General features: G+C 48.9%; 2 protein-coding genes and 1 long non-coding RNA gene across 3 annotated transcripts; all 3 read right to left on the bottom strand.

Moving 5' to 3' along the window:
• Positions 1–24,646: 24,646 nt before the first annotated feature.
• On the bottom strand, positions 24,647–189,934 carry LOC130158970 (uncharacterized). Its single transcript, XR_008825570.1, has 2 exons — positions 189,666–189,934; positions 24,647–25,623 (listed from the first exon to the last, which is right to left on the bottom strand). It is a non-coding gene; the product is annotated as an uncharacterized LOC130158970 (long non-coding RNA).
• LOC130158955 (gamma-aminobutyric acid receptor subunit gamma-4) lies at positions 29,999–66,798 on the bottom strand. Its single transcript, XM_056360090.1, has 9 exons — positions 66,426–66,798; positions 60,914–61,062; positions 60,644–60,711; positions 39,624–39,844; positions 38,956–39,038; positions 37,402–37,539; positions 35,646–35,798; positions 31,872–32,074; positions 29,999–30,745 (listed from the first exon to the last, which is right to left on the bottom strand). The coding sequence occupies exons 1-9, from the start codon at positions 66,479–66,481 to the stop codon at positions 30,452–30,454; spliced, it is 1,365 nt and encodes a 454-aa protein (XP_056216065.1). The 5' UTR covers positions 66,482–66,798; the 3' UTR covers positions 29,999–30,451.
• On the bottom strand, positions 100,286–169,104 carry GABRA3 (gamma-aminobutyric acid type A receptor subunit alpha3). Its single transcript, XM_056360089.1, has 10 exons — positions 168,999–169,104; positions 159,489–159,617; positions 155,026–155,147; positions 130,966–131,033; positions 126,944–127,164; positions 117,096–117,178; positions 113,263–113,406; positions 111,471–111,623; positions 108,640–108,851; positions 100,286–100,847 (listed from the first exon to the last, which is right to left on the bottom strand). The coding sequence occupies exons 2-10, from the start codon at positions 159,575–159,577 to the stop codon at positions 100,518–100,520; spliced, it is 1,422 nt and encodes a 473-aa protein (XP_056216064.1). The 5' UTR covers positions 159,578–159,617; positions 168,999–169,104; the 3' UTR covers positions 100,286–100,517.
• Positions 189,935–210,952: the final 21,018 nt, after the last annotated feature.

A 210,952-nucleotide genomic window follows, 5' to 3' on the forward strand; every position in this document is an offset into this window, starting at 1 on the left:
CCCCTGTGCTTTTATTCCTCCTCCTCCACATAAATGTTTGCTCATTCCCCCACTCCCAAGTCCAGCAGGAAGATGCACTTTCTCAGCACTCCTGACTATTCTGGCCCAGATATTGCTCTATGGCCTTGCTTGCAACGCAGTGTTTCCTTCCTTGCAAGGCCAGATGTGTCTCTGTAACTCTGTAAATCACAGGAAGTTATTTCTCAGTTCATTAGAGCTTCTCTGCTGTGAAAATCTCTGAAAATTCCTGCCCCCAACTCCCCCAGAGTACTCAAGCCATCAGTCCTGACAATGGTTCATCACAGCGATGTTAATTGCAGTGAGCGGCTCATTGTCCCCCATGCTGGAGCATATGGTCCCTTGCCTTAACGCTGCCCCATGCAAAAGCTTCTGCACGAGGAGCAGCTGTGAAAAGGCTTAGTGGATCTCCCTAGGGTCAGCCCAGTATAATATCCATAAGGAAGAGCACTAGACAACTGCGTGGCAAGACGATGCAGCAGGAGAGTAGGGATGGCTCTTGGGAGCACCGCTGTGGGTCCAGTGCAGCTCTCCTTGCCCAGGAGCAACGGTGCTGAAATGCAGCTGCCTCTGGGGTGGAGGGTAGCAGCAGGGCAGCATGAGGACAGGGCTGAGGGAGGCAGGGTGCTGAGGAGGTCTTGGCTACTGCTGGGCTCAGCTGTGTGTGATTGTACAAAATGAGAGCGCTGTGATCTTTTCATCCTAGGCAGAACACTCTGCTTCTGCATCAACCTGAGCAATCTCTTCAGGTAGGACTTGGCTCCTCTGGAGCTGAAGGAACCTGTCAGGTGGAAGTTTTCTTGGGCCCATTGCACAGACCACAGGGTAACCCAAAGGGCTGGGACCTTCACCTGCAAAGGTGCTTAGCCCCTGTATCAGCATGAGAATAAGTGTAAATGAGTGCTGTGGATGGAGAAAGGAGCAGACCCTGCTCGCCAGGGTGTGACTTTGGAAGGAGGGAGGGCAAGTGTGTGCCCCTGGCTGGTTCATCCTGACTTTTCCCCACCTGGGGAGTGGGCTGCAGGAGCAGCATGCACATTGATGTCTCCCTGGGCGCCCTCTTGGCATGCTGCTGGTGTTCCCTCAACTTGCTGGTGCTGCAAGAGGGTAGCACAAGTCCGAGGCTGCCCTGGTCTCTCTGAGCCTCGTACTGCCACCTCCCTAGGTGCCTCTTGCCAACCTTTTGCTTGAGACTGGGTTGATAAGCATCTGAAACTGCCTTAACACAGGAGAAAATCTGACTACAAATCAACTACTTCACACTATAAATGTCTGCAGCCATCAGGGCCCTGAGCTCTCCCTCCATAGCACCTGGCTGTGCGGCAGTGATCTCCCCTTCAGTAGGGATGCCTCTCAAGGTTACCCCTTGAGGCTGAGAGATCCCTTACCTGACACCAGACATCGATGAGTTGGTAAGTGATTTTTTTTGCATGCATGTAACATCTAAGATATGCATAGTAAGCTTAAGCAAATACCTTTGTATCCCATACTAACTTTGTGTAGTAAAGTATTGACTGCCAATCCATCTGTACTTACTAAATACCTTACATACCTAAATTTACTGACTGGAACTCAAGAAACTAACTACTAGCTCAGATCCGAGTGATCTCTGATGCTTGGTGACACTGTGGTTGGCATTCACTGAGTTGAAGGTACACTGTGGGATTTTAAGTCATCTTTTCTCCTGTTCTGCTCTGTTTTTTCCCTGGCTGAGATCCTGCATCCTTTGTTGGTTCAGCTCACAGAGAGCTTTCTAGCTTGCCATGAGTGGCATGGGGTGGATTTGTGTTCTGGAGTCAGTGTTAGCTCCCCAGTCCCATCCCAGCTGAGAGGAGACACTAAGAGGTTTCCAACACTAAACTGGTGCAGGACCTGGCATAACATTGATTCTACCTGGTGTCTTCAAGGGCTGGAATAACAATAGGAAGGATGAGCTGTGAAATAGGAGAGCCACTTGCAGATGGAACTTGATGGAGGTAGAGATGCTGTGGTTGCTGTGGCTTGCAGCTGGGTTAGGATATGCGCTGGCAGTGCAGAGCACAAAAAAGAGCCCAAATCCACCTGGGTGTCCCACTCCCACCCAGGCAGACCGAGCCTGCTGCATGAGGTCAGCGGTGCTTTAGTACTGCTGCATCTATAATGTGGCTGTATCCAAACTTCTAGCAACTCTTTACAGAAGGAAAAACCTGATCCCATTAAAATGAGTAGACTTTGAGCCCCGTAATACTTTTGGTGGCTTTGAAGACTTATGCCTGTATGGTCAATTCAAAGAAGTGCTGCTATGCTGGGACTTAAAAGTGCCGTCTAAGGGATGGTTGTGAAGTGCCTAGGGAGGAAACCTGGCTTTAAATAGCTGCAAAGACAACCAAGGGCTGGGAGCTGAGCCGTGTTACCTGTACATGTGGATTAGCAGTGAATTTGAGGAAGGCCTGGCTTTTTGCAGAGAGCTGATCATACGAGCTGAATACCTGGCCCACTGCACCATCTCTTCCAGAGCTGAGAAAACACAGTTGAACAAATGGAGATAGGGAATTCAACTGCAGTTCAGGGACTTGCTTTCTGTCTTGTGGTTTTTGGCATTTCTTTGTTTTATTTTTTTACTGCTGAGCTCTGAAGGGGTTTGGATGGTTGACTCTTACCCAGCTTGCTGGCCTTGGCAAGAAGGCTTTAGCTTCTCAGTGCTGAAAAGATAACTGTGCATGCATGAGTGTTTGAGCCAGCTTGGACATAGAGCTGATTTATTACTCAACAGAGCCATTGAGGAGCTGGAAATTGGATGTGATTTGTACTCAGGGCCAGCGCTGGCTTGCTGGGATGAATTCTGTTCAAGGTGTCACCTGTGACTGCAGCTTTCCCTCCCCTTCGCTTCCAGAGCGGTAATACCGAAGGGTTTTACGGTGACCTCCCTGTCCCCATGGCGGGCCCAGCTGGCAGTGGGATCCCTGCTGCTGCCCCTCCATTTTCTTCTCCCTGCCCACACAGGATTAGCCAGCCCAGATATAGTCTGTTCATCCCTACCGAACAGCTGAGAAATCCTGCACTGGCTGCTTCTGGGGAAAAAAAAGCTCTTTACTATTTTACAAAACCGAGGGGGGTGGGTGGGAAAGAAAAAGAAACTGGGGAGAATAATTGGCTGATACCCGGCATCCTCGATGGCAGCTCTTAAGCAATTACAGGGACCAAGCAACACCCATATCACAGCACGTTCTCGGAGATTAACCGTCTGCTCAGCTAGCAATTAGAGCTGGTTAAATGGGAAGCTGCCACTTAGCTTTGACTTTGTAGTGGCTGTTTTCACTTCTTCAAGTTAGGCTCCAGGCACTGAAGGGAGGGGTGTGAATGTCGGCAGGATTAAATGTGAGCTGCCTTTCCTATGCTGGGATAGAGGCTTGTGGACAGGGTGGCTATAAGGGAATTAAAGCTATGCTGTTTTCTACATGAGTCCCCCACTTGCTTTTCCAGTCAACCTGGAAAGCACAGGCTGCTCCCCCATCCCATGTTTCCTCCTGCTCTAACTTTCCCTCCATCTTTGTTTACAACCCTGGAAAATGACTTAGCTTGCTGATGCCATCTGTGAAAACACCAGTGGTATGTGTTTGTGTGCTGGCCTCATTTGCACAGGAAAAACGCTGAGCCAAGAGATGCAGGTTCATCTCTCTCCCCAGGCCACAGGCCTCCTGCAAGAACCTGCTCAGGGCAGCAGGGTGCTCTTCATGGTTTCTTTGCTTCAAAGAGGCTTACGATTTTCCTGCCTCTTGTGCTGTGGTGCATCAGAGGACCTGAATGATAAAAAATCCTTTAGCCTTAATTGCTTCTGTGACTGCTGCTGTATTGCTTCAGTGCTTCACATAAACCTGCTGGCCCAGCTGAGAGGGTGGCAAGCCCTCGTCTCTGGCCTCCCCAGAGCAATGTGGGGTTTAGGACTGCACTAAGGCAGTCCTAAGACTTGCTCAGCTCCTTTGATGGGGTTGAGGGTCTCTGATAGTGGCAATGTAAGGAAAGGACTGGAGTATGGAGGCCAAGACAAGACCCTGCTGGTCCACTTCAGTCCTTTTTGCATCCCACAGGCACGCAGAGACTTGGTAGAGCCTGGCTGGTGAGTCTGCACTGCAAGCACCGTGCATTGCAGATTGAACAGCCACCCCTGTCCTGCAGAGCAGGTCCTCTGCTCGTGGGGAAAGCCAGGCAGCCACCTGCTTTTCCTTGGCTATAAACCATGCTGACATGAAGGGCTCTGGCAGCTGCCAACCCTGGCTGGGTGCTGGCCACTGGCACGCTCAGCAGCAAGGAGTTGCAGCAGGAGCCGGTGCTACGTGGTGTCTCTCTCCTGTGGGCTCAGCAGGAACCTCGCACTTTGGAATTAGCTTCAGTTTTTTTCTTGCTGATTTATCTTTTGAGTTTTCTAGGCCAGCTGTCCTCCTTTATTATCCTCACACTACCTATTTATCTCATCTGCCCCCTCTTCTTCCCACTTTTCTCCCTCTGGTTGCCTGACTGTTGCTGAGCTCTTGCCCGCCAGCAAAAATAAGCCACAGTGGTGGAGCGTGACAGACCCTGCTGAAGACACATTGGGCCCGACAGCCGAGGCAGAGTCAGCAAAGCTGGTTCCCACTCGCTGTCCCCCGGCATCCAGCCCGCACGTGGGAGGAAACTCCCTCAGTGCCCTGCCACCACCAGCACCTCCGACACACCTGCCGCCCTGCCTGTGCTGTTTCTGCTCTGCCAGGACAACCGAGGTGCCCGAAAGGTGCAGGTAGGAAGGCAGTTGCCATCTCCTCTACCTATGTAGCACGCTCAGGCCAGCTCCTTCCCTACCCACTCCTCTCACCCACGCTCCCCTGACAGCCCCAGGCTGACAGATCGAGGGGCAGATCCAGGGCGGTGCTGGTCCCAGCAGACGCTGTTAGGCTGCAGATCATCCTTCCTGGAAGTCCTTGATTATGGCCTGTGAGCCTCTAGACATGGCCTTGGTGGTGACAGCACAACCTGTTTGCACATGAATGATAATAATATTCTGCAGTTTTATCTTCTATTCTGGACATCATGTTTTCAGAGAGATGAGCTGGAGAGGTGAGATTGAGAAGTTTTTATATATATAAAGTGCCTAGCATCGTATTGATAAACCAATTTGGAACCACTTTTGACGGTGTCTGACAGTCTTGGCTGTCTGACTAGAGTGGCTGTGGATATGAGGCAGAGCCTGGGGGCCCATCATCTGGCCAACCACAAAAAATAAAATCATCTGTAGTTGCAGGTGCTATAAACACAGCCTTTGCAGCACTCTGCTTTAACTTACCCCTTGTGTCTACTTCTGCTGAACTCCAGCCACCATGCACAGCCATGAACTAAACTACAGGGACCCTTCTGTCAAAGGAGGACCATGGGAGAAGATGTAGTAAACTCTGCCCCAAAATCTCCGGTTTAATTTTGCTTCCTCTTATCCCACACACCATCTCTATCCCACAGCAGAGCTCTCATCTGAAATCAGAGATGCTGCTCAGAAGTAGTCTGGCACTTCAGAGATGTGCTTTCAGGGCCTGGAGAGGAAACCAACCCTTCATTGCCCATAGCTTATAGGACACAGATGTGCTGAGGCTTGGTCCTTTACAGAGATGTGTTGTGTCTGTTAGAGCTGTGCTTTCGGGAAGGTTCGGACTTACATGTGTATTGACTGCTAAGAGAAACATCAGCACATGCAGGATCCCAGGAGAAGGTCAGAGGGCTGACTCAGGTGGGACCTTGTAGTACAGCTGACTTACAAGCTCCAACCAACCCTCTGAGACAAGGCTGTGCAAATGCATAACTCTATCTCCAGACGTGCAGAACATCATTAACTCTTCTGGCAAGGGGAGCAGGAATGAAAATGAGATTGGACTGAACTTTTCTGGTCACATTTCCCCCTTCTTCATCTTTCTGGCACTGTCAAGCTTTGTCAGGAACCTCATGACAAGGTTTTGGGGTAAAGGCAAGAAAAAGAAAGGAGTCAAAGTCTTTTTAACTTCTGGAAGCAACAGGAAGGCAGCAGGGCCTTTGATGTCTTATTCAGCTCAGGAGCCAGAGCTGTTCCACATGGCTCTGACTCAGCTGGAGCAGTGTATGAGCCACATCTGTGGTGCTCCGTATACCCCTTGATGGAAAGCACAAAGGGCTGTGTGCAGCATCCTACCTGCCTGCAGTTTTAGAGAAGTAGATGAGTCGTAATCGGCATGAATCCCATTGGGTAAAAAAAAACAAACATCAAAAGCTGTGTGACAAAGACCCTGCCTGATGGTTTGAAAATGTGGGTGCCTGCCTTGGATGGGCAGGGAGGGTGGGGAGAACTCTTGAAGCATTTGGTGATATGAATTGTCCATCAGGAAAAGGACAAAGCCAAAAAGATCTGGAGGGGAAGCAGACCTAATTCTGCTGTATTTAAATTTGCAGGGCTGTTAGAAGCAGAGAACATAGTAACTGTGCTCCTACCTCCCAAACTAGAATTAAATTTAGGGTCTGGATGTTCCCTGGGGGAAGGTTAGGGCTTGCCCGGCCCATGTAGGCTGAGATCCACAGTCCAAACCCAGAAGCCCTTGCTATTCCAACACTGACCTCTCATCAGGGGTTTAGCCTTCATACCACTAGGCTGGAGATTGCTTTGGACTCCATCTCCCAGACTTTGCCTTGGCCTGAGGCCCACAAAGCCTTCCACACACAAGACATAGCATGGAGGTCCAGGCAGGGTAGGTATAGGTGGGTTGCCAGCTGCTGTGTGACTGTTCCCACCAGGCTGCACTACTCTCTTCACCTTTCTTCATGGAATGGACAGAAAATCAACGCACCCAAAGTGCAGGCGAGGCTATAGGTATAGCAGGGAACTTCTTTGCAGTGACAGTGGTCAAATGCAGTTTTGTGGAAGTTGTTACCAGCAAGTCCTTAGGTAAACCTGTGCAACTGCAGTGTACCATTCCACTGGGTAAACTATCTGGTGCTCTCATGTGATCTGCTCTTACCCAAGGTGCTACACAGGAAAGGCGAAGGCTCAGGGGAAGAAAGTCAATAAAAATTGTCTCATGCAATACAGAAGGCAGGAGCTGAATCTTTTTTTTGATGGAGGTAGTGCCTCCATCTCTGTCCTCAGTGGCTAGTTCCATCACCAGAAAGCAGGCTGAGTGTACCAAAGCAGACATACGTGATGGGCTGGAGTATTTAAGTGTTATTTTTCAGGTAGCCAAACTTTTGCAGAGAGAGAGGACAGATTTTATTTTAGCAAGGCACTGCAGAGGCTGTGGGTAACTGCACTGCTTGATGCTGTTGTGCTGGGCTCTGGGCTAGCAATCTCTAGTAGGATTAGAAAGAACATGGAAAGGAGAACCCTGAGTCTGGATTAAAGATGTTTAAAAATCTCTTGTATTAGCCAACTCTTTTCTCTGGGAGAGACTAGGAGTGCAGCTTTTCTTGGCTGCTCTGTTAATCTGGTCTCCATGGAAACAGGATGATGTTAGTGGTGACATGCTCCCCTAAATGGCTGCTCAGCAGCCACATTAGAGGGGGAAACCGGCTTTAGTTTGTCACCCAAATCTGGGTAGTTCATCCCTTGTCAGTCCCTGACAGCTGCAGCTGGGGGAGATTTTGCTGCTTATTTTGTGCTGGTGAAACCTGCACCAGTGCCCCTATGCTGCAGATATTTTGCTGGAGAGTTCACAGACTCAAGTCTTCACACCTCAACCAGTCAGCCCAGGACACAGATTTTACACAATCACAATTTTACTAGTGCTCTTGAATGGCTATGACAGGCCATGGCTCTCTTGCAAATGTGGCAGAGCTGTATGTCTCCCGCCTTCCTACTTGCCCAGTGTGACCGAGGTACATACTTACCCTGGGACCATATTCAGGAGGTCTCCTGGGTCTGCTGCAGTGACCACTCCTGGATGGATATTGCAATGCAGCCTATGGACAAGGCATGGCACAAGGAGTGAGGAAACTTGCCTTATCTTAAAGCAAAGCCAGCATTGCAACATCCAGCCAACAGTAATCACTAAGGCAGACCTTGTGTGACTTTGCTCTGTGCCTGTCTGCGCTGGGGACACAAGAAATGCCTGTCCCATGGATTCATCCCGAACGCTGGCCAGTCTGGCCTCTAAATGCAAACTGGAGGTGCCAATGTGGCCATCCAGGCTGAGGGTGAAATGGTGGGTGGCTTGTAAATGTTCCCTGCATCTTTCTAAATCCCTTTTCATCCTGAGTCACAGGCGGAAGGAGCGTGGGTGAGTGCAAGTAGGCAGAGAGAGAGGGATGGTAGGGCTGCATGAATTTGGATATGCACATCAGCTATCAAACATAGTGCAAAATTGCTGTGAAAGCTAGGAAAAAAGATAAATTTCATGTCACAGTCTTCAGATGAACTACTGCTGTTGCTGTTTTCTGTGTTAGCAGAGTTAAGTGGGACTTGTTTGTTGAGATGGGCAAGGAGTCTTCTGCATATCATGTCTCCTCTTCCTAACCTTTCCCTCTTTTTTTCTCTCCACTGCTCCAGAGTTGCATTTCCCAGTGTATCTCAGCCAGGTGTGTGGGACTGCTGCTGCCTCTAGTCCCTTCAGATCAGCCATGGGTTTGGCTAAAGAAAGCTGAAACAAGGCAAACAAAATGTAGACGTGTCTGCCTATTTGATTCCTGCTCCTGATTCCTAATTCTGCCTAAATCTGGAATTGTATAATTATACATCTAATGAAACTGAAGAGTCAGGGGAAAGACTTTATCAATAGTCTTGTTGGCCTCACTGTGAGCTCAACCCTAAATCAGATCTCAAAGATTTTCATCCCAGAGACAGCTCCACAGGGATCCAAGCTTTCCTTGCAGAGCAGCTCACTGGCTTCCTGGGTCCATCTGGAATTGCACTGGAACAAGTCCATGGGTGTTCCCTGTAAAACCCATTGCTGTTTCAGCCCATGTGAAAGTTCTCACAAAAAAACCCTCATCTAGTCCAAACAGCAACTTCAGGTTTAATATATGAGTGATGACTTGAGTAAAAAAACCAGCTACAGCATCCTAGTGTCAGCCAGCACCAGGAAGCCCATTAAAGAGGCTGAGCTCCAGTTTGGCTGTGAGTGAGAGATGGGGCTCTGCACGCCCTGCCCGGGTGGCCCCTTCCCAGCTAGTGAGCCCTGTGGAGGGGACTTGCAGACTCATGTATCATTTAAAGAGCAATTCTGCTCTGCAAAAACAGGCAGCAGCTCCTGTGTGGGCTATACCTCTGCAACCATAATTTATCCCAGTTTATAAATAAGATGTTTTTCCTTGACTGCCAGGTCCCAGTGACATCTACAAGGCAAGCTGTGATCTCTATGGCCTGTGAATCATCACTGATAATGGTGATTCTGCTGGCTGACTCCTACTTTTGCCAGCTGTCCAGCACCAGTTTGTGGATGTACCCAGAGAGAGCTCCTTGGCACTACGGCAAGGGAAATGGTCTCTTCCTTCTGCAGCACAGCCCAGACAGACATCACCTGAGAGGGATGCTGTTATGGACAGAAGGCTGGTATAGTTCACCTTTGCTGTCCTTGGAAGGTATTCCTACGTTCCTGACCCAGCCTGATTTGGCCAGGTTTGGCCACTCCCTTGCACTCTCTCCATGTTCATGCTTTCTCCTAGCACCAAGGCCAGATTAAGTCTGAATTTTCGCCTCTTTCCCTTAGAACTGTTCACTGCCTGGCCCATGTGCAATAGACTCCAGCAAAGAGGGGAAAACTTTGGCTCTTCTTTGGGTCTCAATATCTCTTCCTCCTCCATCTGGAGTATCTGAACTCAGGTAAGTCCTCTGCCTGGTCTGTGCATCAGTGTCCTCTTTTCTGTGGTCATAAAAGCGTTGCCGTTTGTCAGAGTGAAGATAGCATCAAAACCTGTGGGGCTTAGTCATGGACACCAGTTACATCTTGAAGGGTGAGAGACTGGAGCCTGTGCATCTGCTGGGAACAATGTTCAGATGATGCTGGAGGCACGGGCCGGCTGGTGAATTGTCTTGGGTCCTCTGTCTGTCTCCACTACATCCATCTGGTGCAGCTGATGGTGTGTTATTTAATTGCTCTGCATCTCCCTTACAGCCAGGATAACAACACCTTGTGGGGGTGAGAGCAGATGTTAATTGGCATTTGTCATTGGCTTGGCTGCAGGCACCCTGGGGAGGCCTATAAATAAGCGAAGGGCTGAGATTCAGCAGCCACTGGAGGAGCAGCAGTTGCCACTGTGTCCATTTCATGATCACTTCAAAAGCCTAAACTCTCTTTTTGATTTGGGTTTTTACATAAAATTTGCAAGACCCCCCTCCACAAGTGGAGCAGGAGAAGGTGATCTGCTGTGCCTCCAGGGAGGACGATGTGGACGTAACCACTGTGGTAGCAGCACAGCTCATAAGACTGATGGCAGGCTCCACCACAGCACACTCACTCCTTATGGATGTGCACCTGCTTTCATGTTTCTTTCTTCTTCTGTTTGCTAGGGTCGGTCTTCCTGATGTCTGTTATGGCTGGGCAGAAAGAGGAGCCACTAAAAGAAATTGTTTAGATCAGGCTTGTGGAGCAGCAACCAGGTATCTGGATGTGTTATTTAGGTAACAGTGCTTTTGCATCTGCAAATTCAGTGATGGGATTAATATAAGACTGAGTGATCTGAGCAAAAAGCACAACTGTGTACACCTCGAGGCTCTGAGCAGCAAACTTGCAGCTTGGATTTAGGTTCAGATCACTGAGTTTGGCTTTGCTCATTTAATTCACCCAGTGCTTTGGGACATTATTGACAGTCATGCTTTTGTAAGGCTGTGTGGGCCTGCATCTGCTGGGACATGCTAAAGTAAAGGTCCTTTTCTGTGTGCATATTAGAGGGGAAAAAGTGTCTATGTGTGTATGAACTTGTCAGCTACAGCATTGAAGCAGCTCTGCTTTATGGTATTTTTATGGTCTGTCCTCTGTGAAAATAATCACGGAATCATAGAATTGGTTGGGTTGGAAGGGACCTTAAAGATCATCTAGTTCTCACTCCCCTGCCATGGGCAGGGACACCTTCCACTAGATCAGGCTGCTCAAAGCCCATCCAACCTGGCCTTGAACACTGCCAGGGATGGGGCATCCACAGATTCTCTGGACATCCTGTTCCAGTGTCTCGCCACCCACACAGTAAAGATTTTTTTCTTAATATCTAACCTAAATCTACCCTTTTTTAGTTTAAAACTGTTACCCCTTTTCCTATCACTACATGCCCTTGTAGAAAGTCCCTCTTCAGCTTTCTTGTCATCCCCCTTAGGTACTGGAAGGTCACTATAACGTCTCCCCAGAGCCTTCTCTCCTCCAGGCTGAACAACCCCAACTCTCTCGGCCTTTCCTCATAGGAAAGGTGCTCCAGCCCTCTGATCATCTCCATGAGCCTCCTCTGGACTTGCTCCAACATGTCCATGTCCTTCTTATATTGGGGGCCCCTGAGCTGGATGCACTACTCCAGATGGGGTCTCATGAGAGTGGAGTAGAGGGGGAGAATCGCCTCCCTCAACCTGCTGGGCATGTTTCTTTTGATGCAGCCCAGGATTTGGTTGGCTTTCTGGGCTGCGAGCACACATCGCTGGGCCATGTTGAGCTTTTTGTCCACCAGCACCCCCACGTCAACTGCCTTGCCCAAGTCCAGATAGGTGATGTCGGTCTCTTTTCCCTGATCCATCAACACTGTAACCCTGTCACAGAAGGCTGCCACATTTGTCAGGTATGACTTGCCCTTAGTGAAGCTATGTTGGCTGTCACCAATCACCTTAGTGATCTTAGTGAAAGCCTTGGCTTTGTCTCTGTTTGGGAGGGAGGATGTATGTCTGTCCCTTGTGTCAGGGTGTAAATGCCCCTACAGTTTGATGGGGTAAAGCTTGCTAAGCAGAGTTGTCCATTTCCCCACTGATGGAAGTGGGAAGATGTTTTGTGGGCAGTGGGAAGGGTAATTGGTTGGCCCAGAGGGAGGTGAACAGTAACCATAAGAGCACATATGAGAGCTGTGGTGCCCTAGGAGATCCTAGTGACTCCATGTGTATCCAATAGCAGCAGCACTGGGCTCCACTGCTGGCTCAAAACCACCTGGAGGTCACTCCCATGATGGGTTACAGCTCAGTGAACAAAGACATGCTCTATGCCCTATATGAGCACATGGGGAAACAGACACAGAGGCATCACACAGGCTTCTTGCTGAAACACAGGCAGTGGGGAGGGAAGATCTGTCAGCCAGGTCCTCCCACAGCTCTCACCCTTTCTAATGAAGCCTTGTTCCTAGAGGCCACTCAGCCCTTCTGCTTTCAAGTCAACAAATTACAAAAAAAGTAAAAAACAAAAAGGAGGAGAAAAAGACAGAATGATACATTTTTGTGCCCACTCTCCCTCTCCTTCTTCATTCCTTTGAGCCATTTTTAACCCAAGCTAATTCAGCTGGAAATATTAATAACCCTATAAGGATGCCACCTCCTTGTAATGAAGTGTAAAGGTCACTTCTGCTCAAATCACACAACTCTTTCATTTTGTTCTCTGCAAGGAACAGCTATGCTCTTAAATTATTCAGTTTGCTTTTATATTGCAGTCGCTGGTCTCTTGTCTCTAATCTCTGACACTTCCCCATTACGCAAGCCCCTGGAAGGCTGGGTGAAGCAGCATGATGGGTCGCGCTGGTGACCATGGATGCTGTGAGCAGCAGTTGGGATTTGCTCGGGGGGGGGGGGTGGGGGGTGGGAAGGAGAGGCTGGATGTGGAGAAAGGGAGCTGATTATTTGCTCTCAGAATTATTTCTTTGATGGTGTAGGTCTGCCGGTGTTTCTTCAGGGTGTGGCCATTGTGAAATATGTTAAGGTTTGGTTGAGCTAAATCCTTATGCATGATGTGATGGGAAGGAGAGGGGCTGGAGGGCAGTTGGGGCATTCCTGTCCTCTGGGCTCACCTGATGGGTGGATGGAGGTGGGAGGCTGTGGGATGGGAAGTGACTTCTGGCATTTGTCTGCTCACCAAGGAACATGGTTGCTTACAAGGCCCTGAGATGAAGCAAAACCTCTAGTGTCAGTGCAATGTCCTCAGTTCTCAGGTGTCTCTTGGCCCATGATGCCCACAGCCAGGGAGAACAGAGGGAGAAATCACAGTATTATGCTGCAAATGCGAGCACTCCTGGGACAGGCCATGGGAGTCACCAGTACAAAAATGGGTGATGGATTTGGGGAAAGCCATTCTCCGCGGATGAATCTCAGGTCACAGGCAAGTTCTTCTTGGACAGGTGCCCAAGAGAGGGCTGGGGAAGAGGGCCAGCAGGACCATGCCATAGCTCCCCATTGCCCCAGAGAGGCTTTGTTTTAACAGGCCCTCAGGGTCCTTCCCCATTCCATGCTGATACTCCGTAAGTCTTCTCAGGAAAGCCGCAGCATCCAAACCACGTGCTCCCCGCTACCTTCCCATGTGGGAGCAGCTCCCATCACCCTCCACACCAGGCCCTTGTTCATGTATCTGGAGGGTAGTGGGGCCCTTGCTGGGTGGTTCTTTCTCCCCACTGGGGCCACCAGCCTTCACTTTCCCACGGGTGCAGTAGGGGAGTCTAAGACCACAGGTAGCAAGGCAAGAGACTGCATGGGAATCTGTAAGGTCCTGCAAGACCTTCAGGGGCTGGAAAGGGTTATTTCAGTGGCTAAGATGATTATTGCACCAATTATTACTGTAGCATCCTAAATAATTAATAACCATAATCAATTGTATGGACCCAAGAGAGGCAGAAACAATTTTTGTGGTGGCTGTAACACTTCCCTCTGCTGAGCACTGCTCCCTCCAGAACTTCTCTGCAATGTTTTAGCTCCCTGAATGTTTAAATGACTTGAGCAATGTGGGGTTTCCTCCATTTCCCCATGGGACTCCTCATTCTCTGCTCTAATTATAACACCGCAGCAGCTACTAATGCCCACAAACAAACACAGGTCCTCAGTAGCTGGGATGAGTTAAGGTTTATATAATCATGTGAAGATCTGAGAGCTGAAAAGCTTTTCACTGTGTGCTGCATTAATCATTTAAAAGGAGTCTGACTGATGGTTTTAGCATGTGTGTGTGGCTGTTTCCTTTTTTCCCCAGTCCCCATGGAGTCCAGCTGTTGTTGGCTATACTTAGTGTGCTCAGCACCAGCCAAGCCATTGCTAAAGCCAAAATGATTTCTGAAGACTCACATTCAGATTAATCTGGTGATGCACTCATGCAAGTCATGCACTGTGCTGGTAGTACAGAAGCATACCAGGAACTCTGATGAGAACGTGTAAGAGTTTTGCTTGTTAATGGCAAGACGTATTTCATGGCATAAGAAGTCTCACGCTAAAAGGACAGAACTGGCATGGTCATTTCCAAATTATAGGTGGCAGCTGAGGCACAGAGACATGAAGCAACACTGACATAGACACATAGGAAGTCTAATGAAGAGCACAGCACTGATCAGGTCTTTGGCTGAAGGTGATGTCCTTTGCCATGCTGTGCTAGCGCCAGGGGTTTGCTCTCATTGCTGCTTTTGAACATGCTGCAGGAGCAGTGGCATCATCGTTGAGTCAAGCTATGAATTTAAACTTTTAAGCTATTTTCTCTGATGCTGCCTGGACACTGGGCTTCAACAGCAGCAACCCTTGACACAACTAGTTGCAGAAGATAACTGTTGTCCATAGCATAGGTTGTGTAGCAGCATCATCCCTCACTCCCTTCCCTTCAATGATTGCTCCAGCAGACCATTAACAGCAGTGCAATATGCAGTAGCACAGACCAGATTGGGGCACAGTTTGCTCTGTGTGGAGCTACAAATGTAGCTTGGTTCCAGCTGACAGGCTTATATGACCTCATCTGTATAAAACCCGACCTTAAACATGCACCACTCATTCCTTCAAAACCTCACATGGACATGAAATCCAGAGTTCAAAAGCTATAACTTTCCAGAGACAGAGGAGGGGAAAAAAACAATATGAGTTTTTAGGTGAAAATCCAGAAACATTTGACTGTGATTTTGCAGATAAGATTTCTATGCTGCATCCAGGATGAACTTTGAAGGGTACACTTCGACACCTCTGCTGCCACCATTCTCCTGCCAAAACCCCTAAGCATGGCTGATGGTAATGAGTTTTAACGATATCAAAAAGTCCTGGAAGAGCTAAAGAAAGGTAAGAGTGTTAATGTGCTGACAATGGGGGAAGAGGCTGAAAAAGTGTGAGGAACTGTGGCTGGAGTGGCCAAAATGCCACTGACCAGAGTCATCATTAAGGCAAATCTAGTCTTCTGGCTGAAGATGTGGCCTTTTTTAATAATGAAGATAATTGGGATTAGAAACAGAAGCTAAGAAAACAAGGGGCTTTGCTCGGGCCTATAGGTAGTAATGCTCTGGGTAATTCATGTCCTAAACCTATTGGTTTGAAAGCATCTCTGCTGAAATTGATATGGCAGGTATTGCTACGGTAACCATATGTTATAATGCCTTCTGGCCCCAGCCAAAGGCATTGCAATTAAGGAAACAAATGTTGGCTTTTTCTCCTGGTCTTGTTTAATACCCCAGATGTCTGGTGCAGTACTATCTTGCTTTTTGGTGGATGGTCTGTGCTGCACAGTGACAGCGTTCACCTGGTGGAAAAGCTCAACTCTGGCATGCAGGAGCTGGTGTAGCTGTCTGTAACCCGGGGGAACAGATGGCATTGCCTGACAAATGCAGACTGTTCCCCCCTTCCCTGATCCTTTCTGCTGCACATTGAGGCCTTAAAAAGGATTGATAGGGCTAACAACCACCTCATCTAGGATGACTCTTTGGGGGATTAATGACTAGTTGCTGAGGAAAGGTTTAATGGTCCAAAGAGATCAGCAGTCTCAAACCAGTTTATTAATCAGCTGGGGCTAAGGCCATTATAGCTTAGCAGCTCAGCTTGAGTGGGGCAGAGGAGGCAAGGGGTGGCAGTGATCCATCTCTGCACAGAAACAAACCAAACAAAGCAAGGAGATCCCTGGAATCCAGCAAAGAAATTCACTGATTGCCAAGGACTAAGATTTTACAAGAAAAGCAAAGAGAAAAGGGAGTGATGGGCTTGTTTTGTTTACAACTGATACACTGCAACCCACCTCACTCCCTCACTGCTGCAGCAGCTCCTGAACAAGCCCAAGGGCTTCCAGACAGCTTTGTCTCTAGGGAAGGCCACTAGACCCCATGCTGTGGCCTGGGCAATTGGGAACTACTATTAGGAGATGAAATTTCTTTCTAACACCTTCTTCAGAGATCAGGTTTCTGCCCTGGAGCGTGAAAACCGAGGTTCTTATTATTTTTATCACAGCAAGTCGAAGCGCAGAAGCTATTCTTATTCATATAAATGTCTAATCCTACTCTTGATTCCCCCTGAGCTGTTGCACTGGCTTTGATTACTTTTTCCAGTTATAGCTAAAATAAATTTTGCAGTATAATAATCTGCCTTTACAATGCAGCAGTCTCTGAGATGAGGAGAGGAGGCACTGAGCAGGTCCTGCTATGGACCCTGTCCCACCTCAGAGCTCAGGGAAGGCTTGGCTGTGTCCTGGCTGCCCCAGAGAAGTTAGATGCCATTTTTATGGAGCAGAGTACTATTCCTGGGCTACCTAATGAGGGCTCTCAATGCCTGCATCTAATTATTTGCTCTTCAGTTTAGACGCTTTGAGAGGGGTAATGTCTGAATACAGCACAGGGATCAATTCATTTACCCTGGGGCACAGTGTGGGCGAGCGAGTAGGATCACTGGGGAAAGAGACCTGCTTTCAGGTACCAGAGGTCTCTGGAGCAATTTTCAACTGTCTCCATGCATTGGGACTGGGTTGGAGCCTCTGACCTATTCTGGCCAGGCTGGGGTCTGGGAAATATTACAGCAAACTGATATGGGTGGCTTGGGGTCAGCAGGCTCTTTACCTGCTTGAAAGAGAGGTCCCTGTGCTTCATCCTCACAGGGTCTGTTTTAAGCAGCCTACAAAGAGTCTGATCTTCTGACGAGAGGTCTTGCTTTGCTCTAGAATCTGGTCACAGCGAGAAATTGTTTCCGTTCTGATACATTTTTAGGTGGCTGGAATTTTATATTTTTGGATTTTTTTCTTTTTTTTTCTGTGCTTACTCTATCCAAAGTAATGAACTACATGTGACAGCAGATGCCTTACTTGCATTCATCAGCTTCCTTTCTGGGTAAAACTTCTAAACTCATATCCTGCTCTTCCTCTTTCTTCTTGTAAATCCATGTATCGGCCATATATATATCTGCTCCTTTGAGACCCTTGCTTATTCACTCTTGTTTCCCTCTGTAGAGGTCCTGGAGAGCCTGGATCTCTGGCTGGCCTAAGATGGTGAAAACCAGCATTACCCCATACACTCCGGAGTCTCAGCCTGAATAAACATCATGTACGGCACTACAGGTCTCTCCTGACTCGGTGTTTTTGAGGGTCACTGAGACAAACCCTTCTCTGGAGAGGAGCCTGGACAATCAGCAGTGGAAAGCTCTTTCTACAGCAGACAGCTGGTGACAAAAAGTGTGTGTGTGTGTTTCTGTGTGTATGTGGTTTATGGGACAAAGAGAGCAAGCAACCTCCTGTGTCTTTAGATGGTTTCTGCACATCACTTCATAAAGATTTCCAGTTTGCAAGGGCAGTAGCCTAAATTTAGTGAATGACAAAGCAGAAAAAATATGGCAAGCACCAGGGACAAGTTCAGTCCGTGGAGTTCCCTTTCTGGAGCACTGTGCCTGAGCCTCATTGCTTTTTATCCATCTTTTTACCAGTGGGATGGCGTATGTGGACTCAGTTTTCTGTACTTTCTGATCTCAAGGGTTTCAGACTAGATGTTTCTATTGCTTTAGCTAATGAAGGATGGGGATCAATGTGTAGCATGCTGTGAGCTGTGATTCTATTAGATCAATCAAAACTTGGTTATGAGACTTTGTAGCATGTGACAGAACTTTATGCCACTAGTTCAGCTTCAGAGGTGGTCTTGCTTTGTATGGCTACAGTGACTCATGCTATTGAGTCTAATAATGATGTTTGCAAGCCAACACATGGACCTATCACTGAAATGAATCCAATATTAAATCTGCTGGGTTCTGATTCTTGAAGACTGAGGGCCGTAATAACTAAGGGACCTGTAGGAGCTCCTTTATTGATGATCTGGATGGGGAGGTTGAGTGCACACTCATTAAGTTTGCAGAGGGCACCAGGCTGGGGCAGTGCTGCCCTGCGGGGGGGCAGGAGGCCCTGCCGGGGGTCTGGGCAGGCCGGGCGAGGGGCCCAGGCCGGCTGTGTGAGGTTCAACCCGGCTCCGTGCCGGGCCCTGCCCGTGGGGCACAGCAGCCCCAGGCAGCGCTGCAGGCTGGGGCAGGGGGCTGGGAAGGTGCCCGGCGGGAAAGGGGCTGGGGGGGCTGGCTGGGCCGGCTGGGCAGGAGCCAGCCCTGTGCCCAGGTGGCCACGGGGGCCAGCAGCAGCCTGGCTGGTGTCAGGAGCAGTGTGGCCAGCAGGGCCAGGGCAGTGCCCGTCCCCCTGTGCTGGGCCCTGGTGAGGCCGCCCCTCGAATCCTGTGTTCAGCTTTGGGCCCCTCACTGCCAGGGGGACGTGGAGGGGCTGGAGCGTGTCCAGAGCCGGGCAGGGGCTGGGGCAGGGGCTGGGGCACGAGGCTGATGGGGGGCGGCTGAGGGGACTGGGGGGGCTGGTCTGGAGAGGAGGAGGCTCAGGGGGGCCCTGACCGCTCTCTGCAGCTTCCTGAAGAGGGGCTGTAGGCTGGTGGATTCAGTCTCTTTTCACAGATAACAAGCAACAGTAGAAAAAGAAATGGCCTCAAGTTACAGCAGGGAAGGTTTAGGTCGGATGTTAGGAAAATTTTTTTCACTGAAAGGGTGGTGAAGCATTAGAACAGGCTGCCCAGGGAGGCAGCAGAATCACCAACCCTGGATGTACGTAAATCACATGTAGATGCGGTGCTTAGGGACATGATTTAGTGATGGACTTGGCAGTGTTAGGTAATGGTTGGACTTGATGATCTCAACTGTCTTTTCCAAGCTAAATGATTCTATGATTCCTTTACATGAGTCTGAAATCTCTGTGCATCAAGGGGAAGAGGACAGCTTCCTCAGACAAAGTGTGCTGGCCTTGCTTGGACCTCCTCCCCTTAGATCAAACTCTGAGGTTCCCTGAGAGATGAAGAAGGCGTTGAGGAAACCACAGTAGAAATCTGCTGAGCTATGTTTCAACCTGCCAAGTTTTCCCCTAACATAAACATAGGTACTGGTGCTGAATGTAAACTCAGGTCCTTAGTACTTCAGAAATTTTGGCTACTTACAGTCCACATGGAATGGTGACCCTATAATCCCTACACCCAGTAACAGTTATTAATGGCTTATTTGAAGTCTCTGTAGCAAACATTTCAGTCTCTTCAGCCAGGGAGAAGTGAATATCAATGCAGAGTAAATAAAATTCATCTCAAGGACAAATCCTGAAAATTTGGCCAAAGAAATCAGAAACGGTTCTTTAAAAGATATCAGCCTAGAACAAGGTTTTATCTTCCTTTTTGAGCAATGAACGCTGGTGATCAAGCCATAATTTGAAATATGTGGTACTATGCAGCAAAATCAATGCCATTGGAAATGCCTTGCGGTTTGGACATATGGCTCTGGAGTTTTGACAAAACCAAGTTCTCTGTTCTACAGAAATTAGGCTGTTTTCCTTTCATTTGACTTCGTATGTATGTAGTTACCCTGGCTTGCTTTGGACTGATGACAACGGCTCGTGTTCTCTTTGATGAATCCGCTTGTTTGGTTTTGGTGGTTTTTTGCAGCAGGGGGTGGGTGGGCCATAGTGGGCATGATGGCAGTGTTTTGGGAAAGGCATAGTTATTTTATTTCATGCATTTGGCATAACTGGGCCATCAGTCTCAGAAGAGTATATATAAGGTGCCTAAATAGAGAGATGCCAAGATGCAATTACTTTTTTTTTTCCCTTTTATTACTTATGTAAAATGAAAGTGAAAGTCTTGCTGTGTTTAAAAATCCTCTTTTCTCCTCTGGAGTGAAGTGATTTACGCCTGCAGCAGGAATAGGTACCTTCTAGTTCCAGGCTGCATGAAACAATCCTAGGGCTACCAGCAATGTTGGAAAGGGAGAAGAAAAGGAGGGAAGATGATTACTCAAAAGAAGTTTCTCTCTTACGGTTTTGCTTTGACACTTCGTGTTCTCTGGATGGCTTAGGGAGAGAAGCTTTTCCCTTATCTGTAATTTTCTGCCAAATGAATATATTGAGAAATCTTGGGAAACTAATGAAAACTGCCTGAATGAGCTAGGCATGTTTCTCTGCTTGGCTGTTAGGCTTTCATATCCCAGTGGTGTTGGGCAGAGGGGGCATGCAGGAGCTTTGGGATGGTTCCACAAGATTTGTGCAGGCCCTTTTCATTTTCGGTTTAGTACCAAAATTGGACAAGGGGGAATGGTTTTAAACTAAAAGAGGGTAGTTTCAGACTAGATGCAAGGAAGAAATGTTTTACAATGAGGGTGGTAAAGCACTGGAACAGGTTGCCCAGGGAGGTGGTAGATGCCCCATCCCTGGAAACACAGGTCAGGTTGGATGGGGCTCTGAGCAACTTGATCTAGTTGAAGATGTCCCTGCTTACTGCAGGAGGGCTGGGCTAGATGACCTTTAAAGGCCCCTTCCAACCCAAACTATTCTATGATTCTACCTGCTTGGCCAAAGCATCAACATACAGTCTTAGTCACAGATTTAGTCATCTAGCATTATACATATTCTTCTGAGGTGTGATAATACTAGCTTACTAAATTCTTCCTACAGCTGCTTCTTCTTACATGTTGTCTTGACTTTTTCCCTTGAGCTATTGATCTCTGTGGGACGCTGCTGGGGGCTGGGGTGAAGCTCTGTGATAGAAGGGTTGGTTGGTGAAGGACATTTCCTGGAGAGGAGCAATAGAAGATCTCCATTACAGCAAGGACCACAGCAGGTACTTACCATTTTCAAGATGCTGACTGTAAACTCTTGGGTAGGGATTTCTGTTTTTCTGGCCTGGTGAGTCTCTGCTGCCATATATATTCTTTGAGGCTACTGGATTTCTGTGGTTAAAATGAGAGAAGAGTGTAGGCCCAGTTCTGCCTTAAAATTGATTTCAGATCCACTTGAACCTGGTCCAGCTGTCAATACGGTAAAAGACTTTTCCCTTTATGATGGACACAGCTGAAAGCATCGCTGCCAGCAGCCCTGAACTGCATGATCTCAAGAAATAGATTGCAGTGTGACTTGCTGCTACGGGTATTTCTTTGACCAGACCTAGTGTATTTCTCCAGGAAGAGTGAACTATGCAAGGGAGCTAGTATGCAGTCCCAGATGGGAAGTTTTGCTTTCAGCTCAGCTGTGATTCAGGTAGTGTTTTATCCCAAGGAGATGAAAACACCAAGAGAAGCAGAATAATGGGAAGGAGACATCTTCGTTTCACCTTGCATTTGGAAAGGGGAGGTGTCAGAAAAGATTGTCTTTGGAAGGTTGTCAGGGTCAGTAACACATAAGGGATGCAAAACAGCCCTATGACAGCCTGGCAATGGCTTAACCCTTCCTGACAGCCTGTTTTGCTCAAGTGTGTGACAGAAGCTATTGCAAAGCTGGCTGGCTGTGTTGCTGCTACACAAGGAATCTATCACCTTCCTTGGGCCTTCGATGCTGCAGACTGATGAAGGGCAGGAAGCTTATAGCAACAGAATAAAAGTCATATCCCAGCAGCTGTGAAACACAAGTCATTACCTTGTTTTTCCACGGAGTCTGTTACTGGCCTTGAAAGAGCATGCTGACACCCGTGAGTGCCATCTCTTGTCCACAGTGGTTGCTTTCTCTTGGAGCCCTACAGACCTTATGAGATATGTATCATCCAGGGGCACCCACCACGTGCTCTGTGGATTTCATACCACATGCAATTCATACTGACAAAATGGGTCCATGCCTTCCCCGCTACTTCTGTACAGCTGGCTGGTACATCTTGGACCTGCCAACCATCTGAATCCAGCAAAAGGTGATCTGATTGCAGGAGAGGTGCTGCAGTGCCATTCAGCAGCTGGGGTATGAACCTTCTCTCATACGTGACCGTGTGACTCTGCCATCTAATTTCAAAGTTGTCTGCCCTGACATGTGGTGTCCTGTGCCTCGGTTCAGAATGCAGTCAAGAGGCCTGAGTTCTCTCAGATAAATGGCTCAGCTTGGAGCACTGTGGCTTGATGTTCCTGAAGCTGCTAATCCTAATTAACAGCTTTTCCGAGTCCATTTTATACCACTTTAACAGCCCAAGTGGGCTTTAAAGTGAATAGAAATGACCCCATGGAGAGCTCTCTCTGGAGATGTTGCTATGCCGACCTGCTTACAGCAACTATTAAGGCTTCAGTTGCTATATTCCATCCTGTGGTGGTGTTATTGTCATATGGGCTCAGAAGGTGGCCAGAGTGTGGCTGGGATGGACGGGGCCTATTTTTTACTTTTTCATTTACTTTCTTTTTAAATTTACTTTTGTTTACTTTTTTTGGAAGATGTGTGGAGAAGGGGAAAAAACAAGGAGAGAGGGATAGTAAAATCATGCACACAGTGATATAGAGAATCAGCAACGACAACAAAAAGACCCTCCAACCTGAAAGACCTGAGATTCTTAACAGTAAATAGAGTCAGTTTTCTCTTGTATAACCCGTTTCTCCCCTCAACACACTTCTTTATTGCAGGTCTGCAGGCAACAGGGCATTTCCCTTGGCTGCCTGAGTTTCCTCACCCAGCCTGACGGGAACAGTGGCAGGCCAGCCATGTTACACCCCGGCACTTCCCAGCGGGTACCTCCTGCCTCTGATGGGCTGCCCGGCATCGCGCTGTTGGGCCATCGATGCCACTTCTCCAAGAGGAGACGAGGAGAAGGCACCAGCGCGTGCAGCTGCCACCCCTGCACAGCTCCCACCCCAGCCACACCGGCTCTGAGCAGGCAAGTGTTGGTGTCCCCGCTCCTGCCCTGCGGCACACGGCTTGAAACGCTTTTGGCCCCATTCTCCTTAAATTCAATCTTCCAAAAGCCTATAAATCTGAGGCATGAAGGGGAAGACAAATTATAACAAATGCATTTTAGGAATATAATAAGTGACGACTTAATATAACTTTCTCTTCTCCCTCCGCCCGCCCATCACGTTTTTAACATTTTGGGAACTGTCAGAGCCTGAAGGGATATAAAGTGTGCGGGAGGGCGGTTTTCCCGTTCCGTGTTGGTGTGAACTGTGCCTGCAGGGAGCTTCTCCCCTGAGCGGGGAGGGGAGCCCTCTCCCCCGAGGCACACGGCCCCCCGGCCCCCTCAGGCACCAGTGCCCCGCTCGGTGACAAAAGCGGCGCCTGCCGCCGGCCCGGGCGCGGGAAAGGAAGGGGGGTCACGGCAGAGATGGCGCCGCGGCCTTATGGTTTCCACGGTGACGGGGCGGGGGCTGTGGTGGCGCGCGCCGCGCATGCGCGGGAAAAGCTGCTCGGGGCCGGGCGCGGGTGGGCGGCTGGGGCCTTCGTGTGTCAGGGAAACCCCGGGATGGGCTGAGGGGCAGGGCGAAACCCATAAGAAAAATCACCAGAGAAAGAGATAACATAAGGGGGCGGGAGGTAGCGTGGGCGGCTGCCTCTTGGAGATGGCTGAGCTCTCTTCCATGTCGTGGGTGAGGCGAGGCTATGGCGGGGCCGCATCCCCCTGCAGATTCACGAAGCTCATGTGGGTGGCGGAGGAGCCTTTCGGGCCAGAGGATTGTCCTCAGACAGGCCTTGTGGGATTCTTGCTGTATTAGGACGATGTTGTGCTGTTTCGAGGGTTGGGAGGCAGCTTTTTCATTAGCATCGATCCTCCCTTCCCTCAGTAAACTGGATGTGTAGGAGAGATTTTAGGGGTGCTTCAAGGCTGATGGAGCTGTGCAGCGTGTGAGGAGGGAGTCAGCGCTGAGGGAAGGAGACAGCATTTGCAGGGGGGTGGATAGCAAGAAGCCAATTAATTTCTCCAGCGCATCAGGCATGACTAATGAATGCTTTTGCGAAAGAGCAAAGGGTAAGGTTTCACACATGTGGCTGTGTGGGCCTAAGGCGGGATTGGGCAGCTGCGCAGGCACTGCTGCTCTTTGCTTCTCTGTGCGGTTTGGGGACAGGAGGCTGGGTGGTTCTTGGTGGGGGGGTTCTTCAGAGCTACAATTGTCCTTTTGGTTATGATCACCTCAAAAGTCACCATTATTATGATGGAGAGCAGAAAGACCAAAATGAAGTCCACCAAATACTAATGCCACCCCCTGCCCACCCCAAAACACCTGGGGAAACATTGATGTTTTCTTTACAATGGTATCAGTCTGAGGGGACCAAGGGTTTCTGTTGCATTAGAAATTATTTTAAATGATAAGAGATTGCTGCTGAGCAGTGTTGAGTTGAAACAACTTCTTTCTTAAAAAAAAAAATCAGAAAAATCCCCCACTCATTCCAAAAATACCAGACCAACATTTTCCCCTACTTTCCAACAAGATATTTTTCTCTGGGGAAATAAAAATATTAACCAACTCCAGTAAGCCCATCAGGAGGGGTGTGGGGAGCAATTTTTAGCCTTCTTTCAAGGTGTGGATAGACAGTGGTGTTGAAGATGGGTAGTCCACACTGTTGTTTATTATCTATAATAAGTAGCATCCAGAAATCTCAGTTAAGGATCAAGCCCTAATGCACTAGCCCCTGTACAAACACACAGTAAGAGAGTCTCTGCCCTGAAGTGCATACAATCTAAAAATGGTCCCTTACATGGCATAATTTGGAGGGGAAGGCTAGGAATTGGAGACAGAGAAATGAGCAATTAACCTTTTTCCTGATTTCCTCCCACCTTCTAAGCAAAAGCCATAATACTTAAATGCCGAGATCATTGTTTCCAGTCCCCATCATTAGCCTCATGTTAGAATCATACTCGTTGAACCATTTAGGCTGGCAAAGACCCTTAAGATCATTGAGTCCAACTGTTAAAACTAGCACTGCCAAGTCCATCACTAAACCATGTCCCTAAGCACCACATCTACATGTCTTTTAAATACCTCCAGGGGTGGTGACTCAACCACTTCCCTGGGCAGCCTGTTCCAATGCTTGACAACCCTTTCACTGAAGAATTTTTTCCTCATATCCAATCTAAACCTCCCGTGGTGCAACTTGAGGCCATTTCCTCTTGTCCTATTATTTGTCACTTGGGAGATGAGACCAACACCCACATTGCTACAACCTCCTTTCAGGCAGCTGTATCCCCTGAGCCTCCTCTTCTCCAGACCAGCCCCCCCAGTCCCCTCAGCCGCCCCCCATCAGCCTCGTGCCCCAGCCCCTGCCCCAGCCCCTGCCCGGCTCTGGACACGCTCCAGCCCCTCCACGTCCCCCTGGCAGTGAGGGGCCCAAAGCTGAACACAGGATTCGAGGGGCGGCCTCACCAGGGCCCAGCACAGGGGGACGGGCACTGCCCTGGCCCTGCTGGCCACACTGTTCCTGACACCAGCCAGGCTGCTGTTGGCCTTCTTGGCCGGCCACACTGCTGGCTTATATTCATTGGACCAGCACCCCTGGGTCCTTCTCTGCCAGGCACCTTCCCAGCCCCCTGCCCCCAGCCTGTAGCACTGTGTGGGGCTGTTGTGCCCTGAGTCAGGTTGAACCCCCCACAGCTGGCCTCGGCCCAGCCTGCCCAGATCCCTCTGCAGGGCCTCCTGCCCTCCAACAGATCAACGCTTCCCCCTTTCACCTTGATGTCATCTGCAAATGTACTGAAGGTGCATTTGATCCCCTCATCCAGGTCATTGATAAAGATATTAAACAGGACCGGCCCCAATACTGGGCCCCAGTACTGAGCCCTGGGTAGCACAGAGAGACAGCTTGGCAGTGAGTCACACTGCTGATGTTGACACCATTCACCTCAAGAATATGGTCCCCAGGTGCTATTCTTCCATCTGCAGCAATGACAGAATCTCTCAAGGCTTTCTCAGCAAGTTTTTCCTATTGGGCTGACTTTACCCTCAGCTATTTTCATACTCAGCTTCTTCCAGGTCTTCTCAGTGAATTTCAGTTGTGTTCATTTCAGCCATAAGACTAACTGTCTGAGGAAGGTCTTCTTCAGTCTCAAAAGCTGGATTAACTAGTCCAGGCTTTGCAGACCCTAGTGATACCACAGCAGCTGTGGAGCTTTCTGCTACAAGCAATGATCCTCCACTTGGTACCTCTGGACCCTTGGGTGTGGGGGATGTTCCTTCCCTCTGGAAATGGGATTCTTTTTCTGCTGTAGTTCAGATTTGTATTTCTTGAAACCAGGACACCTGTTCTGCAGATGAGCTTCTAGTTCACACCACTGCATTGTCTGCTGACATGCTGCCTTGAAAGTACAGAAGACAATCAGCTTGTCCAACAGGTTTCTTACTAGAAGGCTGGACTTATGGCACTGCTGGAAGGAGAGCTTTTTCTGATCCACAGCACAAAAGTTATAGTCCTGCTTGAAGTTTTCAAGGCATTTGAAACAGTACATATTGTCCACAGGGGGTGCCCATAGGTTGGAGTGGAGCTTAAAGGCAGATACAGTGGATGAGTTCATAGTCCACTTCAGCCTGGAAGTTGTGGAGATGATTGTCCAGTAAGAGGTGGAACTGACCAGATTCACAGCAAAGTTCACTAACTTGGGATGTGTGTTCTGCTATGGGATCACCCATGAGAGCCGCCATTAGGCACTCTTGGGCCACTAGCAAGGAAACTTGTCACGAAGCAGCTGTTTGTCAGAGGTCCTCTGTAGGCGCCAGGGGTGGGAACATGACTCCCTCATCCCTGGGAAGGGGACAGAGAAGGTGAGGGAAGCCCAGTGCCAACTTGGCCTGTGACGGTGGCTGTACGTGGCTCCTCCACCAAGTTTCTGGATGGGGAAGAAAGCTGAAACCTGTGAGAGAGGAGGAGGCAGTGCATCCACCCAGGTGCCTTGCAGCCACCCAAGTGTCTGTCCCTCCTGCCTGGTGTGGCACTGCTCAGCCCCATGTTCTCAGGCTGCATCCCCTGGACTGACCTAGTCAGACGCTGGTGAAAAGGCAGCAGCTGTCCTGGGCTGAAAGACACTGCGGACCATAACCCACTCCAGCATGATGGCAGAAATTACAGGGTGCAGGGAAGGGCAGGTGGTTTATGCTCATCTAGGAGGGGACCAGTGGGGTTTGGCTCCCACTGCCTTGCCCAGTGGGGCCACACACAATTACTGGATGTCTCTGTGCCCTGGATTCCCTGCTGATAGCAGGCACACCTTTTTTCAGGGAACTGGCTCTTTGCAAAGTAATTAGAAAAAATGGCAGATTTTTCTTTCTGGCTTTTCTTAGCTTTCTTTTTTTGAGATACTGTAGAAACTTAAAAACATGATTGAATTTGTGCATGCCTTTACTTATTGAGCTATTTATGATGGGCACAGATTTCCCTAAGTCAAAAAGCCCCCTCCCTCCTCCTTCCTCAGCCTTAGTAATCAGCTTCCTTGTGCTCCAGCCCACGCTAGGCTATTTTCCACTGTCAAATCCTCCATCATTGGTTAAATTACCTAGCTGTGTGTTGGCTTTATCTTTTTTTGGTGAAATCATATAATCTTTCAAGTCTACTTTGCCCAAGTCTCTGTCATCCTCTTAGGCCTCTTGTACACTCTGCTTCTCTCTTGGCTGATTCTGTAAAAGGTCTAATTTCAACAAGCTGCTGCTCTCAGGGCTTAAGTCTGTACTCTGATGCCCATGATAATCATCTGTGTCCATCAAGGCTCCTAAGTGCTTTGAAGCTAAGCAAATTGCAGATGTTTGGACTCCTTTGCACATGGATGTTAAATTTTCCCTTCCGCCATCCCTTTCTCGGATGCTTCCCTTTCTCAGATACTCCCCTTCCAAATTTTGCTGCCCGTGTTTGCTGCAGCCTATATTGCCTACACGCCTTTTGTGCCAGTGTACTGTTAATAAGCGTGTATTTGGCACGGGCCCTGGTTTGCCACCAGGGTGCCCTCTCCCATGTGCTAACAGCTGCCTTCTGACATGTGAAGACACGCTTCACTCAGAGTCTGTCGTGTGAACCAGTTTTAATCTAGGATGCTCTTTCCTTTTGGCTCCCCACAGAGATCACAGGACCCTGTTTAATCCAGCTCCCTGTCGGTGTATGGTTGAGTCATAGGAGGTTTTTCTGTTGCTACATCTAATAGCACTTTGCTATCAGGAGCAGAACATCAACCCGCTTGGCTGGGAGTCAGCACTGTCACCCAGCAGCTCTCCTTGTCTGGAAGTTGTTTTTATTCTTTTCTTAGACTTCTCCCTCTCTGCGTCTTTCTCTCTAAAACATTAATTTCCTCTAATTAGAACCTCCTTAACAATTCTTTTTTCCTCTCTCCTCAGTTAATTTCCTTTAATTAGAACCTCCTTAATAATTCTTTTGCTAAATCAATTTCCTCAGAACCACCCGCCATAATTTCTTTCCATCCTTTCAAAAGCTGTAGTAGCTAAGCAAATTATGCTTCTGGGTAACCTTTATCTCTTACTTGGTATTTTAAAAAAGAACTGTAACAGGTTAGACAGGCACAATTTCTCCTTCCAGAGCTATGCTGGTCTGACCCCATTAGGTTATACTTAGCTGAGTGTTGTACTATTGTATACTTAATTAGGTGCCCTAGCTGTTCTTCTGGCACCCAGGTAGGGCTGTATTTATGAATGAATTAAACATGACACTTCATTACTCTGATCAGATTTAACAGTGTCAAAATCCATCTTTTAACCACATCAAATTGCTTTCTAAGAATACGTAAAACCACCTGCCCCTGTTAGCTGTCCTGTGAGCTGTTTCCAACTTTTTCTCTGCAGCCCTGCCAACTTTCTCCTCATGAAAAACCTTTTAAGTACTGTTTCTAAAACATGCTGGTTTTAAAAAGATTTTTTTGTTTGTTTGTAATTTACACAGTAAGTAACTATTAATGTCACAGTGCTTTTCACAATCATGCTGTGGGGCACATCGGCAGTTGGCAACTGATTTACACATTATGGACCTTGGGCCTGAGTTTCCTCTTCTACCTTATGCAGTTTTTTCCCAGTTGAGACTGTATTATGCATTTTTCTGTCCCTTTAAGATGGACCATAGGGAACCATCTTACTATGTCTGACCTTGCTGAAATCTACCAAGGATGACTCACTCAGCTTCCTGAATTTGGGAAGAAAAGGGCCAAGTGGTGGTGGTGGCTGGGAGAAGCCGTACAGTTTTAGTGAAGTCTTTTTTTACGTAATTATGAAAAAAAAAGAAGTAAGGAAACACATTTGAGCTGCAGGAACGCTCTCTCCCCACCACTGGTAGGTGCCATGCTGGTAGCTGGTTGTATTACCTTTTCTAGTACTCCTTTCTCAGGTTAGCACCTACTACCAAGCACAGATCTGATGGTTTTAACAAGTGTCGTTGCCCTGCTATAATGCATGATACAATAGGGATCAGCTTACATGAGAGAGGCCAAAGCAAGCTGCCTCACAATGGGCTCTTGTGACTGCTTCTGGTCTTTGAAGCATAAGAACTTTCTCCCTCTTTTGGCTACGGCCAACGTAAGCCTGCTTCAATCCTGATCACAAAGCAGAATGTCACCGTGGGCCCTGAAGAGTCTGCTCCAGTAAGGCAGATGGGCCTTTGAAATTTGTGAAGTGCTTTTTCCCACCATCTGACGAGACTCAACAATGCCTTAGTGGGTGGATGCCTTGGGTGCAACTTAGTACTAGTAGAGTGATCCATGAGGAATGCTCCACAGATTCTGTATGGGGAGCTCGTAGAGGCTTGTAGCTATTCCATCATTGTTAGTGCCACTTCCAGCTTTCTGGGCAGGGTCAAAACATTTTAGCCAAGCCCAGCTACTGCAGAAAAGCTGTAGTGCTACCCTCTTTCATGTTTCTTTCCTTCTGACCTTTCCAAACCTCTAGCACTCCACAAAGTCTATTCTGGTGGAAGTTGTGCAGAAGTTTTAAGATCTACTTTATTTCCTTTGCAGTCTTAATAACTATGCAGAAAACTCTATTTTCCATCACTTTCCATGGAAATTTCAAGTGGGATTGGATGGAAAAATGAAACACATTAAGGTTTTTGTTTTTGACAAAATCCCTAATGTTTGAGATGGGAATAGGACATTTTTGGGCAATCTTACAAGGAGTAAAATGCTGGTGGTACTGGAGAGGGAGTTATTTGGGAAGGCTAGATTTTCTAAAAAGATATGTTAGAAGGCTAAAAAAAAAAGCTGTCTGGTTCTTCTTAGAAGAGATGAGAGAGCAGGAGGAGGGAATCGCCAGGTTGGATTGTTCAGGCTGACAATCAACTACAACAGAAGAGATGCTGTTTTCTGTGCTCCTTGAGAAGCCCATCTTGCTGGTCTCCAGTCCATTCCAGCTGAGGACGAAGAATGGCTAGAGATAGAGATAGGCAATCCAGTAGACAATGTTGAAGAGCAGGAAGGCGGTGGGGAAGAAGACGCGAGAGTAGGAGTCCAGGCGGGAGATGTGAATGCGGACCCTCCCCTCCCGCCACATTCCTGTCTGACAGTCTTCAATGCAACAGAAGAACCTCTCACATTCCTTTCCTTCCAGGCACGGGGAGCCAGGTTCTTCATCGTCATCCTCCTCTATCTCTGGGGGCCAGTGCATGATGTTGTTGATGTTGATAGTGGTAAAGGATGGCATCACCTGTGCACCAGCAGGCGGCTGTAATGAGGAGGGGTAGGTGGAACAAAGGGAAGGGAAAGGCAAGAAAATATGTTCTAGACATCAAAACCCATCCAATCGGCAATAGATAAGTTCATAGCATAGATACAGTTCAGTGGCAAGGGATGACTGATCATCCCCCATCTCTGCATCAGTTGTAAATCACCACCTTGGCCTACTGTGGGTACTGTCAGCTCCCTGCATGACTGTGAGTTTCCTCCCTGGCACCCTAGGGCATAGCTTTACTCAGCAAAGATCTAATTGCTCTGATTCCCCATCTCTTTCACTAATCTTCAGTGCAGAAACAGAACCTGTTTAGTTTCAGCTGTGCTAGCCTTTTCTCTCACTCCCCTGAGCTCAGCTGTCTCTGAAGACATGGCACACAGTCCAGATGTGTCTTCTGATTGCTGTCAGCTGCTGGAAAAAAGCTGAGGAAAGGCTGTGTGTGACTCATAACCTCTTGGCCCAGGAATAAAAGGCATATCGTCAGCATCATGGAAGAGCTCTCTCCACCTGTGCTGGGAAATGAGGCTGGCACAGAAGAGATCTGTCTTTTCTGGTTTCAGTTCTGTCCCAATTCAGAAGCCTGTTTCAGCTGATGTGTCAGAAGTACCTGCCGTGAGCGTGGGCAGATCTGAAGAGGATGATGACCACTCTGGGTTCACTATCCCCACACTCTGGAGGTCTTCTGATGGACAGACCACAAAAGAAAGTAGGTTTCTGCATTTCTGTGACCTAAGATACCTCTGTAACCCACAGAGATCAAACCGGTACAAGTGGAAGAATCTGGCTTTAGGCCACCCTGTCTTAAAGTGGACATTTACATTTGGTCATGTGAGTCATCCTAAACCATTGATGAGCTGCCCAGCAATTCTGGAGAGAACACAGGGTGCCTGGCTCTGACAGGGACCTCCTTGTTTTATGGGACCCTCAGCTGCTTTTTATCGTTGTGTCTCACCTTTCAAGTGGTCAGACCCAGCACACAGAGTGGTTTGAGGACCTTATGAACACAGTATGGGTCAGGCACTAAACCTTGTCAGCAGTTTCTAGTACAGGCTCAGGAGGGATATTTCCAAATAGCTTGGGGTTCTAACAGCATCCACTTCTGCTGGCCCCTTTGACCTACCAGCCTGGCTTTCCTGTTGTTGTGCTCAAGTGGTTTCTTGTTTCCCACCAGGTAGTTGAGTGTAGCGTACTCCATGAGAGCTGCAAAGACGAAGATGAAGCACACAGAGACAAAGAGGTCCATGGCTGTGATATAGGAAACACGGGGAAGGTGCTTGCGGGAGATGGTACTCAGGGTGGTCATTGTTAGCACAGTCGTAATACCTAAGAGAGAAAATAGCTGGATTAAGTAATGAAGAGGAGCACTTCTGTCTTCTACATGCATTCAGTCCCTGTAATATCCACATTTCCCCTGTCCTGTAGAAGAGAAATTCCTCTAGTTGTCTGATCCCATTTTTGCTCTGCTCAGCCAGATGCTGGTCTTGAGGTGCCCTCTGACAATGCTCTATGGAAAAAAAGCTGTTCAAAACCCAAGTGTCACACAGGCCATCAGTGTAGACTGGCAGAGGAGTGGGGAACTTGGACTGTGCTTAAGGCTGTACACAGGAACAACTGCTTGATGATGGGAGGAGAGTCCAAAAGAAAGACATACCTTTGGAGTTGGCAGTCCTGAGGAATATGGTTCAGGTGAAGAGTAAAGTCAGGACCCTGAATTTTTAGGAAATCAAACTTCTAGTTTTTCCAGGAGTTATGTCAGTAGGACGCCCTGGGAAACTGCCCTCAGGGACAAGGAAGAAGAACAGAGACGGCAAATCTTTAAGGACACTCTTCATAGAGTGTAAGAGCTCTCATTCCCCAGGTGTAAGAAATCAGGAAAGGAAGACAAGAGACCAGCATGGATTAGTCAAGACCTGCCGGTCAAACTAAAGTGCAAGAAGGAAATGCACAAGGCAGTGGAAGCGGGGACAGGTATCCTGGGAGGAGTATAGGGACACTGCCCAAACTCCACCAGTGCATGACAGCTGCAGCCCAGGCTGCCTCCAATGTTGATGTCACCAGTTAGCTCACTTGCATTGGTGGCCATCAAGTACAGCATTGGATCCCCTCTGGTAGGGCTGTCTACTACCTGGCTTAAGAAGTTATCCTCCATGCATTCCAGGAGTCTCCTGGATTGCCTACAGCTTGCTGTGCTACCTTCCCAGCAGATGTTGGGGTGGTTGAAGTCCCCCAGCAGGATGACAGCCTGCGAGCACAATGCCTCCTGTAGCTGGAGTAAGAAGGCTTTGTCAACGGGCAACCCTTGATTGGGCAGCCTGCAGTTAAAAACCAACAACAAGGTTCCCTTTGTTGCCTTCATCTCTTAATTCTTACCCATAAGCTTTCAACCCACTTGTGGCTATTCTTCAGAGACAGCTCTTCACAATCTATCAGGTTTTTGACATAGAGGGCAAGTGGGTAGGAGATGATAAGAAATCTCTTTTGACTTGAACGTGGCTTGGAATTGTTTTTGCAGCAGCAATAATGCTCACAGACCTGTTTCCAGAGGTAAAGTATCATGAGCCAACAAAGGATCAGCTGCAAGAGTTGGTATTGTGATCTCATCCATTGCTTTTTAAGCTGTGGAGAAGAAGCAGGAACTCTACCCGTTTCTCCTTCTCTAGCATTCATCTAGATCCACCTGCCACCCCTATGGCTCTGGGTGGGAGCATGGCAAGAGATTTTCATATTTTTCTACTGTATTTGCATTAGCAGATATGATGTGACTTCCTGTATATTTGAAATGCCAATGGAACTGGTCCAGTTTACATCCCCCTAATGTAGGCTGGCGTGCTTGAAATGTGCTAGGGATCATTTGTATGAAGTACAACGGGCTGTGGAGAGAATTCATTACTCTCGATGAGCTAAGGTCTCTTCCCACAGAGAGGGCCTCCCCTGCCTAGGGAAACTTTCCTTTGTGTTTTGAGACCACCACTGCAGTGGGTGTCAGCCATGCAGAACATTTTGCCTCTTGCTGTTCGTTCCTTTCCCAGCCATGGACTATGGTGTACCCTCAACTGGAAATGACACCCCACTCCTCCTCCTGCTCTCTCCATGGGCACCAAAGAAATTGATTTTGTTTGGAAGGTGGGGAGAGAGGGTCAGAATGAATGGGCTGCGAATACCTTGCTTGATGCTGATGGTCCCTCACCTTTCCTCTCCCCACAAGAGGTCTGCAGGCAGGGCTGGGAATGCTACCTCAAATTAAAGGGAAAGTCAGTGGCATTGATGGGAAGGACAGCGCTGGGAAGCAGAGCTTGCTGTAAAATGCAGATACAGCCAAAGTGCATCCAAGATTTGTAGATCTCTTTAGTGCCTATCGGCGAAGAATTCAATCAACATAAGCATTTTCCTACCTCAAAGAGCCACTGCAGTTGCTGAGAAAATCTAAACAATAGGCAGAGCTGTTGCCACATCCTGAGCTCCCTCTGTGGGGTGAATGACAGAGAAAGGCCTACAGGGTTCCACATCCTGCCAGAGCTTGGTACTCTATGGATATAGCCCAGCAACTTTGTTCATTACCCTATAATCTTCATGTCACTAGTCCTACACTGAGACCTTGAAGAATCAGAAATAGAATCACAGGACCATTTAGGTTGCAAAAGACCTCTAAGATCATCAAGTCCAACCATTAACCTAACACTACCAAGTCCATCACTAAACAATATCCCTAAGCACTGCATCTACATGTGTTTTACATACATCCAGGAATGGTGATTCTTCCACTTCCCTGGGCAGCCTGTTCCAATGCTTGATAACCCTTTCAGTGAAAAAAATTTCCTAACATCCAATCTAAACCTTCCCTGGTGCAACTTAAGGCTGTTTCCTCTTGTCCTGTCGCTCATTACCTGGGGGAACAGACCGACCCCCCTGCCTACAGCCCCTGCCAGGGAGCTGCAGAGAGCGGTCAGCGCCCCCCTGAGCCGCCTCCTCTCCAGACCAGCCCCCCCAGTCCCCTCAGCCGCCCCCCATCAGCCTCGTGCCCCAGCCCCTGCCCCAGCCCCTGCCCGGCTCTGGACACGCTCCAGCCCCTCCACGTCCCCCTGGCAGTGAGGGGCCCAAAGCTGAACACAGGATTCGAGGGGCGGCCTCACCAGGGCCCAGCACAGGGGGACGGGCACTGCCCTGGCCCTGCTGGCCACACTGTTCCTGACACCAGCCAGGCTGCTGCTGGCCCCCGTGGCCACCTGGGCACAGGGCTGGCTCCTGTTCAGCTGGCTGTTGACCAATACGCCCACGTCCTTTTCTACCAGGCCGCTTTCCAGCCACTCTGCCTCAAGCCTGTAGCGCTGCGTGGGACTGTTGTGACCCAAGTGCAGGACCTGGCACTGAGCCACGGTCCCTTGGCATGATCCTCTGCTCCAGAGCATGTCTGCTGGAGTGGCATGCCTCAGGGACTTTGCTGAAATGATGGTGACACTGTGTTTTAAACTACCACCTTCACTCCTGGCCCTGCCTACACTGAGTCATGAGGAAATGCGTGAGAGCACATGCATGTGCAGGAGCCCTTTGGCCAGTATTGCAATGCCACAGCTCACCTCTTCCCTCTCCCTTTCAGTGCATAAGAACATGACATTGTCAGCTTGGAAAAGGCTGTGTTCAGGTCTCAGATCAAGATACGAGAATGTTGTACTATCCTGAAATAATCCAGTGGTCCAAGCCAGCACAGCTTCAACATTCAGTTGAGCTTGATGATAGTGTTATAAACAGAAAGATGGAGGAGTGGACTGCTCTCCAGTAAGCGGAATAATGCTAGAAAATGGCAAAGTGCTTTAGGAGATTTTGTACTCCAACATTGCCGATCTGCTAGCCTTGCAGAGTTCAACAAGTATCACACATGCAACAACCTGTCTCTTACCCAGAGATGTCCTGGCAGGTGTAGAGTCTCTCTTGATCCAGAAGGAAACCCAGGAAAGAACAACAGTCAGGATGCAGGGAATGTAGGTCTGAATGGCAAAATAACCCATACGTCTACTTAGGTCAAAAGAAACTGTCATCACCATGTACTCCCCTAGGAAAAAGCAACAGAGACATTGGAATCACAGCATGCGGCTTCCTAAAACACAAAACCCAGCAAACTTTCAGAATTTTTAGTGTTTCTGATGAGGTTTTCTTGTTGTTTTAAGTGCCTGGCTAGCTGGTTTTGTGGCTGGCTTTGTGGCTGGCTTTGTGGCTGCCCAGATTGTTAGCTTCATTGGTAGCTGTGTGGCTGGCAGAGTAGGTTTGGTGGCTCACTGGCATTGTGGCTGGCTAACTGGTTTTGTGGCTAGTGGACTCTGGCTGCCTGGCTGGCTCTGTAGCTGTCTGACTTAATGTCTTTGTGACTAATTTAAGAGTTGACTTTGCTGTTGCCCAGCTGGCTATATGCCTGGCTGGCTGTGTGTCCATCAGACTCTATTTGTACTGGCCTGGCTGTGTGTCCACCAGGCTGTATTTGTACTGGCCTGGCTGTGTGTCCAAGCACACTGAAAATCATCCAGTCTGGAAAAGTTTCAGGGAAGAAACTATACAGAGAGTATTCATCTTCAGCTGATTGCTGCAAGGGTTTCTTTTCTATAGAAGCTATTTAGCTGTAACAGGCTACATGGCCTGGCTTGCTAACTACCTACCTGAGCTGTGACAAAGGAGATGTTCTTCAGTCTCTTTTCATTGAGACTCTGGTTCTGTCCCTGGAAAAGGCATGTGGTGCTGTACATCCTAATTGCTCATTTAGCAACTTAGAGCTGAGGTTCTTCCTCATTTTCAGAGGCTCCTAGTGAGTATTGGAAGAAAGCCACCCGACAGCTCTAGGGTTATGATGGAGTTTGCAAGCAATTACCAAAAAAGAGAGTTACAAATGTCAGACAGCCACTGGTGCATTCAAGACACTTTCACTGCACCAGTTCTTGTCCCAGTTTGTGCTGCCTTTCTACCCTGTTTAGAGGCTGGCTGCCAGTGTTGGCAACAGCAACTTTCTGCAGAGTTGTGGAAGCACTACCTGAACTTGCTTGCTTCAGAGGGCTTAAAAATATGAGCTCGCCCCACCTGCAGGAATCCAAATAAGCTCTCCTCAGTTTGCTGTGGGAAGGAAAGGGGATGTGAGCTACTATGAAGAGGAGGAGGAGCTGAAGGGTGCCCATTCCCTGGTTTCTTCACACATGCAGCCTTGTTTCTGTCTCTTAAGGCATCTTCTGTCTCAGATGTTATCAGCCACACAGAACTTTACAGAAGGAAAGACTGAGACCTGCAAGTTCTGATTTCCCCATCCCTGTTCCAATGATAACCATCACCCAGGAATCACGTAATATGTGCATACTGCAGCAAGAGGGGATCTGAGCTCCATCTCCTCTCCCTCCTGACCCTTCAATTAGGGATAGGTTCGTTCACATCAGCATTGTCACCCCACAGTTCAGAGACGTCGGTGGTTCTGGCCTACCCCTGCTTCATCTTTCCCTCACCCTTCATGTCCACCATTTCTACTCCTCCTAGCAAAGGTCCATCCCTTCATTCTTACGTTTCTCTAACTGTGCTGTTCCTTCCCCAACAACCACTGAGGAACTGTCTGATCACTCCTTTGCCACCCATGAGGTTGCCAACACACTGCTGTTTCTGTGGGCTGTCTCCCATTGCCTCACCTGCCCCAGTCCTGAGAACTTCTGAGGTGTTCCTCAGCCCCGTGAAGTCAAACTGGTAGAGCCTCCAAGTGCGCTGGTCAGAGACTTCAATGGAGTAGCGCCTCCAGCGATAGACAATCTCCTCGCGTGGGTAGCCATCTGGGAAAAGGGGCAAGGACGTCAATGAAAGAGTAGGTCATGTGCCTCCACCTCATCCACCACCCTGACAGCAAAAGCGCTGGCATCTCACTTGAGCTGTTTTGTAAACATGAAATGTTCAGGCAGGTATTTCTGATGCCTTTTGTTTAGTATCCCATAGGCATCCCTGGGGACAGCATCTCCCCTTGCAGGCCACTTCAAATCCTAGGGATAGGAAAAGCAACGCTAGAAACAGAGCCTTTCTAAGGACTGCACTGCTGGAATGAGACTTGGGTTGGTGTAAGAGGACTCCCCCAGCCTTAAATCTTTAAGGGTTTTAGTTCCCTGGAGCAGCACGGGGGATCCACTACTCCTTGACTACCTTCCCTTCCCAAGCATGAGCACACCAGGAATACAAAGCTGCCAACGTGGGAGGTAGCATGGCTGTGGCTGCTCTGACTACCTCTGTATCTCTCGCCCTGGGAGCTGGTCTGTGTGTGGAAAAGAAGGGGGCATTCTCCGTGGAGAAGGAGACCTGGCTCCTGCAGGCTAGAGCATGGCTTCTCCTGGCTCTAGCTTTCTTGACAAAGAAACAAACCTCCTGTGAAGCAGGGACCTTGACACCTACGAGAGATTTCCTCAGAGGAGAGGAGTAAAAGCTTGGCAGCTTACTGAAAGTGTGTTTCTAATTATCAAGCATGTATGGCATGTACCGTTAATTAGCAAAGAACAAGGGATGGTGGGAGACAAGGGGATGGTATGTCCTCAGCATGCTGCCCCCCTCTGCAGCACCCTTCAGAGCCATGTGAGCAGCATCTCTTCAGTGGCAGGGGAAGCAGGAGAAGTGAACCCGAGCTAAGATGACTAAATCAGATTTCCAACCAACATATGAGGACAGGAATCTCCCTTTGCTTCCTGAAAAATTACCAGTGGAGATGTGCCAACATCAGCAGCCCTCTCCTCTGATGAGAATGGACAAGTGGGGACTGTGAGGGGAGGTCTAAGTACCCCTCCTTTGCAATGGCCTTGGGTGCAGGGTGCAGCCTGACTCTGGGCTGAGGTCTGGAAAGCCGAGCTGTCACCTCAGAGAGCAGGAGAAGGGGGAAGATGCAAGGCAGGACGGGTGCCATTTGTCTGCCAGCTGAAGGGATATATTCTGTCTAGAGTGACCACAAGGTCAGTGAACTAATCACTTCCAGCCATGCACCCAAATTAAGGAGAAGCTCAGAGGTGCTGTGAATCTGTTCCTGAAGACCTCTGCTAGCCCAGGAGCGGGAGGATGTTTCAGGGCATGATAGGTAATGGGACAGGAAAAGCATCATTGGAGATCAGGTGAAAAAAGTAGCTAAAAGGGAGGATGGTCTCCCCAGAAGAGTTTTACTCTACTGACTTTCTCTACTTGCTTTCTAAAACTATTTTAAAAATATGTCTACTCACAACTGGAAAAAACCAAAGGGCAGGAGTGAGTGTCCATTGGGAAATTCTGCAGCTGCAGCAGACATTCAGCCTCGATTGTCAGCCTGAGAGAGGAAGAGAGAGAAAGGGAGACTGAGATTTTGTGTTGGTGAAGGTGGCTTGATTCCAGCACCACAGAGTGACAGAGAGATTCTCACTCCCTTGAGAGAGAAACACTGATTTGTTGAAGATCAGTCTGTTTGCAGGAACATTTCAAAACAGCGGCAAAACAAAATACATGTTTGGATATTTTCAAAGTGAGAAAAAACATCTTATTTTCATATTTTAAAAGTCTTTTTGTTTAGTGAGCTTTTCAGGTTCATTTGTGGGAGTGAGAATTTATGGGAACAAAAGCCAAATGTTTATTACCAGAATGAAATAGCTGGACTGACCCACATACACTTTGGTTTAGGGAACCATTTATAGTTTTGACTTTTTTCTAGGTATAAGACAGAAAATCAGTTTGATTTTTATGGAAGTCTGCATCCTGGGAAGAAGCAGCCCATTCTGCAGCCAGTACTTCCTGTGTACTCCCATCAGCACTGGGACACATCTCCACTACTCTGTCATAGGGCACCTGGAAACCTCTGCTTTGACCAGCTCCTTTTTCCCTCACTTCAGCAGCCAGCTACAGTGCCTGCTGGATGTACCTGAGCGTGTAGAGCACTTTTCCGTCATTCCAGATGCGAAGGAGCTGATTAGGTGTAGTTATCCAGTGGGAATCAGCCCGCTTGGAGTTCCTAAAAAAGGTATCTGGGATCCAGATGCGGCTCACCATGTTGGTGTTCAGGGTGAGGGCTTTCAAGGTGCTATTGAAACGAAGACGCCGGTCATACCACGTCTGAGCAAAGAAGATGTCAATGGTGTATTCCTGTGAAAGAGAAGGAAGAACATGTCTTGCTGAGAGGAATTCAGGCAAAGCAGAGCCCTGTCCTCTAGTCTGCAGGCCACTGTTTTGGAGTCATAGCCAGAACATTTGCTTTTTAAGTCTGGGAGCAGGTGTTGGTGACCACTGACACCTTTTCAGGCTCATCTTTAGTTCAGGATCAGGACATCCATGGCACACTTTGGAAGAGCCAAAGACTGTGTGCTGACTGGTGGGCTGAGCTGTAGCATGTTTGGCCTGACCCATGCCTGGAAAGCCAAGGCCATACAAACAAGGGCTTGGGTCTCCTCTTGACAGACAGCTCAAGCCAAACACTCCTAAGCATAGGCATGAAGGGGCAGTGTGGGCACTGCCTGAATCAAGTCCTAAGTTCAGCATCTTTTCAGTACACGTTTCAAACACAGGCAAGGAAAGCTGCTCACCAGCTTACGAGGGAAGGCAAGCAGCCAACTCTGTTATTTATTAGGATACAGCCCCGCAGTGCTACATACACCTAATTTGTACATATAGCAATAGCAGTATTGTGCATAAATCTAGTGAGAATCCACCCCTTGCTGCAGGACTTACACTGTAAATGTATTATATGGAAAACTGGAGCACTATGGGTTCCTGGGCAGATACCCCTTGCTGAAGATTAGAAAAGGAAGCTGGGGCAGGGGCTGCTATGGACCCAGCTCTTGATGCAACCAGTTCAAAATCTGGAGTCTTTTGCAGACAGAAAACAGAGTTTGTACCATAAGGACCTTTTGTTTTGGTGAGAGAGAGGGTGTCATAGCTCACCCATAACTAGCATTTCTAGGAGGCAGCTCCTGTCTCAATCGGATTGGCAGTAGTCCACCTCATTAGCCCACCATTCTGCTGCTTGCTGCTACTGCTCCTTACCCTCTTTTTCAGCCTGCTTGTGAATGTCTTAACTAGTGCCATGCAGGAGTGTGTCTGGCACTCAGTGGATGTCTGAACCAGACCCCCAAATCCAGTTTCACCAGCCCATATTAAAGGCTGCCACTTGTTCCTGACAGTTCCTCCCTGACTTGGACTTTGCTCCCTTTCACTGCTGTCAAAGCTGCCTGACCACAGAGGCATCATCTCCCTCTCTCCTGTGGCAAAGATGAACAATGTCTGACTTTGCCATCTCTCCCTCTCATTCTCCTCCTCCCTCTATTGATTTATCTCGGTGGAATTTTTATGACTGCAGCACATCCTCCCTTTGCTGCCCTTGCTGCTGGTTCAGAGCTGACTTCTCAAACCATGCCATTAAAATAGATGCTGGCGCTCTTAGTGCGCTCCCTTGGACGTTGTGTCCTGCTGGGGGCACGCAGAGCAGGGCAACGCACGACTCCCTGCTTCATTTTCCTTGCCCTCACTCCACTGTCAGCCAACCGGCGATGAGTGATTGGTACCAAAAACGTCCCTAGCATAGGAATGAGATCATGAGAAAAGAGCATTTGCCATCAGGCGGTCAAGTCATTCTCTGGGCTGATCCTTCACCCTGGTTAGACACAGGGATGAGCAAGGTGCCAGGGATGAGTTCCTAACGTATCTCTAAATGGAGACAGATGCAGCATGTTCAGAGTGATGGCATTGGCTCTACAGTTCATTCAAAACAGACATGAGGAGACACAGAGTTAGGATAGCAGCAGCCCTCAAAGCCAAGTGCACAAGCATGGCCACTACCTGAAAACAGAAGGTGGAAAGAGCACATTCCAGCATCTGAATGCTCTGGATCGCACTGGGTACTGCTTGGACATAGGACATCAGGTTGTAAAACAGTGAAATAAAGCCCATGGGTGGGCAAAGAAGCATCGGCACAGCAGGGACAAGATGGGGTAATGGCAGCCTGAGAAAATGACATATGGGGGTGGGTTGACTTTATTCTGCTTGGGGCCATTTTCTTTTCCTTGCCAGCTGTTGAGGCCAAAATAACACAACATTTGACATATTCTCCCCCAGCCCTGCAATCCCAGTTTGAGCCAGTATGAGCTTACATTGCTCCTCCTAAGCAGTATCTCTGGTGTAGGAGAAAGCAACCAACGATGCAATGATAAATCCATGTTAGATGCCCCTATGAGTCTCTAACTCCTGACTGGAATCACTTGTGAGATCTTGCTTCTGGCCTGGCAGCTCAGGTTAGGTGTCCTGCTGTAAAGTTCAGTATGCAGGTCTGGGATAACCAATGCTAATGTTTCAGGAGCGTGGAGGGTCAGCTAACCCAGGAGTTTAGTATTTGTTGTCAAGCCCAGATTTTCAGAAGGGATCAGCATTAAAGAGCTCCTCTTGTGCCATTCTTAGCCAGCCTTTGCAAAAGGTGTAGTGCACAAGTCATTCAGCTCTTTTGAAAAATCTGAGCTGTTATTGTCACTGTCCTGTGGTTTGATCTAATTTCAATGGCTATTATTAGCACAGCTGTTCATGAGGAAGAACTTATGAGCTGAGCTGGCTCCCTTGCCTCTACATGGGGAACCCACTGGGAAATGTTGGCATTTCCAAATGTATTTTCATTCAGAATTATCTGAGGCAAGATTTATACAAAGATGCTCCAGCCTTTGGGAGCACTTTTACCCTTCTGATTCTCTCCCCCATCCTGCTGCAGGGGAGTAAGCAAGCAGCTGTGTAGTGCTTAGTTGCTTGCTGGGGTTAAACCACAACAGTTCCTGAAGATGTTAGCAGCTGTTCCCATCAAGTGTGGTTTGCATTGATGCTGAAGAACCTTGCATGGCTGTGGTTCTGCACTGATCAGCTGTGGGACGGCTCTCGGACCTTTCTTTCTCTGAGCATTAATCAGATCCCACTTAGCTGTAGGCATCTGACCAAGGTGATTAAATAGGAGGTGTTTGATCATGGGCTCCCTACAGTCATTGCAGAAGGATAGGCACTTCTGGAGAGAGATCCCAGTATGAAGCAGTCCAAGTTCTGGAAAGCCTCACACTCTTAAGGACCTTAGAAGAGTCCTGGCTGATCAAGGCTGAATAGCTGAAGTTTGGCAGGACAAGGTCAGCCCCTAAAACATATGACAGTACTGTTTCTTGCACTCCTGTAGTTTCTCTCTGCCCTGGTTCATTTTCAAGCATCAGAAACAGACTTCTCAATACCTCAGTTTACACATTTGGAAAAAGGTTATTGTAAAATATGCCTCCAACATTACTGTACCATCTGCTATGCAGCACATGGATGTTGTTACCTTCTCTGTAAAAGCATGGGCTTTTAAAAAGTTTTCAGCAGAAAAGCTAATGAAATAAGAGGAATTGCTCTAACAATTAGGTCATGCCGTTTGGATTACACATGGGGTAGCACACACATGTTGGCATGCACGCCATATTACATCAAACTTCAGTCATAAAATAATAAATCAAACTACCCGTAAGGCAAACACTGAAGACTGCCTACCCTAACTACTATCACATGAGTTTATCCAAAGCTGAGGAACACCCTGAAGCATCACCGCTGCCAGCTGTGTGGGCTCATGTTGAACTCAGCCTTTCAGCATGACCCAGCTGGCTCTTGGTCACCATCATCACCTGGCACTGCTGCACATCACTGATCAGTCCTTGTTTTCCTCATGTGGGCAACACAGATGCTGATGGAAACCCAGTCCCAGAAAATGGTAAAAATCTCAAAACATCTAATGGAAAAAAACCTGTCCTGTGAAAGAGGATTTGTGGGAAATAAGGGGATGTGGATTTCACAAGAATATTTCATCTTGGAAGAAAAAAATAAAACAGTAACAAAAAGACTTTACTGTGCTCTCAAAGCCTTTCATTTTTAAAAGCATAGTTTGAGTGAAAAGCTATGAAATTTCCATGTGAAAAGTCATTTCAAAGAAAACCCCCAAATTTTCAATCCAAAAGAAACAGGTTCAGTAATCAGCCAGTCCCCTGCACAAGAGTTGGGAGCTGGGCACTGTTGTGGTTTAGTGCCACCCTAAGCCCTGTTCCTTGGGTCATCCAAGCCCCAGCCGTCCTGCCCTAACCTTCACGGCCCAGGAGGATCTCCTTGCTCCCCATCCTGATGTCCTGGTACAACAAGGACATCCTTGTTGTACCTGGCCTCAGCTTGCTCCTTCCTGTGCCCCCTCTCTCACCGCTGTATGTGGACACACATGGAGAATCAGCCCATATTTCCAGTCGCATTTGGCCCCAGGAACTCTACTTTAGATGAAGTTCCACCCCAGGTTCAGAGCAGGTATGAGTTAGGGCTACCCAGTTGCAGACTAACAGCTTGAACTCACAGGGTTAGCATGACACAACTTGAAATTAGCAGTGTCTATTTTCAGGTTAGCTTATAAACCAAATAAACACAGCTATGCGCTGCCAGAAGGTCCTTTTCAAATGGCTCAAAGCAACTTTGTGTGTGCAGATCAGCTGAGCCCTCTCGAGGGTGCAGTTAGTGGGATACAAAAGAGTTGGTACCCCATGGTTCCTCTGTGTCTATGAACTTCCTTCTCCGGGTTCCTTAAAAGCTCAGTTTTCTGACAAATGCCAAAGAGAGAAGCAAAGGCATGAGATGGAAATGTCTTAGATATCTTCCTAAATTAGGATAAAATTAAGGATTTAAAGGTGTTTTCTGCAACGTCATTTGTATTCAACAGCAACAAGACGACCTCCAAATAGAGAAGACAGAGACCTGGAAACAGGTTCCTCCGGTTTCCTCTGATGGACAGATAGTTTGGAAAAATCCTAAATAACAGTGGGGCTGAGAGATTAATATCCTAGCCAGTCTCATTCTAGCTTTTATTATTCTGGTATCTGTTGTTACAGAGCCCACTTCCCTCTGCACCTCCAAGCAAATCCCTCGCTGCAGTACATAGAGCAGGCTGCTTTCCTGGGAAGCATGGCCAGCATTTCAGGTGGGCTGACGTGAATCTGATGGATCTGTGCAGTCAGTCACAGAGCTAAGGAGAGCAAGTATTACAGGCAAACTCTTTGGGAACTGCAATTCATGAAAATCTCAGGAATTATTGGAGAAGTACCACAAATGGGGTATATTTCTTTCAAGGGCTGGTAGGTCACTCTATGCAGCTCGAGGCAAGCCGGGAAGCTTCTCCTCCAGTCTCCCTGTTCTGCAGAACAGGAGTCAGCCCAAGCATCCCTGCTTCCAACAGAACTTTACTCAGCAGCTCCATACCCCCACAGCCCCGCACAGGTGAGCGTTTTCTTCTCCAGAACATTCTATGCATCCCTCCCAGCCTGAAAACATCTCTTACAAACCCTGGGGTGCTCCCAGCAGCCAGCTCTGTGTCCCAGGGAATGCGCTTAATAGCAAAAAGTCTGCAGACACTCTCCAGGCTAAATAAATAAACTAAATAAAATAACCTTATTTTAGAATAATCTTCAAATCTGATGCACACCTTCTTGTCCCCACAGCTAGCGGGCAGGAACGTGCTTCTAGCATGACACATGCAAGCACTCTCCAAAGGCAGCAAGCAGAGGGGACATGCACAGACAGCACATGCTAATGCCTGACACTGACCACTTCAGCGACCAGCTGGGCAGCGTCAGGCTTCTCTCAGTTCTCCCATCAGCAGTGTGAGACACCTTGCTTGTGGATGCCTCTGTGTCCCTGCTCTGGGTGAGTTCTGTCTCCCCAACACAAAGAGCAATAGAATGAGAATGGGAGTTTCCTTATGCTCCCAAGGTCCTCCTCTCTCCGAATCAGACCCCAGAGAGCTTTCTGGACATGATGCTGGAGTGACAATGGGAGCTCACAAGGACAAAAGGAGCAGAGCTCTGGTGATCTGTATTTTCAAGGTGACACACTGAACTTCCCATCTGTTTCACTTCTGCAGCAACACTGGCAGTGCTGTCCTTGTCTGAATGTCTTTTGCCTCTGCCCAGGGAATCTCAGTTGAGACAGTGTTCTTTTTATAATACAAACTTGCTATTAAAAACCATCACCATGTCCTGTCCTCATGCCAGGAGCCTTCAAACAAGACATGCTGTACATGCTGCTCTCTCGATTTCAAACTCCCCACTCATGGCTTGCTCACCCATTGGAATCTCTGCAGATGGGAAGTGGACAGGGCTTTCAAAACCTAGTACTGGCTTCTGAGATCTCTGCCTGCCTGTTCCCACACACCTCTGCTCATGCCTGCTCCCATGCATGGGCAAACAGCGACATCTAAAAGGCAGGCTTTTATACTCATGACAGCCAACCACTCCAGACTGCTGCTTCTCCCCCAAACCCTTTCTTGTGAGCTGTTCCCTTATACCACCACTTTCAGTCCTTCAGCGATGTTATCTCCTCACATGCAACCCCAAGATGGCTTCGTGCCATGGTGTCCGTTCCTCTATTCATTGGAGCATAGCCTGGCACAGGGAGTCTCTCACTGTGAGCCCCAGGGGCGTGTGACATAGTGTGTGTTTTAGCATCTGATTAACAGTCATTACCCAAAGGATCAAGGAAAGTCCTTGAGTCGAGACATGACATCAGCCAAACTCTGGTTTACAGAAGCACCGTCTGTCTGCACTGTCCCTGGCGAGGTTATTAGGCAGTGGCATGGACACAGGATGCTATATGCAGATGGGGCAGATTTAAAGAAGATACTGAACACTTCACTGAAGTGTTATGCAAAGCAGTACAGGGAAGGAGCCATCTCCTTTTAGTTTGTTTTTTCACCACTCTCAGGACAGGACATGGCCTGGGTGGAGAGTCATGTGTAAGCAGCTTCTGATGCAAACAAGGATGCAGGCCAGTTACCATGATCTCTAGAAAATGTCTAGGCTGCTGCAGAGCAAAGCCACACTTGTCCAAAGTCTCATTTGCATGTCAAACCTTACCGCTAAATGCTTAAATGCTCCCCAGTGTTGGGCTTGAAGCAACTTTGTGCCTGAAGAAGCGAGCAGGTGGGGGAAGAGAAGAGGTGAGGACAGAATCACACAGGATAACTGGAAGAGAATACTTAGCACTTTGGGCAGGTGCTCTTGGTTTATTTGTCCTTTAAGCTCATGGGGTTCTTGACAAGACAAAAAGAAATTTCCTTTAAAAGGGCTAGAAGACAAACCTCACTGCATACAGTTAACTTCCCAAGATTGGTCTTACCAAGAACATCTTGGTGAGATTCAGATGGGAAGCTGGAATTTCTTTAATTGCATTTCCCATTCCCATGCCACCCACTGCATTTAAAATTAAACACTGGGATGGGCAGTCTAATACTACCCAGGACAGGGAAACCAGTTGCTGCGGCTCCCCTGTAATAGACAAAGGAAGGCAGGAGGTCCCATGGACCCCCCAAGGTGTCCAGTCCTTAACACTCCTGAGGAGGACTTTCTGGGATGGTGACATCTGTGAGTCTGTCATTGGCTGGGAACATGATCTGTTCCTCCAGCACTGACATGTTCCTCATCTCTCTGTCCTTACAAAACTCCTGTCCTGGGCTGCTGGATTCCTGCTCAGTTTGGGAGCTGGATGCTGCAGCCTCACTGCCTCCTCCCTAGGATGAAGAGGCAGGAACGAGAGCAGTATCCCGTTGTGACAGCAGGGAAATGGCCCTCAGGTGAAGTGAAGGAAGGCAGGAAAGTCCTCCAAACATTCAAATGACCCGAATGCCTTCAACTGTCAGAAGCATGTGGCTGTGTGGTTTTGAAGTATTAGAGCAAGCATCTTTCTAAGCTTAGGGCTTGCCAGCCGGGCCTGCCTCCCTGCCACCAATCTCATACCTCATACAGAAGGGACCACCACTGGCATCACCACCGGCTTTGCCAGACACCAGTACAGCCGACTGCTGCTGCTGGCTCACCAGATAGACTAAGGGCTGGTAAAATCAAGACAGTGTCTGAAATTTAGGGTCTGATTCTTATTTACATTCAGTCCCTGTTTGGAAGGACTGAGGGTTTTGGAGAAGTAGAGTAGTCCACAGTAGTCTGCAGACCTTTGTAAAGGTCTCAGCACCTTCCCTGTCTGCTCAGGGACTGAAAACCCACATCTGCTGCTCAGTTCCCTTTGTTGTTTTTTCATCTCTCCAGGCTTTCTTGGGTTTTCCCTCTTTTCCCTTTCCTCCCTGTTCTAGCCTTCTTTCCTCCTGCTCCTCTCCAATGCCCTCTCCACACTCTCTGTGGCCTGTAGCTCACCACTCTGCTTCTCTGCCTCAGCAAGAAAGGTATCAACACCCTGCCCATACCCCTCCTCAAACAGAAACAGCTTCAATTGTAATGGCCCTATTCAAGCATCACATAATTTTCCAACCTCTCCCCACCTTCTCACGGGACTTTGCTTTGTCTAGTAAGGCTCTCCAGGGCACAGACTGCCTCTCTCTATGGACTGAAAGGCGTCTAGTGATCTCAGCTGGATAGCAATTGTCATGCAAAGGGAACAAAGTCCCTCCCATTGCAGTCCTAGCGATGAAAAAATTGCTACATAAGCTGTGCTTTGAGGTCAAGACAGGAGGGAAAGGGTGGCAGAGGGAGAGAGCCTTAGGAGCTCTGCTTTCTGTGTGCATCAGAGCCAGAAACTTCCTTCCAGTGCAGGAATTGCATGGCATGGCACAACAGCATACAAAGCCAGAGGGATAAGAATGGGCAAACAGTGTCAGGCAGTGCCCCTCGGTCCCAACAGGCTCCTATGGTGGCCAGTCCCAAGAGCTTAGGGACAGAGTACAAGGAACAGGAAAATCACTACAGCCTTCTGCTAAATATGCTGTCCTCCATGAGAACCCCTTGCTTCCAACAGGCACTGAGCTCTGTCAAACCACCTTCATGGGCAGCACATTGACAGGGTGGAGAAGCCAGCAGACCTCAGAACCTGTGCTGAAGAAGTGAGGCACACCACTGGCTGTAGGAACTGTACTGGGCCTGGGAGATCAATGACAGGCTGTGGTGGGCTAACAGGCTGCACCACATGAGTCACGACACAGCACAAAGCATCACGAGGTAATGCCCTGGCTGGGCAGTATGGTTCAGTTCTCCAAAACCAGTGAGTCAGGACAGCACCTGAGAGGTCCATCTCCCAAACCCTGATGCTACTCTGTCCTCCTCCCACCAAAACGGGTCTGAGAAAGCACAGTGCACCTGAGTCCCTGGGATGCCACCCATTGTATGGAAATGCTTATGCTGGCCAGGAGGAAAACCACTGTTTGCCTGTGTAAATCCCTTTCTAATCCTCATCCTCAAGGAAAAAAGCACATTCAAAAAATCTGAGAAAGTTCTGCTTTCACAGAAGGGAAAGGTTTTGTGCCCTCTGCAGAAATCGTCACTCCTGACACTGTTCTCTCCTGGCTCCAGATGAAGAAGGAGGTGGGGACAGTGTACTCTGCTCCACTGACTCTTTCAAGGAAACCTGTTTCATGTTGTCTCTCATGCCCCTTTGCTGTGCTTGCCAGCTTTCTTGTCCTGCCCTGCCAGTTCCTTGATATAGCTCCTTCTCCCTGCTTCATTTTGTTTTTCCTTTCACAGTTTTTTTCAAGCCACCACAAAGTCACGGCCCAGCCCTAATGAGATTTCAAAGGAGCACCAGGATGAGGGAAAGCAGCTGGGAGAATCAGGTTACAAAGAAAGAACAATTTCTGTCTCCCCTGTTGGATATTTGAAGGGCAAAGCAAGCTGGACTGCAGTTACAGAAGGGACACCAAGCCAGCTGATTCTCCTTTCCAGGCATACATCCACACTTCAGGCTAAGTGTGGCGGTCATTTGGAAACCAGGACACCAGCCACCAGGCAAGCAGGACCTGCAGAGCTCTGCTGCTCTGGGCTGCTCACTTCCTATGGCACCTGGTGGCTGCAAAAGACTCTCCTCAGAAAGCAGGGGCTGGTATTCCCAGTCTTTTTTACCAGCTCCCAACTGTTTTGTAGAGACCCAGCCCACTGCAGATGCCTCCTTTAAAACTCAACCACCTTACTTTACCCAACTCCCCTTAGATGGCTTTAGGACATCTTTGGGGAATAAGCGAAAAAGATGAAGAGGTTTTCTGCACAGAGGTCTAAGGGACGTATTGGTACAGCTTGTATATCCCAGAATTATACATGCAAAGAAACCAAATAATTTTGGCTCTTGAGCTTAGTCCAAGGTTCCTGGGAGCTGGACAGCCCATCCTCTGCTGCCCCTTACCAAATCCCAGCACTTGGACCTGCCTTTGACTTTCTGAGGTAGCAGCAACACTGAAGTATTTTCATCTCCCCTCTTGCTGATCCCGTGAGAGAGCACCAGCATCCAAGCAGCCCCCAGCCTCACTGCTGCAGAACTGGACCGAAGCTTGCAGCCAGCTCCACAGGAGGCTGCATGCAGAGCTCACATCCAGCCAGCCGGGAGCAATCCCGCGGAAGGGAGCTTGGCTCCATGCAATGGCTCACTCCTCCCTTGCAGTGCAAACTGGGTGTCAACATCCCCATTCCCAGAGCTCCTTCTATTCCCTACCTGCTCTGCAGAGACCTTCTCTCCCCAAGCCTCCTGTTGAGATCTGCAAATCCCTCTGGCACACTGCTCCAAGCCATGTCACCACTGTGGCTTTTTGTTCTGGCAGGGGAAACCAGGGTCCATCACACCTTCTCACAGGGTGCAGGGTCACGTGAGAAGCTAAGGCTGCAAACTCTGGACAGGTTTGTCAGTCTACCACTGCCAGACCACAAAAGGAAATGGTTGTCTTGAATATTACGGTTCTCTTTGCCTTCAGCTTTTCTTTTCACGGAGCAAATTAAGAGATCAGCCAGTTATCATCTTAACTTCACCCTCCTACCTCCCTGTGGCTGTAGGAACAACCAACTTAACTCCCACAAATCCTTCCCACTTCTCTATCCCATTGCTCCGCTTCCTCTCCATGTCCTCACTACACTACTAAGGTGGCTGTGGGTGTCTGTGGAGGAATGACAGACCAAAGGACACAGGCCTGGTCTGGCAGGTGTAACAGGTACACTGAAAAAGCTGGAGGGAAAGAGAAGCAGATCAGGGGGAAGTGTCAGAAACAAGGCTTACAACATTTGCAAAGCCCCTGCTCTGTCCTTCCCTGTTGCCCAGCCACATGGAGACAAGGTGTTCCCCTACTCACACTCCCAAGTGTTTTAGCTCACACATACCCTGTGCATCTGCCAGCAGGTGAGCCATTACTCCCACCTGCGTTCTCCTGTTGAACAAAGCTGATCAGATGTTAGAGCCATTCCCAGCTAACCGCAGGTCTGTCAAGAACCACAGAAATCCTCACAGAAAAGCCCTCTGGACATGAAGGTGGACAACCAAGGTTTATACCAGGGTCCTCAGCTACCATCAACTCCATGCTACCAGCACACACCAAGCCCAAAGATCCCTGGCCAGACTTATTCCCCGACCTGTAGTGCCCCATGCAGCCAGTATGATTTTTCAGGGGCCTTGAGGAGCTGTTGCATTGGGAATTACTGGGGCCAGTCTCAGCAGCACTGGTGTGAAATGGCTGCAGCATCAGCAAACCCACAGCAGAGTGGGCTGCTGCTGACCCGTGCGAGGCATCATGGCAGACACTGTGATGATCTACCTGCCCACCCACTTGCTGACCCTAACACCTACCTCCTACCAGCGCAAAAGACACCAAGCTTAAGACACAGCTTAAGGCGCGGGGGAGATGCAAGGGCTTGCAGGGAAGAGAAGCAAAGCGCTGGCTCAGCCCAGCCAGCCCCGGTGCCACGGGGAGGCTCAGGCTGGCAGTATCACTGCTGCTTGCTTGCCATTTGTATCATGGGCAATTAAACCCTTCCTGTGCACGGAGATGGGATGTAATAGTCTGAATATTCAGCCTTTAACATTGAGGCATGAAGAGGTCCTTGAAGCATATTGCTGCTGGTCACCCACAACCACTGAATTCCGAGGAATGGTCCATTTCATAAAACATTTATAGCAAGCAGATTTCACGTCAGCCTTTTAGGGGAGATGGCAGGACTGCTTCACCTGAGGATGATTTCTACTGAGAAAATGAACTTTTGTTGAAAATAAATTTAAACTGTCAAAACCTAAAATGAATTACCTCAACCTCATCATTTCGTTCAGAAACTTTTTTTTTTCTCTAGCAAGCTAACAAAATATTTTGCTTTACACTTATCTATTTGATACACTTCATTTTTACTTTTATTTTCAAATACTCTTTTTCATGCTTTACTTATAGGACAGAATTTATCACCGTATGAAAAGCAAATGAAAAACAAACTGCTGATGCTAAACATAAATGTTTTGATTGCCCCTAAACCCATTTTCCCTCAGAATTGCTTAAGAATTTTGGTTGTTTGTCCCCTCCCCTATGATGCTGGCTTTTTGCCCTAGACCAGAAACCCTGGCCTCTGACCAGCTCTTTGACTTGGCTGTCACGTACCTGAAATACCCAGACCTCTCCTGTGGAGAGATCTAAATCCTTCAGTTCAGATAAATCAGCTCAGCCTTAAAAATAATTCAGCCCATCAAGTGACAAGTGTTGGTACAGCTCAGAGCCTATATCTTTCAAATTTGACACAATAGTGCTTTCCCTTTGACTTGGAAGAATCAATTTAATGAGGTTCAGAGCACAGATCAGTACCCAAATCAAATACATCCTTCCTGGCCTGTCCACACACACCGTCTCTGTACGGAGAAGTGGGGCCATTGGGGAACCACCGAGCAACTCCATTAGCTGACGCGCTTGTGATGGAGACAACTTGCATCTGGACTTTTCTTTGCGAGAGGCAGCTGCACACAGCAGCTCTGAGCCTGACCCCGCATCTCACAGGCACATCCCTACCACCGCGGGATGGGCAAGGGTGCGCTCCCACCGCCCAGTGACTGCAGCCATGTCCATGCCTATGCCTCACGGTAAATGCCCTGCCAGAAGGGAAAGCTCCTACGAACCCGAAAGCTGCTAGCTGACAGGGGTGTCAGTGCAGGGGACATCCCTCCAGCCTGGTCCAGGCCCCAGTAAGGTGAGTCTCCTGGTCACTGGAAAACTGTCGTCATGGTGTATTAAGAAACAAAAACTCAGTGGCTGACAGACACCTCTGGAAAGGGAGACCAGGCGCAGCTGCTGCAGTCACGAGCTATGTTAGAAAGGTTTTCTGTGGGTAAGGGTGAGGAATTACAAGTTACAACACGCTGAGGCTGGCCACAGTAAGCGCACTGGCTACCTGGGCAGCACCTAGTAAGCATCCTTCCCAGGCTGCCTGCAAGGGTCCAGAGCAAAAAAACCCTCTGCATTCAGCCTGGCTGAAGAAATGTAAGTTTTCTCCAAAGGCTGGCACAAATTGAATGTGGGATTGAGCCATTCCTGCCAGCAGAAGGCCAGAAATCAGATCCCTGAAGGAATTTACAAGAGCCACTTACTGCATTATGAATGTTGATTTATGCCACGCTGCCGGAGGGCCGGAGGCCGCCCAGGCTGTGGGCTGCATGGAGACACCTGTGTGCCAGGACTGATGCTGCAGTTTAAGAAACCTGACGGAGTACAGCCGCATTCCTCATTCAGCGCTGGACTTTGAGCACAGATGTTAATTAACTTTAGGGCTTTGCTCTCCAGAAATGCCTCTGAAGAAAAGCACTTTTCCCCTAGGAGGCTGCTGTCCAGACTTTTACATTTTGTTTAGCTCCAAAATTTAGAGGCAAACCCCCAGCTTTTTGTTCATCTTCCCTTATAATGGACTCCTTGTGTCTTCTGCACAATAAACAGCCTATAAATAAAATACCAACATCGATGTCACACAGAAAATATCTGGAGGGGATTAGTATATGTTCTGGATAATAAAAGGAGCTGGTTGAATTATTCATAGTGAATAAATCAGCTCTTTTCCAGTTTGGGAGCGGATCCTGAAACTTGCAGAAGCTCTCGGGCTATTTGTTCAGGATGGGAGTAACTCATGTTATTTCATTAGACCTTCTGCTGTGGTTTGTGATTTGTCCCACAAGTTACATGTGATCGGTAATATTCCTCAGTGGCTTTTGGATTTTTATTTTTCTTAAGCCAATGACAAACAATGACAAAAAACTGACCTCACTGCATGCAGCTACATGAGGAACAGTCCCTCTCCTAGCACTCGGGCACACAGGAATGAGCTCAGGTGACCGTTCCTGAACATCAAGGAATCACGAGACGTGAGCACTCTCCAAGCAAATGAGTATTTGTGAAGACATTATAAATGCACCAGCAGCTCCAGCCATCACTCAGGCATGGAAACTAATGGCCAGGAAAAGCACTGGGGCCCTTAGTGAGCAAAACTCATTTCTCAAAATTTAAATTTCTACAATATACATCTTTATCAGGGACCAAAACCCGACCTAGCTCATTACATGAGTGTGTATCCTGTGCAACTTCACTAATTGATGCTGATGCCTGACTATGGTGGCACACTGGGCAGGCCAAGAGCAGCACACAGTCCTTGGCAGAGCATTGTGGTGTGCTTCAGGCACTGCAATCCACCCTGGAAGTGGGTGCATCTGGGTTATTGCCTCCAAGACAGATGATTTGTGAAGCATTTTCAAGTCCTTTCAGTTGAAAAGTGCTGTGCAACCACTGGAGTCTATTATTAGCAGGAAAGAAGGTGGGGAGTTAACAAATTTCTTTTACCTATAGGCTTATCTTGTGCTCCAGAGCAACATATTCAAGCATTCTAAAAAGTGTGCCATTTTCATTTCATTTCCTTCCTACTTATTCCAAAGCAGCCAAAGCTAAGTATAATCAAGACTTAAGTGTTCCTCAGAGCCAGACAATTATTACTGGTCTCGGTTTCCCCATCTATTAAGAAGAAACTACCATATTAACCCAAGCCTTGCAGCAGGACACCAGGGCTGTAACCCAAGGCTTCCCGCTGTGGCTCCCACGCTAACTGCCTTCCAACAAAGCACCGCCGCCGTTCCTTGGGATACGGCTCCGCTTCTGTGCGGAGATGCCTCAAACCACCTAAGGGCTCTCCATAAGGGTGGCTTAGTCCCATAGGGCTTTTGTAGAGCCTAGCTCCACTCTTGGGGATCTTTGCTCCTGCTGCTGGGATAGCTCAGCTGTTCACAAGCAGCTGCCAGCTTGCTGCCCACTGATAATGTGGCATTGATGGGGATTTTACTCAAAGAGCTGCGATTCAGCAGCTCAGCCACCCACGGCTCTGAGTGGGGAGGAAGCAATCTTTGCAAGAGGGTTGTGCGGACATCCACTGCCTCCCTGCCCTGCTAAGCCATCCCTGCACGACAAGCACCCAGGAACAAAGACAAAGTGCCCCAGGTCCCCAAGCTGGCTTTGTCACAGCAGCCCCATTCCTCATCGCTACCCCTTGTCAGCTTTAGCTTTGAAAGCCAAACCTCCCTCCCTGGCTCCTCAGGATTTACATGAACACAGTCAGTGGGGAGTTCTCTTCATTCATGCTGGGCTTATACTTCTAAATTATAAAGTGTGTCAAATGAGGATTTAATTTATATTTAACAAGACAACATTTGTAAATTAATTATTCATCAGCAAATAACGAATAAACATTTCCCCCCTCCCTCCCTCCGTCCCCCTTTCTCACAGTGTTTTCACAAATGCACCATACATGCAAGTCTATTAAATCTATTCTGCAGTACTGCAGACGTGGGAAAATATGTTCTTCATCCTCAATTTCGTTAGTGTGTTGCATGGTAACTAATGCAGCCAGGCACAGCATTATGAATTTAATAGTGTGCAGCATCTCCCTCCTAAAGAGGGAAGGAAGGAATATTCAACATGTGTATTTGGACATATCACCCTCTTTAGGTTCCAGTCCTCTGCTCACAGGCAGAGAGATAAGAAAATAATTTGCTGTAATAATGGAAGCAAGAGCTTAGCCCTACCCCTTTGGAAATCACAGGCACTTCAGAGGCAGCAGAATCTGGTCCCCAGTGAATGGAGGAGGCCAATTTTGCTCTTTCCATCTTTATTATCATTAAGTAACGAGATTGAGGTGGTGATTGAGGCAGAATCCCAGAAGAGCTGTCATCAAGTTTTGCTACAGAATTTGGCACACAAATATATCTCCTCTCACATACCAAAGAGTGGAGCCTCCAGCATCTAAACTAGCCCCGACTGCATTGCCTCTGATCCCAGACACCTGAGACCGGTAACCAAGGCAGGTCCTTGGATGCGTGGCATGTCTCCATTCACTTTGGCCAGAAGGCTACCAAGTGTTTGGGTTAAGTTCTCAGTGTTCAACTCCTCAAGCCTCCCACTTGGTTTTTGCACAAGAAAGGAAGAAAAGGATATTCAGCTCTGAGCTATGGGAGGACTCTGAGAAGCTCTGGGCAAGACTTGCTCCATCCCCAAGCTCAGAACAGAAGCACTTTTTCCACTCCCACCCATGCTGGCTCTCATGGACACTTCACGGACATCTTCAGGACTGAAAGACACTCAACCCCAATAGCTGGCAACCACATCGATTCTACAGCATCATTTCCTGAGAGTTAAGCATCCCTAAAGGAAGGTGATCCAGAACTCTAGGTGCCCTTGACACCAGTTAAAGCTATAATCTATAGCAATAAAGCCATTAGAAAATAAAACCAGGAGCAAATCCCTCCAGCAAACAACCAGTCAGTGAAAAATTTGAACCCAAAGTCTCCTTCCATCAGTCCCTGGTGCTATAGCCCTCCCTGGCACCTCTTCCTGCAAACATGCTCGGAGAACCAAGGTGGGTCTTTGCACCAGGCTCAGCTTAGTGATAAGCCAAGGACACCTAACCACTGTCTGCATTAATGGGAATCTAATTGGGCATCCAGATCTGCGACACAGCTTGGAAAGCTGCAGCGCTGTAGGTGATAACTCATTTGGCTTGAGGTGCTACTGGCTGGCACCCAGCGGCAGCAGGCAGCCCTGGAAGGGCTCATGGCTGAGAACATCCTTTCCTTGATGATGTGAACGCAGCTTCCCACCACCTGAGAAGCACCAATTGCCCCAATCCCACCCAAAGATGACAGTTTCATGGAGATGGGGAGGAAATCCCAGTCCATACAGCAACTGGAGCAAACAGCTTTGGGACCTGATGGTCCCACTTTCCTGCACACTTTTCCCTCTCAGCCCATCCCCTTTAAACCAAGCCCCATGCCACTTCCTACCATTTAACCATCTCCTAGCTTTATTTCTAGTTACTGCCACACTTGGCTGGAAGAGCACAAAGGGTCTTTTCCCCAGGGAGGAGAGAATGTAGAATTTGCTCAACTACCTAAATGGGAAACAAGACTGCCCTTCTGGTCTACAAAAGATACCAGGAAATCACTTAACATTTCTTCCCCCTCCAAACTTGCCTGCCTTCTGCTGGCTCCTGAATGTTAATGTTATTTATGACAAGTGATTGATGAGGGGGATGCAGAATTCACACCCAGCACAGGACATTTTCAAATCACCTATTCATTTTTAAGGACTGAAATCAGTTTTGTATCCTGACATGATTTATCATTTGGAGGTTGAGCAGCGGCTACGCAGGGCCAGCTTCCAAGCCCTGACAGAGCATCACCAGGCTGAAGGCAGTGGTGAGTGGTTAACCCTTTGTGGGGTGTGCAGAAGATCCTAAGAGACCAAACTACATTGCTTAAGCTGGAGCTGTCTATTCCACAGGCATGTCAGGCCATCCTATAGCCTTCAGCTTCAGATGCACAGACCGTGCTGGTCCAAGCTGATAGCCACAGTAATGCTGCTGTATTTCTTAAAAGCGGAACTAGGGTTTTTTTTATCTTCTACATAGCATGGCTATGTGAAAGAGAAATATTTATGTAAAATGCTGTCACTACAATGCACCTAAAGAGATGGGACATTTCCCCTTCAGTGGGCCTTCCAGCCTACATGAGCCTCTGTAGCTGTGGCAGACAGAAGTCCCACCACAGGCTCAAGAGGTCTAGCTCGGAGTCATATTCTGGTTCCCTTCCCTCTGAAATGTGCATTTTCTCAGGTTACATAAGGGAAAGGGAAAGATCAGGCAGGAGGGATGGGCCTGATAGCTGGGACAAGGCAGAGCTTCTCAGGTTGGGAGAAGCTAGATAAAAAAGGACAAAGTGGGAATGACATGTCCCCAGCAAAGACAATCTATATCATACATTTGATGCCAGCCTGTCAGTGGCTGGCGTGACCCACAGAATGCCTTAATTCATTGTATCAGCATGGAAAAGCAAACAAACACAAAGCAAGTGGGTGAAGCAGCCAGGTCTAGAGGTGACACTGGCAGCTTTGTCACAGCCCTTTTCTCTTGCTTCAGGAGACACGGTAGCACAATGGAGCCTCCCTTGTGAGCAGGGGGAAGTATTCAGAGTACAGATGGCAGAAAGCTGCCATCCAATGCTACGAGACCTGGATCTAGCTGTCCTCAGTACCTTTAATCAGCCCAGGATCTTGGGGAGAAAGGTTTTGAAGTTCAAGGTCATCACAGAGTCAAGCTTAGGAAGATCCCCAAGGGGATGGGGGAAGAAGAGATGTCCATAGAGAGTCTACCTGGGGAGTCATACGGAGGTGTCTTCAGATCGCTGGTCAGGACTCAGCAGGGATCCCTGGACTTGTAGCATCTGGGCACTTTAGAGAGACAGTGCACCCAGTTGTGACTGATGCCACAAAATCCCTCAACTGTCTCTACAACGAGTGGTTTCCTTCCCTACCTGAGCAGCTCCTCGCCATGCCATTCCCACAAACAACAATACCTTCTCAGGTGGCAAGGCTGCAGGCGGGTAGATCAGCCCTGTGGCAGCAGCTTCCCCAGCAGAGCCCTGCAGATGTAGGCGATTCCAAGTGCCAGTCTTGCCTTCTCACTCCTGGCTTGCATTAAGTGGGCTGGGACCCCCTGAGATCCTGTGCAGTTGTGGAGCCCCCCTATATGAAGCATAAAAACTTCTGCTGACCCTCAGAAAGAGCTAAACACATGGGTTGAGCTGCTCTAGGAACGGTCAGGGCTGTCTTCAGCAGCACCCTCCCATATGATTCTAGTAAGGGTTGAGTCCACACAACAGTTTTCCCCCTCAGTGGGGATGGCTGTTGTCACTGACTTGCATCCTGTTTTCACAAAAATACTGGAGATGCTGAACACGCCTGAAGCTGCTATACTGGCAGCCATACATGGCTGGTATTAGCCCAGTGGATATAAAATACTGAAAGACTGGGATGGACGTACTTACTTTCTCACACACCCATCACCATGGCATAAGCTGTGTTTCTTAGGAAACCAGACTAGCAGCAGTGCCTGGTATCTCTGTTTAGGAGACGAGATGAACTCTGGATGCAAGACTGGATTTTATAAGCCACTCTCTACGGCTACCACCTGCATGGCAATGCAGTGCTCCTGTGACAGGGAGGAGAGCAGAGCTTCCAGTAGGGTGGAAAGGAGTAAAGTACATGGATGAGAGGAAAAGAGAAGGAAATTAGGACACGCAGTGTGGTTTTCTTGGCGTATCCTTGGGCACTGCAAAGCAAATGGGACAACCACCTATAACACAACTCTTATGCTCTACATCCAGGAACAGCAGTAGCTGGGGAAGTGAGTACATCCAGCCCCTGCACCCTTCCCCCACACTGCTGCTTTTGTGTGGCTTCATGTCCACACACCCACACAGCTTGCAGTATCTGCTGGAAGCCAGGGATGACATCCACATGGCTTTGTCTGTGGTCCTCCTGGAGACCAGGCCCACAGAAAGAATGAAAGGAAATTTTTTGGCCTTGAGGATGTCCCCGATGGGCCTCCTGATGGTGCCCTCACCGTGCACGCCAGCACCCAGCCAGCTGCCCATCTGGTAGCTCACGAGCAGGCACTGCTTGGCGACACATGCTTGGTGGTGGCCAGGCAGAAGAGATGCTTCAAAATGGTGGTTTTGTTGGGGTTTTTTTGGAGTGGAAGTGGTGCTACAACTACAATGACATTCCTCCATCCCCAGAGGGGTTTGTTCAGTGGAAATTTTCTACCTGGGAAACTAAAAATAATGTGCCTGTCCCAAGAACTTTATTTTTTTGTTTTTGTTTAAGGGGGCTGGGTTTTTTCCTGCTCTGTTTTGCATAGAGATAGACAAAAAAAGCCAAGTTGTCCTGGCTGTACCTCTCCTTTGTCCCCTCTACCCCACTGCCCAGTGGACCAAAGAAATGATTCAAAACCTGATGGCAGTCAGGTTTGTTTCTTACTAGAAAAGGGGAAAAAATGACTTCACATGGAAAACAGTAATGGAAGTTTCCCATGAAAAATATATAATCAACAGCTGCTCTCCAGTGCATGTCCTGTAGGGTCTTCAGACCAAAGAGCATCTCTGTTGAGTTTTTCCACAGCTCCTGGTACAGTGGGGGACCCGATGAGCAGAAACCATCACAGTCACGGTGGCATCAATCTAAGGTGCTACACACTGAAGAAGAGCTGTCGGACCCGAGACACGCTGGCTGCCCCTCCCCAGCACCACAGTCCAGGGCTAGGCACCTAAGTTTCACACCATCAGACCACAGCCATGGAAACCACCTCTAGGTACCTATTTCAGTCCTCCTGGGAAGCGTGCTGCTCCCCCTCCCAGCCACCACCACACTGGTTCAACCAGGGTGGTGCAGTTTGCTCCAAGCATCCTGGCACCTGCACGCTTCCCAGGCAGGAGAGGGCAAAGCCACCAGGCAGAGGTGTCTGTCCACACATTGCCAGTGAGACCAAAGAGCAGCAGTACCCTTCCACTTGAGCTTGCAAGCATGGTAGGTTGCTGAGCTCACCAAGGGCACCTGAGGACCTTGCTCCTGACCAGGTATGGCTGTCAAGCCTTTCTAGCGCAGGTCAGAGCACCTCTTCCCAAGGGAAGAGAAACAAATCCACCTCTTCTCATGACAACACAACCTTCACATCGTGTCTAGCCAGCATGACACAACCTCCCAGCAGTGCTGGGCCAGCTACCTCCCATGAGCTCAGCTGAGGTGATACCGCAACCCTGCGCGACACCACTCACCATTTGGATGACAGACACTGGCCCAATGCTGTTCACGTAGATATCCACATCGATAAACGTGGGCTTGACTGTAAAGAAAATAAAATAGGGACGGGTAAGCTTGGGCTAGGATTATTTGTAAAGGGCTGAGGACCAGGGGAGCACCTGGGATCAGCAAGGCTCAGTCTCACTAAAAATCCCAACTACAGCAGCCACAGAAGCATGGAACACACACAACACAGCCAGGCCAGGCATTACCTGTGGCCACAGGGAGCTTCAAGGGACACTTACTGCCAATGTCTGGCCTCAGCTTGTTATCATAGTTCTTCAGCAGTGAGTTGAGGATCTGCGTGGCATCAGTCTCCTGTGCCTTGGGGGTAAGGACCCAGGTTTTATTGATGCTGAGGTAATCATAATCATATTCTTCTGTGCTCTCACACCTGGAGCAGAGAGAGAGAGACATCACTGTGGCAGCTCTCTGGTGCTCTGTGCAAGTAGGGGCACAGCTGGGTTTCAGAGACACTAAAGGAGGAGGATGCAGCACTGCTAAAAGGCAGAACATAAGGAGCTCAGGGATCTCCTCTCAGCCATGCTGCTAAGAAGACACAAGTCACCTGGTGCCTTTGCTCACTTCAGTGTCCCCAGATGTGCAGGGGCCTTGCCACCAGTAGTCAGGACTAGCTGGCATGGGGCGCTCCATATCCTCCCCAGCTCCCTTTGGAGACACACTGCTCATCCCAGAAGAGTGGGAGCCAGTCCTGTCCTCCCCCTGCAGCTTTCTTGCCCATCCCACTCCTGTACCCCCATTCCTGCTCCTGGAGTTGCCTGTCAACCTCAGATACCTCGGCTGCTCTGCCCGCCACTTGCACCTGAAGCAGGCTTCCTCTGAGGAAGAAGACAGTGACCAAATCAACATTTTTGGGGAGTGAGGCATTTACAATAAAAGCACTTCAGAAAAAAGAGGTCCTAAAATTACCAAGCAGGCAGCATGCACATCTGGCTTGCCAGGAATCCAACCATCTGCCTTACACGGATCCTCGGAAATTAAAGCCTTGTGCAAACTCCTCTGCCTTCAGGCAAAGACTGCCACAACTCATTCCCTGTACTCACCAGCCCTTCCTCCTCAGCCTTTAGCACAAGCTCCCATTTAAAGATGATCCGTCCTCCCGATCTTCCAGTTCCAAGCCAGGCAGGGAAAACTTGTATGCACCTTTGGACACGATCCACTTAGCAACAGCTTCTCCCACTGCCTTTTAAATCTGCCCTCCCTAAGCCTTTTGCACCCCTCCCTTTTTCTAAAGGAGTTTTCCTAAACCCTCTAATTAAATTAGGTTCACATGGTCACCCGGGAGATTCTAACCACCTGCCGCTGCTCTGGGCAGCTCATTCACAAGATTGTCCCTGGAATGACACAGCCATATGTGGGAGAGGATGCCGAGCGATCCCACACCCTGCACACCCCCCCTTGATGCCTGCCATGTCAGCGTGTCACCTGCTCCAGCGCCAGAAAGGGTCTCGCAGCGGGAGCTGCCACTGTGTTGACACTTCCCAGCTGGAGCCTCGCAGCTCCAAGGTGCAATCAGGCACCTCCGATACACATCTCCCTTCAGTGCTTAGGGAGGCAGAGCCTGGCAAAGGTGCTTAACGAGGAAAAAAGCATTAAATTGACATGTTGCAGTCAATTTATCAGATGCTCCTCTTTTAAAACCCCAGATAAAACTTGCTTTCACAATCACTTTAAAACTCTTTGCATCTCCCCAGATTTGAGGCACCAGGATGTGTCCCCCGACAAGGGCTGGGCTGCGTGCAGCTGGCTGCCTGCCATCGCACATTAGGTATTGGTACATCAGCTTGTTTCCTGTCTGATTGCGCTGCACTTCCTAACGATGCTTCAGGAGTCTAAAGCAACACTGTCAGGATGTGCTTCCCTATCTGAGCAGCGGCAGAAAGGGCTCGCCTGCCTGTTGTGCCTTCGAAACGCAGCTGAGCAGACAGCTCCACAGCATCCAGCAGCTGCAGGAGGCACAGGGGACCACCACTGTGCCCACCCAAAAGGTGCCGAGAGCCGAAATCCGAGGCCGGCCCCTCTCCTGTGGGGCACAAAGGACACCTGTCTCTGCCCGCAGCCCAACTGAGGGCACAGGAAAGCAATCCTAACTGCTTTCCCTTGCTGCCAGTGTTTTGGGTGGTGCAGGCTGCCTCTAGCAGGGTTGCAACAGCTGTACTGAAACCTTATCTCGGTGTTCCCTTGACCCGACTTGAGTCAGCCCTGCCTGCACTGAACTCTGCGTGTCCCACTGCCCTGCTAAAATCCAGTTCCTGCAAGCCATAAGGCCACAGTAGAGTCTGAAACATTCCTCCAGGGCTGAACAAAACCAGGCTGGTTACTCTGACCTCAGCCTTCTGGCCTCCCCCCCTTTAGTGTTGCTGGTTAACACCCTCAGGCTTGGGATGGCATTTCCAGGGAGTCACATCCCTATTACAGATGCAGTGACACTACCAAAAATATGCATTTTTTTAATGCAGCTAATCCTGGACTACTAAACCATACTAAGCCATCTTAGCATAGGCAAGCCAGGTTTTGGTGGAGAAAATACAGTTTTGCAGGGTGTCTGTGCACACACCCTTGCTGGTCAGGAGCGTAACTCTCATGCCACCGTATGCAAGCCCCTGCCTCCTCACCGGTCTCGCTTCCCAGTGGGCCCACTTCAAGAAGGGAAGGGTCCATGAGCTATTGCAGAGGAGAGGAATTAAGGTGACACGTGCATGTGCCCCCACAGCTGCTAATGGAAATGTCACACTGCAAATCTGCAGTGATCCTCAACGTGCTGCAAACACTTGCTGGCCTGGTGGCTGTGTCTCCTGGTGCAAAGTGACTTGCTCGGTAAGAGGGGACAGCCAGTTCTCATATGTCTCCGTGCAGCCAGGAGGAAAGGCAGAGCCACATTTTGTCACCTCTGCCTGTTGAAATATCAAAACATCCACCTCACAGCGCTCCAGCACTCGGCCATGGGGTTGGGATGCAGCCACGAGTGTGGGCAGGGAGTGTGGGCAGGGGGGACGACAGCAGGGCAGAGCTGGGGACAGTGCGAGGAAACGCCTGGTCTGACAGATGTGGTCGGGGCCATGGCAGCTCCCGCTGGTGCCCAAAGCAGGAGGGCTGCACAGCAGGGAGGTGTCCTTTCAGATGCGTTCACATGTATGAATGGGGTTGGACAACCCTCCTTGGGCAATCCTTGGCATTACACAGGACAGTACTCTGCCTTGGCTCCCTAATTCTGTTTTACTCAAGCAGACACCTGTTTTGCTGAGGTTTCCAAGCACACTGGTCATCAGTAAATGCCACCTGAAGAGCTGGTGGCTGGCTCCCTCCCCCAGTGCCCAAGCTGTCTGACAAGGTTTCCCTTAGCAGGAGGAGGGAAAGAACATGTGCCAAGAGCCTTCAAAGACACTTCTGCTCCTTGCCTGGTAGGACAGCCAATGGTGCTTGACCATGACGCAGGCCTGCTACTATTTGCAAACTAGTCTGTAATGAAGTCTGAGACCAGTAGAATTTTGTACTGAGACCTGCACCCACCGGGGAGGTGACACACACCCTCTCAGCTATCCCTAGCCCTGAAGCAGGAACATCCTGGAGCAAGTGCAGATACCAGGGCTGTGGTTGTCCAGCCCCTCTGCAAACATAGCTCAAAGCCTCCCCTACTCTGGAGGACCAGACAGCAACAAAATGCAAGAACATTTCCCTTGGTTGAAAAGCGCTGTGGTCAATCCAAATTACCACGTGCTAATGTGTCCTTCTAGCCACCCATCCCAACACCTCCAAGGGCTGTAGGCACAAGGACGTTCAGGCACATTTCTCGGAATTAGAAGCATGCAGAGGATTTAAGGACAGGGAGCTCACTGAACTGTACCCTACCTGTTTCACATGTCTTTGTACCTCTCACAGCATGCTCCATGAAGCCCCAATGGTCAAGTCTGCACAGCTTCAACAATTTGCCAAGCCCAGCTTTCTGGTGATGTGGTGCTGTGCAGGGGTCCTGCCTTCAGGGCTCAGAGTTGGGTGCCTTGGTCCCGATTGAGGCAGTGCCCCGGGAAACGCTGCTGAATTAGGCTCTGTGGTGGGGGGACCATCAGGGGAGTGCTGAGTCACCTGGCACAAAGCCTCCAGCGCCAGGGGATGGGTCTTGCAGCTTGTGCTGGGAGAAGAGCTCACACACACGCGAAGCACCTGAACTGGGCTCCTCACTCCAGCATCCAGCACCCACCATCAAGTGTGGGGCAGGCAAGATTCACCCCCCCGCCTCCCGCCCCCCCAGCAAGCTGCAGCCAGGAAAAACGCAGCGACTGCAGAGTATGAACCTGATACAACTTGCTCCCTTTCTCCGACAGGCTTCCTCTCCTGCTCCATCATCCCCCCAGCATGCATAGACACTGCTCCTGGCAAAGTGGGGCTCAGGGAAGCGGCAGACATGAGGGAGTGGGCAGAAGGGAAGCCGGGCCAGCTACTGGGTGAATCTTCCTGCTCAAGGGCATGCGAAAACATGACTTAACTGCTTTCTCCATGTGATCTAGCAGCTTACGACTCACCCTCTCAAAATGCAGTGCTGGTGGCAGTGCGCTGCAGGGACAGTAGGGCACAGGAACCTGGATCCCCACGGACCCCCCTCTCGTCCACGCTGGTGAGAGGCCGGGTGTCAGGGCACCAGCCACAGGGCAGCTCTCACTGCCTCGACCCTGGGAAGCCCAAGACCTGGAGGACTGTGTCAGGGATGGACTTTCTGCCCACACCCGATGTCGGGAAGCCTTGGCAGAGCAGACCATTAGTAGTAGGATTCATGCTCCCTGTCCCTGACTGCATTTGTAATGGGATTTAATCGGCTTTAAGGTGGCTTATTCTGCCAATTAGCTTCAGCCAGTAAAATCCCTCTTCCCCCGAGCCCTGGGGGCAACAATCTGCTGACAACATGTTCTGTCCCAATCTAGCTATTAAACTCACCGGCAGGGCTAGGAATTGTAAAAAAAAAAAAAAAAAAAAGAAAAAAAAGGAAAAAAAACAAGAAAAAAACCAAGAAAAAAAAAAAAGAAAAAAAAAAGAAACTTGAAAACCCCGTGTGGGGGGCCTTTCATCAATGTCTACAGAAAAGCACTAAAAACCACTAGCCCCGGGAGAGAACCGTGATCTGCCAGCCCCCCACGCCTCTGCTCGCCTTCTCACCCAGCGCTCTGCTGGCATCAGGCTGCCATCGGGCTGGGACCAGGGGCCAACCTGTAGAGCAAGGCAGGAGCCTGCGCTGCCCTTCGCCTGCCAGGCTGCCAGCCCTGCAGGGGCTTTCGGGGGGCCAGGAGATGGAGTGTCGGGAAGGGGATGCAAGCTCCATCCCAAGCAGCCCCACTCCGTGTGGAAATACCCTGGTGATGGATGGAGCCCCCAGGAGGTGACGAGCTCTGATCCTGCTCTGGGCACCCCCAGAAGGGGGCTCAGCCCCCGGCAGGATTTAGTCAGCGATGTGATGGCAGGGGGGAAAATTGGATGTGCTCTGATTCCTGGCGTGCGAAGCGGGGACCCGGGTGCAAGGGACCTGCAGATGCCAGGTGCGGCCGCGACCAGACCTGATCCTGCCTCGGGGCCGGCTGAAAGGGACCGCTGGGGGCACAGAGGCGCCCCAACCCCCGCTGAAGCCGGGGGTGGGGGCCGTGGGGGGGAGCGGGGACCGATGCTGCGACTCCAGCCCCCTCCCCTCCCATTGCCCCGACCGGTAAACTGAGGCGGGGAGGGGGCGTCCCGGCCGGCGGGGGGTCTCACCTGGCGCGCAGGACCGGCCCGAGGGCCAGGCAGAGCAGCAGCACCGTCCCGGGCATCGCGGCGAGGCGAGGGCCGGCCCCGGGCCGGGGGGCAGCGGCGGCGGTGCGCCCGCCCCGGCGGGGCTCAGCTCGGGGCCGGGGCGGGGGCGGCGGCGGGGCCCCCCCCGCTGCCCGCTGCACCGCGCTCCAGCCCCGCCGCCGCCCGCCCGGCTCCGCGCTCCGCGCCCCGCTCCGCGCCGCCGGGGAGGAAGCGGAAAGTTGGGCATCTCTTCTCCGACTCGGCGGCGGGGAGGGGCTCGGCGCAGGGTCCTACCGCCCCGCGCAGGGGCTGGCTCCCCCCGCACCCCCCCAGGGCTGAGCGCCAGCGCGGGGGGGCGCACGGCAGAGTCAAGCCCGCGCATCTGCCTGCTGCGGGGAGCGAGCACCGTCAGCTGGTGCAAGGCGCTCTCGCTCCCCCTTTGCGTAACGAGGCGCTTCGTTTCTCTTAATAGTAGCTTTTCTTACAATGCACAACACTTGGGATTTTTTTTTTTTCCTTAAAAAAAAAAAACAAACAGTGGGTAATTATTGTTAAAATATGCAAGGCGTCAGTCCCCGCTGGGCAGAGCTGCCAGGGAGAGGCAGCCGGGAGAGCCCTTTCCCACCTGTTGGGGCTCTGTCCCGCCGAAAAAAGCGGGGAGGGTGCGTGGGGTCTGCCAGGGATCGCGGGGGGCTGCGGGTTGTCATCCCGTTGCTCCCTGCTCTCACGGTTTGCCGAGCTGCACCTGGGCGTTTCTTTTCCCGGCTGGCATCCGACTTGTAAACAGGAATAAGGGGCTGCTTCTGGGTGAGATCTGGGTGAGATTTGCTCGGAAGCAACTTTGTAAGAGCTACACGAGGTACCAATAATTGTCGTTCATCACCTGGTTACAGCCGTGAGTGGCAGGAGCCGGTCCCCAGAGGGGCCTGGGCCTGCATCTCCCAGAGGGTCTGGTAACACTGATGACAAATGGGGATTTGGTGCCACCCCTCTGAACCGGAGTGGGACCATCCCTGGTACTGCAGTGGGGCCGAGGACCACTGCCTTCCTCCCTCCTGGCCCTGTCACAGCCTTCCCCACACGAACGTGGGCAAATCACCTCTCTGCTCTCCATCTAGAGCACGCTGGTAACCACTGTCTCCTTTGCTCAGCTCGGCAGGACAGGGAGATACCTGTTCCCTAGCACGTTCGGTGCCTAATAGCCAGGACTGCTCTCAAGGGGCACTAGGAGTGCTACAGGAGTCCACGCAGTAAATAACAGCAGCACACTTGGATGATTTTTCAAGGCTCTTCCTACGCAGGCTCTCCCTTGCTGATTCTTGCAATGATCACCTTAAGCCCTCAAGCATGAGATCTGAGCAGCTTCAAAGCCGTAGGAGCCGGCTCCAGGCATCGCAGCTACAAGATGGCATTTCCCTGTAACCAGGCGTCTGCAGATTATGTTTCCTCTACTGCATGCAAAGAAACCAGTTCTGGGATGGCACTTTACAGGAGGCACATGCCAAAAGAGTAAATAATGAATATCAAAGCAGCAGTGAAGGGGGAAAGAGCACATTAAGCTTCAAAGCAAACTACTGGATTGCCCCAGAAGCTGTTCAGGGATCCAGATGAAGCTGAACTTGGGAAAGGTGCAAGAGCAGCCACAGGGAGGACGTAGCTGTCAAGGATTCTGGTCATGAACCATCAGATCACAGAAAATCCAGGGGTTCATATATGTGCTCTCAGCTCCCCCTCAAGACGCAGGATGTGAAGTGGTATGTGGGAAAATTCATGGGACTGATTTCTTTTGACCATCTCTTCTGCTACCTGAGAACTGAGATATCTGGGGAGGACTGATGCTTGGAGAACTGGAGATGGTCTGAGCAGTGTTAGGAAATCACAACATCCATTTACGATGCTGTTTTGGTGGCACCTTTCAGGCAGTTGTACGTACCAGGAGCATCCAAGCGGCTGTCCTCCCTGTTCTTCCCCTTCATCTACAGTGGTTTCTTGTTGTGACTGGTACTGAGTCTTTTACTGGGAGCAAGGATAAGAATGAAGTGTGTTGACGGCATGGGAGAGCAAGGGGAGAGCACTGCTTTTTAAGCAAACACCATATTTATCAAGAGCACAGGCTCAGCCTGGGAGAAACCCATTTCAAATTCACGATGAATGATTTTGACCAGGAAAAAACACCAAATGCTGAGAAGGACAAAATGCCCTGCACCAGTGTTTTGGGACAAAAAAGCCCCTGTTTTCCACTTTGAAGAGACATTTGGTTTGAGATCTACTGTCATGGGATTCTCCAAACTTAAACAGGAGATGAAATGTTTTATTCAAGATGCTTTGTGTCCCTTCTGGTATTTCAGTTTAACTGGCAAACTAATCAAACCTATTATTTGCAGAGTCCTCGTGAGCACAGCACCCAGGGGCCATGCTGCCACAGTAAATGAGGGTTTGATCGTGCAGTCCTCACAGCAGGATTTAGCCCTGGGAGAAGAGGAGACAATTCCAGCCCTGGCCCAGGATCTCAAACCTCGCAAGACTGACAGTGCCTTCAGAGGGAGCTGCCCCATAGCCAGAGAGTCTTGTATGAGTCAAAGCAAAGCTCCTTTGCAGTGTCAGCCATGAAATCTGTGCTGCCTGCTCTGGCGCTGGGGGGTGGTGGTTATGACTGCAGGCTGGAGCAGCAGGTGAAGGCAGGAGGCAATGCTCTGCCCTCCTCTTCCTTCTGCAAGGGGCTGGTCAGGCAATGCCAAGGTCAACGAGTGTCTCTGTCCACAGAGTCTGCTCTTCTTCTGAGCCATGCCAGGAGTGCTGTACTGAGGGAAAACAGATATAAGTGGAGAAAAATATTAACCCAAGGTGTTTAGGAGCTTGTTTCTGAGAAAACTCAGGCTCGTGGCATTTGCAAAATCCTCCTCAGACAGATATCTTTCAAGGGTGGAGGAGCAAGGTGACCCATGGCGGGGCTGGAGGACCCCCGGCAGAGACAGATCCCACAGGGCTCTGCAGAAACATCTCAGGCTTGAGAACACTGCTGGCAGAGCTGGGGATGCCAGGACAAGGAGCTGCCAGGATATTTGCAGGCACCCACTGCCAGGGCCATGCAGCAGACAGCTTTGAAGGGCGGCATGGAGGTGAATTTCCTTTCCCCTCCTCCTGTCACTGCTCCACGTCATCTGTCTGAGGGCAGAGCACAGTTAGAGCCACTGTCCTTGATGCTCACTCTCCTCCTGGTAATGAACCAGGGCTTGTGCTGTTACCTAGCCAGTGCATCCTCTGAGAGCAATGCCGGTTCTCATGATGAGGTTCCCCATGGATCTCCTCCCCGTGCCCAGAGCTGGAGGCTCTGGCAGAAGGCAGAGACTGGTCAGGCTGTAAGCCTCCTACAGCAGCATCTGTGAGGCCAAGTATGCTGACACACCTGGGATGACAGTGGTGAAGGACATCTAAGGAGAAGCTGGTTACAGGGTCCCTTTGGAAAACTTGGAAGATGAAAAATGCTGTATAAGTCTCAACCCTTTCCTCCAAGCTGGGGCACGTCGTGCACAGTAGAAATATTTGTTTACTCTACCAGGGCATTTGATCAACATAGTGAGGTTTTGCCTTTTCCAGGCTCACCAGGCAGACCGGGCACAGCAGCAGATGCTGCATCTGGCTCACACGACATCAGTAACCACTACAGCTGGGCTCTGGCTTCCCACTACTATGGATGCAGCAGACAGGCCACAGTTTGGTTTTTAGGTGCTGGAGTGAACTTGCAGTGCTGACAGATTAAAAAAATGTGTTTGGAGCCTGAACAAATGTGACGTGAATGTTTTACAAGGAGAATGAAGGGTGTGGGAGGACAGCCCAGGCCATAGCAAGAGCTGGTGCAAACTGTCCCAGAGGGTGACAAGAGCGTTTGACAGGAGTGAGAACTTTCATCCTCTGCTGCTACGTCAGGCCAGGCCTGAAGGAGTCTCCACATCCCTTCCACTGTGGACAGTACCTCTTCAAAATTAGTGGGAAGAGATCACCAAACTGGTAGGTGATCTGATCCTGGATATCAGACTGGTTCTTGCTGTCACCCTGGGGATGGGAAAGATGCTGTTTCCTGTGCTTTTATGGTTCTGGTCTTCTGGCACTCTCCCCAGCTCAGGGCTTACATTCTTCCCAGGGATCAATATGCGAAAAGAGAAAAAGTATAGGGGAAAGGGTGGGGAGAGGAAGAGAATTGCAGCATTTGATAAAAAAGAGAAAAACCTCAGCAAATTGAGCACCAGGTGTTTCAATACTTTTCCACATGGATTTGACAAGCTATGCCGTCTGTATATCTGATGTCGTATGTCCAGTTAGAGGACCATGAGCTAGTAGTTTGGCGAGTCACTCCCAGAATAACTCCCAGGCAGTACATCCATATCATAAATACTGTGCAACTGCTGACACAAACTTTGGGGAAATGCAGCTGCAGGAACAGGAGCAGCTGCTTCTTTTCACTGTAGAAATGTGTCTGCCTCTGGATGGAGGCACACTAGCTCCTTGTCAACCCATGCCACAGCAGTTCAGAGTAGAGGAAAAGGAGCCAGGAAGGTCATAGAGGCAAAAAAACCTGCCATTGGGATGCAAACTATATTTCACACAGTGATTCCTCCCAGGGTTGCTCAGTATCTAGGAAATACCCGGGCTTGGGGATCTCCAGAGGACACGCCAGGATTCCGAGCAAGGCCTACACATGCAGAAGACGATGCTCACAACCGAAACCCCATGGAGGCACCTGGCCAGCAGTAACCCTGCTAAGCCTTTCCATACCGCAGCTCTGAAGCACAGCTGAGGGCACATCATCACCCACTGGCCTCCCTGCTAGGATTTACGAGAGTGAGAGAGGGAGGCACAGTTGCCTTTTATTGTTAATACCCTTAGGCATTTCTGTCTAGAGATGTGGGGATTTCAATGACTTCTCTCTGCACTGGCTTGGGAATGTTTATACACCAGTAAATAATGTTAACTGCTCATCTGCGGCCAAGTTTAGCTGTTGCAATTACAACAGTTTCCAGCAGCTGGTCTGAGTCCTGCACTCTGCTTTCCCTCTTGCCCCAGCTCTGCAGCTTGCCTGGCAGCTTGACATTTTGTCAGTCTGAGGATAACACAGGGCAGTCAGCAAGTAGAGAAACGAGTAGAAGAAGCTTTCCTCTGAGAGCCAGGGCAGAACGCAGTCCCTTCTGTGGCAAGTACCGGGTGATCTGGGGTCACACGAGCTGTGTTGCTTTGCTGTGTGTTACGGGACTGACTCTGAAGAGCTGGGACAGATGCCTGCAGCAAGCCCGTATTCTCATACTTCTTTCCTTCTTGGGAACTATTAGACATTCTCAGGGCCTCTTTATTTTCCTCCCCTGTGCAGCTCTGGTGTCTGCCTCAGCAAGAGGCAAAAGCCCTTCTTGCTCAGGTGCCTGAGCTCAAAGGGACACATTTTGGAGGGGCTGGTTTTTGCTGTGTTTTAGGGAGGCGGTGTTTGGGACTGCGGTGCTGCGGTCCACAGTGCCACCTCAACAGGACTGCATCAGCAAGAGCTCACCAGAGAGGTGACCAGCTGAGAACAGGCTTGGCACACCTCGATGTGGTTTACCTATCCGATGTGTGGGCTCCCGAGCACATGCCTGCTCAGGGCAGGGGCAGCGCCTGCTCCTTGCCTGGAGCAGCTCGGCAGCCCCTCTTCCACCCTGGCCCAAAGTATCATTCATTCAGGGGGAAGAGAGCATCCTCTGTGCTGCTATTACCTGTTCTCAGATGGGGGGAAGCAACAGGACTGCTTCTCCTTTCGTGTCCTCTTCACCCAGATGGGACACAGCAGGACAGCTGGCCCCCACGGCAGCCCCGAGAGCCCTCCATGGTCATGCCACCAGGATTCCCCAAAGTCCAGTGACATCTAACTGCTCTCCCAGTCCAGACTTTGCTCAGCAGCCAGCTGCTCTCTGCTGCTAGCGCCACCATTTGCACCCTTTCCACCTCCACACCCTTGTGAGCATCTGTGGTGCTCCTCAGCCCATGCCCACAAGAGTATATGGAGAAATGCCAGCACTGCTCTCTTCCTCAGTTCCAGGATCTCCCGTGAAACACTGACCTAGATCAGCCCTGCACCACACATGAGCTCAGGCATGTGCTCCTGGGCACAGCAAGCCCCACTCAGATACCCGCCCCCAACCCGTCTTCAGGATTTTACTTTCCAACTGAACAGTCCTCACATGTGATCGAGTGGAAATCCAGATGCATCTGGCCGACACAGCCAGTGCCACACTGCCCAGCATCCACCATCCCCCTCACCTTCCGTTTTCTTCCTCTCCATCCCAGCCCCTCTGGTTGCTGAAAGCAATCAGTGGCAGCTGAAGTGCAAAGAAGCTGACACTATGATCTGTGGCTTTCGTGCTCAGTGCCCTCCAGCTGCTGTGCTCCCAAAGTCAGCAGAGCAGAAATGCCTGCACATGCAGCACCTCTCCAAAAGAGAGATGCTGGCACAAGGATCTGGTAATTGCCAGCACGTCAGGAATGAGAGATCTTCTCCTAATACTCACTAAGCTCCAATCTTAATCTTGTTTGTCGCTGTTAAGTCTCAGAGAAATTGGGCTGATGCGTTGAAAGGAGGTAAAATAAAAAGATTCAAGAAGAGACTGAAATCTCTTCAGAAAACTGAAGAGAAATAATCTTCAAAGGTTCCCACGAGCCTGCATGCCCCAGCCTAGAAAAGCGGAACAGATAAACACTGGGAACAGCAGCGAGAACCTCACTGGAATTGCTTTTAGTCTCGCATTTTGTGGGAGGAGACAGAAAAGTTAAGGCTGGAATCAGAAAGCAGTTACGGGATCTCATCACCCAGGGCTTGTCCCCCTCTGCTGGGACCCCATCCCTGAGGTCACTGCTGCCTGGCAGGCTCAGGTTCCTGGGGCAAAACCCAGTTCCCATTTCCCCACCAGGCTGGGGACTGGCCAGAGCAGCGGCACATGAGGGGCTGGATGCTTCTCCCTGGGTGAGATCCCCCAGGTGGGTAACCTGTTCTGGGGGTGCGGAAGGGGTTGCCAAGGGCAGACAGCCTCTGCCTCCATCCAGGCAGGGTGTTTGCTGTCCATCATCCTGGGCTCTCAGGGTAAAGAGCCAGGGCAGAGCAGCAGCTGGCTGCCACCACCCTGCCTGAGGCTGCATCACCCCTCCTGCACCCCATTGCCTCACAGCATCCCTGCAGGCAGCCTTGTGCCAGCACCCTCTCCCCCTCGCACAAGGGACATGCATGAAGAGGTCTCCTCTCTCCTTGTATCCTCCCTTGAGGCTTGGGGGGTTCCTGCAGTGGAAATTGCTTCCAGACTATTTACTTTTCACTGCCCACAGAGCTGCTGCTGAATCCCTTCCTCAGCTCACAGGTATGTTTAGCATCCCTGACAGCCCAAAGCAACACATGTTGCCACTAAATAAAGCTCTGCTATGAAAGGTGCTGCCCTTTCACCTTTTCACCAAAAAGTGCCTGTGTTTGGAAGAGACCAAGGATCATCCATGGCACACTCCAAATGCACCCCGGTGCGGCACACTGAGCACACAAACCTTTGTCCCACACAGTGCAGAGGGATGTGCCCAGCCCCGGACATGCTGAACCAGATCGTGTCTGTGCAAGCAGGGTGGGATCTAATGGGGGTCCCATAAAGTGAGGGCAGCCTGTCTGCAGGCTCTTGGCTAGAGCCTGCGGCAGGGAGGCAAAGCACTGACTCCGCAGGCAGCTGCCAGCTCCTCTGCCAGCTTCAGGCTTTGCAGCAAATTTTGCCTTTGTCATTGCCCATGTGTTTGGTGGACAGGGGACTCCTGTATTCTAGGAGGCTGTTAGAAAATGCCTTTCAACAGCAGTCAAATTCACAAAAAAAAAAAAAAAAAAAAAAAAAGAGCAAGCCATAATTACACCCACACAGCTCTCCACACTGCGCTAAGCTTCCCCCCCCTGTCAGAAATGCACCCGCACCGATAGAGTGGATACATTGATTAAAAGTCCCCCAAAATGAATAGATCAAGAGAAATCTGCCATACCCCTGCAGCAAGGGTGAAGTGCTTTTTAATTAAGGACAAAGAGATGCAAATGTCCTGAATCATCACAAGCAAATAGCAAAATAGCACCTGTCAGAATATTAAAAAACAAGCACTCAGCGTTCCCTTGTGATCAGCTCGAAGGAGGCCTTGAGTTAAAAAAAAAAAAATAGAAGTTCCACCAAGAGTTGAAAAATGTAATAGGCTGAGAGTAAGGAAAGAAAATAGCTCGATAAAAACAAGCAGGTATTACTTGCTAGTGATTTTGGTACTGGTGCCAGTGCAGCCGACAGAAGGGTCTGGAGCATCCCTGGCCCCAGCACAGCCTGCACGGGATCTGCTTGAGGTCGGCACGAACGCCAGCCCTGGGGGATGGCACCAGGCACTGTTGACCTGCCCAGCCTGTCTGCAGGCTCCTTCCCACCAGTGGCAAAGCCTCGCTCCTCCCAGGTGCGGGATCCCTGCTGCCACCCTACAAAGCCCATAATCATGAGCACTCAAATAACCTCAGCCAGCCGGGAAAAAATTGACTTGGTGCACATCGAAGTGCTTTGCTGGAGGATCAGCCTCAGGGCCTGCTCCATGCCATGCCCTCACCTGTGCCAGCCCTGCCCATGCTGAAGGGGGCATTTAATTCTGAGTAATGAAGGCAACAGGGTTGCATTTCAGAGCCGTGCAACAAGACCCTGTAAGCTGTTCTCCTCCTCGCTGTGCATTTGTTTGTGAGGCAGCCTGGGAACGTGCAGGAAGGGTCCTCTGTGTGCCCAGAGCCGTTATTATTAGGATTGATTGCAGGGGAAGCGGGCTGGAAAGGATGCCTGGATGCCAGTGCTGCTGGGGAGAGCAGGCAGGCGGTCTCAGGTTGATGAGGGCAGACAATTCTTTTCCCAGAATAGAAGGGTCAGATGGGGAGGTTTGGGGAATTCTTTTGCATTTTGGATGTTTTCATTGCTATCGTTTCTTGCCTTCACCTCAAACTGTGTTCAGGTTAAAAACCCAGACATGGGGGGACATGGTGCTGTGAGGAGCACCCCATGCACGCAGCCTCCCCTCTGGCCTCAGCCTGTGGGCTGCACCCCAAAACGGTGGCCTCGAGCACCCCCCGGCTTAATGACACAGCCGAGGCCGCTGTCCCCACCGCTGTACCAGAGCCAGGGGTGGGATGAGGGCTGGGAAAAGCAATGAAAGGAGCAAGTGTTGGGAAGCACAGCAAGAGCCAGCGCAGCCCAGAAGCAGCAACAAAGGGCCGGGGCTGTGAAAGGAAGGCAGAGTGAAAGGGAAATGCCTGGAATAATAAGTGACGGATGGATGCCTTTGACGGGGACTCGGATATCTTGGGTCTCCTGCCTGACCTACTTAAAACTGGCGTAATCTGATGAAGGAGCATCCTCCGGCTCTAAATATAAACTTCACTTCTCTTTATTTAAACGCCTTCCCTCTGCCACCCAGGGGTAGGGCTGTGGTCCACAGCTGGATGAAAAGCACCATATGCATTCTGTGGGTCCCAGAGCCCTGCAGAATGCCCCTGCTCCCTGCCTGGGGAGGGCTGGGGACCCCTGGAAGGCTCATGGGCTCTTGAATGGGCCATGCAGCAGCAGAGGCACTAGCACAGAGCCCAGAGGGACAGCACTGGCATTGCATGGTTTTCTAGCAACCTATTTATGAGCAGGAGCAAAACTACACTCCACGGGGCAATGCCTATAGGGGAATTACGGGATGCACTGCTGTCAGGTAGCTATTCCCAACGCAAGCTGCAAAGGACTGCACATCAGGACCCAAAAGTCAAGGGTCTCCCATTAGCTCCTTGTTTATCCGTGACTTGCAGTCAAATGTTTTTCATTTTAAATGAACCACAATCTGGTGTGCAACAGAATCCTGAGCAATTGGCAAGTTTAGGCAGAATTTGGCAATTAGTTTAAGTGAGAAGAAAAACAAGCAAAACCACAATCCAAGAAAAAACAGCTGCAATCAAAGCACTTTTCCCAACCTGTTTTGAAATAAAATATTTTGCTTAAGAATGCCAAAATGTTTCATTGATCCAGTCTCCAAATTAAATGCTTCAAGTTTCTCCACTTCAGCACACTGCTGTTCATTTAAAACTCTACTTTTCTGAAATAAAAAGAGTAGAAAAGGAACCACTGTTCTGGCTTGAAGAACATACTAAGGTGACAAGATGAATTTTTTTCATTTTTCCTCTTTCACTGGAAAGCCATATTAAAAAACAAACAAACAAACAAAAGGATTCAGTCTGAACCAAATTTAATCCATTCCTCACCCTGTTCCAGAGCAATTTCCATATCTGCGATGCATATTCCCTGGAGAGCCGCTCTTGCTGCAGCCCCAGCCCCGTGCACACTCCCAGCGTGCACAGCCACAGCTGGCACAGCTGGCGTTGGCACGAAGGGGATGTTCAAGCAACACCTGGCTAGTTTTGTTCAAGCGACTCAGCAGTGGTCAGGTATCCTGCACGGGGCCAGCTTTGTGGAAGAAAAAATGACTGCTGGTGGTAAAACTCCAGCAGAAATTAAGATCTCTAGGCAATGAGATGGCTGAGGGCAGAGCGGGGTGGGCGGACAGCCTGGAAGCCCAGCAGCAGCGCATCCCCGGCTAAGACAGGGACACTGTGCTGTCCCTACGGAAGAACAGCTGTCACCACCCTGTACTACTGGGCTATAGCCGGGGATACTGCATCTCTGCTCCTGTCCCTCCTGCAAGCATCTACGAAGCCAGGATGGGCCAGGGGCTTCTAGAGTTGCAGGTCTTCCCATTGCCCTGTGGTGAGCATGGTGGGTTTGGTGAGAATTTCCAGCAGATCACAGTAAAACTCATAAAATTGTTTTATCAAGGGCTTTTGTCAAGCCCTTACAGCTCACAGTTCCCTAAGGATATAAATTTTCCAGCTCATAGGCTCTGGGACTGTATGAGCTATTTAGGAACCTTTGCATGCTTTATTCCACTTCCTTGCTTTGGTGGCAAAAATGTATGTGGGATTAAAAAGGAAAAACAGTTAAATTAAAAACCAAGTCATTACAGAAAGCTAGCAAGCTGCACATCTTTCAGTACCACCATCAGGATTAGATGAGTTTGTTCCCTCTGTGGAGATAGGCCCCGTTAATTTTCTTGGCAGGATCTCCCATGTTAAAGCAACAAGGCAAATGTTTGCTTTGACTTTTTGAATGTGTTTGTGAGCCCTGGGAAGATGGGGGGTGGGGAACGAGGGAGAGAAAAATTCTCTTAATCTGAAATACTCTACATGTTAATTTTTGCAAAGCTCAAATTTAGGGTCAAATTTGAACTGACAGTCTCCTTGAAGGAGGAGGAGGGGCAGAAGATAATATTTGGTAAAGAGTAGAGAAAGATGAGACAGGCAAAGTGGATTTTTTTTAAGCTTGCAGGGAGATACTAAGCTCAATAATCAGACAAGAAAGGCAATGAGCAGCTATCAAAGCAGCAGCCGTTTTAAGGGCTGTACTCATCTGAAAGTGACTTTTAGTTCTTGTGAAAACTGCCGCCTTAACAGCTGTCCCAATTAGAGCCAGCCGGAAATTTCCCAATAAACCAACATTTTTGTCAGAAAATAATTCGCTGAGTCTGAAATGCTCCAAGTTGGCTGAACTTTTGTTGAATCAAAAAGCAGGGCTCCAACTGGGTCCGGTGCTCAGCTGCCAGGTTTGCGCTATGAGCGACAGCACTGACAGAAAAGTCAATTTTGCCGAGCAGCTGCAGGCGCCAGGAAGCGCCTGGTTCCCATAATTTGTGTTTGGGATTTGGTTGGAGTTGAAAAAAAAAAAAAAAAAAAAAGATAAAAAGGCAACTGAGTTCCTTATAAACTTGAACTTGAGCCAGCCGAATTTGCTCATGCCATGATCCCATATGCCTGACCTGGTTTAGGATCTGGTGGCTGGATTTGTGAGGGGGAAAAAAAAAACCCAAACCAAAACCCACAACCCAAGTGCTGTGGAGAGGCTGATGCTGGCAGCGGCTCCTGCCAGGACAGATGGCTCATGGCCATGCCCACGCCTGCGTGACCCCAAGGCCAGCAGGGCTCTCCAGGTCTCTCCTTCCCTGGGCTGGCCCTCCTAGAAACATCCTTCCCTTTTATTTTTAAAAGTATAGCGAAAGCGATGACTACATTTATTAGCTTTTTTCAGCTACATCTTTGAAAACTGATGTGTCACAAGTGGAGGTATCACCAGATTTGTTCCAGCTGCCTCACTGCATCAGAAACTTCTTAAAAGAAGGAAAAAGTCAACAAGAATTAGTCTAGGAGACCCTGTGCAAGCATGAACATGGAGAGATTTTAGCCATCTGTATTTAAATTATATTTAAAAAAAAAAAAAAGTCACCAGGCAGGGCAACCCAGACTCCCCCAATTCCAACCCACGTTCCAAGGGTTCGCCAGGCTGCAAGGCAGCTGCTGGGGCCAGAAGTCCCTGGGCCAAACTGGAGTTGTGTTTGCAGTGTAAAACAGCTGTTAATGCTTTGCGTGACTCCTAACCAGCAGGGAAAAGCCTTTCTATGAGTAGTGATGGTTAATTACTTACAATAATTAACCTACAACAGCAGTGGCACTCAGAAAGCAGAGCAGAGGCATACATCCCATCATGTGCTGCTCTGAATGAAAACAGAGCCCCTGCCCCAAAGAGATTTCTTTTTTAAAATGCCCAGACATGATGACAGACACAACTGGAGCTTTTCCCCACGTGAGCGCTCCCCAGGGGCGGTGCGCAGGGTGCAGAGCCCGCTCGTAGGTAGCGCTCTCCCTTCCCACGCTGCCAGCTGTTGCTCATGGAGAGGCTCTGCTGCTTCCCTGGGTGGCTCCGAGGGTGTCCCCGGGGGTCTCTGGTGCACCAGGCTTCCCTGTGCCCCAGGAAGAGGTGCTTCACTGGGCCCTGCTGGCTCCCCACAACCAGTCCCACCTGGCGTCCATCACTTGCTGGCCCCATCACCGTGCAGGCTTGGTACCAACACTGCCTATCACGCTGCTACTTAAATCAGCAGAAATATAGGGATATGAGGCTGGAGCTTGAAATCATCCCCTTTTTTGGTCCATTAGCACAGAGTCCTTCGCATCACTTTAAGAGCTCTCTGAAGCTAGGGAAAAAAAAAAAAAAAAAAAAGCATCTGCCACATTCTCCATTTCATCTTGCAAGCTGTGAGATCCCACCCCTCTCACTGCCTATCCTTTCCGACAGCCGTGCTTCCTGCAGAGCAAATGGGCTTGAAACTCCACGATCAAAGTAATTTGCATTGATTTCCATGGCCTGGTTTCTCTGCCTGGATTCTCCCCATCCCTGTAGCCACCCTGCCCCATTGGAGTAGGAGCACCAGTGTCCTGCTTATTTGGGGTTTCGCTGTATCCCCATTTCTTTCCCAGAAGAAAATGAAATATTGGTACTGGATGCCAGTGTTTACCTGGAGGTTTGGCAGCACATGCCCTGAGCTACTTTTGCTTGACCCAGTCTCAAGGCAGAGGCAGACGTTTCCCCACACACCATTTCCCAGCCAGTTTTCCCACTTCTGCTCCCTTGCGGGTCACGTCAGCACTCGCCTGTCCCCGAGCTCCCTGTTTCCTACCAGACCAGCTCACTCAGCAGCTGTTCATGCCCCCTAACCTGCCCCCTTAAAACCTCTCAGACACGGAACACAGCCCCCCATGGGCTTTGCTGTAGGGCCAGTCGCCCCGGTGGGTGGCGGGGGGTATCTCCAGCCCAGTCATGCCTGGAAGGGCTGCTTCTGCTTTCTGTCCTGCTCAGAAAAAGACTGTAACAGTATCTCTCACTCTGGGAGAAAAGAGGGTCTCCATGGCAGCTAGGAACAGCACTGGATGACAGTAAGACTGTGCAAGAAACTTGAATTTTTTTTCTTAGAGAAAATGCTTCTATTTTTGACAAAAGGCCTTTTTGAGGTATGAAACCTCTTATGAAACTTCTCCCACATCAGTGCTTTACATAAACTATTTTGCTGTAGTTGTGTTATTCATTGCACACATTTTACACCAGCGTGAACTAGTTTATCTCCAGAGAACAGAAACCAGAACCTGGCTGTGGGGCAGGGCATCCTGCAAGCCACATACTCTGCAGGTTGTCTCATCCCAGCCATGCCTATCCCAAACAATGCTTCAGCCTGGCAAGACTCCTCGAAACAGGGCAGAGCCACGCTACAGAGTGAGAAGAGGGCCTCACCAGCATGAGCATCACCTTTAGCAGTGCAGGAGGGTGTAAATGGGCCAGGAAGCGTCACACCGGTGCACCTTGAGTCACAGCCTCTGCTGGTGGGAGCTGCACAGGTGAATGGCATCATGCTGACACACTCCCAAAGAGCCCATGGTCCTCCAGCACACAGGGAGGATGGCCAGCTACATCCTCATAAGGATTAACAGGGCAAAGAGTCCGTCCACTGCATTAGTATCACAGTCTTATCTTTTTTTCCCCCCTCTGAGCCTGAGATGTCAGGGCTGATAGCAGACAGTTTGTTTCACAGTGAACGTACAGTGATAGGTCAGGGGAACAAGTGAAAATGCCACCGTTGAGGGGAATTAGATCATTAAAATGTCACAGTAGTACCTTGGGAAGCCAACCAGAGATTCCAGCCACAGTTTCTTGCTCCCTGTGCTAGAAAAAATAAATAACACCTGCCAAGCGAGACCAGGCCTTTCTTTTCTAAAGAGATTACTATTATTTTTTTTTTGTATCACCATTGTTTCACACCACTCTGCTAGCAAGAAAGTCGTGATCTCATTTTCTGTTGTCACAAAGTCTGATTTTGGGGGAGTAAAAGCTTTTCTGCAAGCCTGGACTAAAGGCTAAAGGGAGTGCTCTGGGGACAGTAGCACAGAAGGGAAACCTATGTACCACCCAGCCTCCCATCACATCTGATGAACGCTAAGTAGTGCTACACCAGGGTCATTCCCTTTTCTAGCTTTTCACCCTCAGCACATTTTTTTTCCAGCAGTGATTTGTCTCTGTGGGTCTTTGTTTCTGCTCCCCCATTCACACTGCTCTTGCTTACCATCCAAGCGCCCTAGAGATTGCCATACCCTCCTCCCACCATGTGAAGAAGCACCATCCATTGAAAAACATCTCATGGTCTAGGGCTCTTTGCAGCTCTGAAGCTGTCTTGGCTTGAGCCTGCAGGAGTTTTCTTGGTGCTCTGCTTCCCAGCGGTGTAACGGAAGAAATAATCCTGATCTTTAGCATGTGCCCTTAGCACTGAGGAGCGCTGCACTGCTGCTATCAACCACTGTCCTTGTTAGAAATTCTCTTTCCACGTACATACAGAATGAGATCTGCAGAGCAATAGCACATTGTGAGAGAGGCCACAGCAGGCAGACCCAGGTCCTCACCGTGCCTCTTGTCTGTCTCCCAGTGACTGCCCAGCAGAGATGCTAAGCCAAGGGGCAGGTATACAGATGGTTCCTCCCTTTCCAGGAGGACCCTTCACATTTCAGCAAGTCACCTCTCATGAATTGCTGTTGTCCTGTTGTCTCCTTGCTTTCCCAGGCTCTCTCTTGGCAGGGCTGGGAATTGCTTCCCACACCAGCTCAGGATGGAGAAGTAGAGCCAAAAAGAGACTTTGACTGATGTCAGGTTACCTTATCTAGGGAGCCAGTTACAGGACAGCTGATGGCAGCAGCTGCCACCACTTCTGACTTTTCTCTGCATTTCTCTCCTCCTGCTTGCCCTCCAGAGGACCAGCCTCCCAAACCTTCCTAAAACTAGAGCGCTCCATCCCATTGAAGTGGTGACCCCTTTGCTCTCCCCCTGCACTGTGCCTCAGTGCCTAATTGTTCTAATAGTTTTTCAAAGACTTCATTCATCTTCTGCCATAATTCAAGTCTTTGTTCCGTGCCACGGTGCAGAGGGAATAAAGCAGAGCAAGGACAATGAAAATCAGACACTGAGGGGCAGATGAGTGCTTCCCTTTGACTGTGCACACAAGGAAAAAAATCAAAGCTACCTGGGTTTTTGTTTGTCAACACCAATCTGGTCCAGGCAAGATAATAACCACAAATGCATGGGGCCGGGGTGCAAAGAACGGGGGGGAGCATGCTATTGTGGCTGGCTGAATAGTTCGACTGCTGGCAAAGCAAAGCCTTTTGTTCACTGATAGTTTTTCCTTGCAGATTACTTTATCTGTTACCTTTTGTATTTCCCCTCTCTCTTCCCAAGCATCGTATCACTCTGGAGAATATTTCCAGAAGTTTAGGGGAGGCCAGGAAAGTGTAAATCAAAGCAAGGGCTTCGCTGATCTGAACACCCACTGCTAAAGGGGACATACTCTGCACCAGCTGAATTCACCCTGGCAAATTTTTAGCTCTTTGCCATATAGTTTTGATGAGCCATTTTCATCCTGCCAGGCACAGATTAACAGATGGGCTCATCGGTCTGCAAGGTGATCTCTGTGCCACAGGGTCAGCCAGCAAAGCCCCAGCTAGTCCTTTCCTGTCCTTGACTGGATGATAGGATGATTTTTTAGTAAGAGTCAGAGAGAGAAAAATAAATGAGAAGTTTCCAAAAACAAAATTAATATTAATTTATGCTAAAATTCACTGTCTTTTTTGTTTGCAAGGTATCCATGCATTGGAGTGGGGGGAGCAGAATTATGATTGTTTTGAACTTCTCTGACCAGCTCTAGCCCTAAAGACAGAAAACAAGCTAGGAAGATGTGGAGTCAAGCCACACAAGCAGGTTCAAGGCAGGGAAACACCCAAGAGCCAGACTACATTCGCACTGAGGCTTTGATTCTCCAGTCCTCCTGGTGTTTACAAGGAGGGGGAGAGAGCAATTGTTTAACTCTGAAACTCTAAAATGGCCTTGGTGTCCACAAAGATTTTAGAGAGTGCTTGCAACACAGCAAGAGCCAGGGATTAAGCTCTAAATCCATGTTTTGTCCCTGAAAATCTGTCCTGATCACTAAAGTGAAGTCCACACTCTCAAGAAATATTTAGCTACATCATTAAAACGCCCTGCTATTGTTGGGCATGACTGGCGGTCAGCAGCCAGAAGCAAAACCCTAGAAGCCCTTCAGCCCGAGGAGTGCCCTTGCTGAGCAGAGCAAGGACAAAGGGAGGGTCAGAATGGCCAGGGGGTGCCGATGGGGACGGAGGTGCCTTGTCAGAACTGACAGCATCATTAGCAGCCTGAACCAGAGCAGCAGGGGAGCTGGGGTCAGGGCAGAGGGCCACCATCAGTGCTGCAGAGGGAGGCTTCGATACAGCACCTCCATGCACCGCCACTGCCCCCACGTAGCTCTCATCTGTCCCCCATTTACGTAAGCCTCATTTACCTCCAATGCTGCAAACAGAGGAAAGATCCGCAGTGTGACAATGCTCATTCAATCGGCTCCTGCAGAACATAGCACTTTGCAAAACAGGCTCTGCTCTTCTGTAGCTCCTTCCAGGAGACGGGGAGCCCTCCAGCGTGACAGGTTGTGACTCTGTGCCCTGTAAGACCAAGGGCAGAGGTGGCCACTCCTCAAGGGGAGGGCTACAGTCAGCTCCTGCTACTGAAATTTGGCTGGGAAGCCACTTTGCACAACCGATGCGAATACCGCAACTTAGGCAAGACTATTAGAAAGCTGCAGTTCTTTCAGGCCGTGGGAAAGCAATAGAGCAAGGACCAGGCCTGCATGCCACATGAGAAGTCCTAGCATGTTCTGGGGTTTCCCAGGCTGATGTGAATCCATTTTTCTGAAATTCTGTCCTAGAAACCATCCTCTGGTGTGCTGCTACAGGAGCTCTGCACATCCCACAGGGAGATCCTGGCACATGGGCACAGGAACTTGGGGGAAACTTCACCAAAGACGCTCCAAAAAAAACACTGAGTCAGGCACCGAGCAGCAGGCACACAGCTGCCTAGCACAGGACCAGCATCACATTAACCCTGCCTCTGGGCACTGGCCACCGTGCTGCAGCTCGTCAGCACTCAGATTTTGCTCGGGAGCTGCTGTACTCAGAGGCTCAGGCAGAAGGAAACATACTGCGCCTTTATCCACCAGCCAGCACAGCTTGTCCCAGCTGAATCACTGGCTATGCAGACCCCTTGGCTCCCTCAGCACCCAGAGCCATGACTGAGATACCTGGGATACAGAACATAAAGTTCAAGTGTATCATCGTGTGAGGCAGGCAGAGGGTGGACAGGGATCAAGCGTTCACCTTTTCTAATGCAAGCACACAAGGAGACAAATGGAAGGGGAAAATCACAGCCCCTAAATCTATGGGAAACTCCTTTCTTCAGGATGGTGTGGACACTTGATACGAGTTCAAGAAACAGCAGAACAGCAACAAGAATCCATCAAGAGTTATCAGATTAGAGTATTTTCAATTGGAAGGGACATACAACAGTCATCTAGCCTGACCATTTCAGGACTGACAAAGTTAAGGCAAATTAAGAGCATTGTCCAAATGCCTCTTAAACACTGACAGGCTTCAGGCATTGACCACTTCTCTAGGAAACCTGCTCCAGTGTTTGACCACTCTCTGGGTAAAAAAATGCTTCCTAATGTCCAGTCTAAACCTTCCCTAGCACAGCTTTGAACCATTCCCACACATCCTATCACTGGGTACCAGGGAGATCAGCACCTCCCTCTACTTCACCTCCTCAGGAGGCTATAGAGAGCAATGAGGTCACCTCTCAGCATCCTTAACATAAGGGTAACATAATTAAACATAAGGATGTGGCTTTTACAGGCAAATCCTGGAGCCACAGATTGCTGGAGGCTGGGAGAGCACCCTGGTGAAGCTCTGCAAGATGCATAGAGTGAAAGAGAGCCTAACGTTATAGGAAGCACCTGCTGTTTGACTCCTATCAAAAATTGGGCACTGTTTAGACAAGGCTTTTGGCTCTCCCAGTACAGCAGCTCTTCTGTGTCTGCAGGTTTTAAGCCCAGCAAACACTTGCACTAACATTGGGTTAATTTTAGGAACACCTGCCTTTCTTCCTGCACATAGCTGGGCAATATTTTTTCAACAAATGACTTATTTGCTTTAAATAAATGCGATTTCTAGGCAAAGTGATGCAAAAATTCAGGTCAAATTCCCTGAATAGCTTCCGCCACCAAAAAAAGCAACAAACGCTCTAAGGGGTTGGGCAAATCACATGGAGAAGGGTTTGAGCCCTTTGGAAACACTCCCTTTTTCACTATTTCCCAAATGCTTCTATTTCAGGCATTTCCCATATGCACCAGGGATAGGGTCTTTGCAAGCCCAAGAAGCACGGATCCATTATGCTGCTCTGCCCTGGGGTTATATTCCCCCCAGAGCTCCCTCCCCACCACGATGCTCCATCCTGCCATGGAAACCTCTCTCACTCTGAAAGGGCTGGTGCAACTCACAGGAGCTGCTTTGAACATCTGTTGGACTTAGCAGGACCCTGAACATGCACAAGACAGTTCCAGCTTTGCCACAATCCCTACACCAGCTGTGGTCCTCTCCAGCCTGTACTCCAGACCTCAGAGACCCATTTGCTTGAGCCATGTCCTAAATAGTCCACATGGTGCTTCTGCTTCCTGGGGCAGCTATGGGGCTCAACAGCCTGGCACCTGGGCATTGGATTTCTATAGTCCCACCTGGGTTTCATCTCATTATCCCCCTCCGTCCCCAAATCACCAGTTGTAGCTGAGCTGAAACAGCTCCCTGTCCCACATGCCCTGAAGAAAACAGCAGGTTTTATGCATGAGTTAAAATGGCAAGAAATTGTTTTAGCTTTGGAGGAAAGCCCCCCCAAATGGCCACCCTACTCCAGGCAAAGGAAGACTCCCAGCATTTCAGGGGGGTCTAAGTCATGCCAAAGAGGGTTTTGATAAGTGCTGCAACCCAGATCTGGGTAACAGCAATGCATCAGGTTCTCTGTTCACACTATAGTCTGCCCAAGCAACTTCACTTGCAGATGCTTGGACATCCCCGTGGAGATTATTTAGGGGGCTACAGAGTCAAAGATCTCTGACCAAGTGTTGGCTGGATCCAGATAACAAACGCTGACTTCTGCCTCTCGTGGCATGCCTTTGGGTTCAGGCTGATTTTAACTTTCAAAGGAATTCAGCACCATACAGCTTTTGCTGATTTTATACAGCATCTCCAAACTGGGAATCTCTCTTCAGAAGCCCAAGGCTTTCTGGCTGGAAAGGTCTCCCTGCAACCCCAGTTCAAACCAACTCATATCCAGAGGGGCTAACATTATCCCGGTTTGATTTTTCAGAGAAGCCACAAGCATTCCTAATCAGATCTCCGAATAGCATGTAAATATCTGGCTCCGGGTGACTATCTTGGCTTCCAGAGTATTTTGACTAATGTAGTACGCGTTGACCCACATTTTGGGGACAGAAAGGTTCATGGATTCAGACTGGGTGAAACACAGCACACTTGTGGGGGATGCATTTGATACTAAACAAACATTGCTCCCGTCAGACCTGCTTCTGTCCCTCTTCATACCCCCCAGCAGATGGGTCTCCTTACTGAGCTGGCCCCCAGGACCACTGGACTCTCGCCCCTCGCAGGGAAAGCATCGCTCCTCTCCAGGTCTGGGTTTCAGGGAACAAAGCAGCATTAGCACATCCTGTTGGTGCTTTAACTCCCATTATTTTGTAGAGGACTTCAAGAAACCTTAATTTTTTCTGAAAGTATTTTCTTCCACTAAATTCTACTCCATTTTCTTCAAGCAATAAATGAATTTTGTTTACGAAGTAATTCAATGAGACTTGAAATTTAATTTATAGAAAATGGGCCTCAGACTTCTGAGGCATTTGAAACCATGCTGAAATATGGCAATTTCAAGCACTTACCTGTCTCCTTCCCGCGAGTCTCCAAATCAAAGGTTACCATGACAATGGAGCCCACTCTCAGTCCAGCAGAATGAATTGGGTTTATGTGACGTCATTATTAGCCAGGACCCAAGAAAATTACGCAAATGAGATCCCCAGACAGCAGGGCTGCAAAAAGCTTAAACAAGCAGCATAACAATTACCTTCTAAACATAGCAAAGGAAGGAAAATGTCACCCAACTCCCCGGCAATAATTCCTTAAAAACCATACCAAAAAGGCTGACCTCCCCGCAGTACCCCTGCGGGCTACAGGAAGAGATCGGCTCTCCCCTGTTACGAGTTGGACTTGATTTCCACCCTGGGAGGTGGCACAGTTGCCTGCATATCCCAGCAGACAGCCACTAATGCTCCCCGTGGGGATGCTGACTCTCAGCATACTCCCAGGAAGCTGGTTTGCATTACACTGCCTACTTGGAAACCCAAGGAGGGAGAGGAGTTGCTGCCTTGGGTGAAATGCAGTTTTCACCACCTTGAGTGCCCCGTGACCACCACGTGATGCACTCAGGGCTCCTTCCCCCCAGCACCTACAGCATCCTTACCTCAAGGTAAAGGACTCTGTACATCTCTGCTCCTTACTCAGGCCATCACAGTGCCACCATATGATGACAGACCCCCATCTCAAGTCTTCCCCTACAGCTCAACCTCCACATATCCTCCAGGCCAGGGCCCTCACAAGCCAGTTACTTAGAGGTGCTTCCCTTTACAACTGTGGTCAGGTGAACCCAATCCTCTCCTCCCAATGAGGATGTGAGTGAGGTCCTCTGATCCTAGTTGATTTAGAGTTCACACTTGAAAATGAGTGTATTCTGGCCACAGCTGTTCTCCAGGAGAGGGAGAGGCAGTCACCCAGCAATGAGTTGCTATAGGTAGTCATTCAAGCATAATAAATCCTCCTTATCAACCCTGTCTTGCTACCCCTCAAAATTTAAGCTGGACATCATAAGGCAGGATGAAGGCAAAGGCTAGCTTTACGGTCAAGTTGGGGATTACAGTCTGGCACAGATATTTAAAGATTCACAACAGCAAAGAGAAATTTTAGGAGAAGCCTAAACAGCTTCCCTTGAATGGCAGGAGATGGGCAGATAAGTTATGGTTGTCTCCAGCACAGTTCTGGGCTGATGTATGGCTGAGCTGGGTCAGACTGGAGACGTACTGCTCCCAGGCTTCTTGAGCAAGTGTAAAACCTACACGTGCTGAAAAAACTGTGCATTGACTTTAAAGAAGGTTTCTGTCTGTATTATATGTGGGTTTATCTTCTTTTTTTTTTTTTTAAATCCAGATCACTGCATACTTTTCTTTCTTCCTCTGAATAAAATCAGCAATACTATTTTGTTTCCTATTCTCCCCCATTCTTCACAAAAAACCAAGAAGTACCTTTCCCCTTATAAGACGTGCTACTCTGCATAGGAGCTGGGAGCCTTTGCTTTCCGATTGCCCCGTTAATGAAGCTAGCCCAGACCCATCCTTCCCAGGCATATGAGGTTTACAGCACCACATCTGAAGGAGACTTTGTAGGCCTGAAAGTCTGGCTTCTTTTCTGCAGCTGTGCTCTCTGTGTAATAAAAATGTATTGCTTTTCCTACCAGCTTTGCCTCACTTATGTCTTTAGACCATCACGGCCGCAATACCACCTCTGCTGAAACCACTGCTGTCAATTCCTAGATTGCTATTTATCAGGGATCCCAAAGTGCCTTCATAACATGCCTAATGCTCAGCTAGCTCCTACACCTTTTACTTCTGAAGAAAATCACCCAGAGCTGCTTTTCAGAGACATTTTCTCTCTGCAAGCCAAAAGGGTGGCTGTGGGGGTGACACAGCCCTGCCCAGCCCAGGGTCCCTGCTGTCCCCAGGCTGGCTGGTTCCCCTCTCCCACCCCAGTGCCCTACAGCTGTGTCTTCCACACCCCGCACTGCAAAACAGCCGTTGTAGCCCATGGGTGGGCTGTGGGGGGAGACCTGAATCCCACCCTTGGTGCTCCTCCCCTGGAGCAGGGACAGTGGCAGTACGTCGTGTAGACACCTCCTTTGTTGGTAACCCTGCAGGGTTGCCCAAGAATGAGACCCAAGGAGCCCTGCAGTTCCCACACCAGAGATGTGGCCCCTGTCCTGGGGTCAGAGCAGGGCTGGAGTCTGCTCCTTCTCCTGCTTCCCCTGACCAGGGGGCTCAGGGAGGCATTCCGGGCTGCGGCGGGGTGAAGGAGCTTTGCTGTGGTTGACACCCACAGCCACCACTCCAGGCACATCATCCAGTCCCCTCCACAGCCCATCACTTGCTGCCTGCTTAGGGGTGGAAGAGAAGAGGACATCTTAATCCCCATGAAGGACGCTGAGGATCTGCAGATGGAGCTGAGCATGTCTGTGATGGGAAACAGCCCCCCTTGCTGCTCTGGCTGCTTTTAACACATCACCCATCCACCGACCATGGAAAGGGAAGGTGGTGGGGGCAGGAGGAAAGTCACAGCCACTTTCTCCCACCTCTGATAGCAGTGAGTGTGCGCTTGTGCCGGCAAAACCTGGGATCCCCTGCGAGGCCCCTGCAGACCTCAGCCTGCCAATGTGTGAAAGTGTAAGGGAGAATGAATCCCAGCAAACCACGAATCTGCCAAGCGAGGGTGTTCTCCATGGAGTGGGGCAACCACAAAGTCTCAAACCATGTTCCTGCTGACAAGCTGCTGATGGATGAATTCGGTCAGGAGGAATTGTGCTTTGCAGAAGAAAGCTCTGTTTGCTTACAAGGCAGCCAGCATGGCAGTGGTCCTGGGAAGAGCCCTGTGAATGGGGGTCATGCAGTGTTGGACCTGCTTGTCTTACAGGGTGAAGGAACCAGAGAAGAGAGTTCCTTCTGCCGGGGGACCCTACCTTGATGCTGGCGTTTCTGATCATAGCACCCAAACGCATGAAGGCTCACTTAGGGCTGGCTTTGGGGCACTCACCCCACCTCGTGAGGAGGTGGTTCACAGGAGAGGTGTCTGGAACAGAAGGCAGAAGATGACCACTCTGCCCCAGGGAACCCTTTCCTTCAGGGGGCTGTGGGGTTGAGCTGTGTGCACCGGCCACATTGCAGCCTGGCATAGGGGACACATTTATTATCTGTTCCCCAATATCTGACACCTCAGGAGCCACACGTCAATGGCTCCCCTCTCCGAACACTGCTGTAGTATAAGCGCCAACTAATAAAACCCAGCTATTGCATTCCTAAGACACCTGTCAGCCTGAGCACTAAGTGCTGGGGTAATAAATACTTGCTCAGCTATGCCTCTTCTCTGCCAATTCTCCTGGCTCTGCCTGTTTTCATTAGTATTTCTTTTCTGTGGACACTGCAATTACACTCTGTTCCTCTTCAGGGCCCTTGTTCCAGGTTCAAATAGAGAAGCGATAATGCAGGGAAGCTTTTCACATCGCTGTTTATTTTTATCTTCTGAGTCAGGAAGATCTTTTCAGGCTGGGACCAACCCTGTGCAGTTTTGATTGAGGAAGGACTCAGGCGGGGGGTGGGGAAGGGGATGAAAACTTCAGGTTCCAGCTTTCACGGTGTAAAACAGTGGTGGGCTCCTTCCTTGCCTGCTCTTGCTGAGGTCACAAGCTATGCTCCTTCCTCGGCAAGACATAAGTATGCAGCCTGTACTGCTAAGACCCGTGGTAACTATCCATCTGCCACAGCAGCTGCGAGCCCCGGCGCTCCCAAGCCTCTTCTGTCATCCGAATCTCTGAGCAAGAAGGAGGATTCAGCTGAATGCAGCAAATTCAAATGCGTAACTTTTTTTGTTCAAGGTTGCAATATGTTTGGAGATATTGTCCCGCCAGCAAATCCCTGGTGCAGCATCCAGATGGTGCTCAGGGAATCCGGGGAAAGGGGGGGAGGGCATTTTGTTCCTTATTCAGGTGTAGAAAACAACTGATGATGTCACTGGAGTTATTTGCTTCTCTTGCTGTTTCCTAGTGGTAATTCAAGGGGAAAAAAGTCCTCATTGAATATGTGGGCTTTGGGTAAATCATCAATATTTTTAACCTAAAAGTAGACAAAAATGCAGAACAAAATCAGAGAACACAGGATGCTTCAAACAGTGCAACAGGAAGAACTTCTGCATTTCTTGCATGTGATGTTTCTTCTGCTTTTGTATTTGAAGAGTTTTACTTCATTTCAGATCTTCCTACACAGTGAGAAAAATCCTTTTTTCTATTAGTTGCTAAATATAACTTCTTGTGCATCCAAGGAGATTCAATGAGGTGTCCAAGTGAAGCCCTTATACCTTGAACTTCCTTGCCAGGAGACCACACAGTTACCTGGGCACGTCACACTGTCTGAGTGACATGGCATAGACAGCTATGTGCTATTAAATCTCCAAAACCAGGGTTGCCACAATGAAAACTCCCTGCAGCAAAGGTCTCTGGACCATGGTCAATCCCAGATCATGCCTGGAAGCTGTCTGAGTGGACCAAAGTGACAGTGGAGGTCACTGTAACAGCTGAACAGCACAGCAGGGTGGGTTAAAGGGCCCACAATTTTTCCTTGGCACACATTCAATTTACCACATGTCCAAAGACAGTTGGGCTAAGGGCTTCCATGACCTTCTCCCCACCAGAGTCTCTTTAAGGCATGATTCAGCTGGAGAAGAGTATATGGTGGGTTGGATAAACTAGCATCTTGGCCAAGGGTTGCCCCTTGAGCAGCAGAAAGCTTGATTCATGTTGTACATGGAGAAATACCAAAGACCTCTACTGGAAAAGCAAAGTCTAACCACGGATGACACTCTGCGGGGAAAGAGCACACCTTGGGGTCTCCTTGCTCAGCCATCACGCCACCACCATCCCGTCTTTGAGTTGGTTCCCCGGCTCCCCAGCCAATTTGCCTTGAACATACCTTGTGCCCTCCACTCCCCTGTCATTGGAAGGGAAAGCATTTTAAACATAACCCCGTAGGAACCATGGAATATTTTCAAGCTCTTTTATTTTCTCCTGGAATATTTATTTTCTCATGCGCTGCCTGTCTGCTCATTGCTGGGACACACTCCCCAGATGTGCAGGCAGCCTGAAGCCCGGAGGACTGGCTCCCCAGGCTCCCCATTCCTTTGTATGTCAACAGCATTTGGCTTTGAGAAACAACGATGGGGAAAAATGACGACACAGATTTTTTTAAAATATGAATTTTTATTTGTTTTGATCGGAGTTCGAGAGAGTGGGTAGAGTGGAAAAGCAGAGTGATTTAATTCAGTGAAAAGGTCGAGTCCTGCCTTGTGTGTTAGATCAGGAGGTTGGTAGGTGGTCAGAAGAGTCCCCCTCCTCCACTCAGCTTGCTGATCTTATCCATGTAGTTCTTGTTTCTGATATTTTCTAATCTCTCTTCAGAACTTCACTGTAATTTTTTGAGACATTTTTCTGTTGCTTTAACTTATTGAAAAAGCTAAAAGCTGAAAAAAATTGCAGGACTCAAAATCCTGCCAATTAGAATGGGCAATTTTTTTTTTTCCCCGGCAAAGGTTGAAAAATACGATTCAAAAATACAAACAGGCATTGAACATTGCACCAAAAAGCATTTGAAACACGAATCTCAGAAAGAAGAGGGGAGAGAGAGAAATAGAGAGAAGGTCGCAGTTTCCATGAGAAATCCCTTAACAAAGTGGCTACCAGCTAGTCAATAGAGAAAACAGTCAACAAAAAATAAAAAAAAATGCATTTTTTTCTAGTTGTTAATTATTTACAGCTGTAATAACAGGATTGTCATGCATTAAACTGCTGCCGGCTAGATTCTTTCTCAAAGTGGAGTAAAGAGAGTCTCACAAGATGGAAAACAGAGCAGAAGACATACTGGGGCACAGATTGAACCCGAGGCAGTGAAAATGAGCATATTCTCTGGTGATTTGTTGCGGTTTGCTCTTTCCCATGATGGGCTGCCCTAGCATGATGCTAATGCAACTTTCCCTGCCCTGGGCACAAGGGCTGCAGCTAAAGCAGCAGCAGGTGCCCTCACCTTCAGATAGGACATTTGCCTGCAGCTATCCCCAAGTCAGTTGACAGTGAAAATCTAGTTGATGAAGGGATATTTGTGGCCACCTGACTAGATCTGGTGAGCTGAGAAACTCCCTCGTGACAACAAAGAGGAGCCCTTCAACTCTAAATGCAGCCTGGCAAAGGCAATGTGGCAGTGACTCAGGTTTCCCAACTCTGCCCTACTTTTCCATGGTTGCAAAAATCAAATCATTCAGTGTATGATTGCCACTACATTTGCCGGGTGCCCTGCAAAAATATAGGAGGAATCGACAGACTTTTCAGGGGAAACAGCGCTGCTAGCAATGTAACATGAGCCAATGGACTTATCAAGTTGACAGGACCTTCAAGCAGCAGTGAAGTGAAGAGCCAAGAACCTTTGAAAACTGTGGGAGCATCCTGGCTCACATAGCAAACCTGGGAGCAGGCTTCCCTCTCTGGGCAGATGGGATCATTAAAGCTGTGTGCAGAAGAGATCTGCACTGGTGGGGACCAGGACAGTGGAGAATAGGAAAGAGTAGCTAGAACAAGATATTTTGTCCTAAAGCTTCATGAGCAAAACCCAATGTAACCCCGCTTGTGGTGAAGGATGACAGGTTGAACGTTAGGACTAATCCAAGCCCAAGGCTCTCTGCAGTTTAAAAGCAGCGCGGATTCCTGTGGTGGGAGGCAGGCAGGCATAGACCCAGAAAGAGAACCACCTTTGTTTGCTTGTGGGTGGTGGAGACATCCTTCATTCTCATGGCTGGGACACCACAAGGCCCAGGCGGCAATTGCTGCTGACCGCAAGAGCCTTCTCCAGCAGCAGAGGAGGACATGTAGGAGCTATGAGTGCAGTTGCAGGATCAGTGCCTAAATGCTTCTTCTAAGACAGAAGATGAAGGGGTGACATTAAGGGGTTGATGCTGAGTACCGCTGCTACGGGCTGCAAGGTGCTCACTTCTGTGGTCCCACTGCTCTCGGGCTGCCCAGCATTTGTCTTTGGTCCTGCTTGTGCTGACATGGGATCAGGTGCAAGTCCAAGACACAGTGGCAGCAAAGGCCTGTGCTTTTGCTGACCCCTCCCACAATCAACAGAACAGCCACGTACTGGCACATCCCACCTGGACAAGAGGCGAGCAGCGGCCGAGTGCCAGCGCTTCCCTTTGTTCTGCAGGAGAGCCACAGCTGGAGCACAGCCCCTGCCTGTGGGTTCCTCTGGTCAAGGACAGCTGGAATGGATCCCACCAGGTTTTGTGCTCCCTCCTGAAGCAGACTCAGAGTGGAGACCTCACATCCCTTTGGAATGTTCAGCTGCATGTTACCTGGTTGTGCTATGGGGTGAGGGCTAAATGCTTATGACATTCAGCTGTTGAAAAGCCATGCTGCCTTCCTGGGAACATCCTAGTGTCCAGGGCAGGACAAGTGCTGCGCTGGAGAAGTTGTGACCTTTGGGACTAAGCTTGCCTGAAAGCTGCCAGCCGTGACCTTGGTCCAGGCAGCAAACCTGCACCGAGACCCCAGTGTAGACAGGCTCTTCCTTGTTCCCTTTGTTCCTGGTGCCTTCCAAAGCCATCCTGAGGACCAGCAGAGAGGGATGCATCTCCTTCCAGAAGATTTAGCAAAGAGAATGAGAGGGAAGTAAAATAATTGGAAGTGGCCATTTTCTCTTTCAAAGAGAAAGAGGTTTGACTTTTAAATATAAAGAGTTTGTGAGCATAAATATACACACGCGTGTATATATATATAAACAAAAACCTTTGGCTGACTGAACAATAACAAGGTCAAACAGTAAATATTTATACCTGGAAGGCATCAATCTCATCTGTGCTGTGGCCTTTTGCCAAAAATACCTTCGGGAGTAGTTTAGCTTGATATGGAGAGACGATTGGTGAATTGTTTGGGTTTTCTTTATCCCTGCTTTGACATTAAGAGCATTTATGTTTTCCTGAACGTGTCACTTGCCCTGGCTGAGCCCTCCCCACACCCAACAGCCATCAAGGAGTCCGGGAAATGTTGTTTCTCTCAAATCTGCAAAATCCAGACAGATATTTGATCAAGTGGGTTAAGGTTTGGTCCCAGGAAGGCATACAATTTGGGGAACAGGGCTTGGAGCAAGGGCTGGCCTGACGCTGCACACTGCGATGGCCCAGTCCCGTGGCCCCACGCCGGCTCTCCACCACCTCCAGGACCAAGCACATGGAAGGGGGGCACTAGCACATCCCTGCCAAACCATTCCCCAAGCGAGCCCACCGGGAGCTGCCTGGTCCTCTCCTGCTCATGGAATGCCCTGGCAAGCTGGGAGAAGGTGGTACCTGTCCTCAATAGCCACTTGCCTTTGACCATGATCCTTCCTTTAACAGCAGCGTGTGTTTAACTGCTCTGTTGCTCCAGCAGCTGCAAAGAGGCCGTTTCTACAGCACCCTCTGGAAGACACAACAACTCCATGTTTCTCAAGGTCTCAGAGATTCTTAGCAGAACAGAGGGTCTCCCCATGTGAGGTGAGCTGGAGCAAGAGAAACCCCTTCCTGGTCCGTGACGCAGCCCTATAATCCTCCCCAAGGGATGGCTGAAAGGAGTCCAAGATATGGACAGAAGAAATGAAGGCAGCGGATGAGAAATGAATGTACCTTATGTCCACAGGATAGGCTGCAGAAACAGGCTGGTCGTGACCTTGTTTGCATGCATGGCTTGTCTCTGAGGACGGCAAGCACAGGGTCTGCTTGCACAGGCGATGTCCTACAGCAAACAAGTTAGGACCCTGCCAGTGCCACCGAGCTGGCAGCGATCAGGACAGGGGTGAGCTGTGCTGCCCACAGCACTTGTCTGTAAACCCTAGAGAGTGGCAAAGCCAGCTTTGCTTGTGTTGAGCTCAGTGCACAGAGGAAAACTGGGAAGCTCTGTCTCGGGTGTCACGGTCCCGCTCAGTGATGTTCAAGAAGCTTTCAAGGCGTTGTATGGGAGTAACTCCATCAGCCCTTCAGAAGAACGAGTGGCACTGAGGGACCACTTCTCCCCCATCCCTCACATGTCACCCCGCAGAAATGTCACAGCACTAACATGGCGCTTGAAGCCACCACACGCTGCCTCCCCTGCCCGCTTGGAGGACCTCAGCCGAACTGTCCCCCGCCTCCCCAGGGCGCGGAGCTCTGTGAGCAGCACTGCTTTTGCCCATGTGCGGTCCCAGAGGAGGGAAGAGGCAAGCTGCCAGCGCCCAAATGTCCCTCTGACATTTTCAGAAGGAATGCAACAGCAGGCTTGGACTGCACTGTGTACGTCCCAGGTAATGCAAGCTACAAAACAGGAGTGCAGGCAGAACAGGTAATTTTTATCACCCTCAAGGACTTCTAGTTCCTGCCTGGGAGACTCTCATCAACTTAGGGAGAGTCTGGGCATTGCCAGAAGAAAAGAAATATTGGAGTACCGAGGTTCACAGCAAAATGAGGTGCCCGTTCTGTGCACAACTGTGGAATAGATTATCGATGGCTGTGTACAGATCTATTCCTATACAACACCAGCTATAAAAATGGAGCCCTTAGATACCATTACAACAAGCGTTAAACACCGGTAACTGATGCTAGGTCGGCTCTGGCCCGGCGTGCCCTTAGAAGAAGCCCCCATCAGCAGCCTCGCGTTAGCTGGGAAGGAAACGTCCCAGTTTAAGCTGCTGACAGATTTAAAAAAAAAAAAGAACATTATCTTCTCTGTGATGTCTGCTGGCAGGAGATGTTAAACCACTTATTTATAACTGTCTTCCCAAAATGCTTCCCTGCTTGGAAGCTAAACTACAAATCCTGTTTGGTTTGTTGTCTTTAACCAAAGGATGCTGGTATTTCTGCTTCCAGCTGGCAAAAAGACTTGGAGCCAGTGCCAGGCTTTGGTGGGAATAGACTTGGCTTTCAAGGCGTACTAACACAGATCCAGGAAGGCAGCCTTTTATCAGGCAGAGAACAACGTTTTTGGAGTCAGGAAGAGCAAAGATGAGCCAGCAGACAGGTGTCACCAGCAAGCCAGATCGGTGGGCTGTGTCCTGGGGAGGGACAAGAGTCTTGGCATTGTAGGGAGGGAAGGAACGGGCAGGAGACTCACCCAGACAGTTCGGTGAGACAGATCAGATCATCTTCATGAAGGGAGGAGGCTCAGATGCTGCCCCGATGCTGTGCCCAGCACTGCAGAGAGATCTGGCCCCAGCACCTGAGCATCACCCTGCTGCACCGAGCCTGGGTGGCCCTGGGCGGGTAGCAAAGGCAGCGCCTGTGGGTGCTCGGGCGGATGAGAAGCCAACAGTAAGATGTGACAATTTAAGGAGAGCTCTATGAAGAAGGCACCAACAGACAGAGGAACATGTAGTGAGGTGATGCACGGTAGGACGTGGCCCTCAGGGCAGAGGGGGTTTGGGGGAATGCCCAGGCTAGCAGAGGAGACCACCTCTGTGCCTGGGGCCAACTCAAGTCAGCTAAGTCACTGGATCCTGTATTTAAACTTGCCTTTGATGTAATTCGATTAGTAAACACAATATACTCTTTGTTACCATTTTATTGTGTTTGTTTTGCTTTTTATAGGGTTTCTATTCCCTTCACTTAGGCCTGAGTATTATAGTGACATGAATGTTTTATAAGATACACTTCATCTAGCTTATTTAAGAAAATGACATCCAAGTAGTTTCTAAACCAAACAGCCTCACGGCTGGTTGGTGCAGCAGCTCCTGCCCAAAAGCCAGGGAGCAGAAGGGAGGCAGCAATGGCACTCACTGCTGGAGGGGACGGTGCTGGTGGCGGCGGGGACAGAGGGGGACAGGGGGCCTCTGTGGCAAGGGGTATGGGGCCGTGGCGGGGCAGTGCTGGGGGCAGCCGGGCTGTCAGAGCAGGGTGGCTGTGGCAGCAGCAGGAGGCCAGTGCCAGGAGGAGCCAGATGCCCCCCCTGCCCCGCAGGAGGGCTGGGGACAGCGTACCCTCCCTCTGCCTCTCCAACCCCATGCTGCGTGGAAAGGGGGAGAGCTCCCGGGCTTTCCCCTCCTCACCACCCAGCAGGGAGCCCTCGGGGACGAAAGGCACTGTAGAAACATCATGGGCGGTTTGGGGTTCGGACACCGTGGGAGAAGATGGGGAGAGAGCTGGTTTCCTTAGCATTGGCTTGCGGGGGGGTTGCCACCTCTTGCCCAGTGCTGCCCGCTGGTGTGGATGCACTCCTGGACTGAGATAAATGTCTCCGAGCCCCTCTCCTCACTGCAGCTGTAGGCAGGGGGGGTGACTGCACTGCTGTTGAGCCAGCAAGATTGGTAAGGGACGGGAAGGACACACACCAATGCCACCCATACTGCCAGGCAAAGTGCCCTGGCCTTTCCCGCTCTGTCCTGCCGTCCCCATGGATATTCCAGGTGGGGTAAATCCTGTGCCTTGTGCTCAGCCCTGCTCTTGCATGGGCAGGGGGAAACTGAGCTCAGCACAGCGGCTCAAAGCAATGCCAAAGATGTCACCTTGGGGGAGCTGGGGCCTTGGCTTGGCTGCATGCACCTAAAATGTGCTGGGGGCAGCTCAGAGGGAGGCCCAGGAAAGAGGGGATGGATCCCACCCTGGGAGCAGGGCTCACAGGCTGGGGGTGAGACCTCACCAGGCACAGGATGCCCTTCCTTGTAGCAGGACAGTGTGTCCGTGGGTCCGGGCACCAGGGAGGGGGGACAGATGGCTTGGATTCCTCCGTCTTACACTGCTGCTGGGAAGGTGACAGCCACTGTTTTGGGTCCTTGACTGTAGTGGCTGGGAAGGGAGAAAAGGCCTCTCTCCAAGGCACTGGAGGGCTTTCCTTGGAGGAGTGTGCATGTGTTAGAGTTGGGTTTTATCTCAATGGCTTTCTGGGATGGCACCTGGCTCACATGGTTCTCTGGGACAGCAGTATTCAAAGAGCCCCTTCTGCTGTTCTTCCATGGTGCTGAGGATGCTCAGCTGCATCTGTTCACCAGGGGCAGGGAGGTACTTGGGGACTGACCGTCCTCTGACTCACCCCCACAGGCAGGGTGGTCCCTGGTGTGTCCCACAGGAAACAGCCTGCATGTGAGCTGGCCTGAACCAACGTCGTTCCTGCTCTGGTGCACCGGAGCAGGGAGGAACCATGAGCTGGACTTCCCTGGGCTGTGCTCCGACTCTGCAGTGTGGCTTATCTGAGAGGTAGGGGCTTCTCTGCCTAAACCCACCCATGAGCAGTGAGATACTACTACTACTTAGTAGCCAAGAGAGGATGAATGGGGAGCTGGAAGGGGCTAGGACAGAAAGGAGATGCCAAGAAGGATAAGTAGATGAAGACAAGGGCCAAGAGAAAGTGATAAACCACCTATCTGAACATGAACTCTATGGCTTCCAGTCCTGATGCTGAATGCATGCGGCCTCACAAGCTACTGTCTCCTCCAAGGCATTAAAAAGCTCCTGTCTTGACTTCCTGACTGACCCTGAGAAAAATTATTTCTCTAGTAGGAACCACTCCACCCTCTAACATGAATTGCCCCAGGGGCACAGGATGGCAGACAGACATGACCTTTCTCACCTGTTCTAGTCTGGGCAGAGACAAGGAGGAAATCAGCAGCTGGGTTTGATGAAGACAGAGAGGAAGAAGCCCTGTAGATACCTACAAGATGCTGCCACCCTGTTCTACCCCTGCAATGACTCCATAGACCACAGCAGCGGTGGGTTCGCCCCCATCAGGCATTGGGCTACAAGCTGTCCCATGCCACACTGCTCCCTCAGTGGACCAGCTCACCTGCATCCACAGGCTGGAGAGCACCGCCTAGCACAAAGCACCGAGCGCTGAGGAGCAGTCCAGCTGACTGACTGGCGCTGGAGGCCTCCACATCCTTGAGTCCAGGCCACCAGGAGCATCTACCATGCTAGGGCAGTCCATCACAGAAGAGGAGGAGGGGGGCAGACCACAGCAGCAGCCCCCAGCAGAGTGGACTGTGGAATGGCAGGAGGTGGACGAGGAGAGATGGAAGCACAAGGTGACTTGGACAGATGGGGGACATCAGACTCATGATGTTAGAGGCACAACTTGTTATGATCCTTTTCTTTTCCTTTCATCATCAGAGACAAAGTAAAACAAAACTAAAGTATACAGAATTAAATTAAAATCACAGTTTTGTTTACATTATAAAAGAACAATCTAATAGTAATAATAATAATAATCTCAAATGAACAATAATAATTAAACAAAAAATGAAAGAAGAAAGCCCTGGAGAATTCCTGCCTGGATGGTGCTCACTGATGGAAGGTTTCGGTGACCGGTTTTATTGTTTGGGGATCATTCCCTTGATAGCTGACTCCCGGTTTACATATGTGGCCCAGTAGACTAAGTTGAAAATGGCAAAGAGGACTGGAAAGACGATGCGGGACATCTTGTCTACCTTGCTGACGCTGTTGTACGTCTTCTTACTCTCTGGGAGCTTCTCTTCTATGCGGGGCATCTTGGGGGGTACGTTGGTGGCAGTAGCAGTGGCAGCAGCACTCTTGGAGATGGTGGGCAGGCCGGGATCCTTGGCAATGTTGAGGGCATATGTGGTGCCAACAATGTTGTAGGTGTTGTTGGTTTTCTTCGCTAGTGCCACTGGCTCTTTTTTCTAGGGAAGGTGGAAGAAAAAAAAACAAAACATAACAGAGATGAAGTGACTGTAGAATTGCACGGAGAACATTTTGTCCTCTGAGTTTACCTGCTTTCCAGATGAGAAGATGGAAAAAGGGTGCGAGGAGCAAGAGACCCAGAAGAAAGCATTGTGGAAGGGAGGGAAGATGTGGTGAGAAGGTGGCCAGAAACCATGACATCTGCCACTTGAGGGCTGCTGGAGCATAAGGACGTGCTGGACTAGGGTGGATCAGCTACTCCATGTAAACCTGGCATATGGCATGTAGCTCAAAGAGGTCCTGGTCTGGCAGCTAGGTCCTGCTGCAAGTCAAATAACTGAAGCCACACAGCTGGGTTTGTAGCCTCCTTGCAGCCCCTTAGATCAGCATAGCGGTATTAAAAGGTGTGTGCAGCTGCACTGGAGTAGCAGCCGCCCCAGGCGGGTGAATCCTTGATTAGCCGAGTGCTGCCGGGTCTATGTTCCGTACCGCCAGGTCAGTATAAATGAATACAGGGTCAAACTATAGAAACTCCTTGTTTTCTCTGTCAGCTGGGCAGTGTTTTCTGTTGCATGAAAAGTTCAGCCATGGAGAGATGATGCAGGACTGTGGTCTTTAGAAAAGAATGACACCCAGTGTGGTCATCCCAGGGAAAGAACTTGATTTTCTGCTTTGATGGCCTGCTTCCTGGGTCAGGTGAGAGGAGGAGACATCACAGAGGATTATAGTGGTTTTTTTTCTTTTTGTAGCAGAAAGTCAGTGGCTTTAAGAATGTTTGTGACAGCACTGCAATATTTTTGCACCATATTACAAGGCCATATCATACACTGCCTCAGTGCCCCAAATACCTCACAGGAATACCTTGTGATTTAACATCATGGTGTCCAAAATGCCTCTGAAACACTTTAAAGCACCTCATGACCTACCCAGGTAAGATACAGAACAGATGGAAGGCATTTACACTAGCCCTGGAGTTCAGGACTGCTCAACACGGCACTACAGGACAGAGGGAAGCCTTTCATCTTGCCTTCGTATCCAAGAGTTGCTGCAAATAATGTGAGATAAATGCACCCTCTCCACAAGGCTCCAGGGACAACCATGCTGTCCATGCTGAAGAGAGAAGAGCTTGCACAGCAAATGGCAGAAGAGGCACTTGTGTGTCAGACACGATGTACTGAAGGATGATGGAAGGTGCTGAAGGTAGACAGTTCAGATGTTAACGAAGAGGAGTGGACGGGAAGATGGAGCTGGGAAGTCATGATAGGTGTTGTCCCCACTCTGGGGATCTTCCTGTTGCTGTCAGGGACCTGAGACCAGCTGCACCGTGGACTGTATCGTATAAAACAATCCAGGTCTACCAGGAGAATCCCACTGAACAAAATCTATTAGTATGCAGACATCAGGCATCCTACATGTCCCAGCACTCACGTACCCTATGTGGTGTCCACTACAATTACACCAAGAGCCAGCATTAGACACAGCAATGACTCGTGGTGGGAACCTAATATCTAAACTCAGAACAAGGTGTGACTTTGGATCTCATTTTCTATTCAAAAGCAACTGAAACACAAGGTGAGGCTCGTCCAGCCATTTCCCAGGGGTGCCTGGCATGGTCTTGCACATACATATGAGGGAACCATGTACAAAGTGCTTCTCAGAAGGGGAGAGCGTGCAGCCTGCAGGCCCTGTTCAGCTCACCACTCTAGCCTGGGAACTGGTAGCAGGCAGCATCACTGGGTAGCACTGGGAGCTGGAAAGGCCAGATTTTCCCAGTCTGCTCTGCAGAGATACTCAAAGGTCTTTAGCTCTCATGCTGTACTTCCATTTTAAATCTGTCCACAATCACCACAGATATTTCTAGTTACCTTAGGAAATTAATTTTCCACAGTGATTTTCAGGGGGACAGTAAAAGCAGACTTCTGTGCAATCTTTAAACCCCTCTCCAATAACATCAAGCCAGTCCTGCAGCCTTGTAATAATGCCAGCAATTACAGAAATTAACCTGCTGTTAGAAAGAGGTCTAAATGTCTTCGGACTCCAGATCAGACTGAATCACTGACCAGACCATATCCATAGTTTTTTATGGGAGACAGTGTTAGGATCTTTAACGATTAACTGAGCGACTGATGTCTGCAATCATTAGAGCCATGGTAACTTGTACCCCCTGCACAGCAGGTGAATTTTTCCTGCTGAAAAGCTCACAAGAGCAAATAAGGGACTAAAGATGTTTCACTTCTAAAATATTTAAATATGCTTAAGTATGGTTACTTATTAACACAGCTACAGGAGGTAATAAAACAATTAATAATCAGTAATGAAATGAAAAACAGATTGTTGTTCACAGAATGCAATTTGAAGTGCACTGTGATTATTTTAGTATTAATCAGTCACGTTACTCATTACAGGAATAAGATGACTACAAGTGACGTGACATTTTCAACCTGGTTAGCTTTTCTGCCCCAGGGCTCAGAAAGTGGATCTGTCTTGCCTGGCCAAAGGCATCTGAAAACAGCTGGCTGAAAAGGGGTAAAGTCAGGCAAATACAAATGCTTTTGGTGGTGACTGTAAGCTACTGCTCGTATTAGTGTGATCCAGAGCCCCCCAGGCACCAACTCGGGCTTCTCTGGACCTCAGATCAGGCTGTCCAGGCAGAGCAGAGGCTTGGGAGCCTGCAGCCAGGGCCTTTTTCCAGCTGCCTATGGGGTCTCCTGCCCTGGCCAGAGCCGGGAGCCTGGGGAGCCTTGGGGAAGCACCCAGAGCTCACGCTGCTCACATCAAGGCACATGTGTGCGCTGGATGGGCTCTGCTCCTGAGATGTCAGAAGAAATGGCTTGGCCTGAAGTTTACTGGGCTGGGCTTTATAAATAAGTGTTTCGGGCAAGATTTTGACAAACAAATAAACAAAGCAAAACGTGCTTATGGCTGTCAGCTGCAAAGTAGCCCCCAGCCTTCCCCCTGCACCTTTATCTGTGAGGAGTTCCACAGCCTATTGAAACAGAAGGAAAGAGTGGAAAAACAGGAGGAAACTTCATGTTTGCTTTGAAAACTTGTCCTATTTAAAATATCTACGTTGCAAAGCAACCCCTGCATTCGTGGCCCAGTTTGGGCACAGGGAGACTGAACCGCTGTACAACGCTCTCCCTGCGCTGCTCTCCTGAGGGAAAAGCTGTGGAAGCTGGTTTAGAGATAACTATGTTCCCCGAATATTGCAGTCTGACAAGTTCTTCCACAACACGCATACTGGAAAATAACAGCATTTTTGTAAAATATTCCTGTCTTCAAGCCTCTCTGTTGAGGAATTAATTGCTGAATGTCTGAATTATGGGAACTACTGGTTCTGCCTATCACCTGCTGGAGATTTAGTTCTCTGTGCTTGCTCCTTGGCTAGAAATTTGGGTTGGAAGCACTATCCCTCTGACAGGCCACTCTGAAGGTCAGCATCACTAATATCTGCAGTACTTGAGAAATGCAAGGTATCTGCCACTTGCAATTCTAGAGGAAAGTCACTTTAATGACCTCCAAGCAGCTCTAGTCTCTGACGTACTTGTATCGTATAATTCAGAGCCCAGCAACTGCAGTTGCTGCTCCAGCAAACACGTCACTCCTTCCTCATGCCAGCCAAAGTTCCCCTCTGCAGTGTGCCAAAGATTTGATCCTATCAGACAATAGCAGAAAAATGTTTTACATTGAGATGCCTACACCCCGAGCAGAGCCAAGGGCTCCGAACAATGCAATCCTGCATTAACGAGCAGGCTATGCCAATGCCAGGTTACTGTCAGCTGCTGGTGTAACCTTTGGCACCACTCATCCCTCCCATCTCTTCATTCAGATTATGTGGGACTGAGCCCAATGATCTTATGCTCCCTGGATCACCAGACAAAGACTCAGAGGTTGGATGGAGTCAATAATCAGCCCAACACAGCATGCAGACCGTGCTGAAAGAGGGTGAAATGTTGTTGAGGAATGATACATGGACTCTAGTGAAGATGCAGAGAACATAAATCACTGGTAGCGCTATGGAGACCTACAGGTGATTGCAAGTGCAGCAGGACAAAGGACACATGGGCTGCAGAGCATGGCCGGCAAGGGAAGGTCCCAGCAAAAACATAGTTACCATAGCGAGGCACAAAAAAAGAGAGATGGGTGTGAGCCAGCCTGTGACTCTGTAAGACTTGAGAAAATGGTGACTTGTCAAGGTTGGTTCTAGTTCCTCCCTGCTGGCAAGGAGGGGATTGAAACAAAGATGCCACAAATAGAAAAAAAAAAAAAACAAAGGAGAAAGAAGAATGGTTCCCAAGTGACCTGGATCAAGGGGAAAACTTCAGAGTTGCTGAAGAGTGGGTTAGGCTTTACTCAGTGGAAAACGCACCTAGTGCAAATGGTGAGCATGCCCATCACTTCCAAAATACAAGAAAACCATGATGACTGTATCAACAGAGAGGTTGGAGGATGCTTTTTGGTGATTTTCCCTTAGTGAAAAGATATGTGAAAAGTACATTAAAAGTCTGGACCTAATCTTCTCAAGATGCACTACAGGATTATTGTCTTAAGGATGAGAAGGATAAAGATCCAGGACTATGCTTCCATTCAAATATGTTTTTCCTTCTTTTCATGTGTCTGCAGCTACTTGTACTGTTTTTTTGGCTTCTTGCCACCCAGGATTTCAGGGCAATGTCATACAAGCACAGGTACAGAGCTAATTCAGATTTTATGCCTAGACATGGTGTTGCAGGTGGCAGTGTGTTTAAGTAAGCATCTTCCAAGGATCCAAAGCATCTTCCATCCTGAAGAAGAGACAACACTTTTTTACAGGAAACTCCCTGGTAGATGTCATCCTTGCAGACTTGATGAGTTTCCCAGTGGTGAAGTCACTGTTAATGGTTGTCTTTCCGGATCTGCACTGTAACACCCACTCAGGAAGAGACCTTGTTGGCTCCAGAGATGGCCATCCCTGTGGTTGGGATGGATGGATAGGATGGGATGGATGGATGGATCTCACTCTGTTCAGACACACCCATTCTGTCCTGAAGTCGATCCTTTTAAGAAGATATTTTGAGGATGCTGGAGATAGGGAGCTTTGCTGGCTACTGAATCCACTCATCTTTCAATCTCTTTGGTCTCTCACTCCTCCTCAACTACTGTCATCTCCCGCCTTCCTCCTGATGATGTTTTTTAAAAAATCATCTTTACTAACAAGTTTTCCACGTTGGATCCAGATACCTCTCTCCAATTTGATCTGCAGCTCTAGGATGGTTGCAGCCACTATAAATCCTTCATCCCCATTTAGCGATTATGGGTGGCAGTCAGAAAAGGCTTGGAAGATCTTTGGGTCCGAGAAACATCAGTCAAATCTTATCAGAGTGTGCACTAAAGGGAGTTTTTGGTGACATCTGTGATCTCTACCTGACTTTTATTAGAGGAGAACTGCACAGAATGTGCAGAGTAGCTCAAAGCGAGAACCAGAACCCAGCTGTGGCTATAGCCAGAACATCATCATGATCATTTATGATACAGAGATCAGCGATTCACCAAGACCAGCCCATCATGTTAGATGCTACCTGAAAAAATGCTCTTCACATCTAAACCCATAGGCTGGCTGAAGGGGAGAAAGAAAGAACGGAACCAGCCTTGAGAGAGTGAACACGCTGGGAATGCCTGTCAGCAACCAGCAGCTTTTGCAAGGCAGTGATTGCTTTCAAATGGGATGCCTACAGCTGAGGTGAGGGAAGGGCTGATGCTTATTGATTTTATTTTTTTCTTCATGTTCATGCACGGAAGCAATCAAACCTGGAGTGAGGATTCCTGCCATCACATCAACAAAGGCAATTCTTTTGGGCTTGGGGGGAAGGCTCTCCAGAGACCAGGGCTCAGTCTGGGCTTGTCACTGGTAGTTTTACTCCTGGTACAAACACTTTAAAATGCCAATAGTTATTCTTCTGCCTCCTCTTTGTTTTGTGGTTTCAACCACCCAGCTTGTCAATTGTTTCAAGAAGAGCTAATTAAAGGCTGAAACTGAGCCAATGAGGCACCTTCATTGCGTAGCAAATTCCCTCTTGGAAATATTCAATGGAATAAAGATGAAAAGCAAATATGCTGACACATCCTATTCCCAAGTTCCCTGAAAGCCCACCAGTCTTCATGGAGCTCTCTGAGCTGCAGACGTCAGGAGTGGGTCAGCCTTCTAAGGCACAGATCAGGGTTAGCTTGAAAAAGCATCCACAAATTTGGAGTCCTTCATGATTCTCCAGCCTGATATCAATTGCAGCACACTCACAAAGAGCACTCCCGAAACATTCCTGGTCCTGCTTTGTTTTGTTCTTGATTACCACATGCATAAACGTTCTGCATGCTCTTATCCTACTGTTTCAGCACTGTTAGTCCTACAGTGCTGGCTCAATGAATGAATTAAGGTTCATGCTTCTTCTATGACAAACTGAAGCTTTTGAGCCTTTGCTGTTTTTTCAGCTGTGCCCTACTCACATAACTGCCCAAAGCTGTGTGAATCCTGACTTTGTGCTCATTTGCCGATCCCTGAAAGGGACATGGTTGCTTTGAGGATCTGTTCTGACCCTCCACTGATGCCAATGATATGGGAAAGGCTTCTCTTATTTCTAGAGGCCAGATTAGCGTTATTGTTCATGATGGAAGTGGAAGACCATCAGCTGGCCTCCTCTGGAGCCTTTCTGCCATGAGTCTGTTGCTTAGACCACAGCTGCAAAAGCAAACAGATAGCATCCAAGAAACACAAGAGAGAAGCATTGAACACCCAGTGATGGCTATGGTTCTCCATAAGGTCTCTGTTCTCCTGCTTTGACCTCCATACCATAGAGATGATTGGCTGTTGTCTTCCCAGAAGTTACTGCAATTCTGCCAGGTATTTGCATACAGCCTCACAACAATTTTAAAAAACACATTAAAATGCAAAGGAGAAAAATATAAAGGCTCCAGAACCAAGAACAAGGACAAAGCTGATTTTCAAATTGATTCAATAAATATAAACAAGGAGCAGCATGCTACAGTAAGCGATTTCTCTGAGCAGCTGAGATTAAATTAGGTAGGAGGGAGAGGGCACAAGCAGGGGTAGTGGTGGCTGTCAGGAAGGAAGCTGCCAGAGAGGTTGATCCTGAGCAAGAAGGGAAAACGTGGGTGATGCCAGGCACTAATTTACTGCCAGTTGCTGCTTCTGATTGCTTGCTTCCCACCCACCCTCTCTGCGCGAGCTTACAAAGCAGCAGCTGCCAGCAGCTGTGGGCAACAGCATGAGCACTAGACCTCCACGTCGCTGCGCCATGCTCGCCCATGCCAGGGGAGACCTACAGTTGGAGATACCAGCTGCAGGGGACACAGCAGAGTGGGACCACCTCCACTGGTGAGGCTGGCATCCCGTGGCATATTTGGGTTTGTCTAGCATGCTAGCAACACGGCGCAGAGCATTTATGAGTTGGAGGGAGAAGAAAAGAGAGAGGAGGCTGCTGGCGGAGCAAGACCAAAACATGCATGCATTCACGTTTCCACCAGCAAATGGTCGTGCAGAAGGACAGCGGGAAAGTGAGCAGTCATGCCTGGGTGTTTTTCTCCAGCTAAGCACAGTGACCAGCCCTCAAAGTCCTTCCTCCCTCGACCCTCAAGAACCGCTCCAGTCGAGACCTCTGCTGGGGACTCCAGTAAGTAGCATCCAGCCCCCTGGAGCACTGCGGGGCTGCATGTTACCCACTCCTGGCCCCAGCGCAGCTCTCTCATGCAGCGTTTCTTCACCCCCACCCCGTCCCCGGCACTGGTCACAGGGCTGACCTTCATCTCTTGGGCTTCCAGCACCTTCTTGCCATCCCAAGCCCAGCTGCGCTTGGTGAAGTAGTTGACCGTGGCAAATTCGATCAGCGCAGAAAACACAAAGGCGTAACAGACGGCTATGAACCAGTCCATGGCCGTCGCGTACGCCACTTTAGGTAACGAGTTTCTTGCGCTGATGCTTAGTGTGGTCATGGTGAGGACGGTGGTGACACCTGTGGAAACACAGCAGGAGACAAGGATGGTGTGAGACTATACACATATACCCACCCGGTTTCTCCTCAAATCACACAGTTGGCATTTCCATCATGTAAATTTAGGAGCCATCCTCTAAGCCATGTGGCCCACATTCCTGCTATAATTAAGGGAGCCTTACCCAGCTCAAGTCTGTTGTGCAATCCATAGAAAAATGGAACAGTCCAAGTTGGAAAGGAAGTCACCTTGTCAAAGCCCTGCTCAAATCAGGGCCAACTTCAGGTTACTCGGGGCCTTCTCTGGTTCAGTTTTGAGTATCCCCAATTCAGATAATCAATGGCAAACATCTGCATTAGGATGAGATGAATCTTCCCCAAACTCCGTTGACTAGACCTCTGCCCACTACAAAAGAGCCCTAGCTCATAGGTAGGCACTTGCGTTCAATTCCTCATCTGCCAGTTGGACGAGTTGTGTGTTGCTAGACCCAGCCTCCTCATGTAGAATATGCCACAGAGAAGCCTCTGGTTGGTTTTGCAATAAAGTAAAAATAGTAAAATAACAGTAAAAAGGACAGCTATAGGGTTGGGAACTTCACTGAGGACCAGCAGCTGAGCACTCATGCAATACGGTTCTCTCAACATTTTCAAAAAAGTGTTGTGACCTGCATGGATGGACACCTGGGATCCTGGGTCCTGCTGGCACAGCCAGGCACCCGTCAGTGGTCCAAGCTGCTGGCCAAGTGCCACAATAATTTATCAAATCAAAAAATGATCTGTTGCAAATGCCTTTTAAAGCTTTTTTCATTAAAGCAAGCAACTGTTGCTATCCATTTTCCCCAATAATGTGCTTTTCAATTAAAAATGCATTAAAAATTGTATAAAAATATTGACTAATTTTCACTTCCCCTAAGCCATACTTCTGGTAATTGAAGAGTTTCAACAATATTGTTGACATACATTCTGAGAGGCAAAAAAAAAAAAGGGATAAACAATTGGAGTTCTCATTACCTTCTTAATAGGAAAGCAAAGCAATTTGGAAGCAAAGACATTTTTCACAAAGGTAGGTTTTAATTTTTCAGTCAGCTCTTTCCTGCTTGATCTGAGCTGCTGCTCGAGGAAACCTGTTTAATTGCAAGTCTCAGGATAACATAGGAGGGAATCAAATATCTTCAGAGAAGGGCTCGTGCCCGGTGTCAAGGATGCAGAGATATTCCAGAACCAATGCAGATGTTAGGGGCCCACCTGGGGCATGGACAGACATGGGGTCTGGTTGTGCACTCTGAGGGTTTAGTTGCAAATGATTTGCAGATAGATAAGTGAGCAGAGTTCATCAATGACTCTATATGCCAGAGCTGGTCCTATTTTCCACGTGATTTCTGTCTGGGACCCCCTTTTCCATTCTATTGGATGAAAACATCAAAACATGGGTGCTAAGGGGCTGTATCCCCTCTTTTTCACTGTTACCGCTGTTCAGTGCAGCTCTCACAGTCTGGATGGTGCAAAGCAGTTTGGTCATACTAACCACCCGGCTCCCTGCAGCTGCACTCGACCCTGAGGATCGCTGTAGGATTTGCTTCACTGGGGAAGGGAAGGCAACTCGGTGCTAACAGGGAGAAACTGGGGTCAACTGTAAATTTAAAAGCTTGTTCATGAACTACATTTCACAATCCCCAGAGAACACAAACCCCCATAATTATTCCATTCTAGCTCATTTAGGAAGGTGCAGAACCACCTGTGACCCTCCCTGTGTCCTGTTCCAGTCCACAGCATGGGAACAAAGTCCAGGCCTGCAGAGAAGGTCCAGAAAGAAGGACATCAGCCTTGTTGGGCTTGTGGGAGTATTTCTATCATGACTCTTGCTACAGAGAAAGTGTTTAATGATCTTTGAAACCGCACTGGTTTCTGTCTTATTCAAAAACACGAGCAGGTGATACCATATATCCCCTCTCTGCCCGGTAACTTTTGTCTAATATACTCTTTGTTAAGTGGTATCTGCTGGGCAACGTTATTTCCAGGAAATACAACCCTGCAGCATCATACCTGGTCTGTGAGCATGTGTGCGTAGATCCTGAACTAAAGGTCCTGGCAGGAAGGCACGAAGCAATTCTGTTATGAAATGTTTGTGAAAGCTATTAATATATGTGCAATGCCAGCCTAACACTTTCCCTTGGAAAGATGATCTGAAACCAGCTGAGGAAAATAATAACCATATATTTACTGTGCAGTTATACTGCCTCAGCCCAGGAACTTGTTATGTGGAGCTGACCAGGGGCACATTAGCAATTTCAAATGTAGAGCTTTAAATGCCTCCCCATGTACCTATGCTCTCCTCAACTCAAAAGCCAATATAGATAAGCAGACACAGCCAAATGCATATAATTAGATGATCAATACCTTGATTACTGTTAATATGTATAGCTTGGCTTGTAGCGGAAACATGGAGAGGAGTATTTTTGCAGTGATTCAGTGGAAGCAGGGGCACTGGGAAGACACTGAGAGCTGTTCTGGGAAATGGCAGCAGCTTCACTGATGCCAATCAAGGCCTGGAGAAGACCAGCTCTAATGCTCAGCCTATTTCCCATCATTTGTGGTGCCTTTCTTCCCTGACCTGAGAGGATGTCCCCATGCTCCCAGACTCACCAAAAACTGTTCGGGCAGGAACGGACTCCCTGTTAAGCCAGAAGGAGACCTGGGACAGGATGACCGTCATAATGCAGGGTAGGTAGGTCTGGATCACAAAGTACCCAATCTTCCTCTTGAGGTGGAAGTGTGTGGTCATGACAACATACTCTCCTGCAGAGACAACCAGTTAGAGACGCTGAGCCACCGGTACTTTCCAGGATGGTCCAGCTCATCACCAATCCATCTCTCAATCACCAAAGATCTGTTCTGAACAAACTTTCGAGTTCTTAGATGAAATCACAGCATGTGTGTCATATTGGCTGCCATGCCCTGGTATCCCACAGTACTGCAGGCCACCCTAACAGCTATGTGAAGGAGGGACGCATGCTGCAGCACACTGTTGACACTGACTTTGCATCTCCTGCGCACACACCCACATCTGCTGTGCCAGGCGCCTGCCCCAGTGGAGCCTGGGTGACTTCCACACAGCATTTGTCCTTTCACAACACTTCTCTGGAGACTTCTTTAATTTACAACAAAACGGTTGTGGGACAAAGGCAAATCAGTGCCAATAAACAACTGCACAATAGGCTTTCCCTGTTTCATGCCAGGAGCAAGATGCTTCTGGGGGTCCCTCAGGATGAAGCTCCCATCCTTTTTCTCTTCAGCCTAGGGAGCCACATTGCGGGTGAGATCCCTTAGGCCTAGAGAGACCCTAGCAGCACTTCAGTGGGATTTCTGGACAAAGGATTTTATTTTCTCAGACAATCCTGAAAATAATCCACCTTTCCTCACACTGTAACCGTCTCAAAAATCAGGGCAAGTTCTGTCGTTAAAGGTCTGGGCTGTAAACCAAAGAAAGAGCTGTCCCTGTTTTCCCTCAATGCCCTATTCCTCCACTCAAAGCTTTGAATATTTTTTTGGATTATTGTGCCTTTTTGTTGTGAGCATGGCCTTGCTAAATCATTATACACAGGAGCCTTTAGCGTCTTTCTTCCCACTTCAGGTTATTCATCTGGACATTTTTACAACAACTGAAGTAGAGAGATGGGCCAGATATTATGACATTTAGTTCCCTGGACTCCCCACATTTCCCCAAGGGAGGTGATATAAGTTGTTACAGACAGACACTATTAAAATCAAGTGCATCAGAGAGGAAATATCCTCAAATGAGAGAATTACTGGTGCATACAGAAGAAAAAAAAAAAAGAATGAAAAAAGGAAGAGAGAGACACACGAAATAACAGAAGCTATCAGTACCTGGATTCAGAAGGGAAGGGAGGAGCAGCAGATGGGAGACAAAGATGATTAATATTGGTCATTAATCAGAGGAAACATTTGTTTGGGATAATCTTCTATTAGCTGTGATAATATTTGTGTAAGCAGATGCAGTGAAAATCACACTTGAACATTATGTTGCATTCACCTCCCCTGCCCGCAATGCTCTCCTGAGGGACTGGAAAAGGATCCAAGACAAATGAACCCACAGTACCAAGAACCAGCTGGGCAAGGTGGGGCAATTTTCCCACACAACAGATAATTTTTAGATGCTTGAAATCAGTTTTCTAGAGGGTATGGCAATAAGGGTCTTCCAGTGGAAACCACAAAAAATTAAACTGTTGCTGGGTGACTGCTCCAGATGTCCCCAGCCATATCCTCCAAAAGCATGTGGCTTGGGAAGTACTGTGGTGCTCACTGCCCACAGGTACTGCCTCTATAATTATGCCAATTCCTGGCGTTTAAAGCCCATGGGTTCCTCTCGTCTGACAGTGTGCTCAGCCCATGCACAGCATCGTGGTCCCACAAGTACCTGTGCTGGAACGAACCATCTCTGTCCCAACAACATGGCCCAGCAGGTCATACTGGTTCAGGCGAGATCCACCCTTCGCTACTTCCACTGATTTATCCTTCCCCAGTGTCCAGGTATAGATCACCTCTGTCTTTGTGTAGGCATCTGCGGAGGAGAAAGAAGAATGAGGTTTGTGCTTCTGCCTGACCTAAGATATACCAAAATTAGCCTGTAGCCAAATTAATCCCTGCTGTGCATTCCTCAGAGCCACATGGCTGAGCACAGCCGAGCATGGCCAGAGACCAAGGCAGTTCAGCAACTGTTAAATCAACTGAGCAAAAGAGAGCTGGGGTTTTCGGAAGGGAGCTGGAAGAGGGGGCAGAGCACTGTCGTTGAGAGACACGCTGTCCCCTTGACATGCTGACTCTGCAAGGGCTGGCTCCAAGCAGAGACAAGATAGGAAGGCATCCAGACCAGCAGGCTGCTGGGGCAGCGGGATGGCCACAGCCCTGCCATGCCAGGGACCGGGAAAGTCATGCTGGCAGCAGCTGGTGAGGAAGGCTAAATGCCATGGGGTTGAATTTTAGGCTAAGGAGAAAATGTCAAAAATATTTACCCTCACTCAGAAGCAACCTTCTCCAAGCCTCTCAGCTTTAGAGGTGGTGTGCCTTCCCACCAAGGTGCTTTTTCCCCTGCATGACCCTGTGTTTGCCAGCCTCCAGGCCAATCCACCGGGCAGTGGGGGAGGGCAGTGCTGAGGAAAGCCTTCCCGCACATTGCAAGAGAAACAGCAGGCAAGTGCTGCTGGACTGCATCATTCCAGGAACTTCTGAGTTCCCCTCTCTGTCCCACCTGCCCAGCTCCCCATATGCAAACACCTCTCTTGAACACACGCAGTCACCATCACCTTCACAAGCCTTTGTGGCCAAACCACTCCTTGTCCTCATAGTCACTCCCTCTCCCAGCAGAACCTGCATGCTCTTGGTTTTGCCAGTCCTATGGAGTCTCTCCAGACTCTGCTAGGAGCTGCCTCTCCCCATAATGCCCAAGCTTCCCGTGCATACACACATTATACCAGTTTTTTAGGCAAGAGCAAGGTTCACTAAAACAAGCTTTTAATTATTTTTTACCACCAGCTTCTCCTAGTAAGACATTAAGGCATTCTTTGGCTGGGGTCAGGTTAAGCAATGGGTCAGTTCTACTACAGATACGTCTCAGCTCCTGCTTTGTGGAAGATTGTGTCCTGGGACAACCATATTTCTCTGATCTTTTTAAAACAACCATGGTTACCCCTGCACCAAAGGTTTTGGCAAACGTGTCAAATACTAAGCAGGAGCTGTGCAAAATGAGAGGGGTGGTTTTGATGATCAGCCAACGCCTCGCAGCACACCAGCATGCTGCTTAAGCACTTCTGATGCAGGCTGGCACCTCTCATCCGATATGCAACACTCTGCTTTTCCAACCCCTCCTTCCAGCTCTCAACATGCTTCTAGAAACCTCCATCCTCCTTCAAGCTTAGCTTTGTACAGCCCTGCCAGTGCTCTTCCACCTTGATGGGCAGCACCTTCTGCTGTAACGGTCTTGGTTCACCCACCGTTAGTCTACAAAGGAAACTTGCCCACATTTTCATTGCCATCATCCCTGAAAACGCAGCTGTCTACATGTCTGGTTGTCTGGGACAGAAGCGTATCTGGTGTCACGTAGGCGTGGCATGGATGCTTGGAACATGTTTAATGCCATGAAGCTGTTCTGGTTCTGCTCAACGCCTCACTTGCAACGCAGTCTAGTCCAATCCAAACAAGGACAGCTCTGGCATTTCATGGAGCTGGTCACTTCAGCAACATCTTCTGCAAGCCTGGTCTCAGACAGCTGTGGTACAATTGTCCTATGACTAGCTTAGAAACTGTTCTCTGCTGTGTATATCCACCTTCTAGGGAGCATGGTGATAGGTAAAGCCATCACCTTCACTGCACTTGGTCCAAGCAATGATGCAGGTGGGCAGCTGAAGCTATCTGAAATGCCTGATGCCCTTATTCCCTCTGCAAGCTCGCTGCCTTCCCCTTCGGGTGGCTGCCATGGTGGCACAGGGCCGGAAGGCCACTGACGAGCCTTTCAGGTTATGGGGATCACTGGAAGGTGGTCACTGAGGCAAATCTGGCTGTCCTTTGAACAGGCCCTGGCATTGTCCTGCTACTTATAAATCTGACCCACTCTAAGCTTCTTGCAAATGAGCAGCTTCCAGCTGTTGATGGCTTTTTTGGTGCAAACACTGGTTTAATCCTACTCCAACACAGGAGAGGTGAGCTCAGATGCTACGTGGATGGGGTGCTTTAGAAAGAGCCATATTAATGTTAATCAGGGGCAGCTCCTGAGCTGCTTGTGTCACAACTCTCATCGTTCACAGGCCAAATCAGTAAAAATATTCAGAAGAACCCCAAAGGGTGTTCCAGCAGAAATGTGCACATTAATCTCTTTTCCCCACTAACAAACATTATAGCAATTAGATGTGGACTAATCTGCCTTCCTGCAAGTCTTGTAATAATCCCAGAGTTTAGGCCTGAGGTATGAGATTTTATATCCCTCCTCACAAGGTCAATTAACATTAATAATTCATCCTTCTCTAAGGCTTGCTATTTTATTGGCCTTTGTGATGTCTTGTGGCAATGAGTTCTACATTTAATTAGGTGCTGCCTAAGAAATAACTTTATTTTAGTAGTTTTGAATAATCCAGTTTCATGGATGCATTTTGTCATGAAGCAGAGGAGCAGATGCACATGATAAACATGATTTCTTCTGGTGTCAATCAAACTTTTCAACTTTCTCCTTAGTTGACTCACAAATGGCTACAGGAAGGAAGTTATCAGTTCAGAAAGGTTGTGACTTCTCGGTTTTCTTAGAGTCCAAAAGAGGGATTTCTGGTGAGGGCTTATTCTTTAGTTGGAGGTGGGTAACTCTTCCACCTAACACAGTCAGTCTCTGTGAGTGGTGCTCAGTTTTTTGGACCTGGAGGAGACTCCAGGTAGAGTGGGACTAGGAAATTTATTTCCACATTATGGTGAACCAGTGGCTTGGAATTTGGTTCCCACTCACTTTAGGAACAAAAGCAAAACAAATTTAACTTGCATATGGGAGAGTAGAGGGAACTTGTTTCTAGGCAGGTTATGGGAAGCCCAGGCAGATGAGCAGTTGCAAGCCTGGGAGGCTGGGAGCAGTTTTCAGCTCCCCAGAAGCCTGCAAATTTTCCCTAAACCAGGACCCTTGAGTGCTGGAACTGAGATTCCCAGAGTTCCCAAGCCTTTTACTTGAGAGCAGCCTGCCTGACAGACTGAAGAAAAGCAAGGGGTTTATAATCTGCATCAGAGCATGGAGCCAGAGCAACCAGAGATTTCAGGTTCTCCCCAGACTGGCCGGAGTGATGCAGGGATGCTGGACAGGACACCTAGCAGCAGACACCACCGATATCTTCACAAATCTGTCCACCCAGGATCATCTTGTGATGAAGGAAAAGCATCTCTGAGTTTTCCACCAATGCTGGTCCTACTGAGGCAGCACAACCCACTGAAGGCAGGGAGGGCCTTTCCACTGCTCTTCCCACTTCCCTAATAAACTTACAGCAAAACTATCGGTGTCTAACCCGTCCTGTGAGCCGGAATTGACCACAGATTTGCTTGCTGCCCATTTCTGATGACGGCAGGAATTGCATGTATAAGATACCAGAAACATGTTCTTGGTGACATTACCATTAGCAATAATTAATAACGCTGTTGCTAGAATACTGGAAAACACTAGCCACATAAAGGACTATTCTTTAGCTCTGTACCCACCTCCTTTCAGAGGCTGATCAGGGTACTTACAGCTCCCAAATTTCAGCGGGCAAGCATGCACATCCATTGGGAAGTCCTCCAGGTGCATGGGGCACTCTGCGTGAATCGTTAGCCTACAAGACAAAACACAGGGCGTGATCAGAAACACATGGCTGCAGAGGCTCCCACCTGGCCCTTCTGTCACCGTGTCTTTGCCCTGCATCCATCAAAGGCGACAAAGGCCTCAATGTGATCACTAACCTCTAGGTCTCTGGGCAGAAGGCCATCAGCTGTGGAGAGAACAGCAGGCACAGAGATCTGGCAACCTTTCCCATTGTATAAACTCAACCCTATTGACTGAGTTCATCTTTATCCACTCAGTGTGATCAGAAAATCTGCCAAAGCCCAGGACTTCTGTTTGCTTATGCACTGTGCACAAAGAGCTCATTAATGCCTGGGGCCAGGGGACATCTCATGGACCATGCTGGAAAGCAGAGGGAAAGGGCTTCCAGGGAACATGGCCTTTTCTTCCCGTGGTCTGGAAGGAGCTGAGGGCTGGCAGATTGTTCCGTCAGGAGGCCACAGCCCTGCTAGGCTTGCTGAACGAAGTCAGTCAGAGCCATGAAGGCGCAGGTGTTGCACCAGGGTACAACACAGCCCCGTGCACGTGGAGCACCTCATCCCAGCTTCCCCAGCTCTCCCCTCCCTGCCGGCACTGCAGAGGATCATGCGGGCAGATGTAGAACTGCATGTCCTGGGGCTGTGTGGGTGGGTGCAAGACAACTGTTGTGCTTTATGCATCCACCAAATCCCAGTAGGATACCTTGTCAGGAAGTGGTTTTGTGAGGGAGGCACAACCATAAAAGCAGTGTGCTGCAGAATGTGGGGCCAGGCATAAAAACATCCATTATAAAAGGCTCTAATAAAAAAGGTAGCTCGAAACTCATGTTCCTTCCTGAAGTATTGCAAAGCTTGTAGCCTAGGAGGGGGAGCCAGGACACACAGCCTCCCCGGAGGCGTCTAATACAATCTTGTCTGAAGGAACTATTTGTAGAAAAAAGGACGCACTTCTGATGGCTCAGCAAAATCGTGAATAAACTATGACAGGAGCAACAGGTGGATGCAAAGGGCAAGCAGACCTAAGACCTAAAACAGACCTAAGGCTGAAATGTGGCTTGTGAAAAACTCAGGTGAAGAGGCACAGTGGAAAGCTTCTATTGAGATATTTTCCTTCAGCTGGAAAAATGTTCAAGTTATTCTTCATAGAAAATATTAAGGATTAGTCAAATGCAAAACAAACCCTGGGGAAAAAAAAAAGGGTTCAGATTTTGTTTACTAAAAGCCAATAAAAAAAAAAAAGGAAAGAAAAGAAAAGAAAAATAAAGGTTATTATTTCTTTCAGGTGGACAAACCTTAAATAGCTCTACCAAAAAAAAAAAAAAAAAAAAAAAAAAAGAGACTGCTTTTTAAATTTGCCAAAAAAAAAAAAAAAAATTGGTAGGAAACGAAGCACTTCACCCCTGTGGGGGAAACAAAGCAGAATCAGCGTGGCTCGGGGGCGCAGGGGATCTCCGAGGCCGCAGCGATGGTGGCTGCAGGCGGCAGATGGTGCTGTGGCAGGCGGACACCAGCGCAAGCGAGGGATGGAGCAGCAGCAAATTCTCGCACAGCTGCTCTGTACCGGCTGCAAGGGCAGCCCAGGCTGCGCTAGAAACTCTCTGCTGGCTGTGAATTTTGCTCTGCTGGGTGAGGAAATGAACCTCACGATTTCAGACCCACGTCCAGCCTCATCTGCTTGTTTTAGAGGTTCTAGGAAAGCTGGTATCCCCCGAGAGACAGGCAGAGGCATTAAATCAAGAAGCGGAGGAGCAGAGCTGGAAGCTGCTGTAACTTCAGCGGGCTAGGGTTGGATGGCCAAAACTCTCCTGCGTGACCTGGAGCCCCTGCAGCACCCACAGCAGGGGTTTAAATCCCAGTTAACCCAGCCTTTGGGAACGGCTGGAAGGTGAGGCCACTTAGGGTTACATGCCGCAGAGCAGCCTGCACCGTGGGGAAGTCTACCCCATATTCTTGTACGAGCTAGCAAAGGAAAGCGGTGAGTTTCCTGCAGACCTTCTGACCCCAGCCCCACAGTGTTTCAGCGGTACCTCCCTGCTCCTTAATGCAACAGCAGCACATACTCATTTCTGCTGTTGTTCAGTGCCATGTACCACTGTCCTGTCTCCACTGGGCACATCTGCACCACGAGCTACGACACAGACAGAAACCCCCCTATAAAAGCAATTCCCACAATCAGGACAACTTTGGTCCTACCAAACAGCTCTCAGCTATTCAGCATCAGCAGGACATGGTCCCTACACGCCCCACGGGGACTGATTGCACTGAAGAGGCTGGCTGTTGAGTCACCATTCCCTGCTGGGTCCCAAGGGCTCACAGCCCACCCGTGGCTGATGCAAGGCTCCAGACTCAGCCAGGTTAATCACAGCGGGTTTATTGGGTCTGTGCAGGCTGACTCCACTTCCAGTAGAGGAGGCCAGTGGTTACTTAGGGAGAAGTATGAAACTGGGGTGAATTCAGAGCAAGCTACACCTCACTGTTGTCTCCCAGCAGCTGATGGCTTATGGCTTCCATGATTCAGACAAGGTATCCAGACACAACTGTGCACCAGAGACCAAGGACCTTTTCTACACTGAGTCTGCCAATCCTTTCTGAAGCCAGGTACGTGGACAGTGACCACTATGTCCCATAATAATCATTCTGCTGACAAAGAGGTGATGATGACTGTCCTGCTTGCATTATGTCTGGCCCCAGCTTGGCTTTCACAGCCAACCCAAGAACCACTGTGTGGCCAATGTAACTTCCTTGGAAACAAATCACTCTTTCTGACTTGCTGATCTCTTCTTTGGACTGAAAGTACCTGTTTTACACAAGAGAGAAGACCTGTTCTCTAGGACTTCAACCAAGAGTCATTGAAGTCAATGGAAAGACTGACAGTGATACTGAGCACATCATTGGAATGATTTTCTTCTGGACACTCAAAGGTCACCACAAACAAATTACTCACTAGCTCTGATGTCTCTCTTTTATAATCTGGATGAAGATTAGGATTTCAAGAAGCAGGTATGAAAACCTAGCAGCAAGATTTAAACTTGACAGCCTTGCTCCTCCTGTTCTGTTTCTTTTGTGATGCTTTCTTCTGTCAGCTCAAAATTCACTTGGGGAGCTTAATGGTTAGCAAGCTTGTCAAGCATGTCCTCACAGATCTTACCATTCAATTCTTTCTGTGTCCTTTCCAACTGCAATGGACTTTTTGCTTCTTATATTTGTCACTGTCACTTGTGTAAAGAAGCGTTGATGTATTTCCCCTGTCTCCCTCATCAGGCCACACAAAACTTCCTTTTTACCTTCCTATTCCTCTGTTGGCTTCACTAATTATTTCAAAAGGCTCTTAGCTGGGTGTTCCCAAAGTCGGCTTTCCCAAAGGACCTCTCATCTGATCAGTGCTTTCCTTCTGATGTATCCTGAACTCTCTAAAAAAACCCAGAAAGGCCTTTTTCATCCACTGTACTGTTTGCTTCTTGGCTGTGATCAACAGCCACTATCAATAAGGCTGAATGACTCAAAGGACTGCACATTGTGGGCCCGGTGGCCGAGCGCCATGTAGAGCAGCCAGAAAGAGCCTCAGAGCGAGCCAGGATGGCAGCACAGACCAGCTGGGCACAAGCTGGCTTTGGCCATACCCTCCTGCCCTCTCCAGGCCATGGCCAACAAGAGCAAGTGATGTCAAGGGAAAGAGAGAACTTTATAAGGATGCTGGATGACTCCATAGGTGTGTGGGAATGCAGCAGTCACATTTTAAATCTAAAGTGTGTTTTATTAGCTGAGCCAGTAAACAACAACACAATAAATCCATCAACAAACCACTGAAAAAGCAACCTAATCTGCCACATCTCCACCTACAACTGAAGGAGCTTTTAAGTCTCCTGAAATTAAATAAAAAAGAACGTGTCACATCATTCCAGTGAGAAGAGTCTGGTTCAGCAACTTCAGCCAGCCAGAAGTCAGCACTTTCACAGGTAAGACACAAAGGTAGCCAGCTTCCCTGCTGAAGGGGGAAGAAATAGAAGCATTCCCCCTCCTAGGTGTTCTCCCTTGCCTGAAACCTCTTCCCTTTGCCCCTACACACGCTGGGGTATGCTGGCTCCCCGAGATGCTCTCCCCAGGACGAGAGTGCGTGCACTGCTGCTCACTCCTGCTCACCCCTCTGCCCCTTGCATCCCCTGACCATCTTTCACCTCCCTCCCGCAGCCTTTCTTGCATACACTCATCTTTTAGAGCACTAATTAGCAGAGGTACTTAGGTGAGCTGTGGAATCAATCACCGCTCAGGAGACTGCCCACATTCCCCTTCCACTGCGCCCCCCCCCCCCCCCCCCCCCCCCGCTGGCTTCCCTGCCACCTCCTGTTGCTGGTGAAGGACTCCTCAGCACCATATGCTTTGCCTAATGAAACATCAAAATGTCAAACTAAGAGGAATGTACCTTGCTTTCCAGACGATTATCACTGCCTCTGCAGCATCTGGGTAAAAAAGCCTGTTGCAGAAATTCTCGTCTTTGCCCCTTACCCCGTACAAGGGAGCTTATGGCCAGCTAGCCACAGAGGTTTGTTTCATTGCTCTGATGCCCTGTTCAGGTCCAGACATCTGAGCCCTGAAATGTCATTATAAAACCCAAACAGCATGTGAAAAATAGTCAAGCTGCCAGTAACCACATAATCCAGCTGTTGTATCCTTTGGGTCATCTGTCCCAGGCGCTAGCAATAACTTGTGCAGAACTGTCTTGCAATCAACCCCCAAAGTCCTCATGTTCTCTTTACTTTGCTGGTGCAATGGCACCAAAAGTGGAACATCCAGGACAGAAACCATGTTTTTCTCTTTAAAGTCATGGGAAGTCCTTTGAACTGCTCAACACAATGGCAAGAAGCATGAATCAGGCTAAACATACCTCTCCCAGGGCTGACGGTACAACAAACCACTTCAGCTTCGTTCTCATGGTTACCAAGAGCTTAGCAAAGCCTTTGATGTGTCATTAGAGCCCCTGTCGTTACCTGCATCGTGCTGCAGGATGAGCAAGAGTCTCAGTCCAATTTCTGGCATGCAAATGTAATAATCCCTTGGTATATGTGTGGTACAAAAACATGACAGCACCCTGCACAGCAGAACAGACTTTGTTTATGCCAGGGATATTCTTGAGTTTTGTCCCGATTTCTCCTCTAGGAGATTCATTAATAACCACAGTCAGGTCAGATAGTGTTTACGGTTTAGGCTGTGTGAGAATCTAGGTTAGGTTTAATTGCTGGGGTTTGAGCTTGAAAGCCAAATTGCTTCTAGGATCCTTGTGCTGGATCTGAAAGCACTGAATTCACTTTGCATCCTCCCCCAGCCCCTGGAGATTTCAGCCCATGATGGCAGAAAAGCAGCGAGATAAGGCGATCTCTGAAAGTTTCTCCCTCCTGGGACAGCTTCCTTACAAAAGTCTGCCCGCACAAAACCAAGCTGGAAAACAGATCATTTCTGCCTTTGGATCCACCCCGGAATCTGTAAGGCAGGGAAAAGCAGGCTGTGCAAATCTCATCTCATCTATTCTTCCGCTTGGGTGTTTAGCAGTCTAGCTTTGGTCTGCTTGGGTCCATTTATGCTGTTTTCTAGGATCAGCCCTGATGTGGGATGCAGCCAAATCGCTGCCAGTCTGTACTACCCAGAGGAGCTGGTGCTGGGATGTCCCAGCTGCTGCTGTTGCAGAAAGAAGAATGACAGTTGTACCTCCATCAAGTGGAAGGGTTCTGCAAGTTTCAGCCTATAGCTCTCACAAGTTGCCTGGGGCTTAAAAAAACCAGGCAGTAAAGACAACCCAAAGCCTTTGCTGGGAGAGACACTGCAGAGCTCTGTGATTTGAAAAAGGAGCCCGGGAAGCTCAAACCCCTGAGCATGCTGCAGTAGGTACAGGGCTTGTTATGTGGGGTTCAACAGCCACGGCAGGGCTGCACGTGACCTGGGTGCCATTGTACTCGGCTTTCCCTCCTGTTCTGCCTTTGCCTAAGCAAGGGGTTTACTGACCGTCCTTCCCAAGTGCTCCTGCACTGCTGCTAAGGACTTCACGTTGTCTCTAGCAATACAGGTTCTTGAGGCAAAGCCTTTGGGCACGCAGCTGAATGCGTCAGCTTGGTAATTAAAGAAAACATCCTTTAACTTCATAACTTGAACACATATTGTTTGGGAACCACTCTGACGATAACCACAAAGCCTCAACGTGCCACTCTGACAGTCCATGTGAAGAGCAGGAGAGCTCTTTGAAGAGGTTCACAAAGTTGAATAGCATTGGCACAGCATTAAGCTTTCAGTATTTTCATATGCTTCAAGGCCAGGAAGAACCAGAACGTCATCTATGTCCCACACACAATTTGAGGCAGGGAATACATCCAGAGATTGCTGCAGCAGCTGAGTTTTTTGTCTGTACCTTATGTAAATCCACACACAATTCCCAGTTTGTTGTATTCAGGTCTGATACCAGAGCTTTGAGGCCCTACCCGGGCTTTTGACAACTACTTGCATCTTGTAGGAGCTCCACAAACAAGACTGCAGAGGCAGGGGTACGTAATAAAACTATGTTTCCCATGCCCTCTAAGGCAGTTGGAGTAGCAGGGAAGAGGCAGAGGGATTGTTAATCCTGTCCTTTCCTCAGCAGCCCGAAGGAGGGGAATAGAGAAATGCAATTTTGTGCTGCGGTTGCAAAGGCCATCTTGTCACCCAGGTGTCAAGGCTTGAGTCAGTGATCAGATGTTTGCACTGTGATGTTCCATCAGTCCATGAGGAGGCTGTGCCATGACTAAAGGAAATCTCTGGACACTCAGCTACAGCTGGTGTGCAACTCCTTGAAGCTCAGGTCAGTGATAAAGAGGCTCTCTCCAGGAGCTATAAATATTGTCACACAGGTGTAATTTTGCTGGATGCCTGTGTCAGAGTTGCTGTTCCACCAGAGCAACTTCATCTATAAATGTAAGCCTTGACTAAGAGAAGTTGGCTTTCACAGCAGGATAAATAGCAAGAGACATGCCTCTAATTGCAGATCAGCAGAACCGATCCCTCAAGGATATTTGCTGGTACAAGGTAAAGGAGCAGGATATATTTCAGGAGTCCAACTGCATGGCAATGTACCAGTCCAGACTGAGCCTGCAAAGGATCACCTGGCCTGTCCTGCCAGTCTGGGGGAAGTCTGGTGGAGGTCCAAACTCAGTCCCTAGTTAGCAGGACAGAGCGTGCCTCTTTGGGATTTGCACTTTGCCAGATGTCAGCTGTGTGGGGCTGAGATTGGCTTCATGGTCCTGCTTTGAGAAGGACACACGTGCATGCCACTGGGCATGGGGGAGAACAGTGAGTGTGCCACTTGACGTAAAACATGAGTCTCTTTCCAGCCCTTTTCTGGGAGGAGGTTTCAAAGCACTTAACAAGAGAAGGTGATCATCATGATTTTACTGTGGAGTTGAGGTGTGAGTGCCTGTGAGTGGCAGAGCCAGGTAGCACTTGGTCTCTGGGCTTGACACTGATGCACAGTCCTGGTCACACAGTCTGTGCCCTTGCATCTTTCTTTCTGAGCTCTCACTCAAAAGACCCTGCATGGCCCTGAGCAGGCGTTTCCTTCAGCATCAGGAAGAGGGGCAATCATCAAACGCACCAGGACAGACATCCCATCCTGGTTGTGTTGAACTGCAAACCCAAAGAAGCCCTGCTTCACCCCTGACACACTGTCCTGCGCAGGGAGCAGTGCCTTGCAGATAGCCATCTGGCCAGCTCTAACTGCATCTCCAGCATCAGACTGGTCCAATACTGTCCAGAGCCCCACCAGGAGAGCTTCACACACATCTGCACAGCAGCCATCTGTACTGAGTAAGGAAAAGATCTCCATGGACTACAGCTCCTGGTACTATGCAATAAAACACATGACAAAAGGTCTCATATATGGCCCTCAACCTTTGAGTATCTCTGAGTGGGCTCTTTACCTCTTACAAAGCCTTAGGGGTACATTTAAGGGGGGCAGGAGCATACGCAAAGGGAGGTTCAGACTCTCCTTCACCTCCTTCTTCTTTGGGAGAGATCTAAACTGAAGGTTGTGTTGAATTTATTTTAAAAATCCTATGACTCCATTTTCTTCAAGAAGCTCGTTCCCAAGAACCTTGTGATGCTTCCATCCTGGCACCTGCCCAGCCCTAAACGGAAAAGGAAATCCAGTACTTTCTCAGTCACACAAAACTTGCTGAAGCTAATGGCTGTTTGCTGAATAAAGAAGTGAAATGATATAAAAGCCCTGAAATTGAGTCCTTTTTTGCTGTCTTATGCCAGTAGCTCCTGTAATACTTTACAAGTCAATGATACAAACCCAGGGAATGTTAGTCATCAACATGCAGGTCAGAGAGCCAGGAGCAGAACTGAGCCCTGAAGTCAAGTTGGGCTTCTCCCTTCATTTACCCCATCTGTCTCAGTAACGTGAGATCGCTGATGTGTGGAGACCTAAACCCCCAGGGCACTGGCAGGATTAGTTCATATTTGAGAACTGCTGCGCAAAAGCAAAGCATTGTTTATCAATGTAGGCTGTAAAACTTGCTGACACTATGTAGGTTCACAGGCAGCTTAACTATGAAGAGATGAAATTCTGTCTGGTCCTCAAAAAACAGAGGTCAAAGTGCAGCATCTCAGCACACAGAATCCACAATGAAGCCTGTTACTAGTTAGGATCAGCTTGAAGATGAAAGCAGAGAAAATAATTTTTGAAAACAAAAATTTACACCTTTCCAAAACTAACTCAATACCTTTCTTGTGCATCTATGAGTAGCTTGTTTCATTTATAAACCCATTTACCTCACAAGGCGCATTAGTACATTCAGCCCAGGTGGCAAACATTATTTGCATGGGTGAATAGCTTACAAGCATACAGGAATATCTGAATAGTTCTGGAATGAACATACAATTAACCTAAAGGTATTTCTCTTCATGCTCTCCCCCTGTTGCAGCTCAGTGATAAATGTATGCACCATGGCTGTTCGTGAGAAATCCAGAGACGACTGCCCAAGCGTGGTTCCCCAACAGCAACTTGTGTTTTAGGAGGACCTCACAGCAGGGTTGCACAGGCTGTATCACTGCCTGGGGCCTCACGCTGCAGGGCTACCTTGTGTTTGGGGCTCCCACTGAGAGCTCAACTGACGGGCTGGGCTAAACTGAGAGCTTCCAATGGCCTCGCCAAACCAGGCACCTCCAAAGCACAATTTTTAATAAGCTGTTGATGTTTTCCCCTAAAGATAGGCATTGATTACACAGATTTGGATTTTTGATTCCATGAAGTAGCAAAAAGACCGCCATTGTTCTCACAAGCAAGCTTGGGCTCATTAAATGTTTCAAACAGCTCTGGTGTAACATCTTGAACAAATTTAGATCTGTTCTCAAGCTGCTGGAGAGTAACAAATTCTCCCATCCTAATGTTGCCCCCTACCAATACTGGAAACCTGACTTCATATTCCATCAGAGGTCAGAAACAAAAATAAGTCGGGTGGCACACCAACTCCACAAACTATAGATCCCAACACTTCTACTTCATCACATAAAAGAAAAAAAAAATCAACAGGAATGATGAGAAAAAAGCTACCTGTAAGAATGTGCTTAAGTTGAGGATCAGTGATGCTATATAGGTAGGAAACAAGGGTGGCAGGGAAAGCAGCAGGGTGAGACTCAGGTGCACTAACAGAGCCAGTGGAAGTTGGCACAAACCCTGCTGTAACGTACCCTGAGGTCCCATCCTTGCCAGCATGCGTATAGGGACCTGGAAGACCGTGGCCCAGGAGACATAGACTTACCTCATGGTGTACAGGAGGGTGCCATTGTCTACCAGGCGCAGCAACTTGTTGGGTGTTGTCATGTTATGGGCGACAGATTTCTTCCCATTGTGGAAGAAGGTATCAGGAGTCCAGATCTTACTGGCCAGCAGGTTGTTCAGGGGAAGTATTTTCATGGGACCATCAAACTTCAGCCTTTCATCTCTCCAGGATTGCCGGAAAAAGACATCAATAGTATACTCCTTTGTGGAGAAAGGAGAGAAAAGTAAGTTGCTTCACTCAGCTCTTCATTGCAAACAAGTCACTTCAAGAAACGGCAAATATCTTTGGTCATTAAGCATACTGTGTTTTGGCACATCTTGGTTGACATGAAGCAACAAGAAGTAGAGATTAACGGCAGTGGAGAAATCTGTGGAGGACAGAGGGAATTTACCCTGTCTTGTATGACTTACATATGACACCAAAATTTACTTTCAGTGTTTCTGACCACTGTAGACAAGCTGCAATACAGCCTACAGTGTCCAGCCTTCATGTAGCCCTGCTGCACCACCACCTTTAGCCAGATGTTTCAGGGGAAGGAACCATTGTGTGTAGCTAGACAGGAATTGAAAAAGGCAAAATAAAGTTCCTGGAGATGGAATTTGGCCAGGATACTGGCAATTATACCCCTGTTCATAAAAAAAAAAAAAAAAAAAAAAAAGAAGAAAGGAAAGAAAGTTTCATGACATTGTCTTAATGTGATTTTGTTCCCCAGGCTAACTCTAGAAAATCATTGAATCAAGGACTTCACAAACTTGCATTACAAGATTCTGTGACTTTCTTTTCTTTTTCTTCTTTTCCTTATTTATCCTTTTTTTTTTTTTTTTTTTGTCCTTTCAGCTCGTGTAGAAACCCATTTCCTAGGCATAATTCCAGTTGGGGCAATTAGAAGTCATCTCTTTGGAACCCTGCAGTCAGGGCCAGCTCCTTGCTCGGTGCATGCAGCCTCAGAAACCACTTGACCAAGCAGCCAAGGTGCTACAGCTCCACAGTCACCTCAAGGCAAAAATCGATCAATCTGCCCGGTGCCTGGCATAAGGGATTGCTGTTCCTTGTGACCTGAGCCACCCCGTGTCCTGTGAGGGTCCATGTCACTTGAGGGGAAGTCTTCAGCCCATCAGCATGAGCTGCATCACTGCTCACCTCTACAACACACACCTCCTCTTGCTAATGAAGGATCTCATTAGCTCACAAGACTTTCAGAGAGAGACGGGGGCTTTGGAAAAGCTGTCTGTCCCAGCTGTTCTTCCCTTGCCGTTGCAGACTCATAGTCTTTATTTATGGGTTCCTGGAGGCTGCAGAACCAACTAAACTTATCATTGTGAGTGATTTCTTTCCTGCAGCTCTTCTTAGCAGCATGTAAAAGCTGCTGTGCATCAGTTTCCTATAGGTCACAGAAATTCCTACAGGTTTCGCAGCAGATGGCAGCTGAATGAAAGCATCTTGGTAAAGAAATTCATCCCCAGTCCCTGGCCACAGAACCGCTCCTGCTCAAATGTGTTTCTGGAGCCTGGCTGGGGGAAGGGAAAAGAAGATACTATGTTCCCACAGGCCTTGCCCTGTACAAGATATTCTGCCCCTTTGTGGAACAGATGTTTAGTTTGCGGTTTTAAGCTCAGTAAAGGGATGAAACAAAGGAATGAGCCAGTGTGCAGTCCCAGGAGGTAGGTTTGGGAAAAGTCCTTCTCAGGAGAAAAGCTACCTTATTCAGGACTCCCTGTTCCTATCAAAAAAACCCAAAGAAAGAAGCAAAACTTTCATAACAGCTTCCCAGGTCCTCTTTTTCTTCTTTTATGCTAAGGAATCATTCCCAAAGAAAAGAGAAATCATGTTCAGATTCTTCGCCTCTTTTCTATACTTCTTTCCATGACAGCATCATTCCCAAGCCACCCTTTCCAAGGAGCACGCTTACTTCTATGTTATGCTCTTCCCTACTTATAGAAGTGACCAAAACCATTAAGGCTGAGTCTCTCCAGAGTCCATCTGCCAAAGCATAAAACTCCTTTGAACGTTTTTTTTTCCCCTCTGGGGACTGAGGCAAAGCTGCAAGAGCTCACTACCAAAGATTCAGGCATATGTCAGGTCCTATCGGGCTCTACTTTCCAAACCAAACTGAAAGAGATATTAGAAGCCCCTTGGAGCATCTCAGGGAAAAGGTCTACATGTCCTCCTCCACACTTTGTAACCAGCTGCTCTCCTCCGCTCTCCATAGCAGCTTTACCTGCCTCTCCTCCATCATCATAATTACAGTCTCTGTCTGCATCAAGATGCACAGGAGCAGCTTTCCATCGCAATGACTAATGGTTGTGGATGCAAGCTGGGAAGGAGGGGCTTCCCCACTCCAGAGATGAAAGGAACCACCTCAGAAAAGCAGGCTCTCCCCACACTTCCCAAGGAGACAGGGTTTTTCTCTCTCACGTTTCTGAGTGCATTTAGCACCAGAACAGCACGCTAAAACACATTGGCTATGCATTTGTAAAATACATGGAACTAAAGCACGTGAAGAGGAAATAATTTACTATTCTTTAACTGTCTTCCTAATTTTAAATTCATTTTGTCAAATCACATTGCAGAGAATACCTTCCTCTTTTCAATACCTCATATTTCTTCTTCACAGTTCATTATACACACTCCCTTAATCAAATATGCTCCACCTTGGAAGTAATTATCAGATACTCCCCAAGGGCTAAGATGCTGAATATATTACGGGTCTCCACTGCGGTAGGAAAGCAAGCGAGATAGAGAGAGAACTCAGATGAGATTAATACTCTTGGCTACGCTGATACCAAGTTAACTTCTAACCCTGGAGGGAGTGGTCTTTCCAAAGAAACATGGGGCTGCGTGAAGGGGCTAGCACCTCAACGAAACAGAGATTTTATTCTCCCCCAACTCCTCTGCTTGCTAGCATAGGACTGTCAGTGGGGCAGCAGAAGAGATGTTCATGGGCATGTCAGCACAGCAAATGAAACCCTCCCAGCTCCAGTGGGGCTGCAAGAGCCACAGGACATTGCTCCTGCCTGACCAAGCTGGTGAGAGCAATGTCTTGCTCCTGCTCCTGAAGTGGGTTCCCTCCAAGATTGGGACTGCTCACTGCTAGCCTGGGCTATGCCAGCATCAGGTCACCTCTGGGACTGGATGTGCAGGAGGGTCTCAGTCCTGAATACATGACTGTCCTCATGTGGCACCCTTGAAATGTTGAGCAACCATCAATAGCCAACTCTTCTCTGTGTGCCTGGGCGTGTGTGGAATATGAGCTGCAAGAAATGCTGTTGAGAAAGCTCACTATTAATTATGCTCCACAGTCCTGTTTTAATTAGAAGACAAACTGTTGTGGGAATACAAGCCTAAATTCAGACCTCAGGCCTTTTCATTAATAATTTTCCCTGTACATGTCAAAATATTGCAATCAGTTCACTCTTTTTCTTTTTTCTCTTTTGTCTCCCTTTGGGTTCAAGCAATAAGGACAGTTTGATGGTGAACTCTTCTCTTCCAGCACTACCACCAAAACAAACTGGATCCTGGCATCCTCTGCTCTTCCCAGGGAGCACCCTCCTTCCTCCATGCACAGTCGGGTCAAGGATAGCTGGCTGCAGTGAGGGAGTTTCTCAAGGCATGTAACGGGTGGAACATGCCATGACCAGGTCTTGGTCCCATGGGCAGTTCTCCCCATTTCATTAGGTTGCACTTGCAGGAAAGAAGAAGACCCTAAAGCCTGCAGTGTGCTTGAGTGGTGCAAAGGCATTGACCCCCTCCAAGGCTGCATTACCAGTTGGTTTCTAAAAGCCCAAACACACGTGAGAAACAATCCCTGTCTACCACCCACACTGAGCTCCCCTGGCCTGTGAGAAGATGATGAGGTGCACTCTTGCCCAGAGAGGCAGCTAGGATGCTTGCTTGTGTTCTTGCTATTTAGGAAAATCCCACTTTTGCCCAGATTGGGGGCAAGGGTGGGACACATCTGCTGCAGCTGCAGGAGAAGAGCCATCCCAGCCAGTGGCACCTACCATATCTGTGTCCGAGACAGGGCCGAAACTCGTCACGTAAATGTCTGTCTTGACTTCAGTTACGCTGTCTGGGACAAAAAAAAAAAAAAAAAAAAAAAAAAAAGGAAAAAAAAGCAATTAGAGAACTGAATTTGCTTGTACAAAGAAAGGGTTTGGGTTTTGTTATGTGGTGGTTTTCCCCGCCAGGCGCCTCCCTAGTGAGCCCTCAGCAAGTGAGCATCATGCTCTCTGCTGTGCCCTGAACAATGGCTGATTTTATCACTTGTAATTGGGCAAATTCATCTCTGATGTAGCTCTGCTGCTTTCCACACTTACATCGAGGATGAATATGTCCCACGCAGCCAGACAATGCGTATTTACAAAATGTATGTGACTACATGATACATAACATGGTATAGATCTGCACGTTTTCAATAGAGAGGTAAGCCTTGATGCTTTGAAACTCCTTTTAATCTGAAATGCCTTTGTGTCTCCCAGCCTGATAAACAGCCTAACAATGTTCCACCAGTTTTAGGAAACCCTGGGTTTGTTACAGCTTCAGGCTTATATGTATGTAAAAGGAACCAATATTCTGATTGCCTTTTACTGCCATCGAGCTTGCTGTTCTCCTAAGTGCCTTGCTCCTGGCGAGTAGCTGCTCTTGCAAAACTGCTGCTCGCCTGCATCACACGCTCCCCTGCATCCCAGGCTGCGCCACCCTCGTGGGTGCTGAACAGCAGCCTCACTGCCCCAGCCAAACCACACACACACACAGTTCCTACGCTGAGCGCTAAAACCCAGGGACAATCAAAATCACTCACCTTCAGGTAAAGATAAACCGAACTGCTTTGCAGAACACAGCCACCAGCACATGCTGAGCAGCACATACAGCTGTCATTCCTGCCTTCATTACAATTTCGGCATGTTTCCTAATTGAAATCTCTGTTGCTGTCCCATTTCACATGGAAATCAAGGCACAGTGATTTGCCAGATTCATCGTCCTATGCTCTGCCCACTGGGTTGTAGTGAAAAAATGATGGATGTGGTGTCTTGAGTTTAGCCCTATGTTACTATAAATCACCACTGCTTTAGGGATAGATCATGCCGTTGTGCTCCTTTTGTATGGCATAAGCTAGCTCTGAGCTGCTTTCCCAATGAAAGAACTAATTTAGAGCCCCAAAGACTTCATGTTTTATGCACAGTACTCTATTTTGGCCACTGCAGCAGCTTTGCAAGTAGCCTGGATAGCCCATTGCTCAACTCAGTTATGGAAATCCTTCTGACCCTTGATGGTTATTTTGCAGCACTATGAAGCTTAGTTTTGTGCTTGCAGTTTCGTATCCAAAAATAAGATAATGCATTCTGGCAGGGTTTTCTCCTTAATGGCTAAAACATACATATACGTATCTTTAGTTACTATGCTGGAAAGTTTCTGACGCAGCCTGTGGCTGATATTATTGTGCTATATAAGTAACCCTTGATCTTGTCTTGATGAGATAAAAAGAAGGTTAAAGAGAAATATGTATGCGGTACACTTTCTGAAACAGCCGGAAGCCAACAAGACGTCACCCTGAACAAAATGAGTTACTTCTGTAAGACTTAAATACTCGGGGTATTCTCTGTCTCCTTCCAAACAAGTGCCCAAATGAGATACACAGCAGAGAAGAACATTTAGTGAAGTGAGGCTCTTTCGGCTAACACGTGCAGTGAAAGAAAGCTAATTATGTTTTAGACAAAACACAAACTCTCTCTCTCTCCCCTCCCCTCCTCCCTTCTTGGCATTCAGTTTGCCCAAGATAATAATGTACTGCCATGGTTATCAGAGCAGGGTCCAGGGCTGCCCATGGCCAGTGAAGCCAGTCCTTGTGAGGTGCAAAATGAATTGTTCCCTGCACCTGAAGGGGCAGAGGGACAGGGGTCCATGAAAGGACCCGTACTTTACAATGTGGTCCTCAGGGTCCAAGCATGAGGGAAGGGTATAGGAAGTGATGGAGAGGTAAAAAGGCAGAACTAGTTTTGGACACCTTTTAATACGATCCTGCTGTCTCTACATCAGCCTTTATGTTCTTATCATGCTGTAACCTGGCTGTCACAGAGCTCCAGAGACCCCTTCCCGCCCCTTCAATCTACTGGCAAATCCAATCAAAGATAATTGCATTAATAAACGCCATTAATTTATTAATATTATTAATTAATATTACTAATTAATTACCACCTGGGTCTGAAGAGGATCCCCCATTTGCAGACTGCAGACATAGCCCTTGGGCCAGGCCGTGCCAACCTGCTGAACTCGGTGAGACCCCCTCGTGCCCGCAAGGCAGTGCCTGGTGCAGGAACGAGCTGGGGGGACTGGCACAGTTGCTGGCTTATCAATGTGCCCCAGCACTTAGAAAAACGGGCTCCCTGCATCTTTCACGGCAAAAGCCATACTGAACTTTCCCTGTTAATATGTGCTCCTAAGGGCAAGATTTGGCTGGGATCTGGAGGGGTTTCTGAAATTAAATCATCACTACGCAAGCAGGGATTTCAGCAGAGCTGGGAAATCCAGAGATAAGTAAAACACCAGCAGAACAGAGTAAGCTCCAGCCTCAGAGATTCGCTTCCTTTGTGATCCTACAGCCCATGAACATCTGCACTGCTTGCAGCTCTGCCTGAGCCCATCAGCTCTGTGATGGTGAAACCTTCTCCTCCTGAGAAATGAGGAGCTACTCAGCCAGCCTTCCTGCTCCTTACCCTCACACTTACCCACCCTGAGCCTGAACAAGAAGAAACTGCATCTACTTGTGCAGCAAGAGAAAGCTGAGAGAGGAGCATCTCCTGCCTCCACTCAGACATGTCAGGGAAATCCTTATCTCCTTCTCAATCCACAGATACACTCACACTGCAGCTTGACTGTTTTGCCTAGTTCTCACCAAAGATTTAATAATTAAGGACCGTATTGTTGAGTGTTAGGCACTTTTCCTAGACCTGTTGCAGAACATTAAATGGCATTTTTCCTTTCCTAGCATCATCCTTTCCTGTGACTCGAAGTTTTTTTACATGCACAGGTGAATTGAGTTGAGCTTTCAAGCCTGCTGGGGTAGTAGGTGGATACTCTGCCAGTCCTATTTTATAACTGGGGAAACTGAAAAGGAGAGACTTGCTTAAGGTAGGAAGCCAGAATGGAGCAAGGACCAGAGCCCCAGGAATGATGCAGGCTCGGTGGAGGGCTTGGCGTTGCTCTTGGCAAGCTGCACAGGCACCCTCTGGCCAGGTTGCTGAGTCTCACTGTGCCCCAAGCTGCTGCCACATGGTGACCCGGGAAGCAAAGAAAGACACTGAAGCACTCAGGAAACCAGAAGAGCAAGAGATTTTCAGGTTCAGCGTTTGAACATGAGCAGAATTTAGAGACCCAAGAGGCATGCCACGTTCTCAAGCCATTTGTTTGAGGCTGATTCCAGTGTCTGGGGGCTTTTCCCATTTATAGGCTCAGCTGATTTCCAAGCTTCAGCACAACTGTATTTCTGAAACTATCTAGAGCAAGTGTGTAAGCAGGCAGAAGGTGCTGCAGGTCAATCTGTATGCTCTCCATTCTTCCACAGCATACAAAACCCCTTCCCTGCCTCCGGCAACACTGGCTTGCTCCTGCCTGCAGAAATCCCCCACAGCTGGGCAGATCTGCAATGCAAATGCAAAACAAAAGCTGTAACATCCCTTCCCACAGTGTTACCATGGCACTCCCCACACCTGCCTGCTCTTTAAAAGCTACCCCTCTCCTCCAAGAATTTGCTACGCCAGATCTAGCTGCTTGTGCAGGTGATAAACATCCTTATTAGCTCCGTGTGGAGGGCCGGATCCTGCGGCCCCCAGCCCTACACCAGCAGGGTCGGTTGCTTCCCTAGTGCATGAAGAAGGTGTAACGCAGCAGCAGCTGCTGCTGAGGTGCTTCAGGGTTTCCATCTCACCCGCCTGACCCTGTCCCCCCCCACCCCGAGTCCCCATGTCCCATCCTCCTGGCCCTGGCTCAAGGCAGATGCTTCCCACTTCCCACAATCTCCCTTTTAAGTGCTCGTGACTCCCCGGGCCCGTGAAGAGATAGCTATTATTTACAAAATGACGGAGTGCTATTTTTACTTGCCGCTTGGAAGCACCAGGAGCAGTAGCGGAGCTGGAATACAAATTATGCCGCCTCTCCCCTTGCTGGCTGTAGATTGTAGGGCTGCCTCTACAACTGATTACGGGAGGCGGGGGGCATGAGGGGCTGAGGAGGCTCTTATTAAACATCCCGCTGCACTCATCAAGTGCTGTTTATTTAGGAATCTCAGCTGTAATATAATCGACTCGGCCGGTTGTGTTTCAGCTCTTGAGGTTTGTGGCTGTGCTGAACACAGTCACGTTTCCCAGGCGGGGTTTCCCAGAGGCTATGCCGCAAGCGAGCAGAAATGATGTGCCTGCATCTGAACACTGGAGGCTCCCAAACAATGTGCGCTATTAAAACAGGGGCGAAGCCACTGCGGCTTCGTGCAGGAGATTCCTGGCTGCTGCGCTGACTGACGTCAGGGAGGCTGCACATCCTTATGTCGGAGATAAGCTGGATGAGGGAGGGGATGGGGACCTCCTTGAGGCTGTGCTCAGAGTAGCGGTGCTCCAGCCCTGCCCCAGGGTTGTACTGGGACCTAAGGGAGCTCTGAGGTGACAGGTCTGTCTACTGGTATTCTGTGCACGATGGCATGGCTGAGACTAGAAAGGAGGACAGTGGTGTTCAGGCTTTTCTACACCCAGGGGTACAAACCCTCAACCTGCTCCAGGCCAGTGCCTGGAGGTAGCTGTTCCTGCACCAGGCTCCCTATGAACTGCTCTGGACTCCAGCCAGCCCAATATCCCATCTCCAACCATAGTCACAACCTAAAAAGTGCATTAACAAGCTGGTAACGTCCCTTAACGCTTTCTTAGATTGCAATTGCATTTAGCCTCAGCTCAAGAGCTTCTCAGCTTGATGACATCCCCTTATTGAGTGATCATCTTTCAAGGACCTGCCCAGTGGCACCTCAAATGCACAAAATCCTTTGGGAAGGACTCCTACCAGCCTGCAGAGAGGGCAGTGTCACCATAAGGAGAGAGGGGATGCTGTGTAGCTCTTTTCCACGTCACATAACCCAAAGCGAGCACACCGGACAGGATGGTGCTTTACAGCTAACCCAGCATCCCTAGGAATGGAAACACAAGTAGTTTGTTTGTACTACCAACATCTACACCATGCCTTCTTCCAAATCCTTGCCATGCTAATTAATAAGCGGCAGAAGGTAATTTTTGTAGCTGCACACAAAAGCTTTTTGGATATGCCATTCTTTGTTTTCTCACCCGGTCAGTGGGGAGGATTTAATTTTCCTTCCCAGTTTAGCTTCTGGAACAAAAGAGGCTTTCATGACGTTTGCTACAAGCCCCACAAGCCTCCTGTAGCTGAGCTGCACCACAGCTCAAGGCAGCCCTTGCCTTCGGAGGATGCACGCTGCAGCCCCCAGCCAGAAACTCCACCCTCGGTTTCCTCCTCTCACTCTGACAGCTTCAGTCCCATTGCACCAAGGCTGCTGCCTTTGCCAGTTCCTACCTTGGTATTTCAGATGGCCTTTTAACCTGTGGTGCTGCCTTGTTTTGGGAAGCAAGAGCTGAGTCGTGCCTTCTTTCGTGTGAGAAGAGAGGCACTGAAGAAAGAAGGGTACATCTTTGAATTACTGTGGCACAGGCTACCCTCTTTGTGACTTTGCCCTTGGGACTGCCATTCCAGTACTGGGAGACGACAGGGAGGCACAAGCAGAGGGGTAGATGCCTGAGGGGAGAAGGTAACCATGCCTCTCCCCACAACCTCCCTTGCCAGAGCTGCAGAAATGGAGACACAACATCTACATCACCTACCACGCACAAGAAACCTGTGAAATAGCCTTCACTGCTTCTCTGTTGCTGTGGGGCCAGCAAGACTCTCCCACATACATTAAGGATGCTTTTCTTGCAATTTTTTTGCTAGGGAGCTCAGGAATAACGGCACAGAAGGAAACATTTCAGTGAACATCACTGCAGTGCTATTAATGCCTCCTAGGCTTGTCCAGCCCAGCCAGAGGAAAAAGCTGACTCCAAGGACATAGACTGACAGAGCTCCTGCCACCCAAAGCGGCATGTGCTACTGTTAATGTCAGGACCACAAACATCCCTGCTGCACTTGGAATGCTTTCACACCAAGTATCCTGGGAGCAGAGGCTGAGTGTGGGTCACGAGGGGAAGGCTGGGGAACAGAGGTGGCAAAAACCGAGACGGTATTGGCATTTGCTCCAGTATCTGCAAAAGCAAGAGCAGAGCTGGAGTGCAGAGAGATCTGGGCAGCTCTCAGTGCTGCCCCTTTTCTCTCTTCAATTGGTTTTGACTTGGGTATCTTATACAACACACATAGAGAGGTCACAGTCAACCTCTTCAAACTTCCAGTCCCAAAGTAAAAATACATATTTTTCAGATGCTGCTTGGCTGTTTTAGTGCCTCAGCATCCTTGAATATAAAATTACTTGTACAGAAGCAAAAGCCAAGTCCCGTATTGCAGACATTCACCCAGGTTTGACAAGTTCAGCCTGGGCATCTTTCCCAAGAGTGGACGGCAGCGTGCACATGTTGTTAGAAGAATAATAAGCTAGAACATATATAGGTATCTCAGTCCTGTCAGCAGTCTTTCTTACATAGGAATAAATTGTAACTGCCTCCATATATAGAATTATATAGAATTGGAATGGTTGAAATCAGCAAGAAGAAAAGGCTTTCGGTAGCTCACCACACAGCCTACAGAAGTCAGTGCCGAACGGCAGTGATCACAGCCAAGAGTGTCACCAGGAGGGCTGGCAGCTGGCCCAGTCCTTCGCAGGCCAGACAGAGTTACCAGCAGCATCAGGTTTAATTTCCTGAACTACCTAAACCACCAAAACATCTCTGGGAAAACTCACTTGGGCAGAAGCTTCAAGACACAACGGAGACCCCTTTGGCCCCATTTTGTCTATGGAGGGAAGGTGTATCCCAGAGGTAGGTCAGCCTACCCAGACCTGACAGCATCCAATAGCATCTGCCTCTCTCTAGTGACCACAGAGATGAAGATGACCAGGGTCCCATGGATGAAGTCTGGCTTTAGCCCCATGCTCCTACCTGGGACAACATGGTTAAAGATGGTGGGATGTTCTTCTACTGCAAAGTAGGGTCAGCCAAGGACTGAACAATGGGAAATTTGTACTCCACAGAATAAACTACACAGTAAGGAAAGAAACAATATAAACGTCTGAAACAAATGTCTTATCTCGGCAGAAGCAGGGGTGAGTAAAAGCCTGCAGGGGATTGCCAATGAGACCTTTGGATCAGATCCTTATCTAGGTCTGTCTATGTGTCATGAACAATTTGTCTAATGCAGTTTTGTTCAGCTGTTTGCTTGCTTCCAGAAGTGGTTGCCCTGTCTCACTCGTAAAGCTGAAATAACTCAGGCTGTGTAACAGATCTGACCCCCTCCGTTACACTCCTGGTGGCTTCTGCAGAGTTATGATCAAAAAGGCACCACATTTACACAGGAGACAAGGCTATCTGCTGCTCTCCATGAAAGCATCAAGCCTGTCCCTCTCATGCCAAGGCATCCTCTCACAGGGGCTGGCTTATCACCCACCGATTGATTCTACACGAATCCCCTGGGACTGCCAATATTTGCTGTACAGCCAGTTCCCAAGTTGCTGGTCTGTGAGCCATGGTTATTAATCACTACCTTCTCTCTGGTGTGATGGCACATCAGTGTCTACAATTGCATGTCCTCCATCCAGACTAGACAGAAGTCATCAAATCTGTAAACACAGATACATGTGTGATATCACTTCCAGCTGTGCTCGCTCTCTCTCCCCTCAACTTGGATATTTCTGCACAGGGGGAGCAAGAAGTTAAAAAGAATTTCAGGGATGCTCCCAAGAGACAGCCAGCAACAAACCCACTCACATATAATGAGAGAGATTACCATGGACTATAATTACATGTGCTTAATTTTTCAGCTCAGATGAAGTGAGACGATGCCTGTCAAACCCCTCAAAGAGACAGCCTGCTGCCCTATGTCTCTTAGCAGGGCCATGGGAGAGCTGATGCAATGAAGAGATTTATTCCCTGTCTCACACAGCATGCCAATACACAGCTTTCTAACACGGCCGCACCCAGTGTCCTCTGCAGGAGCTAGATGCAGGACCATGAAGTGACCCAGTTACAACTTGAGCATGCCTTTGTCTAGGATTTACAGCACGCTGTAATGCCTAGATGGATGTCTAATTCCTAGGCGATCCCCGGGGAACAAGCCACCCAGGGCACAAACTCCTTGGGTTACGTAGGGAAGATCAGCTCCGTTCTTAGAAGAGAAATCCCTAAGCAGTCTCCAAATGTGTTATACAATTGCTTGTGGCTCTGATCGAGGTCTGAGCTCTCTCCATGCCTATGTAACGCGTTGGCTACGGAGTTTGGATCAAGGCACAACTACTGGTGAAGGCTGAGGAGTCAGACACACCTCGTTCCTCCTTGCTTCCAAAATGAGCAGGATGCCGTCTCAGCACAGCGCTGAGAGGCACACAGGGCATCTGCTTGCCCCTTTTGGGTGAGAAAGTGCACTCCTTCCCTAGCACTTCCACGTGAATAACAGCACAGGGTAGCCCAGTTTTCCAGTCTGAATGCCCCGCACAGAGCATGCTACGCTGTCCCTCTGTCTCAACATGTGATGGATAAGGGCATACCTGGCACGGTGGGTAAGTCAGCGTGTTGCTGTAGAAGGTGCTATAGGGATTTCACACCCTCCCATGCTAGAGAAAGGCATTTTCTCACATTTAGCAAGAGTGAGGGATGCAGGTTAGAGCTCTATCCAGCAGAACAGCCTAGGAGAGATGCTGCTTTACTAGTGGTGGAGCCAATAAGCCCTGCTTTCCCACAAATCAGCTTTTCCAGCCTGTTTTCCTGATGCTTAACACTAGTTGATCCCACCCAGTTACCTCTCTCTGCTTTGGGTCTTTTTCCACACAGCTGCATAATTCCACAAATCTTGCAGGGACTTAAAATCTCTAAGATATCTACCTTTCTGTCAGGTTTTGTTCAGATCAGCCAACAGGCTCAAAAGCTTTTAGAAGACAAAAGGCAGAAAGAATTATGTGATAAGCCTTTCTCCATTAGGAGCCCAGGCAAAAAAATACCACACGACTCAACAGAACTATGCATTTGGCTCATACAGTTTAACTCAGCTTTCCCCCATTGCCCTGGGCAGGCACGCTCATGCATGTATTCTTATTACTGCACTAGGTGACGTAAAATACACATCCAGAGGTTAGAATTAGGATGTGGTGCAAATTATTGACAAAGTCCAGGCAGAACAGAAGAGAGAGAGAGTCAGAAGCAGCAACTGCTGGAGAATGTGCAGTCATGGAGGCTTTACACACACCCCTCATTCTCACACATCCAGACTACAAACAGAGACTACAAATTAGTTGTGCTATTTTTGCTACAGACAGAAAAGATGGAATGAACAAAGCTACTGTAGTTACTATTTTAAGGACTCAGGACACCCTCAGATGTGATGAAGACAGAGGAGGAATGTGTATGTATAAGCATGCTTTTAGAGGTTCTACAGTGCCTGTGGTAATGGAATACAGATGATACATAAACGTGTTTGTTAAGGTGTCCCTGCATGGTAGGGGGCTTGGAACTAGATGACATTTAAGGTCTTTTCCAACCCAAACCGTTCTATGATTCTATGAAAATGTGTGAATATAAATCAGCATGCATAATTTAACATATTCAGTATTAAAGTCTGTCCTTGATGGCTAAGCCAGAGGCACTCGGGGAAGGGAATCCCTGGCGGTCCCAGTGGATGGGGAAGAGCATTCAGTGAATGCTATGTTGCTGGCTCGCACACGTGGATGTGGCCCTAATGAAACCAAAGCCAGCAGAATCTTGCTGGCCACAGCCCTGCAGGGTGCCTGCGTGGCTGTATGCACTGGAGGGAGCAAAGAGATGCAGGCAAAACCACCAGGCTGGTACTTCAGCGTTAGGCAAACATCTCCGTGTTACCTGCCAAACACCTGTGTTCTGTTCTGGCCCTGCCTTCCTGACCTCATGTTCAGTTAATCTCCCTATTTAGGGGTCAGTGATGATCTTGTTGACCACTTCAAGGGATCTTGGTGAACAGCACCCTCAGGGAAAGACTGCAGCAGGTCCTGCGCCTCAGTACTGTGGCTGAAGCTGCAGAGACACAGGAGGGATAAAGCACCAGAACAAAGCAGACACGAGGCTGGTGCCTTTGCTGTATCCCTTCACACATGCATAACTCAGCTGGGAGAGTCAGTCATTAGACCAGGCTTATCCAGAAGCTGCGTGGACATGGTAAACCTCTGAAGCTTCTCCATCAGGGAGCTTCCAGACTGGCCCGCACAGGTTATCGGGTTATCACTTACTTTCTTTCCTAAAAACATTGAACCTTTGGTTAACTGATTCTCAGCAGGTCTTTAACAGAGTTCATCACCTCCCATCAGGTCACTGGCATGCTTGAAGAGGAATTGCAAAAACTTCAGATCAGTGCCAGTAAAATCCTTAGCATTTGTAAAGCAATTACTGAGCTCTGCAATTCATCAGAGCTCAAGGCAGATCCCCAGGAAAAAGATAAGCACAAGGGTGCAATACAAAACTGCTACTGCTAACCTGATAATCATTGATACATAGAAAACAACTGGAAAGACTGGAAAGCCAGAAAGCAAGCAGGGAAATGTAAGAAAACTCAAATGAAAGACACACTACATTGCATTAATTTTGTGTCATTGCAGAGGGAGAAATAATAAACAAGACATCTCAATCAAGTGCGTGATGTTTGCAGACCGAGCTCTGAGCTTCAATCCCACCATCGGTGCTAATCTGCACTATGGCACTGAGCACGCAATGCAGTTCTGCTGTGCCTAGGTTTCCCGGTCTGCCTTTTAGGCTCAGTGCAGCCTCCAGCTATATCTTCTTCCAGGTTGCTCTGCAAGCTGAGGATTGCCAGACCGCATGATGGACTGTAGTGCGCAAAAAAAAGAAAAAGAAAGTGGCTCCTGGGGCTTGCTGTATAGCTGAGAGGAAGAGTCCATTTAATTCTCCAGCCTGTCCCCTGAGGCCAATGCCAGGTACTAGGACGAAAATACAAGAAAACCATAGCAGGGAGCAACACAGTAATTTGCACTCTGGTTCGCTTATCTGTTAGCTCCTGGCTGGCATTTCCTTCAGTGGGAGAACTTAATCAGCTCCTGCGACAGTGTGCCTCCAGTGACGCTTCTGGCATCCTTCACCACCACCCCCAGGGCAACACAGACAAACGCCTTCCCTTCCACATCCATGCACCCCAAGTGGTCTTTGCTTGTGTGGCTGCTGAGCTGTGCACAGAGCCAAGGTCTCCACCGAGTTGTCTCTCCCTCATCACACACAGGTCACCGGGCTGCACGACCGCTGCTCATTTACTTTTCAGCAATACCAAGGCATTGTACGAATGAAATTGTTTAATTCACATTGCCTTGCACTGGTCAATTTAACATTTCCTCTGATGCTGGAGTCCTCTCTTACGGCAGGGCAAGCTCTCCTCACCGCCTGGGCTCACCTAGCTCCCCATGTTACCTCTGCACATGCTGCTGCCAACACATCAAGAAATCTATTAGACAGCATAGACTGCAAGTCCACCTTTGCTGCATGGAAATAACTCCTGCGTTTGCTATCCCAGACTTGCAAGGATAAACGGAGTGTCCAAAGTGCAAGATAAATCCTTGGACACGCACTGTGCCCTTCCACCACATCTACTCTCACCCAGCTTCCCCATGCCTCTCAGGGAAGTACGTGGCCAGCAAACACAGGGGCAGCAAACCCCAGGAGCGGTGGGGTGGTCCACGTGGCAAGACAGGCTTATTTGTGTGCTCAGGCTGTTGTTTTATCTCCAGGTGAGCAAAATGCTTTTAGAGGAAATTCCATTATGGCTTTAAATCTTCCCACCTCCCCAGCACTGTTCAGACACCAGCATTGTCTGTCCCACGGACAGGAAGGGTTTTTATCACAGTTACTGACAAAAACTGGGCAACAAATAATCGAATTTCAGTTCTGTCCACTACATGACTCATGATATGCTGCATAATACTCCGATACTCCCATCAGAGACAAGCAGAGGGCAGATGCCTCCAGATGTAATTTTTAATTTCCTTTGCTGGGGAGAATGTTTTCTTGTTTTAGCAACATGCTTTCGAAGCGTTCCAGTTCCCATGGCAACCCTCTGCTTCCACTGGAGATGGCATTTTTCATGCCATCCCTTCAGCATTAGATATCTCCCAGCCAAAGTTTTGAAGAAATGTCTCTCTTAAATATATATTTATTAGAGACAGTGGCTGCAAGTGTGCTTTACTGACACGTTTCTTAAGCGACTCACAGCCTACAGAGGAGAAAGCTGTCTCCAGAAATATGCTGGCTGCCAATCTGCCTTTTCTCAGCTTCTGTTTTCAGCCAGAACTCTCCTCTTTTTCTGCCACATACATATTAGCCAGCACCTGCTCCCTTTTTTTTTTCTATTATTCCTTTCTGTTCCCAGCACTCCCCAATGCCCAGTCTCAGCCCAGCTCCCTGGTAATGCAAGCGCAGCACGGGAGTGCCCAAGCAATTCAGCACATGCTGGAGTATCTGCACCCACTCCCTGCCTGCTGGCATGGGCGCTGCCCGGGGTCCCCCTCTTCTCCTGCAGGCAGAGCGCCATCATGGGCATCATTATACATTTGCATGCAGAGAAAAACCCAAAATACTGCAAAATAGAGACTACTACAAGAGCCTCTCAGCCTTGGAGGGCAGCATCAGGAACATCTGCCCTGTTGCTGCCCAGGGCTGCTCTGCCCGTGCCATCTGGCCGTAGCCTGCTGGGCACCGTGTGCCCTCTGGGAATGGGTGAGCACAGCAGCGCACTGATCCTGCTCTCCAGTGCAGGACCCTAGCCCGGGGCTCCTGCATTAGCTGGGGGAAGGATTCATGCCCCTGGTCTTGGTTACATGGTGCCACTCAGGCACCCCCATTGCAGCAGTACACAGTGTTGCAGTACCTCTCTGGGCTCCATAGGTGTGGAGCCGAGGGATGATGAGATCAACACACCTCCCTGCCCAACACGTCGCCTTCCCTGCTGCACCAAGGCACGCCACCCGCCTCTGTTCCCGCACAGTCCTCACTTAACCATCACACCCGAAAAACCTACGCCTCTGGCTCAGAACCCCCCTGCAGAGAAAGTGATGCAACATCCCACCCACAGCAGCTTCCAAACATTTTTTGCAAGATCCCTGGGGACAGTTTCTATTCCCGGCTGTGCAGGCAGCCCCCAGCCCTGCTGCCTTCCCAGGGCAGGGAGCCCCCCTCACGCCACAGGGATTTCCAGGCTCCCCGGCTCAGCGGGGCCCCAGGACTGCAGTGCCTGCAACCCTCACTTGCACCACGCTCAGCATCTCCCACCCAAGCTCCTGGCAGCTCATCGGAAAGAGGCGGTGCCAGCCCTGGCAGGGGGTCACGACGGGAAACCGTGCTGGAGCCCTTTAATAGAGCTGTAACATTACAGCTTCAAATTGTGTTCCTTCAGGAGACAAATCCTAGCAGGTAAATTGGTAGGAGCTGAGTGGATCCGGAGGCTGATGGAGCTAATCCCAGGAATGCTTAAATGCAAAGGCCCAGGGAGCCTCAGTCAAACTTGACATGATTGCTGAAGCTCACTGCTGTGCTTAATTCTCAGGTGCTGCCTGCTCGGAGGGGTGTGAAAAGCAGAGGAAAAGGCAGAGCACTGGGACTGAAAGCCACACACCAGCTTTAAGGTCAGGACATCAGCCCTCAGCAAAACCATGCACCAGCCAAACAGCAGCAAGACAGCAGTTCCTGTCCACCTCATTGTGGAAACCACATGGGGAAACATCACAGTTGTCCCTCAGAAGTTTAAAAACATTTTCCTAGCCCAGCCTCCAGCAGGGGGACACAGGCTCAGCGGACACTTCTTGCTGACTCCAGACTTCACATTAATTGTGCTGTCCCACCAGCCATTAATCAAATGTCTTCCACTGGCATTTTTATTGAAAATCAATTTAATAAAGTAGGTGGGAGTCCACATGCTTCCATAACATTAGATAAATATTCATGGGGGCTTGTGCTGCTTTAGCTAAATGAGTTTTTTAAATTTAACTGGTGCAATTCCCTTGTTCCTTAATATATAGCTTGGCTTGCCTGTGTTCAGGAGTAGAGACGAGGTGGGACTCAGCCCTGAGCTGACTTGCTCTCAGGCACAACAGAGAACCATCCTTTTCTACCAAGCCAACACCTTTTGGCAAGGATATTGTCATCTGTGATTGGAAATGCCGGTCTGCTGGGGTCAGCGTCACCTGGTGCGAATCCCCAGAGCCAAGGCTGAATTCAGAGGGGCCATTTAGATCTGAAAACTCATTTCCAGCCACTAAGAGTGTGGCCACCATTTCTGCCTCCGTGGGTGTGCCATTTGATTTCAGCTTTTCCCTCCCTGTTTAAGCAGCCATTGTGCTCCGACAGGAAAAATTAACGAAAGCCATCAGAAAACACATTTTCCCTGATGCTTACTGAAGGGGGTTGAAAGGCTTCCAGCTACCAAAATATACAATGCACCAGTGAAAGAACAGAAACACACCCACACAAAGCTTCAAAATTCATGGGGTGCACGAATCCTAGAAGAAGGGATGAACACCAAGCTCACCCCACTGAGCCAACCTCCAGCTGCAGCCCTAGCTGTGAGCATCTGCCCCGGGGAGGGCAGGTTAACCCCTCGCTCCCCGAGGAGGCTGCAGAGCAGCCTTGACAGAGGCTCCTTACTGCTGTCCTCCTGCTCAAAGGCAGTTATTAGAGTCCAGACGGAAGAAAGGAAGAATCTGACGCGTTGATCAAATTTCGTAGAAAGGCAGGATTCAGACAATCCTTATCAGTTTCTTTACAGCATCTAACAGTTTCTGTGTTAACTGGAGCAGTGAGGAGCTACAGCTTCCAATAAGCAGCAATGCAGGGCAATTCAACCACTGCCAGGACTCTTGTCATGTTATCCTAGTGATACCCTTCTCTTGAAAGGCAGTGCTTTAGAAATCAAGCACATCATCATTTTGCTTTTGTTATTAACGCAAACTGACTTGTTTTCATCGTTACAGCCTCGACCTAATTCCCCATGCACATGCTCCCTACAGCAGCTCAGATTTCTGGACAGGATTTGCTTTCCCTGTGCTTTAATGACATGAAGGTTGTGACTAGCCCTGCGGACACGCACAGATAGCCTGAGCCCAGGAATAGGGTGCAACCAGCCCGCCCTGCCCCACGTGAGAGCTACTGAGGGTTGTGTTTCTTACACCCCAGTTCCATGGTGGCAGCAGTATGAAGACAAATGGAGTCCATGAAGTGCCACCATAATAATTTTCTGCTCGTCCCCAGCAGCTACCGATGCAGCAGAGGTGGACAATGCCCACGTTCTGATGCCGCGAGATAGTCTAGTCACTCAGTTCCTCCCCAAACACAGCATTGGCTGTGGGGACAGTTCTGCAAGCCTCTGAGATTACTCATTTCTCCAATTTCCCACCTATTAAGATAGCAGTCCTGCTTCTGAGAGATCACCCTTGCCGGAGACAAACTGCCTGTCAGCAAACAGCATTAAATACAGGGTATAATATTCGACAGATAATGGCATGCTTTTAGTTTTTTCTCTCTTGCATGCAGGTCACACAACTAATGTCATCTCCAAACGCTGAAATCCTAGATGTGAAAAGGTAAAGCTTAATTGCCTTGAACAGCAACTCTTGTATTGACTCCAACATAAGGCCCATAAATATTAATACAGCTATATTTAGCCCCTTTCAATTATACATACAAAATTAAACATCTTTCTGGGAACAAATCAGTTCAGATAGGGCTTGAGTTTTTTCCTTTTCCCTTTTTAATGCATTCTGCATGAAAATAATAATAATTCTAGTAGAGCTAAGGCTCTAGAAAGAAAAGAACAGTGGATGGAGGCAGAGACTCAGATACTTCCACCTGGTTGAACTAACTTGCTCTGCAGGTATTCAGAGGCACTTGCACATTCCTAACCTCACCCCTGCCCCACCTGGTTCCCCTCTTACTGGTCAGATTCAATCCCTTTTCTGACTGGCAAACTGGGACCCACTGAAGGTGGGGGCACAGAGGGGGGGGGCACATGGGGGAACCAGCCCAGCCTGGGACCTCAGGCCCCAACATCACGTTATGGGAGGGGGATGCTGGAGGAGGGACTCCTGCCCCGTTGGAGGGGAGAGGTCCCATCTGCAGCACGGCCATGCCCACACAATGCCTTCTGCAGTTAAAGACTACCTCTTTTGTATAAAAATCACATTCACTTTCCTGATTTTCAAATTAATTATATGTTGCTTTTCCTTGCCAAAGTGGACTTAATGTTATTAACGTTACATGACAAAGAGAAGCTATCAGAAAGCTTCTCTCATAATGATGGTTAGATTGATCAGGAAAGATTTCATGCTTTTGTTCCTCATGCAAGCAAACAGGGCCCTTTTCTAGGAAAAGGCTTTTTCAAATTCTCAGGCAAGACAAGGTGCATCTCTCCAAAGGGAAGAGCTCTAATCTTTCAAGCACAAAAGCCTGTCATTCAATTCCCACGTGTGCACAGACCCTTTACAGAAAACACAACTTGTGGAAAGAAGAGTTTGCACCTTTATTTTTTGCAAGAGAGTGGCCTTAACTGGCTAAAGTGACATTCACAGCTCTCCAGGAGGCATGTCTTCGGGTGGGTAAGTAGGAATGCAGGACTGCAAAAATCTGATCTGGCCTGTATGAACACAAACTTCCTTGACAAGAATTCAGATGTGTGCAGTAAGTCTTGTGCAGATCTTCTGCCACCTTCCCCTTTGCAAATTGCTGTTGTTTAGTGGATTTTTTTAATGGTCATCAGATCCTTTCCTTGACAAAGTTTCTTGTACCAGAACTGATCCTTCAAAAAAAAAAAAAGGCACCTGAAATGACTTTTGCAATGTTGATATAGCATCTTGAATTTTCAGACACAATTTATTTCACTCCAGTTATGAATCATTTCATCCACTGATTCAGTCTGAACTTTGTCATCAATAGGATTTTCCAGCAGGTTTTGGGGGAGGGAAGAAAAATCATATGCTTTTCTCCATGCCTGTTCTCATCACTTTGGTTTGAATTATGTTCTTCCAGAAGGTAAAGTGAACGGGGTGTCCTTTTCTCACAATACAAATTGCACATTAAAAATTCTCTCTAGGCTATACTGTATGCTATATGGACAACTGCCAGTAGTCCACAAAGACTTTTTTTTTTTTAAATAAACATTAGCTGTATATCCTTCAGAGGCAGATTTTTAAAGTAAGCTACAGGTTAGTACACACAGACAAAGAAATCATTACATGAAATTCCTGCCCCACCAGACTTGCTGAGAGCTTTGCCATTTACTTCAGCGGGGTGAGAATTTCACTCTGACTTTTAACAGTATTTAGTTAAGGGACCCTGCACGGTTTAGCCTCATAGTTTTGCATCAACTCACTCCCCAAAGCCCCGTGCATCTCCCAGAGCCTCACAAACATTCCAATATTTTTATTTAATCAAACAATAAGCTTTAAATAAATGAAACAGCACTAATGAGCCAACAGGTCTGAATCAGCAGCATTAATCCCCCCACCGCAGGGGGCCTGGGTAGATATTTGATTGCTTCTTCCAGATGGAACTGGGCTGAAATTCACCACCAACATGATCAACGACTTTGCCTCATCAGACTTAATCAGGGCCTCTGTACAGGTACATGAACGGCTGCAAATGTTTTATCCTTTCACTCAACGAATAAAATAACTGCTGTTTCCTCAATATTTGACCAGTTGGTTCACCACCAGCTTCCCAGAATAAACCAATTAAAGTTGTTTTTAAACTCTACAATACCTAATAAAAAACCCCCTTATTTCACAATCCATATCAAAGACACATTATAAATCCTTTACAGAGGACTAAACGAATGGAAATTTCTAATAAACGAGTAGCAGCCATAGTCCAACAGATCAATAAAGACATCTTTGCAAGCAGTTTATAGCCATCTATAACATCATCTACTAATGTTCTTAAAACCATCTAACACATGTTTAACATGCTTAAGCATCAGTTCCCCCCTTCCAAAGTCATTATAAACAAATAGCTGATCCCATCTCCAACACACACACACCAGCTTCCCCTCAGGCAGGGATCAGCTGCTTAGCTTTTGCAGGGGTTCACTGCAGGTGTCTGATCTAGCACTGAAGCTCTGAGATGTTACTCCAGTACAAATCACCGGGGTAAAAAATTCCTCCAAATGGATTTACTTTCCTAGAAAAATTTCTCACCCTTTGGGGAAAATCTTACTTCTTGCCTACATGCATGGGTATATGGAGGGGTTAGCAGCTTGGGGCAGACTCCTCATTGGAACCACTCACAGCAAACGAAGGCATCACCTAAAAAAAGGCATACGAAGTAGTGCGAGTAACATCTTCCCATTCACAACCCCGGCAGCCTGGGGGCTTGGTTGCAGCCCCTCTGGAGAGCCCAGGAGCATGCAGCCCAGGGACAGCCTCGTCACTGGTCATCGACTTTGCCCACATGACTGCCCCCATGGAGAGTGTGGCTGGGCAGAGACCTGCCACGGTGGTCCAGTCTTTCCTGGCACTGCAGGGACACAGGCAGACGCAAGATGCCCCCGAAGGATCTGGTGCTGACCTGAAGCCCAGGTGCCATTTCACACCAAAAGCTAGGAACTCCTTTTCACAGCGGGTTTCTGACCCCTGCAGAGTGTTTGTGATATCCCTGAAGCTTTGATACAGGCTTGTTGCCCTAAGCAAATTCGTAACTTATTTAAGAGACTTTCACCCTTAGGCATAGCTGTCAAACCCGTATTCGTCACTTGCCTTCTGATGTGTGCATGCCTTTTCACACAGAGCTCCCTCCCTCTGTACACCATGGGTTTAAACAGCAGCACAACTGGGATTTCTGCATGAGAGAGGAGAGCATCAGGGCTGTGCAAATCCATGGCAAAGATGCCTCTGGAGAGCTGCACCCAAGGGGAAGACAACCTTTTTTTCAATTTGTTCATAGATCTTAACTTCAGAAGTTTGACGAGACAGAGCAGGGTCCCCGTTGCCCAGAAAGGTAAATAGAAGAAAACACTGTTCAGGCAATGCCTCAGCTTCAAATTAAAACTCATCAAGGAATCTCAGAAAAAGACAAAAATCTGAGATAAGACATGGATTTTTTCTAAGAAAGGATCAGATTCCTCCCTGGAGTATTCAGTACAAGGCATGAAGTCAGATCAGAGAGAAAAGATGAGAAGAGATGAGAAATTGGGAGAGGTGGAACGTTAAGACAGAAAACCGGATTAAACACAGTCCAGAAACCCTGGAAATCATAACAAACCACAAAGGACCACTGGGTTTGTCATCTCATGTTTCTCTTGCACAAACAGATCTAGATAATGTTTATGACAAACTACAGGCAGCCTCATCACACACAGGTTGAAAAACTGCGGAAGAGTTCAAGGCCAGACCAAGTCTGGAATTGCTTTAATCCAGTTGCCTGTGTTTGCTGGTCCCAGTAAACTCCATGCTCTGAAAACTTCAGTAGGCTGCTGACTCTCAACTGTCCAGAAGTACATCATGCAGACACAGCCCGGCAGGATGCTCACCAGCCAGCGTTCCCTCAGTGGGGCTGAGTCAGCCATCTAGGGACTCCAGAGACAGGTGGTACAAACTTGAAGGAAATAACATGAGATACCTTGTAAGCAATGCTGCATCTGAGAGGGATAACACCAATCGATCCTAGCCTAGCTGTTTAACATGGTACAAATTACTTTTTAATTGCAATCGGAGAAACTGTCTTATCTGGAATGTTTACAGCCCATCTTTTAGAAAACTGAACAGCCTACTCGTTCTTTCTCTTCCTTAGGGAAAAATCTTTTCCTCCTTGGCATCCCCTGGAAAAGGTCAACAGTTTTCTGGAGTGCAGGCTTCCCAAAACCACCTGATACAGAGGCTTTGCTCACCACTGCTCCAGATGCCCCGTGGGTTCCTCATCCTTCTACCAAATAGCACCTCAGACACGTTCCCAGCCCCCATGAAGCAGTCAATCTCTGGCTGAGCTGAAGAAATCCCTACCCCATTTTGCAAACAGCTACAAAAAGGCCACATGTTCCTCCTCCCTGAGCAGTAAGGTGCCCCCCAGTAGCTTTGTATTACCAAAGCTGTAAGGAAGGAAAAGGCTGGGGCAAGTCTGGAAACCTCCCCAGGCATTCACTAGATGGTTGTGGTCAGTTGCAGCGCAATAAACCGAACTTCATTGGTGAGGAAATAAGGCTGCAGGAGGTGCAGCTGCACAGGGACCATCACTGAACCTCAAACAACCCAGCCACCACATCCCCTCTCATGGTAACTGTGCTGGGCATCACGCTGGCCATGTAAGGATTGCAGAACTTCATTCACTCTTCACAGTAAGCAGCACAAGGATATACCGGGTATTTTTGTGCATCCTGCATTCCTGGAGGATCACTCACACTCCCATCGCTCACATCCCACTCCTTGAGCATCTCTTCTTTTTTGGGTGTACGATGTCTCTCCCTTTCTCAGCCAGTTCTACCTCTTTCCCATGGCCACATCTACTCCCTCCTACTCCTGCAAGCTAGGCAAACTCCAGGTTCAAAGCTGAGGCCTCTCCATGTGCCAGCTCTGCAGGGAGCCCCAGCAAAGAGAATTTGGGAGCTATAAATAGAGGCCCCTCACTGTAGCCCCCACAGGGCTGGGCAGAGGATCTGCGTGATTGCATAGCTCCAGACCAGGAGTGGAGGCCAGCGCTGTCCATAGAAACTCTCAGTGGGAGATTTTCTTATCCTACAAGGTTGGCCTTGACAACAGATGTCTCCATCCCCTCAGGGTCCATTTCTGTTCCTCTTCAGACTTAATAACCAATCTGCCTTGTGTTTTCCCAGGGGAAACAGAGGTTATCTGCTAATAGTTCCTCTCCTTCCACACTCTGAGTCCTATAACATGATCTATTCATGCAGCTACCCCTTTCCCAAGCCCAGACTCTATTTCAGTGGTCATGGAGCCAAATGAAAGACTCAGCTTTGTCACTAAGAGCAAACCAGCCCCAACTCACCTGGCAGACACAGGCAGAAATCTCCTACCAGCCATGCAAGACTTCTCTGTGACACTAATGTTTGTGTCCCCAGTGCTATGGGGCATTCCTGCAGAATGAGGGGTCTGACAGCCACCTTCACCCCCACCTTCCCTCATCTAAGCTAGCCTAGAGTATGCTCACAAACCTCTACATGCTGTCAAGACTGCAAGGACTCCTTGCTGGAGAGAATGTGCTGAGCCACCTCTTGGGGAGAGGAGCTGCAGCAAAGCACAGGGCCACCCTCGCCTGGAGCCTGGCTCTGCGGCACTGGGCACTCCCGAGCAGCTTCAGCACTGGTTTGCTTCAGTTTGTGTCTGCAGCATCCTGGTAGGAAGATGAGCTCTGGCATGGGAGCTATTAGAGTGGGTGGCAGCAGATGGTGGAAACAGAGGGGATAAGAAAATAAATACAAAGAGGCTATCTTGAGGGGAGAAGTCACCACATCGACACTCTGTTGCTTAAACAGTCTCTTTTCCCAAAGCCTAAACAAACATTGCTCGGTTGCCGGTGCACAAGGAGGCAGCTCTGCCGAAAGCAGAAGACAGGCACCGGGGCACACATAGCCCCAAGATGTGCTGCAGCCTTGCACCTCGCTCAGCCCTTTGTGCCCCAACCCAGTGTTTTCAGGGGGATCTGTCTCATACAGAGCAGGGAAACCAAGGCCAAGAAGGGACCCCCTGTGTCCTGCTTCCTGGTTACCCACAATTTAGGCCTGTCCGTCTTTCCGTTAGCTTGTGCATGGGCACAATACCACCACGTCTGCCCTTTCCATGGACACCAAAGCAGGACTGCATGGTGCTCTCACCTGACATCCTCAGAAAAGCAATATATTCCCGAGGAAAATGGGGAGAGCCAGTGCTGCTGGGGCTTAAAAGGACTGCCCATTGCTGCCTCACAGGAAAACTAATGTACCTTGTAAGTCACTGAATCACCCAGCAGCACAGCCACTAATTTGAAGCAAAGCTATCCTTTTCAGAGATCTCACATAACCTTGGACAGCAGGAACCCAGTCTCTTGCTCACTACCACCCCAGGCTATTTGATTAACCCCTAAGTCTAGAGTCTGCAGCAGGACTATTTCTGCTTCTCTGGCCACCAGCACCGGTGGGAAAGTTATTTTCCTCCAGTGCTCTTCCTGATAAGCAGCCCTGACAGACTTCCAAAGAATAAAAGACCAGACTTGGGGAAAACAGATCCAGCAGTGGGGACAACTCATGTGCAGCCAAGAGCCCTTGTCAAAACCTCCCATCTGGGTCTGCGAGAGTGCTCCATGAGGGGAAATCAGAGGTGAAAGCAGTCTTTAAACATGCAGTGTCTGGTTCAGGCAAAGGCAATGTATTATGCTAAGCACGTTATTAAAGGATCTAAAGCAACAGAGCAGAGATTCCAAGAAAGGTTTTAACTTCCCCAGCAAGGGGCTCCTGGGAGTCCTCTTGTTAATACTTTGCATGGGGTTGTCTGCAACCGAGCCCAAAGTGAACACAAATGCCTCCTCAGTCCCCTTTCAGAATTCATTTCAGTTAAATCAATACAGCCATCGGGGAGACTTGAGGAGGCAAAGCTATTAGTGGGACCGCAGTTAATTCTGGGGGAAAGAAACAAGCAACAAAAGCAATAAAACTGATGGATGGCTTATGCAGGCACAGTAACTCTTTCCTATCCAGGTACGGCAGCACGGCAGCCCATCAGAGTGAGGATGCTTACTGGAGAAACTCTTCTTCCCCAGATTTTGCATGGTCTCTGATTGGGATAAAAGTACTCCTGAACTGGTGCAGAGCAGAGGGCTGGCACAGAGGCAGGTGTGGGCTGGCAAGAGACAACGAGGCTGCTCTGAGGAATGGAGGGTGCAATTCCAGGCTATTATTATATCACTGGAGCCCCCATCAGCATGCATGAGCTCAGGAAAGTTCATTCCCGACCTCCCTTGGCATCAGGACCTTCAGGGAACAGGGAAGCACATGGTGACTCCAGCTTTGGTTGGGAATTGTGGTCCAGCAGCACACCTCTGCAGCCAAGCAGGAAAGCTCAAAGCAGTGCAGAGACATCACCTCAGCAGCCCCTGTGGCACACAGTTGCTGGCACCTGACAGGGGTCATCTTCTTTGCCACAGGAATGCCCCTTGGCAACAATGTACCAAGAAACCACATAGGCCCATGTCTCCCTCATCTCACCAAGCAAGCTCTCGTCTGTCTTCCCCACACATCTCCCCATTGCTTCTGCCTCCTTATATCATGATAAATGTATGCCATAAACATTGGAAGGTGACTACCATAGTTTTGCTTTCTAAAGCACCTTAAACATCTGTAGGCGCTCGGAGAGGAACTCAGCAGCAGTATCTATAATGGCAGCAGTGTTAAAAGCAGCTCAGGGAACAGCAGAGCCCATCTGACAGCCCGGTGCCCAGACCAGCACACAGAGAAGAGCTTGCCAGGTGACAACTACATAAGAAATAGAAGATATTGAGATAGAGACTCTGTAGGACAGCCCACTAACCAAAAAGCAACACCAATGCAAGTTGAAGGTCCTGCAAACTAGTAGTATCATCATTTCTGAAAATGCAATGCCTATAAAAGTAGCAGAAATAAATTTAATCATATTTGCTCCATCTACAGGCCTATCAATGTAATGTCATAGAAGACCACAGCAGTCAAAGACTTGCACCTCTCACCTTACAAAATATCAAACAAGATAGCACAGACCCAAAATGGGGAAACCAGCAACAGACTGACTCTGGCGCTGATCCAGCCTCTCTTCCTGGCAGCACCAGACTTATTAAAGTGATCTGTGCAGATCTGTCATTTCTAAAGCTACACAGCTGTGGAAAACATCATCTCTCCACCCAACTGACCTCCAAGTCCAGGTCTCAGGCGGTTGTCATATCCATCCAACAGCCTGTCCAGGATGCGGGTGAAAATGGTGATGTTATCTTTGCTGTCATCAACGACGTCTGAGACATGCTTCTGAGAAAGCCTGGCATGCAGGGGGGACAAAAGAGAAAAAAACACCATCAGAAGAGAAACCTACTCTTTACACACTGTGAACAGTTACTGGAAATGAAGGGGTGGTTGGTTCATGCTCCAGCCTGTGCTGCAGTGGGCTCTGAACTGCAAGACCAGGTACGCCCATTAAGGTCATGTGCTTGCAGGATTCCCCACAGGGCATCTCAAATCAACTCCCCTCTGGCCCCTGTCACTGCAACCCTCACCACGGAAGCTGAGGCATCCCTGCTGCCCCATCCCCACCTTTCCATGCTGAGGGTCAGTGGCACCATGTGTAGTGGTTTAGGAGCCCTGTTTTGGGGGGGAAGCCTTCCGCTGCCCCAGCATCCTTCGCCTGTCCCTAAGAAAGGGCAGTTTACAAACAGAGGCAGCAGGTACCTTAGTTACTCAAGTGCCAGTATCTTCTTGTAGGCAGCATGGAAGAAATTATGCCAGTTATTCGCCATATAGAGCCATTCCCAAATTCTCTGCTGGGAAGAGGGAAGGGAGGTAGAAAAGCAGGAATTCAGCAAAGCAGGCTTGAAGCCTGAGTCCATCACTAAAACTCTTTGTGAACCATTTCTTGAACTTTCCCTGTTTATAAAACCAAATGAGTTTTCACATTCCTATCTCTGCTCAACACAAGAAGCCTGGAGGCCCCCAAATAAGATTATTTCCTCAGGGCAATTTCTGCCCCAGGTGGCAGTAAATTTCTCAAACAAAGTTCATCTCACCGAACAAAATCTTCAATGTACTTTTGCAAGCCCAAGGGACTCAAATAACACCTTTGAATTTTGTGTCTCCCTTTCAATCAACAGAAAAAGAGCCGGTGCATCCTTCTGAAATTGGCTGTCTCTAAAAGAGACTTCAGACAACACAAAGTACCAGTGCTATAGCTCCACGCACAGCCTCCCCCAGCAGAAAGAGCTGTTAGGACCAAAACAAACGAAAAGGCAGAAGATTAAGTAACAGCAAACCTAAAGAAAAATCTATAGAGATGCATAGGTTGTAAGGAAGATGGAAGGGGAAATAAAAGAGACACCAATGAGGCCAAAATAATATTAAGCAGCACAGACAGGCAGCAGGATGGCTGAGGAAGCCCAGCCAGGCAGTGGGAGAAAAGGCTGCTGGAGCAGAGGGATCCTCAGCAGCGGCACCAGGAGCCCCTCAGAAGTGGGACGGCCCTTACTGGCAGATCAGCTCCATGCCACTAATCAGAGAGGTAAGTGACTGGGGAGCATTGCCCAGACAAAGGCCACGAATGCAGCAAACTACAGGGACATTGGTGATGCAACATGTGGGTGCAATTACCAGGGAGGGGACCCGTGTCCTTCTGAAGCAGGGTCCCACTCCCCACAGCTGGGGGAAAAGAAGTCCCTAAATTTTTCTTTCAAACACTTCTGCCCCTTTCCTTCTCCTCCCTAGCATCATTTTCTTTTGCTCCAGTTGATGTGTGCAGCCCCTGTTTTAAGCATGCATCAGGAAGTAATTGGGGGGAAAAAGATCAGAGAGAGGAATATAATTTAAAGAGTTCAAAGCTTAATCCTGCTGTATCCCATCTGGTTAGACTAGTTACCCCTGACATGGTCCATTTGTAAATACCCTGTGAAGGGTCAGTAGGGTGACAAGTAGCAGAACTGGCTTGGAGTTTTCTATCAAAATCCTCTCCCAACAGAAAACCCAGCTTCTGTAAGATAAAAGAAGAGCAGAAAGTATTTTCTAGCAAAAGAAGAAAAACAGAGAGCAGGGTACGGGTATTTTTAGAGTCAGGCTGAATCAATACTATTTAGCATGCAGCAGCTAATTGAAATATTCCATTTTTGGCAATTTTGACATTAATTTGTGTTGGCATCAATGACCAAACACTCCGGGAAATTGCATTCAAGTGCTTGAGGTTTGTTTCTCCAGGGATCGGATGCCACCTCTCACAGAGCTGCTCGGCCTCCGGTTTTTATCAAACCAATATTTGCTATCATGGGAGAAGTGGTCAAGCCAGGAAGTTCAGCCTACAAGAGCCCAACAAGAGTAATAAAGTGCTTAAATTGGAGTTCCCATAGGGCATGGCGGTGAGGCATGGTCAGGAAAACACTTGTCCCAGCCCTAATTCAACTTGTCAGATCCAAAACATCAAAACACCATTGATATTATAAACTGCATCACAGCCTTCAAGACTTTCCATTTGAATCAAAACACTGGTTTTGGCTTTTCATCTGGACTTGAAATATTTGAAATAGCTGAACTCCCTACCGGGAAGCAGAATTTTGAGGAATTTAACAAATGTCTACTGTAATTAGTAAGATTTCAATTGTACCAGCTTTCAATAGATGTCATGGTTAAAAGCAATCTGTACCAGTGTCTGCTGATGGGTATATAACCATCTATAACTTATGAATAGCTAGCATGCTCATGAAAGCTCATTCATTAATGTTTTATAAGCTATCTTTAAAAATTACCCGTAATATAAAGAGTGAGAGGACAGATTTTTGTGAAGGAACTCCTGGCGGAGGCTCAGCAGTGATAGAAAAAATGAGTTTACAAATTTCAAAGCCATTTTACTTAGCCTGACATTTGAGGTTTCGACTTCAATATGAGCAGCGTGGGATTCACTCAGGAGGTGCTGGGGAAAAAGCAGCGCATGCAGGGTGAGGGAAAGGTGCAGGCAGGGAAGAGCCAGCAGCACCTCTGCCTGGTGCCTGATTTGGGCTAATTCCCCAACCCAGCCCAGGTCTGGGCAGGCATACCTAGCCTTAACATAAAGCTAAAGCTGCCCTTTAGCAAGGCATAAAGGAACTGCAAAGAGGTATGAGGATCGTGGTTTTAAAATAACTAGAAGCCCTCAGGCAGGGAAGACAACTTTACAGCAAATTTAATTAGGATGGGCTTGAGAAAAAGTCATTGCCTTGCCACCCGTTCCCCGTGCACATGCTCTCTGGAGAGCTGGCTGCCACATCAGCACGCTAACCTCCAAACAAGGGTCCCCCACATGCAATTTAGGAAACAAATCCTCCTGTGGACCAGAGCAATACCCACGTGGCAGGTGGCAAAGGAGCAGCAGCGGTGGCAGCAGCGTCAGTGAATATATGATGGAGAGCAAAAGGGCAGTGGTGGGGAAGGAAGAGGCAGGGCTGCAGGCACGGGGGCTGCCAACACCACCCCCACCCCCCCACCAGCTGGCATGGGGACGGGGACCCAGCCCCAGCAGGCTGGAGGGGAAGGCGAGAGGCCAGTGCCTGGGGTGCCTGTGCCCATGCAGGGAGGCAGGGGCAGTCAGCTGTACATCCATAGGAGGGTCAGCATCTACATGTCAGGGCATGCTCGGGATGCATTTGCTTATGCAAAGTGAGATCCAAGCAGGTGAAGTGACGTGGGCAGGACAGGGTAGGAGTGTGCAGCAGGGCAACCCGCTGCACACAGAGGCGTGCATGAGTGAAGCAGGAGTGACAGCACTGACATCTTTTCATGCATGAAAATCATTGATAGCTGCAGGACTCGTAACTCAACAGATAGCATTTCAGTGTCCGTACCTGGCACTCTAAAGGTTTTCCTAAATTTTTTATAGAAGTCATGTATTATTTGCATTTCTCTCCCTCTGCACAGAGCTCCTCCCTCCTTGCGGCTGGCAGGCAGCGCTGGGGGTGTCTCTGCTCCCTTCTTCGAAGGGCTCTCGGAGCTCACCGAGCTTCAGCACAGGCTCCAGCCAGATGCAGAGGAGGGCTGCAGAGCCTGTCATGGACTAACAGGCTTTCGTCTTCTCCTGACAGCTCCCAGAAGCTGGGAAGGCGAGGCTGGTGGCAGTGCTCTCTGTGCTGGGGCAGCGCGAGCCTACATGCCCAGGGACACCAGCCCAGGCAGAGGGCGAGCAGCATGCCCAGCCAGAGCCCCCATGCTGCAGCAGATAGGTGTGCTGCTCGCGGGTCGTTATACCATAAACAGCTACCCAGCCGAAGCAGTTTCATTTTCTCTTCTTTAAAAGAGTATTAAAAAATTAAAGCAGGGGGAGTCTCTCTTCCAGGTTAAAACTCATCCAAGCCAAGTCCTTGCCCAGAGTGAATTGTGCAGAGGCCAAATCTGAAAATTGGTTTCGTTGCAAAAAACGCTGACAACTGTCCTTAGTGAGAGCACCTCAGATAATGCTAATGTAATCAGTCAGTTCAGCCTGAATAGTCCTTAAGTGAAAGGCATGGGGACAGTGACAAGGGGAGGGTCAAACACAGCAGAGATGCTTTTTAGTGCTTTGCCCTGGATTACTTCACACAGGTACTGGCCCCGGGATAATTAAGCACACCAAGAGGACTGCAGCCTTAGCCAACAGCCTCAGCGCTCACCACCTTACCCAGCATCAGCAGGGACAGCCAAAACCAGGACTAGGACTCCAAGGCTAACAAGAGAGAGCGACCCTGTTCCCGGGATCCTCAGCGCCATGGCGTCAGCACGTGGCGACCAGCAAGCAAGCCTCCAAAACCTGCCAGGGTGGGCACAGAGGGAAAGGAAAGAAGAGAAAAGATATTTTACTTACTAGGAGAGAAGCAATCCACTTAGTTCAGTTTCTCCTAGCAGTTCATCCATGTTAGCCAGCAGTCAGTATTTCTGGGGTTCTGTATTTGAAGCCCCAGAGGACCCCCCCGCAGGGACCCAGAGGACCCAGGTCCTGTGCAGCACTGCTGGCCCAGGGGATGTGGCAGCGTAGGATCAGAGCCAAGCATGTACCTACACATACAAACTCTCACCCCATCTTCACAGTCTGTCCAGCAGCTCCCCAAGTGCTTCAGCATCTTGCAGCAACTGGTTCTTTCAGCTATCACTCCCTCCTCTTCCTCACTCTGTACTCTCAGTCATTGCCTTCCCCTTGCAGCAGCTCCCAGTTCCCCTACTACCTGTGCTACCCTGGGGACACCCACACAGCAGAACCAGTTGCAAAGTCTCAAGACCCATTTTTTCCAAATGTCTTTTTCTGGACAGTTAGGTCCTCATTTAACTCTGGTAATGACACTGCCAGAAATTACTAAATTTGAGCACTGAGGCCCAAGGTAATGGGAGTGTTTGTCTGTACCTCACTTAGCGTGCTTAGATTTTTCATTAATGCTCAGTTTTATTTTTATTGTGATGTTACTGCACATTTAACTGTTTTCTGCTTTTATGTATCTCATTATGCTGATGCACCTTGGACGGCCTGTATAAATACAGCTTGTTGTGACGTCTCCACAGCCTGATACCTCATGTGTGGCGCACACAGGATTCAGCCCAGCAGAAGCTCAGCACACACAGCAGCTAGGCAGAACTGGCCAGTGTGATATGGCTATCCAGAGTCATAAAGGTAGGCTCACTTCAATCACAGTCTGCAGAAACCAGGGCGAGATGTTGTTGCCAGCCAAACCTGACCTCTGGATTTCCCCACCTAATGGGCACTAACATCGCAGAGCCTTGGGCAGCTCCTTTCAGCATTGAAGGAGATGCTGGCTTGAAAGCCAAACCACACCACCTGAATGGAATTTCTCAGCTCGTGGAGGGTGCCCCAGGATGAAGGGGGCAGGTGAGCTATGCAAGTGCTACCAGTGAGTTTCTGCACGCCACACAGGAGACTGGAACCCCCAGCAGAAATTCCATGCAGAGAGAGCAGGCAGCTCAGTCAAGCAGGATGGAAACACCTAGAGATCACGTATATCATGTATGTGCAGCGATGTGTATCTGGCTCCCTCTGCCACAGACGACTGGAAGAGGAGAAGGGGCACAACGCCAGGCTGGGCTGTGCGATACCCCACAATTCTGCATTTATCTGCCCTGCTCACCCTGCAATATTTTGACCCTACACAGTCTTCCAGGGTGCTGTGCCTGATCCTTGCCTTTTAGCTTAGTACAGCTCTAGGAGGACACGAGCTGTCAAGCAGGCAGAAGGTAAGAGCCAGACACTACAAGTCCTTATCCACCCACGTCAGCTTTTGTTCTGGCAGGATATTCACTAATAGCAGACACAGGGGAAAAAATAGCACAGGGTCCTAGCATTGCCTTTCATAAAGCATACTTAAGACACGTGTTACCTTTATCTTCCTCCTCATCACTCAAAATCTTTGCAGATTATCAGTGCACGGATTAATTTTGTGCAGGTAAGCATTTGCCAGTGTACTTGGGCCTTATTTAATTAGGATGCTACCTAGGGAAGTGCAGCCTTCACACCAGAGGAGCACAGGCTTACCAGAGGCTGCAGGAGCCTTCTGGCATGTGCACATCTACACCTCTGGTGAGGCAAACTCTGGTTTGGGATGGCTCCTCTGGCTCCTGCCACCCTCCAGCTGAGAAGGGACACAGTCTTGGAAGTTCAAGTAGTTGCTGATGAAGCACAAATTAAGAGGCTGAACATCTGTTCTGTGGGAAATTCCAACAGTTAGGGGACTCTCATTCCAAATTGCAACAAGGACAGCTGAAACATCGATGTCTCTTACAAGGCAAATTCAAAACTCCTTCAATTAGCAGCTCCTCGACATATTTCCTTTTAACTTTTCCCTTTCATTTCACTTAAACTTGCATATTAGACAATAGGATTTTACTGATGTTTTTATTCTAAGGCAATTTCAAACACCAGCCAAAAGCAAAAAACAACATTGCCTCTTCCCCTTCCCACACCACCACCAAAAAACTTCATTGAAAGCAATACTTTCCCATTCAACTGCTGATATCAATAAATGGTTTGTTTTGGCAGAATTTGAACTGCCATCAGTTTTTGACCAGGGATATCCACACAAACGAGGACCCTTTGGTTTTGCAGCAGGTGCCTCCTTGCTCTGCAGGAACTGTTCTGACTCTAGAACATTTTGGACCATTTTTATTAGATTTGGTGAGACCGTGGGTGGGGGAGATGAGGCACCAAAGGTGGGACGGAGGAGCTGAAGAAAAAAGAAACAGAAAATGGGACAGCAAGGTAATTCAGAAAGATGTAAGATCAGGAACAGTGACAAAATCCAGAAGCACTTACACCTTCCATGTAGGCAGGCAAAAGACATGTGTCTCTCTCTGTGCCAAGAAGCTCTAAACTGCATTTCCACCAAACCTTGTTCATATACTTTTCCTTCAATATTATACAGAGAAGAAGGACTAATCTTCTACTTTGGATAGTTCTGTTGAGGAAGGTGCTAGCCAAGGATAACAGGGCTGCTTGAATAAAGTTAAATACATGCACAGGTCTCATTTTAAGCATCAGAACCAGTTCTATATACCTGCACTGGGAGAAAAATCACTGTTGTCCAAGTGATTACCTTGCCAGCCATGGCTTCAGTTTGCTGGCACAGAGAACGCCTTCCAAATAGGGTGTGAGAGTAGATGGACTGCTGGTTTGCTGTGGCTGCGTTTATGAACTCGGAAAGGACAACACAGCATTGAAAATAGCTTGGCACTGTTTTCTACCACTTTCCTTTGGTGCTTGAATTGTATTTTTCCTGGGGAGCTGGATAGAAGAGGCTGCATGGTATTTTCCTTGTTCTTTTTCTCTGTTAAAATTGAGAGATGGATTGAGAAGCAGACCTGGTCCTGAGGATTGTGGCTGACCTTCCTGATTAACACAGGGGCTTTGACTGTTGGTTAAAGTAGTAGCCTTGGTGACATTGAGCCAGGGCTGGTCAGGCATTGCTGGGGGAGCAGCAGAAGGAACAGCCTTCCAGTGCCGGTGCTCATCACCCTCTTGCCAGTCAGGAAACACATTTCTGGAGGATGCAAGGAGGCTTTTGCAGAAGACATTTCACCATTCATACCTTAAGGAATCTTCCAAAGCTTTTCATAGCCAAAGCCTAGTCTGGTCCCCACAGCACAACAGCTCTCAGCATCACCTCTCCCCTTTCCCAAGGCTCTTACTAGTCCAGGCCCAGCACCAACCACAGGGACACACAGAACCTCACCCAGTGCAAGTGCTTTATAAGCCAAATAGCTACTGGCCACACAGCCTCTCTAATAACAAGATTTCTGGCCTCGCAGGTTTGTAAAACCAGTCCTGGTTTCAAGACTCCAGTAATTGAGCTCCTCAGATTTTAGCACGAAAGTCACTCTTGCAGAGGGCTGCCTGCCCCGCCGCAGCTACTGCTTGTGGCAGGGCAGGCAGGCAGGGGGGCCTTGGTGTGCAGCACCATCTCGAGCGAAGGAATGCAAGCACCCACGAGTATGCCTCAGGAAAAGAAATGCTGAGGCTCCTCCAGCCCAAACCGGTGCTGTCCTTGCAGAAGGTACTTGAATAAAGTGCTATTCATTTGTCACTTCCCACTCAGGAAGGCTCTGAAACAGTCAATGTCTTGATCTGAATACCTACAGGAATCCCTGATCCTCTGGGAAGGGGAGGGAGGATGCAGGCAACTTGCAGTTAACTGCATGTAACCGAGTGAGGGTTTAGGAATGTTAATTGGATGGTAGTTGTCTCAAAGAAGGAAAAACCCCAAAACCTCTTACTAGGTCTTGCTGAAAGGAAACTCATAGTATCTGTGAAGAAAAAAAGCAGAATGCAAAGATTTCTAAGCTCAGAAAACTTATTTAGATTGACCCCTCTTTCACATAAGTTAAAGAAAATCACACTATAGCATCTGGTTCTTGTCTATGGCTATGCAAGATGGAGCCTATAGGGACTGTACATGTTCAAAGCAGCTCTGCACTTTCTTCCTCCATCTGTCCATTGCTCATTTCCTAATGGCACAGTTAGCAAATGCATTCGCTGCTAATTCTGCAGTTGCTGGTAACCTCCACAGCTGAATCAAATGCAGATTTTCTAAGGAGTCCTGCTAACACTTTGCAGCTGGAATCCAGCATTACTTGAAGTTTACAGTTCTGTGCACTCTGGAGTTTGGCAGGTGTCTTTATAACCACATACCTAAAGGCATCATAAGCATACCCACTCCTCTCCAACACATGCAGTCTGTCCAATCTCCACAGCATCATGGCATAACAACACTCCTGAGAAATACAACCTTCCTATTGGATGTGCAGTTTTGGAATGAAGAACTGGAAAAGCTTCCTTCTCCCCAAGACAGCTCCAGCCCCTATTCCTGCTGAGGTGGGTTTGGGAACCAAGAAAGTGCTGATACCTTCCAGATCAGCAAGGTACCCTAGTACTATGTTAACATTGAATATATCTCCTGAGTTGGCGTACTGAGCCTGATCTTTTCAGAAATCCTAATTCTAGAAACTATTAAATATTCTGAAATGCCTTCCTTGGAAGGAGTGATTAGCACAGGCTTACTGCTGACAAGGGAAAGACAGATAGAGCTCCAGCAGTAGAGACTGAAAGGTAAAGCTTGCAAAAAAATCTGGGAGAACAGCCCAGAGAGGGTGATACTGCAACCATCAGAAAGGGAATGAAGACAGAAAAGGCCCATAAACCCACCTGGGTGCATTTGTGAGAGTGTGCATCTGTATCTCTCCCAAATTACTGCCTCCCTGGAACATGCACAGCCAAGGGAACAATCTGATTCACTTAGCAATAATCTCATCATGCAGGCAGCATTCATGAAGCAGCCCAAAGGACATATTTGCCCCATCACTGCACTCAGAGATGTGTACCTGCAGTGTCATTAGGTCAGCACACCCACGCGCCATGCACCCACACCAGTGGCATCAGCTGAAGGAGTGCTGAGCACTTACAGCTCCCACTCAGCCTGCAACCCCCAGGACCTGCAGCTGCTCCACATCTTTGCCAAGTCAGGTATCTCAGGGAGGGGTATGCAATGAGGAGCTGATGCTGGGAAGCCAGCTGGAAAACAGACTGGGAAGTAGAGGCAGCCTCAGTCCAAAAGCCCAGATATAAGCACTTCCACTCAGGGAGAAAAGGGTGATCTAGACCCAAGCACATTCACCCACCTGCACACACAGTAGCACAACCAAGCACAGCACTATAGGTGACCTCACAACACCTGCATATTTACTCCCAAAGCCAGGTGCACTTGCACAGCACAAGCGCTCCTTATTGCCCTTCCTCATTGCACTGCAGCCTCTGCAAAACAGGTCCTAGATATCAGGAGTCCTCTGACACCTCTCAAGGATTCCAAAATCATCCAGACTTCACGGGCTGTGCTCTGTCCAACCTTCCCCGATCCTCTGTGAGCACACCAGCCTTGTGGCGATCACTGCTATGCCTCTTCTAGTGCTTCTTTGGGTAAAGCTCCAAGCTCTCTCTGCAGAGATGGATGGCCAGCAAGCACTCAGTGCAGCAGCAGCAGCAAGAAATGCAGGCGATGCGCATGCTGCCCTGTGTCCCTGTTGGGGAGGTTTTGCTCCAGCTCTCAATCACTTCAGCTAGGAAGGAGGGACCCCTGGAATAAAACCATTCTTTAATTTGAGGGCAGGGGCAGCAATAAGCAGACAAGATTCATCTGGAAGCCTGGAAACGATAGAATAAGACACCGTGGTGTTTCACAAGACCTTGTCCTACTGGTTGTTTGTGTCCCTTTGTTCTGAAATGAGCGAACTGGGATGCACGCATACACTGCACAACGCAGGCAGAGACACCCAAGCCAGCGCATACTGGAAGCAGTCCAGCACTGCCAGCATCACACCCTACCTGCACCAGCTAGCGCAGAGGAAGGCTCTGTTTGTTAGCCTGGACTGAGGTGAGTGCTCTGCTTCCATCACCTGAGAGAGCCCAGATTTCTCCAACTTGCCTCTCAGTTTAGCGCTGTTCTGTGCCGTACAGATGCTGCTGAAGGCCAGAAGCTACTACAGCATTCTATAGGAGTCAGCAAACAAGAAACAGGTAGCAGTACCTCCACCTACCTGAATGAAACTTGCTGTTTACCAGCTACTTAGAGAAACAACACTGTCTCACAGCAAGAGGCACATGGCAGAGGAACCACACAGTCCTCAATTCGTGAGCATGAACATGTTTGAGTTTACTTGCCCAAAAGGCCCACACTGGCTCATTCCCACAAACACATGCACTGCAGAAGCCAAAACCAACCTTCCCATGAATCTGCCACACACATAAGGTGCAAGGCACACGTGATGGTTACAGAATGTGTTATCTGCAGCTCTGCAAGAGATGGCAGCAGAATAGGACACTCGGAACCAGAAGCACAGGGCAAAGAAATTAAAGGTTCAGATCGACATGAAAATCTTGGGAGCAAGCCTTAAAGTGGATCTCTTCTGTAGAAAGGTGGTAATAGAGAAACAAGCTCTATGCCCAACTGCCAACCCAGCTTTAATTTTTCAAAACGAGAAACTGCTTGACAGTTTTTCCTCATCAAAACAAAATTAATCCCAGTATTGCATCTTTCTACTCAAAAACACATCCAGAGGGACTGTAGAGTGATTCACACCCTCAACCGCTATGGGAAACCGTTTGCACTCAAAGTGTAACAAGCCAACACTGATTCACCCACATAATTACAGGCAGACACTGATTCACAGCTACTGCAACTGCAGACAGACTGACTCACAATCAAAGCAACTGCAGACAGACTCAGGCTCACAAGCACAACTGGAAATACAACCGTGCGGACAATATCCAGAGTCTGAAATCATATGTATGCACAAATCCTTGGAAAACTAGATAGCACCCTAACCAATGCAAACATGGCTAGCCAAGCCCTGCGCTTTTTGTTGGCACTTTTGACCTTCACCTCACAGCCATCTTTCCTCCACCAGTGGAACAATATCCATACCTCAGTAATTGTTCCTTCCCTGACAGCCCTCACACTTGCCAAGCACGGCTGTCAAAGCCTAAACCCAGAAGCAGAGCTGTATGATGCATATTCAGGCACATGATGCATACAGGCACAGTAAGTGTATATGGTGCAAGACATCAACATACATCCGCTCTGATACCATGTATCTGTGCACTGACTGTGCTGACTTAGTATTTCCAGAACGTAAGTAAATACAAGCCAAGTATAATACATTTAGCCCACGGGCAAAGGAGATGGCAAAAGACTCACCACTGGGCAAAAGCTTGAAAGGCAGGATTATTTACTACACTCTCTGGCTGGGTATGTAATTATGTCAGTGTTCAGCCTGGGTATTGTGCTACTTTTTGTAAAGAGTTGGCAGGAATACTCCGACTGAGATGAGGGGCTGGGCAGTTTCTCTAGTGTTGAGAGGAGCAGGCTGAAGAGGACAAGGTCTACTTAGAGAAAAAGCAACTGAGGTGAAAGGATGGATTAAGCACAAGAAAGATGAGAAGGAGAAGCTGAAAGTGAAGTGGGACAGGCGGCAGTCTACAGACAAAGAAGGAAGAGGAAAGGAGAAAGAACAGAAGGAGGAAAGGTGCATGATGCAGGCTTATGATAAGCTCCAGAAGCGAGGAAAAGCAGCAGCCTCCCAGTGCTGAGCATGTCTCGCAGCGGTGCAGACAATGCATCTGTGCTCTGAGCTCTGGTGCACACTGCAAACCAGGAGGAGATTCCAGGGGAAAGGACACACCCTCCAGCCAAGCATGTACCAAGGGGCCCAGGTGCAGCCGCAACCCCTCCAGCTGCTCAGAGCCCTCGGAAAAGAGCCGGAGCCTCGGGCTCGCGCACCCCTGCCTCTGTGCATGTGTGCGCGCGCATGCTGCAGGGCACCCAGCCACCACAGGCACAGGCTGAGGGGCAGGCTGGCAAACTCCACTAAAACAGCATTGCCTCAAAACAGCCTGAAATCCTTTATCCTCCAGGGTAAAGTGAAAGTTGAAAGACAGACTACAGAAACGGGAGAACTTGCCTGAACCACACGTAGCATCTTCTAGTTGTAGGCTGGACCTGCCTCACCACCTGTTATTTTTCTTCTTCACGCTCCCCACACAGAAACTAAGAGGTGAGGCAGCAAACCTGCTCTGCTACTGCCGTCAGAACAACTCAGGTGAGCAGCCACTCAGAGCTGCTCTTACCAGCTAGCCCACAACAGTGGGAGTCTCACCAAAGGGTCCCGGTTCTCCATTTCTGTCTGGGGACGCTGCTGCGTTTGCAGCCAGTCAGCAGCAGATTCAGAGGAGAGACCACAGATGCAATTGGCCGGGGAAATGAACTATTTGTTCAATTAGACTTCTCTTGTTCAGACGAGAATCGTTCTGGCAGCAGGCAGAGTGAGGAACAATGGGTAAGTGTTGCAGTGGGGACTGTCTAACGCTTAATGGCATTACGCTACTCCTTTTTAATGATCCATATCTCAGTCCTAGTAACTCAGGGGGGAGGAGGAAAGATCTGGAGCTCTTTTCCCTTTCTTCCCATATCAGCCTCGGAGACTGCAGTCCCCCAAACTCCTTTCCCTCCCCCCTTTCCTCCCCACCCCGCCACAGCATCAGGGCCCATTAGGCCTGGCTGCAGGATTCAGGGGGAAATTTGACTTTGCGTTACTACACCGCTCTCCCTGCACAGCCCTTCCCCTGCATTCACCGTCCGGCTCTAGGAACGGGGCTCGGTATTGTCCTCGGCCAGACATTTTCCATCGCAGCCTCTCACACCTCTCCCCACTCTCCAGCCGACAGTGCCGGCGGGCAGGCTGGAGCTCCGGGGGTGCCCGGCGGGGGGCGGGGGGCACCCGGCACGGCTCAGGCAGCCGCTCGGCTCCGGAGCGACGCGCTTCGGAGTTGCTGCGGGAGCGGAGCTGCTCCTACCCCCCGGCCGCCCTCCCGAGCCCCCCGCCCGGGGGATGCGAGCAGGGCAGAGCCCCCCTTCCCCCGCGGGGCCGCTGCTCCCCCTATTGTTCGCCGGCCCGTAGACAATAGCCGGGGGGCGGCGCAGCACCCGGAAGCCCCATCCCCGGCCGGGGTCCGCACTGCCCCCCGCGCCCCCCAGCCCCCGCCGGGGCGGTTGTCTGCCACCCGGCGCAGCCTCCGGGGAGGCGCGGAGCGGAGCCCCCGGGGGAGCAGGGACGCGAACGGCCGCCGCGCCCCGCACGCACTCACCGCGCCGCTGCCCCAGCGGGGGGCGGCCGGAGCCGCTCCGCTCCGCAGCGCTGCCCCGAGCCCCCCAGCCGGGGCTGCCAGCCGCCGCCTGCGCGCTCCTCCGGCCGCGGCGAGGGAGGGAGAGAGGGAGGGAAGGAAGCAGCATCCCCCCGCCTTCCTCCTCCTCCTCCTCCTCCCTGCGCCCCGGAGGAGGGTTTACCCACCCGCTTTGTGCGGAGCTGCCCTCCCCGCAGCTCGCACGGCGGCGGCGGGTCGCTGCCGTCCTCCCTGCCCCGGGTCGGGACCAACCCCCCAGGCGATGCCCCGGGGCCCTCCGCCAAAGCCCGGCCTCCCAGCGCCGCGGCAGCCCCCGCCATCCTTTCCACGCAGGAGTACGAGCAGAGCGAGGCTGGCTGCTCCCAACGCCTACCTGTTGAAGGGGGGGAGCTCCCCAAGGCGCGGGTGCTCTGCAAGGAGGTGGCCAGCACCCCAAGGGATGCGCTGCGCCCCAGCTCCTGCCAACCTGCCTCCTCGCTGCAAGGCCTGGCCGAATCCCGGGTCTGCCGGCAGGGCAGGGAAGTTTAGCCCGCAACTTGGAATTGCCGAGGTTTAATATCGCAAAAAGATGGCACGCAGAGGAAAACAAATGCGGAGAAGGGAGGAGGAGGAGGAGGAGGAGGAGGAAGAGAGGTTAAAACGCAGCAAGGAGTAGGCAGTGAAAACGCGGACAGATTCAGCGTGGCAGTGCGGGGATCCCAGAGCAAGGGCGATGCGAGATGTGCTGGACAGAGCTGGCTGGGCATTGGAGGTTTGGCGGAGCCACACGACAGTGAAGCTGGGAAGGCGAAAGCTGACAGTAAGGCACACTCAAAATATATTGTCCCTGCAGAGCTCTCCTTGTTAAACACGCACTGCAAGACTCAGCTGCAGCCGTGACTCCAAGGTACATAACCATTCCTCCATCACTGAGGATGCTAGATGAGGTAAAGAATCATAACTGCAGGCATCACTGACCACCCCAAATTTCCTCTAAAATACTCTTGGGTTTGAATACTTAAAATAACATGCAAACATACTTCAGGACAAGGGCCCTCAAGGCATGAGTGATTAAATCCAGTTTAACTGTCAGTTCTCTGCGTTTTTATATCAGAAAATGACCCAGATCTTGCTTCCAGGAGAAAGTTAGGGGCAATCACTGTTCTACCTTATTCCTACATACCACAGCCATCCTGACTTTGGTGAGATAGCAGCATTCATAATGACTTGTTTCTGGAGAGTAGGAAGGGAACATAGGCTCTCTGTCAAAGCAAAATTTCAGCTGTCTATGATCTGAGCATGGTCTTTACTAATCCAGATATGCAGACTTGTCAGACTTGTATCTGTTAGCAGCAGTACAAATGCCAGGAGAGTTCTGCTTTCCTCTGCTGGATAGGGGCCATGGGCAAGACCTGATGAGCCTCACTAGATCTAAAGACCAACATCTTTAGGAAAAACTGAGTTTAGTCCAACACAGTGCCCACACAATCAAATCTGACATCTCTTAGACTAGAGGAGGAAGAGTCCTTAGGTGTTACTGCAACACTTGGCTCTCTTACAGGAACTCTATGGCTACCACAAACTGTGTGTAATCAAGACACGTTTCTCCAGCCCTCAACACCACACCCAACCCTAGCTGATGGAGATTAAATACTCACAGGATAATTTTGAAGCATCAACAACCAGACCTTCAAGTCACTATTTTCTGATCTCTGAAAGACATTTTGACTGAGCTGCAGGGACCTTACTTTTGAGATCTTGTGGGGACAGCTAATGTTTTAATTGCCCTTAGACTGTTCGTACATGAATGACAGCAACCATCACATGGTGTGGGGCTGTTCCCATTAAAAAAAAAAAATCCATTTCTGCATTGAATTCCTCCTGCCATAGCCTAAAGCATCACTCAAGAAGACAGCTGTGTGTGCATGCCAGCAGAGGAGCTTTTCTGCTGGTCTTCACAACTGGTGGAAATCATAGGAAAATTCACTTCAGAAGAGATTTCAACACATCATCTAGTCTAACCTCCTACTCAAACAATGGTCAGCTAGAGAAGAGCCCTCTGAGCAGCACAGGTTTGCCACACTTATTCACACTGAATTTCTGTTTACATCTAAGTTTCCTCCATGGCACATCTTCTGTTCCTGATTTGTATGCTTGTGAATACAAGAGTGTTGGCAAGGGAACAGACAAGAGCTTAGAGGGAGTCCCAAGGCACGGCCATTAACTTAACTAAAAGCCCCGAGGATCTGGTCCACCATCTTCTCATCAGAAAGTGATGCTCCGTGGGAGGCTATCACAGAGATGACCATGCCCAGAGGTGGGACCAGACAAAGGACCTGGTTAACTTGAGAACATTGGTTTCCTGGACACTGAGAGCAGAAAAGGCCCTAATACTTGTTCTTCCTTCTTTCCAAACTGACTCAGCTGCTGGCATGAACTGCCTTGGATATGAGAACAGGCATGAAACAGAATCAGCGAGACAAGCATATCCGGAGACAGAAATGACTCAGGAGTTTAAATGGCTCATATTTGAAGAACATTCCAAGATTTACAGGTATAAGTAATCACAGGCAATGGAAACCATGCTTCTCTTGAGGCCTGTTCATCCATGAGCAACAGCCACACAGACTTCCTCAGGAGCAATGTATCTCGCTCCACTCTGAGATGTCTTCTCTAAAGACTGCCTCCTTGCTCAGCGGTCTCCGGTGGCACTGCCAGCAGCCTGAAATAGTCGTGGGCACAAGGGCCTTTACTGGAAAAGTATTTCCAAGAATCTAAAACTCACATGAAATCCCTCCCCTTGTATTCACACCACAAGCCAAGTTCTCCTTACAAAGGCGAGGGAAGTGGCCATAATTGTGGTCAGACAGGAAAGAAAGAACAGGGTAAGGAATTACAAGCGTGTAGCCACATGAACAGTGAGTTGCTAAGAGCAAAGCAAGAGATAACAGCACCTAAGCAGCACTTTAATGAGGAGATCACTGGACATGCATATCGCAACCCTTTCCTCCCCTCCAGATGTGCTGATCCACACCATATCGGCTCATGCAAGTCCTTGGCAGAGCAGACACCTGTGCACCACAGTAAGGCCTGCTTCTAGCTGCCAAACAGCGATAATCAAAATCTCCACCAGTCAAATCTCTCCTGGATTACAGAGGCTGCACCAGACAGACTCCAAAGCTTTGCATGATCTATGCCCCTTATGGTTTGGCTGCAACAATAAGAGCAGGCTGGCTCACCCCACCAGCTAGCCCAGCAGGGACATCAAAGGACACCCTGTTAATGGTGGAGGCAGTGAAGTCCTCCTTCATCCCAGCCAGTGCCAAAAGCCAACTGACCCATATGGGAAGGGAGTACGCCTACCATCTGGATAGTGCATGATGACAGAGTTAAAGACGTGATGGCTATTCAGCAGTAGCCCAGGATGGCTTTGAACAACAGAGGATGCTGTCAGGGAGGAGAGGCTTTGGCCAGGAAAGAAGGCATCAGATAGCTTAAGAAGTCCAGCTTTAGCCAACCTTTTCTTTGTGGGTTAGAGATAATGTTATCGATAGCTGGCATTAGCTAGCTGGAATTATCTTGATCTCTGCTCTGTTCAGAAGGAAAGGTAACCCTCCACTAAGAGCATCAGTCTCTGTGGATACATCCATCAATTTAGGAGGCATAAAAACATCTTGTGAAACTTGTAAGCAATTATCTTTTAATGCATCACTCCATCATAAGGCTTTTTATTTCCTTCTTAAAATATATAACCTCCCTCCCCCCTACCTCGCTCTCCTTTACCTTCTAGAACACCTGCCTGAACTGTGGCATACTCCAGGAGCTGATGGCTTTGAGGCAAAACCCTTCTTATGGCGATCAGGGTTAAAATATGTCTGTCACCATATTATTGAAAAGTAATCTCTCAAAATGGAAGTACAACAGCCTGGGAATATCTTGCTAATGATTAGCTAAGCCTTTGCCTGCCATCACCTGCTCAACTAGCCAGAGTAAAAGTATGCTTAGTTTTAGGTCCATGCTACAGTGCACTTGAGCTGAATGGGATTGCAGACTTAGCTCCCACCATAGCAAAGCAGTAGGGTCCATTCTGAAGGTGCAGGTTGGAGCAAGAGCTTAGGGATGTGCAGCACACTTCCAGTACCCATATCTTTGGAGGCAAGTCCATGCCATTCTCATTCATCCCACCCGACACCCATACTCAGCATCCAAGGGAGCTGGCTGCAGTTACGTTGCCATGGCCAGGATGGAGGACCAAGCCAGGGAACAGGTGACCTTCCCCAGTGTTGCAAGGCAGAAAGATAGCATGCCAAGGGAGACATGTCCCAGTAACACACCACTCCCCAAGGGCACTGGGTAGTGCAGACCTGCTGCAAGGCTGAAGGCTCATCATCACAGGGAGGGCACTGCAGTGAGAAAAGTCTTGGCTGCTTGTGTGCAGGTATCCGCCTTGGCATGGAGCAGGTCCTGTTTTCCCCACACATAAGCTAACACGGAGCCTAACAGAGTCCTTTGCACCAGCGCTGCATGAGGTGGCCTCTGCAAGCTGACATCCACATCTGCTTTGAGGCCTTCTTATGCTGCCAAGGGAAGCAGCCAGCCTACCGTCACTAAGCAGATAGGAGGTTGATGCAGGCAGGAAACCAGAACAAAAGACACTCTGGCTGCATAGGGGTTCAACCCTTTCCTTGAAAGCTGCTGGTCCCACAACCACCAAGAAACACCATGCTGGTAACTACTTCCCAAAGAGCTGGAAGAAGGAGACTCTCTTCTCCCATCACCATTTCCTCTTTCAAAGCACCTAGGGTGATCTCAACAGCCCTACAGACCCAACTCCTGCCCTGCTTTCCTGGTGCTACCCTGTTCTCACCCTTCATCCCCACAAGGCCAGCTGCCCCTTCTCCCCACCCGCCTGCTCCTTGCAACCATAGCAGCCTCAGAGCCGGCTGCTGCTTGGTGCTTTATTAGCCCATCTCCATGGCAACTCGCCTACAGCTTAACTCAGAGACACCCCTATCTCGCCTCAGCCATAAATCAGCCACCCGCCTGCGTCCTCAGTTGGAGACAGGGGTCACCACTCATCCTGTGCGCTACTGGGAGCCTTGCTGCCACTGTCCCAGCCTCCCTGCTGGGGCTGTCCCATGCAGGCAACAGGCACGGCAGGGATGCTGTTTGCTCTCTGTGGCACCATGTTTGTACCCCTCAAGCAAAGTCTAACAGTAATTAAAGAAATAGTATTAAAAAGCTAGTGGTTTTCCCAGTTTGCAGGCAAACTGAAGCCACCCATACAAACCAGCAGGGAGCTGGTGTTCTTTCTCCCTTGGGCAGGAAGCAGAGTTCTGGGCTTAGCCCCCAGCAAACAGGCATAGCGCTGGGCTGAGGCAGAAATGCAGCATCTCCTTCCCCCATGGTAAGCCAGCCCCCTCCCCTCCTTGTCTATGGTGAAGTCCTCAAAGCCTGCCAGAAGGGAACAAAGAGCCAGCTAAAATGCTGTGCTGTCCCTGGTATCCAGAAACAGCTCAAGAACAATCTTTTCCCTAGCACAGTTCAAAGGCGAGACTCTTCTTCAGTGTTCTCTCATCAGGACTGTCCTTTGGGCACCACCTTACCAGTAAACCCACTGGCTGTTACCACATAGGTGCTGACAAATTAGAAGCAGGTGACTGGTAAGAATCGGCTGGACCCTACCAGGCCAGACTTTCCCACACACTTTTTGCCAATAGCACTGGGAAAGGGCTGCAGGACATGCTGCTCTTTCCAACCCCTCAAACACACAGCAAAAATGTGTTCTTGCTGCTGAAACTTTCTATGTCTAACCCTCAGACTTAGAAAATGGAGAGAGCTTTTTCTTTGTATCCCACATGTTATGGAGGTTGTCACTTCATCCATACATTTCAAGCACTTGATGATGTTGGGGTTAAATTCTGGCAACACAAATGCCAAGGTGGCTCCCACCACCAGAAGCTTAGGCTACAGAAGCCTGGCAAAGTAAGCAAGAAAGGAAGCATCATCTTTAGAAGATGTTGGGGTGTTGCAGGGCTGTGCTGGTGGGAAGAGGAAGGTGACGGGCTAAGGCAGAGTCATCATACGGCCACTTGAGGTTACAGACACAATCCACAACAAAAAAGACAGGCTAACATGCACTAGTGGAAAAGATGATCATTTTTCCATACCTTTCCACATTCCCTGAGAGGCACTGATCTACACATATAATGCCAAGAGATGCCTGAGGCACAATGCGGTGTTTCTATACGAGATCACATAATCCTTGCTGGTTTAGATAAGGGCTTCAGTATATCTGTGGTTTCACCCATAGCTTAGACATGCCCAATGAATTCCAGAAGCAGGCATTGGGGTAGCTATATAGGAGCATTTTGCATAGATGCTCAGCACGCATACCCACACAACAACTCAAAAAGCTAAAAAAAACTTTCTGGCAGGACACTGCAGAGCTCAAGGTCTGTGTCTCAGCAGATCCTGGTAAAGCAAAGAGCTGAAGCCTTGTTTCTATGACAAAATATGTCCATCCAAATCTCCAGAAGCCAGGTCTATCTGCACAGACAAGTACCAGAGCTCTTTCAGCAGGGATAGCTGTCTCGAATTTCCAAAACTATATACTGGCAGTAGAACAAATTCATAAAAGCTAATGGGCCTGAAAGGACTGTATTTGTTCTGCAGTCCCTTGGCAAGAGCAAAAATAAACCTGGAGAGAAAGACCTGTTCACATACTCTTTCTTTTCTCTTCTGCAGTTACAATAGCAGCACCAGTTCAAAAATCTCCCTGTAGAGTCATAAGGTTTTAGATGCCTCAGCATTTCTATTTCTTACATTGCGCATGCTTGTCAAGTCCAAATATGCTTAAGCAATTTAGGTACCTAACACTCATCTAAATCAAGTGCTTAGGAAGGCTGGCTTTAAGAGTCCTGTTTGTTTGCTTTTCTGATCCAGGATCCCTCTGAGTTTGTCTCTGCATCCACAAAGCTGTGAACTCATCTTTTGTTTCAAAAGGAAGTGGAGAATGGCATAAAGCCAAAATCTGGAACTTGAAACAGGGCCAAATATGAGGAGGTTCACGCTAAAATTTGCAAGAGTTGAAAACACTAACTGAAGTGTTTGGAAAATGCCCTATGTTCATGTTACATGGAATATGTTATTTCAGGTCTTCCCTCCCCTTCAAATACCTTCATCAGCTTTCTTTGTCAACTCAAAGGAGACCCTGGTCTCGTCACAGCTCGATAAACTGAGCTCAGTTTACAGCTGCACACCAAACAACAGTAAGCCTCCTGTTGCAAAGGTGTTGCTCAGCTTCAGGTGCAAAGGCCATTAGGAGAATAAATCCCAAACAAGGGAAGTATGAACTCTGGTGCACTCAGAAACCTACCACATCGGGAGCACTTTCACTGAAACAGCAATTTTAGGATCCTCTCCATCAAACAGGGTAGTTAGCTGCACAATATGGTTGCAGCTAGAGCCAGTCAGCAGGAAAACAGAAGTTTCCTAAAGACTTCAGCTGAACCTGCTACTTTAACAAGAGCTCTAAACGTCACCACATTGCCTGTGGTATGGTCCCTGAAAGGATTAATATCCTGTCATGTTTGGTAAACTTTACGAGGACCACAGGAAGCTGAGGGACAGGCAACTGCCTAACACCGAGTGGGTCTCATCAGCTCTAATTAGCTGAAACAAAACAGCAGAGACCCAGGTAATAAAAGCTTTTCAAGACGTTAAGGTGAGCGGTCGCTGCGAGAGACAAGACACTTCAACCACTGGCTCCTGGAGGCACCCACGTGGGAAGCTGAGGCTGAGCCAGAAGCTCAGTAGGTAATGAAAGGAGGAACTGCTCAGAAATGGTTCATGTGTTAGCCTTGTCCTGGCACGTGGTGAAGCACAAAAAAAGGGGTAGTTCATAGCCCGAGGGCTGTCTCCCTGTCACTCACACAGCTTATGCATACACCATCTGCACAGCTGGTGCCAGGGGTGGAAGCATACTGGAGGACTGGCTTACCCATCAGTACAGGTCCTGTCCATCCCCAACTTCATTAGGATCAATGGTGACCCCCACTCTCAGAAACACCTTCAGACACGTGCACTGGAAACCACTACACAAGTTGCCTGCCAGAACTGGGCCAACACTGAGGCAGACATACATTAGGCTACAGCTCCCAGGGCAGGCAGCTGGGACTCCTTCCTGGCACAGTGCTTTGGAGAACCCAGCTGTAGTTGTGACTACAAATGTACCACTGATAGTCAATGCTTTCCCAATCCGCTGTCTGCTTCAGTAAAGTATTTTTGAGTGTAAACAGATCAGAGACAAGCAGCAAGAGGAGTTGTGCATTTGGTGATAGAAAGGCACACAGCAGAGCAGTGCAGCTATACATGGGAAGAAGCGCCAAAGGGCACAGAGACAGGCAGATGTTCTGCTGCTGCTATCAGCTGTCTGGCAATGCAGTCAGCCTCAGCCAAATAGGAAAACACAGGCCCAGGGAATCAAAGGACACTCAAGATGATGCTGTAATAGCCCCCAAAACAGCAATACCTAGAACAGGTGAAGTTGCATGACCCAGAACAGCCCTACACAGAGGGAAGTCCTGTGGCTGGTTGGGCTGTGATGAGCATCGCTGCTTCCACTCAGCCCCATATCCCAAAGCACACCATCCTTCAATACCAGGAAATTTGAAACAGCAACTTTCCCTAAGTCTCCTCCCTCCCACACAAGCTGAAAACAGTCAGAACAAGACAGCCCTAAAATGGCTTGGTCAAACACTTACCAAAGATTCACGTTAGATATTTCCTTCACATGCCTCCCTAGTCTCAGGTCACGGGCTATTCAGGTGACTCCAAAGTATCAGCCAGTCTGAGCCAGGGTCTTGGCTCTGAGTTACCCCCAGTGCCGACACACTTGATCTGCAGGGCTGAGCTTGGCCCTCACATGTTAGAGGACAGCAGCTGCAGCATCTAAGCATCAAACTTTTTAGAATTTACTAGAGCAAGCTTTACTTTGTTCCAACTGATAGGAGGGGAGAGGATAATAATTAGTAGGATCCATCCTGCTTTTCCCTGTCCAGCCAGCCCCACCATTAGGGAGGAGAGCTCCTCCTCTCTGGGAGCCACTGCACATGCCACCCTCTTGATTTGTAATTAGTGGAATGAGAATGCTCAGTCAGCTGGGAAATCTGCCTGAGTAAATGACATCCTCAAGTGCTTTCTAATCCGCGGAAGGCAGCCTCTCACTTCACTTCTAATGGGCTGCAGTGGGGAGCACCAAAATTTCTGCTGTGGACCCACATGCATCCAGAAACACTTCTTTAGCTAATCCTCTCCAGGATCTATGCCAGCAGCCCCAGCTAGTCACCTGAGAGAACCTGCTAGGTCCTGCCAAGAGTTTGTGTCAGTAATTAAACTGCCTCAGTATCACAGCATTTGCTCCCTCCTCAAGGAATCACAACCACATACCATTTAAGGAACGCTCCAGGCAGAAAGGAGTCTTAGTTCAAGAAATACAGGAGCTATAGAAAGCCCAGAGGCAGGTTCAAGGACAATTGCAGTGCTATTTCCACGGGCAGGACGTTAGAAGTGAAAGAACAGAGGTTACAAGTCAAGACAGAAGTTGCAGAGCACCTGGCAAATCACACAGTGGAATATTAACTAAAATAACCCTCTGCCTCATCTCTGTTGAATTCAGATGCACAGGGGAATCCATCAAGGTAATTTATGGTGTGTAGCTGCTGATATGCCAATCAAAGGAAGCCCAGAGTAACAAGTGCGTTAGAAGAGACCTCATTCATTGTTATCTCCACAAACACAGGATTAATTCCTTCAATCCCAGTTAATCAGGCTACTTTGTTACATTTCTTATGCAAAAGGAAAAGTGATCAGTAGGAAGCATTAGGTATTAGATATGCAACCCCCTGGTAGCTTCCCTTGTCTGGAGGGAGGCTGTGGAGGTGGTGTTTAGTAGGGCACATGTTCTGGAGCAAATCTGAAAGGTCTCCAGCCAGAGGTTTTCAATATGACATTTTTTTCTTTCTTAAATGGAAATTTCTCCATATACAAACCCCCAAGATTTTGATGAAAACCTGACAATTTGCAGATGCAGAGATGATAATTAGGAAGGCAGAAAGAAAAAAAGAGCTTTGCTAAATTTCAGGAGCCCACAATCAGCTTTCACAGACGGAGCAGGCTCACATGTTCTGCCAGGAGCAGCAGAGCGGACCTTGCTCTGTGGATTGCAGATCTGGAGCCATTCAAGGTGCCAGGAGCTGCGGCAGGAAAAGCACTACTACAGCAGCTTCTCTTTCCACCTTCTCTTTAACAGCACAAGCAGGGGTCTCTTTTCCTAGGTCTGATATATTTTTATTCTTTATTTGAAAAGAAAGACATTCTGACTAGATTGGTAGGGACCTTTTTGCATGGACTGATGTGCTATTGTATTACTGTAAGCTGTAACATCACGGCAAACTGAAAAGTGTTGAGAGGAGGAGGTAATGCATGGATCAGTACTAGATCTGGTCTTATTAAATATAAAATTACTGATCTGGAAGAGGGAATAAGCAGCACATTAATTAAGTTTGAAGAGGATCTGAAACAGAGGAGCTGCCAATAACAAAATTGAAAAAAGCATATAAAAAGGAGGGGGAAAAAATCAGGTGAGAAGAAAGTGGAACCAATTAGCAAAGGAAAAGACACTAAGGAGGCTGAGGGGAAGAGAAGGTTCAACCCTACTTCACCCCAATAGCCCCAGAATTCCCTTGTTGATATCTAACTTTTTCCACAAAACCAAAGCAACCCCCAGGCAGAAAGAGATTTGACACACCATTGTAGGAAGACACGTCCTCCCAAGTTTTTTACTTCAGCACTGTTAGGAGGGAATGATGAAAGCTTTGTCCCCCAATGAGAAAAAAATGCCCACGTTTAGCAAAGGGCCATTTTGGGAACCTGCAAAATTTCATCCAAATTCAAGTGTCTTGCTGCAGAGTGTCCAGCCTTGCACACAGACCCACACAGAAGATACTTGCAGAATTTCACTAAGGATGAAAATGTAGGGCTTTGGGGATTTTTTGGTGGTTTTTTGTGTAGAGGATTCTTTGAGAAGTTCAAAAGCTACAAAAAGCTTTTAGTGAAGCAGTCTTCAGATGCCAGGGAAGCCAGGGAGTAGCGTGCTGCAGAAAAGCTTTTGCTGAGCAGCAGACCTTTCCAGGACAGATACTCAGAGAGGCACAGACACACTCTCCTCTATCAAGTTGCAAAACAAAAGGGCAAGCTCCCTTTCCCTTCCTTCCCTGACAGGGGCAGCATTTCCAGCTTTGCTATGGCTGTCTTCAAGTTGCTACACATTATCTTTAATGCAGATTACTTTGTTGAAGATTATCTTTACATCCAAAGGTGATGTTTCAGCTGGCCTGCCCTGGAATTGCTAACAGAGTGACACCACCACTAATTAATTAGCCTCTGTCAAAACTCTGGGCATTTTTCAAACCTCCTGAATTCAAAGCACAACAATTAGTCACAGACATTACAGCAGGAATTGCCATCTTCCTTTCCTCTTGCATTCCTCTCCCATTTCTTGCTCACACACTTGCTCTGTAGCAGTGTTGCTGAGCCAACCCAAGCATCTATCCACAGGGAAAATGATCACATGGTATTGCCTGAAGTCCATATTTGCCTTGCTCATCATCATCCCTGAAAGGGTCTTGGCCAACATCAGTATTAACAGAAGCAGAAATGCAATGGACAAAGAAACAAATATTTCCCATACTGCTGCAGAGAGCTGGACTCCACTCAGCCCCCAAGCAGCTGTTCTGAATGCCCTTCAAAAACCAAGGGCATAAGCACATAGTGAACATTCACAGTAGAAATTCCAGATTAAAAGGGACAAGGAGAAGTGTAGCAGCTGACAGCTCTACCTGTCAAGTCAGGGATGATGGGACTGGCTGGGGAGGTACGAACAACAAGAAGAGGCCACATTGGTCAAATGCGGGGCTGAAGACATAGGACCCTGGACTATAAACAGCAGCCAAAGCATCTGGGGAGGGGACCAAAGCCCACAAACACCGCTGTGGCCACAAGTGTCTGCTGCCAACAGCAGCCCTAGATATCTTCAGCCTGACAGCCAAAAGCATTCACCGCTTTTCTGCTTTAGGCTCTGCATGTCAATTCTCACGAATTTAAAAAGGATAAAAATAACCTGTCTTCCAGTAGTGGTGGTGTGAATTTAAATTCATTACCATGTGTGAAGCAGTCTGATACAATAGGGATGAGTACTACTGTGCAGCAAAGAAGCAGATCCTACAATAGGCAAAAGAAAAAAACCTGAGAGCCACACTGATGCAAGCACTGGGTATCCTGTGCCCTGAGTGAGGCAGAAGCACTTCAGAGAAGATCCATGGGGTCAGGTAATTGGGCTGTATTGATGCATATGCACAGCATGGGGTGGGGTAAGGTAAAAGAGGCACATTCAGTTTTAGTCTCCTGACTCCTGAACATCAGGCTTCACTGCCTGAACATTCCAGTAACATCAGCATACATAGTACAGAGAAGCTTGGCAAAGAGCAGGTTAAAAATGAAGCTAGAAAAAAACCCCCAAGAGTAACAGTTGGGCCAAAAAGTTAGTCTTTTATCAAAGTAGTGAATATCAGGTTTGCAAAAAGGCTTGGCAACTTGCAAGGAAGCATGACTTCTTGAAAAGGCTGTTATAAGTAAAAGATATATAGAGTGCAGAGGTCAGGGGAAAGGGAAGGTGGGCAGTAAAAAGGTTTGCATCTCTTGGTGTGAAGGTACACATGTGAAAGCAGGGCTATCAGAGTGACTCCAGGCATCCTAAAAGCCATGCAAAGCACACTCGGCGAGCACTGCTAACCCCTCCTATGATTGCAACACCCATGAGGTCTCACCACAGACTCTGGGGCGTAATTTTCAGCTGTCTGATGCCTTTGCTTGGTTTGCACCTCTATTGTGGCTTAACCTTGACTAGCGACTAAGCCCCACACAGCCACTCACTCACTCCCCCCACAGTGGGATGGGAGAGAGGATCAGAAGAGTAAAAGCGAGAAAATTCATGTGGTGAGATAAAGACAGTTTAATAGGTAAAGCAAAAGCCGTGCATGCAAGCAAAGAAAACAAGGAATTAATTCACTACTTCCCATGGGCAGGCAGGTGTTCAGCCATCCCCAGGAAAGCAGGGCTCCATCATGCATAACAGTTACTTGGGAAGACAAATGCCACCATAATGCTGAATGTCACCCCCCTCCTTTTTCTTCTCCCAGTTTATATATACGCAACATGACATCATAATTTATGGAATATCCCTTTGGCTAGTTCAGGTCAACTGTCCTGGCTGTGTCCCCTCCCAGTTTCCTGTGCCCCTCTAGCCCTCTCGCCAGCAGGACCCAAGAAACTGAAAAGTCCTTGACTTTGTATAAACCTTACCCCGCAACAGATATAACCATCAGTGTGCCATCAACACTGTTCTTACACCAAATCCAAAATGCAGCACTGCACCAGCTACTAAGAAGAAAATTAACTCTATGCCAGCTGAAACCAGGACAGCCTCACAGATCAGCAGCTAGCTGCCTTTTTCCTCCAGACTACAGCAAACACATCTGGAATAGTTACGGATGGCAAACTCCTGTTGGCAAAGAAAGGATTAATCATGTGGATTTTACTTGATTGCCTTCCCTGTGATGTTTTTAATCAGAAGTTTAAGACAGCCATACTTGTGGCCACCTATGCAGACATTTGGTTGGCCTCTGCTCTGGACATGGCAATTCTGTGCCTGGGAGACCCAGAACCACTGCAACAGGCTAGGCTGGCTCACTTGTAGCTCTTGGTTTCTTCAGTGAATTTAGGCTTTTCCATATGAGCCTCCTGCAGGCAGAGTCAGACTGTTTTCCCATCCCAATGATTTGTCAGGTGGTTTGGTCTGATGAAAGCCAAAGCTCTTTGACTTCATGTGCCAGCTTCAAAGGATCTTGCCCATGACTCCACTTTCTTTTCCATCATTTTGTATTCTGTATAAAGTTCATCCCATGGAAACCGATAGCAGCCTCGTTCTCATTCACATTTATAACATGGCAGCACAACTTATAGCTGTCTCCCGCAAAAGCTCTTTGCCTTAGTCTCACCTGCTATCCATTAACATGAGGGAACTCAGGATGCTGGTTAACGCATTTAGAAATGGGATTATCTGAGGCCTCTTGCCTTCTTAGCATGGGGGAGGTACAACTAACCTCACATGGAGTTTTCACACCAAAGCTTAGATGAATTTTTTGGGCTAGTTTTCATTTTGTCTTGACTCTACGGAACACGGCACAGAAGCAGGTGGTCAGCTGTCATGTTGCTTTTGGGCACACAGACAAGGCCAGCAGGTGATGGTGCTCTAGATCCCTCTGAAGGAGACAGAGGGGAATTAAGAGAAAGAGACACAGTGCAAAGGTGTGATGGAGCTGAGGGGCCACTGCCAAGAACCAAACAGACCTCAACGCACATCAGCTGCACCAGGTTTCAGCACTGGTTCTTATAGCAGGGCAGAGTTACAAGGATGTGATCATGACAGCTTCTTCATTTTAAAATATTTTCTGCTGGATTTTCTACTTTTTTTTTTTAAAAAAAAAAAAAAAAACAAGCCAACTTTAACTCTAAAAATGTAAAATGAAACTTTGAAAAACTGCATTTTTCTTCAAGGTCTTACAGTTCCATTTTAAGCTCTCTACCAGCCAGAACAGCAGTAAGAAAGATGCATTTTTCAGATTAAACAGTCTCTTTCAGTTCTTTTCTCCTTTTTATCTTTTTATCTTCACCTGAGCAACAAAGTCAGAATATTTGAGCAAGTAGCTACTGCCTCATCCCTTTCTTTACTCCCATTTTACCAACCAGAAAAGTGATGAGGGCTTTCCATCAGTTTGAGGAAAGTGGGAAGGCCTGATAAGTCTTCCTATTAGAAAATTGAAAATTAAACCAGAACAAAAAATCTTTGTCAGGTGAAAATAGAAGAGAAAATTCAAAGAAAGAGAAAGCTGTTTCTCACCAAGAAACCACCCATTTGAACCAGCTTCAACTCTTGTGCTAAGTCATTTCTCTTTAAAAAAAAAAAAAAAAAAAGAGGATTTAGAACTTGCTGCTAAAGGTATTTTTTTTACCCTGGGTTGAAAATATCATCCAGTTTGAAAAACAAAGCCTTGTGATGAGACAGTAAAGAGAAACAATAAAGCTGCCTTTACCCCTTCACAAACAAACCTCAGAGCCTCCGGAACCAAGCAGTATTGTGCCTTGCAGTGCAGCCATCAGTGAACAGACCCAGGTCTGGTCCTGGCCATGAGGACAGGGCCAAGGAACACCACCACAATCCACAAGAGGTGTTTTACAGTGGGATTACACACCTGTGAAAATTGCTCAGATATTAGGAGATTTTAGCCTGCGTGAAAACTGCTGCACATTTTCCTAAAATACTGAGGGAAGGAAAGCCACCTCTGAGGTGACACTGGGCTGTGCAGATCAGGACTTCTGTCCAAAAGGGGCTGTTGTGCTTTGGCAATGACTAGCACCAGAATATCTTGTTTCAGGAGACCTAGAAAGAGGCATCCATAAAAAGGAGGTTACTGAGGGATTCCCTCAGCTATTGAGGCACCAAGATGCTTGGCAAGAGGCTTGCTGTGGAAACTGCAGAGATACAGATGCTGTGCAAGCTCCCTCTGGGGCTTTTAAGAAGTGTCTGACTCAAATGGAAATCAATATGAGGCTGGAGTCAACTACTCTGGGGAGAAAAAACTCCATCCAGAGCCAAGCCCAGGCCAGCCCCTTTGTGCCGCCCTGGGGCCAAGAGTCCCAGGGCCCTGCCTAGCTTGTGGCAAGGGAGCTGCACACCAAGGGGAGCCCAGGGGGTTGCACCACATTTCCAAGAGCTTCTCTTCACCCCAGGACTGAGTTTCCCCTGGCTGCTTAGCATCGTTCTGTACTTCCTCTTTATTTCCTCTGCCCACAGCCCTTGCTGGTCACAGTCCCATTCCTGTTCCTGGGGCAGGGCTGTGCCTCTGTCCCAGGACAGCCTGTGGCCAGCAAGCTACAGTGCTGCCTGCGAGGGTGCGCAGACTTCCTGGGCACCACTGCACAGGCTAACCAACTTCTGGGAAGCTTGTTTTGCCAAAACCAGCTGCTTCCCTCCCAGTTCCCAGACAAGGCTGGAAGGGAGAATTACGTGTAGTGAGGAAAGCTCCCTGAATTGCAGCTGTATCAGGAGCCACAGCAGTAACGGATATGCTTGAAGGGCCGGCCAGACCACAGTGCTGCTGGGGAACGCCACTGCTGTGAGTCTGATTCCTAACATGGGACTGAAATGCATTTGCTCCAGCAGAGATCCCGCTGCTTTCTGAACCTACGTACCAGCAGAAGGCCCGCTGGAAATAGCGCAGACCCCCTCGGCAGGCACAGAGATCAGGGCAAGAGGTATTGCTGGCAGCAACAGCATCTGCCTGCAGGCATGCCCAAGGAAGGCACCTGGAGGGAGCCTGGATGAATCCAGCGTAGGAGCTCACCAAACAGACCTTGCCCATCTCCACGGCTCTGGTGAGTCCCCACCAGCCTTGCGGACAAACCCGGCTCCGCACTCGCGCCGGGCCGAGCCCGGGGGGCGCCGCTCCTCGCTGGCCCGTCCGGGGCTCGGCGCCGGTTCCGCGGGTTCTGCTGCCCTCTGCCCGCCGCGGGAGGGAAGCGCCGCTCGGCAGGGCCGGGAGCGGGGCGCTGCCGGGGGTCCACACAGGCAGGTGGAAACATCCCGCGTTAAACAAGAACGGACTCGCAAAGCGGCGACCGGCAGGGAGAGCTCCGACCTCCCCAGCCGTCCTGCAAGGGCTGAGCTTACAGAGCCACAGCTCGGCCCGGCCACAGCGCGCTCCTCCCGCTTCCAGCCCGGGGCTCCCGTTAGACAGAGCCGTCTGCGCCGCGGCTGGTCGTAGCTGATGGCCAGATGAGCACTGCAGAGCAGAAGCAGCAGTGATTTCGGTGTACAAAGGTACAGCTTGTTTTATTTATGCATATTTACTCCTGCAGAGACATGATCAAACAGCAGGCGGGAGCTCCCTGGGAATTCCTGTGCAGCGCTGGTACCTGGTTCCTAAGGAAGGAGACTGATTCAAGAGCCACTCTCTGGACTCCAGCAAAACCCAAGCTCTCTAGTTAGATGGGCACGGTCCTGTCTTCTCAGAGAGGCTCCCCCCATCTGTTTTTACACAGCATTTCTAGCAGCCCCTAACACATGCTTCCCAGAGTGTCTTTGCTAGGATCACTTGCTCACATACTAAGAAAAGCTGTAAAGCAATAACAGCGTCACCTGCAGACATGTGCCACAGCCATTCAGGTCAACCAGTGCATTTCTGGGAAGTGGACATGTCCACAGGAGACCTCTGCTTTCCCAGATAAGCTTCCATTTTAAATTAAAGCTTATTCAAGCATTTACATCCCAGTGATGCATGAAAGTGTCTCTCTACAGGTAAAGTGACTGTAAGATGGCATTTTTGCATATCTGATATCAGGACTTTTTTTTTTTTTTTTTTTTTTTTTTTTTTACAGGCTGAGCTATCAGTAGTTCCTTCTTCAAGTTACTGCTTTTCAGCAGCGTTCGGGTTTGAGCTACAAGCCAGTAAACCTACCCAGCAAGGTAAGAAGCAAAGTACTAAAACCCTACCGAGAAAATGCAGATCCGCAGAAATGCCTTGAATGCACAACTGTCCCAGTTGGACATCTGAGAAATCATTGGCTTTGGTTTTGAATGATAGGGAAATTCAGTCTTCCCACACTTGTGTTAACACCCCACAGACGTCTGGCAGCACCTCTAACCCCGGCTCTGCTGGAAGAAAGAGCTTCAGTACAAACAAGCTTCTTCGCTCCGGGTCTCAACCATACCCAGACAGCAACTTATCACTAAATATTTGCCAGCTTATGCAACTGCAGACATACCACGGGGTCACTGCAACAGACTCATTCCTCTCCTTCAAATGTTCCCTGACAAGCAGGCAACAGGACCCACTGGAAGACAGGTCAGTTCACTGACCTTAGGGTAGTCCCCACACCCCCCAACCCACAGCGGTCCTGTGTTTGCACCCTTCATAAGCCACAGAGGCACAAGCCCTCTCTGAAAGCCTGCACCTGTCATGCACAGCTACAGAGGCCCGATAAAACCATGGGTTTTGCTTTTCTTTCCTATTAGAACTCATTGGCTATTCATCACTTGTGGGCAAGCAGGTTGAAAAACCTTGGTTTGATCTCCAAGAAGAAGATCAGCTTGTAAGAAGTGTTCAGAGAAAGTGTGACATAACAGGGTATCTGTTTCTTCAACAGATCTGCTTCCCTGCATTTGTTTGAAGTCTGACCTGATTATTCTTGCAATTGTATTTTTAATGCTCATCAGGCATCCTTAGAGAAATGGATAGTCACTTTTTTTAGATCATGCATATGCAATCACATAAACAAAATATAGCTCACCTGCCCTGTTCTTCCCCTTTACAGCAAAAAGCACATCCATAAGAATTGCTCCAGTGAAAGCAATAGCTATTCAGATGGGACAGAGCACCAGTTTCTTATCTGCCTTGGGCACATGCACCAGAAGTGCCATCTGTCTTCATTGTAGGGACAAATGCTACCTTCATACTGGAATAAACCGAAGAAAGTTGTTTCCCTGTCACCCATGCTGTTGCCCTACTCATATTAGGGGTTCATGCATACAGTGTGTTCCTCTAGTGTTGTTCTCACGTATTTGTACAAGTTTACCTTAAATTGGCAAGTACAGCTCTATGGGTACTTGTATTCCCGTTTTCTCTTGTCTGTTAACCATTACCTGGACAAGACAAAGGCAGAAAGGATCACTCTTGGTACTTTGCAGTAGTGACCTGGCCATGAATGAGCTACCAAAAAAAAAGGGCACTAATTCAGCAGATGATGCGGCATCAGTTCAGCACCTTCTGGCTGGTGAGATGCCACTCACATGTGCTGGGTCACCCCACCCCCCTCAGCACTGGGGAAAAGAAGAGGAGAGACTGGAAGATCTGCTGAGAGGGCAATCAGAAAAATTCAGCCAGCCCAGTCACAGCGTGAACCTGGGACATCAGCCCCAACCCGTGAGCACACCCCAAGCCCCTCTGGCCTGAGGTCTGGCATGTGTTACAGTTCTAGGGCACACAACAAGACCCACAGGCAGCCCCTACATCAAGAAATGGTCTCTCATCCAGGTGCCTGATCAGCTCAGCCCCCAGTGAGCTGTGGTCAAGGCTTCATCTCTCAGCCTTGCTGTTGAGAAGCTGCTCTGTCACACATCAACATCCCCTCTCAGTTCCTGCTCAGCACTCCCAGCATTTCCATCACTATCGAACCTCCCAGCCAGGCAGGGTTGGGATCAGGATCAGCAAACCTGGGGTGCAGGGGACTGCCACACACCAATCTCAGCAGCAAGAGCCATGGAAACCCCCAACCAGGCCTGAGTTAGAGGCAGAAAGTTTGAGAAGCTGCACAGTGCTGTCATAAGCAGAAACCACGGACACAGGCAGTCCCTGCGCCTCATAAATCATCAGGAGGGGGCAGAGAACTAGCTGCCATTTCATCAGCTAATTACAACTGTTAATCATATTTTCATTAACCTGAAATGAAACTGCCAGCATTCCCCCATTCCCACCCCATGCCCCAAGTCCCATTTCTCAGATAGTGATTCTTTGTCAGCCAGGACACCTGCTGTCCTTTGCAATGTGCATCTGGCCAGTTGCCTATGTACAGTAGTTTCCAGACCCTGCTATCTTGCCTCTTTTCCACATCTGCATACACACTCCTTCCTAGGCCTCAGTAGGCGCATACGCTGCCTTTGCTGTACAGGTGACATATTTAACCCCCTTGTACTTTCCCAACCCTGCTCCAGATTACCTTCCAACCCTGCTTACGATTGTGGAAGCCTTCAAGGCCTATACTATTGACTGTCAGACTTGCTAACATATTGATCATGGAATCATTTAGGTTGGAAAAGACCTTTAAGATCATCAGGTCCAACTGTTAACCCAGCACTGCCAAGTACATCACCAAACCATGTCCCTCAGAGCCACAGCTACATGTTTTTTAAATGCCTCTAGGGATGGTGATCGGGCAGCCTGTTCCAATGCTTGACCACCCTTTCAGTGAAAACAATTTTCTTAATATCCAACCTAAACCTCCCTTGGTGCAACTTGAGGCTGTTTCCTCTTACCCTATCTGGGATAAGATATCTTTATTTTATCATTATTTGGGAGAACAGACCGACCCCCCTGCCTACAGCCCCTGCCAGGGAGCTGCAGAGAGCGGTCAGGGCCCCCCTGAGCCTCCTCCTCTCCAGACCAGCCCCCCCAGTCCCCTCAGCCGCCCCCCATCAGCCTCGTGCCCCAGCCCCTGCCCCAGCCCCTGCCCGGCTCTGGACACGCTCCAGCCCCTCCACGTCCCCCTGGCAGTGAGGGGCCCAAAGCTGAACACAGGATTCGAGGGGCGGCCTCACCAGGGCCCAGCACAGGGGGACGGGCACTGCCCTGGCCCTGCTGGCCACACTGCTCCTGACACCAGCCAGGCTGCTGCTGGCCCCCGTGGCCACCTGGGCACAGGGCTGGCTCCTGCCCAGCCGGCCCAGCCAGCCCCCCCAGCCCCTTTCCCGCCGGGCACCTTCCCAGCCCCCTGCCCCAGCCTGCAGCGCTGCCTGGGGCTGCTGTGCCCCACGGGCAGGGCCCGGCACGGAGCCGGGTTGAACCTCACACAGCCGGCCTGGGCCCCTCGCCCGGCCTGCCCAGACCCCCGGCAGGGCCTCCTGCCCCCCCGCAGGGCAGCACTGCCCCAGCCTGGTGTCCTCCGCAGACCGGCTGGGGGTGCGCTCGGTGCCCTCATCCAGGTCATCGATAAAGATATCAAACAGGGCCGGCCCCAGCGCTGAGCCCTGGGGACACCCCGTGTGCCCCCGCCAGCGGGATGTCACCCCATCCCCCACCACGCTCTGCCCGGCCGCCCAGCCAGCTCTTAGCCCAGTGCAGAGCACACCCGCCCCGGCCACGGGCAGCCGGTGTCTCCAGGAGACGCTGCGGGAGACGGTGCCAAAGGCTTCGCTAAGGTCCAGAGAGACACCAGCCACAGCCTTTCCCTCAGCCACTAGGCGGGTCACCTTGTCACAGGAGATCAGGTTCATCATGCAGGACCTGCCTTCCATAACCCCACGCTGGCTGGGCCTGATCCCCTGGCTGTCCTGCACATGCTGTGTAGTTCTGCACAGGATGATCTGCTCCAGAACCTTCCCTGACACCAAGGTCAGGCTGACAGGCCTGTAGATCCCCAGGTCCTCCATGTTACTATGATACCACGTTTAAGTTTTCCCTACTTTTTTAAAATGGACTGGTGCTATAAGCCTGCTCTTGAAAAGCAGTTTTAGCTTTCCAGATATACCTGTGAACAGCGCTGTTTCTGCCATGGGACAGACAGGAGGAATAGCGAGGCCATCACCCTCCCCAGGGCAGGACATAGCTGCAATGTTCTGTGCTCTGCTGGGGCTGGAAAGCAGAGTTAATAGCTCAGCAGTGATCTTGGCAACAGTCAGGCCTTCCTCCCCAGGAACAGAGGAGTGGGCTGCAAAGCCCCTGCCCACCCTGCTCATGCCCCTTGTGCAGCCGCTCTGTGCACTCCGGCTCAGCTTCTGCTCCCGTCATCTCACACTCCTGGCTCTCCGTGAGGAGAAGGGGTGTTGATTAACATTAATTGAAGACTTTGGGTGCTACACCTTCCCCCAGGGTACAGACAAATAATGAGCAACATGACATTTGAGGTACCCTTTGCTTATGCTGTTACAGCAGTGTGCCTCAGCCCAGCCTGAGGGGACAAGTCACCTTTGGGGTGAGAAGGGGATTTGGTGTCCCCATGCCTTAACCGCTCTCCCTTCTTTGGTCCAGCACACAGCCCCAGGCCTGGAAAACACGCTTTTCCAGGCTGAGGCATCACATTCTTCATGTCTTTCTGCTCTTGGGAAAGCAGTCCCTGAGCAGGCCCTTCACACTCCATAGAGGAGCAGTGCTGTCCCCAACCTGGCCACACACAGGGCACCACACCAATGGAGCAGCACCTACCAGATGGTGGAGGAGAGGGAGGACATGACAGCAACCACAGAGCTCACCTGCTTAGCTTGCTTTGCTTCAGTTTTGGTCTATCGAGGTTAATCCCAGTCTGAACTAGGTGGCTTGAGAGAAAATGGTGACCACCCTGATCAAAGCCAGGCCCTACAAAGGGCAGGAGAGCACTTTGTCACACTCCAGAGCCACCCCAGACTTCTTAGATGGGAATGTTGCACCTCTTCCTCCATTTGCTTGGTTTCTTCACTTGCTCCTAACATTCAAGAATGAACCCAACTCTTCGCTTGCTCCACCACCTGTGGGGCTGAAGGTTGGTCAGAAAGCCAGCCAGGGAAGGGAGGAGAGCTTGGTTACAATCCAGGACCAGAAGCTCCAAGCTCTACAGTTGCTTTTGCCTCCCTCTCCTCTCACCCATCCTCCAGGAGCATCAGATGTGCTAAGCAGCCTGTAAAGGTGTTAATGGGGAACGCATCACCTCTGTCATATTTGCAATGTAACATGGCACCCAGCACAGAAATGAGATTTAAAGAGTGTATTTACTCTCCCAGTGTGAGAACTGCTGGGTTAAATATAACAGAGGCTTGCTGGCTCCAGGAAGCATAGCTGATCTCTTCATTTGATGGCAGAGTGCTTACTTTGCCAAACAGCCCTCAATCCCCATGGAGCAGGCAATTTCTCCTGTGTTAAATGTGTATATTCATTACCAGGTATGATAGAGGTGCATAAATTGCTTTCATTATATAAATTTCCATGCAAAGCATCACAACACAATGTCTCACCAGCCAAGCCTGACTTTTTTTGTTGTTGTTGTTTTCAATAAAGTTTTTAATTGGGTCCAAGTAGCACCGGTTCCTGCAGAACTTAATGAAGGACCTGTGCTGCAAAAAGGCACGAAAAAACCTTTGACACCTCCCTGGCAGCCTCAAGCTGAGACACAGCAAACGACACAGGATTGCTAATGGTCAGGACCTGCTTCTGTGGCCTTGAGAGTTAGCATCTGCCTTCCAGTTAGAGCTTTAACCACAGATTTCTCCCCTTTGTGCTTACCTGACCCATTAGGCCTCAAAGTCTTAGAGTGAGGATAAGCTGCATTTGTAATATACCATCACACTGACAGCACAGACTACTTGGCATTCACCCTAGGTCTTCCACAGGATCATTTGTAATTCCTTGGACTTGAGTCCAACACAGGACATCCTTATTAGCCACCAGTGAGGAGAGCTTAAATGCCAAATAAACATTCCCTGAGTTGTAGACCTGCTTTCCCATCTAAGCAACTCCCACACCTTGCACCCATGTTCGGAGACTGCAGGTGCTCACCGTCATTAAAAATGAAGCTTTGAATGCAAAGGCCTCTAAATTCAGCAGTAAGCAGGGTTAGTTTAGTCATGGGAGAGGAGGGGTGAGGAAGGTGAGAAACAAGATTTGCTTCTACCAAAAGTGACCTTAAGAGTCTGAAATTACCCAAGAAAAAAGTCACAAACCAAACTTTTCTAATGGCAATCCTAATTAAATATTACATTCCCTCCAACTACATTCTTGGTCTATCTGGTTGCATAGGAGCTTCTGTTTACAAGAGGTCTACAAACCAAAACACATCTCTTGTAACAAACTGGCCTTGACAATCACATACTCTTCCTTCATCCAGCTAAAGTTACTGGACTCATCAAATGTGGAGTGTTAACCAGCTGAAACTTCAGGGCACTCTAGATAGAACAATTTATCAAATTACCCTTTCAAGCCTCAAACTCAGAGAGCTCAAATCATCTTGAATCCTTATGAAAAGTTGAGGCACTATTAAGCCATTTCTTATACTAGACTAGCTAACTGCCAACAACATAGGAACACACCACTCACCTTAAAGAAGTCAGCATTAATATTTACTAACTGAATGCAAACTGCAGAACAGCTCTTATCTGTGCCAGGTTTAAGAACAGCCCAATAAAGGCATGTCAGCAAGGCTTCTTTTTTAAAAAAGGGTGCCAAGGGATCTTGTTGTAAGTAAGATCTTTGAGAAAAGTGTGGAGATTTGTTGCATTAAGTGCACGGTATAAAATTAGGTTAGGCAAGACTGCTCTCCCTAGAGAGCTGGCTTTACCAGTCACCTGGGGGGGAGTATCTGTTAGAGAAAAAGCAAACAATCTTCAGTGTTACCCAATGCATTTAAGATCATGGCCTTTTACCAAGCCAGTTTTCCTCCTCAGCTGGGAGCACCAGCTGGGCAAATGGCACCCTCAGCCCCCTCTGGGCAATAACCTAGCTAGGTGAGGGCATACCACAACAAAAAGCATAAGGCTACCACCCTCCTAATGCCCCTGCCACAGCCTACATCTTCATAGTAGCTACAGCTTTAGCATTACCTTCCTTTGCAGTATATTAAGGTAATCCAGGTCATTGTTCACAGAAACTCTGAAGAGTAGCTGCTAATACATCCCAACCCATTTTCAAGGAAAGACCACATGCAGGGCTTGCCAGCTTTCTTATATCCGTGATAGTTTTATATCACTTCATTTTATTACCTAGCACTGTGACACATAGCAGTGCAGGCTGTAGCTGGAACACCCTGCCCAAATTTGCAGCATCATCTAAGAGACTGTAGACTTACCACCAGGACAACTAAAAAGCAACAAGGTTTTATTAGCCTTGTTTCTTCAGGCTGAAAGAAGTGCTTTGAAGACACAGGCAAAGTGGGAAGTTTTGACTCACCTGAAGCATTTTGCTACAAATAGCTACTCTACCCTCATCACAAGCTTCTGTTAGACTGCTATAGCATTTTAAAAGAAAGGTTATACATGCAGCTTCCTTCTGTTTACCTCGCTAAATTTCTGGTCAGCAGCTACAGCACATACACACACATTACAGCATGCACAGCACCCTGGCAACCACTCTGCCTTTAGGGCTTGTCAAGTATTTGGTCCAGCTCAATAGGCAAAACCTGACACGTCTGCTATGGGGCAGTAATTGCTCAGGTCCCCTCAACACTTCACAGAAAAATCACAAGACTCCGAAACTCACTGTAGAAAGAAGACTAAAATAAAAGGCAGACCTGAGAAACAGTGCCTAATTAGAGCAGGGACTTAAAAAAAACAGTCTCAGCCAAGCCTTAGGCCCCAGCCTCTGAGGGCACTTTGTTGCACTGCTAATGTTTGGTCCCTCACCAAGGTCCACAGCATTCTGCCCCTCGACTGCATTGCAAGGATGAACCCAGTCCAGCCTGTGAGACCTCCTACAAAAACACAGCACCTACCAATCAGTAAATATGCTGATTGTGTCTGCCGGTGATTAGTTGCAGATGATTTTACTGCAGTCTGTGGGGTGGATACAGGGGCTTATAGTATCACAGGTGGGCATGGTTTGCTGCTGGAGGCTGGCACCTCCCTGTGGCTGGAGAGGAGATGGATGCTGGCAGCCAGTGCAGTGCTGGCTGCTGCTAGTAGGCTCAGATTTTGCTCCTGCTCAGGCTGGGAGTGCCCTGAGTGAACACAGCACTTCGCTAAGATAATCAGTGCTTAGAATAATTCCTCAGCAAACACCCCACCTGGAGAGCAAAGCCTTCCTCTCTAATGCCCTGGTTTTGCAACAAGATGTTTTTGCAGGAGGGCTTTGAAGTCATCTAGTCCGCTACAGATCACCAGTGAGAAATGATGTTTGGGCTAATGCTCAACTACATCTCTTAGGGCAAAGGCCAGGGAGAAATACTGCAGGAGAGCAGAGAGGGAGGGAAAGGAATTCCCTGAGCAGAAATTATTTTGAGCAGAGAAAGCTGCAGAGCAGTGTGGAGCGAGGCAGAAGAAATGCAGGAAAGGGAGGTGGCTGTACTGAGGGAGACAAAAGAACAGAGGAAAGTGGAAACTCAGAAGGCTCTCTGGGGAGGTAGGATGCTGCTCACTGGGGCTCTGTTGAGGATCCCTGTCAGGAGCTGTCTGGGCTCAGCAGTGCTTTCCCCTGCAAAGGGATTCCCTCTGCCACCCGCTATTGGTCCTCACACAGTGACTAGCGGCTGGAGTGGATTTCTGTTCCCTGCGTATGTGGTAGATGTGTAGGAAAACAGCAGCCCCATCACCCTCCCCTCCCAAGAAGCGGAATTCCTTCCTCTGCCGTTGCTGGTTGCTCTGTACCAGGGCTGAGCACTCACACAAACCCATACAACCTGTCTTCACAGGGAAATCCGCTGGGGTTTGTACTCAAACTGTCTGCAAGATACACAGGGAAAGGTTGCTGTGCCAGCAGAGCACTGGGGAAGGGATGCAAAACCACAGTCCCTGTGAAAGGCAACACCTCTCTGCTGCTGGCATCAAGACATCCCTCAACCCCACAGCCATGCTGTGGTCCTGAAGCAGATACCTAGCCACCAACTAGTCTTGCAATTGCAAAGCTGTTGTGCTTTTGCACATGCAGAAGGTGTAAGCAAGGCAGCCCAGTAGACATAGGACCTTGATCACATGCTTTCCACTGACCAGATCCACTTCTGAAAAAGGGACACAATTGCCTACCCACCCATTCAGCATCACGCCCAACCATGTCCAAGTGCAGAAATTACAGCTTGAAAGCCTACCTTAAGTTCAAGTTGTATGTTAGTGACAAAACTCTGATCTCTGACAAAGACCCTCTGGTGACCTTAGGACACTCCTCTTTTCTTGTCCCTCTTCCCAAAGCTAAGATCTTATTACTTTGATGGATGCTTAGCAGCAGGAATGGCTCCTGCTCTGCCCAATCCCATGGAAGGCTCTGCCCAGCTGGAAAGTATTGCAAGAGAAATTGCAGCGTAGGGGCCTCAACTGGTACTTTCTTTCCAGGAGTACATCTGCTATCTGCCTTCCTCTGGATATGAGCTATGGAAGGGTCCTCAGAAAGCTACTCCCACTGAGCACTGGGGAAGCAGCAAGAACAGGGCCACTCCATATGTGGGAGCAAACCAGGAGCAAAGGTGAACACAGCAAGGGCAGTGCCCTTACCACCTGGGGCGCAGTCTCCCACACAAGGCAAACAGATCAGATCTAGGAAGTCCAGCCAGGGTCAAAGCTGCAAAATACATGAGAATGCTCTAAGAGACAGAGACAGCATTACCCAGAGCATGGGGTGAGACTATGGGCCTGAGCTTAAATAGAGTCATGGCCCAGTGGGTGAGTGGGTATCAGTGGACATCCCAGGTGGGGCTGGTTGGGGCAGTTGAGTCCTGGTGGTGCACTCAAGGTCTTGACACACCTGCAACATAAGGCAAAACTCTCCAGGGGTAGGTATCCTGATGGTTGGGCATTTTTAGGTGTCTCAGGTGACTTTTCTTCTCATCATATCTAGATTTATGCTGTTGTTTCTGGTTTTGGAAGGAGCAGCACACAACGCACTGGTGTAAAGTAAAAGTCTCACAGAACTTTTGCAGAGCTGGATGCTGCTCGGAGGGAGACCTCAGTGAACCCTTACAAGCCACCTGAAGTGCAACCTGGAGCAATCTGCAGTCTTGGCCAGGGATAAACCAGGACCAGATTGAAACATCCCTTTGACATACTCGGACAAAAAGCAGCAGAATATTTAGCCTGGTGTTAACTAAAACGATGTGAAATTGTGTGGTGTGTCACACTGTCCCAAATTATTTGTATAAGGGCAACATGCGCCTGCCTGCTATGGGTGCATGGACGAACCCCTCTGGGTTGGGAGGTCCCCTTCCCACCGCTCCAGGGTGGGAACAGGGGCTGGTGCAGTTGCCATTTGTGCAGGGAGTCCTGGTGCCTTCTTCAGCATCTCAGAGATCCTGGGTGGAAGCAGTGAAGGTTTTGGCCATGCAGACAGATCTGCTTTTTTTTAACCTCTCTACCTCTTCACTTCTCTTTGTTCTTTAGGGAACACTCTGCATGATTTCTAATAGTGAACAAGAATTACCTAATACTTGAAAAGCCCAGGATCTCGAACTGTTGTAAAAAAGAAAGTAAACCAGAGTGACTCTCTCCACCCTGTAATGAGGAGGGTAAAGCAGTCCACAATGGTGATGAAATTCATGGGGTGTCACGGCACAAACAGAGCCTGGGTCTCCTGCTTGCACCCCCAGGTCCCTGTCCACCACCTGGCTTTGCCTCCCCAGGGAGAGGTGGTTGGAAGAAAATGGGGGGGATATCAAGAAAAGTGGTTAAACCCTCTCTCCCCTCCCCCTGACTGCTGGAGTACAGATTATGCTGTTTATCTCCCACCACAATAACATCGTTATTCAACTTGGCAGCACAAGGTGGAGTGAGTGAGAGAGAGTGCGTGCGGTTGGTATTTTTTAAATCTATCAAACATTTCCCCGTTCTGCCGATTGCAAACTCCTGCCCGGCCATCCCTGCCGCAGCATCCTGCGTTGCCATGTCAACAGAGGCTGTCATCCCCTGTGTCGTGAGGGAACGATTTGCTTTCCTGGGGGCCGCGGGCTGGTGACAGAGGGATGTGCATGTGCCCAGCTGATGCTGACCCCAAACCAGGGCATTTTTTGATAGTTTTTCCCCAGAGCTTCCAATGCCAGGAGATGATTTACCCCTCATCAGCCCCTTTAAGATGTCATCATCACTGCCTGAATGAATCAGGACATCTTGGCATGAAAAACAGCCTTCTCCTGACCCCTGTGCTTCCACTGTGAATTAGATACAATAGAGCAAACAGCTCTTCCACTTCCCGCAATGCCTCGCCACCCTCCTGCCCTCGCTGCTGCTGCTGGAGGTGAGCATGCAGCTCGTGGGGAGGGAGCTTGTGGATCAGACTGGGCTGTGGGGCCTGTGCCTGCTTATTTCTGCACTCTTCTCTCCACATCCATAGGAATGGGGAGTGGAGACTCCACAAAGCCTAGCTGCCCAGCCCTGTGCCAGCCTGGTTTCCTTTAGAGTGTGTTTAAAGCACTATGTCCTGCTGGGCTGGTCAGGAAACAAAGAAGAGAAAGTTTGATGAGCTTTGCTTCTTTCTGCCAGGGTGAAAACGCTTGCTGAAGAGTTGTGGATGTAAATGTGAGTGCCACCACCAGGAGATAGCCTCCCCTAGGGTATTGGTTGACGCCAAGGACAGGGAAACAGTGGATCTGCTGCTTGGTCCCAAGGTTACACCAGGCTGTCCTTCCTTCTGTTTCTGGGGGCACGGCAGAGGGAATATCAGCATGGGGGAAAGGGGTACAGGGCTTGTGCTGGAAGAGAAAACAATGGAGTGCCAACCAGTTCTTACCTGAGACTGGGAAAACAAAAATCCCCTTGGATCAGGAGTGTCCCTTGCTCCGCCTGCAAAGCAGGTGTGGATGGCTTGCAGTGTGAGGGGAGGTTGGACTAGATCACCTCCAGAGCCCCCTTGCAACCAGTGTGTTTCTATGATTAAATCTCTGAGCACCACCAATTTGTTGGTTGTTTTCTCTGCAAAACTGGGCAGTCATTGCTGGAAGAAGTGTTATGTTGGTGGTCTGGAAAACAACTTCACAGCCAGAAGCTGGGACAATGGGCTGGGAAGCTGCTGGGAGGTTGCTGTCTGAGGCAGCCTCAGTGCAAGTTCCCTGAGGACACAGACACGCAGCTCTGTCTTTGCTGCTGGGCTTGCCTCTGGAGGCTGTACCTTATGGTTATGTCTACAAAGTGCTTTGTCCTCTTCAGCTTGGAAGAAAAGTGGCCCCTGCTCTGGGTAACAGCGACTGGAGAGAGGGGATAGCAGAAATACAGGTCACCTCACTTCAGTGTGGGTAGTATTGTGCCGTGTCCTCTTTTGAAGAGGACCCAAGAAGATGTATGTGAAGGTCTGGATTTAGCTTGAGCTGTGGGTTCTGTAGGCTTTGCAGTATACTTCTACTGGGGTCCCCAGGGAAGGCAGCAGTGGGATTTGCTTTTATTAAAGAAACAAAACAAAATGCATCACTGATATCTGCAAGCCCAATATGGCTAGCTGCTCTCTTTGGAAAATCATGTCCAGCCAAATATGTGACCACACCATGTCTGTTTTTTAGCCTAGGTTCAGGTGACCTCCTATAGCCTTTTGGTTTTCAAATGAGAGCCAGAAACTGCAAAGAAAGCAGAGGAAAATTAAATTTCCAGGAACTGGGAAGTCAAATGGAAGCCTGTTGGAGCATATAGCAGTGGTCACAAACCCACCACTGACCCAATGTACTAGTCTCAGGACAGCACAGCCCTGCTCATCTGGGCTGCTGCTCCTTCCTGCAAGCCCTTGCCTGCACATCCCACAAGAAGGCTGAGCACTGTGGCCATTCCTATTTCCCATTCATAAAGGAAACTACCTTCCCCTCTCAGAGGAGGTTCGTACTGAGCAGCATTGCAGGAATGCTTTATACTTTCCCTTCCAGTTGCTTTGTTCTGTTGCCTCCCTGCAGTTTCCTTGGAAAAGTTAATTTTCCCTATGGACGTTTTTAGATGGAAACATTTCCCCTCAATGGGTTTGGTGAGCACAGAAAACATCAGTTTGGAACCTGACTGGAAGTAACTTGAAGCACCTTGGTGAAGAAATAACGGGCATGCACTGAGAAAGCTTGCACCCCTATATCCATGCCTTGGTTCACAGTACATGTGAGATATAGACTAAATTTATGTCAATAGCTTTCCAAAAGCTCTTGTGCTAGCTTCAACTCACTTTCTACTACCTTCTGCAGCAGCTGGCACCAGCATAAAGAAAATGTAACATGCTACTAAAGTGTTATGTCTTTGCACTCACTTTAGGCTGGTGCTAGCTGCAGCAGGAGGTGTTGGCTGGTGGAAAATCAGATGTTTCAGCTATTGCTTCAATTATAGATAGCTCTTCCTGAGAAAAGACTTTTCTGCCTGAGAAAAGGCAGTGGAGTGAGAGGGACAGCAGCCCAGCACAAGGATGACTGAGAGGATTCATAGCTCCCCTCCACCCTGCGCAGGGAACATGCTGTAACCCTCCTCTCTGTCAAGTTTTCTGGGCATCACTCTATGAAAAAGTTCTTTTCCTTACAAAGCTCAGGCTATAGCAAGGACAGACATAGCTGGCAACACAGCTGACACAGGCAAACTTGGTGTGACGGGTGCATGTCCTGGTCTTGCAGCTGCTTCACCCTGTGAACACCAGCCCCAAGGAACACGGCCTCCCCTAATGCTCTCAGGTGCTGTGCTGAACCTTAACCCTTAAAAAGAAAGCAACAGATTAATTTTCTCAGAAAACATAGTACAAAATGGAAATTTTCTGCAGAGAGGGATTGTTTTTTTCCCCTCAGTATTCATGCTACACTGTAATAGACTTTGCTCTGATAAGTGGTGCAGTCCTTACCAGTTTAAATTTAGTATTGCCTCATATTAGAAATGACAAGAAAGGTACAGCTAAAAAAAAATGTTATCCCAACATCTCAGAAGAAGCTTTACTTAGAAAAAATATTTTTGCTCATCTCTCCAAATTGGGATAAATTAACTGCTGGATTTGGGATTTCCTGCAAGGTCAAAGTCCTGTTACAGGACTGGTTTTGGCTGGACCGGGTGGGAAAAGAGCAGATGGAAAGAACTGAGCTAAAAGGTTTATCTTAATTATTAAGACTCTACAGTTGAGCATGGGGGAAACCACAGTCTCTTGCAACCCTACTACTCCCTCACTATGTGAGTGTGAACAAGATACCTTGTTTTATGTGTCCCAGAGGCAACATGGATGAATGCCTCCTCCTGAGGACACTGTGAGATAGTGTGGTTACTCTAAAAAAAAGCAAAAGGGAAAGCCAGAGGGTGGCCAAAGAGATGGCTGACATCCTGCTTGCAATGTGTTTTGTGCAGGGGCAGTCTTGTGAGGTGTCGGGGGACTGATGTGGAGGGCTGAGCTCTCAGCCTCCTGCCTGAATCAGTGCTGAAAACGGGCTGAAATGCAAGCAGAGGGAGGTGAGAAAACATCATGTGTGAGACAAAACAGCAGTCCAAAAATTTTCTTTGAGATGTCTGGGGCAGAGGTCTGCAGCCAGGACTCATGGTGCCATGTTCTAGGTAAGGGAGATTTACAGACATCCTCTGGGGAGGGATCAGCAGTGGTGAACAAGTGACTGGTCACAGGCCTGGAATTTCCCAGTGGGAAAGGATTCGGTGGCCTTCCCCAGGGATGTCCCCTGAGGGCTGGCTGTACCCATTGCCTGCCATCCCTCCCTGAGCCATTGCTTAGTATAGCTGACCCCTTAGTCTGAGCGTGGTCCCTTTGGGACAGTTGAACTGGGAGTGGGATCCTTTCAGGGATTTGTCTGAAAGGTGGTGTTATTCCCAGTGTAAACTTGTGTGGATGCTCATTGCTCAGAAAAATTCCCTTAGCCGAAATCAGTGCAATCAGCATCTGAACTTGTCTGAGGTCTCCAAGGATGGTGAGGGCAGCAGGACATTGTGAATCCCTTACAGGCGAAGAAATGCTACCAGTGCTCAGAGGAAAACTGCCTTTTCCTGCAGTTCTTTGGGTCAAAACTAGGACACACCTGAAGAGAGACAGCAGCTGTCCCTGGGAGGTGACAGCCATGAGCCCTTGCAGCTCAATGAGTCTGCAGATGTCTTACCTGGGCTCCCCTTTCCTCTCTTCCCTTCTGACTTCTCTCTTTTCTCCTATCTTCAGTTAGACTTTCATCTCCCTCTTTGTTCTTCTCATGTTTTTGTGCCTGTGCCTTTGCTCCAAGACATGTCCCCCTCTGCTGCAGCATGCTCCCTTTCCATCTGCACAGTGGCTGGAGATGCTCCTCTCCAACACAGCTCTGGAGAAGACTTGCCCTGTGTTCCACCATTCCCAGCCTGTTGCCAGGCAACACAGCATCACATGGATTTCACTCCCAAGCTCCAAAATGAACTGTATATACAGGGGATTTTCCTCCCGTTCCTCCAATGAGGAACCTCGTGGACATGGGGACTGACAGGTCTGAGAAGGTGAGGGCTCTCCAGCAGCTGCTGTTGCCTGCTGGCTTTGCTGGGGTGCTGCTCTGCCTGGATCAGGAAAGCTGGGAGAGAGTTGGGTGGTGAAGGCAGAGAGGAGGCACCTGTAACTCCTGCTTGAACCGGCCATAGTTTCCTTGTTCCCCTCCAGCTTGCCTATACTTGACATCTACACTGCAGTCACAAGGGACAGGCAGCAAGAGTTCAGCCAACGTGCGGGACCAGTACTGTTTTCTGTTACGCTGGTTCGGATCAAGGCCGTTTCTTACCGGTGTCAGAGGGAACACAGAGCCTATCTCGGTTGTTTTCTGTTCCGAGGCAGAGGCATACATAACACACCGCTCCTCCCTTTACCCTCCTGTCTACCAATTTTACACCTGGGAAGTCCCACACTGAGTTTTGTTTGAAGGCAACGGTTCCCTCCGGGCACAGCCCACAGGCAGCTGGAAGCCAGACACTTGGGAGCAGTAGGAAACACTGGCATGATCTTTGTCTTCCACAGGGATTTGTTCAACTGATGCCTCACCTTCAGCCTGCACAGGACTGGCAGTCTGCTGGCTTTAATTTGGTACTCTGCATACTTACACAGGAATTTTGTTTTCACATCTACAGAGTGAATGCTAAAATGACTTCAGAAGTTGAGGCATGACCCAAGCTTACTTGTTGTCAGCAGGCTGATGGACTGTCAGACCTATTTCAGGAGCAAGAAACATGTCTTACTATCTTCCATCCTATAATGCACAAATTGCATTTCATGACAGCCATATAATACCCCTGAAAGTAAATTTTGGCACAATTATCACTCTTTCCAGGTCATAAAAGTCACTCAGCTCTCAGCCACCTGTTTTAGAGCTGTCAGCCAAAGCCCCTTACAACCACTGCAGTGGTTAAACACCATGGAAAAGTACACATAAATACTACCTCACATAAAATGTTGAGTCAATAAGGAGCACACATCGTGTTCCAAGTGAGAATGTATTACAAATACCCTGTCCCAGGCAGGACGAGTCCTAGAGGAAGCATGCCTTTCCCAAAGCAGCATATGACTTCAGAAAGCACATTTCAGATGTGTCCTGCATTTCCACACCAAAAACTGAACTCAGTATACCGTCTCCATCGCAGAAACAAGCCTGTGAGTTGGCTTAGGTGTCCAGTCAAAACTAAGAGAGACTAAATTTGGACAGTCAGAGACCTCCCAAGTGAGAATGGGGCACTTGCACTACTAGTGGGAACCTCTTGATCCAGCACATAATTAAGGGGGTCCTGGTCTGCTCCAGGGAAGCGGCTAAGCAGAGCAGCTTCCCAGCATGGTGTAACACTAGAAAGCTGCAGGCTGACAGGGCTGCAGTGCAGGACTTTCTGCTGTCACAGTGTCCATGGCCCTGCCTACAGGGCTGTACTGTGCTAAATGCTCTACAGACACTGGGACACACGAACATAAGTGCCTTGCCTCAAGGGGGTCAGCTGTGGTGTAAATCTTTGGAGGGAACAGTCACTGGGATTGGTGCCACTTGACACTGAGGGAGTTTTCCCACCCAGTTTTGCACTCCCCATATAAATAACCACCCCTGCCTAGTCTCTGTAGCTCAGAACAAAATCAGAGCTTTACCCAGGACACAGACATGGCACCTGCCTCTCCTCCCTTACTGAAGTATTTTGTATATCCGATCACCAGAAGTCTCAACTTTCCATTCTGAACCAGAAGTACGTAATAAAAGCCTCTCAGAAATCATCAGTGAGCCGAAATATCCTAGTGACTGAAAGATCCAAAGAACTGACATTTGCCTTTTCAACTGCAGGAATCCATCATGTGTGGGGTGAGATGCTTGTTCAGTGTGGCATTGCACTGGCTGCGCTTTCCCGGATTCTTGGTTGCTCGCAGAGCTGCCTCTGGACAGACAACCTCCTGGCTCTTGATTTAAACCATCAATTCAGGGAAAACTTCTCTTTCATACTCTTTTTTTTCCTGTTAATCTCTAATGTCACCTTACAAAGGTCCAGGATTTTTAAATCACCTCAAAGAGAATACTCTAATACTTAAATAGGAGGCAGGAGTTTTAAAGGACTGACATTGTACATTGTAGGCAGGTAATTAAGCTAGTATCTGCCTCAATTTCCCACCTGAAAAATAAAACCAGAAATTTATGATGAACAAAGGAGTAGGGTTGTTCCTTCTGCGTTCAGTCTTGGAAACTCTGAATGCAGTTCTATGTTCTCTCTTTCAGCTCTGCTCAGAGTAGAAAGCCTAGATGGGTACCCTGATGTGTGTGACACCAGTGTCCTTCACTGGTGTCACAGCCCAGGGACTTCATGCATTTGCCCCTCACTGCAGTTCACGTATCTTTAGGATGCTGCCTTCAGCATGTGTTCCCCCCGTGACATCATCACTTGACATTGCCCTCCACCCATGACATCACTGGCCATCTTTTCCTGCCATTGTCCAGAGTGTGATTCTGCCTTGGTGACCTTTGCAAGCCCCTATGCATAGCCTCTCCTGTGGAAGGGTGCTCTGTTTGCAAGCAAGCCCTGAGCTGGTGACCCAACCAGCCCCTGCTGAGCAGGAGCATCATGGGAGAGACCCCCATCTGTCTCCAACCACCAGGACATTGCCTGTGGAAGACACAACCATAAGCTTTGCCATGCGATAAAGTACAGATGAGGACTCTCTCTCTCTCCTACATGCCTGGGATGCAGGAGACAAGGGCTTGGCCTCCCTGAGGCTGATGGGGAAATCAAATGCAGGTGCCCCATGATGTGCAGGAACACTCTTTTCTATCACATTTGCTGTGGCCCCTCAGCGCAGGTGGTGGATGCTGCAAGGTTTTGGGAGAAGACAGCTCCAGGTGGCACCTGCTCTGGGAACACATTGTCCCCTTGGCCAGCAGGGACCAGCAACTGAGTTTCTCAGCTCCTGCTGCCTCCTGGGTGGTGGTATTGAGCCCTGGCCCTTCTCAGGACAGGAGATCTGCAGGGGCAGAGGAGAAAGAGGAGCTGACACCATCCACACCTCCATGTGGTGGTCAGGAGCGGAATTTTTTACCTAGATCCTTGCCATCTGTTTTCCAGCTGCTGCTTCCAGCACTTTTTGTTGGATCTCCATGACTCAGACCAGGGGCTTTGACTCAGAAGGGGACTTCCCTGCTGGTGTAAATGGGAAAGAGCATCCCTAGGAGTGAGAGGTGCTACATCCTTTGAAATGGAGATGCTTCATGGAGACACGGGCCCAACAGACACGCTCTGTGTCAGAGCAGATCTCCATCATTAACAATAATGAGCAGGGAGGCATTTTTTGGCACTTATTAACTTTCTGCAGGGGTTGAAGGGCCTTTTCCTTGCCTTGGGCCCTTCACACTGCCAGTCATAATATGATTAGAAATGCTGGTCCCAAAGGGCATCGCTGCTGCTCTTAACCACCATCATGGAAATGCAAAGAAAAAATAAACTCATGGCCTTTTATATGTTAAGCTCAAACCTGAGCAGGCCTTTGCCACAGATCAGGAGTTTGTGTTTACAGCCCCAAGGTGAGATGTGCAAGCGGGATAAGTCGATGACAGGCACCTGCAGTAAGCAGGACCAGGCTGGCTGACACCTTAGAGGACCTGGCCTCAACCTCCGCAGCAGTCAGTAGCCAAGAGACGAAGCCATCCATGCATTCATGAGATGACTAAGGCTCTACATCCCTCCACATGCACACAGGAATGAATTCACATCTCCCAGGGTACCACAGCTCTGCTGCAGCTGCATGTCAGCTCTAAGGCTGCCCTGTAGACCCGACTCACCTGCCTTCCCCATCACCAGCCTTCAGGTATGGCTGGAGCAGATTGTCCCTGTACCATGGGCACATCATGGTGTCACCGTCACCCTGCAGGTTGTCTGTGCATGGCAGGAGAAGGCTGTGGTATGGGGAGACCAGCATGCATAAGGCTGTTCTTTCACTGTAGACATGGGAGCTGAACCTTCGCAACAACCATAGCTATCACAGCAATTCTGCACTCTCATAATCAAAAGTCCTTCATTGGGCCACACCATTTTTCAATTGAAGGAAAGCCCAGACTGTGTCTGCAGCCACATAACGTAGAAGACAGGCTGGAATGGGAGCTGGTGCGTGAATCCATTTCCATGGGCAATCCTTTCTCCCTTCCCTCCAGACTTTCCATCCTGTAGTTAAACTGTTTTGAGCACAGCAGAGACACATGACTGCACGCAAATCTCTACTCACCAGTTCACCCATTCACAGTTCCTAGGAATGGTCAACATTTCCACTTACTCTGGAGTCTGCACTGTCTTGCAAAGTGAGGAAGGATCTTTAATGAACCTTGTATATACACTATGCCTTTGGGATATTTCTCAGGAATATATAACATCTAGCATATGGTGTGTCCAAGCAGAGGGGCTCCGGTGCTAAAACATTAGGAGTGATTTGTGAGTTAGAGAACACAGAGTTGCTGAAATGACAGTCCCAGCTGTCCAAGCAGTTGCTGGTAGCCGTCAGCCCCATCAGTACATGGGGGTGGAGACTTCTGGTCTTCTCTTGTCAAAGCCTGAGGGTGATTAGGTAGTCCTGTAATTGCTGATGGAACATTTGTCCTGCAGGATAGCTTGAGGGAAAACCCTTCTTTCTGGAATTTCGAAGGCTGTCTGGCTTGGTGAGTTCAGTCCTGGACTGCAGCAGGAGACAGAGGCTGTGTGCTACATCAGGTGGGTAAGTTTCCCTTGTCTCTGCCCTTCTCTGTTCCTGCCTCATGAAGTACACTTCACTTACTTTCAGAGTGTTTTCCACCTTCCATGCAGGAATGCTGGCTCTAAGGCTGAGTATTTTCTCCCTTCCTGCAGGGCTTTTATTAAACTTCTGGTTTAGTGCCTGGTTTGTTTTGCTTTCTCTTCTCCTGTCCTTTTTCTGCTTTAGAAGAACAACAAGATCTTCTGCTGGGAGTTGTTGGCTTAACAGAAAAGCCAGCCATCCTACCAGCAGGGAGAGAGGACCAGGAAGATTTTCCACCTTGATGGCAAGCCCATGGGAAAAGCAGCACTTCTGTGATAACCGCGATGGCAAGGGAAAGAGCTCCTTGTTCCCTCCTGCTGTGAGAGGGACACATGACACCTCCTCAGGGCAGGAGGTGACACAGCTAAGTGGTACTGGTGGACGTGTATTTTGGATGCTCCCTAGCACTAGTTCTAATTATAGTAGTTCCTTATGGTGGATACTTTCTACTGAATTATCTACCCTAGAATCCATTTGCTGAGTGCATCTGCATGCTTGGAGAGGAGGACTAAAGCATGTCTTGGTATTGGCAAAGCTCAGCCTCCCTCTTTCCCTGTTTTTGCTAAGAGGTAGAGACAATCTGATTCACTGCCTCACTGCTTTACTTGTGCAACCCCCTCAGGACAGCACCGATCCTTCTGTCCTATACCATGAACCCAAAGATATAGGTAGCACACACATGAACACCCAGGAAGTGCTCAAATGTTAGACATGGGGCGGGGGAGGGGGGAGAAAAAGGGGGGAAAAGGAAAAAAAAACCCCGAAATTGTGGTGTCTCTGGTGGCTGTAGACCATAAGCCATGATCTGTAGAGGCTTTTGGCACAACACTGTCACACTGACTGCAACTTGGAGTCAGCAGTGGCCGCCAGGATAAGAAGGGAAGTCCGTGTGTGGAGCTTGCAGCGGAGCAACAAGTAAGAGAGGAGTGCAGAAGAATGATTTAGTAGTGGAGGACAGCAAATGGTCACAAACACAATCCTCCATGGCCTCTTCAGGGTGATCACAGCCACAGCATGTCATCTCCAGCAGCCTCTCACAGCTTTTTTCAGACTTGGAATATGAGCTCCAGAAAAACCCATTGCTGGGCTCTCACTGGAGAGCAGACAACCCCCCAGCAGGGGAGGGAGACCCAGTGTTTGGGATGCTGCAAGTGGCTGAAGAATGCCCATCTTCTGGAGGGCAAGAAACAAATACCTCAGTATCATCACATATCAGTGTACATCAGTCTTAATGAGACTCAGCAGAGACGGGTGACTAATTCCAAAGCAGTCCTTTATTCATGAACATGGCTTCAGGTAGATTATTCAAGAACACACAACAGTTTCTTTGCTTAGCAGTGAATACATTCAATCGGCTTTCCAAAGTTTCCCGTTGTGGCTGAGTGGTCAGATAATTCATGTGACATGGTTTCTGCTCCCGACTGGGTGAACTTGCAAGCACAAATGTCACCACTTGTGAGCATAATTTTTCCTCTTCATGTATGCCTCTGACATTTGCTTTCCACTTACCTTTTTGTCAGTAACATGCAATCATAGCTGGTGGGAGAGAGCAGTGCTAAGGGGTCAGAAAAGGGGGGGACTGGAAGGGCCCAGGGGGGGCTAAATGGGGCCTCTGGTGCCCAGAGCCTTGGCAGAGGCAAATGCTTCTTGTCTCCCCAAGAGCTCCGCCCTGGTACCCAGCAACTTAATTCAGAGTAAGTGCTTCAGAAACACACCGCTGCCAGGAGACCTGTGTGTTGGCAGCAGCAAATGAGGTAAATACCGCACCTGAGCAGTGGCAGGCACCCGAGAGGCACTGGGGCAGCTCATCCCAGACTCGGGGCTCCTGGTGGTACACACACACATTGGGAGATCTTGGAGGACCCTAGCATATCCATGCCATGGCTGGCTGTGCCCTGCACTGCAGAGCCACCAGGCGTGCCATGTGAGGCACAAGTGACCACGAGGAGACAAACTGCTCTGTGGGAATGGTGGGACCAGGTGCTTTTCACATTGGGGCTGAGCCTGACCAAGCGCAGCCCAGGTCTGTTGGGCTGGTTCCTCTTCTTCAACAGGTACATGGGGAAACCCTATTGCTTTGACCTGTCTGCCCCCAGCCCTTTAGCAAAGGTGAACTCCTCAGCCACAGGAATCGGGGAGCTGCAAGCTTCGGGGGGAGTTGACAAAGCATGTATTGCTCATGATACCAGGGCATGTCAAAGCTAGGGCATGTCCTGAGGGCGCACACCCTTGGCACAGCGGGCAGCCCACCGCCGAGAGCCTAGACGGACAGGCAGTGGTTGCTTCGGGCTACAATGCAGCTAAATAGCACCAGCCATAGCTGGATGTCATGGCTGAGTCCCTGCATCTAACTGCAGCCTGGGAGGCCACAGCAAGCGGTCTGCAGTGAAAGCTCATGACTAGCGTGATACATCCCAACTCCTGACTCTGCACATGCAGGCATATTTGCTGGCATATGACAAGTGCCACTTACCTGCTTTGGCCTCAGAGAAAACACAGCAAGAGATCACTGCTTTCAACTTAACTCATAGAGGTCTGGAGGAACAGGTGTGGTCCAGGGTCTAACCCAAGCCGAGATTGTTTTCTACCAGCCTCAGCAGCAGGTGAGAAGAGTTTTTTCCCTCCTGTTCTAGCACGGCCTCATTGCCTATGCAAAACCTTCTTGGAGTCCTCTTCTTCCCCACAAGCCTTGCATGCTGACTGCCCCCAGGACCTCCCTGCTGTGACAGAAGCCACAGGGAAGAAGGTCTAAGCTGTGACATCAGGATAGTGCATCACACAACCCAGCTTTTCCTTGTTTTAATGTCTCTGCATCACAACAGCTCAGTCTGGCCTGCAATGGGGAAGCTCTTCAAAATGGTCACTCTCTACCCTCCTTTCTGGGAGAAGGAGTTGCAGAGCATGTGGTCTGTAGCATGCCTCTGATAAGGAAGCCATGAAGAGCCATGCCAAGCACAAGGGAAGGGAGCGTTACAAACCCCAGAGCCAAGGATTTGCCCAGCGAGGGCAGATGTCCCTGCAGGGAAGGGCAGGACAGGGGTGCTGCCCGGCAGCCACTGTGCCTGTGGTGGTGCCTCTCCAGAGGCATTTTGGACATCACCCTGCTGAGCTGCAGTGACACATCTGCTCTGCACTCTTGGCCCAGAGGGCTTTGGAAACCATCCACACACAGGTGTCAGCCAGTGACAGGGGAGGGGAGACTTACCTCTTCAGAGGGTCTACTCTGAGCTGCCAGGCAGGTTCAGAGGAGACAGCATCTGGGATGATCTTGGCATGAGAGCTTGGACATTTCCTCCTTGAGCCCATGTCTTCTGCTCTGTGTTCAAAGTACTGCTGGATCTCTTTTATTTCCTAGGAAAAAATCCTCCATGGAAATACATTACTGCGTGCCTGATGTAGAGATGTAGACCTCCTTAATTATATTACTTTTTCAAGATAAAGATCAGAAACTGATGCACAGGAGATTGTGACTGTGAAGATTTCTATGGCTGCAAAGCCACAGCACCAGGAGCTGATCCTCAGCAGTATTTCTAAAAGTTCAGGCTCCCTTTTCCCACAAACTATGGTACCCATAAGACAGCACCCTCCAGGGAAAGCTGAACATCTCTGCTGAGCTGGGCTTCCCTGGCCTGGGGAAGCCTTCAGCCCCACTAGAGGCTTCAGATCTTCCCCAGTGCCCCAGGAGGAGGCCACTAGGTCACTCTGCCCCATGGCATAGAGGGAGTCTCAGTACATCACCTTCTTTTTTATCTCTGTGGCTGAAGGAAGAAGCTCAGCTTTTGCTGATCACACTGTTTTAGGCAACCCCAGCACCCATCAGTGCTTGTAGCTGAGCCACTCTAGTCCAGGCGCATCCCCCCGCTTGCCAAAATGCTATCACCTTTCCTATCCTCTCCCCTGCTCCCAAATCCCTGGGAAAAAAATAAAAAAAAAGAAAAAAAATTCCCCTCTGCAAGCCAGCAGGGGTTAATGTTGTCAGCCATGACGTCAGGATCCCAATTTGTCCGGAGAGTCCCCCTCCCCATCCACAAACTCCCTCTCTCCTCCCCTCCTCTTGTGACTTTGCAATGAGCAGCAAAACTCCACAGGAGCTGCGGCAACAGCACTAGGGAGACATCAAGTCCTCCCTCGGAGAGCAGCTCTTTCCGCAGACAGGGATTTATTTATTTTCTACACATGCATATATGTATTTATTTATTTACTGGGTTGTATTTGTTTTTCCTTTTTTTT

Source organism: Falco biarmicus, chromosome 14, assembly GCF_023638135.1.
Source record: "Falco biarmicus isolate bFalBia1 chromosome 14, bFalBia1.pri, whole genome shotgun sequence".
Classification (NCBI taxonomy): domain Eukaryota; kingdom Metazoa; phylum Chordata; class Aves; order Falconiformes; family Falconidae; genus Falco; species Falco biarmicus.

Coding starts and splice junctions, on each gene's coding strand:
- GABRA3 (XM_056360089.1), bottom strand. CDS start 159,577: ATGGCGCTGAGGATCCCGGGAACAGGGTCGCTCTCTCTTGTTAGCCTT. Junction 108,852..111,470: donor TCCTGCCCGAACAGTTTTTG/GTGAGTCTGGGA, acceptor GTGTTTCCACAG/GTGTCACCACCGTCCTCACC. Junction 100,848..108,639: donor TGGAAGCCCAAGAGATGAAG/GTCAGCCCTGTG, acceptor CACCTTCCCTAG/AAAAAAGAGCCAGTGGCACT.
- LOC130158955 (XM_056360090.1), bottom strand. CDS start 66,481: ATGCCCGGGACGGTGCTGCTGCTCTGCCTGGCCCTCGGGCCGGTCCTG. Junction 61,063..66,425: donor GGGCCGGTCCTGCGCGCCAG/GTGAGACCCCCC, acceptor TCTCTGCTCCAG/GTGTGAGAGCACAGAAGAAT. Junction 39,039..39,623: donor AAAGTGCTCTACACGCTCAG/GTACATCCAGCA, acceptor TTCCTCTCTCAG/GCTGACAATCGAGGCTGAAT.